The 264,596-nt window shown below is 44.9% G+C and overlaps 15 protein-coding genes and 4 long non-coding RNA genes across 30 annotated transcripts in view; 9 read left to right on the plus strand and 10 right to left on the minus strand.

The window, feature by feature from the left end:
- The window catches only part of LOC130525730 (activin receptor type-1-like), a 17,456-nt gene extending 9,586 nt beyond the window's left edge, over positions 1-7,870 (minus strand). The window contains exons 1-2 of one of the 5 annotated variants that reach the window (XM_057032836.1): positions 7,566-7,859; positions 1,555-1,684 (exon numbers count right to left, since the gene is read on the minus strand). The gene's annotated coding sequence lies outside the window, so the exon portion shown is untranslated. Of the gene's footprint in view, positions 1-1,554; positions 1,721-7,565 lie in introns of those variants that run through there. The other 4 variants (XM_057032828.1, XM_057032820.1, XM_057032846.1 and 1 more) reach the window with 4 other exon arrangements.
- A 2,720-nt stretch (positions 7,871-10,590) lies between these two features.
- upp2 (uridine phosphorylase 2) lies at positions 10,591-12,841 on the plus strand. Its single transcript, XM_057032985.1, has 7 exons — positions 10,591-10,846; positions 10,929-11,043; positions 11,136-11,294; positions 11,373-11,487; positions 11,565-11,774; positions 11,854-12,000; positions 12,136-12,841. The coding sequence occupies exons 1-7, from the start codon at positions 10,779-10,781 to the stop codon at positions 12,276-12,278; spliced, it is 957 nt and encodes a 318-aa protein (XP_056888965.1). The 5' UTR covers positions 10,591-10,778; the 3' UTR covers positions 12,279-12,841.
- LOC130525751 (coiled-coil domain-containing protein 148-like) lies at positions 12,517-28,904 on the minus strand. Its single transcript, XM_057032867.1, has 16 exons — positions 28,715-28,904; positions 28,107-28,531; positions 27,421-27,644; positions 26,886-27,007; positions 24,978-25,081; positions 23,999-24,090; positions 23,753-23,904; positions 23,065-23,160; positions 22,787-22,968; positions 22,197-22,335; positions 20,108-20,314; positions 15,288-15,428; positions 14,416-14,534; positions 13,903-14,020; positions 13,612-13,743; positions 12,517-13,149 (listed from the first exon to the last, which is right to left on the minus strand). The coding sequence occupies exons 3-16, from the start codon at positions 27,467-27,469 to the stop codon at positions 13,006-13,008; spliced, it is 1,797 nt and encodes a 598-aa protein (XP_056888847.1). The 5' UTR covers positions 27,470-27,644; positions 28,107-28,531; positions 28,715-28,904; the 3' UTR covers positions 12,517-13,005.
- LOC130525819 (uncharacterized) lies at positions 13,724-14,988 on the plus strand. The gene is made up of 2 exons (XR_008950593.1): positions 13,724-13,890; positions 13,960-14,988. It is a non-coding gene; the product is annotated as an uncharacterized LOC130525819 (long non-coding RNA).
- A 9,600-nt stretch (positions 28,905-38,504) lies between the features above and the next one.
- LOC130525718 (plakophilin-4-like) lies at positions 38,505-73,475 on the plus strand. 4 transcript variants are annotated; one of them, XM_057032780.1, is made up of 23 exons: positions 38,505-38,714; positions 40,472-40,605; positions 50,026-50,138; positions 52,873-52,907; positions 54,918-55,049; positions 55,237-55,418; positions 55,795-56,368; positions 56,583-56,609; positions 59,714-59,875; positions 61,700-61,910; positions 62,845-62,977; positions 63,313-63,526; positions 66,923-67,106; positions 67,862-67,979; positions 68,424-68,615; positions 68,775-68,948; positions 69,052-69,202; positions 69,812-70,004; positions 70,224-70,308; positions 70,638-70,755; positions 70,849-70,989; positions 71,483-71,547; positions 72,428-73,475. In XM_057032780.1, exons 1-23 carry the CDS (start codon positions 38,699-38,701, stop codon positions 72,668-72,670), a joined length of 3,597 nt encoding a protein of 1,198 aa, XP_056888760.1. In that variant the 5' UTR covers positions 38,505-38,698; the 3' UTR covers positions 72,671-73,475. The 4 variants fall into 4 exon arrangements, with proteins under 4 accessions (XP_056888760.1, XP_056888786.1, XP_056888768.1 ...); XM_057032806.1 differs by having other exon boundaries at positions 38,506-38,714; positions 54,918-55,043; XM_057032788.1 differs by lacking the exon at positions 56,583-56,609 and having other exon boundaries at positions 38,507-38,714.
- Positions 73,476-74,753: 1,278 nt separating this feature from the next.
- Positions 74,754-76,883, plus strand: dap1b (death associated protein 1b). The gene is made up of 4 exons (XM_057033009.1): positions 74,754-74,912; positions 75,880-75,976; positions 76,257-76,323; positions 76,464-76,883. Exons 1-4 carry the CDS (start codon positions 74,843-74,845, stop codon positions 76,578-76,580), a joined length of 351 nt encoding a protein of 116 aa, XP_056888989.1. The 5' UTR covers positions 74,754-74,842; the 3' UTR covers positions 76,581-76,883.
- Positions 76,884-78,348: 1,465 nt separating this feature from the next.
- tanc1b (tetratricopeptide repeat, ankyrin repeat and coiled-coil containing 1b) lies at positions 78,349-135,564 on the plus strand. Its single transcript, XM_057032768.1, is given in 28 exon segments — positions 78,349-78,610; positions 86,195-86,288; positions 97,049-97,255; positions 103,409-103,513; positions 109,497-109,630; positions 111,416-111,605; positions 113,066-113,386; positions 117,579-117,701; positions 118,157-118,438; positions 118,587-118,741; positions 121,146-121,377; positions 121,520-121,686; positions 122,778-123,385; positions 124,484-124,592; positions 124,757-124,879; positions 126,224-126,460; positions 126,547-126,732; positions 127,123-127,201; positions 130,263-130,396; positions 130,533-130,656; positions 130,769-130,944; positions 131,075-131,207; positions 131,716-131,745; positions 131,853-131,944; positions 132,171-132,317; positions 132,928-133,028; positions 133,111-134,246; positions 134,249-135,564. Coding segments are annotated over 28 exon segments (6,045 nt in total). The 5' UTR covers positions 78,349-78,361; the 3' UTR covers positions 134,620-135,564.
- Positions 130,739-131,939, minus strand: LOC130525815 (uncharacterized). Its single transcript, XR_008950588.1, has 2 exons — positions 131,769-131,939; positions 130,739-131,185 (listed from the first exon to the last, which is right to left on the minus strand). It is a non-coding gene; the product is annotated as an uncharacterized LOC130525815 (long non-coding RNA).
- LOC130525767 (WD repeat, SAM and U-box domain-containing protein 1-like) lies at positions 135,455-142,934 on the minus strand. Its single transcript, XM_057032906.1, has 11 exons — positions 142,147-142,934; positions 141,612-141,799; positions 140,935-141,021; positions 140,199-140,292; positions 139,976-140,009; positions 139,851-139,891; positions 139,449-139,555; positions 139,108-139,137; positions 137,435-137,611; positions 136,033-136,167; positions 135,455-135,958 (listed from the first exon to the last, which is right to left on the minus strand). Exons 1-11 carry the CDS (start codon positions 142,542-142,544, stop codon positions 135,807-135,809), a joined length of 1,443 nt encoding a protein of 480 aa, XP_056888886.1. The 5' UTR covers positions 142,545-142,934; the 3' UTR covers positions 135,455-135,806.
- Positions 142,552-144,680, plus strand: LOC130525829 (uncharacterized). Its single transcript, XR_008950595.1, has 2 exons — positions 142,552-142,687; positions 142,982-144,680. It is a non-coding gene; the product is annotated as an uncharacterized LOC130525829 (long non-coding RNA).
- Positions 144,681-144,945: 265 nt separating this feature from the next.
- On the minus strand, positions 144,946-147,894 carry cd302 (CD302 molecule). Its single transcript, XM_057032998.1, has 6 exons — positions 147,723-147,894; positions 147,010-147,135; positions 146,819-146,929; positions 146,387-146,566; positions 146,234-146,254; positions 144,946-146,153 (listed from the first exon to the last, which is right to left on the minus strand). The coding sequence occupies exons 1-6, from the start codon at positions 147,796-147,798 to the stop codon at positions 145,951-145,953; spliced, it is 717 nt and encodes a 238-aa protein (XP_056888978.1). The 5' UTR covers positions 147,799-147,894; the 3' UTR covers positions 144,946-145,950.
- Positions 147,895-149,058: 1,164 nt separating this feature from the next.
- Positions 149,059-160,891, minus strand: LOC130525769 (RNA-binding motif, single-stranded-interacting protein 1). Its single transcript, XM_057032919.1, has 13 exons — positions 160,557-160,891; positions 158,047-158,231; positions 156,930-156,988; positions 155,554-155,645; positions 153,662-153,819; positions 153,098-153,177; positions 152,441-152,556; positions 152,265-152,314; positions 152,071-152,158; positions 151,896-151,946; positions 151,490-151,600; positions 151,305-151,385; positions 149,059-151,199 (listed from the first exon to the last, which is right to left on the minus strand). Exons 1-13 carry the CDS (start codon positions 160,605-160,607, stop codon positions 151,128-151,130), a joined length of 1,194 nt encoding a protein of 397 aa, XP_056888899.1. The 5' UTR covers positions 160,608-160,891; the 3' UTR covers positions 149,059-151,127.
- On the plus strand, positions 159,967-171,281 carry tank (TRAF family member-associated NFKB activator). 3 transcript variants are annotated; one of them, XM_057032952.1, is made up of 8 exons: positions 159,967-160,296; positions 168,132-168,273; positions 168,391-168,499; positions 168,622-168,689; positions 169,252-169,310; positions 169,394-169,512; positions 169,951-170,348; positions 170,869-171,281. In XM_057032952.1, exons 2-8 carry the CDS (start codon positions 168,175-168,177, stop codon positions 171,037-171,039), a joined length of 1,023 nt encoding a protein of 340 aa, XP_056888932.1. In that variant the 5' UTR covers positions 159,967-160,296; positions 168,132-168,174; the 3' UTR covers positions 171,040-171,281. The 3 variants fall into 3 exon arrangements, with proteins under 3 accessions (XP_056888932.1, XP_056888912.1, XP_056888921.1); XM_057032932.1 differs by having other exon boundaries at positions 160,145-160,283; XM_057032941.1 differs by lacking the exon at positions 159,967-160,296 and adding an exon at positions 166,745-166,921.
- Positions 171,282-182,984: 11,703 nt separating this feature from the next.
- On the plus strand, positions 182,985-203,872 carry LOC130530065 (sodium-driven chloride bicarbonate exchanger-like). The gene is made up of 33 exons (XM_057040939.1): positions 182,985-183,764; positions 183,925-184,079; positions 184,226-184,347; positions 184,575-184,733; positions 185,058-185,119; positions 185,579-186,393; positions 186,753-186,775; positions 188,584-188,635; positions 189,784-189,848; positions 192,072-192,153; positions 193,012-193,167; positions 193,252-193,390; positions 193,708-193,868; positions 194,003-194,188; positions 195,409-195,497; positions 196,644-196,801; positions 197,345-197,432; positions 197,682-197,828; positions 197,908-198,011; positions 198,809-198,983; positions 199,069-199,202; positions 199,397-199,642; positions 199,778-199,883; positions 200,303-200,464; positions 200,684-200,797; positions 200,882-201,043; positions 201,113-201,364; positions 201,500-201,568; positions 202,179-202,352; positions 202,478-202,597; positions 202,673-202,740; positions 202,814-202,919; positions 203,150-203,872. Exons 1-32 carry the CDS (start codon positions 183,073-183,075, stop codon positions 202,887-202,889), a joined length of 5,313 nt encoding a protein of 1,770 aa, XP_056896919.1. The 5' UTR covers positions 182,985-183,072; the 3' UTR covers positions 202,890-202,919; positions 203,150-203,872.
- An 872-nt stretch (positions 203,873-204,744) lies between these two features.
- gcgb (glucagon b) lies at positions 204,745-206,096 on the minus strand. 2 transcript variants are annotated; one of them, XM_057040929.1, is made up of 4 exons: positions 205,947-206,096; positions 205,777-205,876; positions 205,255-205,410; positions 204,745-205,173 (listed from the first exon to the last, which is right to left on the minus strand). In XM_057040929.1, exons 2-4 carry the CDS (start codon positions 205,863-205,865, stop codon positions 205,065-205,067), a joined length of 354 nt encoding a protein of 117 aa, XP_056896909.1. In that variant the 5' UTR covers positions 205,866-205,876; positions 205,947-206,096; the 3' UTR covers positions 204,745-205,064. The 2 variants fall into 2 exon arrangements, with proteins under 2 accessions (XP_056896909.1, XP_056896901.1); XM_057040921.1 differs by having other exon boundaries at positions 204,745-205,185.
- A 284-nt stretch (positions 206,097-206,380) lies between these two features.
- Positions 206,381-212,637, minus strand: fap (fibroblast activation protein, alpha). Of its 2 annotated transcripts, XM_057034854.1 has the most exons (26): positions 212,527-212,637; positions 212,241-212,322; positions 211,784-211,873; positions 211,613-211,707; positions 211,463-211,537; positions 211,305-211,357; positions 211,128-211,200; positions 210,888-211,008; positions 210,609-210,763; positions 210,399-210,496; positions 210,126-210,255; positions 209,979-210,017; positions 209,808-209,906; positions 209,661-209,731; positions 209,527-209,580; positions 209,255-209,379; positions 209,114-209,164; positions 208,760-208,858; positions 208,627-208,696; positions 208,359-208,553; positions 208,189-208,243; positions 208,003-208,102; positions 207,305-207,363; positions 207,152-207,224; positions 206,899-206,972; positions 206,381-206,743 (listed from the first exon to the last, which is right to left on the minus strand). In XM_057034854.1, the coding sequence occupies exons 1-26, from the start codon at positions 212,527-212,529 to the stop codon at positions 206,642-206,644; spliced, it is 2,241 nt and encodes a 746-aa protein (XP_056890834.1). In that variant the 5' UTR covers positions 212,530-212,637; the 3' UTR covers positions 206,381-206,641. The 2 variants fall into 2 exon arrangements, 1 of the variants encoding a protein (XP_056890834.1); XR_008950871.1 differs by lacking the exons at positions 206,381-206,743; positions 206,899-206,972 and having other exon boundaries at positions 207,149-207,224; positions 207,916-208,102.
- Positions 212,638-213,208: 571 nt separating this feature from the next.
- On the minus strand, positions 213,209-220,644 carry ifih1 (interferon induced with helicase C domain 1). The gene is made up of 15 exons (XM_057034840.1): positions 220,163-220,644; positions 219,674-219,848; positions 219,489-219,572; positions 217,692-217,918; positions 217,107-217,317; positions 216,190-216,407; positions 215,813-215,914; positions 215,603-215,726; positions 215,302-215,517; positions 214,710-214,966; positions 214,457-214,606; positions 214,165-214,326; positions 213,903-214,096; positions 213,710-213,803; positions 213,209-213,563 (listed from the first exon to the last, which is right to left on the minus strand). The coding sequence occupies exons 1-15, from the start codon at positions 220,595-220,597 to the stop codon at positions 213,369-213,371; spliced, it is 2,844 nt and encodes a 947-aa protein (XP_056890820.1). The 5' UTR covers positions 220,598-220,644; the 3' UTR covers positions 213,209-213,368.
- Positions 220,645-221,083: 439 nt separating this feature from the next.
- LOC130526847 (potassium voltage-gated channel subfamily H member 7-like) lies at positions 221,084-248,712 on the minus strand. The gene is made up of 16 exons (XM_057034828.1): positions 248,221-248,712; positions 247,735-247,965; positions 239,598-239,753; positions 236,828-237,265; positions 236,657-236,677; positions 235,549-235,760; positions 234,044-234,469; positions 231,925-232,324; positions 231,653-231,853; positions 230,640-230,894; positions 228,241-228,446; positions 228,068-228,152; positions 227,256-227,417; positions 226,224-226,380; positions 224,634-224,814; positions 221,084-223,481 (listed from the first exon to the last, which is right to left on the minus strand). Exons 1-16 carry the CDS (start codon positions 248,294-248,296, stop codon positions 223,194-223,196), a joined length of 3,495 nt encoding a protein of 1,164 aa, XP_056890808.1. The 5' UTR covers positions 248,297-248,712; the 3' UTR covers positions 221,084-223,193.
- Positions 221,516-224,554, plus strand: LOC130526871 (uncharacterized). The gene is made up of 2 exons (XR_008950873.1): positions 221,516-222,206; positions 223,183-224,554. It is a non-coding gene; the product is annotated as an uncharacterized LOC130526871 (long non-coding RNA).
- Positions 248,713-264,596: the final 15,884 nt, after the last annotated feature.

Raw genomic sequence — 264,596 nt, forward strand, 5'->3', positions numbered from 1 at the left:
TGCATCACAGAGATAATCGGCAGCTTTGTCTGCTCCCCCCGGAACATGAGGGGGTGGGGTGGGGGCAGAGGAGACTGGGGAGGTACGACGGGGGAGGAAATAGGGGACAGTAGGTCAGAGGAGGGCAGTTAACATATTTCATGTGTGATGCGACAATGAGAAGGGCCACAGGGAGGGAAGTGGGACAAGGTGTCTGGTGTCAGCGGTGTGGGGGGGGTGGTGGGAGGAAGGGTGCCACGCTGGTAGAGCGGGGCTGGCACGGACGCCGAGAGGAAGGCTGATTAGGAGATGAGCAGAGGAATAAAAGACAAAATGCCTCTGCAGTCTGCAGTCATTCTGCGTGATGAAGTTCTCTATCCGGCTCAGATCTGTCAATCACACGGCTGAAACGATTCATTAGCAGCATTCTAAAGAATTATCAAGGCAAATTTCTTGGCTGGAGGCTCGTGCGCACAGCCCTGGTTCACCCAGAGGATTTAAATGATGCACAACACTGACGCAATTTACGCCAGGAAGACGACATACGAGCAGCATGAGGTTCGCACTTGTGGAGTGTATAAATTATACAGAATACTTTCCTAATTGATGGAGGAACAAGCCCTCGTTTACAAAGAATAATTGACCGGGCCGACCGTATAGTGACAGATCAATAACTTACCTCAATTAACTAAGTAGAGCAGGGCACAGGAACTATTTAATGGCATAAATGAGTGCTTCTAAATGATCTGCTGCCTTTCCATCTGCAGCAACTGCCCCTCATCAAGTCAATTGAATGATCCCAAAGAAATGCTTGTAACAAGCCGTGAAAAGCCCACCGATATCACCGGGAAAAGGGAGTATCACTGACAGGATTTGTTTTCTTACTGGGCCTCGGACAGCTTTGGCTGAACGGAACTCAGTGGGGATTTCTCGAAAGGAGACAGAAATTATCTGCAGAAACCAGAGCAGACTTTATATCCCCGTCTGTGTATGTTTGCTCTGTTGCTTATATGCCAACATATTGAATTCTGCAATTATCTGCCAGTGTTCTACAGCCTGCGTTCATCCCCGCTGACGTCCTGCCAAGGATCTACCGTCATTCTCTCCTCTCCTTTAGCCGTCTCACCCCCTCATCTCTTTTCCTTTACTGCTCCCTTCCGCAGCCTTTCAATGTGCTGTAATATGAATCCAAGCCCTGACCCAGTAAAACGCCACATGTTTCTGATTATTCTCATATAGCGCTTGGAAAATAGATTGAATGCACTTATTACATTAAAACACATAGGAATATGTTCACCGCAGCGAGCCATCCATTAGCATAGCTTCTCTTTACGTCAATGTTTCTTTGTCCTGTGTCCAAACCACACTCACAAAACATGATGACTTCAACATAAAACTAAAGGCTAACGCCTCCTCTTCGTATTTAGCGATTATTCTTTCTCCTGGTCGTTTATGTGGAACATTGACAGCGCAGAACGCTTTTTCTGTAAAAGATAATCCATCTGGCATCAGTTAGAGCCGCGCGTGGAACCAGAGACAACAGTGAGCTCAGGACAGTTAGAGAGGCCGACTCACTAAATCAGTGGGTTTGCTTGAGTGGAGACTGCTCACTCCTGCCACTGGTGGAGGACGCCCTGCAGCGATCCCACAGATCCGTTCTCCACCTTCATGACGCCACAGTTCCCCCTGACTGGACAGTGGGTTTCTGCAGAGGGTAATCTTGATCAGCACCCTTTAAGACCTTCAGCAGACGTGATTAGATGAGATGATTAAACACAGCACGTAACTGCAGACAACCGAGCCTCAACACTGAGGGATGCTGACAGCTATGAACGGACTGATTTGAGGAGTCGGAACCGTGTCACTTCCTGTTCAAGCCCAATAACAACTAAACATTTCTGTTATTTTTAAATCAATACATTAACGCGGGCTCACCCGTCACTACTTGCTAAAGACATGTAGGATGTCCATTAAGATCAATAGCACCAGACAGATCTGAGCAGCATTCTGCATATCTAGGTGACAAGTTACAATCTGAACTGTTTCCAACGACCATTTAAAAAAATGATCCTCAAAGATGTTTTATTACTTTTAAGCAGAACGCCATCCTGTCTGGTGAGCTTTTTGTATCATTGAGGTAGAGGAGGAGGAAGGTGGAGGGGGGGGGGGACTGGGGCTCCCTGCAGGAGCTGCTGAGTCATCGAGCTGGCAACGGGGGAGAGGTGAGGCAGAATGTGTGTGAGCTGGCAGCCTGGCACAGTTACCATGGCACAAATAGCCCCGGCAGTGAGGAAACTGCAGCAAACTGCAGGACGGTGAGGGAGGGACACGAGCAGGGAGTGGGGCGATGCGAAACCTGCCGCTTCTGTCCCCGTCCCCATCACTGCTTCCAGACCCAGACGGCCAAAGTGCCAGCGTGCCATCAGGGGCACAGATGGTTGGCTGGTAGGTGGATGTGGGTGTAATTGAGACCTGAGGGCGAAAGTGTTCATCTTTGCAGCAGCCCACATTGATATTCACACACTGCAGCTCAGCAACCACAATCCTGTTCCCGCAGTACAACACTCGGTCATAAAATACCCAGGTTCTAAGAGAATAAAGGCACAGGTGTGAAAACGGAGTCAAAACAAAGCCTAAATCTCAAACTAGGACTGTTTTAAACACATTTTAACATCATTTGTTTTGTCCACAGGGGCAGATTTGTCATATTGATGGTTTTCCAATTAAAAAATGTAGAGCCTGGCTTCTTTTAAGGCTCATTCATTAGACAGTAATGATATAGTTGGTCCTTTTTAACCCCGTGGAATAAAAGAGAGAGCAGTTTATATTACAGATATTTTGCATGATAGTATTGTACTGTAAAATGAGCTGGTTAGGCAAGTTTGAGAGGATCCCCAAGAAGAATCAGATGATCCTTTATCTGTTCAGACAGAATGTCCAAGTCAGCTGGGGTCAGAGGTCACAGTTCAGGGGGTGTTGGCAAAATGAATGGGTGGAAGAGGGTGGGTTTCGGGCTAGATTGACACCTCTTCAAACCCCCATCCGGGGCAGCAGATTGCTCAGAAGATGCGCTGGAGGTTTGGCTGTGACAGGTACATTCACACAGCTCCTAGAAAAACACTGCTCATCGAAGAGCGTCCAGACTTTTGTGCTTGTGTGGGAGCAACAGGACTGGTTTTAAAAATGGGAGATGAAAGCAAAACCTCTCTGGCAATAACAGAAGAACCCTATGGGATTCACAGGACCCTGTCAACTCCAACCAATCTCCATCTCCCAGAGCACCTCGGCAGCTGCAGCCTTTCACAATGTGAGGAATGTAATCAAATGCAAATACCCCCCGCTTCCACCGTGGAGCTCAACAGGAAGGCAGGTGCGCTGCCTCTCATGCAATATGCCAACTAATGTGCACATGATGTATTCAGCTGAGATCAAATGCAACCAGAGACAATAGCTGTCTCTTTCACTTCCACAAATCCTGTCTGCCTCACAACATCCACAGGAGCTTTACTACGGCCAGCGGTCCAGCGTGTGTTCCTAGAAAAACTTTGATTTGCTCTTGAACAGGTCTTAGCAACCCCGTAAAGAAGCTGGAGGACACCGACAATGACACGGGGATATGTGCAGACAGAGCAGCTCCAAAACTAAAGCAAAGCCATATTTCTACTGATACAAGCACCTTTGGCACCTCCAAAAGGTCTCGCTCGGGGCCTAGCGAGACGCTCGTGGAAGTTTTACGACACTTGGGATGCCGTTAACGGGTCCTCTGCGAAATGGTCGCCATAGTGATCCGACATCCATTTTCACATGGCCATCAAAAGATCAGAAAGCGCCCGTTCAAACAGGGTCTTTACGGCCCGCTGCTATGTGGGCCACCGGAGGAATGCACAAACACCCCCCCCTCCAAACAACCATCTCATAAAGTTCACGGCAGCACAGAGGAACTTGATTTGTGTCCCAGTAAACCAATTTTCCATCCTTGCCAAAAGGTAACGAGTCAGGCAAGTGACGACTGAAGAGTGACCCAAAACTCTGACCTGGACCGGCCACGTGATTATTACATATTACACAGTAGGTCCTGGGGGTGGGGGTGCATTTTAGTATTTTTTGAAATAAACATTATTTAAAACATAAACACTGCTGCTATTGTCCCTATTTTTACTGTAACTATGGAAAATAGCTCTAGGAATCTTCCCTGAAGAATCATCAACAATACAACAGAGATAACGGTCCCACACTCGGCTCCACCGCCGATCTGGGACGTCACGTCCCGCGGCCAAAGGAGTCCTCACGGCTGGAAGCTGCCTGGATTTATGACAGACGGGTCTCGGAATTCAATGACCAACAAATCTATCGAAATTTTAAATTCTTTAATCCGAGACTTTGTTATTGTTGGAAACAATCAGGAATAGTTTCAGTGCTGACAGCAAATAGGAGGACGCGGCGCGTGCCGCCGCTGAAACGAGCCCGTACGTTTTCCACTGACAGCTGAGCAATAAGAGAGCGCTGATGCGAGCGAAGGGCTCATAAAATGTGTATTGCAGATGGTCTCCAATGAAATTCTGGATCAGAGAAGAGAGAAAAAGTAGCCACGAGCGCTGCAGAACTACGTGTCTGTGCGTCTGTGCATGCGGAGCCGTCCCGTCCCCCGTCCCCGCTTTTCATCCACGCTCGAACACAGAATCGCAAACTAAATCAATATGTCTCCAGGAGACGGGGAGGAAGAGGACAACAGGATCCCAACCGGAGACACAAATCTGGCCGCTTGTTTATCTCATTCTCTCTTTTCTCTCTAACTTTCCAGGGTCACACTGAGACCGCAGAGCCTCCAACTCCCAAAAAGCTCTTCTCATCATGATGTGTTTGGGCTTCATGAGGCAGATTATTAAAGAGACTCCACAATATCTTTTTTTTTTGGGGGGGGGGACTAAAAATAACACTGCAGACAGAAGGTCTCTTTCTCAAAGGCTGGACACGAGCACAGGGCTGAATCAAGCAGCCCACACTCGCTGCCTCATCCGATGCCAAGGTTGTTCCTGGTCAAACTTCCTCATGACTGGACGTGTGTGTCCACCTGTGTGGCTAAAAGCTAAAGTTAAGCTCAAAGCAACAAAAACAACAAACCCTCGGCCCTTTTCATCTTCCACTCGACACCCTCGGCCCACGTTTACAACCACAGACAGACAGTCCCCCCCCCCCCCCGAGCTTCAGAGCGACCTACATGGTGGCGCGATGAGCCTCAGAGTCTTGCTCAGACTTGAAGCAGTCTATCTTGGTCTCATAACTGCAGCTCTCTTGTTAATGACAGACTGTGTAACCTGATTCCACACATACACACACACACACACACACACACACACACACACACCACCCAACCCCCACCAGTCTCTCTGGGTTTCTTGGATCACACTCTTCCCTCTTCCTCCACCTGCATATTGTTCCAACCAAAACAACCAGCTGCTTCTGAGTGCCCCCCCCCCCCACACACACACACACATTAAAATTCACACTTTCTGAAACTATTGAACTTTTGTGGGAAAATGAAACAGTTTATGTGCTTAAGGGTCAAAGGATTTGTCTCATCTTTTGCCTAAAATCGTTCGATCAGACCTGTTTTGGCTTCATCACAACCCCAATTTGTCTTAAATTATGAATCAAGGAGAAATTAAACACGCTGACATGACATCCAGGATGGTGCCTTAACTCGGGTGGTGGTTGGGGGGGGGTGTTGTTAGTGGTCGGGACGCTGTAAAACAATAGTCACAGCCAGGCTGACTGAATTAACAAAGGCAGACAATAAAAGACTGTAGAGCAAATACGGGGAGAAAGAGGGTGAATCCACATAATGAACCGCCGACTGAGCCGATATCAGGGGCCCGCTGCCTCGGCTCAAGCCAGGAACCCTCAAGGTCCCTGGAATTAAACCCTATCTTAGCACAGACTTTCTGTCGTCTCTTTTATCAGACCGGTTCTCCTACAGGAGCCCACCAGGCGCCCGACTTCCTCAGCGACTGGTCAGCTAGACTGCAACACAAGCACACGCTGGGCCCAGTTTATCTGTCAGTTATCACCGTCTCCCGACTTTTCACGTCAGAACTCAGTCTAGTAGATGTGATTTGCATGTGTACGAGCTCTCCAGGCTCGTCGGGGGCTACACCACGTGCAGCGTTAGACTCCCTACTGTCACTGTTTTGCTGTTTCCAGGCTCCACAAAAACTGGAGTTATTTATATGGCAGGATAAGTCTACCAATTATTTAAAGTTGCTCTATGCTGTTCCCCCTTTGCAATTTTTTTCTAAAGCTAATTAGAGTGTACTCCCTCGTCTCCAATGTGGAAGACGGATGCTGACCATGGAACGAGATAACCTGGGATCAGAGCGTCAAATGGAGAATTTCCAGCACGCGGGCCCAACACCAGCCTAAACACAACCAATAGAATACCGGACCTCTAATCCAGTATCTCAGCTGTCTCAATGCGGTAAAAAATACTCAAGTTTAAGCCTCAGTACTTGTCAGAAAATGACAATCCATTTATTATTACCAGTTTGCACCATCCCTTCAAATTCATTTCGAGCGCCTAATCCGCACTGATTAAACAGTCTTTGCTACAGGCAGATCAGATTATCATGCATACACACACTGTGTCAGTTTGTTAAATGGCTTAGCATTGAAGGCGCATAATTAAAAAGGAGTCTGGAGTGTGCGTGTTCAATCAGACAGACTCAACTGTGACAACGCTCCTCAAACAGCAGACAGCGGGGTTCTTGTGTTCTCTCCAGTTTGGGGAGAGCAGGAAGGCAGCCCAAAGTTGATTCCGGGGAAGATCGCATCAGTGTGAGACCTTCCCATTCACACTTTATTTAATCTGCGCAATTATCTCTGAGCCTTTCTGACTGGCACCAACCGCCCGGCAATGAAGTTTGCGCGCTCTCAGCGGCTCCTTTACGCACATGGAAACGTCGTGATCACGTTTGGCTTTTATTAATCTTCCCGTCGCGGGCCAACAGCTCAGCAGCCCTGGGTTTTTGTGGGCTTCTATGATGGAAAATGGAGCTGCAGAAAGATGTAGCCGCTTGTACCCATGTCGGCCCCCATCAACACCTTCGATTGTGATGTTAAAAGTGCCCAGCGTGTGATGATGGGGCATGCGATCAGGAGTCAGAACGACCCCCCCCCCCCCCCCGGGAAAAGCTTTCTGCATGACAAAAACTCTAAAAGGAATCTCAACTAGTTGTAAAGCTGTGAGATTGATTTGGCTGTAATGGTCAATCGCAGTCGTTTAATTTCTCTCCCTTTGCAGCGTCCATCCAAAATATGGCGGATATGTTGGATTTAAATTGGGATTAAAACACGAGCAGGACCAGGAGGGTGAAAGATGTGAAGGTTCGGTCACCAAACAGGCCAATGGTGTAGGAGGGAAAGCCCAGACAGAGACGGGAGAGAGAGACGGGGCTTTAAAAAACGCGTCACGACACATTTTAGCCTGCGTTTCACCAAAACTTCTCCGCGTCCACACGCACGTTAAACACCAACCATTGTGTTACGCCCTTGTTCAAAAATTCTAAACGTGTCATGATTATTGAACTCACCTCGTTTTCTTTCCTCCAAAGTGCTTTAGGAAGAGCTCGGGAACTGGCGCAGTTCGAACTATTCTGCCATCTCCCGAGAATTCACCGACAACGCCAGATTTGTTTTCCAAAGTCTGAAGGAGGGGAGCCTACATGGCAGCAATATCATCGACCGCCGGGAGCCAAAAGTGTCGGGTTCGGTCGGTGCTGGCCGGGCGGAACAACTCCTACATTTTGGGACGTCCCCTCTCTTTGCGCGATAACGCTGCAGAGGCTTCGGGAATCGCAGTCGGAACCACGAAGGCGAAAAAGCCACTCACGGGCTCCGAGGAGGAAGTTTCCTTGCAGCAACTCAGTGGAATTAAGCGCCGTCAAGCGTCGTGGTGAACAAGCGCGCTTCCGGTGGAGCTTTTCAAAATAAAACTGTTTTCCCCGCTCCATCGTTCGACGCCGTTTGTTAATATTTAGGCTGTGCTTGGGGATTAGTTACTTGCACTTTAAACTTTGTACAGACTAAATTTATTTACCTCTAGAAAATAATCTTTAATTCATCATAAAGTTAATTGTTATCTAGACCTTAAGGCTGTGCTTTTATTATGAAGTGAATCTTTTTCCTGTCACAGATTTTTCTTTTCTCTTGGTTGAAGTGCAGGGTATTTAAAACATTGCTGCTTTTTGGTTTACTATGCCAGGTTCACTGGTCGAAGAGAGGCGGTTTAATAACTTAATTGGTCATACAAAATAGACGTTTAGAAAGCAGACGCGGTGCCATTGTTGCTAAGGAGATAATCAAACCACTGTCACTATGTAATTAAATATCCAGTGAATATTTTAGGCTGCACAAAGATGCCCTCGAGACCGTCCAAACATAACAGCTGCTTGAGATGTGGACAAGAATGGCAGTAATGGAAAATCACAACCAAGTAGGTAGAACTTTGTACAGGAACATTGACCGAAAGGTCCGGTTTCAGAAATGAAGACTCCTCCAGATATTGTGGAGAATGAACAATGTAAAGTCCTGTGGTATCTGCAGATCCTGGCGGATGAAGGCTGGCAGCAAATGGCGGCGTTAGATGGGCAGTGAACCCAACAGTGCTCACCATTGTTATCCTTGACGTGCACGGCTGCATCAGTTTCTGATGAAAAAGAGCTTCATACCTACTGGATCCCCCATCTGGCCCTGATGATATGATATCCAATTAGAGGCACGAGCACACAGTGATGCTGCGGTGCTGAATACACTGAATTGCTGTTGTTCTCTTTATCTAAACAGATGTGAAGCGCACGGATGAAATAGGAGTCGGGAAATGAGCCTTTTGTGAAATCCAGATGGCCAATTCAGGCCTGAGCCCAGTCAACCCGAGGAGAGGGAGCTCATTCCATCACAAGGTGGTGCTGTTGTTGTAAATTCACACCCCCCCGAGTTTTTTTTCCCTCTAATACACAGAGCCATCTTGTTTTCTCAGGACACAGCTGTCATTTTAGGTGACAAACATGTCCAAATATCCAAATCCAACATTTTAAGTAATGTCTGCTAAAAATCTCACATAATCACCAGCACTACCTTGGGGGACCATCATCTGCTACTATACAACTGTTCTGAAGTCCTTTCAAAAGTTAGACTCAAACCAGTGACTAAAAACACAATTCCGAATATATTAATCTCCTCCTGTTTCAAAGACATGAGGTCAGGGGAAAAATTTTCCACAACTGCACCCGTGAATATTCCCGTTCTAGATATTTGTTGTAAATGTTTAAAATAATTACCAACCCCCAAAAAAGATTTTAAAAAAAAAACAGCACTGGAAATTTATTGTCCCCAAGTAGTGACAGAACATGTCTGCTCCGCCATGATAAATACTGAAAGCTTCAGTTCCAGGCTCCTGTAGAAACATGGCCGGGTTCTGTTCGAACACACTGGTGTCAGTGTAAAGGTATATATTATATATTACAGTTCTGACTCTAGATCAGAGGTGTCTAGCCCCAGTCCTACCAGGCAGAGAATGCTTTCACCTGTTAGGATGGAACACCGAGCTGGATTGTAGCCCTTCAGGACTGGGTCTGGACTCCTCTGAGCAGGGTAGTAACACAGTCATATTCACTACTTGGGATTCACATGGCTTCAGACGGTTGTGTTGCTTACACAAGGACAATGTTGCCTCATTATAAGTGGGCTGTTTAATTAGCATTGTTATTAGCATTATCTGCTTCGACACATTTTGTAACTCAAAGCAATGAGGTCACGATTTGTCTGTTTTTGAGGTGATAAAGGCCGTGTGCTTTAGAAAACAGAACATTCACCTGTTTGCTTTGGCTCACAGCAGGTCTGCATGTTCTACCCGCCCTTGCTGTAAAAGTCAGTGACTTGTCAAATACAAACCTCTTATAATGTTGATTAAAAAGGCCCCAGACTAAGCCGTAAAAAGTTTTATCCATTCTGAGCACCAAAAGAGTCCTCAAAGGAACTAATTCATCTGGCAGAGAACAACACCATCCATGTCCTAATGTCACTTTAATTGCAAATTTCGGATACTAGTGAAATCAATTATTAAAGAGGCTCTTTGATGAGACTTCATTTCAAGAGAGGGATAAATGTGAGGAATAGACGGCCTGTTTAAATGCAGATTTAGAAGGCTAATTTCTTATTAAGAAGAGAGAAGGGTTATTTTAAATGGCAGCTGTTGCCGGGCAGTTCTGTGGAAACAGTCTCAGTAATGAGTAGCTAATGTTCGGACAGAGTCTATATTTATGTGTCAACTGGATCAGCTGGTGGTTGAGACATTAAATCGTTATTTTATCTAAAACAAATATCTGTATTTCACCTTTCTGTTTTGGCTGGTTTAACATTAAACCCTGCGTGATGCCGCTCAGATATTTGGAGGTTTCGTTTCTTACCTCAGGAAAGTGTGTTGTAACGAGCGGTTATTGATTACCTTCAAATGGGCATTCTTATTATCAGCCTGCGTCACATGTTTTTTTAAAGTCTGCGTTGGGGGGGTTGTTTTGGGACACAAAGCAATGATTCTATGATAGGCTGACCACGGTTTCACATGTCAATGCATGTTGTTGTGTTTGTTTGGGGTTGGATGGATGTTTTTCCCTCGGAGCATGGATGGCTGCTACTCCTCCCTCTGGAGCCAATCACTGGTAAGGTCAGATGGCGCCACTATATCAGCTGGACCACGGCGAGCGTTGGAAGTATTTACATCAACCTTCGTGAGAGTGTTATTCTGAATGTCTGCTGCCGCCATGGCGCCCATTTTACTCAACTGCGTGGGCAACGATAACAAAGACTACATCAAGTAAGTGTTTAGTCTACTTTTGTTGGATAAAAAACTTTCATGAGTTTTGTGCTTAAGAATCTCTGTCTCACCCCCCCCCAAGACAACATGTGCAAGTGAAAAATCCCTACCTGGACACCATGGAGGAGGATATTCTCTACCACTTCAGCTTGGGCACAAAGACTCATAACCTTCCGGAAATGTTTGGAGACATTAAGGTTAGCAACATGTTGGATTTTAGAAACACAAAACGGGCATTTTTGGAAGCAAGGCCACTCAATTTACAATCCTTTTTTTTTTTTCCCAATAGTTTGTGTGTGTGGGGGGCAGCGCCAACCGAATGAAGGCCTTTGCCCAGTTCATGCACCAGGAGCTGAAGCTGTCTGGGAACCCCGAAGAGATCCAGGATATATGTGCGGGAACCGACCGTTACTGCATGTATAAAGTGGGACCAGTTCTCTCCATCAGCGTAAGTGTGGCGTTAGCTATTTTTAGAGGCCATTATCCTTGTTTCATGATTTACAGTCTGATCTTGTCTCTGTCATAGCATGGAATGGGTGTCCCTTCCATCTCTATCATGCTGCACGAGCTCATCAAACTGCTGCATCACGCTCAGTGTCGCGATGTGGTGCTGTTTCGTCTGGGAACATCTGGCGGAGTTGGTGAGGTTCTTATCTCTTTCCCATTATAATAGATGTAAAAGAACTGAGTTGATAAACGTGGCTATCTTCCCCTGTAGGCCTGGCTCCAGGGACGGTGGTGATCACAGCTAAAGCCGTGGACTATTCCTTCCTCCCCCAGTTTGAGCAGGTGGTGCTGGGAAAAGTCATCACCAGGAGTACCGAGCTGGATGAGGGAGTCTCCAACGAGCTCCTGCAGTGCTCCTCTGAGCTCAACAGCTTCCCCACCGTGATTGGAAACACCATGTGCACCCACGACTTCTACGAAGGTACCACCCTCACAAGCATGCCACGCTCAGGTTTTTCCCAGAAGCTGGTCTTGAGGTTACAAATGCTGGATCTCTGCAGGTCAAGGCCGACTGGATGGCGCGCTCTGTTCCTTCTCTCATGAAGAAAAACTGGAGTATCTAAGCAAAGCATACGAGGCTGGAGTGAGGAACATCGAAATGGAGTCCACAGTGTTTGCAGCCATGTGCCGGGTCTGCGGCCTCAAAGGTAGCTCATCTAGCCAGAAAAATACAAGCCTGGAAGCAGAAACGCCAGTGAAGCACAGACAGAAAGATTCCATACATGATAATAACCAGTGCATGTGTGCATGTGTGCATTTAACTGTCTGATGTTTCTCTCCAGCCGCTGTGATCTGTGTTGCACTGCTGAATCGTTTTGAAGGAGACCAGATCACTGCCTCTCATGACGTCCTGGTGGAGTATCAGCAGAGACCTCAAAACCTGGTGTCCTACTTTATCAAGAAACGCCTGGGACTTAACGTCTAAAACCCTGCTGCTCATAAGCGTTGCATGTATATATTGGAATGGCCGACATGTGGAAATGTAAATACTGTACTTAACCTGTGTTTATGTGCATTAGAGACTTATTTAAAAAGAGGATTTTTTTGATGACTTAAAATATGAGTTATATGGTTATAGCTAATATATTATTAATATCTCCCGTTTCTGTACTATAAAGTTAGATTGAAATATATATATGTTTATATATACATATGTGTATATATTTTTTTGTGTTCTGTCCATTTAATGATGGAATACATGATTTTAATGATTAAAGTGAGCTTTTGTTGGACATAAATCTATATTTTTCACAAATGCAAAAACGTACATAAACACAAATAAAATGTTGAATAGCTTGAAATTTTTAATGTGAGCTGTTTTGTTTATTGGTTTGTAACACATTTTAGTCTTGAGTGTGTTATTATGTAAATAATCATCAAATAAAAATTTTGGTTTAGTATCAGCAAAAAGCAAAAGCATAAAGTACTGTTTTCTTCCTCGTGAGTCGCTACTAAACATAAAAAGTACAATAAAAATCCAAAAATTAAGTCTGTTTTGTTTCCTGTCTCCACCTCTCTCAGTAATAAAACTAAAATTAACCCTGTACTGAATCACAATAGGACTAAGGAAGTGCATGTGAAATAAAGATGTGCTGCTCCAAAAGAAAAGGAAAAAAAGGAAATTTGACACTTGAACCCAAACAGGCACCTGGTCAGAATTTGAGTGTGGATTTGGTATCTCTTCTTGGTGGTTTGGGGGGATGAATGGTGGAGAGGACCTTCTTAGCATACTGAGAGTGATGCAGCCCAGCCTTCCACAGAGACTGTTCAGCACGCACTCTTGGATCAGACATAATCTACAAAATAAAGAAGATAACCACTGGATAAATGCATTTCCAGCTCTTGCATTTCCTTTGGTACTTAGATTAGATTTCAGATTATTTTCTGACATGTTCATAGTTCGTGAGAAAGATTTTCTCTGCACACCAGCTGCTGTTATGCAAGAACTCCACTTTGTGCTCTTATGACATGAGAGGCACACGTTGACTTGGTGGCCTTGGTCAAGTACAAAGTTTATGAGGTAAAAGTAAACACTAATAATAACGGATGTGCCCAGAACTTGCATAATTTACCCATCTCTGCAGAGGTCATTGGGTCAGTGTCACCCAAGATGAAACTAAACATTGTTTGGCAGGGAAACCAGGGAAGGGGACCGTTGGAGGTTGTTAATAAGTAGGGCCCAGGGACAGGGCTCTGGGGCAAATGATAGACAGCAGTAAAGTCATTTTGTAATCAGTCACAGCGTGTTAAAGCCTAACCTGTGCATCTGTGTATGTGTTCAGAGGGTAGAGAGGCCTTTGGACCTCACACTCGTCATGCCTGTGTCGACTCTTCCAAGCCTCCGTATGTGCCATCATCCTGTCGGGGTCTCCTTCTGCCACCACTCTAACCTAAGATCCACAGCAAAGGTTTTATTATCATCAAGCTCTTTCTACCCACTGGCACAAGGTGGCAGTATTGTCCCAGTCAAGAGGAAGCCAAGGGGACGGTCACTCAAGCTGAGGACGAAACCAGAGAAGATGAGAGCTTCGGAGCAGGTAACAACACACCTTAATTCGCAGAGCTTCCAGACGATTCTGAATCTCCTCGTCTTCCTTCTGTCGTAGAAGCTCCTGCTCCTGTTTTGCTGCCCATCTCTTCAGGAACAAATCTGCCCGAAACTGCACCCTGGTGGAAGCAGGGAGGGGGTGGACATTAGAGCGGAACACAGCATCTCTCCCTCTGCCATCGCTACCATCAGCGCTGCCTTCTGACACTGCAGGCCTCCAGGCAGCCGAGGGTCTCTCCCATCATCTGATTTTATCCTACTCACCCCCCCCCTCGCCTATGAGTCAACACCATTATCCAGTTTTAACGCCGGTCTCTCTGCAGAGAAACTCTGCCTCTAAAGCTCTGCTTAATGATCAGGTCGACACTTTCTGCCATTACACTGCTGAATAAAATATACTCCTTTCCATCAGATTAAAATGAACTAGTTTACTCTTTAGCTTAAAAACAGTCAACTGGGTGACTTGTTTTTACTTGGGACATTTGGAGACAAAAGGCATCTTTGGGGCACTCACCTCTCTCTATCTTCCCTTGCTTGTTCTTCCATAACGCCCCTCAGATGAGCAAGTCTCTCTCTTTCTCTCTGTTCAACGACATACATCCGGTTCCTCTGTTTCACGTGAAACTGCCTGATCTGGGGGAAACATTTTACCAGGGGTTCAATGCAAAAGTTACAAGAAGTGTACTCACAGTGTCCTAATGATTGATCCAGAAGTAAAAGTATAGAGACAACAGGCTGACACGTTTGTTGCAAATTATAGAGGCTGCGATGCTGCCTCAAGGTCCTCATTAATCAGTGTCTCAGGTAGCTCATATTCCTTTAACAGACCCCTGAAGAGACAGTTAATTAAACTCACTCACACACGCACACGCACACGCACACACACACACACACACACACACACACACACACACACACACACACTAGTATTGTTGTACCTGTGAGAACAATAACAAATGAATTATAACGACACCCTGATAATTGTAACAGAGTATTTGTTTAATTCGTTTAATTAAATGTTTAAGTGCATGCACACAAAGTCTGTGTGGCATCAAAAAGTGGTCAAATAAAGGAAACGTTTCAGCTATTAAGGTCTGGCCTTTTACAAGAGATGTGATGTATCACGTAAATAATGAATGACGTCACCTGACGATTAACTAATGGAATTAAGTGAATCTCTGCAGCCTTTACTCATATCTGGAGGGTTTTGGTAATGTAATATGGCTATATTCATCAGTAATTCCTTATACTTCTGACAAATAATATTTGAAATTGAATTGAGTCAATATTGCTTGTACTACACCTTCAAAACACTCTATTCACATGCAAAAATGCTAATGAGAGGTGAAAGCTGCAGGAGGGAACGAATGTCTTAAGGATATTTACTTTTTCTCTCTGCTCTGTTCTGAATTCCATTTCCTTCTCCTGGTCCCTCTTCAGCCTCGCCTCTTCTCTCTCTCGTTGTCTAGCAGCAATAATTCCCTCCAGCGTCGCCACCTCCTCCTGCTGGGCTCGCCACTGCTGCAGCTACAACACAAGCACGCACACACACACGCACACACACACACACACACGCAAATACACGACGAGGGCAAATAAAAAGCAGGTTATTGGTCATCATCAGCTGTCTGAATAGAATCAGTCACAGGAAGACAACCACCTGGGACCCAGTGCCATGCTGCTGAAGATGTCACGACTGCCTTTCACACTTGTGGGAAATAAATACAAGACCCTTCAAATCACTGAACCATCAAATACTTCAAAAAACATCAATAATGTCGTGATGGATATGCCCAATGTGCTTGGTAATAACACGTTTACTTTTGCAAAGTTGCTAAGCTAAGTGTGAATACTGGGACCTATTTAGATCTTGAAAGGAGAGCACAGTGGGGACATTTTCTGAAAAAATCCACAATTTACTTATATGTAGCTAAAAAAAGAGTATCAATTTAGAAAATGCATCGACATTGTTAGTTCAAATCAGCTTTAGTAAGGAAGCAGACATACATTTAAGATTTTATTTACCTCCTACCAACATCCAGCTTTATATCTAAGATATAATCTAAACTTGCTGTATAGTGAGTGACAGGCTTGCTGAGTCACTGCATGTCCCGGGTATTAAGTTTTAGACCTACAGATCCATCAGAAGAGTTCAGAAATCTCAAAGGGATTGAACTACAAATGAAGACGGCCTCACACACATTAGCGCCCTGCAGGAAAACCAAGCATATTGTTCCTGCCTGAGAGATAGAAGTTGCTGCATGTATGAAAGCACATAAAACAATCCACTTTTCTCATCCATCAGCATGTGGCATCACAGAGCCTGGAGAAATAAACAGAAATCTAGAAATATTGGCACATTGAGATATTTAGAGCCCTACTTTCACATTTTATGGTTGGATTTTCATTATATGCTGTGCATCATGCTCTAATTCCTGTTGTGGTTTGTGATAAAAAGGTGAAGAGGTTTCTGTTTGTTTGGACTTCCTCTGCTCATTGACATCTGGGTTGACCTTTCACCAGTTCCAGCTGCCACCAACAGTTCCTCTAGGAGAAAAATCAAGGTGTTAGAGGGCTACAACTGGCCCTGGGAGCCTGAAGATGATCAAAACATCTCCCAGGGAGACACTGTGGAGGCATTCTGATGGATGTCTGAGCTCCTTACCCTCTCTCTGAGGCTGAACCCAGACACTGTCTATATTGAACACATTAGCTGCTTGCAGCCCTGACCTTTTTCTTTCAGTCACTACCCAGTGTTCATGAGCACAGGTGAGGGTAGGAGGGTCAACTGACCACAAAATGGAGAGCTTTGCCGGACTCTCTCTTTGCAGGGAGCTCTCATCTCTTCATTGCTCATTCCATTTGCTCCTCCTCTGTGAACAAGACCTCAAGATAATCAAACTCCTCCACTTGAGGCGATTGTTCTCTGACCTGGAGTAGGTATGCCCCCTTTTTCTGACTGAAAACCATTAAGACTGTGTCCTACGCCAGCATTACTGCTTGTTCAGAACTAAACTCCACTTCCAAGTGGTCCCACTCATCCGCAGGTGGTGACCAGTTGAGTTCTGCTCCTCTCTCAACCAAAGTGTGCAGAACCAAAGAATTAGGCTAGCCAACATGTCGGGTCCTATGACCGGAACCTTCACGTTTCCACTAAAGAGATATGCCTAACCCTTAGCTTCCAAGCACAAGCAGTGTGCTGAGCATGTGCAACAACTGGCCTCCTTTGTCTCCTCTGGCCCAGTTCACAGAGCACCAAACAGGAGTTTGTTTTTTTTACATTTTCAATATTTAATTTCAATGGACAGCAGAGGTTAAAGAACAAACTGCAACTCAAAATTCATCGGAATATCTTTCATGTTTGTGCAGCAAGATAAAAGCTCGCATGATGGAAATAAAATGGTCATTATGTACGGTCTACAGTCATTTGTCACAAAAAACTCATTTTCTGCGGATTCAAAGGAAAATGAGCATCCATCCATTTCCATGAGTTTGGAAAAATGACTGCAGAGATGTCAGAACAACAAAAGAATGATCACACTGCAGTTTGCACTAATTCTTTTGTTTTAGTCACTCTACAGTCCTCATGATTTCCTCTGTCAGGCAAGATTATTCAGACCTTTTCTTTTTAACTGTACTTGCAATCAAGGATTCTTAAATAGGCAATTTACCTCAAATAATGTGAATTTGTTACAGGGGAGAAACCTGCAATGGCGTTAAATGTCCTCTTCTCCCTCTGACCTGTTTCCCACCTGAGCATATAGCATCAATCTGCCTTCCCCTCCAGGCTCTATTTACTCGTGTGGAAAACACAATCGCTCATCAAAGATGCCTTGGAGCCAAACACAAGTGGGAGCTGAAAGGAGCAGCAAGACAGTGACAATGCCAGCTAATCACAGCCGCTACCGCACTGCAGAACAAACATCTGATTTAATTAGAGTCTTTCTTCGCTGAAAAATTGGAATGGGATGAGCTGAACATCATGTGAAAATGTTAATTAGTTATTGTAATAATTTGTTTCATTTTAGCTTCCATGGTCCCACGACTCTACATCTCATTTCAAAAGTCAAAAAATGGCTGCCATCTCTGTCCACACAGGTCCTAATTGTTGCTCTCGAGAAGCTGCGGTGAAATGAATCTTCAGCCATTTTGTACAATTAAACATCCATCAGATGTCAGCTGAGCTGCCACACTCCTCAAAAAGGACAATAAAGTCACGACCGACTACAAATAAGAATCTAATATGCGTTCCCATCTGGAGGAACAGAGAATCCACAGACCAGTGCCCTCACAGCAGCACTTTGTCGCATTTATCTATTTAAAAATAATGTTAACTCCACCGTTTCAGCCGACTCTCTATTCATTTGCATGATTATTATGATGCATCAGCCAGAGCACAAGATCCAACATGGTTTTTGCCGACCACTGGCACTGGCTCCGCTGGTGGGAATGGTCAGTAAAAAGTCTTTGTGTGTAATAACATGGCATCATCACTGACACAAAGGACAGCGTTTCACAGAATAAGATGGAAATGTTTGTAGATCTGTGGTTGCAATTACTGTATTTTGTTGCCTCGGGCTCTCTTTAGGTTCCCCTACTGAACTCTACACAGTAGACTTTCCATAGGTTACCTAAAGGTTCTTTTTTAATGACTTTCCTGGCTCAGAGTAAACAGATATTTAAAAAAAATTATCTGGTGAAAGTTTCTTCAATAAATATACTGTAAACTCTTTCCTTCTAAATGATCCAAACGTTTACGTTTTAATACATTTGGCTGACAGCTATGTGCTGCAAGTGTATCAAGACCAAATTAAACCAGGATCATAAACACCATAAATAAATTGAAAGTGTAGACTGGGAGTTGTTAAGAGCAGCGTACAGCAGTGAGGGGAGCTGCATGGGTCAGAGGGAGTGAATAAAGCATTAGACAAGCAGATCCATCTTGTCTCGCTGTTGAGTCAATGTGCTGGGATGATAAAGGCAGTGGAAAGAATGATTGGCATCCATCTGAGCTTCCTCACGCATGCAAACATCAGCGTGGATAACAAAGCGCATGCTGTGGAAAAGTCACAGAAATGAAATAACATTTATATTAAAGATGAGAACCACTTTTAGGAATGGTTACTAGATTCAGAAATGGGCAATTCTGTAGCCTATAATGAAAGAAAAGTGTTAAACATTAACACAATAATCCCCTATACAGTTTTTTCTAAGCTAACATTTCAATTCGATTTAATGATCAGCTGTGTGAGTTGTATTTGCAAAGAAAGCAGAATTATTCTTTTTAGCCTCTTCAGTAACTCACACACTTTTTCTGTACAGGCCTCTCTATGTGAGAGCCTCATAACATTAATAGCTAATCATCAACTTCTTAAAAAACAGAGTTATAGACAGTTATTTATTTTAGATTTAGTAGGATCAATTATGTTGTTACCCATCTTTGGAAATTATATCATTCGTCAAACAAGCCGAGAGAGCCATTTCAAATACAAAAGTTTCAAAAGAACGGAAAAATAAAATCACGGAGAATGGAGCATGGATTTTTTAGCACAAGTACACATCTATTGATGCTTTATGCAACTGTGCATCTGTGGCTTGTGGGGAAGTTTAATTCTAGGTAGCTGTCAACATTTTAGCACCTTTAAGGTAAATTTCAAGGAAGGAATTCAAAATGAATTTAGAAAAAAGGGACAAGAAATTCAATTCAATTTTGTACAGATGTGCGAATGTGAACCAGAATCCCTCTGAGACCGCAGCGCCATGTTTGTAAGACTGTCCTTATGAGCTTGTTTGTATTCACAGCCCTTCCCAAGTGGCGACTAAGGCAAGAGATGCTGTCAGGCAGCCTGGTGTTATATGCAGCCTCATCAGGGGAACTATTGTATACACACAAGAAGCCAGTCAGTCACCACGCTGAGCTGATCCGATCTGCCAGACATCACAACAACTTCACATGGTACATGATGAAAAACAACAAAGTAAAATGCCGCAGGCCAGCAAAACCCCTTCCAATCCAACAGCATATGAGATTTATAAAAAGAAAAGGTGGATAGTAAAAGAGAGCTTATTCTGGATAAGCGGCAGAAGGAATCGTATCTGAATGACAGATTCCCTCCCTGCTGCGATTGAATGTGGTTGGTGGCAGGAAACTGCAGCATTAATAAGGAAGCTTTGGGGTTCAAAATGTGACAATTCCAGGCACAAACCTTTTTTCTGAGTTGGAGGCAGACGTCCCGCTGATGCTTACGGTCTTTTTGGAGCTTCAGCTCCTCCTGGTGGGCATGCTTTGCCTCTTCCAGAGTAACTAGGGCTCGGTTCACAAGCTCTTTATAGTCTCGCTGCCACTGTTGGGTCACCACCTTTAGCTGTAAATGGGTGTAGCGCCACATGTCCCACACACGTTCATGCTCCAGCTGCAAAACCACGTGCATAAAAAAGCCATTGTTAGGATGGGATGACCGAAAGGCTTAACAGAAGGTCTTTAGCTGAGCTAATTATGTTAATTATTAGTAACACTAGACATAGATTATATGAAGAACAACAGGTGCAGCCTAAACACCTAACATCAGGTTGTACCAAATGAATGACAATCAGACACCCATAAATAAATTATTCTGTTTATAACAAGATCAGCGAGACCACAGGGAAGCTCCATACCACAACCAGCATCAGTATCGTATAAAATGGTTCCTGTCTTCTGGCTGTGAAATGTCTGGGAGAAAAAACACTTCCTTTCTATGTGAGGGATTCTTCCAGCTATTCATCATTGTGTCAGCGCTCACGGAGGCTGGATCACTTGGCTGCTTCACTGGAATAGATGGAATGATATTCATCTATGGGCTAATAGTGGCTAACTGATGGTAGGATGGCATTAGATGCTTGGCTGGTTTTACAGAAAATATGTGCGCTGTCTGAGCTGCCAACAGAACAGAAGTGCCTGAAGCGTTCAAGCAAATCATGTTGACTAAAGCGAGACAGAACTTAACAAAGATCAACCTGTTTTTCCTCACTTGTCTGTTGTGACCCCTGAACTTTAGAGTTATGAAGCGTACCATAGAAGCATCTACTGCAAGCATTCTTACGTCAGATTCTTATTTGGTGGAGCGTGTTGTCTGCAAATGACTGAATATCCAAAATTACTTATGACCTGTTGAGTGGAATTAGAAGAAATATGTTTAAGATATTGTTTTCATCCCTGTGCTATAAAACCCATATGGACCTGGTAGTGTGGATCCAAACAAGGTTGTCAGAACCAGCTGGTATGATGTAGCTTATTTTCTCACTGTTTAATTAGCTAAACCTCCCATCAAAGCATGATACAGGCAGTTCCATAGCCATGTTAAAGATGTAGCTGGTAAGACAGGCAAGAGCCCCCAGACATGGTGCAGCCATTCTGCAGTTCTGAAAGCTGCAGAATAACAGGATTCTGTTTTCCAATTTATTCCAGAGATTCATGATCATCCAGCTCACTTCAAATAGGAAATAAATCCTTTTGAGCTTTTGGGATTCTGAAAAATGCCCTTTACTTATATTTCAGATTTCTATCGGTAATTAAAGTAACCCCAGAAAAGACACTTTAACAATTTCTCTGCAATTAGTAATTTCTCTTAGCAACCTCAATCTGTAATTATCTGCAACATACGTATGTACAAAATCCTGCTATCTGAGTTTGTCTGGATCAGCATTACATCATTGGTGGGTCTGCATCTGTGAAAGTGTGGAGCCAACTGCTGAGAAACACATCAATTTCACCCCCCCCCCCACCTCTGGGTGAACAATCACAGCTTTAAATGCGATGCACCACCCAGCTGGAACTGATATGAAGACAGGTCTCTTGGCGAGGGTGCACAAGGAGAGCGGCACTGACGGTTGTCATGGTGACACTGGGCGGTGGCGTGAGCTCAGCGCCCACAGTGGGTGACATGGTGCATCCTGTGGCGTGCTGAGGGGATCATTGTCTCCGTGTCTGTTCACGCGGTTACTCGGGCTGCTAAGCTACATTGATCAGGGTGACGGAGATTCAAACTGGGAGGATGCTTCAGAGTGAGTGTGTGTGTGTGTGTGTGTGTGCGAAGAGAGACAGAGAGAGGAGGGTTGGGGTAGCAACACACGGGAAGTGAACACCAATGCCCCTGAAACATCTAACCTCCCTTTGCCCAGTGGTTAGTACTCAGACCAGGAAAGGAACCTTATCAGGAGTACATTATATTATCTTTTTATGTGTGTAACTATTATTCTCAGTTTAGTAATGGAGGAATATATTTTTCCTCTCACATATGTTGTCAAAGTACTGACCAGCTGTTTTCTAGTTCTGTCAGGAAAGAGTCTTTGAAGCATGTCCATGCAGAGTTCCCTGCTGTTGGCAATGCCACGAGTGTACTGAGACAAAGTGAACAAGAACCGCTGGTGATCGTCTGTGCACCACCCACCGAACCTGCAGAATCAAAAGAGGAAATCAAAGCTTTTGTCAGGCCATTTATTTAGAATTGTCGTCTTGATGTTGGTAAAGCCTACCAAGAAAACATAATCCTATTGCCCTCAGTATTCCACTTTATTCATATTCAAACAAAAAAAAACATAAATTGCACACTGCTCACAGGGCTGCATATTGACTGTATTTAAATAAAAGTGTGTTTTGCGTTATTAATCAACCTCATAGTGAGCTGGACGTGTCATGCACAACTGCCTGCTTCTGCAGACAGTGCTTCTAACACTGATGAACTGCTGTGCTTTTATTCTGTCATTTATATCTGCCCCCTTAGTTCTACCTATACGGTACACACGTTTGTTGGGGGGGGAATCATTAAAGTGTCATTTCTTTTAATATAGTACATACAAGAGGTAATAAAAATAAGCAAAGCTGGACCTCCAGCTGTCAGACATGCCTGTCAATTTTTCCTAGTTGCTGCTGCAGAGTCTGCAGCCTTTTCTGGTATGTTTCCATCTGGGAGTGGAAGGCGAAGTGAAGGCAGGCCTTCAACTCAGGGTAAGGGCAGTCTGAATCCAGGACTTCCTTTGGAACATCCTCTAGGTTTACAAGATTCACTGAATTGAGATCCAAGTATTCCTGCAGCAGAGGATGCAATATTACAGTACGATTTTATAAACCTTGACTTTAACATTGTAGCGATCGTGCCTCAGTACAACAATGATGGACACTGACCTCCAGACTGAGAGAGTTTATCTCCTCTTCTAAGGAAAAACACTCCTCATCAAGTTTGTCATTTATTCCAGCTTGCTGATCTTTCACAAATTGAATCTGTTCATTAAAAAAAAAAAAAATAAAGATCTCACCCTGATTATTTTGAAATTCTACTGGCAGGGATAATCTTTTGGGTAAGAAGCTCTTTTCTCCAGTTCTTCATATCTAGATTTCCACACATTTCTCAGTGGGGTGATTAGAAGTCACTAACTGCTTATTAGTGGTGACAAATAACAAGGTTTAGCTTGTATTTCAGACCGTAAACCGGCTTAAAAATATAAAGTTACTGACAATCTTGAACGAAAAAACACCAGCACTTTGTATGGTGTCAAGTTTGGCATGAGAAATATAACTATAATTTAGAAATGATTACAGCACTCACAGTCACTTATTCTACTGTTCCCATGTAATCAACAGTGTCACTGCTTAAAAACCAACACACATGAATAAAGTACTGAGTAGAGGCAAGCAGACAGTCTTGAGATCAGACCTGCTCTTCCTTAGAGACCCTCTCAGCCGAGGGCTGACACTACTATTAGATGCACAGGGCTGTTTTCATTGGGTCTTTGCAGTGAATGATAGGATTTAAGATTCAGCACTGAAGGCACAGAGGTTAGTGACAGAGCCAAAGGTCATTGTTCCACAGTACCTGTTGTAAAACTTGCTCCCAGTTTGGGTGATGGGCCCTGCGCTGCTGGTGTTGTTCTTCAGCCAGTCTAATCTTCAGGTCTTCCTTAAGCTGAAAAATAGGCTCTACCGTGGCATCCCGGAAGGCATCCTGCTCCGACTGGAGGAGTAGCGCTAGCGTCCAGCACGGGTGTGAAAGATATTCATATTTACACAGTAATTAACAGAAAGCAGCAGTCACTGATTCTATACCACAACTGGTAGTTACCATAATCTCCAAGGATACTGATGTCAGGATCTGTTTTATTACTCTCCACAATCTCTTCTAGAAAGTCATAGAGATCTTTTTCAGCCTTCTCCCTGTTTCACAGTGTAAAATAATTAAAAATAAAAATGGAGTAACAAAACAATTTCTTAGCAAACTAAAATCTGGGAGAACTGAATTACACTCAGATTACTGTGATTTAGGAGGGTGTACAGTTGTTATTAACACAAAGAGCCTCAGTTTGGCTTTAGGTTAGCTAACTGCTAACATGTTTAGGAGATTCGCAGTTTATCTGGATTTGCTTCAGTGGTAAAAAAAACCTTTCAAAATAAAGTGAAAAAATTCTATGATTGGTTATAATGAGGTGTTAAATAAACTGACTTTACTAACAGCATGTAACAGGGAGTAATAACAACAGGTACAGTAACCATAGCGACAACCACAGAGAAATGAGTGCCTATTTCGTAGGTGATTGTGCGGAATCCTATGGCAACACGTCATTATGAGTATGCTCATTAGTGAGACTCACACTTGTGTACATCATTAACCTTGGGTGTCTCAGAGACGGTCATTACACGGCCAACCAGGCTGCATCCCAGAGCTAGAGCTGCCCTTCTCACATCACAAGGTACCAGACTGCCGGGGCCCTGGTGGAGTGCACGGCTGCCTCAGCGCACATTTCCTCCAAACTGTCCCCTTTATCGCCACATCTCTCAAACTTTGACTTCACCCTATCTTTCACTCTTAAATTCGATGTCAGAGATGCAAGAAAATGAGCTTAAATCTTCTGACGCCTCTTTCATTGTCCCTGCAACACATCTTTCTCTTGAAGCTTATGTGTGCCACCCCTCTTTACCCCCTACTTTTTCCAGGCTTATTCCTGCCTGAGCTCAATGAGGCTTAAGTGGAAACACTGTGTGGTGTTACAGCAGATTTAGAAAACTGCAGCAGATAATGATAGGGAGTAATAAAGGGTTCTCACTCAGCCTTTTTCAGCCTGGAGTACTCTCTGCACCACACCTGTCTTTGCTGCCGTAACACGCCGCTCTCTTTGGTTGCCTTGGCTTCACACTGGAGCTTTTTATTCTAGAACAGAGGGTGAAATGTTAAGCAAGGATAAACTCTGTCACTGCAAGTGGAATATGTTTTGATGTATGGGACTGGACTGGAGTGTTTACATATAAATACATTCATTATTGTGCCTGTGCGAGGCTTCATAAATTGGGTGAATTCAACTGAAACAAAGCAGGAAAGAAAAATAAACAGCAGCAAACTAAAATACCACGTGAAGTGTGTTCCAGTGCTGGTGACGGCCATGTAAGACTTAATCTCCCTTCATTAGATTTCCTTTTTAATCATGAGGGCACTCCTTCAGAGAAGCTGCGCTGCAGTCATTTATTGTCCTTTATCGGTGTTTTCGTACACACACCACTGGCTTGGATCATTGTAGAAAAATCTCTCTAAAGTGCTATCAATTCTGGATTAATAGAAAATCTTAATCCATGTGTGCTGAATTTTTTATCATGCACATGTTTGCTGCACCTCCACTGATGAAGAGGAAGTCTGGATGTATGGACATTGTACAGGGCAGTTAGCCTCAGCCCGAGATTATCTTTTACATCTATTAGAATCTGCAGCCTTCAAACTGAAAATAGGGCTGCCCAAGAAAATTAATTGCCACGCTTCATTCAGGCACATAATGGCTGATTCCCTTTGCTATACTGCCATTGCTTTATCTTAAAGGACAGACTATGTAAACATGAGGACACATGATATATGATGTAACCTGCATATTTCCTTTGAACAATGCTGAATCCAAATGTGCTGGGATGCTCTATAAACCATTTTTCTGAGATGTTTACTGACTGGTGTGCTTCTCTGAACATTCAGACATTTTATAATCCCTCCAAAAGTGATTTTTACAGCCTTAAATGCAAACCAGAAGACTCAATATATACCCAATAGAGTCTATATACACTAATTGTGACTTAGATTAACAAAACCCTCACTCACTCATTTAGTATGAAAATGCTACCCTCTGTTTTTATTAAATGTGCTTCAGTTCCGTGGCACATTTGCTTTCTTGTTTGGAGTAGAAATGAATTTAGCACCATTGGTCGGGACTAAGGTTAATTTTGAAAACCTGAGCTGAAGGTTTTTGCTTCGACTTGCGGCGACCATGCCGTGTGGAAATGACCCTCTGCTTGAAGCGACTTGCTCATTTATTTGGCCTCTATCACATCACCACTGGGAGATGCCTTTCAGCAGGGCGAGTGAATGTGAACACAACCACGGCTTATCTAGGTTATGCAGAAAGTGGGGTTGGATTGTGCCGCGGGCAACGTGATGATACTAAAAGGCGTCCTCCGCAGTTTAGCAATTAAAACACCCCAGGTCTAAGAGCCTTATCTCCACTGCCTCTAGTATTTAACTTTTTGTTTTGCTTTAAGTCAAATGACGGCAAAATTGCTCAATGGAAAATCCCAGGCAGCCAAATGAATATTCATTAGACTTGAAATCCAATTGTGTATAGCAGTGATATTATTACTCTGTTTCAGATTGGTTATGCAATGCATATTATATATGAAAGGAACCCCCCCCCCCCCCCCCCCCTTTGCTGTATGTGGTGTAGAAGAAGAAAGAATTCATTTTTTTCCTGTAGCTATATACCCAATCACAACTCTGTGCTATATAAAATTATTGGAGACCCACATATTTATATGAAAATCAAGTATATATGAAGCCCAGTACTTCTAATAGCTGCTAGATAAGACTGATATTATTGTTTTTTCTTTATTTCATGCTGAATAACCAATAATGAGTACCGGTAGAGTGTATAACATATTTGCTTTTAATAACAACAGCATGACACAGAAAACAAGAAAATTACCTTTTCTCTGAGTGCATCCGTCTCCAGGCGTTTGGCATCAATAATAGCTTGTAGTCGTTCATAATCAACTGGTTTGTACTTTGAGATGCCAGCACCATTTTTCATCCGTATTGTCAGTTTTTCTGGATGGAAGAGAGCAAATGATGACTGAATAAGGATGGATGGAATTGTGGCAATGTCATTACTTTTAATATCTGGAGTTAAATCTTTATACTGACAGCAGCAAAGGCAGAAATAAAAGGTAAAGATAAAATAATAGCACTGGGAGAGTTTGGCGGGGTGATTTGGGAGGGGGGTGGGGGGCGACAGTGTGCTGCAAACTGTCGTGCAGCTTTTTCTTTTTTTTTTCGGAGTTGTTCAGCTGTGACTCAAAGAGGCAGGTGAATAAACACAGGCAATACTGCCTCTGAAAAGCATCAAAGACTAGACAGTAACTGGAGACTTCAGCCCAGGGATTTTACTCTGTCAGACATCTGTTCAACACATCGTTTGGGCAAATATATCACACGCTGGCAATGTTTAAACACCACCTTACCTGCTCCCTCTGCACTGTAGCTTGTGTTGAATCTCTGAGTTCCAGACATAACGGCTGGTTTTTGTCCTTTTGCCACACATGCATCTGATGATGGAAGACTGATTCTACTAATATTGTGGATTCCTACAACTCAATGGGGGACATTTCACCAACACAGTTCATTTTTTGGTTTCCCTCCCAACATTTACACTCAGGGTTGGCCACTTATGGTGGATGTCTGGGACCTTATGTGGAAAAAAAATGGAAATAAAACGAAAATGAAAAGGCCTTAAAATAAAACCATTAATATAATACGTATAATATAACACGCTTGCTCAATACGTCAAATGTTGTTCATTAACCCTTATAAGGGACTTTAATTTGAACACCCAGAGAAAACAAAGTTAGAATTTAAAATCAATAACATGAATTAACAATTGGAGCAAATTGAAGGCAGCAAAGACTTGTTATATTATTGATTTGCCATTTGCTGCTTTAGTTAACGATAGCTACAAGGAAACATCCTATTACAATTTCATGAAAAATTAGCCATTCACGTTTTGTTTTAGCGACTGTCTACTCTGAGGAGTTTCGTTTACGTGGATTCATGCACTTTAAAGTACGACGTAAACTAAATAAACACACTATATAGTGAGCATAAACACCAGAAAGGTACAGTAAACATCCACTGAGCCCTGCTAGCTTACCTAATGCTATCTCCTAACGTTGACAAACCGCGTAACCAAGGGAACCCTCATCCTCTCTGACGACGCGCGCCTCAGCGGGAACGCCCCCTTTCGTCCCCTTAACCAATCAGGAGTGCGAACCCCTTCCCCACATTCCCGCTGACGTCATGCACTGTGGCGCTGCCTCGGTCTGCTCTGCTGGGGGAAGCAGGGAGCTGCGGAGAGGAGTTGTCTTCTTTTCCACTCCAGCCTTCATGGAGGCGCTTTTCACTCGTCTGCATGCATGGAACTAAACGGCTGGACTTTACCGACAAACTTAGATGCGCAGATGTAGATCCGAACCACAGCCCGGCCACTCCGAAAGCACTCCTCTGAAGGTATTTATTGAAATTCCAGTTTGGTTTATTTGCGCTTCTCCAGTTAACCGGGGGGAGGAATGAAATCATCTGTGCGGGAGACAAAAACTGCAACTTCAACTCACAAAGTGCTGAATTTATTTGGTAGAGAAGCTGTTTGCTCTTGCTGTGGATGCCTGGCGAAAGACAAAGTTAAGTCTTTCAGAGCCGGGGAGAATCTCACATGAAGCTAATCTGGTTCTTGTGGTCGGTTCATCGCCAGCAAAAGCTCACCTATGGGGCGGACCTCTTTTCTGCTTTGTGGTGTCGTCAGGATGAAAACTTGGTCGGCTGACGCGGATAAAGTGTTAAACCGTTAGTTTTCAGCGTGCAGAATCGCACTTTTCTCCTTCCCTACCCCTGAAAAGCACGCTGCTGAAGGGCTGAAGGAAAAGGCAGGTGAGGTTAGGTCCGACTATGGGAATCTTTGGAATGCGAGGTCACTAAGGGGCGGAGATCCAGAACGCCTGCTCCTAAAAGATAAGCTTCCCCCCTTTACACTTTACATCCAAACTACGCCATATTTAATTGCCCTTATTTGCATTTTAAGCAGGGGCGTCTCTTAAACGCTAAGCTGGCTGCCTTGCCCAAGGCTACAATAACATACCTTTGACAGAAACGTCGGCTCACCTTGGAAGCTGACAAGAAAGAGTCAATCTATCTGGCTTAATCCATTTACGTGCAGTATTTATAAAAACCAATTAGTGGATGCCTCAAATCCTTTGTCACTCATTCAAGATTTACACCCTTTAACTTAGCACAGGTCCACTGCCTTGTCCTACTTAGATTTAATAAGTAGGTCTGGTTTGATGCACACTGCAGCATCAGCCTTTAACATGCAGCCAAAAGCCATTTTCAGGTTTCACCTCTGTATTTGTCTGACCCTGCGGTCTTGCTTGTACAGGACATTTGTCGCGCAACTTTGTGTGGTGGGGCCACGACTGCGGCACTGAAAAATCAATGACCGGGGAAGCAGGTGTTTCACTGTCCTGCATCACTAATGCATGTCCCCCCCAAACATGCAGACACAGACAAATGCATGCAAACTCAGGAGGCATCTCCAGATTACTCCCCTCATGATTCACATTAACGTATAATGCGCACACTGTCGCACAGCTAACAGCCGCCGAGGGTAGTTTGCTGTGGAATCCACCTATCAGCTCTCTAACTGTCTTGTTGTGCGCCAGTAAACAGTCTTGCTGCTTCTAATGCAAATTCATTCCAGCTTTTTGTCTTCGTTACTATCATATAGCCTTTTGCCACCACAGACAAAAACAGAAATGTGCTTTCTAAAACCTCCCTTTGTGCATTAGTGTGATCGTTTGACCCCCTCTTCTTCATGCTGGATCCCTTTTAATCAGAACTGACAACAGTTGAGCAGCCTTTGGTGGGCCTCTCCTCCTTGTATTTCTTTTACCCCCCATTTCTGGCTCCACATCAAGGCCTGAGCTCTCGCCCCAATGCTACAGAGTAGCTTCTTTTCTTTGGTGATCAAAACGCCGTCTGCCTCTCCTGAAAAAAAGGGGAAAAGTATTTCCAGGTTCTGCCCCTTGGAAACAAAATTTTCCTTGTGCCTGTGCACGCATGTGTGCAAAGTGCTGAAGTTTCAACTTCTTTTCCTCAGTCAAGAGAAGGTCACCATCCCTTCTACGCAATTTACTCAGTCAAGTGCCCTTAAAAATAGTGCTTTTCTGGAGTGTCAGTTTGATTGTTGTGTTTACCCCCTTACCAGCCAGCAAATGCATCTTTAATAAGGTAATTGAATTTGTCCATAGAAGAAAACTGCATTTATGGTTAACTCTGATGCAAACAATGACAGTCTGCATTAAATATGAATACAAGTGGAAAGAATATAGTCCAGATCCTCAGCTAACGGTTTGGATCATCCCAACAGATGTGCTTTCATTATTTATATAGGAATAAAGTTAATGAAAGATCCATACTGCAGGCATACAGCATGTTCCGTCTGGAGATAATCCTTGTGCATGTGCAGCTGCATATGTAGATGAATTTCTACAACGGCCCCAGTTTTCACGCTTCGGTTTGAAGCATGACAGCTAAAGATAATGCAGAACACAAAGCACGTCAGCGCTTTTGGAGATTAGGTGCACAATGGATTTTTGTCTGGTAAAATAACCCTGACGTGCTGAGTCTGAGAGACGCCCCCTCGTCAGAGTGCACGGACAGCAGCGCCGAAGGGACAGAACTTTTTCCACCGTGATTTGCTCCACATGTGGCCTCACTACCAGAGTCTTCCTACAGGCTCTCTGCCGGCGCCCAATCCTATCTGAGCCCATCTGACACGCTGAATTACTTCAACGTGGCACATAATACCTTGTTGAATATTTCAAAAGGCTGCTCCTATGATCACCTCAGGCAAAATCGGTCTTTACTGGTAGTAGAAAGTGGAGTTACAGGGGTCCATCCCAGTGTAGTACAAGACATGGCAAATCGCTCCCTCAAGAACACGGTTGTCACACAAAACACGTGTTTGCGCACATGCGCTGCTCAGACATTCCCAGCAGGAGCTCTCTGGGGGAATTGGCCTGAACTGGAACCAGACTTGAACCACCCAGCTCAGGGGTTTACAACAGATCAGCGCTGATGAGCTGGAGCATCAGAGGTACCTCAACAGCCATTCATTAGGAACGATTGGTCCCATTGGAGAGGGAGGACGTGCCTGTAGCGTGATGATGTACAACACCATCTCATATAGACAAAAACCAAATATTTTTTTCACATTTTTGGTTGAATTCCTGTCCAGAGATTACCTAGTATAAACTTTATGCCATGGTTTTTGTGCATTTCTATGGTAACCATATGTAATTATTCCTAATAGCTAATTTTGTGTGCTTTTCGGTATTTGGTTCGACTAATCCTGTAATTGTCTCATTGTATAATCTACAAACACAACCTGAAGGTCTCATTGTTCCCTTCTGTTAATGAGGATTTTAAAAAAACAAACAAAAAAAACAACTCAAATGGGGCTGTTTGAGGGGTCAGGTATCAGTGTGGTATGCGAGTGCACTCAGAAGCTCAATTTAGTCACAAGGTGACGGCATCTCCTCAATGTCAGGTTACATGACAGTAAGTGTTGCAGCCTTTTCCCAGCCTGCAGTCGAATAACACGAGTGGTTCATTTACATCAAGTCCTTCCATTAGAAACAAGTGCAGTGCTTCGTAAATGTCAGTCTGCTTAAGAGATTGCTGAGAAAAGGAAGCTCTTGACATGGGAAATGAACAAATACAGTTCAAGCAGATGACATTTGAAATGGCATTTTAAAGACTTTAAGGGGTAGAGGGTGTATGTTCGCTATAACTAAAAAAACTATAATTTTTTTTTCTTCCTTCGGTAAAATTTGCCATGGCATAACACTAATAATTGATTGTCGAGAGACAAAAATGGCGTGTATTATGAACCATGAGATGTTGCTATTGAAGGCTTCCTCCCTCTTGAATATAAATTGTTCTAATCACATGCACCTAAAACTTCCATTTCTTGTTGTTTTATAGTCTTAAGCGTTAAATTTTCTCTTTGGTTCTACAGTTCTACCGAAAAGTCATTCATCCTGCAAATGGGCTGGGGTTTTTCTCAGGAAACACACAGTTCTTCTGGCAGCCCGAGCACACTCTCCTGTGCATGCACCAGTGACCATGAATGATGCCAAGCCCTCGTGCTTTTTTGGCCGAATGCTGTTGTTCGCAGGTGCTCGCGTGTGATTTCCTGTTGTAGCCCAAATAAGCCTGGGAATGTTGAAAAACCTCCGCTCAGACGCCGCTGACCGGAGTTCTGTGGCTACCCACATGAGGCGTAACACCCTGACGCATCGTGGCGCAAGCAGGAAGCGATCTAAAGCGCCTCCGAGTGAAGCGATGAACTCGATGCCACCCACTCACGCGAGCGTCCCCACCTTTGGCTATAACTCTGCAGAAGCACAACAACGGCACGCGCATCCACCATAAATCATTAGAGACCAACTAAGAGGGAGTTTATTTAACCAACTTGTAGGGTTTGATTTATTTGTTCAATTAAATCTTTGATGGATTGTGTGTCATGGATCCATCTCCCCGGACTCCCCCAGGCTCTGTGACTTCCAGTCGGAGTCTCTCACCGTCTGTCAGTTTGTAAAAGTCCTGGCAAAAGTACAGCAGAGACTCTCACGGTCATCCACGCTAAAAGGTTTCGCCTAAAACGAGCAGACCAAAGGTTGCTGGAAATGCCGGTTGATTGGTTTGACATTTACTTAAGTGTCTACGCTCCCTCCATCTGTCTGCTTCACAGTTGGACGGCTGCTGGTTTTAGTGACGAGGCTGTTTCGCAGCACAGGTCTGGGAATTAACGCCACTTTTTAGAAAGTGTAGGCAGATATAGTAGCACCTTCTTTAGTGAAAAGTTGTTGGACTGATATTAAGCTGTCCTTTCCTCCATCATTGGAGCGTCATGCTTATCTGCTCACATACGTCTTTGTGACCAAGACGGCCTTTCATAACGACTTTTCGAGGAAATGCTGCGCTTGTTTCAACGCTTTTGTTGAGGTGATACTTGAAAATTGCTTTGAAAAATGTGTTTTGAATAAATAAAGTGCAAACTCCGACCATGGCTGTGTAAAGTTATTGAAAATGTGCCGCATCAGCAGATCTGTAGCTTATTTTGTTGACATTTGTGGACGAAACTCATGACGATGGAAAATATCGCAGATAAAAATGGAGCGGCGTGTTGACGTCGCCAGCCAGAATGAAAAATTGACAGGCTTTTGCTTTCACAATGGTTTCATGGGGCTCAATATTTTAACTTTCATTTCAGAAGTCAGTCAGTGTTGCTGCAGAAATCAATTTTCAGCCGCAGCATTTTGAGCTTTGACTGCATCTTCCTCCATTCGGCGAATATTTTAGTGACGCTAGCAGCCTGAGGGCTACTGTAGCGTGAGTTTGTACAGACGTAAAGCCCCGAGCTGTTCGGCTCAAATTAAATAAATGGCTGTTTTTGAAATAAAATAAAAACAATTATCTTGTCCAGGTGGAGGAAAGCTATTATAATGAGCAGCGTAGAAACCCACCGTAAAATCATTTCAATCTCATTTGATTGGTGCTGCATAATGTGAGGTCATAAAAATTCTGAAAACCATGAGGCTCATCTCCTCACCTGTCGCACATGGCCGTCTCTGTTACTTGAAATGAGATTTTGGCTGACTGGTGTCGTTCCGACAGCCGTAATCAGTGACATTATTGTTTTTTATAGCCTTTGTATTTGCACGGATGGTAGAAGAGCTCATTATGCAGCATTTCTGATATGATACTATATTTATTTCCAGTTGGTAATGACACATGAAGTAATAATTACCATGTCAGAACAGAGTGTGAACACTTGTTAAAGGGATCATTTTAAACAATTGTAGTGTGGTGTAGTGTAGAAAGATCGCTAAGATCGGCTGCTCTCACAGCCCATCATTTTTGTTTTTCAGGCCCTTTAACTGTAATTGCTAACATTCCATCTCATAGTTTCCGTTTGATGTCAGTATTTGTCGAAGCTGCCTCCCAGAATCCTGCGTGAAATTCAAACATGAGCGTTTGATGACCTTCTGATGTGCTTGGGAGTGAGGGAACATTTGCACACAGCTCAGATTTAATGTGTTCAAGTTGTGTGTCCATGGAGCTCAGCATCAAAGAAAAAAGGGTCATTATTTATTCCAGCTTTGTCAATTGACATGAGCCCCATAAAGTTTGATGCTTTGCTCCGTTGCAGAGGGAAGGAGTTCAGGCGACCCTTCCAGAGTTGCACAGGCCCTAATCCTTATGCTATAATCCCTTCTTTACTTAAGAGTTGTTATTTTTGCATTTCACTTTTGTGCACATTGAAGATTAAAGTCAGAATATGGGTTGAATGTATTAATCTGTGAAATAATCATCTCTGCCAGTCTGGAACTCAGAATTAGATTGTCTGGATGTGATGAAGATCAGCACAAGTCAGACGTCGGGAATGGCCGATCGGATCTGAGTGACCTCCCTGAGCCGACTGTGTCGGGTTGTTGTTGGAACGGGATGAGAAGTGCGAAGGATCGCTGAAGGAAGCGGCTCATGTGACGCTGGTCTTGTTTGTGCTGCTGCGCTCTGAAAGCACGTTGTCTTCTTCCACGTGTCCTCTCTGAGTAAACATGTCTGGCGTGATAAAGTTCAGCTCTGGGTCTGTGCATGTTTCCGCGCTGCGCAGATCCAACGGGCCTTAGACAAAATAGGAGGAGGCACGCTTCGGCACTTAAGAGGACAGTTTGGCTTTGGGCTCAAAGAAATTCAGAAAATAACTTTGAAAATATTAAAACGATACAATGATTGTCATGGTGGTTTTCCGTATTAAATAAAAGGATGTCAGATCTTTTGGAAGTGTTCAAACGAAAGGAAGTCAATCCATCTTTAATCTGAGGCATTTAGTGTAACATTTACAAGCACGACAAATGTCGTCACACTGCAGACCTTCTCTAGGACTCTAAAGGTTTTAGTTGTTTGTCGCTATGAATCCACTGAGATCAACAACTTTCTTAACCCTTCAGCTCAGTGCACTTAAAAGGAGGATTAACAATTTATCTTAATAATGTTTGGAAGGTTTAAAGAACACAAAGATTCACACTGATATTCATCCCAAATACCAGCCACATATGGATCAATGATCTTGTCGCTATGCACATCTGCTGTCTCAAGCTTAAAGTTGAAGAGCGCCATATTTTGATGTTAGCATGTTTAGCAGGGGGCTAAACAGGTGATGCAGGGAGGCCCCGGAGCACGAGTCGAGACTAGACAGCATTCACATCAAAATGACTGTGTTTCCTGCCTTTACTCCCACACGAGTCCTTCCCAGTAGATACACACACACTGATAAGCCTTGGATTATTGCAACACTGGCCAGCGTAGGGGTTCAAAGTAAGCCTGGGTACTGTTTTCTGAATGACTTCTCCTCTACTTCTCTGGGAGAGTGGAGGAGATGATCTCAGTCAGGTCTTCACAACGAGCCGTTCTCCCGGCCCTGCTTAGCTTTCCGTCAACAGAAAGGCAGGTATGTGTCTGTTTAAAGAATACTTCATCTTCCTTGGTGGTTTAGCCAGGCTAATGATTGTTGGAGTGAGTGTGGGTATGCATGTTAGTGTTTCTGCTGTAACGTGGAAACATTCCTTTGCTGTTAGGTGTGACAGTACGGGAGTAGTTAAACTGATTCAAAAACCAAAACTCCTACTTCTTTTTATTATTTTACTGCTGCTGACTAAGATTATCATCTGCGTGTATGGCAATATAGCACCTGGTGCTAATGGTAATGCAACAATGCTAGGCTGTTGGCATAAACACTCTCAAATGACATTTGAGCAGTTTGGCTGAGCGGTACTTCTGAACCATGTGAGCAGGTGAGTCACTGGCCTACTGTTAAAAGCAGAAAGGTGCAGGAAATGTAGGGCAAAGATAAGATATTTTATTGTTTATATTCAAATAGATCTAACTGATTTGTCCCCAAAAGGAGGCAGTTGGTTTGTCTTCCCGGACATTTCTGCAGCTTTTGAGATATTGATAATTACACTTGTTTTTCCCCATTAAGATTTCACAGCCTATTAAAGCAGCAAGGTCACGGTAGATGAATTATAAGTGACCATCTACTGCAGGGACCTGAGAGCATTTGGTTTTTAATTAGGCGCACACCGGGTGACTTTAGGAAACAACTCTGAAATCAGGTGAAACTACCCAATATCTAGTTAGCTGTTTAGCGTGGATGAAAGCGTCCAACAATCTTCCGTTCCTCGTGGCTGCCCACTTTTCATTTAGTGCAATCGACTCTGCACAGTATGGCTTTTATCACTGCATCGTCTGTGATTTCATTGTATTTCCTGAACATATCCCAGGTGGTCTATGTTATATGGAGCCTTAACGTCACTTTACTGTGTCATCCAGCCACTTGGGGCTGCTGGAGGTTGATGGTTTGTCATCTTAAAGTGCCTTTGTGTTAAATTATTTCAGTTATTGAACAGGCAGTAAGCATTTTATAGTGGTGGGAATCCCCCCCCCACACACACACACACCCCACCACCACCACACACACACATATACTGTATATCCACGTATCAGTAGACGTGGAAATATAACAGGAATTAATGACGAATGCATGTGAACAGCCAGTGCACTCAAAATTTATTACAAGCCTGCAAACAGTAGGCATGTTTGTTAGTAGTTCACACACTGAGACACCCTGTCTCTTGTTATCTTTTGCTTCCTGGTGTAAAATACAGTTCCTCTCCAGTCGACGCTGCTTTATATAAACGTTTAAAACAAATGAGTCCATTCTATCCTCACATCTTTATGATGTCACATCAGATAGGCAGCTAAGCGAGGGTGACAATAACTCCACTTCCATTAAATCCTGAAAGTTTAAACTATTTTGCTTCCTTCCTTTGGGAAATGGCTCCAAATAGGAGTAGAATATGATATGACCACAGGTGTTAAGTCCTCCTGAAGGTCCAGCTTTGCCCCAGGCTCTCAGTGAGTAAAAAAAAAATCTCATTTCAAAGACTGACAAAGCCTGAGTGACATTACAGTATCAGACTGTGGTTATTACTTTTTCCCTCCAAAAGATGTCGATATGTAGATAGGAAAGCATCACCATTAAGGTTCTTTGAATGCGTGATTTACCGTGTGTGTTGGTCGCCGATGCAGACGGTTTCTGCAGACTCATAGTTAGAGATCACACTTCAGAAACTTCATCTCAGGGTCGCTGCACATAAGGTGAATTAGCTGATACTTCACTTCTAATTATTAACCTTAATAAAAGAAGATTTACAGACTAATGCTCCCCATTGTACGCTCCAATTATTACTTTGGCATTTGCTCGGATAATGTGGGTTTGGTTCTGAGCTCATCTCTATTTGTCTGCAGTAATCGTCTGTGACCCGGTGCTGCTCGCCCTCCTGTAGGCAAATCTCCTCGCCACCGATTGGCAGACGCTTAATCTTTGACTTAAACCAGTGCTGCGGGTGCTCGGGGGGGAGCTTGATCTATTCTCCAGGTAATACTGAAATAAATGAATGCCAGTCACCTGCTAAAGCCACTGTTAGACTTCTCCAGGATGGTGGTCGCTCAAATGTTAAAACCAAGAAGATGTTTAAAAAATATTTCCATGCAGACAAAAATCCAGGTTCTTTTCACCGAAAAAGAAGATTTCCTACAGTTGCAGAGGGAAAAGTCACACTTATATTTGCTATTCTGCAAAATGGTTCGGTAATAGAAATGTAGTTATGGCTCACATCTGTAAACACTGGATGTACAATAGCTGCTTTTCAGCCCCACTCCGGTTTCCTGCTGGTAAATGCAGCCTGTGTGACAGCTGATATTACATTTGTGTGCAGCGGCGCCTGGGGAAGGCTGACACAGGTGCCTTTCAGAATAATCGCTGCGTGGACGAAATCTCGTCCACAAACGAATTTGATGTGTAAAATCAGCATCTGAATGCGGGACGGTGGGTCTGTTTGTGCCTCTGAAAGGTTGGATTCTGTCTGGTGGGTTGTGACGGGAACAGACCGTCGGCTGCGCTCGCGAGCTTTAATGGGCTTGTGTAAGGAGCTCTGAGGAAAGGCTGAGGTCAGCCGATCAGGTCACATGACTCCACAAGTCAGGGTGGAGTCAGACTAAGACTTTTCTTGGCAGGCTTGAAAACAGGATTACGATACTTAAAGGGGAGCCCTGGCTTGGTTTCAAAAGTTAAAAAAGAAGATGCTGTTTGAGCTCAGAGAAATTATTTGATTTATATTCTGACTGTTGTTTTACCACAGGGTCATACACAGAGTGTTTATTCACTCTTTAGGCACTGAAAATAACCATAATAATGATAATTACATGCTTGTTGGCCCCAGGATGACGTCATCTTTGAGTGAACTACTGTTTATGTTAGGTATTAACTTAATGACGGCCTTTGAGTGTGCACCGACCCGACTCGTCCCCTTACCTACTTCTCAGACTCACGCCTGGTCTTGAAGCTGCCAGAGAGCTGGGAAACAGCTAATCTGTCGCCCGCCAGGCCACTCAGCAAGGTTATGTCTCTTTTTTTGCATTTGGAGAGAAACAAGATGAGAAATGTTGAAGAACCAGTCAGCCATGTGACTGCAGAGCTGTGGTAGTTTGGCAGCTGCGCCGCAGTCTTCTTCATTCCTCACACAAAGCCGGTGAGAGTGCAAGAGAAGCGGAGCAAATAGAATGGGGAATTTCAGAGGTAGGTTCAGGAACACAAGACCTTGTCCTTCACTCCAGGTGCTTTAGAAAGGGCGTTTAAATGTTTCATTTATGGTTTAGTTTTCTAAATTCAAATTTCAGCTGCTCAGAAGTACTTATGGCTGGTGAATAATTTATAAATAGTGCTTATTCCTGCTGAAATCCCTTAACTTTCACACAGCTATGGAATGCTAACTTTTTTGATGATTGGAATATTTTGTTTAAGGATGCTCATATTTATGTGATTTAAATAAATTAGTATGACAGTGCCTGACTTCTGAACCTGTGCACCGTCCAAGTGTCTGTCCTTCTGTCAGAATACAACAAGAAAGAGTGAAGAAAGGGTTGAGTTTCTAGATTCCCCCCCGACCTTGTTCTCCTCACTGTTTTTGCAGCAGTCAGGTAGGAGGAGCTCTGACAGATTCAAAAAAGCCTACCCATTTCCTGCTGTGTGTCTTTCCTGGAAATCAAGGCCTGTATCCTTGATTCAGTTTTTGTGATTCAGGATAACATTCTGCAGCTCTATGAATGAGCAAAGGAATTTGTGGGACCGACAAAGGGATCTAATGGGCTGTCCTGTATGGCTGAGATACTTGGAAGAGCTAAACCCTTATTTGTCATTTATGACTAGGCTTGGCTGGGTTCATCTCTGACTCCTTGAATTGCTCATACAACCTTGATGACGCTCTCCCAGAATGCCTCAGTCACATTCCAGGGACCTCCCAAGTTGTCCTCCTTTGCCGCCCCATCTCTGGCCCGAACCTTTTTGCCATCCTCACTGTAAACACTCACCATCTCACACAAACTGACTGTCAGCCTGAGCTAAACCTTTCCCAAAGGGTCTGTGCTTGTGTGCGTGCGCGTCGATGGATTCAAGTCACGTCACGGGACGGTGCATGACCCCAAAAGCCTTTTAAATGATGTCTGTCTCTGTAATATTGACTGGCTCCGTAAAGGGACTGTCTATCAGTCCCTGCAGCCACCCCAGGCTGCCATTGTGGATTAAGAATACAATAATAGATGCTTAAATGGAGGGCGTATTCAGCTGCTGGAGGCCGGGCTATGCTCTGAATTAGCATATGGTTCTTTAATGGTGTTGCTGTTAATATTCCTGCGCCTGTAGGAATTTCTCACAATAACTACATCTCGGGTCGCCTTGACTACCTCCAGCCTGAAGAGGTAAAATGTTCTGTGTGGAAACCGCTGGTATATTTGTTTTACTACTATCCAAATTTAGTGTGGTGGTATAAAGACGAAGACTGCTGTTTCCAGGAAATATGTATCCGCCCTCAGCAGCACTCTCCTGACACTTCTGCTTCCAACAGATCTAATGAAGATGTGATTATTTTTTTAGATTAACTTTATGATTGAATTCCCAGTGGGAAGCCAGAGATGACAACAGAGACCAGAATCCGTTTGTCTCTCTCAAAGTTCAGGGCTGCTCTGAGGAAATCGTTCAGGATTTCTCACCTATGCAAATGCATTAAATTCCTGTAACTGCAGTTTTATGTCCATCTGAATTCATCAATTAAACATCATTCAAATCGTCTCAACTCCATATGGCAGAGAGTTGCACTGTCACAACCATCAAACACTGATGGTCGTGTTCTACTTGGCCATATTGCCCGTGGGAGTGTGTTTTGCTGGTGATGGCGGCACGTGAATTTCGATACTCACCGCTCATCACTCTTTCAGGAGTGAGGAAGGGACTGTTTTTCCCTGGAGGAATGATGGTGATTATGGTGTGTGTCCAAACAGGAGGAATGCCAGCTCCTGAGCAGAGCCCAGTGACGGAGGAGGGGCTTCTGTTGACCATCCGTGACGGTTCCACAGGCCGCAAAATGGAGGCTGAGAACACGGCGAACAACATCCTGGCTTCCGTCAAAGAACAGGTAGCATTTTCAGATCCACAGGACCCATCTGTTATCTTGCTATCCCTGCATAAATTCTGTAAAAAATGCAATATTAATTATTCACAGTTTACTTACAATTTACACACTTCTCTTGTAACAAGTATTCCAAAAACACTCCAATTTTATGGTCATTTTTTCCCACTTGTGCTGCAGTACGGCACACACTGAACAAACCAGGAAACTGTTCTTCTTAATAGTGCATGTTTGTAGAAGGGCTGAGGTCAGAATGACTCTCTTTTTTTATGGGACATCTTGGACAACCAGGAAGAACACATGTAGCAGGGTTTGTTGGCCTGTGGATGGGCTTGCCCTCTGACTCACTCCATCAATGGCTGCTTCTGTGATTCATCCATCAACACACCCTTCTGTTTGACTTACATGCGTACACACACACACACACACACACACACACACACACACACACGCAGAGTTGCACGTACAGTCTTCTCTGCTTTCGTTTTCCATATCTCCGGGGAATATCAAAGGTTCGTTCTTATGTGGCAGGGAACAGTTGGACAGTCAATACATGTGTTTTCTGGGAAGTAGAATCACTTGTGGATCCGTTTGGGCTTAGTGCAGGAGACTGGTCATTGTTTGTGCAAGGAAGGAGGGAAGGTAGGAGGGAGTACCTGCCGATGTCACTTCCTTCCCCGGAGTGTTTCTCAGCAGCTCATCTGCTCCGAGCAGATATCCGTGCAGGCGCAGGAAGAGCGAGCAGCCCGTGTGCGCTGCTGCTTTCAGGCAGCCCGGTTGGAGTCATGCCACTTTTTCCCCTGCTTAAAAAGTGGAGTCTGTGAATGACCGCTCCGCTCTGCGTTTAACTCGGGGCGAAGGAGAGTAAAAGGTGGAAGGAAGTTGAAGGCTGGGATTGTGTGGTTGTCGCGGGAGGATTTCCTGCGATTGTTGAGAAGCAAACCTTCGAGGGATCTCACTCTCGATGTAAACACGCCGACAGCGTAGCCGTGGTTGCGGTCAAGGCTGGGGCTGACGCTGACGGGGTATATGGTAAGTGCTTACTGGCTTTCTCTACTGTTTCATTTGCGACACTCCTTGTGTCTCTCAGCCTTTTTTTTCCTGAACTTTGTAACTGCCTCTGCTGGCTTTATGGCCACAGGGGCTTTGCACAAATGCTTAAACAAGGACAGATCAACAATGATTCGAGTTCATGTGCTTTCAGTTGTTTATTAATGTGTTTTCCTTTTGCTCTACCCTTGGGATTAAAAAGCAAGCCCTTGTCTTTTTGCTGTTATTGTTCTTGTTATTATTGCTGGATTTGCCTCCATTGTGCCGAGTCTTGTCTTTGCTTGTTGCATCTCAACGCAATGTGCCAACATCTGGATGTCGCGTCCTTGGTGGTCTATATGGAATCTATTTAAGTTTTAAAAGCCAAACTGGGTAAAATCTCACATGTCTCTATTATTACTTTAAAAAAATAATAATCTATATACTGTACATCACAGTATTAAAATGGAATTTAACCGCAGGGGTCGCTACAAGGATTATCTTATTTATCTGTTTCATCTGAAGTATAATCACAGCAGTGGGAGGGTGCCGCTCTCATCTAAATCTTTTTTTTTTAGTTATATGCTGTGTTTCTTCATGCCCTTTCCCTCTATTCTTCTTTTTTAATTTCGTAATTCCAAAGGTCTTTCTGTATTTTATTTATAGATCGTACTTGCAGTCTGTGATTGGAACATTAATTTGAAGCCTTCTGTCAGGTTATGATGTAAAGTGGTGAAGAGTCATAAAACAATGAGCTCTGTGTCTTTTCAAGGTGATGCTTAATTGAAAGCATAATTGACTTAATAGAATCTGACGTGGATGTCAGCTGCTGCTTCAGTGAATGTCAGAAGCTGCCTCAGACTCGTGACAACTGTGAGTGACAGCACGAAATGTGGCAGCCCGCGTATCGCCATACACAGGAAACGTATTTTCCTGGACAGCCGTTTCATGTGGATTTGTCTGATTAAAAGTGGAAGGTGGGGAAAGAAATGGTGATGGGACAAAGCAGTCAAATCAGTATTTCTTCAAATGATTTCATCACTTTAATTGCCAAGAATAAAAGAAAGCACGGTCTATCTTTAAAGCGGTACTTAAACGGTTAGATGTTGTAAAGATCGTGCAAGAGACAAACAGAAATAAAACTGCCCACTTTTGATTCTGCTGCAATTAATGTGATTTCCGCTTCAGCCTTTGTGTAACGGCTTTCCAAATGAGTGTTCGGTGATGTGAACACTGAGATTGAAGTGTGTTAATAACTACATCCAATCATGTGGCTTTTACCCGCAATCAGAAGTTCAGGAAATAAAAAACTGACTGCAAATTAAGACAGTGTGCATGTTCACACATAGTGAGTAATAATCCATTTCCTGATTAGGCGGCCCATCTAAGACCCAACTCCCACGCCATCCTCTCTGCTACATTTGGAAAAACCCCATAAATTCATGTGGCACCTGGAAGGAACCATTATAGACCACAGATAAGGATTCTGCACGTGGCAGCTATGGCAGCTTTGCTATCAAACAGTTTCAGGAATACTTTATTGCATTGAATTGCACGCAGAGATTGTGTAGCTTTGTATCTGCATTCAGCGCTAAAGTAGCTTCTGAGGAGTCGTTCGAGAACAAGACAAATGTGAATGTAAAGCGAGTACACAGGGGCCTGAGGGAGCCTTTAGCACCCACATACAGGACATCAAATGTAAGGTCAGGTCTTTAAAGAGCACTTCATTCGCCAATATGCCCTCATCCCTGCTACTTAATTCCTCCCCACAGAAGAATAGAAGCTGCATCAGTGGAGAAGCCGTATATGTAGGTGTGTCAACTTTGATTTCACTCTCACCAAGATCAACTTAACTATTCTTTTTATGTAGTAGTGGTCCAGGTCTAGTTGGTTGTAATCCAGCAAATGCAGAGATTGTGCTCTCCCAACAACATATACTGGATGTGGGAAGTAAGCCAGTAAATAGTTGTCTATGTACATAGAAACACTACACATTTCCAAAAGGAGAACTCAACTGCATCTTTAAAAGTTGCTTCACGTTGGTTAGCCGTTTAAGCCAGTGTGTCCTCCTCCGATACTGCCCTTGAGGACTGAATGATATTCCTTCCTGTTTCTTATTCTTGGAAACATATTTTGCTCTGCTCGTGTTCCACCTTGGCTATGATGCTGTGCTCTGATTCTGTTATTAGCTCTGCCTGGACATGCTTGTGCTGCAGTTACCACAGGTTTGGCAGTCAAGGACCTCTCAGACACACCACACTATGATGTTTGAGTGCACTGCGTCTTGGTAAGCACCACAGTGGAATTTCCCATTTTATGGTGTCCATTACTCATAAAAATCCGCCTGCCTCCTTGCTCTCCATGGCAAACTGGTTACACTCTGTGACCCAATTTTCAGCCAAATCAGGCACGATACATACAGACTCCAGACTTCTTTGCAAAGCCCATGAGCTGACCTTGCTTTGAGAGCTCCTACTCAGCCCCCTATTAAAGACTTGATGAGCTGGCTGAAATATTAGCCACTGGATATACTGATGCAAGGTTTCTTCACATTTTGATGAGGCCAATGTCATCTTTGTGCAAGAGACCTGGCTTAAGGACGTAACAATGAAGGGGCAAAGCTTTATTTTAGTATTTATGTGGTAATGCTGTAGTTAAATCTTACACGCTTGGTGAAAGGCCTGGATCCTCTCCCTGCAGGTAGTGGTGTCTCTTCCACCTCCATAGGTGAAATTGTGACTCTGATTAAAATCGACTATTGAGCTTCTTCCCTCCTCGGGGGCTTATCTGCCTTTCTTTCGCTGTTCTGCCACAATGATGCAGCAAAAGACAAATCCAGAGGCCTTAATTAGAGTCATGAGATGGAAGCGCGGTTCTGAACATTTACTCGGCGGGCACGAGGAAAGCACGAGCAGTCAAGCATGAGCTGTTTTGAAATGCGGATACAGGTGAAGGAGAGTGCAGAGGCGAGAGGAAATGCTCAGACGCAGAAGGTGCTGACTGAATTGAGAGGAGAAGACAGAAGTGAGAGTGTCGAGTGTGAACATGATGGAGGGAGGCAGAGTCAGGGAGGCTGTCTGTGGTTCCCTAAACTCTAAAGCACAGTGGCAGGATGCTTTTTCCCTGCAGAGAAACACAAAAAAGATGGCAGACTGAAGCAGGGAGGGTCTGCTCTCTGTGTCAGATGGTAACGGAATGCTGCGTTTCTGGCACGCCACTGCACATCATTTTGAACCCAGTCCCAGGAGCTCATCCCAGATCTAGGCTGCTAATACTCATCAGCATCACTGTCTTGATCATCCCGATCATTAGCTCTGCCATCGTCGGCATCGCTAAACAACCCACACTCTGCATGTGGTCACCAGGGAGCAGGAGCGGTACACAGAGGTGGAAGCACGCTGCTGGGCTGACCTTGGAATAGTCTTTGCACGCTGAGGCTGAGGAAGTGTAGGTGTTTGATTGGGTAAATGACCAGCGAGGTTGGTTTCATTCCATATTGTTCCAAAATAGCTCAGAGATGGGTTTCTCGAAATTACCCATTTTGAAATAAAGAACAATGGCCATGTGAACCCAGTCAGCCCCTGTTCATGCCCGCGCTCTCTCTATAGCTTATTCCCCTCTTTTTGCGCCTGTAGCAATGTTCTTTTTGCCTCATGCAATTCTATTGATCTGTAAAAGAAGAGTTGCACTAATCTCAATTGCGGTAGCTGCATGATTGCATTGCCGCTTTGTTCTGAATGAGGACATGCTGGTGGAATCTATGGTTTTCACTCTTTTTAGCACAAGGGTCAGTAGAAGATGATCCAGTGAATGAAAAAGAATTGATTCTTAAATGTCAAGATTAACTTTTTGGGACAAAAGCAAATAAAGAACATTAACAGAAGTATCATCTCAGGACAACATATACTAATATTTAGGTTTAATTAATGAAATAATTTTCTCCAAACAGAATCCGAACATCATGTTCAAGGCATTTACACCCTTGGCTTGTTTTTTAATGCACATTCCATCACAGTTCATGTTGGTAATGTGCATATTTTATGGTTGTAAAGCATGTCATCTCCATGAAGGTGCATTTAAAAGTAAACTTGGTAAATTCAGGCTCATGGAGGTGCTGAGACCTTTCCATTTGCTAAAAGAACAGTTTTGAAATCCCTATAATCATCTCTATAATTCCAAATGAAATGAAATGTCTGGCACTGTTCTGTATCCTTTGATATTACACTAAAAACACGTATCGCAATGGTTCTTGTACTGCTCAGATTACATTTCTCTCAGCTTGAGGAAAGTTTTGGCAGCGGGAAGAAGCTGGGAAATCACTGGTTGGTTTTCAGCAGCAGGACCATGAATGGCCAAAGTTTATGAGCAACACTGAACACTTTTGCCTCATCCAGGCTCTAAATAACACACGCGACTCATACGCATTATGTTACATTTGGCAGACACACTAATAATTCTTATATCATTCTTTTGTTACTGCTCATTTTAGGTCACTTTCTGTAAATTCTGTATTTGTCACATCAGTAAATCTCAAGACTTTTTTGAAGTTAACAACCCTGAGTACATTGCTGTCAGGGTTGAAAATGCAGCAATTAATGTATCTTAAGTTCACTAATAAATGCCCACGGTCCTGACACAAGATACTATCTCTTACCTCAACAAGCCATTTCACTGACATATTTAAAGCCTTTCTGATGTCTGTAGACATTATAATTCAGCTCCTTTGACATGATGCTGCAAACCCCAGTGCCTTTGTCAAAAGGTGACATTGTGGCAGTGTTTTTCTGAATAACTGCACCTTCAGGTCTGGTCACACAGCCTGTTTTAAGGCCTGTTCTCACAGCTCCCGCCTCCGGCTGGGTTTTCTGTCCTGCTGTTGCAGAAAATCCTTTCACCTCTGCTGTCATTCTCCCCCTGCGCAGCGTTGTCGGACACATGGGTCTGCCATACTGCAGCAGGGATGCAAAGCTGCTCGTTTCCAGTTAATGAACAAATACATTTCCAGCAGATTTCCTTCTTTTGGCTATGAGGAAATACCATCTGCACTACTGCCATTATGCAAATTTGGATCTATACTTGTCGGCTCTATACTCTGTCCAGCTCCAGACCTAAAAATCACAGTGATGACACTATATGTTAACAGACTCACAATAAAGAAAATAAGGGACGTGCTCTGTGGAATTTATAGCTGTTATTGAGGGGGCGCCGAGGTACCAAGTACCTTCAAGCACAATTTCACACACCATCGCTGCCACTGTGTGATCTGTCACACTGTGCAGTAGATATATGTTATTATATTTAATATTTGTTTACCTATTCCATAGGTAAGGGTTAATTAACAATTTTTAGTTTACAATTTATCAGTCTGATTAAATGAAGTGGCTTTTACCTCGTGTTGTGCGGAACTAAACGTACTGACCTCTACAAAAAAAAGAAACGTTGTATCTTTGTTATGCTGTGCTGAAGCAGCAGTGGACAGAAGCAACTCCAGGCATTTCTGATGGCTCCTGTATTGTCAGCATCCATAAAGATGACAACAGAGCTTGTATATTGGTGGCGTGCTCCGCTGCCATGTGTCATCTGTTTCTTTAGGGCTCTTCCGAGGACAAGAGGACAGGATCTGAATCAGCTCTCACACTACAGGCAGATGAGGCCCGACAGGCTAAATGTACTAGCAAGTAAAAACACGAAGGGCTGTGTTTGGACAGGAGAGACGGCCGCCATTGTCCTCATCCTCTCATTTTAGCCTAAGCCTCGTACTAACCAAGGCTGGGCCCACACCCCTTAAATAAGCATGAGTTCTGTTTAATGGCCATTCCTGTTGTTCTTGTTGAGGCCCTGAAAGGAAAATGCAGTGAACACCTCAGCCAAATAAATCCCCCAGTGGTGAATATGAAACCTATTCTAACATTCAATCTATAATATTGTAAGGAGGGAATTGAAATGGGGAATTTTACGAAACTTAGCTGCTTTCAGTGTGAAGACGACGGCGGGGGGTCGGCCAGATGTGCAGACAGGATGTCTGGCTGATAGATGGTTGTATGCAGATGCTGATATCAGTCGTGACAAAGACCTACGTGTTGGGATCGCAGCAGCTGTTTCCGTCTGCTGCGCCTGATCAAGGTCACAGAACATCTCATCTATGGGATGAGGTATTAAATGAGATATTGTCATAAGTTCTTTTTCTCCCGCTGCATCTATGGAAGCGTTGTGACTGGAGTGTAGGAGGGCAGGCACAAAGAAAATACTTGGCTAATGAGCGTAAAACGAAAGGTGTCCTGGAAATTCTGTGGCAGCAGTGGAAACCTGGACAGGATATTTCCATCTTCATTTTAGCAGGCCTCCATGCCCTGGAGGGTTAGATATGAGTCTGAAATAGTCTTAAGTTCTCCTCATTCCAGAAAGTCTGCAATGAGATCTACAGGAGCGCCCTGCTCATGGATGAGGAGTGAGTTCACTGCTTTCCTAGCCTGCTACATATACTCATTTTTTTACCTGACGTTCTTCCTCTGCTGCACGCTAGTGGCCAATTTGCCCCTCTGACCCTGGTTTTTCATCATCTGTCTCACCAACTGTTGCCGTTATTCTGCTGTTCCCTCTTTAGGGTCAACTTTGGTGCGCTGGACCAGTAGAGAGCAGAACTATTCTAGCAGCATTAGAAGTTTAAGAGGAAAGTTTGAAGGTTTCCCTTTTATGAGGGTGAGCCAGAAAGAAAACCAACATCACTGCACGGGTTTGACTTGATTTTATACATTTTACTCAATCACAGGTCAATAATTCATTATATATTAAATAATTTGGTGCAAAGTAATTCCTAAACCAAAGCCAGATCATTGCTGACAGTCGGCCATAGTCGTTGACCTTCAGCCTCTGTTCATCTTTGAGAATAACACTCTTGTAGCGTTTTAAAATGTGTTTCTTTAACTGCATGTAAATATTTCCGCTAAGACTAAATTTGGCGGGGGTGGGGGGGGGGGGGGGAATTACCCTTTTGCCACAACCAAGGTGAAGAACAAATGAAAAGGGGATATTCAGTCAGTAACACTGACAGAAATACTGGGACGAGTGCTTGCTGTACCGTGATTTTCAGAGAATACCACGTGCTTATTTTTATGAATGGAATTTCTGTCATATGCATCTGCACTTCTTCATTTTACACTTTCTAACATATCGTGCCATCACAATAGCTGGAGTTGCATTTACTGCGTTCTCTTTATTCTGATGCAAATCAATTTTTTGGAATCTTTCTACTTTTTATACGTCCTCTGGCAGGAAATTGATTTTTCTCGGTTCTTTGTCAGTTTGCTATTGTTCAGCAGGTTTACACAAAGAGATGTGAATTTGTTGAACTGAGTGTTTTTGTTATGAAAGGAAATGTGTGGCTACCTGTCTGATAGTTTTCCTACTCTGTGGAGTATTTATTTCAAGTGTGTTTCAGCCACTGTGTTCAAGCATTTTCTCAAGTTGTATCTCATGTGCTAATGGAACTGTATGAGTATCCCAGCAACAAGGCCTGATGCCTTTGCAATAAGGAAATGGGATTCCCCCCAATCCCCCCCCCCCCCCCCTTTTATTTTCCTATTCTTTAGACTGTCAGACTTCAGCAGAGATGAAGCCAATGAAAGTGATCTCTTGGGGGAGGGGTGGGGGAGGAATGTACTGTATTGTCTTCGGTGTACCTGCAGGGAGCCTTGGGGAGAAAGTGTGAAAGTAGGCTGGTCTGAGTATCACAGAGTGGACAGACTCAGACCTGTCACAGAAGCAGAGAGGTGGTCTGTCTCTGTGAATGTAATTGACCGTGATATGGTACATTAAAAGGAACAACCACGGAAGGCTACATGGGGAGCTATGGTGGGTGAGTCCTCTGTTGCAGCTGTGCATTGCGCCAGCGTCCGCTTGCTTATTCTTCACACTGCCAGGTTAGAGTGGGTGAAGGGAAGAGGGTGTTTGTGGGTGTGTGTGTGCTGGCACCATGGTGCGGGAAGACACTTGAGTGTCAAGTAATAGCTTTGCCCAGGCCAGATAATTGGTAAAATGCTGATTTCTACTCAACACCCATAGGAGCAGTGACACCAGGGATAAATATCACCCACTGAAGTGGTGCTTTTCTCTCCGTGTGGGCTGTGAAAAATGGCCTGGCGTGTGTGGACTCCAAGGTCTGAGGGATTGGGCATTAAAATGTGACAAATTTAACATATACAGTATTCCTGGTGGGACGTTCTGTTTCACTTTTCGTGAAAGATTTATAATTTGAAGTTGCTTAGAGAAGGTTTCTCTGTTTTGCCTACGTGTCTGCATCATCTATCATATCAGGAACATCATCTCATGTAATCATCACATGGATCTACCAATAAAACAACATCAACCTTCCGTGTTTGTTTGTGTTTCTATTTGCAGGAGCTCCAGTTTGAGCGGCTAACCAGGGAGCTGGAGGTGGAGAGGCAGATTGTGGCCAGTCAGCTGGAAAGATGCAGACTCGGGGCCGAGTCGCCAGGCGCTGGTAGCAGCAGGTAATGAGAAGATGCACACACACACACACATACACTCAGACCCAGGTCAACACATGGCTCATCCATCCCTCACAGCAGTGGCCATATTCCATAGTGTAACCTTATGGCAGCAGGATAGGGAAACCTTGCAGACATTTTCCTGCTATTTTGGAAATCGGCTTCAGGGTTATTTCCACAAATCTAAGATTTTGAAATCTATATTTGATGTGAGGCACCTTTAAGTGCCTTTTAATACAGAAATAATCAGCGTGTGTTTGCTCAGCGAAGCGCGACTGTCGACGTGGAAGGAGTGTGTTTGTCCTGTAACTCATTTTCACTTTGCCTGCTGAAGCACACGCCTGCTCGGTCCTCACACCTCAGTGACCACACATTCCGCGGCTCCGACGTGTGGCGTTTTCCGGGCTCCATACAGAGAAGTCTACCTCGACTGGTTTAACATCGCCGCTGCCGACATCACTGCTCTTTCGTCTTAGCGCCAGTTGTGAAGGTGGTAGATTAATGCTGTTTACCGCCCAATAAAAGATGGAAAAGTCAATATCAGCATCTGTGCTAAAAATCTGGAAATATAAGCATAAAGTTTTCCCCCCGTGCGATTATTCATCACTACGCTACTTAAAATAAGTGCATTTGTTATTAGAGAAACGTCTGGACAGTCATTTTCAGCCTAATTTTAAAAAATAAGTATCAGTCTAGTTCTCTGCAGCAGCAGGGGAAATTACAATCGAGGTTAATAGACTGCGACATTTAAGAGATTTGCTTAATGGTCAGATTTTTCTAGGCTATCAGTGTGCTGGCTAATTGTTGCTTATTTGCTCTAGTGAAGGGCGGAGCTTTGATGGCCCGTCGCTGTGATTTATCATCTTTAGTCCTGATTAATGAAGTGAGTTTGGGTCATGATGGCAAGACACTTGTTGGTTATGATTTTGAAAAACCAAAATCACACGTGCACAGCAGCGGTCATGCCTGCCCAGATGCCATCACCTACCGGTGAGTTGGTGCTCTGTGGAATCTGTGTCCGTTTTCAGGGGAATGTTGGTATGTAACAGGTTCAAAGGGTGCTGCTCTGAAAATATCCACAGCTAGCCTATTTACTTTCATTTCCTCTTCAGGCATAATTAATTTTAGACCCCAGTTTTACTGCCCATGATTATATTTGGAGGTTTTCACACTGCCTTTGTGTGATTTTTATGAACTAGCTTTAACCCACTGAAGCTGCCTACTGTCCTTTAAATTGATGGTAGATTAAAAGCTAATGCACTATGAGATTTACTCTGCCCAGCCAGACAACTCCCTCCATTATTATTATATTATGTGCCACTTATGATAAAAAGTAACACCAAGAGATGTTTTGTGCAGCTTTTTGCCCATTGTCTTAATGTACTGGCTCTTTGTTGAAGGTGTGGCTTAGAGAGATTGTTGATACTGAAAGAAAGTAGCATCTGACCCTTACTTTATTTTTGCTCAGAAACCTTCTTTTCCTCTTTTTTTTTTTTTTAAAAAAAACAACCCCAAACCAACCTGTATTGAAACACGAATCAACTAGAGGTAGCTTAGAGAGATGCATACACTTCATTGAACACAAACTCCGACTGTTTCTCGCATGAAAGACCAGTATCCATCCACCACCTTCTGTGGACTCTTAAATGAATATCTGTCCCACTGCTTTCACACCTTTTTTGAAGCTAACGGAAGACAATGAATAGTCGTCACTGTACATTTGTGTGTGAAAGGAGATAAGCTTTAACCGCTGGGCTCACGCTGCTAAGCTCAATAGCTCAGTGGGACGGCCACAGAGCTGGCGGCATGCATAAGTTCTGACGGGACTCATTAAATTTCATCACACCTCCACAGCTGACCACCTTCCAGCTTGACCCAGCTGAAGGAGAGGGGGTGGGGACAAAGGGTCCTGTTGGGGTCAGCCCACTTCTTTAGGCAGTTAAATATACAGACATTTCATGCTTCCTCCCACTCGTTACTAGCTTTTTTGCTTTTTAATTTGCTGTGGCTCAGTGGAGCAAAACTCACCCAACATCCTCTCTAAGTCCCGGTGTGCTCGTTGGTATTCTGAGAGCCACAACTCTCATAGCGGCACCTTGGATGGAAAAATGGCAGCATAAAGTTAAACTAAAGTCGACTAAAGTTTGCTGATCATAATGTAGGACTGCGCTGACGTCCTGCTGGCATAATAACCAACCATAGGAAACTCAGAGAACTGCCTTAATTTCCCCCTCATGTGGTCAGAAAAGATAAATTTGGGTTCAGTCAATTGGCGGATGAAGTTATATAAGGGTTGAATGACATTTTCCTTCTTTGCTTTAAGCGTGAGCATTAAAGGTGTCATTGGAACATGTTGGATTTGTTACTCTGAATTTATTGCACCTCCGTACTGGCTCACCACCACTCCCGCGCTTTCAGGACATTTTCATGTGTAGCGTAGCTGCAGTTGAAACTACGGCTGATATCAAACCAGAATCTGTCAAACCCATTCGCCAAAGGCAGGTTGAGCTCGGGATTGTAGCAGGCATGACAGGAATGGACTTAGGATCTGATTTGTAAACATCAGATCCGTGTCCTCTGAACCTCTAGCTGTTTCATCCCAAGCACAGCGATTACCATCTGTGACCTTGTTGTGAGAAGCCTGCGTGAGACCCCCAGCATGCCTTTTCCAGATGATTTCATTCTGCTGACTTTTACCGCATAGATTCACTTTTTTATCTCTTCTTTCTCCCTGCAGCTCATCTGAGAAATCCCTGCCCTGGAGGACCCCAGGTATGTCAGCTCAAAGTCACACTAGATTATACCCTTAGCCCCCCCCCCAATTTAAATTGTTCTTGCATGGATTGGGGCCTCTATGCTGACTGTTGAGAATATTGCAAAAACTGTAGTCCCACCTCAGTTTGTTTTGAGCTGAATTCAGGACTGAAAACTCTTGGCTAACGTTGGCACCACCAGCCTTACAGTCATGGATCTGGATGAATCTGGAGCTCTTTTAATATATATGCAAGTCGTTTCTCCCATTCGCACTCTCTGGGAGTCCGATCTTTTAAAAAAGCCTCCGCAGATAACAGAAATGAAATGAAAACACTAATGTGTTTCATGGCTTATTAATTGTGTAGCAGAAGTTGGTGGGTTTCTGCCGTGATCATTAATCTTTCATTGTCAAGTGTGTCAGAAGTGCCCATGGGGGGGTTTAGTTGTGCATATACAATAGAATATTAATACTGTATGCCTTCCTCATTTACTTGTGGAATACATTTGATCCTGTTGAATCAAATTATTTCCACTGTTTTTGCTTCTATTGATTTCTAATTTTGCTGGAGACGATAAATAATGATCAGATGTTTTCCAATTATCCTTCTTGGCACAAACCTGCAGCCCGGTGTGTCTCCGGTGTTTGGGATAGAGATGTTACTGTGGAAACAAACCTTTCAGCCCCGGGAAATGTCAGCGCAGCTGCACCTCACGTCTGCTGCGATTAGAAGGCGAACATGACAGAAAGAAAGTGTTCTTTCAGTATCTCTTTCCGTTTTGCTGCGTAGTTTTTCCAGTGTAATGTGTCAGCGAGGTTTTCAAGGAAAATCTCCAGGTTGGCATGGTAGCCAGAAGTCAGTGATAAGTTATTCAATCTCGCAAATTGATAATGTTAATTCAGGTTCTTTTCAACTCGAAGGTCAAGTTAAGCAGATATTTCCATGAATGGATGGTGACAGAAAAGGTCTGAAGTGCATTTTGTAATTTTGGGAAATTGTCCGTGTAATGTGCCTGCGCGAGTTCCTCTCAGGGACGTGAGTGTCTAAAGGAACAGGAAATTTAGAATTTAGAGAGTTTAGCCACCTTTTGGGGAACTGAGGACATTTGTGATTTAGCTTGATGTTAGGATCAAGGCTAGGCACCGGCTATTGGGGTTAGGTTAGGGCACTGGGGGATGCCTTATATCAATGAGAGTCCTCACAGAGATGGAAATAAAATGTGCTTGTGGGGTAACTGCTTACGTTCTAGGAGGGCAGTTTCAAGGCAGAAATGTTAGTGCAGAACTCATGTTCAACAGCTGGAGTAACCGGAGTCTCCACGTGTTCGGACTGTAAATCAGAGAAGTCCTGGGGGGTCATGTTGTGTTTGGAAACAGCACGAGTGAAGCAAAGAGAACTGTGTTACATACAGAGCCAGTTATGAGTGCCAGGGGTCCCTTCCATGGATGTTTCATCTCCAGCGCGCTGATAAAAATGTGTTTGCGTCTACTTCCTGCAGTCTCCACCTCGTCTTGTTCCTCCTCTGTTCTGCTTCTCTGCCATCTCATTTATCAAACGGGGTCAAAGCTGCGAATAAAAGCTATGGAACACCGCATGCACGACGCTAACATGCTGCCAGAAGGAAAGAAGACGCATTTTTACTCATTTTGAATCAGTTGCATTAACATTCGATAGGACTCACACTTTTGCTGCAAAAGCACATCGACTTTTCAAACATTCAAGGTAAAAATACACACTTATCAACATTGTCTCAGGTTGTCACCCATTTTAGACCTACGTCAAAACAAATCTATCAGGGTTTGGCTGTTGCTCTCACACCCTCTTACCAAGGTGGGATTGCACCCACGCGCTGGCCGCTGGTGTTTACCTCCCTGCTCCCCTCTGTTTACTGCCCGCCGTCCCTGTGATTGCCCACCGACACCAGTCACACTTAACTAGATTGAGCTCATATTAAGGGGCTAATTCCAGTTCTCATTTGTGGAGATGTGGAATAAAGTTCTAACTGCCCCATTCTTCTGTGTTCATGCAGATGTCTCCCTCCCAGCAGACGTGAAGTCGCGGGTGACTGATATCTCCCAGTCACCCGGCTACCGCATCAGGATGGAGTCAGAGCAGGTGTCTCTGTTCTCCCCGGAGCAGTCCTCCCTCCATGAAAGTGAGGGTCTGTTATTGCCCTCTCCCCATCTTCTTTTCACATCTGAGTGTGCTACACATCTGAATTCTCTTATCGCACAAAGTCGTGAAGAGCCGTAGAACATACTTATGTTTAGGTGCAGCGGGAGGAGGGTGTGTTTGGTAGGCCACGCCCCCTTTGCCTTTTTGTTTCATTTTATCTGGTTTTCTCTCAGGGTCGGGAGGCAATTCACACAGCTCAACTCAGATGAACTCCCACTCAGACAGCGGCTACCAGGACGCCAACAGTGGCTACCTCAGCGGCCAGAACATGAGCAAAGCTGAGCTGAGGATGCAGCACTCCTTCCCTGGTGCTGTGGTGAGGAACACCAGAGCCGAGGGCCAGGCTGCAGCCCAGGTACTGCCAATACTTTATTGTTGTTGTTGGGCACATGTGTTTCTGAGCTTGTATTTCTGACAGTCCTTTTAAATCCATTTTCATTTTAAAATATATTCAAACAAGATATTCTGCAACATACAGTATGGCACATGTTTACCACAGAGATGCTGGCATTGTTATCCACTGAGGGGAAGGAGGGGTAACTATGGCCAAGAATAATATCAGGGTCCGTCATGAATTGGTTTTATGTACTCTGTGTTCTGCAGAATATCGATGCACCAGAAAAGTCAATTTATAGCCATGAGTGTAACATAATTATCAGTGATTTTTGCAACTCCTCTAGGAGTGAACAAACAAATGTGTAAATCTATACGGTTTTCTTGCTGTCCTGCAGGTCTCAGCGGTGACAACAGCACTGCCGGGCCGTGCGATGCGGCGCGTGAGCTCAGTGCCTTCTCGCTCTCACTCGCCAGCCTACACCAGCAGCATGTCCCCCTCCCGCGGCTCCCTGCGCACATCGGTCGGCAGTGGCTACGGCTCCCCCATCATAACCGAGCCCAAACCCCTCTCCAGCGTCTTCTCTTCAACCCTGCCCTCTACCCAGCGCACGAGCAACACCGGCGGTGCAGGCTCTCCGTACTCCACGCAGAAGAACTCGCCTGCCGCCCTGAGACGAGTCGGCTCCACCAACTCCAGGTCTGGCAGCGCCAGCCGCACCACCTCGCCCTATCAGACCTCGGCGGGGTCGTCGTCGGGCCGCATGGGCTCCCCCCTGACGATGGTGGATGGGATCAACCCTCCGCTGACCAAGCAGCCGTGTCACTCATCTCCCGTGAGGGCGAGCATGACTGCGGTGCCTCAGCACTACAGCTCCACGCTGCCCCGTTCCATGTTCCACAACGCAGACCCCTATGGAGCCCAGAACTACGACGTTTACGAGAGGATGACACGTCCCAGCAGCCTCACAGGTACAGGTTCTCCTATAACCTCTGAGCTCAAACGATCTCATGAGTGCTGATTTTTCTGGACCAAATAAACGAGGTTGCATGCACAGTTTCTGCAATCCTGTCAAGTTATTGCTCAAGTTTGCCCCAAAAATGTACCAGTTTCTTCAAGAAGTCACTGAACGATTAGGTGCTTAATAGATCTCTTCTAATTTCATGCTGCTTGGGGATCCCTCAGATGCTCTGGTTGATGATGACATTCAAGGTGAACACTGCTTGTTTTTGTTTGTGACATCCATGGTGCACACTATCTGCTGAATGCTGTCTGGATTCATTATCTCTCCATTGATATTTTGCATGTGTTTTAAGATTTGCTCCAAAACTGTTAATATCACAGTGTCCGTATATCTGCCCTTCATACGGAGTTCATTCAGCTTGCGTCCGTTCCAGTGCCGACCCATCGAGTCCGTACGCCTTTAGTCTGTAATATCATCACATCATTAACCACATTTACCAAATTCAGGAAAATGTCATGTGACCTTTTACTGCCGTGACTTGTGATGTGGAAAGTTGTTAACCTGCCCTGAGAAATTAATTTGCAGTTGTATTTACAGTTTCTTTTAATTGGGCAGATGTGTCTGTAAATTGTAACGAGTAATTATGTCTCCAGCAGGCGCTAATGGGTCTTCAGTCTCCGTCACCTGCCTAATTCTCCTCTTTCTTTGAGTTCACCCCCTCCTTTCTCCACCTAGTGTCCACATGCACGCACATTGAGTTATCTGGCACAACTGTTTGATCATAAGAATATAGCATAAATTCTAGATATTATAGTTTCCTTTCATTTCCACTTGCATGCAGTCTCACTGCCATCATCTCATACCTGCCTCCCCAGGAAACAAGCTTTTGTGTGCATTTACAGTTCCCTGTTTTTTTGCCTTAACAAGACCTATTTTGACTTTAATTTTCTGGTGATGTTAGTTTTCCAGAATAATTTTTGTCTGCGTCAATTTAAATGTTTGTTTCTCCGGAGCGAGCATTAGCCAAGTCGCCGCCGCCCTCCGACCAGCCTTTGCCAGCCAGTCTGATGTGTTAAAGGCGAATTGAAAGGGCCAAGTGGGAGAGTAAAAAAGAATATACTGCACCAGGAATGTGGGCTATTCATCCTCAAAAAGACAGCAGTGAGTTATAATTCCCTGACAATTTGCAGATGCTTTCAGAAGCGTCTGCTGCTCTCTTGCCGCGGGAGCAGAATATAAGAGGCAGACAGATTAAACCCCCAAGTTTTTTAATGTTGCAGCTTTCAAGAGACTGTCTGCTGATGTAAAGATAATATGCACCTCGGCTCATGTGTCGGATGAATCCCGTTTCTCTCAGCGGGCCAGAGCCGAGCCAATACTCATGTTCCCGTTTGCAGGCCTTTAGAGGGGATGAGACGTCCCTGGTGGTGGTCCTGGACCGCCTCATTGAACACTGTTCTCATTTCAACCCCACATCTTCTGTCTTATTTCCTTTTTTTGTCACTCCCGCTCATTTCTTTATGATCTTCTTCCTTTCACTCACGTCCTCACTCTTTTCAACATAAGAATGTGAGCTGATTTCCTGCCAAGCAGCTTCTAGTGAGGATTGTGAACCGAGTGAACGCCTTTAGAGGGCCGCTCAACAACATTCCTGCCTGTTTGTGTGCAGCTTGTACTTTAATTTATTCTCTTGTGCCTCGAAGCTATTTAACTGTAAAAAGGATCTCATTTGTAAGTTTAGCTTTGTGAACCTGTTATCCAGTCTATGGTTGTAGCAGGGGACGGTCATTTATTCACCTGTGCCTGCTGTTGCCTCGGTTCCTTCCTTCATTATCATATTCTGTGCAACAGTGTGCTCAAAGTGTTTGTTTTCCCCAAGAACATACATTATTAAAGGATCGATATTGTTTATAGCCCCGCCAACACAGTCTGGACCAAAACCCTCCTTTAATCACCATTAATCTCAGCAAGTACGTTGAATTCTCATGGAGGTCCTCGGAGGTTAGAGGCAAACGGTGCCCACTGGAGGCTGAAGACTCCTGAAATGTGCAGCAAGTTGCCAGCTGTGTTGTGATTCATCCGGCGTCACTAATGCTTTAATGACAGTATTTTAGCGTGCAGTTTTCCATTTATTTCAAGACTGACAGCGGTCATTCTAGCGACGTAGAGCTCATTTGAGCCCATTAATGAAAAACGAACGCTGCATGGTGCCAACAGACGTCCCTTCATTTCAAAAGGTGCAATTTGTTATTCTCATGTTATAAGTAGCTGTAGATGTAAAGCATCATTTTTCTTGCAGTTTTACGCAGTTTTGTTTTAGATCGACTTTTAATGGAACCGGCTGACTTTAACTCTTGGACACCGAACAATTAACCAATGAAGTGTTCAGTCAGAAGAAAATCATTTGCCATCTTGTCACTTTTCACGAAACGGTAATTACAGTTCATTTGAGTCACAGTCAGCTTCCTGCCCCTAAGATTTCCCTCTAATCTCTGATCCTTTTGGAAGCACCCGAGGCACAGTAAACCTGAGGTCATTTATTTCATCTGTTCGTCATGAGAAGACCCGCACCTGTGCTGGGAGCACAGATGATTGGGTTGATTCATTGTGAGTGTGGCACAGAGGGGGCATCACGCCGCAGCCTTTTTCCAACAGTAGCCAGTCAGAGTTTCTGATGGCAAATTGTACCTGATGTCAGGTTAACCTGTATTACAGGAGGTATCTGTCCTGTCTCATCCCATCATCTGCTCGCTGGCCCTCCTGGCCTTTGGGGGACTTCAGTGGGGTTGCTTTCTGTGGTTTTGAAGCTAAACAGAGGCTGTGGGTAGTCTGCCTTTCATAGTTTCTGTTCTTTTCTTTGTCCAGAACTGCTCTTTATCTTTATCTCTACATTCAGAATCCACCCATATCATTTTTTCTGCAGGTTTGAAACCTGATGGCAGCTGGTGCGGACCAGAGAACAACACTTTCTTTTCTGTCAGGGTTGCATTTTGCAGATTTTGCTGATCAATCCTCAGCAAAAACTTTGACAGATATTGGAAGAGAAACAATTCTTTTATTATGGCGGATTTCCTGAATTAGGCAATTGTTGAGTGTTTTGGGTTGTTTTTGTAATAGATTAATGGAATGACTTAAAACTAAGAATTCTATAAAAATATGTAGTATTCTGTGAAACATGCAGTTCCTCTCATCTATTGTCCTTTAATTTAAAGATTGCCTTAAACAAGCTGAATGTCCTTTAGTGTCTTGCTCAAAGACAGTTTAACAGGGCGAGAGGATTTTGATTGACATATTTCTGCTTTTCTGACCCTCTCCGGCTCATTTACCCATCGTCTGCCGTCTCTGTATTCAGGAGTGCGGAGCTCGTATGCCAGTCAGCACAGCCAGCTGGGCCACGAATTGAGGTCAGCTTTATCTCCAGACCGCCATATCGCACCAATATATGAGGATCGTACCTTCCAGGGGCCAATGTACCGCCACGCCCATCAGGGGACCCTGTACAGAAGCACATCAGGTCAGTTTAACCAGTGTAATGCAGGTCTGGGCGTTACTGTGTGATCAAATCAGCTATTGTTTCCAATGACCGTCATCGGATAGCTGTCCACAACTGTGCCTGATGGTTTTTCCTGCACTATTGTGTAAAAATGTTCCTGAGTCCAGGGAAAATTGGATAATTGACAGAGTTTTTTAAAATGCGACTTGGTTTTCTTCATTTTCAGTCCTCTGTTTTTTTTCTTGCCACCTCTTTGATGGAGTCATCACGTCTAGATTAGCATTGTTCCCGCTCCCTCTTAATATTCCCAATTTAAGCAGAGCTTCTTGTTTTTATCTGTTACAGTTAATCCCCTAGATTTCATTTCGTCCGTGGTTCTTTCCCTTTTAAATGCATCTCTTTATTTTATTAGTGTTTTATTGTGTTTTATAGTGTTGTATATTTTCCCTCATATATCTCCATCATTCCCTCCCACCCTCTTCTGTCATGCAGAAAGGGTGCGGCATGAGTTAATAGACAGGTACTGATATGTCATCATATCTCAGAGGGGTCCATTACGCACGTGTCACATTGTGAATGAGAAAAAGGATGGAGGGACCGGGGGACAGCTTGGAGTCCTTCAGCTTTCCTGATGTCGGCATCTCATCGCCGTCCTTTTGTCAGATACCCATTTTGAGCTTTCACCGACACCCCAACATATCTGCAGACGTGTACACACACACGCGCACATGAACACGCACACGCACACACACTTATTCCTCCCTTTTGGTTCACCAGAGATCCCTTTTAGACCAATAACTGCTGCTGTGTTTCTGAAATCCCCCCCAGACGAAACACTATCCTATATTTGTACCAGCTCTATTGAGAAAAGAGCAAGGAGGAAATGAGGGATGGTTATTTTAGTTTGAAGATAAATGACTTATTTTGCCCTGATTTCTCTTATTTGTACCTGCTGCTGTCAATGATGCGGGCAGACGTTGAATAGCCTGTTTAGGATTCAGCATTTTTGGCCTCGTTGGGTATCATTTAGGTGATAACCATATTGCAGAGAGCTGCTGCTGCTAAACATAGAGGAGCACTGATGTGAGAAATTGTGCTTTTGGAACGGCTCCGGAAGTTGACGTCTCGGGCTCCAGGAGGAGGGCGTTCACACACGCACATGCCCAGTCCTGTTAGGAAGGCTGATGGTGATCTGACCAACGCTGCAGTCACGCTCCCACATGTCACGTGACCTCTGAGGGGAGGCAGCCTCGATCCGACCTGGTTGTTTACACAGCTCTGTGACAGAGGACTGGGTCATGAACCTAAAGATGACTGAAGCAGAAATCTCCCCGACTCGATATCGGACCTTATCTTGAAGGATAGACGGTACGTCTGCCACGTTTCTGCAGAATCGTCGTGTGTTTTTGGACCTGTTCTGGCTTGCCGATGCTGCTCAGCTGGCTTTGCCAAAGTTTATCTCAGAAGATAATGGCGCAACGAGCCCACCAAGGGAAGGATTTATGGACGATCGAACCGATTTACATTTCCTGTTTTCTTTGAAAACCAGCAGGATCCTCGCCTCAACCATCGCTCGGCCCATTTATCCCACAAGAGGACCTCTGCCTTGTGGAACCACAGGCCATGTTTTCTGCTTGTCATTAATCTCTTCCAGATTTTAGATTTTGCTGAGTGTGAAGGAACAGCTCCATGTTTGTGTTTCTGGGCTGGTTTTAACGTGGCGCACTGCCAGCGTGCTGCATAGACTTTGGTGATCTTTGCACATGTCTCACCACCTTTCATCCTCCCACTCCTCCCTCTCTGTAAACTTGTAGTCCTAACCCTTGGCAATGTTTTGCTCCTCAGGTGTGGGCAGTCTCCAGCGGACTCCCAGCCAGCGCAGCGCCATGATCTACCGAAGAAACAACTACGTTCTCCACACGGGGGGAACTTACGCTGACCCCTACCACTCTGCGCAATATCGGCCCTCTGATCCCGCGTACGCTCGCCAGCCTGTCGTCATGGACGACGGCGCGACCCGATCACCCTCTATAGACAGCATTCAAAAGGACCCCAGGTATGCTTGGATTCATCAGCAGTCTTTTCCTTCTTTCATTACATTTAAAGGAGTTGGACCGATTCTGCTGGGAAGTTAAAATTAGATGTGCTTTGTTGGGAGTCCTCAATGAATAATTCTGCTCGTGGGGAGCGTTCGTGAATGTTTTAAGCAGAAACGGCCTGAGGAAAGATGTTTGATGAGCAGCTGCTTCACATCATTACTTTATAACCACCATGCCGCGCTCGCCCTCAGAGTCGAGCTGAGTCAAACCGTCAGGTGTTTTGTATAAAACAGGAAATCTATCAAGAAAGGGTTAATTGTGCTCATAAGGCAACTTAGGTTTAACTTCAAACGGAACCCGGCCAGTCGCCACATGCAGCTCAAGCTTTTGAGCTGACTCTAAAATATCTGATTCTTTAACAGTTTTTACACAGATCTGCCATGTCTGCTCTGGTCGGATGGACGTGAGTTATAATAGAGTCGATTACCCTCGGCAGGAAACCCCTGACTCTGCACATTAGGGATTCAATTATACCCGTGTTACTGCAGTCGGACTAAAGGAGTTCAACCAGCCGACAGTTCTTATCACAGGGAATCCAAACTCATTAATGCAACAACAGTAATCAAGAAATCGGGCCACTTATTCTTCAAATTAGACTTTCCTGATTAATGAGAAGATGGTGGAAATTTTGATCAGAAAAGGAGGAGTTGTGCGCATTTCATGAACCGCCCTTGGGAAAATTGCATCCGTCATTTCATTCTTCAGCACACAAAGGGACAAATCCAAGTGTGACCACGGTGAGTTGGTTATGGAGAGCAGGATTTGAATTTCATTTCCTGAGCTTCCCGTGTTGCCTTCAGGTACTGAGCAGTTCATTCCAATAGAGACTGGCTTTATTTTTCTTTTTAAAGTCAAAAGATTCTTTGTTTTACGTCCAACCTGTAATTCCAGGGAGTTTGCTTGGCGTGACCCGGAGCTGACAGAGGTGATCCACATGCTGCAGCACCACTTCCCCTCCGTGCAGGCCAACGCAGCCGCGTACCTGCAGCACCTGTGCTACGGTGACAATCGAGTCAAGGCAGAGGTGAGTAGTGGAACACGGATTCCTCGTTTTCTTGAGGAGGGGACCCAACCCTCAAATCAGAGGCCCCTGCTATGAGTGTTCCCTGCCCATATGAGGCTGGGAGAGGCTCCAGCACCCTCCCTGTGAACCTGAACGGGATGTAACTATCAGAAGATTAAATAAGAAGAAATAAGAAATTATCAATAATGGGACACATTTATCCAGAGATTACTTCAAATAGCAACTTTGTTATATCTTAGTTAGTGTTCTGCCTATAAATTGCAAATATGTGTCATTTTATTTGAGTGATTCTCATTGAAATGTCTTTTTTCCACTCCTCTCCATGGTCATTCCAGGTTTGCCGACTGGGAGGAATTAAACATCTAGTGGACCTCTTGGATAACAAGGTGCTCGAGGTCCAGAGGAACTCTTGCGGAGCTTTGAGGAACCTCGTTTACGGCAAATCTATGGATGAAAATAAAATTGCCGTGAGGAACGCAGGAGGCGTTCCAGCTCTGCTGCGCCTCTTGAGGAAGACTGCGGACGCTGAAGTGCGGGAACTCGTCACCGGTAAGAATGTTTCTGCTATAACCCGCAGGTCCATGCTGCTTTCTCCTCCCTACCTGTCACGACTCGACTCGCTCAGCTGTGCTTCTTGGCACGTTGCAACATTACAGGGAAGATTTATGCCGCAGCATTTCGATAAAAAGGATCCAGTACATACCTTAAAGGTTGCGTCAGTGGGGGGACGTGTGCACCATTCAAACATATAAATGAGTTAATGGTAGCGTCCGAAGCGTTGCTATCACGTAGCATCAGAGGCTGTGATAGGAGGACCATTCTAGCCAACAACAACCCAGTCTATTGTGAGGGTACACCAGGTCAGGAGCACTCTGGAGAAGATTGGTAAATAAAGATTCTGAATAATTTAATGGACGAACCTGGGGCTGTTTTAGAACGCTAGTGCTGTGCTGCTTTGGTAATGATGATGTGCTGCTTTCTGTAATTGTACCTGAAACAGCTAAATCAGATGCGATGAGGCTTGGCCGTCAGCCGTTGACACTAAATTTGTTGTTTTCCAGCCTGTGCTGGCCTGGTGTCATTATGCCGTGGTCCAAGTTGTTTCGGACAGGGTGGGTGGAGCACTACAGAAATAAACAAGTGAGGACATTTGGCCCCCAGGTGGCTGAGTCAGCTGTATCCGTTTGACTGGGGTCTAACATGGTCTCGGTTTACCATCCAACAGTTGGTTGAAAAGAAACAATAGAGTAAACACACAACTCGTTGGCGTTGGTGTCAGGGAGAAAATAATCGGATTTCAGTCTTAATCAGTCTGTTTGTTTTAAAATATCACATTTACATGTAACAGAAGAGGAAAGGACAGAGGGAAGCGGTGGACAGTAACCCAGTAGCGTCACGTTTCTTCGGGGTTTAATCGAATGCCATCTTTTTCATGTCATCCATTACTGTGAGAGTCTGCTTTGACTAATTGGTGGTGCAGGGCCCAGGATATGCAGCAATTAGAAAAGGTCAGCAGTGCTGCATCACTTGTGGTTAATTATAGCTGATGAGACAATTCACATAAAGAGCTTCCAGATGGAGGACAACAACAGAGCTTCCATCTTAACTGTTTAAAACACACTAAAGAATTAAAACAAGGCTTTGTTGTCAAAGCCACCACAGAGGTTAATCAGATTTCACAAATGATCATGAGAAGCATTTGGTGCTTACATCATATCAGTACCTCATCATCTGTATTGGGAGGTCCAGGTGTCCACCCCCCGGGTCAGAAGTCGTGTTACGGGGGACACAAATATGCGACCTCAGCTGCTTCACCTGCCTGCTCTTTCAACAGCTGCTGCAGATATTGCTGCCCTCAACAACCACTCGGATCAAAGGGCCAGCCCTCGCAGTGCTATCATTAGCTCCATACGCCAGGGACATCTCTCACACACACACACGCACATGCACGCGCACTTCCTCTGGGGTAATGCCATGGCTCCCCTCAACCCCACTTTAGTGATGAGGCAGAAAACATATGTTCTGAAAATCTTTTCTTATTTGCGTGTTCTTCTCTGTGCTGCAGTTTCCTCCCACGGCCTCAAAACATGCTCATTAGCTTGATTGGAGACTTCTAAGAGCCACAAAACAACCTGAATATTACACATTTTTCCTTGAGGCCACATGTATTGTTCATCTAATATAAATGCTAAAAGGAGCCGTGTGTATTAGAATTAAAAAGGTAATGGAGCAGCTCCTGCATGCCACTCATCAAGCTTGTCTGTGCTTTGTTATGATAGGCGGGAGTGAAAATGTCAGGGCTTTTATTGGCAGAAAAAAGGAAATTGGATCTGAAAATAGATTTTTCTCTTTGTGCTGGCCAGGTGGACAGAAGTGTGCGACACCGGCTCTCGGCTAATCTGATCTCTGACATTTGCCTCCATTAATTGCCTTTATTGGGTGAAATCAGCACTCTCTATTTACTGAATCATTTTTTCTCCCACTTGTTCCTTTAATATGACCCGTGGAATAGAAAAACTTCAACCGGCACCGTGAACATTTGTCTGGACTCACAGCGACACTGTCACACTATCGCTGGTGTCAGAGGAGAAGAAAAAGCGTAGATGGAAAAGTCAATAAAGGCTGCGATGTAATTGATTTCCACGCAAAGCTGGGGAATGATTGCAGACAATACTCCAGGGCAGCAGACAATCATCCTTCCATTTTCACTTCACTTACTTCTTTGATCACTGCCTCAGTGGCTCTTACAGATTCTTCCTGTTTGCTTTGCATTAAACCTCTGCTCTTTGGAAGCTGCAGATGCATGGCAACGCATCCGCCTGACGAGCTGGGAGGAGATGTGCGCTGACATAGGCTGTCACAGAATCCTCTCGATATTTAAGCACGTTTAATTAAAAGTTGAATTAAAAATATTAATTGGTCTGGAAGCCCTTTGATGTAATGAATTGGTTGTGGATAGAAAAGGAGGGAGATCTATTATGGCTCCTGTGCCAAAGAGGAAGAAACAAGTCATTAAAGTGCCCCAGATATGCTGTGTTCTGCTGTTATTATGCTAATATGTCTGCAGGTGGAGACGTCTCTGATCTATTTGACCATAGAAATAGTTTAAAGCTCAGGTTATTCTTCAGGCACCCGTGTGGATCGACGCTCGATTACGAGCCTCTGCTTCTTGATTGCTGCTGCGCAGACTGAATGATGTCGGCGGCACAGGGGGACGGCGACAACATGTCGTCCATCTCCATATTGGTTCCTCAAACGGTGTGGGGGATGAATCATGGATGCATCATGGCTTTGTTGAGGTAGTTTTGGAGGTAGCGCTCGACTATTATTCCAGAAGATTCCTGCAGCATTAACCTGTTAGGTGGCCAGTGCTCTGCAGTAATCACCCTCCTCTTCAACACAACCCATCCAAACAGGAAGTTATTAGCACAGCAGGCTACATGCTGGCTAACGCCTCGACTGTGCCTGATTATCAGCAGTTGCCAAACCTACACCTGAATGGACTGTGTTGATGACATCGCCATATGGATTTCCACCTCGTTGCCTTTGTTTTTATTTCTGTTTATTGCCTTTAAGGAATCTAACCCTCTCCCTGGGGGTATTGACTTGATGAAATCCATTGTGGCAGTGACAGGCGTTGAGCTGTTCCCGACAAATGTCGGCTGGGTGTGCAAAAGGTGTCTAGGCCCAGTCCTGGAGGGCTACACTCCAGCTGGGATTTCTGTCCTACCAGGCAGATGAGGCGTCCACCTGGGATCAGACTTTCCTTTGGCGGAAGCATTTTCTGCCTGGACAGGACTGGACACCTCTGGTGTGTCTGCGTCTGTGTCCGTGTTCGTCCTGTTCGTGGATGAATCGGCACACGCTGATAAACTGATGCGTCTGCACTGCTTTGTAGCTGTCCACCGGAGGCTCACCTGTTTCCCTCTTTGTGCCTCCTCACAGGGGTTCTGTGGAACCTGTCATCCTGCGATGCCCTGAAGATGACGATCATTCGGGACGCCTTAGCAACTCTGACCAACACTGTGATCATCCCGCACTCGGGATGGAGCAGCGCCACCTTCGATGATGACCACAAGCTCAAGTTCCACTCCTCCCTGGTGCTGAGGAACACCTCCGGGTGTCTGAGGTACGCCGCCTAATGAACACACTTGGCAGTAGCGCCACACGGTGGTCAGACGTATTATTACACGCAAAGCCTTCGTTATTTACATTTTTTATTTTAGCCTTTAAAAAAATCTAGCAGTTCACAAATCATATATAAAATTTAAAAGTGCTATGTTATTTGAAGCATTCCCATTTGCAGTACAATAGTAAACATTGCCAGTCTTTAATATGTCAATCAGTCATTTGCTGCAAGAGTCTGTCCAAATTATGATCTCAATAGCTATACTAATGTTGATAATCCTTTTAAAGCTCTGCTAAGAGTCACTTTCACATTGCTTTCAGTATCAGAATGAATCTGACTTTAGGTTTAAAGGACGTCTAAACCTCTTCTATCTCCTCTCCTGGAAGACGTCTTAGAAGACATTTTACACTTGGGCAAATTAGCCTTTTAGCTGGTATCACCCTAAACCATGTTTGTCTGCACCTCTTTGCACACACAGATATGATTGTTTGTGGTGGAAGCACACTTAGTTAGGTCCTTATTTACTCAACAACGTGTCATAATCACTTCAGTCAGACCACACACGCTTTATACATTATGGATGTGGAGAAGAGAGAAGCCCACATTACTTATTCAAACAGGACAGAGCTCAAACACGTGCAACACGCACCCGCCTTTGTGTGCATTTTCATTCACCCGATAAGAAAAGCCTGAAATCAAAGACCTAATTTATTTGTGTGTGCTGTGTGTGTGTTGTGTTTTGTTTTCTTCAAAAGGAACTTGAGTTCAGCTGGCGAGGAGGCAAGAAAACAGATGCGCACTTGTGAGGGCCTGGTTGACTCGCTGCTCTATGTCATCAAAGCCTGTGTAAACACCTCTGACTTTGACAGCAAGGTACACACACACACACGCACACACACATTTAGCTGGGATTTAAACATGCTACTACATGATAAAAGGCTCTGAGCGGAAAAAAACCCACATGCTTCAGCTTGTTGGAATGAGTTCATGGCTTCTGTCAGAATGAGCATCCAGCAGCATCTATTTCATGGTGTTTTTTACACAAGGCCACACATGCACAACAACAGATGCGACCACACACTGTAAAAGACATCAAACCTCACAAAAATATCAAGAACAGTTGTTTCTGATGTCAGTCAAATGGTGGGTCATTCAGATATTCTCTCCAGCTGAGGATGCTAGCATCTCATAGCTGCTAAAATGCAGGCCAGTCTTCCCCACACACACACACACACACACACACACTTTTACAGTGGAGACCCTCTCCTCTGTAAGCCCGCTGCAGTAACTCCCCCGTCTCCCTCTGCATGGTATCAGATTGTGGAGAACTGCATTTGCACTCTGAGGAACCTTTCGTATCGTCTGGAGCTGGAGATAGCGCCCTCCCTGCTGATGGGGGGGCAGGAGCTGGACGGTTTTCTGGGCAACGAGTCTCCCAGTAAGGAGGCGGATTCCAGCTGCTGGGGAAGGAAGAAGAAGAAGAAGAAAAAGAGTTTGCCAGAAGACACGGTGAGTGGGTGGGGTGGGGTTCTAAAGAAGTGGTCAGAGCATTCAGAGGTTCTCCATGGAGCTCAGACGCAACCAATGTTTTGGTTCTGTGATCGTTAAAAGTTGCTTAAGAGTTCTGTTCTTTTTTTCCCTGCCTAAACCTTTGCTGCCTGTGTTCAGTGGGACGGGGTGGGGCCCATCCCCGGCTTCTCCAAATGCCCCAAAGGAGCAGAGATGCTGTGGCACCCTTCGGTGGTGAAACCATATTTGACATTGCTGGCTGAGAGTTCCAACCCTGCCACCCTGGAGGGTGCTGCCGGCTCCCTACAGAACCTGTCCGCTGGCAACTGGAAGGTGCGCTTCCACCTAAACAAACCTTAAATCCATTCACCAAAATGCTCCTCTTTCTCCATCTCGGGCTGCTTCAAACCCAACTTTGGTGTGTTTCTGTGGACAGTTTGCGGCGTACATCCGGGCGGCGGTGCGTAAGGAGAAGGGGCTGCCCATCTTGGTGGAGCTGCTGCGGATGGATAATGACAGGGTGGTGTGCTCGGTCGCAACGGCTCTGCGAAACATGGCGCTGGATGTTAGGAACAAGGAGCTCATAGGTGAGGAGCCAGGTCTAATAGGGACACGATGCTCCTCGTGGAGTCACTTTGGATACGTGTCTGTTCGTGATGTGGTGGCACTCTGGAATCGACCATTTTAAACCACGTGCAGAAACAAAACCAGGGGAATTGTGGCATCATTTGAGCCCCCCTGTTGGTATTTTTAATTCCACTGCAGCACTTTTACAGCCATGAAGCAGACTGACTTAATGAACGTTTTTATGTTCTTCCGGGGAATTAATGAGCAGTCGCATTTTCAAGACTTCAGAGCTCGAGGCTGACGGAGGAATCCTAGTGACATTTGTAAACATATGGTGCTTTTACAGGTTTAGGCCTGTATGTAAATGTGGGTTTGTGCTGCACGAATGTGATTAGGGTAGACTGGTGTGCAGAGAGGAGGGCCATACATTTATTGGGACTCAAATCCATTTATTCAGCAGGATTTAAAACCTGTTAAACTGCTTCACTGCGGTCTCTGGTGAGATTGAAATAGTTTAGGTCACTGGCAGGTATCCACCTATATGTGGCGGAGGTGTTCACCCCACGTTCTCCTCTATGGTTGGAGAAGCGTACATGTCTGCGCGTCTCAGGTGTCTCCTTCCATCCTAGGGAAGTATGCCATGAGGGACCTGGTCAATCGCCTCCCGGGGGGGAACACCACCATGCTGTCCGACGAAACGGTGGCCGCCATCTGCTGCACGCTGCACGAGGTCACCAGCAAAAACATGGAGAACGCCAAAGCCCTGGCTGACACAGGGGGGATCGAGAAGCTGGTCAACATCACCAAGGGCAGAGGAGACAGGTAAACCGTGCACGGCGCCTCGTGTTAGCCGTATGGTTCGGTCAGTGTAAGGGGCTGTTTCACACCCGTCTCAGTGGAACAGTAAAATGGCACAGTTCCTATTTTTAGCCCCTTATATATTCTATAATGTTCCCGCTGGAAACACAGAGGTTATTCTCCTCCTCCCATCATTTCAAATGTGCATTTAGAAGCATGTTTCCACTTTCTCCCTGTTCACAGGTACTCTATGAAGGTGGTGAAAGCAGCCGCTCAGGTGCTGAACACTCTGTGGCAGTACCGGGATCTGCGCACCATCTATAAGAAGGTAAAGACACGCGGATTTACAGTGGTGGAGAACGGTTGAGGGACACCCTAGAACTCTACTCAATCTCAAATATTATCATGGAATATTTAAGGGGAAAAACCTAAATCAAAGTCAACACATGTCAGTGTGCTCAAAACTGAACCGATAAAATAAATAAACCATCACATGAATATTTAGCAGCCTCGCCATCAGCTGGCAGTGATGCTTTAGTCCCGTCCCAAAAGATCTGTCCACCACTGTAGATGTTCAGTGAAGAGAATCTGTTTATCTGTCTTTGCCTTGTCGAAGTCTGTTTTTCCAAAAGCCAGTTTTCCTCTCTGTCCCAACAGGACGGATGGAGCCAGAACCATTTCCTCACTCCAGTCTCAACGCTTGAAAGGGATCGGTTCAAGTCTCAGCCCACCCTGCCCACCAGTGCTATCCAGATGTCCCCGGTCAGCCACCCTGGTAGGCTCCTGCCCACCACACTGAGAGTAAACAGAGACGGGAAAAACATTCTCCTGGAACTCCCGGCTGGAATGTGTCCTCTTGTCTCGGCAGCTGCCAGCGCCATGTCGTCTCCTGCCATGCTGGGAGTGAAAGACCGCAGAGACACGATCCGAGATTATCAGCGAGCACAGTCAACTATGCAATTTTATAACTACCAGGGAGAGAGCGGTGCCCATAAAAAACAGTTTACAGGTAAACTAAAGTTTTAGCTACCCATAATTCTCAAAACTGCTTTTATCTCCAGAACGCCCCCCCCCCCCCCCCGTACCTGGACAGCTGTCCGCTTTCATTTAAGACGTCATGCAGAGTGCTGAGCAGCCCTCAGTGGACGTTCCACTGTGGTGCCATCATTGTCAGGTCCAGGCGCAGCAGGCACAGAGGGGGGTTCTGGGTGGCTCCGCAGACATGATGCAGCCAGACATGCACCCTCGCCAACTTGCGATCTGGCGGGCGCAGGCTGCTGGCAGAATAAGCGAGTCCAAACATTACAAAACCAAGTGGAAACTCTGAATTCCACCATTTAAGCCAACAGACAAAATACCAGTCCCTCGGGCTAAGTAAACAACAGAACCAGCCCGGTCCTTCTGAAGGTACACATTTTTGGGGGGTGTGGGTGGAATTTTTCCACCGAACTGAAACAAACTGTTTGCAAACTGAAATAAATGACTTGAACTGTCTCCTCCAGGGTCTGGACAGCCTTCCCCGTACTACTACCCCTCCCCCACAAGAGAAGAGCCAAGAAGAACACAGGTAAATCCACTCGCTTCGGATCTTCACAGGTGTGTTTGGAGTGTGTGTTTAATTTAAATCGGCTCACCGAGGGAGACAAAGGTGCATCCGCAAGCTTTTAAATGGTCTTAGACTTGATTAACAGGATTGGAGTTCCTGTCCGCTCATTTCTGGGTCCGATCTGCACTTTCCCTTCCCCTTGAATTGTGGCAGTGTGATGTCCGCGCCCCTTCACGCTGTTAGAAACCTGGCGGGGAGACACGGCTCTTCCGCCCTGCCTCACTAATAGAAAGAGACTGACATATATTCCGCCGTGGATAAATGCCAGCGCCGGGGACGACCCAGCACGTCAGCCATTGTCTGAGCCAGAGTGGATGTGACTGGCGGGATTGAGACGATCTGGGTGCGTCTCGGGCACCCGTCACCGCAGGACACGTCCACGCACAGCCAATAATAAGAGGCGCAGCGAGAAGTGAGACACGGAGATGGAATGGGCAGGCTTCTGTATCCCATCACATCGGGGGCGATTAATGTGTAATGGCAGCCATTATCCCAGTGACTCCAGACAACCCAGTCTGTCCTCTGGAATTCCGATATTTACCTTGAAGCAGGAAAATGAGCTCCAGAAATCTGGGCTGCTGCAGCAGCGTCCAGATTAGGCACCGTAAAAGACAACAACTTTGTGTCTTAATACAGTGTTTCAGCTGTGGGAATAAAGCCAGTGCAGTCGGAATAGTCCTGTCTAGGACTTCAAAGTGTCTCTTCTAGCAATTATTCCCAACAATCTGGGGAGAATCTTCACACTTTCTTTGACACTGAATAACATTTGTTTATGGAAACAACGTCGGTGATAAAACACGTCACATTCCAAATCTAATCGGAATAACTCTTTTCCTCGCAGCCACTGTATTATCCAGAGGAGCAGAGCCGGAGGAACTACGATGCTTACAGAATGTACTTGAAACACCCCCACGGGTACGAGGAGCCATACTTGGAGGATGTCATCACCTACCCGCCCACGGCCGACTACAGCTCGCAGCCCCACGGGCTGAAATCCAACAACTACATGGACTTTTACGCGAGCATACGGAGGCCGCCGTACAGGGCAGAACAGTATCCCGGCTCTCCTGACTCCTGGGTTTAAACCTGCAGCGGCGCCTGAACAAAAAGGACTTCCCGTCGTCCTCCCGCGGCGGGGAGCAGCGAAGCACAAAAGGGCCCAGAACTTGTATTTTCATGAACTTTGGCTTTTTAAGTGTGTTTGTTGTAAAGTGAATGTATGTGCGTGCTTTGGAGGAGAGTTCAACTGAGCGATGGCAGATGGAAAGAGGGAACGTGTGCCAAAGAAGGAAATTAAGGAATGTTTTCCATTTTTTTAAGTTATTTTTTTTGTATTTTAGTAGAGATGGAATCTGGCTGGAGGTGTGTTGAGAGCAGGGTTAGCGGACAGTGGCGTGAGGAGACGTACGTGCTGCTCTGTCTAGATGTTAGTTTGACTTTAGGAAAACTGTTAGCTGTGACATCCCGATGGAAGCTGTGGGTCATGTGAGCGAGGGTCTGCGGTAAGAGTCGCGATGGGGGAATCGTGTATGTGCTGAAGCCAAAATGGATCATGAACTCATAAAAATGTAAAAATGGCAATGATTTAAACACCACAAAAGAAAAAGAAGTCAAATAATGCCGATAGATTGTACAGAGAGATCAAATTGTATCTGTACTTAATGTCAAAGTTGTGCATTCCCATGGAGTCTTGTACATTTCTTTCATTCTATTGTAAATACATTTTTAAAAAAATGAAACCATCTAACCTGGTTTACACTCATCAGCACTGGTTAAAAAAATAAACTTGTGCCATGTCAGAATCTATAGATATAAAAATATATAAAGAAATATGTGGGCAAAGATGGCGTCGTAACACAACAAAATAAAAGGTCAGTTTTGTTTTTTAAGACTGTGGTTGTATTTTTTTCTCCCCCTCGCCGGGAGCACCAAGTGGTGAAATCAAACGCTCCTTCTCCATGGAGCCGGTCATTATTCTGTGTGCCTGCTGGGCAAATTGTTTCATAAAATGTGCATTCACGTGAGCACGCGTTGAACAAGTAGAGCTGCGTTTCATTCGTTGGAGAAACGCCGAAGGCCTCTCGAATCATCTGAGCAGATCAGCTTCACTTCCGGGATAATAGACGACTCGGAGAAAGTCTCTTTGGAAAAACGGAACCCTGCCAATTCATAGAAAGGGTCAGATTAATAAGATATTCAGAAAATCTCTTCCTTTCAGGAAATCCAATGAAAAAATGTATTCTAATAGTGACGCTCCTCTGAGGTTCTGAACTAGCTTAATTCATATTTACGCTCGTTATTCTACAAGGTTTCAAACTGACGTAGAACCAGAATCCAAATGCATGGTCTGATTTTGCATTTGCATGCCAGAACTCTCTCCAGGCTATTCTTACCCACAATCTCCTGCAAGTGGACGTCGCAAACCGTCAATTTGACCCTATTGTCCACTGGGGCAGCCTTTCCACTCCTAATTGCACACTGCTCCAGTGAGCCACGAGCTCTGGCACCGTTTGCCAAAAAGAACAGGATGTTCTGCTGCAGCCAGTCAGAGTCTGCAGTCAACAACCCAGCTTTCTCTTCTCAGCGTCGTCCACAACTCTGCTGAGAGGCTGTTCAATCTGAAAACCCGAATAAAGGCCAGATGTTTGACATCTGACTGACAGCTGGATTGACAGAGAACAGGAGGAACATGAAAAAAACCCAACCCAAACACTTCCATCAATCACAAAAGAATAAAGAATTTAACAAATATGACACCAAAAACCCAACTGTCCAGTAGTGAAATACCAGGATACCTGTTTACAGATTGAACTGGGTCCAAAAGGGTCAAAGTTAAAGAAGCACAATTATAAGACGGTGCATCCTAGTTACAGCACCTAAAAAGGGCAGAACTGCTTAAAGTTATACACTTCTAAGGTACACTTTGGATTACTTTTAACTAAAAAACACTTTAAGTACCAGAAATTCTTGGGCTTTCAGACACCTCATTGCTACTGAGGTAGGTGCACACGTGACTCGTGTTTTCACCTACTTTTTGATCTCTTTGGGGTGTTTTTCTAACACAGAATTCAGATTTCTGCATATTGACGCTGCGTGTCTTCAGTTTCGCTTCATCTTTCGTGGCTTTTCTTCAGAAACCGAATCAAAAGTAGTTGTTTTGGAGGCTCTTCCTGTTGTGACGCCCCGTTTTCAGTATAAAAGTGGGCGGTTCTGCACCACCCTGGTTTCTCTCTTCACCTCTGAAAAGTTTTCAACGATGGTGCAGCAAGTCTCCAAACCCGGGGCGAAAGGAGCTCGTTTGCTGAAAGCTGGTCATCCTCCTGCGGGTAAACTGCTCTCCTCACACCCCGCATGCATCGTGTTTATCTTATTTTTAAATTAATTTTTATTTATTTTTTTAAATAAAAAGATCAGCGCGTTGTTGCTCTTGCAGCTCGGTCCAGACGCATCTGTGCGCGCACACACACGCTGAATTAAGTCCGCTGCTGCACTCGGTCATCGTAGGAACGAGTCTGGTGTTTTTAAAGCTAGATTTGGGGGGGTTCGGTGTGTGCAGGGAACATGGATGTGCTCATGATTCACTGACCTACTTTGCTTTCCGTGAGGCCTCAGGTGGTTCCCACTTACCCACCCCGGGCTGATTTTAAGGATCATCTTTAAAAACCCCTCTTTACACTCGGGACGGCAGTCCGTTTTTAAAATCAAGAACACTTTGAGCTGTGCATGTCTTCATTTAATGGCCTTGTTTATGTTGGTAACGTATGTTGGTTCTTTTCTACGTTGACTAGAATATTCCGAAACCATTTACAATTTACATTTAAACGCTTTCTAAAATTCTTTCTTTTACGCATTGTTGGATAGAATTCCAAATTATTTTTAAATAAGCTATTTGTGCTAAATGGCGCCATCTAGCGGCGTGAATACTGACTGCAAATTTTCCACGACTCGCGTGTTTTCCAGCGGCTCTCACGGTGATTGTGAACAGAATGCATTCTTTGTCCCCCACATAATGGTATCAATTTAAAATGGTAAACACTGAATCAATACAAGGATGCTTCATGTATGTGAGGGGGAAGTTGAACCCCCACCCGTGGACTGAAGTAATCTTAGACCAATTGCTACAAAACGGTGCTTGGGTATTTTACTACAGTCGACCTTCCCGCGTGTGGAGTGGGGCTCCATGATGGTGTGGATGTAGGCAAGAGTTTTTGTCCTTCTTTGAGGTTGAAGGAGGAAGAGATGTCCTGCAACACCATTTGACGTCATCAAGCTGCTTGTTTCTTTGGTCAACAGTGAAGGCTGGAGGAAAACGGGTGGCCAAAAAAATCTTGGAGGAGGGTGTAACCCACGTGACCCCCGAGAAGGATACCAAGAGGTCTGATAAACTAAGGTAGGGCTAAAGTCCAGTTTGTCTCCCCCTGGCGGGAGGATCGCCACCAAACCTTTCAGACTTGAAAGAATTGAATCTTATTCCTCACAAAATACTTTTTTATATTAGCTAAACCTCAATATTCTCTTTAGAAAAAGTAGAAAGATTTTAGTGCAAGATTACATCACTTTTATAACTGAAGAAATTCCAAAACGACTTGGTCCGACTACTGCAATTGGCACAATCGGGTCAATACGTATTTTCTTTTCCATCTTGTGAAACTTTGTTTCGATTATTGCAGCCGGACCCTCGGTGCCGCCAACAGGATGCAGCAAGTGGGTATTCTTCTCACAGGAACAATTGACAAGGTGAGCAAGTGTATTCCTCTTGGCAGAAATGTGACGTTGTGTGTTGCTTTAATATCTTACTGAGTAAACCGGATTAGGTGGAGTGACTCTGGGAGCCTAACGCGAAATGAAATGATCCCCTTCCCCTTGTGTGTCTGCAGCTGAGCCACGACTTCCCAGAGACGCCCGTGAGCGTGAGGCACGGCAAGGTTCGTCCTGCGGTAGAGAAGCCCCACTCACCCCGGACCTTCGTCATCCAGCAGCCCAGGAAGTTTTAAAACGCCGTGTGTGTTCGTGGAAAAGCCCCAGAGGGAACGGTGTAAAGTCAACTGTGAAAGAGCAAAGTGGCGTGTTGGTGCGCACCAGAGGGCTGACGGTTTAAGTGTTGATAGAAAGGCCTTTCCTTGACCTTTGCTCTGCTTGCTTGAGAATAACCAGCGTTTGTATCACTCTGTGCTAAGTAGCTTTAAAGAGAAGGTATATTTGTATGTTTATGGCTAAGGTAATATAAAGTGACTTTTCCTGTGACATAATCATGTAGCACTTCATAGGTTTATTAAAAATTGCATGACATCACTCGACTGCAGAAGTCTTTTTTGCGTTGCTTTACGCTAAACGGCCACTAGAGGGAAGTATTTAGTCAAGTTAAAGAATAACAGTTGAGACGTTTGTGTTTGGAGGGGAAAAAAACTGCTCAAACATATGAAATGCGAAATAAACATTTCCGTTTTGATTAAATGGGTTATTTGACTGAAGCTTCCTCAGAACAAGCGTGTCCCCTCCCTTTTTGTGGGTGCAGAGGGTTCATGGCATGCATTAACTTCATATGTGGGGCCCCTTTTGTTTGCACCACACGTGTCCACAAACATGATCTGCTCATGCAGAAAGCCCTCGACAGCCTTGTTAACACGTGCGACGCCCTCGCTGCTGTCTGAAGTGCCCTGCCAGTTGGTAATGTTCTGACCTGCCACCGTGGTTTTCACTGCCAGGGTCTGTCCATTCTCGGCCGTCTGGAGGGTCGACTCGCCACCACTCCGCTCCCCATCCATGTAACAGGAGTGGGGACAGATCTGGTTGAATCCCTGATGTGCACATTTTGCAGCCATGCGTGGTGGATGAAGACACAGCCTGAGGTCACTAGAGACAAACATGTGACAATTACTTTTTTTTCCCTTAAATGAAGTCATTTTAAATGAGTTATTCAGCAGAATTTGGCTGAAAGGCTGAAGTGTCTCATGTTTGCTGGAGGACGCACGTTCGGCTGAATTTTAGCCGCACTGTTTTGGAATTTTGTGAGCTGAGAGCAAGAGGCTTTAATTTCCTGTCGGGCTTGGGCCCTTCAGTCACGGTTCTTCTGCTGAAGAGCTGGCTGCAAAAAGGCCCCCATGAGATTTTAATTGAGATGAGAAAAATGCGATAGAGATATTTCCCTTATTGATTACCGTAGGTTATCCAAGGTAGTTTTCTCTGTCGACTGGACTGTGATTCTTCTCTGTGAAGACGTTTCTCCTTGTATCCAGAAGGCTTCTTCAGTTCTGAACTCGCTGGGGACCGAGCTTGAAAACTACCTTGGATAACGATGACCTGGATGATTGAGAATCTACACAGACACATTGGTTAGGTTGGATTGCAAAGACAAGGCAGCCAAAAGCAATGAATTCATATAGCTCCCTCTCTAGTGGACCCGGTGTGAAGTCTTAGAATGCAAGAGAATTCTGAGCCAGAATAATGAGGACAACACTGGTATGAATGCACCTGGGTGCTCAGTGTTGGTTCAGCTCAACTGGAGCTATGGGTGAGGTTGAAATAAAAACTTCTTTTTGACATTCCAGATGTGATTTATGACCATTATTGCTTCACTCAGCCTCGCCCTGCACTCGACAGTGATCTTTTCCTCCCAGTCAACCTGTCCTGCCCAGTGAGCCGTGGATTTTTCTGATTTATCAGTGAGGTTATGGCCTCCTAATCCAAAATATTCAGCTAAACATGCTGAATCCTCCCCACCAATCCCAGTGCTCCCATTACAATCAGGTTGCATCTTTAGCATCCTGTCACATCCATGAGGAATGCTCTGAGAGAGGAGGATGAGGAGGATGAGGAAGGGCATCCCGCCTGCCCTCTCTGCCTCCCCACAGATGACCTCATGCGGGGCGGAGGAGGCGGGGCCCGGCGGCCCGGAGCCCGGCGGCCCGGAGCCTCCCCAGTCGGTCTGAGCGGGGACGGAGCTGGCGGGGAGATAAGCTGCTGGAAGACCGGGAAAGGCTTTTCGCTGGTTTTCGCCGCATTCGCGTCAAATGACCCACAGCAGGTAAAGTTTATAAAGTGCTTTTAAAAGTTTCCGGCGATAACGTCTTTAGCGCGGAGCTGCCGGAAAAGTTTCGAACTTGCCCGACTTTCGGCGCCGTGTGTCGGGAGGAATGTCGGGACATGCCCGCTGAGTCAGAGGAGGGCACCAGACGGGACAGTGTGTCCGACCATCGAAGGGGTCTCCGGCCGCTTTGGGTGCTCGGGCTGAGGGACCGCTGGAGCTAACGGGCCACCACCGGGATCCGGGCCCCATTTGGGCTGGAGAAGTGTGTCAGCTCGGAATTTGCTTCGTCTTTGACTCTAGAAAAACCCGCAGCTTTGCTGTTTGGACCTTTGTTGATGACTCTAAGAGCAAAAATATACAGTAGAGAAACGGGCCCAGTTCAGCCCTAAGAAAGCTTTATTTTAAACAAATGCTCAACCTGTGTTGTTATAATATGAGGGAATTGTTGAAAGTGCCACAAATGGATGTTTTAAAGGGACAGTCCGCTCAAAAAGTCACAGATTTCCCTGCTTCTCTTAATATAGTTCTGGATTATACACATTTGTGTTTTCTTCTTTAAATACACACTTTATTACTATTCCCCATAGCTGCAAAAGACATTGTGTATCATATAAACCACGTGTCCAGCTTAGTGGAACTATGGAACACGCTGAGGAAAGAGTCTGCAAAATGCCTTTTGCTTTCCAGAGTTACTAGCAGACACATTATTTAAGAAAACAACACAAACCCGGTGCACCGTTGTTGCTCTACTGGCTGGAACCATGTTAACATTCACGCTTGTGCGTGATCGATGGGGGGGTGCAGCTGTCGTGAGTCCTCCTGATCACCCTCGACCCTCAGCACTCGCACGGCGACTCTTAGCGGCGCAGTCCTCCCTCCAGGGACGCTACGGCCGGTGGCGCTGACAAATATTCAGGTTGGCTTTATCACGACCTCCACGAACTGTTTGGGAAATTCCTGTTCCAATTTAAAACGCATCAGATGTGAGGAAAACTCTCTTGACTTTCAGAAACCCCGTTTTGACCACTTAGCAAACCAAAGGTCTGCTTTAAAACCAAATTTGTTCACCGTCGGCCCCTACAAGCGAGCCGAACCTACACGTTTGTGCCTTTGTATACTTTTCCCAGAGTGGCATCTGAGGACGTCTGAAGACGACGGATTGTCATCCCGGAGGGACGTCCGGCCAGGCAGGGTGCAGATGTTCCCCTAAAACGATCATTACTTTTTCGTTTCAACCGTGCGGTCTCGTTTGATGCTAATGTTAGCCTGTATGTTTGTGATTGGATGCTGCGGCTTTCCCCACCAGAGCCCAGCCCAGATATAGTAGCAGGTTCCAGGCTGCAGCACTGTAATCTTGCCTGCCCACACAGATTGAGTCATTGAAGTCTGACCGTCGGCTGTGCGAGACTTTTGCTTCCCTGCGCGCGCTCGCGGCAGAAGAAACGCCTTGAAATCCAGCCAGGTGCTTTGAAAACCGCAGGCCTGTATTGCTGATCAGAGGAGTGGCTTGTGAATGTCAGGATGCCGCTTTGATCGCTCTGAGTCATTGATTCAACATGTTCTCTGAAAAGTGATAAGAAGTCTCAGTAGCCTCTCCACGCTCTGTCCCGGCAGGAACTTCCCACGGCACTTTGCTGCTTCCTGTGTCAGGTGTCTGAGGGTAGCTCCAGGGGCCGGGCGGCCGTATAGACGCCGCTGGTTTTCAATTTGAGGCACCACAGGTGGAAGAAGCTCGGCTGCTCCTGCGTGTCACCTGCAGATAGTGAACATTAACTTTGCAACATGGTTTCAGGCACCGTTGGAGCCGTCACAGGAAGTATCCTGGCTCTTTTCCAAGGCTGGAGCTGCGGAGCTCTTGTCTCAGTGAAAGAGGCTTCCAGTCTCTGTGGAGGCTGGTTCCCAGGGTCTCTCCTGCCAGTTGGCCAGACAGATCCTGGCATACGAGTCACATTGTTATGGCTGAAGGAGGACAGATATTGGAGCCACTGACCTGATAGTAAACATGCTGGTTATTGGTGAGGACTGTCTCTAGTTTAAGCAAATGGTTCCAACAAGGCAGGTGTTTTGTCACCAGACTTAGAATTAAAGTTCATGTAAATGAGGGAACACACACACACACACACACACACACACACACACACACACACACACACACACACACACACACACACACACACAGTGAGTTTTTTAGCCCTTCAGATGAAACTCCTGGTGCACTCTGACATGTGTGACTGTTTTCAAGGTCAGTGCTGGTGAGCAGCATACACATATGCTATACATTTAAACACGTGTGTTTGTGCTTCTCAGAAACAGGTTAATCATTTACATTTTAGCCCCCCCCCCCCCCAAGATAAAGTGAAATGTGAAATACAGTGTGGAAATAGCCTTTAACAGGCACGAGCATTTGGTGCTTTAACCTTTATGTTATAACAATTGGTTACTGATAGTATCTTAATTCTTCCTGTTGTCATGGCTCCACTCTTCCAGTCTTTTCTTGCATGTTCCTCTTGATACTTCCATTGATATTTGAACATCCCAGCGGTGATGCGCCCCTCTCACAGAAGCCCTGGAGCACTTCACAGTCTCAGAGGGGATTTTGGAGTCGTGAGACTTGTTTGAGCAGCTCAGTGTTCGTGTTCTGACACCGAATCGGCAAAACGAATCATACTTCAGTCGTTGGGTTTCCCTGTATCAGGGATCGAGCCCCCGATGGCGGGACGCTGTTCCCGGTGGACGCCAGCGCCTGTAACCTCACATCCTTTTGCTCTTGAATCGTTATGACGATGACTCCCTTACAGTACATGTGACCTTCTGACCAGCAGCTCTTAACGCAATAATCTGAAACTTCCTGTAGACTTTAAACACGGCTCGTTAATGTTTCACCCGTGGGCAAATATCGGGCTTCCTGGGAGGCGTGCGCACGAGTCCGCGTTCCTTTCTGTGTGTTGCCGCACATGTTCAGTGGCTCCTGAAGATGGCTGTTTCCCAGTGTGCAGTTAAACCTGTTGCTGGTCGTGCTGGAAGTGTTGCGGGTGACGGCGTTGGCGTGTGTTTGGGGTCTGTCCTTGATGTGGATCCCGTGGAGAACGGCTCGGAGCGGAGGAACTGGTTTGAAGGCAAACTCCCCGCACACGTGCAGCTTTTAGTCTGATGTTCTGTTTGCGGAACACATGGAGGGAACAGCGGGAACAATAAAAGCTGCCCGGGCTGCCTAATCTGTCCTTTCGAAATAAAGCTGCCTCTCTCGTGGTGCCTGATGAGTGCATCACGCTCGTTATCCTTTTTAATTTCACGCTGAGCCACCGGGCTGTTCCGTCTTATTGAGACACTCGGGGTTTTGCCTCGAGCTGTGAGTCTGACTCTGACCGTGAGGCTTTGGTGCCTTCCTGCAAAAGTAAATACGCCGCATTTGAGGCAACGCGTTCTCATCTTTTGGTTTTTGAAGGAACATTCCTGAGATCCTTTGGTTTTAGACCACATTCCTGGAATACCCACGTAAAGGAGCTGCCGGAGATCGTGATGCTATCGTCGTTGTCTCCGCTCGGTGATAAAAAGCAGCACCCTTACTTCCAATGTAGCATCTCTTAAGTTGCTTCTAATTAAGTTTGCAATGCCGAATGTCACGGAATGATCAAGTTTTACCCTTGACTCTGCACAAAAATCGGTTTTTCGCGAGTCAGTTTGCACATTTTCAGGATTCCTGAGAATTGGCTTGTCACATGTTTTCCTTCTAAAGGTTCTGAAGACATGGTTCATATTTAGTTTCACATGCTATAGCACAACATTGTCGTTGCTCCTCGGATTATCAAGGTCCTAGATTATATTTCGCTCCCCACTCTCGATGATGTGTGTGTTAGAGTGTTATTTCCCTTTCACTGAGGCCTGTGTGAAAAACAGGCTTTTTACAATGGCCGACATTAGGCCTGCTATCCTCCACACTCTTCCTTCACACACACTTCCTCCTTCAAGGGTTCATTAGCAAACTTCCCATTGTTTATGGGCCACTTGATCTGACCGTGCAGGGCCAGTCCCATTTCCTGCATTCATTGAACACATCACAAAAGAGCTGATAATTATAGCCTTCACAGGAACAATTGAAAACATTCTTTTGGCCTTGTTTAAAAAACTAAACTTAACATCAACCTTGTTCTTATCACTTGTTGAGGTCAGGTGTGGAAATATTTGCTTGTCCGGACAGAGTCAGCAGCTAAGAAAGAGCCAGTCATTCATTTGAAAGTTCCAGTAGGTGAAAAATAGCCTAAATAACTGTGAAATTGATCCGAACTTGTCCGTGCTGCCTCTATCGCGTGTCATCTAACACGGGACAAAGCAGGTTTGTACTCGCCAGCCGTCTGTGACGTATGTGAACCGTCTTCTCTGCCTGAGGCACTCGGGTCAAACAACCCCGTTTCCTTCCTATATATAGCTGTAATCTCAAATGTCTCTTGTAAAGGTGGCCCCATTAACCACATGTCACATCAGCATTGTGTGGGCGAGGATCGCTCCTTCTTCACACCCTGGATGGATCTGAACTCTATCAAGTCACGAGTGACCCACAAATGCTGTTAACCCCCCTGGTGTCCGTTTCCATACAGTTTGAAAGGAAAACCCCCTTTACGTTGTATTTATTTATTTATTTTTACCATGGTTCCATTTTGCTGTTACCGGGAGCTGTTCCAGGTACCTGACAATCATGGTGATCATGACAATCATGGTGAGGTCATCAAGCTGCTGGGTATTACTTCAGAAGCTGATAAGGTCTCCAGCATCTAGACTACTTTATCCATTTTCATAACACATTAGGATTATTTTAATAGTGAAGTGCTGCACCCGACTAAATGAAATCTCAGGAGGCTTCTTCTCACACTTCCACAGTGCAACTCTGTATTTAAAGAGCCGACTCTAGACGGTGTGTGGCCACTGAGCCACTTGTGCTGATCTTTTTTAATATTGTGAGGCCCCCTTTTCTTTGAGACTGATATCCAAACACAGCTTCAGGGGACTGGGATGAAGCTGCTTTCAGGGCCTGAGGAATCTTCATTCCAGCCTTGGCGGATACCATGTAGTCCTTCCCTCTCTACTCCCAGCAGAATTCCTGGGAAAGGTCACATTTTTGTACCGGTAGATATTGGATGCATCTGAATATCGGTATGCATTGCAGTCAATTGTCAATTCTCTGAAAGTGTGAATACGGAATGGTTAACAATGTGACTGTAGTTTCATAAATAGGAATCTGCTCGCTCGGTTCCACGGGGAAGAACAGAGGTTGTTGACAGTTTTGCAGCATATTTGTTGATCTGAATCATATTCTTCGTACATTAACAGTTTTATCAGGTAAACTGATGAAAAGGTTTTTTCCCCATGATGACTGCATTCCTCTAAAGCACCGAGACAGTTGCAGCAATAAAACATTAAAGCTCATGGTCAAAGCTGTCTGTGCTGCACAGCCTGTTTGTGTGGAGGGTTACTGGGATGCATGTTGATGACTGTGTGTTTGTGTGTCCTAATACAAATACATGAGGGGGAAGAATAGGAGTGGTGTTTACACGGCAACAAGATCCCTTCCTAACCCTCGCTTAAACCATCCAGACTCTAACACTTGTGAGCAGTCGGTGCACGCGTTCTCCTGCTGTTTGTGGTGTGTGTGAGTATCCTCATTCTCAGGAAATTCCCCGGGGTGCATATGGGGAAGGAGACAGGACATCTTACCCCACAATGGAAAAATTATTATTAAAAAAGGGCAACTGTCAAAGATAGGAAGGAAGGGAGATGGTTCACTCCTGGGCTACTTCCGCCTCCAGCTCCTGGAACACAATGCTTACTTTGGGGGAGGGGGGGCACGAGACAACATAAAGTGACATAACCAGCTAATTTGGTCACTGACCCTAACGCTATATCAGCAAACCCATAAACTGCTATTCTTTTATAAGTATGCAGCCTCAGACTGATTACCGGGGGGGAGAGGTGGTGTCTGTGGATGTGTACTGAGCATGTGTATCCAGTGGCTGGGATTGTGCAGGCGGGGGTGGGAGGAATTTGTCATGTGGGCTTTTGGAGTTTCAAGAGGGAGTTTCTCATTTCCTCTGGGTGAACCTGGCTGATGTTTATTGTTGCTGTAGTGATGATTAGCCAGCTCCCACACAGGACTCAGCAAAACTGTGGAACATGTTCACGTATAGCTGTTCCTCTCTGAATTATGCTATTTATTAGCTCACACCTTCTTTAGCTTTTTGCCATTTTCTTTGATGTCATGCTCGAAAGCACATAACCTCTATGGCGGAACATCTGGGTGTTCCTAAACATCAGTATTAAACTCCCTATATCCAGCCTCAGATGGAATGTATCTAATCTGGTAATGTAATTTCCGTGTTATTGTGTCAACATCCCAGAAATACCAGCGTTCCAGACGTCCACGGCTGTCGTTTACACAGAGTGACAGGTTGTATTTGCTTTAGCTGGGCTAATAGTGTTTGTTTTTTTCATTTTGGGGAATTTTGACTCACCTTTCACCTCACTGTGACTTGTAAGCATCATTAAACGGCCACGTCAGACTTGTTGTATCGTGCTGTGATATTTCCGGAAGCTCTCAGTTTGATTTAGTTGAGGGTGGATTTTTGTAACTGTTAGCGTGTCTGTGTCCAAACCTGTTGGTGCAGGTGTTATTGCCATTATAATAACAATTACAGTATTAGTTGTGTTAAGGCTTTGTGTTGGCATATTTGGGTGTATTTACATTGTATTGTACAGGGTGAGGTGACATCAACTGTCTTATAAAGCCTGTGCATATCTTGTCAAAACTCTATTGATAAATCTGGTCAAAAATGACTGAAGCGTACTGTATAAGTCGGACCCAGCCCCACTGACTGGTTCTGGCCAGTCAAGGTTGAGCCGTGATGATGAAAATCCTCGGGGATTTGCCCCTTTTGCCTCTTCCTCCCACACCTGATGCAGTGGCGTGTCTGCATCCCAATGTTCCTCCTGACACAGTTCAGAAGAAAAAAGGTGGATCGATAGCCTGTCTCACAGCAGGAGCACAGACGAGCCGGTTATTCAAAGCCCGGTGAGCTCAGTGCCTTTTCTGCATCGGCATACCCTTATTTGGTTGAAAGCGTTTGTTTTTCCTTTGAAAGCCACCCCATAGTAACCAGAAATGCGTTTTTGCGTTGCTGCCAAATAAGGCATCATGAGCAGCTCTGAGTTAGCAACTAAACAATCAGATAAATGCTGAATTCAGGACTTTTATCAGAGACAACTTGTCCTTCTGTTTACACATCGGAGCATTCTTTCCATGCATCCCACCACTGATGACCTTCTGGACTGAGAATGCTGTGGGAAAAATCCCAGGCAGGTGCCAGTTAAGCAGCAAGAAATGCGGAAATAAGCATCACTTTTCTCAGCAGTTCCTTTTCAATGACACATTTTTTTTTTTGTTCGTTGAGCAATGCGGCGCCGTGAATGTGGCCGAGTTCCATGAATAGAAATGGACCGTTTGATGCCAGTGGATCACTTCCACTCTGCTGCACAAGTGGCGTGGCGTTTTGTGAGTGACAGGCTTTTCTGGTGTGTTTCCCCCCCCCTTAGGGACCCTACAGAGACCATTCCAACCATCTTGCCATGTTCAAGGCAGTGCTGAAGAAGAATAGAGATGGAAGCAAGGGCAGCAAAAAGGACTCAGGTATGTGGATGATGGGATGGAAAACCGAACGCCTGTTTTCAGGCAACAGCTGGCCCCGCACCACAAAATTTATGGATGTGTGGAAAGTCTCCTCAGTGTCTTTCACGCAGACACGGACCGTTTTCAAAGATTCAGAAGGAAGATTAAAACTGTAGAGTGAGCTCGGCTAAAAGCCCAAATGTCACATGTGAGTCTATTAAAAACACAGTCTTCTCATCCACCGCTTGCACACACACATTCACCACGCGCTGACCACACCTGGTTGATAAAGATGTTTTTGTTGTATAGCCACCACATGTACAGTGAGTCCTCCCAGTATTAACTGGGATTATTGCACACAGAAATAATCCTCTAGCTGTTATCACTTAATTACGTGTTGGCTGAACAACCACTACAGCGAGACAGTGCATCCATACGGTACGTTTATCTGCAATATTAAGACCTTTTTCTTTCATTGTATCACAAGTGATGAAACTGCGTTTCCAGCCTGACTAATCATGAGTCATCTGCAGGAACACACCATCGACTGGGTTTTTGTTCATGTGCTGCCCCCCCTCCGTTATCCGTTTTCTGCTTATTCCACAACAACCAGCCCAGGCTTGATTTGCCACCTTCGGAACTGGTTTAAACAGGTTGATTTGGTCCCTGTATGCAACAGATAAATGAGATCCGCCTCCCGGCCTCAGGTATGATCGCGCCAACGGCTGATGCTAAAATTAGAGGGCAAAGTGCCTTAACTGGCTTTACACAACCTCAACAGGCTTCCTGCTACAGTATTTTTCCATCGATTCGGCATAACCTTTCAATCTTTTTGAATTGCTGTGATAACTCAGCGTGTGTGTGTGTGTGTGTGTGTGTGAGTGTGAGTGTGAGAGAGAGACTGCTGGGAGCTGCAGAGTTTTATGGCGGGAATCAGCTCTTTTATCCCAGCTTCACTCATCCAGTTGGAGCCTATTCGTCAAGCCAAATGAGCTCTGTCCCCCGTCCTCATGCCAGCATAATAAAATGTGGCCTCCTCTCTGTTGTTTAGGGCTCTTAAGACAGATGAGAGGTCGCATCAGCACAACTGCTAGCAGTGGTAACTTCGACCTGCTTCTGTTCCCACGTTACATCCAAATTCCCGCTGCCTGTCTTTGCTTTAGACCTAAATGAGTCGGTGTCCCCAGGGACAACTTACGAGTCCACCCTACCTTCTATAATAAAACTTACCACACTTGTAATACCAAGTGGGCTTGTGCCAGAATCTCTGCTTGATGTAGTTGACCTCGGCCCTTGTCTTTTTAAAATCTAAAAGTAATATTAATCAGACTTTTCCTCCATAAAAAGTTCTGAGTCCCTTTGACTTCTGGTCAGCAGCATGTGATGGAAATCAGAGGAGGGGGGAGTCGACCTTGATAATGCCATAATTGTAAGATCACTCGGCATATTCTGCTCCCGACGTGGTGGCTATGGACCAGAGGCAGCTTTAGAGCAGGCAAGGAAACTTGGCCCTTACACCAGATACCACCATAGCCATTAGTTCTCCTCTGGGATCTCCTCGTTGCCAAGACCACAAAAAACACACAGTTTGCTAATTTAGTCTTTCCATCCTGCACTCCTCCTAAATCCTTCCTCCTCCTTTGCATTACTCCCCTCACTGAGACTCAAATCTGTTTAAAACAGGCCTTTTTAGTCTCTTTAAGTACTTCAATGATCTGCCAGGCCAGAAGTGGCATGCTCTGTTGCTGTGGCTGGTTGCCTTTAATGTCCCAGTTGTCCGAGGGAGGAGATTTGAGGTACAAGCTGCTGTTATATTGTAAAAACCCAAATCAGGCACACGTGGATGCCATGAATATTACATTATGAAATCCCAGAAATGCATCTCTCATCTGTTTTAGGTCCATCCTTTATACCTGGCACTAATTTGTGAAATTCCAGTCAGGCCACTCCTTTTGACCAGTGCTGGTAGTAAAATGCATCTCCTTTCTTTACTTAATGGTCAGATCACCATTCTGGCTTTAGCAGCCTCACATCCTGGTCTCTCAGGCTCTCTTCTTGCCTAAATGACTCTGTAGTTTGGATTCTGGGAGGTTGGAAGCTGCAAAATCTGCCAAAATAGGACGGACAGCAACACCTCACATGCGCGTGCGTGTTTGACCACAGAGCGGTTTCATGTGGTCCAGAGATGTATTTGTGTTTGCTCTTATGTACCCTGTGGTCACAGATCATCCCTGACCACCGTTTAGAACGCTCACATCCCCAACACTTTTCATCTGAAATTTAATCTGCCCACACACCTTTAGGTTGAAATCCTATTACAAAGAGGAAGAAACTGTTCCGGAGTGCTGTCTGATCACTCGGAATACGATGCATCAAGCGTGCTTTTGCAGCTAAATCTGATCTCTGGATGTAATTCTGTTGTGCCTGTTGATGATGTGACTGAGTGAACAGCCTGTTTAGCCTGAGTGAGTGTGTTTTATCTCACACCTGTGACAGCGCTCCATACTGGGCCCAACAGCCGCTGAGCTCGACTGTCTGAGGCAGCTGCCAGACAGCTTTTGTGTTGTGGATGACGCAGAACTAATTACAGGAAGATACAAGATTCAGCCACCTGAAACACATTCACACACACACACGCACACACACACACACACACACACACACACACACACACACACACACACACAAAAAGCATTAGGACACAGATATTAGCAAGATTAGTTGTCAGGGTCTTTGTTAATTTTTTGCAATGTTGAGAGTTTTTTAAACGAATCTGTGACTTTATAAAGTGCAGTATAAGGGCGCTATTCCCAAACACACGCTGCCATTTTCTGTGCGAGAGGGGAGCTTTAAGCGCGGCGCTCTGTTGGCTCAGCTGTGGTGGCGGCTGGTACATGCTGTCTCTGCAATTTCTCCAAGTTCCTTGTGTGTTTTGACACGAAAAGTGATTTGTTGCCAAGGGTCACACACAACAAGTTGGCTACAAAGCAAGGCTTATTTGTAGTCGATCAAGGTTAGCATATCACACTTGATGAACTCTAGCCCCGCAGTAAATAGTTAAGCCTCTAGTGCACCGCCAGTTACCGTAATATTCTAATAAAATCAATAGCTCTACAGTTAAGCTGAATAAAAAAGGTAATATGTTTTCTTTTTTTAGTGGATTTCTTTTCTGTATTGGGAAATCCTGCCATAATAAACAATAGCTACAGGTGGTTGGGGGGTTATTTGCTTAAACCAGAAAAGATCTGATACACAGATGCTCATTTGCACAAAAGCTGTTATCAGTAAGAGCTCATTCTAGGGTGAGGCGGCCTGAGTGTTAACACCAGGACAGGTCACCAGTTCATCCCAGGAGTGATGTATAGAGCAGAGAAACAACCAAACACCCTTCATTTCTTTCTTTCAACAATTACTGGTGGTGCAAACAGAGCATGAGAAGACCAATAACTACAGTCCAACCAGATTTCTACAGCACGTTTTTACCTAAAATATTTCAAATATTTCAATAAATATATTACAATTGGCAGCAGATGACAGGGAATCCTTCACACCGGCCTCATCTTCCCCTTAGACATAAACAAACTCCCGTCTGTGCGGCGTTTAACCACGAGGGTCCAGTGTCCGCCTGGATGTTCTCCCTGAACACCTGGGTGGCAGCCTCCACTCTGGCCATATCTACCGCAGCCATTTTGGGACATACATCCCTCCTTGTCCTGTGGCTTGTAAGAGATCTTAAAAAGGAAACTCCCGCAGAATGTTCTAGCGTCAGAAGTGGACGGTTCAGCCTCTATCAGGAAAACAGATCTTGGGTGAAGGATAAACCGCTCCTCAGTTTGAATAGGGAAACCTTTATGCAGCCTTAGCTCATTCTGATCAAAGCTGATTTAAATGGCCCGAAAAAGACAATTTGTTCTGTTTAAAACTTGTTGAGGCCTAATTAGCAGCACTCACCTAATGCACAGACGAGGAAGATGCAGTAACCCACAAAAGGTCTAGGCCACAGATTACAATTACAATTTGTTCAGACACTATGCTATAATCCACATCTGCGCACACACACACACACACACACCCCAAATCATGGAGCTATTTATATTTCGATTTACCCTCAAACCTATGCCCTTATACCATATTCTACCGCAAACACAAATTTGAGTAATTTATATTAACTTTATTAAAATAATTTATTGAAGACACCAGAGGATGTAATTAATTAATTAAACTCATTTGGGGAAAGGCCGTTTAGCTCATGTGTTTTTGTTTTTCCTCCCCGTCGGGCTTGTTTAGAATTTCATGCCTCGACAGCTGGGTTAGGATTTAAAATGGTGAGGAAAAGAATGCACCTGATCTACAAAGGAGGCATTGAGTGTACAGACCTACACGGCTATCAAAGCACTGCGCAGCCAGCAGGCAACGATTAGCAGGGCGTAGCTCAAACCACATCTTTCCCTTTGACACACATTCATGTGCAAATACACACATATGCACACACACACACACTAACCTCAGGTGTATCCACTTCGGACACTCCCTGTCTATCCCGAATAACAAAATGAGAACAGCAGAGAGAACAGTGCACTTTGATGGCTACTCTCAAAGAAACATTAGTCAATGTAACAGCATTTGGTCACATTCAGCACGGGTCTCCCAGTGTGGGTTTTTTGGTGGCCATGACAGAGGAGAAATTTCTCCATGGTTCCTGGAACACTCACTGTATCAGCCACTGTCTGTCACCCAAGGGTGGCACTGATACTCACTATCACGGTGCTTTTGACCTCGGAAATGTGTGCAAGGCAACAGCACAGGAAGCCAAACAAATAAAAAGGAACTTGGTGAACATAAGGGGTGATGTCATGCACAAGTCTGCAACACACCAGTCCCCCACATGGCCAATAGCTTCTTATGCTACTTCAAAGAGTAGGAAAAACTGTTTATCAGTTAACATGTCTAGGCGTCTTTATATGGTGCTTCAAGGAGAGATAGTGGCTGTTGTGGTGGTTTATTAGGCAAAGAGGTCAACAGGCCACTGCTTTTTCTAATTACCGCATGACTTGTCTGGGCAGAAACATTCCTTCAGTCTAGTTTTCTGTTTTATGTTCATAAGTTTTTAACCCCCCTGTAAGCTAGCCAAACATTTAAAGTGTGGTTTTTAATGACAAAATAGTTCAGTCGTCCAACCGATTTATAAAAAAAAGGCCTGTGTTCCCGGAAAGTGACGTGGATTTTTCAGTTTTGCAGGATTCTTTTACAGTGTTTTTACCTCCTCGTTTGCCCTCTTCCCGAGGAGCCACTGAACCATGTGGTCACAGTCTCTGGCTTTCAAAAGTCTGTGTGGGAGTTCGTGGAGACCCCACTTAGAGTCTGGACTTTGGGCTCCTTTCTGTCCACTCTTTCCCCCTCGGCGCTACTCAGTTCTGCCTATCTGAACACAGAGACTCTTTTTTTTTTTCTTTTTTTTTTTTTTTTATAATTGTTGAATCTGTTGCCGTCCTTAGCTCAGGAAGGTTTGAGAGAGTTTGAACTAATGACCTCAGTTCCTTTGTGATGTGCCTCAAAGGAATGGGGTATAAGTGCTTATTGCAGAGAGGAACGGCTGACGTGGAGTGCTCATTCTTCATATATCTGTGTTTCTCTGCTGGCATTTCCAAACAAATATGCCTTTTTATTCATAAGGATTTTAAGACATTACAAACAATCGAGATATTCTCTTTGTAGTATTTATAATACTTATCAAGGGTCATTGCTCTCACAACTTTAACAAAGATCTTTTCCCAGGGTGCATTGGTTTAAGAGTGGCCTTGTCCTTGTGTGCCTATGAGGATTAAGATGTTAGGAGGGAATGGAGGGCAAGTGTGTGTTATGTCTTCATCCATTTAATGTCACCAAACAGGCTGTTATCCAGGAGGTGGTCATGTTCTCATGACCTCACCTGGCCCCAGCAGAACTTCTGCCTAATGACCTGTGCTAATGGCAGCTGAAATCTGTTGTAGTCCACATTTCCATAGCAACCTTGGTCTCCAGGACACTTTGCAGTATTAGGCCAGTTTAATTTTTTTTTTATCAACAACAAAAATGTAAAATTCAAATAAAAATGATCAGAAGGTACAGGGTGCTGCATTACGACTTCAGTGACCCCAGAGCTGCCTTCACAGTTCGAATGATTAATCTCAGTTTGGAGAAGTGCATGTCATCCATCATCAGGACATCCTTTAGGCCTTACAGATGTTTCCATGACAGCCAGAGGGCAGTGGTTGTCCGCTGAAGTGAAATTAAAATAAAAGCATTTTTTTTGCTTGAAATATGTAAAAATCAAGTGTTGAAAATAGTCTGATCCTGATAATTTAGGCACTCTAATTGATTTAGATAGAGTAAAGGGGCTTTTCTAGTCAGACATGTGATTGGGGCATGTTTCTGCTGTAGCGTGTGAGTGGACAGTACCTAAAACTGAGGCGACTTGGGCACACAGTCACACAGCATGAATATCAATAACTCTCCAGGGCCGCCATGACTGTCAGGAGCAGATCTGCTCTGATTTATTCCAGTGCAAGAACAGGGCACTTCAGTCTAGCAAGTGGTTTAATTCACCTTTATATTGTGCTTGTCATTGCATTTCTGGTATTAATGGTCTTGCAAACATCATCTTTCATTAGTGGTGGGAGCCCTTGATTCTTTAAAATGTCTTTTTTAGAGTTACAATTTTGGAATAAAACCTTTTAAAGACACTGACCAGATGATATATTACCATACCTACTTAATTTGGCGAGTTCTATTCCACATTTTGTTCTATATATTTCCAGTTTAATTGAAGTGGGTATGAGACGTTTCGTAGCCCCTTCCTGTTTCTGTCTTCATTTTCTACATCCTTTTTGAAATCAACCTCTCCCCTGACAGCCCCCCTCCCTGTCATACTTTGTCCCCTGGGGTTGGAGGGAACCAACCCCAGGGCTCAGGCCTCTACATAACATGCATCTGAGGTAGAGCCTGAGAGGAACAGACCCTTAGCGCTGCATGAAGCAGCTAATTTCCTCTCATTATCAAGTGTATATGACGTTGAGTTGAAGGTTTCAAAGCCACTCTAACTAGAATTGTTTTTCTCCTCAGGGGCCACCAGCATAGCGTTTTTCATTTAAACCATGAAGTGTTCTTATGGAGGAGTGAATGGAGCTGCTGACTGTAAACTGTTGTGATACCACATTTGGAACCTATAATAAACGTGCACTGGCATCAGTGTAGAGCCATTGTATTTCATATTCTTCAGCATTGTGAGGGTTAACTACTGCTAAGCTAAGTTAAAATTAACAGAGAAAAGAAACCCAACTTTATTCCTAATTGCTTTCAAATAGCTTTGCCATAAAATTTAATTCTTTGTAATTTCTTAATAATGTGAAAAATTTAAATAGATTTGCATCACATTAACATATTAAATGTAATTTGTCCATCGTCAGAGACAACTTGCCAGGCTTACCCTCCCCCACGCTGCCTTTCATGCTGTCTGCTTCATTGTCCTCTCTGTGGGTTGCTATGTGTTAACCATGACAGCTTTTGTGGGAGCGTCACCCTGGTCTCGGAAGTACACAGAGAATCCACATTGGCATTCAGTCTAGCAGGAGAATTCCCCCTTTGGTCGATTGTCGTATGGTCTTCGTGCTTTGTGTGTGAAGTAAAGGAATCTGCATTAATTAAATCCTTTCTTCATGGTCCCTTTAAATTAGCTAGAGGAGCTGATGGAGTTAAGATTGTATTTATTGTGTGTACAGTGTATGTGGAGGAAAGAAAATTATGTTTAGTCAAACTTTTTTTCTTTTTCAATTTTGGATTTAAATGGCGACTTGGCTAAATTTAAATAGTTTGTGCTTTTTGGATGCTATTTGCTAAAGTTATTATAGGTTTCACTGAAGTTCTGCTCCTTAAACCGTGAGTTTTCAATAGTCACATATCAGCTTTTCAATTAACGTTTCCTCACAATTCCTTGAAGGGCATCACGTCAGTCCCTGCATACAACATGTTGAGGTGTCCTTGAGCAAGAGACTAAGACCACAAAGTGACATCCTTGATTTATGAATGCGTGTAATTAACTGAACCTGAAAGGATGAATGTACACTTGTTATGTCAAGTTTTAGTGTTAGAAAAGTGCTGCTGAATAAACATAATACAGCCTTTTATTTATGCAAGCTTTATAAAATAATTCTTGACATTTCAGCATCTGCTCTGAGTAACAGGACTAATCTAGAAGCTTTATTTCCTCTCAAACACACCCCAAGGGTTTAAAGTTCCCCGTGCTGTCTGTCAGCTCCTCCCTCCATTCAGCTAGACTCAGTTTATGTATTCAGCCCCATCGATTATTTGAAACAGGAAGTTGATATACATCTCAATAATAAGAACCCAAGCGGAGGCTCCACCAGGGCTGAGTTATAAGAGCATCATCTGGCCTTTGTCGTGCTGCATTTCATAATCAGTCCATGAGTAATATTTCTTGAATAAAAACAACTAGATCAACCCTCAAATTGGATCTCCTGTCTCTGCAGCATTATTGTAAATAAAGAAGACAGAGAAGTGTAAATCATGTTCAGAGATAATATTGTTCTCTGAATGAATGCTTAAAAAAGTATTGAACTGTTGTTTATAGGATGGGCATGTCCCTGTGGGCTCGGGCCTTGGACTTTGATGAGGAGGAAAGCTCATGCAATGAACTGTAATCATTTTTACATCATCTCGGGGCAGGACTGTATAATTAGAAGGGCTTGATTTCCAAGACCACAGCAGGGGCCGAAATTGAAGGCCCAGCCTTGACCAGGGTTTAGTAAAGTAACTGAAATAGCCTTGGTGAGTTTCTGTCCTTGCGCCCCTCTGCACCATAAAGTGTTGGTCAGAGAAGTCACAGTAGCCTTCGAGGGTCCGTTTGCCAGCACTTCGATGACCAACTTTGATGTGGTCCATCAGGATCCAGGATGAACAACCCAAATTACAACTTCATCTTAATCTCTTTACCATGCAATATGGCTAAAACCTACAACCACCACATCCCTCTGCCGCCGCCGCCGCCGCGCCGCCGCCGCTGCTGCAGTAAATAAACACACAGCAGAGCTCGCTGTAGCCACGGGTTCTCCTAATATTTGTGTTTCACTGCAGCTCCAGAATTAACAGCAAAAGGAAAGTGAATTATAAAGAAGGATCGAAAAAGTGGCCATGACTCACACACACACACACACACACACACACACACACACACACTCTTCCCTACTGTCCCATTAAATTGTGCCAATAAAGTACGTCCCACTCAGGTCAGTGTGATAGCAGATTCCTCTGTGGACTTTGAGTCATTCCCACACTGTCCTCATTTGCTGACATGCAGAGGTGTCGCTGAGACCTTTCTGTTTCCTGTTTCTTGCATTCTTTGTTGTCTAGGAGCCTTTTAAATACAGAACCGTTTTTGTCCCCTGTGGTGAGGCAGAGGGGTGGCAGACAGGGGTCTCTGTTTCGGATTAGCCCGGCAGGCCAACAGCAGTCCTCTCCCAGGGGAATGAAGTAGACGGTAATAGCGGTCGCCCTCTTGTACATCAGTCTACGCTGATTTCTCCAAACCCCGGCAGCACATAGGCGTCAGTACTAATCTGGTGAATTCTGTTCAAGCAGGAAAACTTTTAAAAAAAGGCTAATTGCCATTACTGTGGTTGGCCACAGCTGCAGGTCTGATCTGGCCTCTTCTCTTTGGTTTGTGTTATTAGTTAGGTATTACGTGTTAGCTTGAGGTTGATAATTCAGACATTTTAATTTGTGGCCATGATGAGTAGGCAACTTTGATGCCGCAGAATGAGATGTTATGCCCTTAGCTGGCTCTGCTACTAGAATGGTCTTTCCAGACAGGGTGGCTTCTCAGTAAATCAAAACCATTTTCTTCCATTTGAGGCTTAAATTGTGCTGAGCAAAGTCATTGACAAGGTAAGTCAGTTGCAAGCTTGCAACATTTTTCCCCTTTAGAGACTGTGGGGAGCCATATTTGTGAGGAGAACCAATTCTGGTGTCACATTAGGTAAGACAGAGTAAACCTAGGGAATAACTTGTCCTAAATGTAAATTTGAGCTCTATGACAGCGTGAAAAGACTCTTGATACTTTTGATGCCAGAGACAACATAGCAGGAAGCATCGCTGCTTTCTCAGGCTAATGTAAACCTTTTCCCACCACTGAGGGTTTCTATTTCAAGCCATTAAAGTACCGTAGCGGACTGATTCCGTTTTTGATTTTTCCATGTTTGGGGGTTTTGGGTTCATGTTTATTTGCACAAATTCCGACACATCTCTGGTATTTTTTTTTATTGATGTTCAAAGTATAATCTTACATCACATTGCAGACATTTCAACAGAAACTTCAGTGTGGTTTCTGAGTGACGCGTTATCTCGGTTACCTCTGAGGTCAATGACAAAGTCTCATTTACTTTACTGATGGGATGTCCTTCTCATGTGCCCTAGTGGCATGAGAAACACTCACCAACCCATGACCCGGAGTTTAAACACATATTATGAAGCTCTGCCAGGTCTCTTTTTCAGCCGCTCTTCCTCGTTTATCTTCTTGAGTAGACGAGGCATCTTGTATTTGCACTGAAGGTGTCATAGTGTCTATAGTGAACTGTACACATTGCAAACAAGTAAATCACACAACAAACGCTCTCCAGCTCACTTTCTCAGCCCTGAAAAGGCCACACAAAGAGCTCAACTGGACCAAGACTCCCTCCTGCATCCAGAAATACAAATGCTATTTTTAAACCCCCTTTTCTCCCCAACAGGTGACGTCCACAGCCACAGCACCCAAAGCAGATTCCCACCCGAGGGAAACCCTCCACCCCAGGGGCCTTGCAACCTTCACCCTAATCTGCCAGACGATGTTTTCAGATTAAGTCTCGCCAAGGGAGTGTCCATGTCTCTCCCATCCTCGCCTCTCCTGCCCCGACAGTCCTACATGATGCCCCTGCGCTCTAGCAAGAGATCACCAGGTACTGCCTGCATCATTCATATATATGATTTGTTCCAACCATGACGACTCTTATTGAAAATATCCGTCAGCACCAACAGTTAACCGCACATTTATTTTCATGGTAAGCAGTTATTAAACATTTCTTGTTCTTTTTTATATCTAAAACATCTTTGGAGAGGCAGTTTCTGGCATTCATACCACCCATTCGCAGCCACCCCTCCTACCTTTGTATCTGATCACTTTGTGTAGATCTCCAACTGCACTTGATGTTTACACTACTGACTGGTAATGGGTGTGTGTTTATACTGGAGCTAATTGTGAGTCCTCCTCCATCCACCATGTTGAGAACATGCTTGTCAGCAGCTGTGGGGTGCTTCAAAGCAGGGGATACCATTGTATCAGAACTTGTTTCAACTTGAGTCTTTGTAATCCAGAGATGTGAGAAGAGGAAAGAAATCCTTTTAAGTGGTCAGTGTGGTGTCACACAGAGATGATCCGTGCCTATCTGCTCTTTGTTTAGACTGGTTCAAACTTTGTTTAATGTGTAAAGGAGGTAATAGGAAGGAGAGCTCAATTATGTCCACACTAGTAGGAGTTCAGAAGGTCATTGTCAAAAGCACGTGTATTTTTAAAGGCATGCTGAATTCGCAAATGGAAATGTGGCTCCGCCAAACTGATTTGTTTTTATCCAAGTGGATTAAATTGACAGGGGCTGGATGAAGACTCACTGCTGAAATCCAGACAAAATGGCCTTTAAATGCTTTGGCCATGAGAATTCTAAATGAAAATGGACTCAGCAGAGTCTCTAGTTGTATGTTATAAAATTCCAAACACAGATGAAAGAAACAGCAAAACTGCACATTCCTAAAAACAATCTTTCATTCCTTTATTTTTTTTTGCACGTAGCCTTTCTACAGACTTGCTTTGTTCAAGGTCACATGTCTGCAGAAATGTCAGCAGATTGACTGGTTTGTTTCTTGCATTAAATGGGTTGGGAGGTTAACTTTTCCATTTCACCCACTTCTCATCAGAAAGGCTGTGCGTTATGTAATGTTTGGGTGTAAAAGCTAGATGCAACAATAGTCTCCCGCTTTATTTTAGGAGAAAAGCCCTCCTAAAAACGCACAATAGTTGGGTCAGTGAGGTTACATTTTTTTAAGCTATGACCTTAATATTACAGCATAGACGGACCCATGAAATATACATCTACAAACATGGAGGGGAAACAGGACAGCCAAGGTTGGGTTTGTGAAGGTGAAAAACACCTTGGGGATTGGGAAGAGGAACACTCCCCCTACTTCTAATTCCCCCTTGCTGTGCTTGGAGGCATGACAAAAAGCAAAAAATAGACCATCAAGCAAGGATGTTATGGAGGACAGCCGGGGGGAGGTGAGATGGCGGTCTGGAAGCTCAACTGTCCTCACAGGTAACTGTGAAAACCCTGAGAGGCACAGTTCACACCCCCAGTTAATAAACACACTGCAGTAAATGTCTCAGTTCAGCGAGGAAACAAGGTTTGTACGGCGGGTCTGTTCTCTCTGAGCCCCAGACGTGACGCAGTGTGATATTCTCCAATTAAGACTCCTCCCCTTTAATTACACTGATAATCTGTCACAGTTCAATTATTGCGCAGTATAAATGACTCTGTTTCTAGTCAGAAAGGCTTGCTATACAGCTCGTTTTCACCCTTTTATTCCTTTCACAGTTGCAGGATCTAGTTTGTGGTTTAGCGTCGTTTCCAGGCACATTTGAAAGTCTCTCACAGTTTGGAATGCTCAGACTTATAGTGGTCGTTTTCTTCTTGAAAGCCCAACAGAAGACAAAAGAGCAACGCCGAGTTAATTAGGAGTGTGACGGATGCCTGAACCACAAAGTCCTGGTGGCGTTGAGTGCCACCGCTTTGATCAACTAAACCCTGAGCTTAACCATGGAACACAGCACACTGGCATGTGTTGAGCAGCACCTAGGTTTTATAGTCTTAATAGTTTACAGACCCTGGAAAGCCTGTGTTAGACGTATACTGCAGCAGTGCTACCCGAATGAACCAATTTATTTTCTAATCCTTCACAAATCAGAGATCAATACTCTAAAGGTTGCACCAACTGGGCGAGACATTGTTTATCGTACTGTAAGTGGGAGTTTAAGTGCTTTTTGTGACATTCAATCCCTGCGCGCCACCTCAGGCAGCCTCCTGGGTATTTCCACAGTGACCTCCTCTGGCTACCACATGCTACTGTACGATCACTGGATTAACAGCGTCTTTTCCTCCTGGCTATACTGGTTATTGCGCTGCATTTGTGGAAAGATGACGCCTTTGCAGTTGTTTAACAAGTAGGAGTCTGAGGTGTTTGTTGTGGTGCCACTAAGCTAGAGGGTGACCTTTCTCTACTCGGATGACAAACCAGTTAGCCGCTCATTGCTACCTCTGCTGCCTGCGAGGGATCATAAAACGGCAATTCATGTTAACGTATTGCCGATACGGGCAGTGTATCATTACAATTTGCATATCTGCAATGAGGTCATTGGGGTGATGGTCTTGCGTAGGCTGCAGATGCATCTTAAAATGAGTTTTTTTTCTGTAATAGAGCTTCAGTTTGTAATGGTTTGGAGTCTGGTTTGCTCTCTCTGTCTCTTTGGCTCTCTCGCAGACATGCACACAATGTGGTCTTATATCATGACCTTTTGGTTGCTTATCTCTTTATCAGAGGTTTCTGTCAGCCAAAATGGAACACCATCTATTGGATGCTTTCAGAGGTTTGAGCTACTGCGCTGTCACAGTGGGTTCTGTTGTTAGGAAGTATACACAGTTTTTAAAGCTTAAGGGATGTTACCGCAGGAGATCACTTCAGAAATCAAACTTTAGCAACTCCAGTTGGGTGGAAAAGAATGAACAGTAGTTCCATTTTAATTTGATGATAATGAGTTGTTAATTTACTGAGAATGTTCTGACCAGCAACTAGATCGTCCTTTACATTAGCAGGTGAGTTTGCACTTATCAACACAATGGCAACACCGGTGGAAAAGCTGTAGCCCCTTTTTCAGGTGAGCTTTCCTGAAGCCAGCTCTGGAGTATTGACAGTAAACAGACAACCCTGAGGGAATATTGATGGATTTCTGTGAGCTTAGGCTTAAAAAGATCATCAGTGGTACCGACACCCTTTGAAAGCTCCCTCTGATCAGCCCCCGGTGAAAAGTTATATCCAGCTCCTCAGTTCACTGCGCAGGATTTTGCTTCTCACCACATGCAGCTTCCTTTTCATCTACATGGAAAACCTACATTTAGGCTTGTGGTTTGATACAAGGCGACAAACGGTCCTAATGAAAGTGAAACAAGGACATACTTTATCTTCCTCAAAGCATTTCAAATGTATCAGGATGGAAAGATGGAATGGATCATAAATAAACGTTTATATTTCCAGTTCATAATGCACCTAGAATGTTTACTTAAGTATTGTTGCACTCGTGTCTCAAACAGCTCACTTTTTTTCCTCATTATTTCCTCTTTTTATTTCTAAGACTGACATTTAAGGCATAAAAGCATCAGTCATGGGACTGGTTTTCTACATCCCCTCATTCAGAAGCTAAAATGTGAAAGAGTCAAGAGTCCATCTTAAAGAATGCAGAAATACTGCTGGATCATTTCCTTGTCATGAACAATCCATTGCTTTGTGTGTGTGTGTGTGTGTGTGTGTGTGTGCGTGTGTGCGTGTGTGTGTGAGTGTGAGTGTGAGTGTGAGAGATAAAACCCTAGAGCTATTCTATTCTATGCGTCTCCACCATCTGTTAACTTGTATAGTCATATAGACTGGTTATTATGCATTTCAATTCAGAACATTTATTATACATGCAGTAGGTTCCTGTCAAACTAGTCGCTCACTTTTTTAAAGAATGTGACATTATGATATTAGTGGACTTGCAAAATTGAGAGCAGCATACTTTTATCTTCCTGACAGGAGTTTTGGGGGCTTGAAACCAGAATATGCATTGAATATATTTATATCTTCCGCAACTCCAAAAGTATATATATATAAATCTTTTTGAGATTTTCTTGGCGAATCTATGAATCCTGCATCAGCCTCTTTTCTTATTAATGTACTTTAGACGCACCAAGATGTGACCAGGTTGATAACTGGATGATATTTCCAGCAAATGAAAAGATAGATGGATGATTATCCTCCTGTCAGTGTTTGGTTTGTTCATTGTGTGCTGAGATCTCATTTTTGTGGCTTTCTCTGTCTTGATCTGCTTCAAGGGTCATACATCTGACGCTTCTATTACTGTGACCTTTTCACGCCTGTTCCAAACTGCAATTGCTCATTCGTCAATGCTTCCATCTGAAAGGGCAAAGCGGTAATGACACCCTGTTAAAATCTGATCAGATCTTGAATGGAAAATAAACTCTGTGCTGTCTTTTGCCATGCTACTTAAACTACTTTTGCTCGCACTCAGTCATCCTTGTGACTCACTTTTGACATCCGTAAATAAAATAAACCCTGGAAGATAGTCTGCAGTTTGCAGTTGTTCTGGAATATTTACTTAGGGACACTAATAGGAGTCCTGTGACTCTCAGTGATTGTGCCTGACTCTCCATAGATGAATAGAGGTTTTCAGGGAAGAGATTGGGGGGGTTTGCTTTGTCTACCTTTAGCTACCCACTTAGGTTCCAGTTTGTGTCGTTTAGGGGTTTTACCTGAGGATTAGGGCGGTTTACAAAGCCAGAAGCTCCCTTCAGGTAGAAGGATCACCCATCCTCACTATGCATTTCAAGTTACATATCCATAGGTGGCACTGTGCATCAAGCTGACTCTCCCGCCCATTCTTGGTTTGTTACAATAACCCTTGTCGATTATTTCACCTCACTTGACTCCTGCTGTATTCTCCCACCCCCTCACTGACCCCCACTGCTAGCAGTTGTGGCTTTGACCACAGCTGTGGTTCAAAAAAATGTTCCATTAAGCAATGTTCCATCATTTAAAAAGAGGTAGGAGTGACTGGATAAGAAAAAGCATTAATGGGAAATGTCTCTCTGTTCTTCCAGCTGAGCTTTATATTATGCTTGAGGTTTACACACGCTGTCACCTGATAACGGGGGTCCGTGAGGAGGATGGTTGGATTTGGTTACAGTGGGTCATGGATGGAGCAACGTGCAGACGGTGGTCCCAGGAAAGCCGGGCTCTTTCATTATTCTTAATAATGTGTTTATCTTCCTATTCCTGATTATGTTTTCCTTGTCTGGACTTATGCCTTTAATTTAGATTTACACTTTCCAGAGATGATTTGTAAATATATGCAAACCTTTGTTATTTTCATGAGTTATTATTTAGTCTAACGTCTCTGCCTCTGTGTCTAAACATTTATATCAGCACGATTATCCTTTGAATCTCCTCAAGTTAAGAACCTTATTATATCCATTCAGAGTGGATTAAAAGACTCTTCTTTCAAAGTACTCTGTATGCTGTAAACAGAACGGGCAAATGCTGTTGTGCACGCAAACGGCGACGCTGTAATGACGGAGTTCTGTCTGAGTGGTTTATTTTGAGTTTGGCACGGTGAGCAAGCTTTCTCTGTGGAGTTTTGGGATTTTCTAATTTTGTCAGGGTGCGAACAGTGAAAACACTGTGACCAACCAGCGTTATCTCTTCATCAGGTCTCATCTGACCTGCGTTGGAACACCTGGACAGAGCTTAATCCACATTTTGAATGAAGCGCACACCCCGGTTGCACTGCGTACAGCATGCAGACAACATGTGCGTGCGTTTGTTTAAGAAGTCGTTTCACAAAGTTCATGAAGAGGCTAATTATTGTGGTTTCCTGCTGTAGTTTGGAATTTGTGAGCCGGATTGTAGTGTGAGGGTTTTCAACCGGAAGTTTCTGGCAATGCAGACACATTTCCGATCTGAAGACAGACCAGAGCTGCCATCAGCGCGGCGAGATGTCTCCGTGCGTGCGTGTGTATGAGTGTGTAAGTTTATGCAAGCTACAGAGTGCAGCCAAGCCTGTCCAACTAAGACACCTCCGCCTCTCATCTCTAGTCCCATCTGGAACACGTTAATCCATCGAGAACTCTCCCTCTCCTCCTCTCTCTCTTCCTCTCTCTCTCATATCACAATTATCTCTCCCTCCCTCTCTCTCTCACCCTCCCGCTCCCTGTATCTTTGGTTCATACTCACAGGTCCTAGCAGAAAGCCCAAATATGTGGAGAGTCCTCGCATCCCCTCTGATACCATTGCTTCAGCACTGAGGAAGGTGGCTGATAATAAGGAGTCCAAACAGAATGGTGAGTCCTGTTTCAGATCCCTTTCTGTTCGACTGCCTGTGCTTTCTGTGAAGAACTGAAACAGTTAAGCTTGAACAACTTATATATTTCCTGTCGTGTATTTTGGTATGCGTGCCTCTGTGCCTCTGTTAAATAGCGTGTCATAGCTGTGTCTGTTGGGGTCACGGGTATTTCTCTGCAATGTAAGAGTAACATTAGCTCTTGAATTTACCCGTCTGTTTAAGCAGTGTCCCTTCATGTAGCCTCTTACACAAACACACTATAGTGCTGTGTTTATTTTTAAATGTGTGTTTGGATTACAGCGGAGTCTGTTTTCCAATGTTTGGGGACAGATACCTTCTGTCCCACCAGTGCTCCGTCTTTGGTTCCTGGAAATGTGCTTGGAGATAATACCTTGGATGATACAAGAAAATTTTCAGCAAATGCTTGTGTTTTGTCCTGTTTTAACTGTGTGAACTGTGCGAGCACGCAGTTGTCTTCTTTTTTTATGTGATTTTGTGGTTTGGACTCAACAAAATGGTGAGTTGTGAGTTCCAAGTGCTCTCGGACAGTGGTTGAATTCCTGTTAGGGGTTTAAATGGCATTCTGTGCAGAGCGAGCACACGCAGACAAGTGCATGTCTTTACACGGGGCCACGTACACCCAGACCAGCGTGGACGTGGTTGACAGCTGCATACCAAGCTGCAAGGGTGTGTTCAGCTGGCAGAGAGCAGCGTGGCCGCTCAGAGCTACAGATATTGGATCCCAATTAGGCAAAATGTTATCTTCAGTAATAAATGATTTTGGGATGAATTATTTAACACTTTGAATTTTGTAATTCATGAGTTGAATCTTTGCATTTTTTATCATTATTATAGGACCCCAATTAATGAGCATTCTAAAATATTAGACAATAATAGTAATTATTGCATTGCCATTATGTTTAGAAATAGAACAAAGTTCTCTTTTTATTTCTTGTATAATAATCAGTATCAATTTAAAATTGACAGATTATGGATATTTACCTGTGCTTATTGTAAGTATAGTGAAAAATGACTGATACAACAACCGAGTCGGGTGAAGGTACCTGTTGCTTTTATATACTCATTATGGACAAATATCCCAATAATCCATCTTACTCAAGGAAGCCATGGTTAGCACAGAAGAAATACAGCTTGGAAGGAGCAGGCATGAGTCAATTTACTGAGGTAATTATGTTCCATTAAGCCCTTTATAAATTCTAGCACAATAATGGCTGATTGTGATTGTCCAGATGTGGTGGAATGAGGCCCCTTGCACAGCTGTTGGCTTCTGAGAACAGCTAGAAATTCTACTGTCTCCAGTAGAGTAGCATGTGTTCAGCTTCACACCAGGACTCTGTCTGTTATTTCCCACCACCTACATTTTGATATAGGTTGTCCACGTGGCGGGGAGTCATTTCCGTCCCAATTAAGTTCACAATGGCACAGTGTTGTTTTGTCATCCTTCAGCCTGTTTTCTTCCACCTCAGAGAGAAACAACTTCGGTCTTTGTGGGAGGACAAGATGCTTTGACATCACATCTTGTCTGTCAAGGTCAGCCACAGAATGAACTGTTGATTCGTTGCCAGAATAATCGCAACCAGAAAATCCATTAGAAGCGATGCAGCATGAGAACTGTGTGACATTCATGCCCCACACGGAGCTGAGCTGTGAAGAGCCTTTTTGTTGGGTGTCGGGCTGACGGACGGCTCTCTGGGATGTCCATAAGCCATGTTTTGCATCAATAGTCACGTCATGATTTTTTTTCTTCTGTATGTTAAATTTGGCCACTTTCCAGTGGGATTCCAACTCCTTTGTGGTTCTTTGGGTGTCAATTTCATCCAAGTCTGTCACTGACACATAGCATAGAGCATAGGCTTAAAAACCCCCACGTGCCTTTGAGGAAGGATAGGGTTGCTTTTACATGTGTATTTTTATTTTGTATCTACATTCAAACAGACATTTTTGCCTGTTTAGAATAGGTGTGTGTTTCCATACGTGATTGTATTTGCAACAGTAGGCCAACAGTTGCCCTTGTCAGGCTTATTTCAGCTGTGGTCAGCTTTCTGTTTCTGTCAGTCAAAACCCAACCTCAGCTCCTCTCTCACAATTATCTCTCTCTTTTACAGCTCCAGGGAGACCCTGGAGCCCACACACTTAACACCTGTTTCTGCCTGTACTGATTATGTTGTCATTGCTGAAACTATGGGCCAACTGAATTTTCACTCCTTAAATGACTGTGATACTGCTATTCTAGCTATAAATGCACTGGCACCACGGTGACCTTTACCTGTCATTTACTATTAGAAATGCGTCTGATTTATTGTTGTACATTATTGTTCCATCATTAAGAAATGGGATTTCTAGAGAAGACCATTTACTTTGTGCACATTTATGTGTCGAGATCAGCAGGACCTATGAACTAGAAGGTTAGCTTAGCTGTTAGCTGCAGGTTCGGTTACTCGGGCTCAATTGAGTTTAAATTGGAAATTGCATCGAATAATCAATTCAATATCAGTTCATAAGGAATCTGTCTTGTTGAAAGTGAAAATGAGGAGAGCAGGACTGTGCTGGTCTGCAACAACCCTTTGTCACTCTAGTAGCTATTCAATAATGTGGTTATTATTAATTTTGATTGATTTGATCCTGGTCTGAATATTTATTCATTAATATTAACAATATCCAAGATGGATCACTGGATTCTGGATTTGATTTATGGTTTTCACTCTTCAAGACGTGGCCTGATCCTGTGTGTGTAGCTGTCTGTAGCTCACTGGGAGAGCTCAAGCACCAATGATCAGGAGAAGAATAAACTGTTGCTAGCAGAAGGATGGATTTATGCAGAGTTACTGCAAACTGTGTTTTAGTAGCTGTGCCGTGGGGCCTTCTGCATCTCATATCTATGAGTCCGACTTTTAGCAGCTGTTGGGAATCAGAATTATCTTGTGCTCACTGTTTATTTATCAGTCCTAACTAAGTATGATAGCTGTGTTTCAAGATGTTTCTGCTTATGTCCTGGAATGTGCATCAAAAGCCTTCAACATTCTTGAGGGGGATGCCTCATCTCATACCTCTGTACCCAAATGGGGAAGCAGGATGCATGTTTTCATCAAGGGTTCATTAAATGGACTTCATTGTTGTGGTAATAAAACTCCAGCTGCTAATGAGGACCGGCTGGTTTGTTTCCCCCACAGGAAGAGTGCCCAGAAGCACTGTGGAGCCAGGCTATTGGTGGGGTTCCCTCTCCTCTCCTCTCTCCTCTCCTCTCCTCTCCTCTCCTCTCCTCTCCTCTCCTCTCCTCTCCTCTCTTCTCTTCTCTTCTCTTCTCATTCCACACCTCCTCTGTCAGGTCTTCTTTATTCCACACCTGCTCATAAACCTCCTCAGGCCAGCCCATAATGATCTTGTTTTGGTTTGTTTTTGGCCTGTTTGCTGTGGTTCCTGAAACACACATTACAGCCCCAGCCCTGGTTTTTCAGACTTTTGTGGCCCAGGTTCTTGAAAGGACGCCTCACTTTGTACCAGTTCTAAATGGCTTAGCTGAGGGACTCTCCTTTCATGTCAGTAGATATTATCCAGTCGGCACATCCGCTCCACACTGACTGAACCCTGTACACTCGTTCAGCTTGTGAAAAGCTGGTACACACATTCCTACTGTCATAATAACAAGTAGGTAAGTAAACTACAGCAGAAACAAAGAGTTGTAAATGGCAGATAAAGCAAAAGATAAATCAGTCCAATACAGCAGGTTCTAGGTTTCAGTTAAACTATCAAGGTAGAGTAAATGGTTTTCATCTGAGTATCTACAGACGCATGATTGCAGTTGTTCTGTGATCGTACGCTGCCTGGAATGTATGTGCATATTTTTTATTCATGTTAAAGTTCCCTAAATTTGCATGGCTCCTTCGAAGTGGTGATGTAATCAGCGTGGCCCACTGGTCTATTTTGTCCATGAGCCGTGCAAGTGGATTTAAAAACAAGTTCAAATCTAATGTTAGAACACGGAGTGAGGCCAGCAGGTCTGGCTTCCTTTGAGTTTACTGGCAGGTTATGTGGGGAGGCACATGCACCACGTGCACTCAGACCTTCTCATCTGCACTGCAACTGTCATCGCCATAGCAGCGCTCTTTCAAGCTTTATAGTGATAAAACCTTGTGCTGACCTCCCCCCACAGCTTGTGTGCTCGTAGGTCTGATGGTAGCACTACAGTTTGAACTGTTGACTTTTAAAACTAATGATGCAGCATCTCTGTTTGCTAAGTCCTTGCTGCATATTCCAAAACTAAAAAAAAAAAACTGCCTGCTTCCGAAAGCTTTGGATGCTTTGGATTACTGGACGGCAGCCATTATTGTGGATAATGGTAGTTTAGGCATTACAAGGTTGCCACAGCATGCACATGCAAAACTATCCGTTTTTTATGACAAAACGTTTTCTACATTGATCCTGTCTGCTAAAGTCTTCAAAGGCCACATCTGGTCTCAATCAAATTGTGGTAATTTGGAGTTTAAAATAGTCTGCTATTGTCTCCAATGAACAGTAGCCATACATGTTTTATGTCCCCCAGATGTATGTGTAACAAAGCGTTATCCACTGAAAGCATCTAGATAAGGCAATTGTGAAGAATCACAGCTCTGACACAGATACAGTGACAACATTTACATGATTCGGGTGCCTTGGCAACGCTTCAGACCATCCAACTCTCTCGCATGCACTAGTAGTCCTAAAGCGTTGTCAACCACTGACATGCAGGCTGAAATAAAAATCAATTTTCAAGTCTACTTTTTTGTGTATGGATGAAATTTAAAGCAGGTGGATGAGTCTGGGTGGGTTTAATGGTACTGCAGGAACCCTTTTACTTCCAGGTTCCTGTAGTAGTTCAGCTTCTGTATGTACAAGCAAGTCAATTTAGTTTAAATGAGCTGGAAGAGGGTGCAGCTGACAGTACCATCAAAAAGCAGGCAGCTCAGTGGGCAAGTGTGTCGCAACGTTAACATAGATCCACACACTCAACTCTGATGTTCACAGGTTTTTTCGCTTGTGCGTTTTGTTTGCTGAAGAATGTTGCTGAAGAGCCAGACCAAAATGACCGAGTCCGTTCTGTGGGCTAAATTGCCGGAGTGGGTTATTGTCCCTCTGTACGCAGCATATTGGCACTTTATTTTTATTATTTTCTTTTCAGAGGTTGTGCTTTTTCTGCTTGGTTACACCTTTATTCTGTAGTTAGACACTTATGAGTCTGTTGTTGAACTGCAGGAATTGTTCCAAAAGGAAGCTCAAATTTTACACAAATTCTCTTTATTTCTGCATCTTAATTAATAGTTAATGGAAGTCGCTGGACAAGGTGGACATGCACATGCTTATAAAAGCTCAATGTATCAATCCTATGTCTCCATACGTGCCAAAAGTCCATCCAATGTGTTTATAAGGAGCGAAAGCTCCTTTTTGCCAAATTTGGCCCCAAAATGGTGGATTTTAATTGTGTTGACTTTTTATGGCTCTTTAAATATGCTGTATATGACTGTCATTGATTAGTTCCATCACTGAAACATAGTTTTCAGTCTTGGCTAAAAAGAGAGAGATGGGGGGGCAGCAGACAGTTAAAACTGTGCTGGAGGAAAAACATTCATTGATATTCACGGCCTCAGTGAGTGAGATCTGGAAACAGGCAGCAGGCTTTGCAACTGGCACTTGAGGCATGTTGCTGGACAGACAAAGTCTCTTCTTCTATCACATTATTGGGCACTCACATGCATTCAGAAATTTAGAACACACACCCCATAGTCTCTCGCTCTCTCGCTCTCTCTCTCTCTCTCTCTCTGTGTGCATATGCACCACATCAGCAGAGAGGGAGTGCAGCAGAGCATTTCAGAGACGATTTGAAGAGGACAGGCAAGCAGAGTGGCCCGAACAGAGGAGAGAGGAACACTGCCTGCTAACATTAAGCATTTCTCTGTGTGTCTCTCTCTCCTCTCTTTCTTCTCCAGAGCTGCACACAGAGAAACAACCAAGCTCCTCCTCCCCAGCAACTCAGGAACTGATGACAAGGCTCGGCTTTTTACTAGGAGAAGGGATCCCGGGTACGGCACGCATACCTATGGATGACAAGAGTGAAAAGAAGGTATTTTAACTCCCCCCCTCCCGTGCAGCTCCCTTCGCTCCTCCGACAGCTGCTCGCTGCAGCTCGCAGATAGAGAGATAGAGGACTGAGGGAGACAGCCAAAGGATAAGTTGTGACAGTGGTCCAGAAGAATGGATGTTTTTGTTGCTTCTTGATTCATTCTCCTGCCCAGTATTTCGGATGTGGCCCTGGAACTTTTAACCCAGCACGACGACTAACGGTAACTGTCAGCTTGTTTGAATTGATTTCAAAGAAACTGCATGTTTGAAACTTGTACTTTTATGGTATTTGTGATGGTCTGCAGTGTGGTTTGTGAGTCTCTCAGTAACTTGAGTGCTATTCCAGGGCCACTTTAGTATGTAACTGGAGTGTCTGAGCCCAAGTCCAGAAATAGTTCTGTTATGTTAGGTCGAAGCATGACTTTGTTTCTCTCTCCTAATTAAGGCTGTGTGAAGAGCTGAGCAGAGCGAAACATGCTAGTATCATTTCTGTCTGTTCATATGGACACTGAACCTTGATTAAAGTTGTTTTTTTTTAAAAAAGAGAGCTACATATCATCTGTTTAACTGTCTAGATACAGAAAGAAGCACAGTATGTGAACGGTTATCACTTGTTGTTTGTTCATGGAGGTGTGTGTTTCCAGTGCTCAGCTGGAGACAAACATCTGCCAGCAATTCTCTTCTCCTCCATACAGCTGTTTTAGAGCACGTCTTCACCACAGCATGCTGTTCTTGCCTTAAGTTATCACCAGTAAGGATTTTAGCTGCTGGGATTAATCTGGCAGCGTTGTTAATTAGCAGATGTGTGCTGCTGCTCTGGCTTTGTCACACTGAACATGTACTAATAGGAATATTTTAATATGTTGTAAATGGGACCTCTGTTATTCAGATTTCCATCCTGTCATCATGCCACCGAATGAAAGGGTCCTCTCAAACTAGAATGATAGAATCAGTCTCTTATATAGAGGGAAACATGTTTGTTACATTTATCTTATGCAGTGATTTACGATGGAGAGTTTTTAATATTTTGCCGTCTTTAATGTCCAAAAGAACTGATGCTGGGAGGACAGCCACATGTCATTTTAACTTATTTTTGTTATTTTGTTGAATATTAATGTGGGAGTTTGTTCGAGACAGCGTGGTTTTTGTAGGAATTTTTATCTTTTAGATGCCACGTTATGAACATGCTGGCTGTGAGAACTTGCTTCCTCTTATAGTGGGATGAGGACGACCTCCTCGACCTTCTGTCTATTATGTGCAATCAGAATGCAGCTGAAGGAAAATGTGGAAACATGACAAAACCGGCTTTAATTTTAATTTTTGTGGTTGTCAGCTCAGACAAAGATTTTGCTACTATTGTTGTTGGACAGGCTTGGTGGCACGGGAAAGGTGCCTATTGTCTCTGAACAAAGTACAGATTCCCCTGCAAAATTCTCGTCAAGCTTATTTTAGTTCCTCCAGACATACGAGTGTGTAATTTTCAGGCTTTTATCCATTTTACAATGTTGATACACTTTTTTTGTCACGTTCATGTATGCAAGACTCAATAATTCTTTAGCGAACCACAGTCGGTGTCTAGACTTTTCTCATGGCTTCCAAATAAGGTTAGAGATTTTTTTTTCTTTTATTAAAGCTCATGCTGGAAAAATGTTCACATTCAGTTTAAATCAAAGCTGCATAAATCATTGACAGATTTAATCAGCGTTGTAAATTTAGTTGAATCCACAATTCATCATCAAAGTGTAGCTGTTCTCCAACCTTTTTCCTCTTCTTCCTCTTTCTCTAGTGCTCTGCTGCTAGCCAGGGCATCAGTCCGTGCTCCACTCTGACCAGCAGCACAGCGTCTCCTAGCACCGACAGCCCATGTTCAACACTCAACAGCACAACCAGCCGCCCCATCCTCAGCCGCACCAGCCCCTGTGGAACAATCACGAGCCCCAGCTCCACACTGGAGAGCAGAGACAGTGGAATCATTGGTGAGATGTAGCCAACTTTCATTATAGATCAACCAGTCTGTAAAAATCGAGTGGAGCCAGAGAAACACTCAGGTCTTTGAAGACATTTTAGAGGAAAGCTTTACATCCCCAAAAAACCCTGCGTATTTGAAAAGAGAAATCTCAACTATCACATCTGAGTATCTTATTTTTTTATGCATCCTCTTCCATCTGTCACTCATGATGTTCCATTGAGCTCTGCGCCACTAAATGACTTTGTTATGTTTCTAATGGCTGTGTGAGACACCTGGAGACTCCAGCAAGCTGGCAGACATGCAGTGTCATCGACAAATATTAATCCATCTGTGAGAATTGGTTTTGATAACGTGATAAATCTGGAGCAGACTCGAACTGACAGTGATGGATTGTTGGGAATAGGGTTCAGCTTTTAACATGTTGTCCTATGAGAAGCAAAGAATATCATGCATTTCATGATTGTTTGGGTAGGAGACTGACGTCACTTCACCGCACGACAATTTATATTTCTGATTATTATGATCATTCTGTCTCCTTAAAGCAATAACACAGCAAATTGCTGAATAATTTATAAGGGCTATGATATTGTATTTTTCACCGTATTGGACTGTTATGCTGCCACACAGGATGAAACATGTTGTATTCTATCATTGTAGAGCTATTTTGTTAGCACCAGCCTGACAACATCTCATTTACCTGCCTTAATGTGTAGGTTTTGGTATTTTAAACAAGTCAGCGCCGTGGTTACAAATCAGACTCCAGCCTGTGGTTAATGTGTCCTGTTCTTTGAAGTTTTCACTCTCTCCCCAATTTCAAAAGCGCATTAATTTGGCTTCGTATTGCATTAAAAGCTTTTTGCTGGATTTGGGGTGGCTTTGCAGTGCCATCACATTTTCACACTGCTCCCAGAGGAGGGCTTTTTCTTACAGAATAGGACTTAAAGCCACCAGTCAGCGGTGACTTTAGTTAGCATCCTATATATAAAAGAGAATACTGTCTGATTCAGCATGACAGATTTAATGAATGATCATATATTGGATCAGCAGCACAGGAGCCCAAAGGACTGGGATGTGTCATATGAGTGTTAGTGATGATGCAACATACTTTGCCATCAGGAAATCCAGATTACGGGTGTGATGCAAACACAGCCAGGTGGTTAGTCAGTTCCTGTCATCTGAATGAATCCAGGGTTTTTTATCCAGCTGCTCGTCATTGTATTGCTTTGGCTTTCCACTCGTCATTTCGGATTATATTGGAACGCTGGTCTGCGGGATTAAAGGATTTGTATTCATGATAATAAAGTACCTGTGTGTACTGAAAAATGCAGGAAACAGTTCCATAGCTACGGCTTTCCCAGCGGGTAATCGACAAAATTCCATTTAGTCTCACATTTGTGTACATTTAGTGTCAAAACGCCAACCACGTCTAGGTTTTTAATCCTACTGTGACGTCCTCCCTCCTCTCAGCCACCATCACCAGTTCTTCAGAGAATGATGACCGTAGCGGCTCTAGCCTGGAGTGGAGTAAAGATGGCAGCCTGAGGGGCAGCAGCCGCCATGGCCTCGCACAGAGCGTGCGCGCGGACACCTGCTCTCCCGTGGCAGAGGAAGACTCCAGCGGCGCCTCGGCCACGCCAACTGACACCCCGTCCAGGATAGACCAACCACAGCAAACTAACACCTCAGCAGCAGCGCCGCAGCCTCCAGTCCACTCACCTGAGGGACCTGTTCCATATCCGTCACAGGCGTCCTCTTCGCTCATGATGCCGAGGCCAAACTCTGTAGCAGGTAAGGCTCGCTCTGGCTTCTGTTTGGTGAGGAATTATTCAGTATGTGTTTCTCTCAGTTAGCGTTTTGAGAAGAAACTCTGTTTTATCCTTTTTCTTACATGTTTACAAGCTTATTTTGGCACTTCAAGCAACATAAGCCTCATTTCATTGCATTTCCAGCTGGTCAGTTTCACTACTACTTTAAAAAAATTGAAAATAGAACAGTTATATAATGTGTACATTGATTAAGTTTAAGATGGAAAAATAAGTGTTTTTCAATAGATGTTTTGTTCTTAAGGCAGAAGTTGGGATTAAGCAGCTGTTGTATAGGGAGCCTGGGTCCTGCCTGCCATGTCTGACCTCAGCACAAGTTGCTGTTCGGCTGATCTGTTCTGCATTCCTGTCCTGGAACCTCCCTGTTATGGCTCCCCTTCTCGTATCCACACAGCTGTCACAGTTGTTGATGCCCCTCGTACCACCCTTTTCTACCTTTCTTTACATTTCCACATCTCAGCGCTGCTCCCCAACTCCATTTATCTTACTGCTTTTGACCTTGACATCGTTAGGTTGGCAACCAAGTTGATATGAAAACAGACAAAAGCTTGTATGATTATTCTCAGCTTTTTCTTTTTTATATACATTTACAGTCAAATATAAGCAGCTGTTTGCACTAATATCCTAGAGAATGTACAGATAAGGGCTGCGACAAGTGGAGTTCTGTAACTACAGCGAGAATGGGATAATTTTCAGTTTTGCAGGTTTGTACAAAAATCATCTGACGTGGAAAAAAAATCGCATGAAATGATAAAGATGTTTTCACCAGCTGTTCATCATGTTTAGCTTGGTTGGTTTATCTAATCAGAACTTCTCACACCGAGTTCATGTCCACATTTACCGGCAAATACAATACATTTTTTTCAGTTCACATTATTAGTTTATTAAAATAATCTTCACTCCTTAAGAAACCAATAATTATATGCTGTGACACACGCGAGGAAAGGTCAGAAAACTGCGCTGTGTGTTAATAACACCAGTATTGTCATTGTTGGGGGCTCCCAGACTTTAAGGGCTGATGTCATAGTTATGCAGCGTTGCCCCCTGGGGAGCTGTAGAATTCACACCTCTGTTTTTATGCTGGCAGAAAGGCCCTTGGAGGGAAAATCAAGGATAGGGCGTTTGTGGGACAGTTTACCTTTTGGAATGTCACACGGCGTTTCTTTTCATTAATATCTCAAATAAATGTTTCTGAATGTTGTAGGAATCAACATTGGTGGACGCCACTGTTTATTAACATTAATAACAGAGTAATAATGTATTTACCAGAAAATCTGTCATCCCAAAGCGTTACACTTGGGCTGGCTCTGTATGCTGTGAATGAGCATTGATAAATATAATAGGTTTACACTTGCATTAAGAGGCTGGTGTGCAACTTTTAATTTACGCATAAATAAGAGGTCACAAAGTCCAATAATCGGTTCAATTCTGTCATTTTGAGTGATTTCAGTCAAGCTTTTGAAAAACACCCATAGTGTCAAAGGTCAATAATGCTGTTCAAGACTGGAATTCCACAGTTCTGGAGCTTGTATTTCTCTTGCCGGGCCACTGCTTTAAGGTCACTGTGGCCCAGAGACTCTGCGATGATGCAGCTGTGAATTCTGATGTTTGACAGAGCCCACTCTGTATTCTTCCTCTGAGGTGCTCTCTGTTGGGGAAAATTTGATGATCTGGCCAGTGATAATGGCTCCTTCCATTAAATATTTGAGTAAGCTGCGCTGGGCTGAGGGTTCATTGAAATCCTCTCCACCTGGGTTGGAAAAAACAAAATCTGCAATTATCAGACATCTGTGGTGCAGCGATGCACCGGGAAGACGAGGTACAGCTCGGTCAGTTGGATGCGTTTGTCATTGTCCCGTTAAAAAGACACGTGGCAGCTTTATGTGATCAGCGGTTTTCTTCAGATTTTCCTCAAGATTCCTTCTGATATGGTCAGTTGCTGTTTATGGACGATCCCTTTCTTATTCTCCCATTGGCGATGTGTTTCAGGAGCCGCTGCAGTCTGAATGCTCTTCACACATTGATCTGTCGGATGTAGGGCCAAAAGAAATAATAAAAAAGGGACAGATAACCCATCCATATCACCCAGCTCTATGAAAAGGTCACTTTAAAAATGTCCATTCTCAGAGATTTGTCTGTGCTCCTTGGTCCCAGCGGGAACAAAAAGAACCCGCTGCAGAGATCAATCTCCTCTGGTTTTTAAGAGCCATTTAAAATCCTACTCGGTGGTGCTTCATTGATAGTTCGGAACTCACCAAAGGTGCAATTTATAAGTTGTCGTGTGTCAGGGAAACTAACTTTGCTGAGTTAGTGGCAGCCCATCCACCACCCTACTGAGAGGGTTCGAAGCAAGGCAGTAATATGAATGTATCACTAGATTAAAGATATTTTCTTCAAGTTATGGAGTTTATAGAGTCTCTCAGTAATTTCAAAAGAACTGCTCCATAAAAAAAGAATAAATTCTTTATAAATGAAAAGGATCAAGTCCACTGTTTAAATGCAGTCAGTGCCGAAGAAACAGGTTTGTGATGAAAAGGCAAAGAAGTTCAGTTGGGTTTGTAGCTGTACTGACTCAGAAAGTGGTTAAAATGCCAGTCGGGAGTTATTAAATAGCTATCAGATGTGACGGAATCCTGGGGAAAACAGGAGTTAGTCTACCATAAAGCCTAATTTTATTGTTAATTTAGTGCACAAGTGGAGCCATGATATACATGCTCTTTACAAGCGTGTGTGAACGTTCCGGCACACATGCAACGAACTGCAACAGATTCTTTTTGTCTCCTGAAATACTTTCAGCATGAGCTCTGATTAGCAGGAAGATACGGAGGGCAGCCGAGAAGCACAGCCCCCTCCTCTGTTCCTTCATGAGAAACAGAACTCAAAGGGTAAAAGTGCCTGAGGATAAAAGCAGCCCATTTTCATCATAACACATTCAGAAGCTGCACAAATGCATTGGAGGCAGCGAGAGCACAGTCATCAAGGTATCACGTGTACATCGGATCGATGAGATGTGTAAAGATCAGAAGGAATTTCTAGACTGAGGGCATAAAGCTATTGAAGAGAGGGCTTTAAAGGCCTGTGAGCGTTTATGTGGCCCTTTAGAAATGACAATAATAAGAGATACTTTGCTCTTTTTAAACCTCCTTCTTCCCACTACTTTAATCCTAACAATCTCGTCACCTGCACGTAACACCTGGACGGGGCGGGTTCAGACGCTGCCAAATGCTTTTAACCGGCTGACTGGTTCAGAGGGTGCAGCCGACTCTGCTCAGCAGCTGAACACTGTGGGTGCCAGCACCTACGTATGCTTTGGGGGCAGGGGAATCACTTTTTAGCCCTTGGTGAGACCATCTGATGGGAGAACTCTTGAAGTTTGGACCAGAGATTCCGAACCTCCTTTACGCCCGTTTTTTTCCATACGGGACACAAGAAGCTGTAATTGTTATTTAGCTAAGCTGCACAGACTCGGGGTTGTTTGGTCTGATTTCTTTATAAAAGATTTAGAACAATCATGTATCGGGGTCAGAGCCGCATTCAGCTAATTTTCCCATCAGCAGACACAATTTAATTAGTAGGACATTCCAGAGCAGGAGTTGGTGAGTGGAGAGGGAGGAAGGAGAAGAGTTTGTGATGGCGTCTCCCAGCTGAAGGTGGTGAATATGAAAGGGTTAGATTCTGCCCTTCAGCAGGCAGACAGACCGTACATCACCATGGTGATAAAAATGTCCAGTAGTGCTCGGTAACTGCTGAAAGACCTTGCTGTGCTTGTTCATATCTTTATTTATGTTTACTAGGTTGACCATTCAGTTCAAATGGTTGGTTCATATTAAAGCCGTTATAACACAATATTAATATTTATGGCAGTTAATATAATGCTGTTTTTCCTCCTATTCATGATTTTATGTCGATTACATGTGGTATCATAGTGTAATAGGCTGTATTAAATGTGTAATTCAAAGATAGAAATGAAGAATTTCTTAACAGTTGTATTTGGATTTAAGTACATTAACTAGTGCGCTACCTTTTGCATCTGTTTGAAACATGCAAGTCTCACCATCTCCTGGATCCTGAGACGCCAGATTTGACCTTCAATGTGCTGTTACTATTTCGTTCTCTTTATAGCCTTTACAATTTTTTCCTTCTGTTGGTATCTAAAGCAACCAGCTCCACAAAGCTAGAAGACCTGAGCTTTCTCGATGAACAGCGCAACACCCCCCTACGGACATCCATTCGGCTGCCTTGGCACAACACTGGGGGGCGACCACCTCAGGACTCCAAAGGTGACATTTAAGTTACTGTGTCCTACTCTTTATCAAAGCGCCAGGGAACACTTAAATGCCTTAAAGAAAACAAAGTTAACTGTTTAGCCGATCCTCAGGGAGGTTTAAGAAACACTAAAGTAGTTTCACACACTGTTTTACTGTATAAAGAAAGCAATAATGAATACCTCATTTAAACAATTGCTAGTAGAGGTTTAAGGGAAAACCTGAGCCAAAGGTGCAGCTGTTTATCAACCGTGGTGTAAGAATACAGGTACACTGTAATGTTCTGTGTTCTGGCAGTTTTAATACCACAAATGTTGTTAGAGAGGAGCAGCCTGAGTGAATAAGTGTTCTGAGATCTAATTATGGCTTCGGTCGACCAGAGAAAGAGTCCATCCTCCAAGTCCATTGTGTATCTAAAGCCCATAAAAAAAACCTTGTTGTAATCCAATATTTTATCTCATTTTCCTCAGCTCGGTTTGCTCCCTACAAACCAGTGGACATCATGCTGAAGCCCTTGCTGTTTGAGGTGCCCAGCATCACCACAGACTCTGTGTTTGTGGGGAGAGACTGGCTCTTCCAGGAGCTGGAAGGAATCCTGAAGGCTACCGACTGCACGCAGAGTCAAGGCGCCGTAGTGGTTGGCAGCGTTGGTTATGGGAAGACGGCGATTATCTCCCGGCTAGTGGCGCTGAGCTGCCACGGAGGTCGTATGCGTCAGATCGCCTCCAACAGCCCCAGCGTCTCTCCCAAAAGTAATCGATCTTAACATTTACCACGTTGGCCTTATAGCCACTGTTATTAGATTTTGTTTTTTTATTTTAGCTTGCAAAGTTCAGACGTGATACCAGGATATACTTCCCATGAGAAATGCGAAACTCATTTACAAACCCACCCTTCCAGGCGGCGGAGGATCAAACGCAGAACTTCCGCTCTCCCAGCCACCGCAGCCGACTCCACCTTCCAGTGCTGCCAACACGCTGAGGACGGGCAGCTGCCCAGGGACACCTGAGATGCAGCGGCGGCGGGAGGAGGCTGTCCGGCGTCTGGCTGCAAAGGTACGACCCAGTCCACAACATCTCCACACCGAAATGTGGCTGCTGAGCTCACAGACGGAATGAGTTTTAATCAGAAGCTTTAACTGTTTGATCATATGACGTGATGTGGCGTTGCATCATTGCACAGGGCATTTACTTTGATGAGGAGATCAAAAACCTTTATATTAATGCTGACAGTAGTGAGCAATAACAGGAAATGGAGCTGGCAGCAAAGAAGTGTATGTAAAATCTCCGTAGGCAGAAGAAAATAAGTTCATGGTCCACCAGGTTTATCTCCCAGTAGGTGTTTACATTGCTGGAATATACTGTACTGTAATATGCTGCTCTGCTCTCTGCTTGAGGCTAGCAGGGATTGAATTGCATTGTGCTAACCTAGGGATCAGATTCTGTAGTGTCGATGCTTTGACTAACACGAGTCCACTGTAGTTATTACTGGAGGCTTTGTGAGAAGTCTGTGTGAAAGTCTGCATGTTGAAAATTACATGTTTTATTCAGCAACGGTACAAGCAGGGAAGGGGAAGGAGGCAATAAACGTTTCAGCCCCAAACACATCCGTGTGATTCAGTGCCATTATTATATCGGTGCATAAACTGTTGTTGTTCTTGCACAATAGACAATGGAAGACTTTTGCTCTTTGACAGGAGCTGCAGTGATCGTTTGCCCATATTTCTGCAACGCAGTCTCCGTTTACAATAAACATTGTTCAGGTGACAAACGTGTCTTTACCTGCTATGGTCTCTAGCCTGGCTGGATCTCCTGCTCTTTGAATCAGCTTCTTAACGCGTCCTTTTCTCTCAGCGATGCCTGACTGAGCATTAATAAACATGGACTGTTGTGCACAGCGTCCGTGCCCTCCCTACTGTGCAGTATCTACAAATGCTAACACGCTGGCGTGCAAGACTGTGCTTGAGAGACTGTGTCCTGATTCACATTGACATTTGCTCACTTTGAACACTTTTGTGATGAGGGCTTATGAACTTTGTTTACAACAGTGTTCTGATGGGACCTTCTGCTTGTATCATCACCAATTTCTTTTCTGGTTCCCGTTCCATTTTTAGCACAGTTCTTTGATTCTCCCCTTAGTAAGGAAATGAGTCACGAGAGAGATGGCCACTGTGCAGTTGCATTTTGCAACTGGCAGCGCTACATTTTTGAACCAGGAAGCCGACTTTATACTTCTAAGGCTATTCTGAAGGTCTGTGAAATCAAAGCGATACCCCTGAAGCCAGTGATTGTGTCTCCAGCACCCTGCATCACATGACTGGTTGTGGCTGGTTGTGTCAGTCCTGTTCAATCATTGAATTAAAGGGGTTGAAATGGGTTCTGAGGCCATTGCATTTTCTAAAATAAAGCGCTGTTGCGTTCTCTTGCTCTCTCATTCTCTGATGCCTCGACCTGTGTTGTAGAATATACATGCAACGGTTGCTTTCAAGTTGAATTTTAGATGGTTCATCATTGCACACGTGGTCTGTTAAGTGCATTCTTAAATAATATATAGATTAGGTTACATTTTTATTCTCTACAAAGCTTGTTGGTGACGCACCCTGGGGCAGATGTACACGTCAAATAGCTTTTGTACCAGGGAGTTTGCACTGGGAATGCTTCGGGTCCCAGACCCCTGTGAAAGCACCAGCACCACAGTTGCGTGATTTCTTTTGTCCCCCATCAGCCTGCGCATTTTAAAATCAGTGGCTTTGTTGCTGCGGTGGAAAAGAGCCAGTCTAATAGTTGGGGCAATTTACACCCACATTTTTCCGAACATGAGCATTCTATCAGCTCTCCAGGAATCCGTTTAGATTGTTGAGGGAGCAGGAGGCAGCAGCAGAGGAGGCATCACCAGTAGAGGAGCCCGCTGCCTCCCTCGGCCCCTGGAAGTGTGTCAGCTCCTCCTGCTTGGATTGTAATTAGAATCAGGCTCATTTGTCCCCTGGGCTTCTTCTTTTGCCATTCTCTTCCTTTCTTTTCCTCCCCTTCTCTGTTTTTCATTATTCCTGCTCAATCAGACCTCCTTTGAATGGTGCAGTGTCCAGTTCAGGCACAGAAGGATCCTCTTTTAGAGTTCCACCTGGGATCCCCTGGCCCCCTTGTATAAGGAGAGGTTATCTGAGGCAGTTGGCAACTGCAGTTACATCATCGGCCCTTACACATTTATATTCTGAGGAGATCATGAGTAGATTTATGGTAAAATATAAAAATCGTCTCACACCGTATCCAAAGAAATTGATTGTACTCACCAGAGCTGCTGGCTTTTGAACCAACTTAGTGATGATGATGGAGTTTCATCTTTGTATATATCAGACAGCCAAAGCTAATCTCCACTCTTATCGTATTTTTCTAACATGTTCTTTTTGGATTTACAATAACTCTGACCCCTTTGGTTTGTTGTTTTTATTCCGCATTCCAGGTCGTGGCTTATCACTACTGCCAGGCAGACAACACCTACACTTGCCTGGTTCCGGAGTTTGTACATAGCATTGCTGCCCTGCTGTGCAGAGCCCACCAGCTGAGCGCGTACCGAGAGCTGCTGCTGAAAGAACCCCACCTCCAGAGCATGCTCAGTCTGCGCTCCTGCGTCCAGGACCCCATGGCTGCTTTCCGGAGAGGGGTCCTGGAGCCACTAGCCAGCCTTCGCAAAGGTGGGCTGTAACTGTACAGCAATGTCTCGGTTGCACTGTTTTGTCCATTTGTTTTGAATGTTGACATGGCACTGTATAAATAGCCTTCCTTCCTGCACTAATTACAGTGGTGTTAAACATGAGTGTTTGTGTACTCATGCAGAACGCAAGATTCCAGAGGACGACCACATCATCTTGATTGATGGGCTGAACGAGGCCGAGTTCCACAAGCCTGATTATGGAGACACCATCGCGTCCTTCATCACAAAGATCATTGCCAAGTTCCCCCCCTGGCTTAAACTGGTGGTCACTGTCCGGATTAATTTACTGGTGAGGAAGATGGAAAATCTTACTCAGGCTATAACACACCTGTGTGTGGTGTTTGAAATATTCATGAGGTGTGACACAGCAGATGATTGGCATTTGGAAATTTGAAAGGCTGATTTTCCTCGACCGAGATTTGCGAGTGACCCGAGAAGTCTATATATTCCCACAGGAACATATAGGAATATATATATATATATCTTTTGTATTAACATTCAGTTTGGGCTCACATTTGCTTTATGATGAGAATTTTCAGCTAAATGACTATTGTGTAATTTTCTATAAACTAGATGTACCGTCATTACTCACCAGGGTGATTTCACAGTGTCGAATTATTTCTTGAGGAAGTATCATCTGACTGCACACAGTTTAATTTCCTTAACCGTATTTGGTGGAAGTGAAGAAGTTTGGTTTTAATTAAAGTTAGGACAGTTTGTTCCATGAATGTCAATACTCACCAGTATGTAAATATTTAATCATCATGTGCATGTTTTAAAATTTAGCAGCCAAAAGAAGTCCTAACCAGTCTGTAACTGTAGCACCATATTTTGTCTCCATCCATATGTTACTGTCAAATATATTTTTCAGGCCAGCACTCTTCGCCAAAATAGCCAACCAATCACTGATGTGTTGCACCGCTTCCGTCACCTCAGAGATTAGTGCCAGTGCTTTTCAGCGACTGGGGGCCTGTGTGAAAACACATATTTGTTCACATATTTGGTCTGTTTGCTGTCCTCTGTCATGATGAGGAATAGAGACGTCTTATCTCGCTAAGGCAATACCTCTCGAGCCCCAGACAGGCAGAGGATTGGAGGATTAAGGTGCATTGATTTCTCCAACCTCCAGGACATAGATTGAAATGTGAGCTGTGACCACAACCGCCCCTCTCCCCCCACCTCTTGGTGGAGCCACCCTGTGGTTACATTCAAAGTGCTTCTGCACCGTCAGACCTTTTCATCACCATGGACATATTGATATTTTCTATTATACATCTAATGCCTTAAAAAGATCGTACTCGACGGAAGTGCAGCAGCTTTCTGGGAATTCTCCGGCTCACGTGCAACTTTCTGTCTAACGTTGCTATATCTCTTTTACAGGAGATCACCAGCCTCCTGCCCTTTGAGAAGATCTCCCTGGATGACTTCTCTGACAACAAGGAGATTAGCAACGACCTCAATGCCTATATTCAGTATCGGATAAACAGCAGCAAGGAAATCATGAGTAATATCAGCCTGAATGGCAAAGCTGATCCTGTCACCGTCGGGAAGCTCAGTAGCCACCTGATCTCACGCAGCCAGGGCTCCTACCTGTACCTGAAGCTCACCCTGGATCTGTTTGAAAGAGGCCACCTGGTGATCAAGAGCGCCAGCTACAAAGTGGTGCCCGTCTCTCTGGCAGAGCTCTACCAGTTGCAGTGCAACATGAAGTTTATGACTAATTCAGCCTTCGAGCGCTCTCTGCCCATCCTCAATGTGGCACTTGCCTCTCTGCACCCCTTGACTGACGAGCAGGTGTTCCAGGCCCTCAACGCGGGCTCCACCCACGGAGAGCTGCCATGGGATGACTTCCAGCAGCGCATGGAGTTGCTCTCGTGCTTCCTCATTAAGCGTCGGGATAAAACACGCATGTTTTGCCACCCTTCCTTCAGAGAGTGGCTGGTGTGGAGAGCTGATGGGGAGAGTACAGACTTCCTCTGTGATTCCAGGTCAGTGTTTCACATTGTCAACAGATGCAGCAACTTGTGAAATGCAGGCTGCGATTATGGGCCTGACAAGCCTGTATCTCATCTTTAAAATAGTGTTGCAAAGCAACATGATTACAGCCAGATGGTCTGTAAGTCATTATGATAATTATATGGCTGAAGTCAGCTATACAAAACACATTTTTGTGAAAATGTCCTCAGTGATTTTCATATGTACAGTCTCAGAGTGCTGCTGTTAAAATCCAAATTAGCTACTTAATATCTGTAGCTGTATATAATTATAACCATTTCTTCCATTATGCTGATGAGAAGGTCTGTTCAGACAGTCTGTCGAGCATTATAATCAATATAGATAGCAGGGCATACGGATAAGCGAGAGACAAGCACAGGTTTTCTTCCAGGTTTTTCTTGTAACCATAGCAACCCGCTATCAGAGAGGTTGTAGCTAATTTATCACCTCACAGGTAGTTTTCTTGCCTGCATACAAATAATGTTACTGCAGAAATCATATGAAATACAAATGTCAATTATAAGCAGAAACTCCATCTTGCTGAAGCTCCAAAGGCTTTCATAGCACCGCTGAATTATAATTGTAAGCACCCCGACCACAGAAGCTTCAGTCATTCACACTTAATAAAATTGATGACGTTAATTCGGCTAGCATCGGCCGCCAGCCACACCTCTGCTCACTCAGCAGTGTGTTGAAATGGACCAAATCTGAGCCTCATATTCTTGCTCATTCACAGTCTGCCAACGCTTATAAAGAGGCTTAGAGTCTGGCACGGAGGGCGTGCGTTCGGACAAAAAAAACCTGCCGCGCCGCCACCAGATCAGAGCGCTGTGCAGTCATGCACGTCCTTTTAATGAAGTTCTGCATTGGCGTCTTTAACACCAGAACGGCTGATTGAAGATGGCTGTTGGTGTCACTCAGTTGGGCATGACGCAGCATTTATTTAGGAACAGAAGAAGTGAATTCTCTGTGAAAGTACAAAGGTGCTTAGACAAAATGTGTCCTGATGAGCTGACTGTCACGTCAGGAACGTTCTTCATCAGCCTGATTGTTGCCTGAACTGACACACTGCTCATGCTCTTTGGATTCAGGACTGGACACGCTCTCATGGCTTTCATGCTGTCCCGCCAAGAGGGGAAACTTAACCGCCAGCAGACGATGGAACTGGGACATCACATCCTCAAAGCACACATCTTTAAGGTGCCGCTATGGAAGATATTCTTGGCTCTGAATCCATCTCTTTTAAGCTCCTTCTTTGTTAATTCATGGCTTTTTTTTTGATTGGAGTTCACTGAGCCATGCAGTGTGAGCTCATTGTTTTCCACATTCTCCCATTGTGTGCGTGTGTGTCCATGTGTGTGTAGGGTCTGAGTAAGAAAACAGGTGTGTCATCCAGTGTGCTGCAGGCTTTGTGGATAAGTTGCAGTACTGATGGTCTCTCTGCAGCCTTGGCCTCCCTGAGGAACCTCTATACACCCAATGTCAAGGTAAAGAGTTTACCTAAACACGCACATCCTGCTGGATTTATGGTGCCATCTGACATCCAAAAGCATCCTCCCTGTGTGGTATTTCAATCAGACGTGGCAATTATGCTGTGAATTATTGTTCTGCTCCGTTGTTAACACAGATTTGATGGGATGAGTGTGAGCCCAAAGACAAACAGTGGAAACTAGCAAGAAAGGCAGCAGAGAATACTCTACACATGTGGATTATGGTTTAGCCATTAACCACATCCCCACCCCCATCTCGCTCCTTCTTCAAAAGCCGCGTTAGCCTGTCATATGTTCTAGTGCCTATTAAAATCAGCACATTTGCTTTAGTTAATATATTGCATATATTGCATATATTAACTAAACCACTTATCTGGTTCAGTCTAATTGCGGTGCTGCTGTTGCCATGGCAAAGGATACAAAGTCTGCTCAGAAATGGAACTAAAAGTTTGTGCGTCCTTTCTGCTGATTGCATTGTCTTTATTCATCTTTACAAACCAAATGTTAGCTCAGTTATCTACATGGCCTGGGCATTTTTCTGCGGAGTGTTAGTTTGTGTTCATTGCTCCTCTTCAGCGCCAGTCACACTTTGTGTGTGTTTGATCTCGGTTGTGATAAACCCATCTCAGAACATTGCATAATCCTCACTGATATAAAATTAGTGAAGCAGTTAACAGAATACACGGTAGATGACCACCGTTTCTGTATCAGACAGCAGCTCACGTTCCTATTCCCATATACAAAGGAAACGGGGAGGTCTGCATCCATGACATATGTCACTGAAAGAATAAAATGAGAGGGTGGGTTCAAAGGTCAACCTGTGACTGTAGCTGAATCAGTCGTTCTTGACTTTATTACATTATAAGTAGAAACAGTGAGCAGCCATTGTTTGCCTTTCGCTGCACTGCTATATTGATAATTGATGTTAGTTATTCTTCGTCTCAGTATTTGCTTGTTGTCTCTTAAGCCCTGTCATGCTCAAGCGTAGCATTCTTCAGAGAGCGACTTCGTCCTGTTCCTGTGGGAAAAACTGAAGAACCACTGGTGGCTAATTTACTGCAACGGCCAATTTAATTTCCTGTTGTCAGACACTTATTTGGTCTGTTTGACTCCGCTGTATGATTGATTTCCTCATCATGAAAGCTTAATAATGGTTTTCAGCAGAATGCGACCACTTCATTGGTGTCTGACCTTCTCCAGATGAGGCTGAAGAAATATAGGTTCCTGCTTTAAAGGACAAGGAGTTCCAGAGTTAGACTGTGGTCCAAAACAACCTATCAACCTATCACTCTGGTGTGTTGTCCCGATGCTCTGCACTGTGCCTTTTGTTTTTGTCCCCAGGTGAGCCGTTTGCTGATGCTGGCCGGGGCCAACGTGAACTATCGCACAGAAGTCCTCAACAATGCCCCAGTGCTCTGTGTCCAGTGCCACCTCGGCCACCAGGAAATCGCCTCGCTCCTTCTGGAGTTTGGGGCCAGCGTAGACGTGGTGTCTGAGAACGGCATGAGTCCCCTCTGCTTCTCAGCGGCGGCAGGACACTTGGGATTGGTCGTGCTGCTCTGCAAGCGCGGGGCCAAGGTGAGAAGATGACAGGCGGACTTCGAGAGTCACATGGTGTATTGACATCTGCACCCACTTTGCATATTCTGCTGTATTGTTATCAGGTCGATCAGACAGATAAGAGCGGACAATCTGCGCTGGTCCACGCTGCTCTCAGAGGACATCTCGACATTATTCAGTACCTGCTGCAGCTGGAGTGGAGCTCTGAGGGGCAGCAGCAGGACTGTGCTCTGAAGAACAAGGCTCTGCAGCAGGCTTTCATCGCAGCCTCCAGCATGGGGCACACACAGGTCTGAATTACACCCACACACACTCTTTACCTGCTTCCTGATTAAACCTGCAAGAAAAACCGTGACAGCTTGATAAAGGTCATTGTTATTCTGGATTAATTGCGAGGCAGGCCCACCGTTTGCTTTGGCTTCCATGGTAGATTTTGAGAAAGATCTCTTCGGACTAAAGGAACTGAGCCAATATAAGATGTCAGCCTTGATGTAGTTGTAGCTCCTGGTCTGAGTCTGAGGATCCACCTGATTGGACTGAACTCAGAAAACTATCACTACTGGCACAAGTGCTTTTTTATTACTGGCTCAAGCTGTGTTGTTATTCTACTATGAAGTATTTTTCATTTGATGTCCTGTGCAGAAGCAGCATGCCATTAATCTGTGTTCCTCTTCTGGCAGGTTGTGAGGGACTTGCTGGCATTGACTAATGAGCACACTGTGCAAATTGATAGCCACGACACTCTGTGGGGAGAGACAGGTAGGTTTTCTAACCAATCCTTTGCATTACATAAGCCACTAATATTACCTCACCGTTTTAGTATTCCGGACCACACTGCCATAATTGCCCGCTGCAGTGGAAGTCATCTTGTCTCTGGGTTGCTCGTCCCAGCACATTTTATGGCTATTGCAGATTTGTGGTCTTCTGGGTTTCCGCATAGTTTGGTTAACATAACTTTTGCTTTGAACGCTGATTTTCCAGCTTGCCGCCATATTTAAGCTGCCGCACGTCTTTTGAAGCTACACCACCATATGTTGCAAACATCGACGGTCACATGTGTGTTGTGTGATGATATTTAAATTGGAAGGGCAGCTTTTTTCTTTAGCCATTGTAGTTCAGATGTGAGGACCTGGAATCTTGTATTAAGGCTGTGATCTGTGTTCTCATCAAAAGATGTCCCCAAATCTTACACACTAAACCTTTAAAAGACTATAACTCAGAATAGGTGTAATTTATTCAACTGTTTGACAACAAAGAGAACATTTTGACTGCTCCACTCTTAATGCTAACATTAGCATGTACGTCACAGATCAGGTCGCGCTGCCACCTGATGGCCAAAGTTGATACAAATTTAAACGGAACGTTGACTTTCAGAACTGTGTTGATTCTGCAAAATATTGTTGGGCTGTCTTTATCAGAATGTACCAGTGGGATTGCCTTGTTGTTCTGAAGTCAGTTTAAATACTTTGAGACTTTGTTTATTGACATTTCAGTGCATCTTAAATATAGAAAAGAATGACGTTTGAACCCATTCTCTAAATTGTCAGGCAGGCAGAGGTAGTCGGTGCTTTCAAAGGTTTCTCTCAGCCTTTTAGTCCTCAGAGTCTTCAAACAGAGCTAAAAATTGTTCCAATGACTCCTTCTTTTATGTGGCAACTCTGTTTGATACCAGAATAGATTAAAAATCTATCAGTTTCGCCTGTGTGTCAGTAGTCACTTGAAAACCAGCAGGATTTAGTGCGTTTGGCTGGAATGTAGGTCAGTCCATTAGCAAAGACTCGGATCCTGGGCCTTTAACTGCTGCCCAGATCCCACTAAATGACTGCAGGTCGAGACTTTATTGGAGTCCTGGGACAAAGAGTTATTCTTTATCTCACCGCTTTCCTGTTTCCACCGATGAAAAGTCTTGTCTTCTGGGTGAGGGGGAAAAAACCTCATGACTGGAGCTGCGTGTGTGTCCTAAGCTTGACACACGGCCTCCCTCCACCATTAGCTGCAGCATTTACCCTCCAGCCAACCTAATGGATGTTAAAATGCCATCAGCACCCTCTTGAAAGAGCCTTAGAAGTCTTGAAAAATCAAACCACGCTTGGCATCGGAAGAGCTCTGGGTAACGAGGGCACCTCTGACCCGCGCCAAAGTGCATCCAGACGTCTCTCAACACACCTGGCAGTCATTTAAACCTGAGACGCATCTGCATACAGGCCAAATAGCTCCGCAGTAAACACAATTATGGCCAGAGCTGATGGTCTATCACAGTGTGTTAACAAAAAATGACTACACTTGTGCGCACGCGGTGCAGACAACTAAAATCATTTACACTGAGCTGATTTGCCTCAAATCCCTTTTCCGCCATTCAGCGGTGAAAATTAATAGTCGGACCAGGTAGCAGCCTGCAGCCTGAACACACACTGCTGCCTCTGGAAACTGATAACAAGCAATCTGTGCTTTTACTTCACATTTACATTTCAGCGGGATATTGTTTCTCTATGTTAATGGCTCAGCCGCCCCATTTGTTTGGACAGAAGCAGATTGGATTATACATCTGTGAAAACCTCATCTTTTAACATCGCCTCTTGTGATGCAGAAATCTTCTCTCTTGTGCAGAAAAAGGTAATTTCACAGCAGTGAATGGCTGCCATTGTTGTGAATTCGCAGCAGCAGCTCGGGCTCAAAGCAAAGACGACCCCAGAGATTTGGTGCTGCGGTGGCATCAGCTTTTGTAAATATGTATTTTTCCTTCTCCACACTGGTGAAAACATGGCTGCAGGTTTCATGTCTCAGGGTTGTTCATCTGCCTCCAAGTTAAATATTCAGGCTTTGAGGTTGCTGCAGATGCTTTTGTCAGGATTTACTTTGGCCTTTCTGATAAAGCTTTTTTTTTTTGCAAATGACATTTAATTAGTGAGTAAAATGTAAGCGAATTGTTGCGTTGATTTGTGGGTAAAAATCTGCTTAAGCAGAGCAAACATAAGGACAAACGCAATCATTTCAAAGCAAGGAGAGAGGGGAGCTTCTGGATTTGAGAGCATTAAGTTTTGTCTGAATAAACTGCCACAACTGCTGGTGCTGGTGGTGCATCTCAGGCTCTCCAGTGATGGGCCGATGGCTGACATTTTTGTGTTTTCTCCTTTATATTTTGTTTTTATGAGACATTGGCTCAAAGTGCACGCCTCAGCAAGCTGTTCCGGCCGCGGTATAAGTGCAGCACACAAGCTGGAACAAAGTAAAGCCCTGCAGACTTTATTTATAACGAATCACCAGAAACCACCTGACACCACCTCACATTTAGACTTTAATATAGGAAGCGTGTGTGTTGAGCAGATGGAGGGATGACTCTTGATTACTCTGCATCCTTATGGATGATGTCAGATGTCGGGCTTTGGCAGCACTTTTCCTGCTCGGTCGGAGGGAGAGTTGTTCTGATTTTAAAAGAAAGAGGGACCAGTATGACTGTTAACAGAGACGTGCTGATGCGCTACAGTAGATGTGAGAGGCCCAGGCTCGAACCCGATGACTTAATGAGCATCACATAAGTGCCTCTCTCTCTAAACTCAATAATCAGCAACCATTAGCCTGTGTTTTACTGCTCATACTCGCTGCCAGTGCAAACTCTAATTATCGCCGGGCTTTTAATTGTCCGCATGCAGATGGACTATTAAGGAGCGCCTGTTGTTCACCAGCAGCGTCATTCATCGTTCACTGCCTCCGTTCTCCTCAGCAGCGCCAGCAGCAGTACCTTCACCTCCACCCAACGCTCAGTGAAGCTGTCTCACCCCCCCCCCTCACAGCATTGTTTGTCCGCCTCTCTTTTCCGCAGCCTTGACAGCGGCGGCGGGCCGCGGGAAGATGGAAGTGTGCAATTTCCTGTTGGAGCAGGGCGCGGTGGTGCAGCAGGTCAACCGGCGGGGGGTCTCTCCTTTGTTCTGTTCCATCAGACAGGGGCACTGGCAGGTGAGCCGTCTCATGGGTGTTTCGCAGCCCCGTCCCACGCTTTTGCTGACAGTGTCTTCGCGGTGTCCAGCTCAATGAGCTAATGGGCGTTTTGGGCGACCTCTTCACAAGCGAATGTTTTCGGCCTGGTTTTCAGATTGCAGAGCAGCTGCTGCAGCAGGGAGCTGATATCAATGTGAGCGACAAGCAGGGCAGGACCCTGCTGATGGTGGCCGCCTGTGAGGGTCACCTCAGTACTGTGGAGTTTCTGCTCTCCAAAGGTGAGCTCCAGAACAACCCCCATCAATCCAGTCCTAGAATACATTAAAAACGGGTCAATACTCATTAACCATCGGGCGCACGTGTGAATCAGTCCTTTATTGTGTCTCAAAGGTGCCTCTCTGACTTCGATGGACAAGGAGGGGCTGACTCCCCTGAGCTGGGCCTGCTTGAAAGGACACAAGAACGTTGTGCAGTTTCTGGTGGAGAAAGGTGCGGTCATCGACCACACAGACAAAAACGGACGGACGCCGCTGGACCTGGCCGCCTTCTATGGCGACGCGGAGATCGTGAGTCAACACAACAGCAAGGCCTTAATGCAGAGCATCCCCGCCTGATGATTGGACACACACGGCTGCGAGTTAGGCCAGAACTGGACACAGCAGCGTAGAGTTTTAGGCTGGTGTGTGTCTGCTGCAGGTCCAGTACTTGGTGGAGAGGGGAGCAGTGATCGAGCATGTGGACTACAGTGGGATGAGGCCTTTGGACAGGGCCATCGGCTGCCGCAACACCTCAGTGGTGGTCACCCTGCTGAAGAAAGGAGCCAAGCTAGGTGAATCTATTTTCCTTTATTATTATTACCTGCTGCTCACCTCTCTCTTTATCAGCCTGTATTTCAAACTACCACGAATTTGCTTAAACACTTCTAGAATTTGCATAAGAAGCCAGTTTTCCTGACTTCCTTTCACTCACTTCAGCGTCTGCGTGTCTCTGTGTGTCCTGTCCTTCTCTCCCTCATGCTGCTTGGCTAATTTAAGAATGTGACTTATCACCTAAATGACATTCATGGAGCAATCTGGGTTTAGAGCTTATCTGCAGTGCACTGTAGCGTGTCTCGGGATAAAAAAAATCAGTAATGGGAAGAACCTTCTAAATTTCTTCTTCGGCACACTTAGCAGTTTGTATGCATTTAGTGCTGGAAAGTACGAGGCTGTTTCCAAGGTAGTAGCTCATAACTGTGTATCAGCATTTAGTCTCACTAAAAAAGCCTTTTCTTGCATGACCTCTTCTCCTTATTCTCTCTGCCTTAACTTTTTTAACACTGCTTTCACTGCACAAAGGCTACAGAACGTCGCCTTACGATCGATCAGGTACAATCTTTAGGTAACTTTACCTTGACCCATTTCCAGAGTATAGAGAGCTGCTGGTAGCAGCAGAAGCAGGAAATTCACACACGTGTTTTTCTTCTTCCTCTCAGGAAACGCTGCCTGGGCCATGGCTACCTCCAAGCCCGATATTTTGATCATTCTTCTGCAGAAGCTGATGGAAGAAGGAAACGTGCTTTACAAGGTATCAGTGTGTGTCATTAATGTCATGTACATGTGTGTGTTCAGCTCCGCTGACCAATGAGGCATGATTGATGAGCAAGTTTGGAGGCTGAAAGGCTAAATCGGGTGTTGACGTGCGTGCGTTCACGTGTGATTGATGAAGAGGGATTGTTTGGGCTGACAAGCTGCTTCTCTCCCCTGTTTCCTGTGTGTTTTCACTGCATGTGTGCCCTCATTGTGTCCTCCAGAAAGGGAAGATGAAAGAGGCAGCTCAGAGGTATCAGTACGCCCTGAGGAAGTTTCCTCGAGAAAGCTTCGGAGATGACCTGAAGGCATTCAAGGATCTGAGGGTCTCGCTGTACCTGAATCTGTCCCGCTGTCGCAGAAAAACCAACGTAAGACTGCGTTGAGACTGTTGATTCCCTTATTCGTCAGCTTGTTTCTCATGTGCGACCGTTTAAAAGGGTTTTGTTGATTTGCATTTAATCACATCACATTCATTAAACAATGAATATACATTGAGCATAGCTATAAAGCCTCCTGGAGCATTTATGTGCATGAAAAGCTTGTTAATATTGAAATGGTAAACGGGAGCAGCTGGGGAGGGCAGCTACAGTCTGGGGACACTGGGCTCATTTTCCACAAATGCCCACGTGCAAAAAAAAAAAGAATCCTCGGATCGCGCATGTGGCGCTCATTCCGCTCGCTTAAATTGTGCCAAGCAGTCGTGTTTATCTTTAAATACTCTCAGAAAGATGGGTTTAACGGCCACTTGGGATAAATAAAGTTTGACAGCACTGAGGAAACACGGTGGCCTTGTTTTCTGTTTTTAGCTAAGCAGATTAAAAGCTCACAAGTTTATTATTCCTGGGTCATCATTTGTCAGAAGGGTCTCACAGATGAGAAGAGAGGGCTCATGTGAGGAAAGATCACGGCCACAGACATTTACACTCGCCCCTGGCGTGTCCCAACACAAGTGTTTGACTAGTGTGACTGTTGTTTTAGGATTTTGGAATGGCTGAAGAGTTTGCATCCAAAGCACTGGAGCTGAAGCCCAAATCCTACGAGGCCTACTACGCTCGCGCTCGAGCTAAAAGAAGCAGCAGGTAAGCTCCTGAGCACCGGCCGCTGCCGTGGCTCTTCCCGTTGGAATCCGGGTCTGCTGACGTCTCGTTTCTTCCTCTACAGGCAGTTTGCTGCAGCCATGGCTGACCTGCACGAAGCGGCCAAACTCTGCCCCAATAACCGAGAGATCCGTCGTTTGCTGGCCCGAGTGGAGGACGAGTGCAAACAGATGCAGCGCGTGCAGTGTAAAGGAGGCTTCGCCGGGGCCGCCGCCGCTTCTTTCCAGGCGTCGGGAGGCCACGATTCTGACCAGGAGCAGGAGGACGGTGAGAGGGACCCTTTAGAGCACAGCCTGTCCAGGAGTTTGGAAGCACAGAGAGACATCCTGGAGGAGGAGGAAGAGGAGGAGGAGGAGGAGGAGGACGTCTCGCTGCATGAGAGGACAAATGAGGCCTGCTGCTCACAGAGCAGTTACTCCTACAACAGGGTCTTGCCTTCTGAGCCCATCAACAGTTTAGGTCATCAGAGCGCCAGCTCGCCCCCAGGCCCCAGCAGGCCTCCCCCTCACCGCTACCCCCGTGAGCACCGAGAGGCACCTCCCCAGCAGGGTCTGGTCCTGCAGCCCACCAGGCAGGCCCAGATAGTGAAGACTAACCAACACATGAGCGTGATGCAGGCTGGAGGAGGTCCCGTGGGGAGCCGCATGCCAGGATCCAAGTCCCAGTACGCCCCCTCCAGCCCCTTACCCAGCCGACACATGTCCAGTATGCTCAAACCTGGACCAGGCATCGACATCAGCCTTCTGTCCCCCCCTGCTGACGAGCCCGTGTACGGGAACCGCATGCCAATAGCAAAGAGCTGTGAGAATGATAGCCTCCAGATCTCCCACTGCAGCAGCGCCATGGTTCTGGGGCAGGACAGGCTGTCCGCCCAGTCCGCACCTTCTCTGGAGGGCGCGATCTGCTCGGGCCCGGGGCCGCAGGACAAGCACGGCGAGCCAGGAAAGGAAGCCGCGTGTGGGGGTGCAACAGGATGGCAGGGCGGCGGCATGCGCGTGTCCAGCTCCACCAGCAGCCTGGCCTCCAGCAGCAGCCTGTCGGACAGCGGCAAGCTGGGACCGGACGTCCGCAGCAAACTGTCCGACAAGACGAAGCACGGCCAGCCGCCCGGCGCCGCCGCAGAGTACAAACCCAGACCGTTCATGGGCATCACTGACAAGAAGGCACGCTTTCATCAGCAGCAGCAGCAGCAGCAGCAGCACAGCAGCAGCAGCAGCAGCAGCAGCACCCCCCGGGCGGCCGGGGCCGGCTCAACCACTCCTCTGACCTGCTGCCCGGCGAATACGAGCTGCCTTACGCCAAACCTGCGAGCACTTACCAGGAGCAACACAAACCTCCCACAGCTCAGGGCGCCATGGCCATGAGCAGCGTTCAGAACGGCATGCACGCCAAGGAGTTCACGGAGAAATTCTGCCAGGCCGCCAGCTGTTACAAAGAGTCCAAGCCGGCGCTGGCCATGACGCACGCGTTCATGGACGGTAAAGCCAAGCAGCCCGCTTTAACCCGAGATAATTCCGCCATTCACGTGACTTCAATGAAACCAAAGCGATCGTTTATAGAGTCCAACGTGTAGTTCGTTTGACCGGGCGTACAGTTCATTAACCACACTAGAGGGAGGAAGAGCGTCCGGCGGTTCAAATCCCACGCCTAGAAGAGTAACAGCGATCCATGTCAGTGTAGCAGCAGCGTGTTTGTGTAGATCCAGACTCATGACAGTGTTGTGCTGGCTCAGATTTTCCTGCTCTCTTGTGTTTCTGTTACACGGCGACATGTCCACAATGGGGGACATTGCACTGAAGGGAGGATCTGGACACGCTCCTCAGCAACCAAACGGCGACAGAAAGCACTTTAACCACACTTAGGTCGCACAAGTGCTCCGACAACGCGCCGGGTTCCAGGAAAATGGAGGAGTTCTGAGGTGTGTTCGGTCTCTGCTGCTGCGGCAGGCGGGGGAGGGGAGGGGAGGGGAGGGGAGGGGCAGGAGGTGGTAGATCCTCACGTTGTGTATATTCTTTAAAAACCTTTTCCTTCTGTTCAGCGAAGGTCCGTGTTAAATATGTCGACAGGTTCATACTTGTGTCATTTGAGTTTTATGCAAAATGTTCTAATGGTGTTTAAAAAAAACATTTGTTAAATGTGTTTGTACATTCTATAAATCACCATTAACATCAAAATGAACGCCTTTATGTATCTGCTTCCTGTTGCTGTCCAGTTTAATTTATTTACAGCGCCAATGGCTTGGTTAATTGTAAAAGCAATATATTTTATATAGTTATTTTTGCACAGCTACTAAGACATTTTATGATTCTCAGTAATGTTGAGTTTAAGCGCGCTACAATTGCAGATTTCTAAGAGCTAAAGCGGCCTCGGCTCTGTTTCAACATGTCCGTAAAAAAGTTGTTGCCGTGTTTCTTCAGTATTGTGAGCTTTATTAGCCGTGATCACAGACTGTAATAGAACATTACTGCCATAGCCACGATGGAAGAGAGAAATAAAGACCCCACTGACGGAGCAAAAACTCTCTGCTGTTTTCTTGTAAAAAGAGGATATTTGAAATCATTTCCCCTGAAGCAGATGTTTGGTTGGAGTCGGCGGTGACACTCCGAGTGTTTAGACGAGCTGCAGCCGGCGTGGCCACAAATGGAGACGGCAGCAGAGTGTTAGCGTTAGCGCCGCGGTGAGGTAAGGAGTGTTTACGTTGATGATTGGCACAGCTGACTAACGACTTTAAACCTCGATGATGTTCGAGGATCCGGATGTCTACTGGCTCGACTTCCATCGCGACATTGCCATCTTCAGGGATCTGTTGGGGGTGAGAATCGTGGTCTGGAGGGGCAGGTTGGTCATGGGGCTGCTTCTGTTCTTCCCCCTGAGCCAGCTCTCGATGGAGTCTCGCTCATAGGAGTACCCATCTGCGGAGCGGACGCCTCGTAAACACCCAAGACGGCGGCAGATCATCAAACACAAGCTCATTTCATGGTCCCACCTGCAGCGATGACGGGGTCCTTCATCATCTCTCTGGTGATCGGGCACAGGAACTCATCAGGGGGCCCTGATCCGCTCTCCTCTGCCTTCAGGGCCTCGATTTTCCTCATGAGACGGCAGCGAAGTCCCACCGACTCTGAGAGACAAACACACTCCCGCTTGTAAATGCACACAAATGATCCTTTAGCAGAAACATAACTGGATCTGTGGAGGTCAGAGGTCACCCAGAGAGAGATTTCAGAGCCGATCATTGACATCAAATCTCTCTCTTCCATGGATTCCCGGTCGCGACCCAGTTTACCTGTGGAATGTTCCAGCACGGGTCAGTTTCCATAATGAAATCCACATCAAGACACTGAATCAGTGAAGCTTCCGGGGTAAACGCTTCGCATTTGTCTTGTTCTAACAGGACAGGAAGTATGGAGGGATGGAGAAAAGCCTTCAGGGACGAACAGGAAAATCCTGCATCCTCGTCTGGACTGTGGCGGACGTCTGCTGCCGCGATCACGAAGGCTTCTGGTGCTCTGGGGAACCAGTATGAGGTAACGTTCTCCCTCTGTGGAGCACGCTGAAGCCATTATGAGTCCCGATTCGGCCAATAAAGCGCACGGAGCTGCTGAGGGCTTTCGTGTTTCCGCGAGCGTCCAGGGGTCATCGGACCCGACCCGTCCTCCTCACATTGATAATTCAATGAGACTGGGCGGTGCACCTACAGAACGAGGTCGAGGGGATTTTTTTTTTCCTCTCGCCTTCAACTCAGATTCATGAATAATCCATAAAGACAAGTTTGAGTTCGGGAGTCCGTTTCTGGCCTCCATGTGTGCTACTGGGAAGGACAGCTGTCCAGACTGGGAGGTTCTGATGTCCATAACTGATGGAGCCGATCACTGTCCATGACTCCAGGAGGTGTGATGATGTCATCCAGGCCATCACGTGGGTGCGGGAGACAACGTGTTAATGCATGAAACATTTTGTCTGTTTCCATTGCAACAATTTTGCTCCAGCTTCAAGTACTTCAAGAGTAAATGTAGGGAGCATTTGAGGAGCTGCTCTGTCGTGCTTTGTTGTACTTTTACTACATCGACTTTGCGTATTTTAGAACTTCCGTTACTTTTCAGGGCACGAGCCTAAGGGAGGGTTACTGTGGGGTAATCTTGGTAGTGTCTTCACTCTGCTTTGGGATTGTATAAGCATCAATGCTGCGGCCTCTATTTCATAAACTACTTCATTTGAAGATTTTTCCTTTTAAAGTAGCTTACATCATGCTTTTCCGCTGAAGTCGGCAGTTTGTGCTTCAGGATCGACCCTGGAATCCCCACAAAGGGAACATTAAATCCCAGCGTCCCAGTGAGCGTGAGCTGCGCGCTAACGTTCGTGACTGCGTTCTGTGTTCCCGGCCTCACCAATTCCCAGCTCTGCGGCCGTGTCCTTGTTGAGCCGGCTGAGCTCCGCTCCGTCGATGTTGTTGCTTGTGAAGGTGCCCACGAGATCCTGCAGCCCTTCCTGGCGGAGCCAGGCCTGCACGTCCTCCTCCGACCAATCAGAGAAGAGCCTCCTGGAATAACCCGGCAGCTTCCTTTCTGCAAAACAATAGACAGGAAATGTGGAAGTGACCAAACGTATCTGCTACAGGAGAGGACACACTCGTCCAGCATGTGTGATCCTTACCGCACACACACTTGACCTAAAAAAACCAAAATGATGGAGTGTTGCGAAACTGTGCCGACACGCAGCTCATCAAGCTTCCCATGACTCCCCGGGAGCGTGCGGCCATCATTTATCACGCTGTGCTGAAACAAACCCGCCCAGCCCTTTTAATGACACCTCACGGCGGCCTCCTGGTTCCCATCAGCCACCATTAGACATGAAAAATGACCCAGACAACAACACGACTCCTCCACCACCAGCACCGCTTCTTCTCTCCTCCGTTAAAGTGATGCCAAAATGCCCGATTAAGCATGCAGAAATGTCCTTTATATGTTTAGCTTGGTGCTAACGGCACGGCTCATTATAACAAGGATGACAAAACTAACAGGAAATGCGCCCCCCCCCCCCCTCATGTCATGTGACCAGTGTGCAGGACAGCAATGCCAGTAACGCCACCTCCCCCCTGCAGGCTGATAGACTGTGGAGTCTCTCAGTCTAGCGGGCTGAGTCATGCACGACTCTGCCAAAAGCTCGAGAAGTTTCCTCTGCACTGGGAAAGCTCAGACGGTAGCGTTTAATTAGTTGGACAGAAGCACATATGAGGTCGTCTATGTCATCTTCAGCGCCGACGGAAGTCGGAGTCTGGAAAGGGGGCAACAGGTGGCAGAGGTGTGCACGGGTGCAACTTTCCAGTAGCATCTGTCACTGTTGAGTTGCTACACAAACGCCTTTGCAGCTAACAGACGCTAGAAGGCCTTTGAGCAAGCAGCAGTGAGAGGAAAAAGCTCCTTTTAACAGGAAGAAACCCTGACAAGGCTCAGGGAGGGACCCTTCTGACGGCAGCAAGAGGACAGATGGGATGTTGGGATTTCGTGGTTTAGCATGCTACACCTGCTAATAACCGCTGTACATGATTTAGCATTAGGGCTCAGGGAATTCTCTGCTGCTTTCCAAGTGTTTAGCATTTTCCTTTGACTCCAGATGGGATGAGAACATCTTCACCAGATTTCACGACAGCTCCCGGCCTCCAGACCACCGCTGTCACCCCCAGATTCATCTACCACCAGTAGAAACTGCAGAGCCAACATTCCCTGACCTATTTTTAACAGTTCAGCAGAAGCAAATGAGCTTGGAAAGTTTGAGCCAGACTCATTATCAGTTTGAAGCTTTTGGTGAGATTTTCCCGGCTTTACAGGCGATTTTCTTCTTCTTTTGCCTGGACCCAGCACAGACAAAAACTGAAAAGAGGCCCCGCATCACACGCTAAAGCAAAAAAGCAATGTCTCAAGCGGAGGAAGAAGAAAGAGCTCTCAGACATGGGATGATAAAAACACATGTGGAGCGACATCTAGAGCAGTTACATTCAAACGAGACCTCAAAGAGCAACAGCCACGGATCATTTCCAAGGCTGGAGGATGAATTTATTTACCTTGGCACGCCGCCTGTCTCAATTCAGCCTCTGCAGATAAAACAATAAAGGGAATGTTCTTAATATAGGAAAGAAAGATGATGGATTTTTCTTTAAAAAAAAAAAAAAGAAATAAATGTATGCGAATCACCATAGGGCCAATTTTACTGACACAGACTTTGCTTTGACAACCTGCCTCATGTCAGAAGAACATTTTACTCTTTCAGATGTTTCTCTTTATTGAGGTGATGCAACAGCAGCTGTCTGGAGCTGCTTCCCTGCGGCACCAGTCAACAGTCCCAGTTCCACCACCAGCGCCCAGTCTCTCACTGCTCGTGCACAAACCCTTCTGGGCTTCTTACCGGGCGAGCTGGCCACGTCTCCGATTCTCCACACTTTCACGCTTCTGTCCATGGAGCCAGTGGCCACCCAGGGCATGATGGGAGACAGCGCCACCGTGGTCACGTACCTGCGGGAGGAGGAAGAGGAGCGGGCAGGTGAAGGGTGTGCACAGCAGGCTCGAACCAGCTGGGAGAGATAGCAGTCAGACGGCTGGTCTCAGATCAGCCCGTCTGAAATCCTGTCAGGCACTTCAAAGCAACGCGCTGCTGCTTACCTGCGGCGCCGCTTCAGAGGAGACATATTGCATCACTGCACACAGTGTTTCTGGGCAACACTAATAAAGGGAGGGGAAAAATCCCCACGTTTTCATCTGCAGCCATTTTTTTCGGTGGTTGCCGTGGTGATCACGCAGCATCATTTACCTGTTGTGCTGTGTCAAGGTGTAGAGCAGGGTCCCCTGGCTCTGCAGACCAGAACACGCGTGTTTACCGTCTCTGGGCACGTTTATTATTTAACACATTTGCAGAAAGGTTCACGCTTCACTTACGGCATCATATATGGCAACGCTTTTATCCACCGACCTGGTGAATAATTCACAAGAATAAAAGCCTTAAAGCCAAAGTTTCGTTCAATAAAAACGTGAACATGAACTTTTGTGTAGATTTAAAGTCATTATAATGCAGAGATGTATCACCCCCTAGTGGCGGACTGAGAGAACAGCAGCATCCGTGTCAGCAACGTGTCAGTGCGTGCGTGCGTGCGTGCGTTACCCTGAGACGACCAGCTCTCCATCAGAGGAGAAGGCGCAAGACAAGACTGGAGCTGACTGGCTGGTGAGGGTGTGAAGCAGCTTCAAGGCACAAACTGAAGGTCAAAATACAAACACACACGTTCAGGGACGAGTCCACAAACACTCTTTCAGTATGAAGCTCTATAAGGTTAAAACAAAAAAGAACAGAAAACGCACTAAAACAGCGTTTTATGGGTCTGTGGGAGGTTCATTTGTCTTCCGTGCACACAGTCAGAGGAAACAAATAAACTCTGACAAAAAGAAATAAAACTTCATCATATTGAACATGTTAATCACAGCGTTAAAAAAAAGATCAACCAGATCAAAAAAGCCACAGAAATGTTCTACCAGAGAAGCCCCAGCGTGGGGAGTAACAAGGTAAAGGAAACGACACATATTGTTTTGATGGAGACGAAAAATCAAGTTGCCATGGCAATGCTTCTGAGGACCTCATAGCACTGTGTGTTTACAACAGACATTCAGCCTGTAGTCTGGCCACACACCCTGTGAGGGAACATAAGAAACCCGATTCTACACAAACACACACACTGGCCTCTGCTGAATGTCATCAAATGATCCATTATTAATGAGTCTTCAGATGATTTATTCCTGACACTAATAAAATTCTTTCACTCTGCAGAGATTTGAAGGTTAATGCAGTGGCACTCTCTCTCTCCTCTTTCTCTTCCCCCCACTCCCCCTCTCCCCCAGCCTACCGGATCCATCATGCTGGGGGAGGCTCCAGACTTTCACCCGGCTGTCCTGACCACAGGAGGCCAGACGAAACTCCACACAGCAGCCGTCTGCAGGAGGGAAAAACACGACACTTCCTGAACTTTTCAATCTGGAGACAAGAAATACAATACATACAAAGACAAATTGATTAAATAAAATTGCTAAAAACATGGACCTCGAGACTTCCCGCCTCTAATAGATAAAATGCATTAAGTTGTTTCAATAGAATTCTTATTGGAATGCTGATATAATTAACGATTAAATAAAATACACCGTGTTACTGACATCTAGTGGCGAGAGTAAATACTGCATGGATGTTAAATTGAACTTACGGTGGCTCGTGTGGTACAAAATAGATGCATCTAAAGTCTAAATCCACAAGTTAGACTGAGTTGTTGACGTATTTACGAGCGTTGGACTCAAACACGTACTTTTCTAAGTGATATAGGTACACTAATACAGGGGAACCGTGAGAATATTTATATAAATAGCTGACAAGTGAACAAAAACATAACTTAGTAAACCAATTGTTATGAATGTATTATTTAAGTGTCATGCTCAAATACAGTCGGAGAGCTGTTCCCCAGAAGTACGACGGCTGTAAAAGAATAAAATAGCTAAAATAGCTGCCCAGATCCACTGTCAACTGAGAACTCACCCACATTAAAAGTGGGTGCAAAGCTGAGGCAGGTGACCCCGAGGTCGTGGGCATCCTTCTGAGCGTGCAGAAGCTTCATGTCCGTGTCCCAGAGTTTGATGTCTCCGTGGGTGCAGCCGCTCACAAACATCTGGCTGCAGGGAGAAAAGCAGCAGGCCACCACGCTGGCCTCGCTGGCCGTGCTGCAGCTGGAAACAACCGAGCAGGGCTTTTTCAGAACAAAGGAGCACAAGGAGTGAGGGAGGTGGGGAATTAATCAAGCCAGATTAAAGTGGCGTTTAAACCTTTACATCAGCTCACAGTGGGGGACTCCTCAACAGAATAAACAGATGTAATAACAGATTACTTATTTTAAAACGTTAATTATGTAATTTAGTGTGGCAGACAGTTGTTGGATCGTTAAACACTTAATTGCACACAGTATTATCCACTATAAATACATGCTGTCACAGTTTAAAACACCTGACTGCGGCTCCTAAACGCATATATGACTCTGCCCGACTAAAGGTCACCCTAAGCCCGACCCCGACCCTACCTGCGTAACGTCCTTGAGCAGAAGTCCCACAGGGCCACGGTGCCGTCGCAGGCTCCCGCCAGGAGGAGGGAGGAGTCCGGGGCCAGTGCGCACACTCGCAGCGGACTGCGGCCTGGGTGCTCCAGCGTGGCGGTCACCTCACCCGTCCCGGAGCTCCACACCACCACGGATCCGTCCGTGGAGCAGCTGAGCAGGTGGGCGCCACATGCGCTGAAGCAGCAGCAGTGCACCCCGTACCCGTGACCGGACAGCGGGGAGTAGGGGAGCTCCGAGAAGTCGTCGGTGTCGTAGACGCGGATGGTTTTGTCCCCGGAGGAGGTGGCCAGCAGAGAGGGAGAGAAGGCGCAGCAGCTCACCTCGTCTGTGTGACGGTGGAGGGTCGCAAGCAGCGACACCATGTTGGACCGGAGTTCCAAAACAAGAACCACGCTCAGATATACAAGAGCGACCTGACAGATGATCTGTTCCTTAAAAACATGAACCTTGGCCGACCGCTTCACACTTCCGGTTTCAGCGCAATAAATTAATTTGACCCGCAGCTGTAAGTCACGTGACAGCTGTCAAAGCCCCGCAGAGACGCTTCGGTGCTGTTGTAAGAGGTTGTTGCTGGTGTCCTCATCATGTTTTAATCGTTTTCAGACTTTCACTGAGACACGTGGGGCAGCGTGATCCTCATGCCAGCCTGAAATAAATGAAAACTTGGACGCGTTTATCAATTAAATGTTGGTTTTACTTACTAGCATATTCTAACAATAAACCCTTTTCTTACAGCGCCTCCTAGTGGCCGTGGAAGGCTCAAAACATCTGCCTTCTGACCTACCTTTTCTGTTTACAGCCTGAGCGTTTTCAAACCTATCAGCTGAGCTAGAGCCCAAAGGCAATGCATGCTGGGAGTTGTAGTACCTGGCTCAGAGCTCCGTCTACAGGTAATTGCTGCACCTGGATCTGACGTATTAACACACAGAGAAAATACATTTTTAATCTAAATTTTGTGAGATAATTAGGGGTGAGGAGAAGAGATAGAGTGGAGGCTGAGTTTATGGTTTCCATCTCCAGATCTTCTATTTCCACATACTCCAGAGCTGCTTTTTCTGATTTTCTGTGTTTCTCTTCTGTTGAGCCATTTCTGCTCACTAGCCTCCTCATTGTCCATCTTCTGCTGGACCTTGTCCTCCATTTCTCAGCAGACTGCAGAGCTCTGGCTCATCACAGCTCAGAGACCGTCTGCAGCTGCTTTCTGAAGCTCGCCTTCTGCTCATCGAACTGTCCCTGCATCCTGTCCTCCAGCTCTCGCTGGGATTCTTTCAGTTCCCCACAGAGTTGCTTCTGGAACCCGTCCTCTATCTGCCGCAGCGCTCTGTGGAAGATTGTGTCTTGCTCTTCCAGTTTCTCCTGAGGTTGGTCTGCACAGCTTCAAGCTTGTCTGCTCTGCTTTAGAGCCACCTCTGCCCCGCTCAGCTGCTTCACTGCTTCAGCCTAAGTGATGGTTCTCTGCTGCCTCTTCTTAATGGCGTCACTCAGCTGCTGCTTTTCCTCAGCAAGCTGCTCTTCCAGTTGGTTGATGTCGCTCGGATGTTGGCACTGAGTTCTGGAGCGGATTCATTTCCTGCTGAAGCTGCCCGAGCTCCTTCTCCATCCTCAGTCTGACGTCCATCTCAAACTGTGTAAAGCGAAACGCTTTCAAGTGTGGAAAAGTAGCGAAGCAGAGTTGTTAGATTGAGCTGGAAAGAGCCATTTTGGTTGGAACACCAAGGTTACAGGGTAAATAACCTAATAACAGCCACTTTCAACCGATGATGTCATCAAATCATCTTCAAAAATGCACACAAAAGGCTCATCTTCATTTTACTTATTTGTCACCAGGGTTACGAGACCTTTAGAATTTTAATGACAGGATTGTTGCATTTGGAGTCTTTGAGTCCACTTGTTGCGAGAGTCTCATTTGAGTCTGCAGTTCTCACGATGAGTTTCACCCTGTAGCCGAACGGTTTGCTGCATGGGATAAATAAATAACCTAAAGGTGGGGGAAACCCATGGGAAACTGATAAAGAATGTCAATAAGCAGAAAGGTGGATAAATATTGACTTCTTATTTAGCCTCCATCACTGGAGGAGGTAAGTAACTGTGCTGTGGTTTCTTTCCAGTATTGGACAATTTGATCTTTTCTGACCGCTTCCATCTCTGGAATACCGGGAAGAGAAGAGTCCCTTTTTCATGGCAGTGTGTCCAGTTTTATTGGCTGCATGTAGCATCTTCCTCCCCCCTGTTGAGGGAGAAGAGCCTGTTTGAAGCAGGCACGTTTTTCTCACGCGAAAAAAGGTTTGTGGTAAAACTGGAAGCTGTTGTCCTGTTGACACAAAGGGCAGAGCCCGTTTACCTCCCACATACATTAGACACAGTAAATCTTCTGTGTATTTTACATTTTAAATATCATGTAAAGAAAACCATACTGCTGTATTCACCTGTCGTGGTGACAAATAAAAATTAAAAAAAATCATCTGTTGGCATTAAAAAGTGTCCAGTTTGAGGATTGATTCCGTGTTTGTATTTGTTTTTCCGTTAAAAATGTTTATTTGGGGGGGACAGAAAGGCAGTTTTATAACCCACCTTGGTTATATATATATAAACATGGTTGTGAGCTTTTCCAAAAATGCCCATAAAGGCAGAGGAAGTTAAATAAAAGTTAATAGATCAAAGAAAAATAGACCATTTTCTAATTTAGGACACATCTCAAATGTGCCATCGCTTCAAAGATCACCCAAAGTTGCTGAATCAGATCGTCAATTACAAAATCTGGAATTCCTTTTGTATCCAAACTTTATTATGAAAAACAAAACCGAAAGAGAGTTCATTAAAATTCTGATCAGTATTTTATACACAATCACTATTAGGAGTCAGATACGATTATTATGTGATTATTTCTCATGACCTAAATGGAAAGAATAATGGCACGCTCGCAAGGAAATATTGCACATAAACACAATAATTATACTCTGCATTAGTTGGAAGGGAGTGAAGCTTAGAGGAACTTTGCCAGGACATTTCTGGCACTTATTCCATCAGGTAACAACAGACACCCCTTTCCATGGTTGCACTCTTGAATTCACTGATCTGACTGGAAAAGATTTCATTGTCACTTTCTTAGCTTCATCAATATACTGATGGGTCGGACACAGACCGAGCAGTTACAATAATTAGAAAGGCACGTTTTTGCCACCACTTTTACACCAGCACATACCAGTATCATTCCCAACGATCACCTTATTTTGACCAGTGCCTCATCAGACACAAGACCAGAGAGCCACACACCAAGATGATCAAACCAAAGACACATGAAAACTGATACAGAAGGGCTCAATTCCGTGTCACGTCAGATGTGCTGCTGCCTCACGGACGGTGTGACATTAAAAATCATCCGGGAAACAGGTTTCACACGCAGAACTATGTGCTCAACGGGACTGTGGGAATCACACATTCACAAAGAATTCCTGCTTCTTTGAACACCGTTTGAATAAAGTCAGTTCGCTCATCACAACGTAGCTAAATGTGAGTAAAAGCACACAACTTGGGTGATGTAATGATTACAGAATGAAGACAGATGAATGTGTATCAGCTCACAACAAACACAAACTTTATATCAAAACTGACACCAGACCAGGCTAAAAATCCACCAATCGGGACAAAACGAGCAGTAAATTGTCGATGTACAGTGGAACTATGCTGGTGTCAGCTGTGGAACAATCACATTGTCACCTCTTTGTTGACTCTGAAGCACCAGGATGTGCTTCCTGCTGCCGAGTCCTCCTACGGCACGCTGTCGGCCTCCTCGGCATCAACCAGGCAGGACTGGTCCGGCTCCAGGACCCGAAACGGAGGGTGGTACTCAAAGGCTGTGAAGATGTTGGAGCCGAGATTCTGCTTCTGGTACAGGAACCAAATACCAGCCGAGACCCCAACAACAGTGATCACGCTGAGGATGACCAGGATGGACAGCACCGGGCTGGGCGCTGAGCAGAACAAGCAACAATGTCAGGGACATAAAGTGACAACTCTGTGTGCACGAGGCCGAGTTTTAAAGTTCACTTACTTCGCTTCGGTTTCTCTGCCTCTGAAAGACATAAAGATTCCCCAGTCAGAGTGGCGATACAACCCAAACACGGTTGAATGCAGTTAGCTCAACTCAAAGCTGCCTAAAAATGATATTATGACGTGCGTGTAGCAACACACACACTCGCCGTACCCTGCTTGGCCTCACACACCACTCCGTTCTCCACTTCATCCAGACAGCTGACCTTCTGCCACTTCCCGGTGTTGCTGTGCAGAACCCCACACGTGTCCATGAGCGCGATGTCTGGAGACGAGGCGTCCTCCCAGTTGGTGAACTTCACGGGACTGTCGTCCGACCATCTCATGGTGTCATCTGATAAAAAGCAGAGTAAACCACCTGATTGCAGGTCATTTATGACACGAGAAAGAACCGGATCACCGATTTTGCTCCAGGCTTAAACGAGCTTTTTAATGTTAGAAACGTAGCAGGAAGTAAGGGATAACTCACCAGTTAGTTTCTAACTTGACACAGTGTGAAATACTGATTATTTACTGTTTTGTTTTCTTTTTTTTAGGTTAAATATGGTTCCAGGATCGATACGTCCTCCGGTCACATGGTACTCACTGTCTGTATCAAAATACATTCCCAGCCACACGTTCACGGTGCCCTTCCACACCTCTGGGCTATATTTAATTGCAAAGTCATTCTCCTGGACACTCTGGATGGACAGAAGCTCTGGAAAAAAGGATGCACGACAAAAATGACAACGTCTACGGAGCTGAAAATACCGATAACTAACTAAATATCTGTTTTACCAAATCCTTGGCAGAGGCTTTTCGCTCTTGCATAGGTGTAGCTTTTGATCTGGTCCTCTGCCCCGTGGACAAAGTGGTAACATTTGTCCTGGAATGGGACCCATGTTCGTCCATCTGCAGGACAGTCTGAGGATGTCCCAGGACAGGTCAGAGGTGAGAAACCATCTTATCGTCACACACAATGTTGCAACAGCTTCCACTGTTTCCCAGCTTCCTCATCATTACTTCTCTTTGTTCAATCTTTTCCACGCTGTCCTCCGAAACAAGAACTACAAGAATTATTTCGATTTCACGTCGAATGCGTCCACACAGGCCTGTCCTCCACACCGCTGGTTTCAGGACAGCAGGTTCCTTTTAAAACGGCTACAAATCACTTCCCTGTTATGGATTTACCATTAGCTACATGAAGTTAACCCATTCAAACGATCTGGTTTACATATTTTCAGACATCTGATGCAGTTTAGCAGCTTTCAATGTGGACGTGACGTTTTAAACGTGATTAGCTTCAACATCGGCATGTGCTGCTCAAACTGGATCCGTCGCGTTTTAATACTTTCGCAACAGCCCCCCCACGGTTCAAAAGTCCCGCAGCCACGCACGAAACGCCACTTCGGACGCTCAGAAACTGCTGGCGGAGCTGCCGAACGCAAACCCGGCCCGCCGGCACGACCAAAGTTGGGCTTAACTCCCCGAACTCTCGGTTCGGCTCTCACCTCCCGTCAACGTGAGCCGCAGCTGGATAAACGACACCAACACCACGAAGGGCACCTTCTCTGTCAGCGACCCCATGACGGCGAACACAACACACTCGCGCACACGCGCGCACACGCATACGCGTACACGAACTTTGGTGTTTTCGGACTGGCGCAAGACCCGGGCGTCCGCTGTGACGTCACCCACGCCCCGCCCATACTCCAAGGCACGCGCGAGCACGCACACGTACACACAAGATGATTTAGCTATCTTTGTGGGGTCGTTTGACTAGCTAAATTACGTATCTTAATAATTATCCTCACAAAAATAATCAAACCTTGTTTTACTTTTAAACCTCATTATTACATCATAATGCTAATGTTAATGTTATTATATATAGTGTAAGCCCCAAAGGCCCGATGCAAACTGGGACCCTCATGTGTACAAAAACATACACATATACAGCATAAACTATATGCTAAGTTTCATTCCATTTCGACTATTTTTAAAATGTATGGCGCTGGCCATTATCTAGTACAGAAGTGAATGCATTTGTTGTGGAGACTCTTATTGACATAATCACTGTATGTCCCAGGCCTTTTTATTAACCTCACACCACCATGCCAAAGCTTAATCAACCCTATTCTAACCGTCCGACAACTGTTTGTTTCATCTTGCGATCAATAGGTGGCGCTGTGTCCTCAGTGTTGGGCACAACTGCATGGATTAGTTCACTTGACCAGACCTCTGGAATTTTTTTGCAAAGGTCTTTTTGATCGGTGGCTCTTTTTTTTCTTCCCTGCTGTATCATTACTCTGAAAATCAAAGATCGGTGGATCTATACATTAACTGGTACAAGTGTTCAGGGATTCTGATGGAAAACTGTAGTTAATGGTTTACAGTTGAACATTGCAATGACATTGGCATTATTCTATAGGGAAACATCACTCTCATCCGAGTGGGTAAAAGGGAAGCATGTGCACTGGGGTGACAGGGGTGAGACGCCATAGCTGGCAGGCACAGGTGGCGAAGACAAAGACAGCTGGAACATGAGTTTTCTGCCTGTCTGGGGCTGGTGGCCCCCCATAGGGTGGCACGACACACTGCAGGATGCGGCAAGGACCCATCTGTCATGAAAAAGCCCACTCCCACCCTCGCCAGGCCATGTGTGTTTTCCACAATACCACGTGACATTGTTGATGTAGTCCTCAGCCCTCTGGACTGAGAGCTTTGCTCTTCATAAATACTGGATGTTCAGTTCAAGTGCTGGGTTTTTGTGGATCCATTCAAGACCATTTTAAACAGCACAAATGATGTCTTTATTCAGTTTTTATATGAATGAAGGACAGAAAATGCTTTTCAAGAAGATTTGAAGGGTTTTTTTTATTGAAAAGGTGTCAAAGAGAAGAAAAAGAAACCTAAGGCAAAACGAACAAAAAAAGAGGAAAGGTCTTTGGCTTGAACAAACACTACAAAACCACAAATAGAGAAAAAGACTCCTTAAGCTGTACATTAAAAAAACAAAGTTTCCCACTGGCAACTGTGTGGCGCGACTCGGAAAACATAAAAACCTTTCACACAGGTCTAGTTCCACAGGCTGGCTGTACAAAAGTCTTCATAAATTAGAGCTATTTCGCATAATTTAACGACTGTTAACACGGTGGTAAGCTGTATTTTTTTCCTTTTATTTGATGCACCTCTGCAGCTCTTGACCCAGACACGATGGCACTTGGTTCCAACACCACTAGCAGCATAAACCTCGAAAGACAGTATCACCTCAGTCTCGGGCGTTAAACAGAAAACTCAAGTGCAGATTTGCTCGACATCCCCGTTGAAAGCACGGAGGCAACGCAGCAGCGAGCAGCCCTACACCTGAGGCCAAGCAAAAGATGTGGGATGGGTTCTTTTTTTTAAAAAAAAGCACAGATCCAGTGAGCACAACACTGTCAGAATCCCGGACCCGCTGCCATAAAGCTAGTAGCTCCTCCAACAAGCTGAAACTGAATGAGTGAACACAAGTAGAAACATGATATCACCTCCATCCTCGTGATTACAATAATATATGTATGTATAAAAATCGTAGTATCCAAAACAACCCATGTGATAAAGCTGTATGTGGCCAGCTCCCGAGCGTGGCGTTTGGTCTGGGAGGGCGGGCTGGACCTGCTAACCCGGCCTACAGAAGAAAAAAAAACAAACCCTGAGGTAGATAACTGGACTAACTGACCACCAGGTCAAATCACAGGCTCGACTGAGGACTCCATCGTGAAAAGGCCGGCTTCAAATTCACTACAACCAAAAAATAAAGTAAAAATTAGTGCTGTGTGACATCCTCGTCACTGCCGGGATGTTTGTAAAGAATGAAATTCATCTGTGGCACTTCTTTGGAGCTTTCCTTCATGCTCGTGTCTGTTTACGGAAGCTGAATCTAAGTCTACAGAAAGGCACGCCGTCCGAAACTGCAGTCAGAGTTACTCAATTCCTGGGTAAAGGAACAAAAGGTTCGCTCTCACAATCTGTAAACTAAAAGTGCCAATTTTGTTTTCTATCAAAAGGACGAGGTGCAAGAGAATATACGCGTGTATCTGCTTCTCCTCCCAAATTACCGAGCTGTATCTAAGGTCTGTGGCAAGGCTTTAATGAGCGTTTTTGTGCACAATCATGAGTCTGTTTTCCTGTTTGTTTCGTTGTTCAAATGAAAGTAAAACACACAACCCAGCAAAATAAAAACAACCCAACAAAAAGAGGGGTTTGCCTCCTCTCAATCCCCAACCACACCACAGTCTGGCAATTCTACTGTACAAGTTTTAAAAGGCAAGATTCCAAAGGTGATCCGAACATTCCAACTTCCAGTCTCCATGCTTTATAAATATTTCCAAATTTCTAATTAAACCCTACACACTTTTCCACTGATCGTCTTTGAGATTGGAAACAAAACAACAGATAGTTTCTTTTTAAAAATCTCTCCGTGGGTTCCTACCCAGAGAAACAGCTCTGAACAGTTGTTTTTAAAGGTGATCTGTACATGTTTTGTATCAAAACGAAAGCAAATTTTAACCAGACAGCAAGAAAACAACAACACATGTATGTAACACTTCATCATTTCAACACTCACACAGCAAACACAGAAAAAAGAAATCTGTAAATATTTACATTTACTATCCTGCACTTTGAACAACTCACATGATTCTTTCTTGTATCCTGTTGCAATCCGTGGTAAAAAATAAACTTTTTTTTTCTAGTATGAAAATAAAACTTTCTTTTTAAATATAATTTGGATCTGGTGTTGAAGTCTGGCGTTGATAGTAAAAACAGTCTCACTTTAGCAGAGCCTGTGTGAAACACTGAAAGGCTCCTCAGCATCCATTCCATTAGGATTTTGGAGACAGAATAGCTTCCTCTGTTGTCCAAATATTACCTCAGCACTACTTGGTTTGTTGGTAGGAATATGGGGAAGGATTGCCTGATGACTCCACCTGTGCCTGTGCATTGTTATCCTGGAACAGACAGAAAAATAGCTCTTTAGCCTGATATTTTTCTGGTGGTGACCATTTGTCCGGAGGTTGTTGGACACAAACATGGCTGTGTGTAAACAAGCCTACCTCTATAGGAACAGCTGATGTCTGCATGTGTGCATATTGCGGTATGTATGCTCCTTGCATAGGCGTGCTAGCAGCCATGAACTACAAAAAGAAGTTAAGAAAATTCAAATGAAGCATGCTGTATAAAGCATGCTCACAATGTACTGGGTTAATCTTCGGTTCTTTTTTTGTTCCATTTCTCTCACCGTTCCTGTGCTGCCAAGAGAGAGGTGACTCATCTGCTGCGCAAGGGGGGCCATCAAAGAAGTCGGCTGTAGTGACATGGAAGGGTCCATAGAGGGCGATATCACTGTGCCCTGGAAGAAAGGAGCAGAATCTTTGTTTTGTTTTTCAAAAAAAGGAATTTCCAACATATGTGTGCGGCTGTCAAGATTACACAATGTGAAGCATTTCAAGGACTTATTCTGGGACGGTAACCTTGGGCTTCACATCTTATGGCCACACAAGATGCTAAATAAAGATGACGTGAGGAAGTTGTCATTGTGCATCTGCCTCTCCCCTGAAACCCTCTCTGAAGCTGACATTTCCAGTAGGATACAAATGTTTACTGCAAATCACACGTTTTTAGATAAGTGGAGAGGATGTTCGTACCGGGTGCTGCATGATGTAGGTTTGGTGAGGCAGCCAGGACGGGTTCTGCACCTGGAACACCACACAGTTACAACATCTGTTATTAGATCAAATGTCACCTGTCACATGCTTAACCCCAAAGAGAGGTTTCTAAAAGGCCCTTGTGTTATTTAAAGTATTGGTAAAAAATTCAAACCTGGTATGTTGGAATGTGAGAGATATATTGAGACATGGGTGTTTGAGCAATCATCCTGTTGGAAATACTATAGGCTGGTGGAAGGAATCTAGGCACAGAATACAGGGCGTAGTTTAGAGAAGTCCAACAAATAAACCAACAAACGCAACACTGAGAAGTACACCCACTCCAACAATGTAACGCGCCTAACTTACCCATTCTGAATAGCAGCAGCACTGGCGTCATAAGTGAGCGTCATTCCAGCCTAGAAGCGAAAACAAAGCACCGATTTGGCAATGAAAATAAGATAAACCAGAGTTAGCAGGACTCTCACACAAGGAGAATCAGGAATGACACATGATATTGGTTTGAACGACGACTGAATGCTCACCAGTCTGGAGTCACTGTCTCTTCCCCAGCCCCGACCATTCTGGCTGAATTTATTCTGACTCTGGCGCTTTTTCTGTCCACCATCAGCAAACTTGCACAGCAAAGGTTCAGCTGGTGCTGGAAAATAGAGAAGTGTGAATCTGGGAATCGGACAATGAAATTAAATGATTTTTAAAGCAATCTCTCTTTCTCTCTCTCTCTCACACACACAAAGGCACACGCACGTCATTGGCTTACACTCATTTACCCCCCTCTGAAGCCTCGGAGTGTACATTTACTGATCATGCTGGGAACACAGACATCTAATTTGACAGCTGTGTAGCTGTAATCCCCTCCCCTTCCTAAAGGAGGCAACACCAGAGACTATTTCAGTCTAATAATCCAATTAAAAGCTTTAGAGGGTGTGGGAGCCTCTGAGAGCAGCTTTTTTTCATTTTCTTTGTCTGTGCTCCCACACATGAGACTCAAGTGCATCTGAGCTCTGCAGCAGCAGACTCACTGACTCCTACTGATAGCAGAAATCTGCTGCCCGACTACTTCAGCTGCCCTCTTCAACACCATCAACTAACGCCTACGTATTACAGTCATCGCCGCTCCTGTCCAGTAAATTTCATCTGTCAATTAAACTCAGTAAGTTATAGATATATGTGCATCTAACCTGGAACACCTGCGGGTGTCTTTATAAACTTTCCATTGAAGTGGGAGATAACTGCATCACATTTCTCTGTTGACTCCATCCTGAAATCATAAGAGACGCAAAGAGCATCAGTGTTTATAGCAGTGAAAAGGGCGTTCAGGTACTTTCCGAGGTCTGTTTCCTCTGTGGTTCATTATTTAAGAGCTTACATGACCAATGTGCACACGTGTCGTGCCTTTAACATTGCTGGTTAGCACACATAAACTTTAGGACATACTGGTCAGATACAGAAAAGTGTTTAGGTTTGTTATTCGATGGGCCGGGACCTGCCTGTCAGGAATTTCAACCAAACCTCAGGCACACGTAAGCGAGCACTATCGGTGTAATTAAGCAGCACAGCGTCATTCTACAAATATTTGTTCTTACAAGCTCTGCTGGTCCTCCTGACTTGTCATTGAAAACCGAGCTACAGTTTGGCTACTGCTACATGAAGGATTTTACGTGTTGGAGTCGTTTTGTCTGAGGAGTTGCATTACATATGCAGCATGTTTAAGGAGCAGCATACCAATTAAACAAGGACCTGACCTTGCAAAGCCCACTCCTCTGCTGTGTCCACTGAAGTCCCTCAGGATACGTGTAGAGATGACCTGGCCAAAGTGTTTTAACATGTTCTCCAGCTCCTGCTCATCCATTGACAGCGGCAGGTTGGAGATGTACAAGTTTGTTGGATCTTGTTCTTGTTGCTGCGCAGTGAAATAAAACACAAGACAGACACAATGAGGACACACTATATGGGAAATGCTTAAAATATACATGATGGATGGATCCTATAAATCAGGAGGTGGAAGGACACATTTCATGTCATATTTCATTTCAATTCCATACACAACAGACAGGAAGAGTTAATAACCTTCTAATGCTAACAGTGGGGCTATCGTGCATTTCCTGCTGTGCTTCTTCTTGTCTGTCTGCTGACGCAGTAAAGGGGTCACCGTGAGCACTGATGTATAGATTTGCATGCAGCCCACGCTGGCTTAAGGCTAACATCAGCTGATTTCCGGCAGTAGTTTACCAGCGTCAGCTGAAACACAAGACAAGGCTACGAGTCCCTGAGGAGTGGCCGCTCACAATTAATATTCATCAGCGCTGTGCCGCTCGGTCACCAGAAGAAACGGCTTGGATTATCAAAAGTGATGCACACTTAAGAATCAGGGGATAGTGCTTGAAGCACGGCAGCAAAATAAAGGGGAAGCCAATAGCAGACTGGTAATACTGGCAACGCTTCTCGCTCATTTGGACAATTATTCTTTAAAGCTAGCTAGGTTACTATTGCAAGCAAGATTTCAGAAGCCAAATCCCCACCAGTCAGTCGTTACTGACTGCGGATGAAGTAGAGAAACCAAGTGAGGTGCTGTAAAAATGACATAAGATAACAGATAAGAGTCTTTATTGTCACCCATTAATTCCCCGCCCACTTTATCTGCCAATCCTCCCTGAGTTTTGAACAATGCTTTCCCGTCCATGCAAACATGGTCAACAGAGAAGTGTCCATATAATGGCTTTTTAAAAATGTGCACATCCAGTAAGGAAAGCTATAAATAAATAATTTTTAAGGAAAGGAGACTCTTATCTGGCTGCTTCTCACCGCTGAAATAATATTAAGTGATAGCAACAATGAGAGAGTCCATTATTCCTTAATGAAGCTCCTGCATTAGTGCAGACGGAGCTGCAGAGCTGTAGTGAAAGGCTCGCACTTTATAAAGGCTTTTACATTCCAAAATACAAAGATTAAACTTTAGTGTGCCCCTACGAGTGGCTCTACTTTAATTAAAAAAGCAAAAGGGTGCACAGAGGCGTATCAAGATCCCCAGAATGGGAAATGAGGGCTCTTGCTCTGTGCCGTATGGGAACTCATTTCCCCCTACTGGTTCCTGGTACCATAACAACACACAAGTATTTACTTCCCTTTCTAACATCAGTGGTAGAAGCCTAAGGCAATGCGGCTCAAAATACTAAACGGAAACGGAAGCAGGACCAAAACAGAGTGAGGCACGCAGAAAATTAATGTGAGATATGACGGGTAATGTAGCCTTTACAAACAGATAGAGTTACAACACATTATATGTATTCAACATCTAATTCAAGCACAATGCAAGGAACCACCCATTTACGTGATCATTTCAGTATTGTTATGCTGTGACACAATACTGTTCTAATGTGTGTCTGCACTTAAACTTTCACAGTGGTCACATTCAAAAGGAAATCTGCAGGCTGCAACCATCTGGTGGAAACAGCAGGACAATGTTATGTTAAAGCCTGCTCACATCTAAAAGGAATCGGACTGAAATGATCCTGGAACCTACAGATAAAGAATAAGGTCAACATTTATCTGAATTTGGCAAATAAGAACTATAATTCAGAGTGTCAATGCCAAAAGTTCAGCGTAGAGGAGGAGCTCTTGAATCGTGAATCCTCACCTTTGCCATCTGAGCTTGGATGCCGGTGCTTTTCAGGGTGGTCACTGCTTTCTGAGCTGCGCTTGGGCTGTCGAAGTCCACAAATCCATATCCTAAAGAGACAGGCAGCACACTTAGAATAACATCCTGCACCCTAACATCTCAGTTGACATAATATTGGGCTCTACAGGGATTCTACAGCGTGCGAGCTGCATTATAGATGGGTCTGTAACTGTGTGGATTCATGTGGGCTCTCGCATCTCTGTGTTTTTGTGTGTGGAAGAAGAGGCAGAAAAGCGCTGATGATGCAGATACCAGTGAACTGTTAATGCCTCAGGTCAGCACTTTGTCCTGGACACAGTGTGAACCTATAGTCCCTGAACTCTGGTGAAGCTGCTGTCATTGATCAAGCTCTATGTGTTCCAACACTCACAATTGAATGCAAACGGATCTATAAATGACACGATTGTATCAACATGACCATTATGGACATGATTTTGGCTTATTTGTTATCTTTTGCTAGTTTAAAATGCTAAACCGAGGAACCAAACCTGTAATTTCCATGTTTTGCACAATTGACTAGTTCCCTTTAACATCTCCAGTCCTTATTTCTGCATAAGTAATGATTATTTGAAAAATGTAGATGGAATATTATCATTATTCTTATAAATATCAGTGCTTTCATGGTGTGTTGTGATAAATTATGATAGTATGGATGGATAATATTTCAGTTTATTGCTCCACCCTGCAATTTTTTTTTGGTGAAGGGGTGTTATCACTAATCTTTGGGTCAGAATATGCTATACAGGTTCAAAAAAGCTTATTTTAAAATTAGCCACAAAGTGGTAACGCATAAGTCGACAGTAGCTCCTATTTGAAATTCAGCCAGAGCTTTACAAGGTCTTTAAATGTGTCTTTGCTTAACCGGCATCTGTATAATCCAGAGAAGAGTGACAAAGCACTCTCTTAATCCCAGCAACACCACGGAGAATCAGCGAGCCTCCCCAAAGTCAGACGGCCAGTCTGCAAAAACTGGACTCAGACCAAGTTTGTCACTTAGGAGGAAGAGGCGGGGTTCTTCCCAGGACCCGCCCGAAGCCCTGACACAACAGACAGGGGCTGACGCTTAAAATAACATGAGCTGGGAGGCAGCCTGAGACAGCCTGGCAGCCTGTTTCCTGACTTGGCCCATTCATGTGAGACAACTGCATAGCTGCTGAGTGACTGGACGGTTTAAAGCATTCACACATGGGGAAGGGTGCCATTTTTTTTTAGTTGTAATTCTCTCTTGAAGTATAAGCAGTTGATAATCCTGCAGTCTACCACATTTCCTGATTGTATTGTAGAGAAGAGATGGTGGAAGGAGGTATCAGAGCGAGGCAAATAATGTCGCACACCTTTACATTTGTTTGTCGTCTTATCCAGGATGGCCTTCGTGGATACGATTTTGCCAAACCTAGAAGAGGAGCAGAAAGGTGAGCCTTTGTTATTCAAGTACCAGACGGAGCCAGTTATAAAACACACATGCACACACACACACACAGACTGGGAGGGTTGAGCAACAATCTATGACATCACTGTTAAAATATGAGAAACAGGAAGTGGTTTCCATGGTGTGCTGAAAATCCCCACAAGCAGAGAGCTTGATAGGCCCCTTCTTTAGCTGCTCTAAACATCCTGCTTACCTAAACTTGGATCATTTGGTTTGATCTATTAAGTCCCAGACATTGAACTGTTTATATTTAATCTAAAACTCTCAGGCCTTGTTCATCATTTTCCCATGATCCAAACCCAACAATCAGTTTGGTCTTGTTCGACAACATAATAACAACACACTTTCTCTTTATGACCAAACTTTTACTGTTCTAGCAAACAGACCTCCAATATGTAAAACTACAGCATTTCATGCTGAAAACAAGAAAATAGAAAATTCTATAGATCAGAATAAGGAAGTGCATTCAAATGCATGTAGTGTCCAGCTACGGTATAATCTTGTACACTTCATGTAACATTGGAACAAACACAAAAATAAACCAACCAATAGTGTACAATCAGCCACAGCATACCCATCCTCAACTCAGCAGGTATTGTTTTTACAAATGGAGCCAGCTAAAGGCTAAACTGGGGGAAAGAGCATGAACTTATGACCTTTCCTTCATCTAACCTCAGGATCAGAAATTGTGCATTTCAAACAAAGATGCTGCCTCACAAACAAACCACAGGAAACTGTTTTGCTTATACTTGGTCTTCAGGATCAGCTTAATCGACTGATGCCATATCACACCTCAATTCTTCCTACATCTGTTCCCATGTGCGTGTATGAATATAGAAGCATTTGGTTATGATGTCATAATTTATAGTGTAAATTTAAAAACAACTATAACGACACAACCACAACTCCTTTGCGTGCGAGGCCGCATTTTAAAAGAAATGTCACAAAAATGACAATCTAGGCCAGGGACAATCAATAGGTAATCAATATCCGATAATGTAGAGAGGAAGTGTGGTACTCACGGCTGACAGAGCTTGACCAGGTCATGGTCTGTGGTTGAGGGGGACAGGCCTCGGATGTAGAGGTTGGTTTTGCTGAGCTGGTCCCAACCAGCAGTACTACTGTTACTGCTGCCACTGTTGTTGGTGCTGCTGTTCGGACTCGGGCTGGGTGGAGCCATTGGGTGTGACGGCGTGGCGATGAGTGGCTGGAATAGGAGGGCAACATAGCACTGTTGTTCCTGTTGTTTACCTGTATTGTGCTTAACTGTCTATAGAAACACCCTGGCCTTGGACAGGTCCAAGAGTTGTTTTTAAATACTTTACCAAAATGCGCAGTGCTGCAGCAGCATACAGTGCTCATTTACAGATGACAGGTGTTATATGGCGGTAGCGCAAACAGGATTTCAGTCTTTCATGCAACCCGGTGATAAAAGGGAAAGAAAGCAGTTTTTAAAAGCCTTACTAGGGTTTCAAAAAGCTGTGGATGAGAGTTTGTAGCTAACAGCAGAGGCTTATCAAGTTATCATGGTGGCTGACCCTCATCACATCCTCCTCCTCATCTGTTCTATTGTTAATTTAACAATTTTGAGCAGAGCAGCTTTAACTAAGCCTAATCCCTGTCCATCTTGGGATGGCAAAGTCATGTCACGTTTATCCAATCAACATTCTTGGCATCAAACCCCAGGACAGAAACCCAACATGACCGTCTCCGGGTCAGATGTCACACAGGCTGTTGGGGTGATTTCAAAAGGTGATTGGTGGATACTGGAAATAAAATTTCCAAGTTGTGTTATTGTAAACACAAAGGTGCATAAAACTCCAGCTAGGAAAAAAAAGGTTCTAAAAAATAACCTTAAATTAAGAGTCTTGGATTAATGTTTTACAGAGCAGCGAGCAGATCTTCATCACACCTTCATAATTAGCAGAATTAGGGTCCACGGATGCTCGTAGTACTGGAGAAGCAGCTGCATGCCAGCGTCAGAGTCATTAGTCTAATTAGCCAGAGATCATTCCTTCAATAACAAGGCTCATGTACATTGATCGTGGGTTTTGGTGATTAATCAGTGTTACTCCCCATCAACCAGTTTCCCTTTGTCTTGAAGATAGATAAAATGCTGTCAAACTAGTGGCACCGATGTTTTCTTCTGCTGGTTTAGGTTAATTTGGAGGTCTGTCCAACCAAATCCAAGGACAATTAGAGGGGAAAACGTGCAGGCATCGGGTAATGTTGTGCTTTAGGTTGACAACATACAGATGTCCTTGCCTGAAAGCAGGCCCATACAGGGATTTGCCTTCCTCTTTACTGTCCAACAGTGATTATCCTCCCGACCCATCCCACCGAGGAATCACAAGCTGAGAGGAAGCTGATGGAATTCAAAGCATGAAGTGGTGACAGGATTGAGCAACCCGAGTCAGGAACTTAGCGGATCTTCTCTTGTGACTGACTGCTTTGCTGCTTAACACAAGAAAGTCCTGCTTTTTAGTGTTGTGGCTTTAAATTTAAAAGTGTTATAAATTTGCCATTAAGTGGTAGACAGTGAGATAGATATGTAAATTTAAAAATCTAATGTACATCTGCAGAGAGATGCCATAAGCATGCACTCTTCTTTAACTGACACAAGTCAGCCTTGTTTCTACAAATAATTAGGCTCAAATTTTAGTTATACATGTGTTATTACATGGAAGACTGGCTGATAGGACTGAATTTATTCATAACAAGTACTTCATGATGATTACCAAAGAATTAGATCTTAAATTATACGCATTCAATCGGTTTTACAACAAATATCATCTCTTCCCCTCTTGATAAATATATTTAAAGAAGAAAACGGGGGGGGGAGTAGAAGAGTTGACCATCGTGTGCGGGTTTCTGCGTAACAAAAACGTGCCATTTTCTTCTCATACATGGACTAAGCGGCGAGCCTTAAAGACAGTGACAGGGAGAGGACAACATCTTATCAGACAGCCCCAGACCCACTCGGCCTGTCATCGAGCCGGGCTCCCAGTGAGAAGCCTCGCCCATGGAGCTCCGGCCCCAGCAGCATGAGCACCGAGGGGAGAACCTATCACACGTCTCTCAACTACAGACGGGCTCGGTTTCTGCTGGGACAATAAAGAGAACATGCTCAGTAAAATATCTGGGGGCACCTCAGCTTAAAGTCCGTTTACAGTGGAAAGCAGCTGGAAACTCTGGATGACCTGATATAAAGCGATCGTCCATTGCCGAGTGCGGGCCTAATGTCCAAGAAATCTAATAGGTTAGTGGAACAGGTTCGTCGACTTTCTGTGTTGTTATAGCGTTACATAAGGACATATTTAACCATGAAAACTGCAGGTGGACTCATTTACGCCCCATCACACGCAACAATTTAATGCGCCAATATCCAAATGAAAGTTTTGTCCGGCTGCACGCAAGTTTATTTAGCCCAAGTCGCTGTCAAACAGACGCTTTCCTTACTTCCACGAATTCCGCCCTCTAGTCACGATAGCTTTATTTTTTTTAAAAGTAATAATAATAATATCGCATTTACCTGTTTACGATATGGAGTCCTTGGTGGGTTTCCAGTATTAGCGAAGATCATCTTCACTTGCGGGAATTAGTAGTTTTTAGAATTTCTGTTTTCTTTTCTTTACCTAAACGCATCCAACTCCTCGTGCAGCGCTCGGTAAAAATATACACACAGTATTCGACAAAGATCTCCGCCTTAATCCGCCAGAGGACACAAGTACAGGGTTGTGCTCATATTAACTGGATACATATCCTAACAGACGTCGACCATCCGGTATCAGAAAGCTCCGTAAATTGTCCCAACTTCTGACGCCCAACCCCGTTTGTTGCCTGTCTTCATTGATTTGCAGTCAGCGCTGCTTTGTAGGACAGAAGCCGCCACGGCGGGAGAAACCATTCCGCTGTGCGGGATAGGGGTGGCGGTTTAAATCCCATTCAGAAAATACGCGATATTTAAAAGTCTTTTCTTCAGTTTGTGCTCAAGTCGTATCACGAACAGAAGTGAAAACACCGGCGATATTTACGATCGTCGAAGCTCTTTTAAAAATGCAAACATAAAACAGAAAGGTAAAACCTACCCCCGTTTTTGTGGAGTATTAAAAGGAATACATACCAAGCATTCCACAGGACGGATGGTCCTGGATCAGATATTCTGACATATTTAGTTTCTTTCCTTTCTGTGTTTAGATAGTTTCACTTACATCCAATATAATTAGGATACGCACGCACAATCAAACACATAGTGCACGGGCATATCGTCCTTGTTCTACATATTTTTCATTGAAAAAAAAACTATAAAATAAAATAAAAACTTAATAAAATAGCATATAAAAACACACACCAAAAGAGAAAAATTAAAAATTGTGCTCTGTACGTTTTCACAAAATGACTCCTTTCCTGATAGGTGTTTAAATTAAGTAAAGTTATGCTGTAATACAGATTGTGTGCAATATCCACTTAATTCCTTAATTGGAGTGATAAGAATTTTTGTTGTGTGTGTGTGTGTGTGTGTGTGTGTGTGTGTGTGTGTGGTGTGTGTGTGTGTGGTGTGTGTGTGTGTGTGTGTGTGTGTGTGTGTGTGTGTGTGTGAAGGCAAGGACAGGCAGGAACATAAATCGAGGACACCCTACCATTACGGTCTCCTGCTGATTGGAAAAATACCAACATTGGTGTCCAAAATTGTGAATCAAGGGTGACCTTCAGTAAGGAGCAGATATTGTACCGAACCCTGATTTGATCTGCTTTTATCGTCTCGCTAAACAATGGAACCTTCCTGTCTTTCTCATTTTGGGAAGCAGCTCCTGCTGGCGACCTTTGTACAGAAATAATATGGATTACATCATGTATTACCTATTATATTATTATTAAGAACATTTATCATTCCCCTAAATTATTGTGTTGATCATTATACACAGGTATTAACTGCAGACTTTACAGTCTGGTCAAATGTATTTAACAGCTTATTTGAAAACAGCGAGCATTGAAAATTGCTTCTTATACTGACAGAGCCATGTAGTTACTGATTTCAAAAAAAGGTCACCAACATGTAGGAAGGTTCATCAGGCCATCAGGAGTCAATAGGTCATCTGAAGAGGAAAAAGGAAAGGGAATTCTGACTCAGCACTCTGCTCAGGGAAGCTTACAGTGATGAGAATGCAGGGTGTCAGGGCACAGGTAAAGAAAAGGTCCCATCATTACACACCAATGGACCATACAAGCTCACAGACTCTATCATTTTAACATTCCTATCAACATTTTCATTGTTGCTCTGTAATGAAACACTTCTCCATGTCACACACCTTGATTGTTACATGTCAGTTCAAGCACTTGGTATAAAGGAGAGACTCAGGGATGTCAAGCTGCTTTTGCAATGGACATATCACAGCTTTGACTGCAAATAAAAGATCAATTGGCAGGTACAGACATGCACGGATCCAACACATTGTCAACACTCTCTCACATATACCAGGGGTATTTCCAAGGGAAATAAGAGAGTGAGGATATATTGAGACATTGCACCTGGGACAGTCCATCTGATGTCACTGCCCTTGACCAGAGACTTCCTCTGTTAGATTCCTGAGATGCATCGTTGTCACAATTAGCGCAGGAAGCTCGAAGTACCGGTAACATGTCGCTCCTTCCTGTCTGTGTAGAGGTGTCAGCTTGGTGCATGGGTCCCTTCCTTGTCCTGCAACAAAAGATGCAATGGATGCAAGGTAACAGAAATCAGAATTTTAAAAATAAAGAGAACAATATGATGCAAGTGTTTTGTGCATTATTGGATTTTTTGAGGGGCAGCATTTAGTGGTCTTTACTAAATCACACCCATGCAACACATCCATCCAGGGTGTAAATGTGCTGCTCGGTGCCCACCATGTCATAAGTCCTGAGAATGAGAGGCATATGTGTACAAAGGGAGTTCTTTCAGGCCAAAAGCTGACATAAAGAGTGGCGCTGCAGGGCTGTTTCATTGTGTACATTCTGCTACCGAGCAACTCTCCAAACTTTATTGTAAACATTGTACTGGGCTGGCCAGTCTCAGCACAATGACATTTTCCACTTTCCACACAGGTCGTCATCTTGGTAATAATTTGAAATGAATCACGAAGACAGAAACCAAGCGTTCTTTAGGTGGGTGGATTCTGCTTTTTAATAACTTTCATTTCTGACCTTACAAAGGTCCTCTAACAATTTTGTTGTGACATCAAACTAAAAGGCCCAGAGTCTGTTACAGACCAAATTTGCATCAAATTCCTATCACAACTGTAATATTTATGTATCAGAAACAACCCAAAAAGCCTGAACTGCTCTGCACTTACCGATAACTACATCAGTCATCTGACGACCTGCAGAATGATTTCTGAAAAATCTTCATTAGTCATGAGAGATGGGATGCATGAATGAGCCTCTTGTCAACAGGATATTAAATAAAATCTTAATTTTCCATAAAATGATTTCCACAAAACACACTTTAGCATAACTTTGAATGTGAATGCCTCCCTTGTCCCACTAGAAACAATCCATTTTGACCAGTTTGGCCTTCTTTTCAATCCTTTTCATCCCAAAGAGCATTTCAGGTTACCTAAATAAGCTTGCAGATGAAACAGGGACTTCTTGAACCATGTATCTCCGTCCAAGGTCATTTTGATTTGATAGTAATAATAACATTAGAAACCAACCTCTAGAATAACGGGTATACAAAGGTGCATAAACACGAATGTTATACGGCGTTTTATTTAATATCTTGGAGGAAATGAAATGAGACCTCTTTTTCAAAGGTGATATGGCCAACGGAGCAGCCTGACCACAGGCTGCTATAACACATTTGTATTATAGTGACAAATAGGAAATCAGTTTCAGAGAACAGGATTGTCAATACAGGGCCCATACAGGGCATTTAATATCTGCATTAATAAAAAGAAAACTCTAACAGAAAGAAAAATACACATGAATAGAAGTCAGTGATTCTTAGAAGAACAGATCATTAAAATGATCCAAAACTTAAATAACAGGATGTGCAGTGGATTCATTCTTCAGGGTGCAGGGGACACCCTACCATTAAGTTTTTTTAATCGTAAAACTTAAAACTAGAACAAGAAACCTCCTCCTTTAAATCTCCTTTAACCTTCTTCACTGACTTTTCGCGCAGTTTCTGTTCACCGAGCTCATCCCCACCCCATCCTTTTCAAATACCAGGAAGCCCCCGAGGCCAGAGTCTGAACCGAAACAGTTTTGTGTGCAGCTTTGGCTTTTGATCGAAGTCCAAGTCTCTCACAGGCACGCTCTGATGTCACGAGCACTGTGCGCCGTTCTCGGTTGTGCAGACACGTCAATAGCTAAGAGTAATGTAAACAATTCTAGAAAGAACTCGGAGTAATCCACCTCTTTTGCGAACAGCTCGGCCTCTTATCACCGCGGTTCTCTACCTCTTGGTGTGCTCCTGAAATCTGATCCGTGCTGTCCCGCTGGTCTCCTCCTCCCCCTGGTATGCCAGAACTCTCTGCTCTGCCCTCTGTCTGATCTCATGTTTCCGAGACCTACAGCACACTGTTTATTTTGCTGGATGAGGAGGAAACGTGGACTCTTTGCTCAAGATTTACTGCTGACCTCTGACCACCCTCTAGTGACGTGTATCTAGACCTCATTCCTTTTTCTGAGAGGGAGTTTGCCGCACTTTGATTTTGCCCAAAACCAAAGGAAAGAAAACAGAGCTTTGCACGAAACCTATCAGCGGCTCGCAATAAAAGCAGTAGTAATTCAATAATCCACATACACCAGGGGTGTGAAAGAAAACAAGAGAAAGGCGAAATAAAAACGCTGATCTGTCACGTGTTTCTCCAGGATAACAGGAGAGTAATGGGAAACAACACCACATTTCTTCAGGGATAAATTATGCTGAACTTTATGAGGCCTCTAAAGGTTTTTGATGTCCTGTGGGCGGTCAGAAGAATGCTTTTGTCTCCATTACACATGAACTTCATAACTGCTGGAAAGATTGATCCCCAGCAACAATATTGCTTTTAATGGGCGGAATTTATACAAAGTTGGAATCAAATTGATATACTGACCTGTGGCATCACAATGGAGGAACAGTACATCTCACTGAAGCTTTTTGGAGAGGACTAGTTTATGGTGAGCATCAAATGGTGCAGATGTCCAGATGAAAGGTGCAAAGCCGCCATAAATCTGTCTCATTGTGTCTGCGCATTCTTCATATCTAATATTGTTTTCTGACTCTCAGAGCTGAGGGAGAAGGAAAGACCCAAACAGTCCTGATCTGCTGTAACAGTTTAAAATCCAGAGCAGCTGGCTGGGTAATAGAATTTCCTCCTCAGAAGAAAACAAAGGGATTATTGAGGACAGGACGTAGAGGGGAAAAAATGGTACTTCCGATAAATGATTGCAGTGATGTGGAAATAACTCTTACGCTGCATCCAGTGTCTATTCATAAACTCATTTTAAAAACCAGTCACGAGACAAAGGTTTTGTGGGACAGATCATATTTTCTATATGATATACTGGTAGCTTCATATGAGCAAAAGCTATTTCCAAATAAGTGGAGTGGAATCCACAGCTGCTTTTCACCGTGGAAGTGTAAAAAGCCATTCTAATCTGGAGCAGAGGTTAAGACTGAAATGTAAGCGAGGGTCAGAAAAATCTCTGTAGGAAAGCGTTCCTCGGAGGAGCCGTCTCACTGAAGCCCCACTGTGCTCATTTGGTCACACAACCTACTGTCCCAGAATCTGTGTATTATGGGCTTTTATGTGTTTTCTATGCAGTAGTCACTGATTTAGTTACACCCCTCTCAATTACACTAGAACGTTTTATTCTTTAAAGGCCAGTTTACTGTGTCTGGCACAAACAAGGTCAGGAGGATGAACCAGCTCAACCAAACAAACAAAAAAATAGTGCATGGATGGAATGTTTTACAGAGTTAGTGGGTGTACACAACTGCTCCTCTGGGTGGAAAAACGCCTTTTCTTGAGGCAACCGTAACTAAAAGGAGACTCCCGGATAGTTTACTCTCAGCTGCCATCTACTGGTGAGGGTTGGTGTCTACTCAGCTAGGCAGGACTGTTTTTGCCATCTCCTGCTCTGACTTTAGGCAGTGACAAATTTCTCTTGCCCCACGATATATTTCATATGCATTTTCATATTTTGCTAACTGCTGGTCGTCTACTTTACATCTAACCTATTTTAATGCAGACACTTGAGGTTTTGTTATCTATCCCAATGTAATCCAATCATGAGGACGTTTTGAGTAGAGCAAATGTCCAAATAAGTAAAGCTTACTGAAAAATATTAATTTAGAAGTGATGAATTAGAGGCCTCCAGCCCTGGCCTAGATTTGCAGTAGTTTGCTTCTCTTTTGGGGGCAAATCTTTTTAAAGCTAAAAGTGGGATACATTATTAAACCAACGTTGAATCTGGATCACTATTACATCTGACCTGCAACTCGTACAGTCATTGCATTTAAGACCTCGATACCAAGCTGAGACTTGCGCAACTCTGCTTGGTCAAAAGGTGGACACCAAGAGGAATTACACGTTCAGTACCTCGACGAGTAACATGAGCGCAGAACAAGGCTGTAGGGACAATATTCTCATGCACAAGAGTCGCTTTGCAGACGCGAAGCCTGGAAGAACCCTCGACCAGCAAACCACCCAGCTCCGCTCCCGCTGCGCGCTGATTGGTCAGAATCGGGTGAAGGCGGAAGTGCAGCGAGCCGGGGATTCCCCGAGGGAAGTTCCCAGCTCGACTGGGCTATGTAAAACACACACATACACTACCATATTCTCCCCGGTGTTTGGTATCTCTGTATCACAGGATTGGACTGCGTTGGTGTCAGAAACACAAATTGGGATTTTAACAGTTACTCGAATGAAGGTAAGGCGACAGTCACTCTCCGGCAGCGAGGGCAACTTGCGGACGGCGTCGCTCCTCGTCGCCACCGGCTGAATGAGCTCAGCCTCGCCGGTCGTGAAGTTCAGAGAATACGGAACTGTGTGGAATGGGTTTAGAAGTTCGCTTTAAAGTGCTCAAAGGTTGTGTATGCGAAGGCTTCCAGCGTTACCGTGGCTTTACTGTGTGTGTGTGTCAACAGAAAGCAGCGGCTTTAGGGTCACATCCATTATTCGTGCTGTTGATGGACACGCGTCCGTCTCCGTGCGTCGCCCTTCGGGGGCTCTGGCGCTCCGGATGCGCCAGAGTGGCTGAAAATGTTCTGGCACCGCTCAGGAAAAGACACCCAAGTCGGGCTGGGTTGCGTCAGTGGTCTTCCACCAGTTGAGCAAGATTCTGCAAATGCGTTGGGCAACTTGGTGCCATTAATGGTCACCGGGCGATCAGGAGTCGCAGCGAGGCGTTGACCAAAATGTGGATCTCACCGTTGTCATGGATGATACAACTGTCAGTGTTCTTTCCAAACCTCAGTGCATCAGTGGCTCTCATTAATCCTCATGAAGATGTATGTCAAAGTAGTTCTATTTTAAATGAATTCTAGTTTAAAGTTGTTTTAAATTGTGAGGCATAGCAAGCTTATTCTGGTTCTCCCTGTACTAAAGCCCTAAAACTCACTTATCTGCTTCTTCCATCCTAAAAAGGTTTTCCTTAAAAGTGAGTATTTAAACATTTAATTGCATGGGAAATAGTATGTGATCACTCATTATAATGAACAAATAATTCAAGTTTACTGATGATTACAAAGGAACTGGTCGAGACCAGTAAATGTCAGCCTTCCTCATTACATGCGGTCGTGCGTGTGTTATTATTGTTGAGAATATTACCGTTATAATTTTAAAAGATGGTTTTGGGTTGAAATGTTCCTACACAGATGTTTCAAGAGTTTATAGTTACACTGCTCCTGGTTCTTTATCACATTTTGCTCAAGCATAAGCTGTGTGGGCTTGAGGCTTGCAAGGCTAAACACTTGTTATAGGGTGCAAACATTGACAGAGTAACTGGATCTCTATGGACACGCACATTTATCTATTTATTCCATCTTTTGCATCCTGGTGTCAGTAATATTCTAAGAGCAACTTCACATTTTAGCTCTTGTGCTGCCACTTGGTTCTGACATGCACTGTTCCACTCCCAGGGCCCATGCCTGCTGCGTCAGTGATGTTCGTGCAGAACACGGCATGGAAAGGAACATCGGAGATCAGCTCAACAAGGCTTTTGAGGCTTATCGTCAGGTCTCCATTGAGAAGGACAATGTTAAAAAAGAGCTGCAGCAAAAGGTAACGGCGGGGTGACGAACTCGCTGTCAAACTGTGAATCCGATTAGTTGCAGTTTCTGCTTAAACAAATCGCAAATATGATGCCAGGAAAATAACGTAAACCACATTTTTTTACAGACTGAATATTACGAGCGTTACACTCAAAAGCTCCAGAAGCAGATAGAGGAGCAGCAGCTGCTAATTTCAGAGCTTGAAGCGAGGTTATCAGCGACGAGGAACCGTCCAGGTTAGTGGGGTGAACCTGATCATCCGTCTGCTGTCAGCAAGTCTCCGTGGAGATCCATGTGTTTGCGATTGTGACTTTACCTCCTCACTGAACTGTGAATTTCCACCGCTTTCTCCAAGCAGAGATGAAATGTGAACCCTGCAACCATCTGCTCGACGGGGCCGGCGCTTATAGGAAGATACAGTACCTGGTACGTTTGCTGAGCGGCAGCTCTCCTGATTGTGTTTACCATTGAAATCTGACGGCTGTGAAACTAGTTTTTGCACAGTTCTCGTGCTAAAAATGAACACCGAGTCACCTTGTAGCTTGTTCTCATGTGTTGACAGCACCGTAGCTTGATGCCCTTTATCCTGTGTCAACACAGTTATTAAAAGACAGCAAAGGAAAATCAGCACACGCGTGTGTGAACCCGTGGACACGGACCTTTCTGGTCTTTATCTGCATAAAAATGACATGGAACAAACTGCATTGCTTTTAACCGGCCCCTGTTCAGGTTTTCCCTAATCATCCGAGGAAAACATCATTGCCCTGCTGCTGTTATGGCGTCAACCCTGTTTAACTTCTCTAAAGGTGGATCTTGCTTTACCTCACCAGATGGTGCTAGAGGATAACATCATTGCAAAGCTCAGCGGCTTGAGTTTGCTGCACTTAGAATTGTTTCCGCTAGAAGCCTGCAGATGGAATGACATATTTACGAATGATTTTTACAAGACCTTTGCTAATTAATGCAAACTTTCTTTATGTTTTATTAGGAGAACAGGGGGACTGTTGCTGCGACTCCTAACATGCTGGTCAACAGCAACGTTGACTCGTAAGTATCTGCCTGTGCGTGGCGACCACCTGAGTCCGTGTAAATGTGTGTGGTCTCCGTCACGCTTTGCCTCGTGTTGTCAGTCAGGACATGCTGGACGCATTTGAAGCCATTCAGGGGAAATTCCGACAGATTCAGTCTCTAACTAGAAGACAAAAAGACCAACTGAAGCGGTTCCGTGGTGGAAATGAGACGTCCAACGGTAATTTTAAAGTTTATCATAACCAGTTATTTTCCTAATTTAATTATTTTGAAGAAAATGTGTTGGAGTAAATTAGGATTTATTGCAGTCATAACAAGTGTAAGATTTTCTTACTTTTTCTTTGTTTCCTACGCTAATGAGATGACAGTAGGGATAATCTTGAACGCTACGCTGACCTTTTGAACCACGGCTGACTGTTTTAGTAAAAATAGTGCGGCTTGAGTGATGCTGGCTCCGAATACAATCCGGATAATTAATCATGCGCCAGGATTATTCATTTTAAAGTCAGTACAGTGCTGAAATATGCTTCTCCTGTGCTCACGGTCATTAGAAACAATAGGATGGCGTTTGTAACGTGCATGGTTACATCAGATGTCCTCGGTTATGTCATCATTCTCCTCAAGACTGAAAAACTCGTGTTTTTCCACCGTCCGTCAGATCAGCGCTTCTCCATGCCCATCCAGTGCACAGACCGTGCGGAAGAGGTGGAGACACCCTTTTCCACGGGGCTGAGGCCGGCGGTGGACATCCCGCTCCCGCCCTCGTCCCTGGCATCCTGTGGTGCCAGTTCCGAGGACAGGGACTTAGTGGACTCTCTCAGCAAATTGAGCCTGAAGTTCCCGCCCCCTGCAGACAGTGAATATGACTTCCTGAACAGTACTCCAGAGGGGAACCTCGGTCTGACCATGCCCACAAAGCGGCCCCTCACCAGGGTCCCCGGCACACTGACAGAGGAGCAGCCTGTGGAGTTGCCCATGCCTTTTGTCTACCCTACATCCCCCTCCCACTCATCATCGCCCTCGCTCTCTCAGGAGATGGTGCGAGGACCCCAGCAGGTGAGAATCACAGGACAAGATCTGAAGAAACTGGTAGGAAATTAGCAGTTCCTGATTGGTCTTTGCTAATGGAGGAGTAAAATGGTGTGAAGTCCAAAAAGAGAGAAAAAAACCCTTGGCTTAACTTGAACCATATTACTGCGTAATGTGTGCTGATTCTTTTTTTATTTAATCATGGACACTCTGGTTATATTTGGCATCTTTTGCTGGAAGGCTTGAGCCAGATGGAAGCACATTACCAGTGTCTGAATCTGATTGAACAAATTTGCTGGAGAAATTGGATGTCGTGTGCTGATGTCAGTGTAAAAAACTGCCAGTGACATACAGTAAGATATCAATATTTGCCATCTGGTTACATTAACACAGGTATTTATAGCAGGATGCTTCGGATGAACACAAAAATACTTCAATAGTGATGATTATTTTAATTGTTGTATCACACGGACAGTCAGCTGCTCCGTCATGTATTTATTACTCAGTAATAATAATAATAGGTCGTTTCCTGTGATTGGTTGTGCAGCCCCTGTGGAGCCCCGAGCTGTGCGATGCCGTCGGCATGGGGACAGAGGCGTCGGAGTCTCAGAGCAGCAGTCCAGATAAATGTGCCTTCTGCCACGCCGTGGTTCCCCAGGACCAAATGAACAGCCACCTTTACTTGCATTTCTCCCCCAAGAATGAAGCCCATGAGTGACTGTGGAGGCAGAGACTGACAGGCCACAACTGTGGCGGCGGCGGCGGCGGCGGCGGCTTAAGTGCGCCGTCCCTGTCAGTGAAATGACACTGCAATAAGACTTGAATTTATTTAATGTTGAAGAAATAAGTGGTACATTGCTTTCCTCGCTGTATTTTATTTTTCTAATACTTCACTGAGATTTTGCTGCGGTGAGAAACGTGGTCTACATGAGCAAAATAAAACCATTTACTCTTACAGCACTTTTTAAAAAATATTGAAATCATTTTGTAAACATAAAGCACATTGGGATGCTGTTAGATCCAAAATGGCCTAATATTTATTTGCTTGCATTCAGATGTGTATTTTATGTTAAAAAATGGATTGCAAGCACTTTTTCCACAGATGAGAATTTTCATTTTTAAACATTTTTAACCACTATGTTTGTTATTTACAAAGTCTGCGGAACAGGACGAGTGTCATGTGTTCAATCCTCAGCGCATGTGGCAACACCCCTCCTTGGATGCAACGTCACGGTTAGTTGTGAGAGGAAAATTGGTATTTATACAGAAATCTTTTATTTTGTAGGAACAAAACCACACGTGAGGTTTTACTGCAGTGTCAGAGTGATGACCACGGACTAGAAACACGGTTTCTTACTTTTGGCAGCTTTGTAGATGTGTTCAGCGGCAGAGCGTAAAGCTGTAGATGCTCTGCTTCCGGACTCACCTCAAACGCTGGAGAGGACGCGTATTCTGAGTGTTTCACAGCTTCAACAATGACTCACAAACGCGTGAAACAATTGTAACAACGCTGCTGGCTCGCCCAGGAAAGCTCTCGCATATTTATGTCATTTCTCTCACGCGTTGCCGTTAAATAAGGAGCAAGTGCCCACAAGCTGCTGCCCATCTATTCTGGAATTAAATACATTTTTAAAAAAACCTCCATCGCGTCAGGAACACTCAGAAAAATACAGTCAGGTTTTTTGGCAAATACACAGGCCTAATGATCCTCTCTGGTTAATCTGTGAAGAGCTGAACATTGTGCAGCCTGCGTGCTTTTCTCTCTGGGATCATGAACATCTGCTTGCTCATAATTATATTGTCATTCATTGTTATTTGGCAGAGGAAACTAGCGATGACAGCTAGCTTTTTTTTGTGCATACTTCCACGCACTGTAAATTTACTCACATATGCAGTAATTTGAGCTAATTAAGAAAACTCCCTCCCCTTTGAAAGGTTGTGATTGCCACCATCTCCTGTGAACCATCAGCTCTGTCCCCTCTGTCCTCTCAGGATGCTTCCCAGAGGCCGCAGATTGGGAGGAGATTCGGGAGCGTCAAAATGAAAGCGAATGAAAAGAGGATATGGATCAAGATGGAGGAGTAGCAGGCTGATTACAAGGTGTCAAAATTGCCAGGAGCAAGGAGGTGAAAGCAATCAGGGGTGGGAAGAGTGCAGCATTCGTGAGGGGCAACTAATTATCCATCTCATTTGTGGAGAGAAGCATTGGAGGCAGCTCTAGCCTGCTGAATGGTGACAGATTGGTGCGGAGGAGAGGGGAGGTGTTAGAACAATGGAGCCCAGCTCACCATCATTACTGCATGCTAATCAGCGCTGCTTCCAGTCGCCAGTGGGTTTGAGGAGATGGAGAAGTCAGCGGCTATAAGGGACGGCCGTCATTTTTGAGTGGACAGGGGAAGGAGGAGGCTGAGGCTGGAGGTGTCGGCGCTTTAGCCTGACTTATTTGAACATAAAAGATCTGCTGGATGTTCTGGAGTGCATAGATGGAGAGATGGTGTAATATATATTGGTAACAGTTAAATGTACCACATTTGTCTGTAACCTAATGAGGCCTGTGATAATAATTCACATCAAATGGAGAAGCGGAAAGATTAATGCGAATATTGGTCTTAATGTCAGCTTTAATATAATATTCTTATGATTGTATGATGTTACTGATGCTGTACAGCAGCTTGAAGCTCTGTACAGCAGGGATACTGGGTAGCAACAAATTATTTAAGTGGACTGATTCTGATCACGAGAGGAAAATGTAAATCATGTCCAAAAGAAGGTCAAGACTATTGGAACTGGCCAATAATGTCGTCTCTTGTTCTAGTCTGATCTGTTCATTGTAAATGCATAAAAATACACAGCAAGACTCAAAGTATGATTAATGTTCTTTGGACTATAGACGGAGTTGCAGTCAAAAATCCAATCCACTCATATGTCCGTAATATTTTTATTCACACATTTTAGTTCTTTCATCCACCGCTGCAATGGTCTATTCTGAAGAAGTGATTGAAATGCATTTGATGAATTTACACAGTAAAAGGAAACCAAAGACTCTTCGTTACACCGTCCTCCGTTGCCATTTAAGTAGATTATAACTGCACACTGATAAGGTGTTCATCCACAAAGCCTTTATCTTCAACAATTACTCTTATAAATATTACAAAACAAGGTTGATCAGATCACGCCACCGCCGCACAAAAAGGGAAATTGTTAAAGGCTTTAATCAAAAAGAAACAAAACAGGGAGCTAGCAAGTGGATTAAGGTCACCTGGCTAAAATGGCCTCTTCACATCAATGTCACCTCGGTAATTAACAACTTTGGAGGGAAGCATATTCAGCTGCCTGCGCACTGGTCACCGTTTGCACGAGAGACTGCCAACTCTCATGGCGTCACGGGCTGTGAGTATCACCTCACAGTTGTCTTGCCATGCGTCGAGCTCCGCGCGCTCTCTGTGCAGAAGTGGTGGAACTGGCTTTTGAGTCCGATTAAACGTGTTGAAGCCGTCGCTGCCTTGTGCAAAATCACAGACAACAGCCCCCCCCCGCCCTGCGCCACCGCCACCACCACCACCTCTCCATTGTGTTTGCTTCAGTGCTGGTCTGAGAGCCCTGATTTCCGGAGCAGAGATTTGGCAGTCACAGCAAGTGATGACAGAGGCAGTGGTGAGATCGCACCCGGAACCCCAAAGGAGGCTCGCGTTTCAGGCGGACGAGGGGCTCGTTCAATACCCACAACACAAAGAAATTCTTTGTAAATGTGCCATTGTTCAGAAAAATCGCCACCGAATAAAAGGCTACTTTCATATCTTTTCGACATTTGTAAACTTCTGAACTTTTTTTTTGAAGACATTTCGCTGCCAATTTCAAAGACAGTCTCTTGAGATATAATGGTCTTATTATTTCAGCGTGCCATCTTATTTCCTCACGGATGGAGCGCGGGGATGTTTGGACGATGGTAACTTGCAATTCAAGGGTTAAGGCGGCATGAAAGAATCCATTCTCGCTTTAATGACCTTGCCTTGCTGGCCGAGGACGACAGGGAACATGCTCCTGACTTGTACTGAATTTGCCAATTAACACCTCCAAAAACAGGCTGCCTCTGAACATCACCAATGTAGGGAGAGGAGGTGCAGCTCTCATGCACTTTGTTTTTCTGCCTCTGATCTCGTGGAAAAAAGGTCTGTTATTTTATAGCGCGAAGAGCCGTTATTCTCAATGATTTTTGCTGCATCTGCAGTCGCTGTCGGACAGACTGGTAATTATACTGGAAAATATTTCCTGTGCTGCGTGTGTCTGCATGTAGCTGTTGGAGATTAAAATTGTCACGTGTCCATATGGTCATGTGTGTCTTCAATTAGACACTTGGCTGGTAGCTAAGATACACCGTGCTTAGCTGTAGCTTTGTTTATTCTTATTGTTTTTTTCATAAAACAGACAATAAAAAAGACAGATAGAGGAAAACGACATCCACTTGGAGTAGCCAACCCTCTGGTTTCACACATGCTTATCAGACTCCCAACCAACACCTAGCGCAGGTGTGAATATCGAAATCCCTTGTGAAAATGGCAGTGGATCCTCCTGCGCTGTCCTCGGGGTCCTCTTACATGGAGCCGTAGCTTTGCATGGGGCTGGAAATGCTGCTCCGCTAATAACAAAAACTGCAGAAACACCTCTGACTAAGTGTAAGGTGGACATTCTTACACCATGTGTGCCTAATGACTGAAGCACAAAAATCACCCACATCTAATTGATAATGGAGCTTTGAGCCATGACAAAATTGCTTCACAATTCATTAGCAGATGGTTTAACAATATATAATAATTGAAAGATTGTTACATTATTGATAGCAGCTCACACTACGGGGAAAATGCCTCTAATAACGAAGTGCAATGGGCCGTAATACGGAAGATAACACTCTGAGTGTGCTCAGTGTACAGTTAAAACAACAAAGGCCTTGTGCGAGCGCTCTGGCAACTTCAGAGGCACAAACACAACAGAAGTGATCGTCACAAATGGACGGACACTCGCGGTGTCCCCTCACCAGCCCAGCAAATCACAGCTCCCATCTTTGAGCCACGTCTGCAGGATACGAGCCTCGCGAGTGACGCCGCTCTCAAATCAATTCATTTATGCGGCGTCGAGAAACCATCTGGCTTGATGAGAGGTGAAAGTCAACCTGGCAGGTCATCTTCCTGACTGACACCTCGCAGAATTGGTGGGAAGACGGCCTCATTCACCATCTTTGCTCGGACTCAGCCCTCGCGGCCACCTAGCCTCGTCTACCACCAGTTTTTTGTTGCAGGACAAAACCTATTCAGCATATCGGTCTGGTTGTTTACTAGCCCCAGATAGTAGGAGATAACACTTTCTGTGTTCTCTTTGTGGAAGCTGTGAAAATGGCACGCCATATGTAATACTCCTGCTTGCTATTGGTTTTGCCAATTCCCCCAAGATCGACCATTCCCGTGCCAACCCCATCTCTTTGTCTTTCTGATTAGACCGAGCTTGTTGGATCTGATTTGTCTTCGATGCCACGTCTACCGTGCGGCTGTCGATTTCCCTCACCGACCAGTAAAAATAACATAGGGTTCAGACTCACCTCCGAGAACTTTGGTTATAATTAAGTCAGGGATTTTTATAGCGCTGATAAAAGAGAAAATAAAACCCCGAAGACCAGTTTAAAAGCAAGCGGGCAGCAGGAAGACAAAGCACCCCCCAGCACACACACACGCACGCACGTACACACACACTTCTAATTCGGTGCAAAAACAAATTGGCTGCATATTTTGTTCACACCTTGTATAACCTGGGGATAGCAGGCCCCAGGTCTCCCTCGTCATACCTGTGACAACACCCTGCAAAGTGCTCCCAGTGCCCTAATCTGTGAGGCAGAGGCTTGCTGCTGCCGCATGGAGATGTTGTTTTCCTCGTCCTTAGCTGCTTGTCTCTGTGGTTTTTACATCCACACACCCACCAGAGTCGCACGACGTAAGGCAGGATCTGTGAGTGTCTCGCAAGCCACCGATGTGTGTTTTTTTTTTTTTTTTTTGTAGATATGTTAGCGTGCAGGAGCAAGCAGTGAAGACATACTGATGGTGATTTGCAAATGGCACTCAGACCATGATTTTAGCATCAACAGATGGCCGGTAGATTGGTTTAAATGAGTAACACCACTGCCTGTTTTAGAGTTGGCTCGAGCGGTAGAGTAGTGTAGCACCGTCTCCTCATATCTCTTTGTGTGAATGATGATGTCACGGTGAGAGATGCCAGTGGGATCAGACCTACTCAGCGATGCCTGCGATAGGGACCAGCTCCGGGAGATCCCTGTCTGGCTGCATTATTCAACAATGCTCCCTAGCTCTCCCAGGAAAAGGAGCCTGCTGAATATTTGAAAGATAGATTTGATTTTTTATTTAAGTGTAAAGATGTGGACGGGAAGGGAAAAGGGGGGTAAATGTGTCGCCAGCCGGCGCAGCCTGGATGGCCAACGAGGCAAGATGCCGAGTTTTTCAAACTCATACAGGGGCCTTCTTGGCCATCGCTCTGGGAGGCATTTTGGAAATATGGGCTTCTTTGACCACCTTTTGACAGCAACCAGGAGATTATTCTAAACTCATATTTACAAATGCCAATTAGTTTAGAACTCACGTACCGGCTCCCTCGCTTTCTTTTCTGCCATCGCCATCGTTTCGTAGCTGCAGAAGCTCCACCTGTAACTGCTGCTGCCCCCCTCCCCGCCCCCCTAGATGTTTTGTAACATTTCACATATCAATATTTCAGCTGCGACAAAAGGCAGGAAATCTGCTCGGTGATAACGCAGCAGACATTGTCAAAAACAGCGTTCGCTCGTTCTAAAAAATAAAAAATAAAAAGGCAGCCGAACCACTGCTCAGATCCTGACGAGCCAAGCTGTGTATTGATCCGCCTGGCTCTGAAGACACTGTCACGTCACCTTTGCATTTAAGTGTTATCTTGTCAGCTGTAAATGATCTGGCTGTCAGATCTGGGACACCCCGGGAAACTTGATGCTTCTTTGTTTCAGAAGTTCAAACGTCAACAAGGTGGACATTTTAGTTTAGCTTTACACCCAAGCGACTCATAAGAAATGAGAATTCCCTACATAGTACGAGTCCGAGTCGGCTGTCATCTTAAAGTTAAAGCTAGTCTTCTCATGCTAGTGTGACTAATTAAAATAGACAGCATACAATAAATGCTATCAAAAGCTCTTCAGCGGCTCAAACCAAGTGCAAATTGCTGCAAAATTGATTCCTTCGTTGGAGCAGATGTAGCTGAGAGTTAAAAGGTGGGAATCCAACGTTGTGGTGAAAGGGCTCAAACTCTTTGAACGAAGGTGTGGTAACAGGGTGCAAATTTGAAAGCAAATTCGCTCCCTGTTAAAGCTCACAGAGCCTCTAATGACAACACTGCCGCTGTTTTGCACTTGCGGGACTAATTTTCATGTTTTCACTCACGTTTGTGTGAAACGTTCTTTGGCCATTGTGTAATCGTTTTCCTTGTTTTCTTCTTAATAATCCACGCACGGTCCCCACGTTGTCCCGGCGTACTGCACACATTCCGGACACTTCAAGCGTGTTTCAGGATGCTCTTGGAGATGTCTCAGGTCAGGGGTGCTGGGCCACAGTTAGAGGCAGCAGCAGGACAGCAGCCAATAGTTCACACTTGTTGGAGCGTATCGCGAGGCTGTGAAGACGGATTTTCTGTTATATTATCCGGTTCTGTCCATTTCCCATCTTCGCTGCGGTGTGAAATTTTGGCACCGTGTGATATATTCCTTTTCAGAGGCGTTTGTGAATTTTACAGTGCTCGTATCGTTTGTGAGGCTCGTGCGGACTAAACATTTGTGGCAAAGACAGGAACCCGATTTATTTCGTTTTTCTGCCGTTTGTTTCTGGTGAAGTTTATCCAGGAACGCCTTCAACGTGTTTGTTTTTTGGGGGTTTTTTCTGATGCCCTGGACCTGAGTGGAAGAGATATATGGCAAATTATGTCACTTTTATTTTTCCTCTCAACTTGGAACACAGTTCTCCTCCCTGTAGAATTCAGAACTGATCATTAACCTTTTCTTTAGTTCCTTCCCTTGCCTGGTCACATTTCCTGTCTATTTGGTTCCTGGCCCCATATGCCACTTTCCTATTTCCTGCCTGCAGACAGCAGGGAGTAGCTCTATTATCACCTTCCTAGAGCTGTCTTTGAATGTGAGAGGCAATTCCATTTCACTCAGCCATAGGGAGGAGGAGGGCAAAGAGGAGGAGGAGGATGAAGAAGCAAAAAAAAGAAAAGCAGCACAAAGCCGAACACACATAAATTGGTGTAGGGTTCCTTGTACAGTTGAAAGTGAGATTATTTGCCTTTGTGGACATATCCTACTCAGATTTAGGGGTCATCTAATGCTCCTCTGTGCAGGTTTCTAGGGTTAATTGCTCCTTGAGGTCAAGTAAACTCCATTTAGAGGCCTTCTTTTGAAATATTAACAAACTGAAAGCAGCTATATTACACTGCTGTGAAGCTGCGCTAAACACATCAGCGGCGTCTGCATTGCTTCCACTCTCGACTGCGCTCCCTCCATTTTGCAGCATTTTACTCAAAGCCTGGGTTATTTTTGGGCCCTACCAAGTTGTCGTTCCAGCTTTTATCGGCGTTTGGTTCATCGCAGCCTCCGACAATATTGCTCCGGGATAAATTAAACATGAGCTACGTGGAGTGATAATCTGCGGGCCTCTCTTTTCACACCGCATTCCCAATGAGCTGCGTGTTGGCCTGGTGTTGTTGCCTGTGATTTTAATGAAGAATATTCTTGTAACACGACAGTCGCCTGTTTGATCCTGTTCTCCCCCAAATATATTTTCTCCTAATAGAAGAAGTCTAGTTTCTTTTGAGGCAGCTGTGCTGCTTCTCTCTCTCTCCCCCTCTCTTTGTCTCTCTCTCTCTCTCTCTCTCTCTCTCTATCGCAACTCATTGTGGATTAATTACAGGTGTTTTACAAATTGGATCTGGTTTTCAGAATTGTTGTTTGGCGCATTTTCATCTCTATTCTGTATAAACAGAGCAAAACAGCCTCAGAAATATCCAAAGCTCACTCCACTGGAACCTTCCATTATCTATTGTTCAGGTTTCGACTGATGGCACTCGGATGAAACCTCAGAGGACTCTCAGAGGAGCAAGTGCCCACTTCATGGCTTCTTTTAAAATGGAACTGATGTTTAATAAATAATTTCAGAGTCACAAACATCCACCTCACAATCACAGCAGTTCAATGATATTCATTTGGCATAAGTCAGTTTCATTTCTGCGTGCTTTTCATCAGGAAATGGCTTAAAAAGTAGAGTTAGTCTGAATTTTTCATGCTGTGGGCTTACTGGGGCTGGTGGCCACGTTCTTCACTTGCACACATCTGACAGTGCATGGCAGCAGAAATAACAAAATGGTCACAAACCCCAACTGCACTCCACGGGTCACACAGCCTCGTTAAAATTTAAAGAGACCAGCATCAAACCAAACACTTGATAACAGGTCAGAAGCAGGTGATAAAAGAAGTTTTCATAGCGACATTAGCCCTTTTGCTAACTTTGTGACATTAGATCCTGAACATTTGTTGGGCCAAATAATCGGGAAATGTCGGATTTCATGTTTCTTGCGCGTAAATTTGTATTTTGGCTGTTTACTCGTAAAAAAGAACAGTTCTGCTCTTATGTTTTAGAAGATCCCAGTATAGTTGTGTGGGAAACTGTGCCAGCATTCTACCGCAGGATTGTTATATGGAACATCTTGGTTAGCAGAAAAATAATTCAAAACGACGTCAGAGGATTCATGTTTTGCCCTGAAACAGGCAGCAATGTGACCTTGCAAACGGCATCCAGCAGAAGATAGAGGCACATTCAAGGCAGAGCTGCTTTTATCTGGACCAGATGAAGCTCTGGTATGAATAGTTGTTTTGCACAAATCATCTGTCAATGCTGCTATCAGCACTCAAATTTCCAGTTAGCATGATTAGCTGTCCTGAGGTTAATTTGCCGGGTGCTTTGTGGTAAGGAAAAAAAAAATCACGGCTGGGGCTGGCCTGGCTCGGCGACCCTTAAAGGGCATCAATAATGAGCAGGTGGAGGAGTGCACTTCTGCCAGGACGCGTGTCTCTGTGTGTCCAGGGACGGCTACTAATAAGGGTTTAAAAGCCACAACTGTCCACTCCACCCCTTAGCAGGCCTCCAGCTGTCTGCTCTGTCACAGGGCACCCTGATTCCCTGTGACAGAGCAGATCACTGATGGCAGGAAACCACAGGGGGCGATAGTTATGGTAACATGGCAAAAGAGCACTTCTGAACCAACCTGCCCCATTAATTAAAGACTTGAGGAAAATATTAGTTCTGCCTCCTTTTTTATTAAATGGCAGAAGCAAGAAAGAAGGAAGGAATAGTTTGATTTATTGATGGAAATCGCAATGACATGTGGCAAACAACATATAAATAACTTAAAGGCCATCTTAAATGCATTCCCATGAAATTTTTAGTGCCGCTGTAATATAAGCCACTACCTGTCATGAATCCCAAATAACCTTGGCTCTATCCTCTTAGTCCAGCCCAGTGTGCCTCATTCCTTATTACTGGCCTGACAAGGAAATGTTTACCCATCCGACAAGAGACAAGCCATTTCATAGTCGGAAAAAGCAATTTCACCTGACTGGAGTAGCACACTATGTCCCCATATCCTTGCTGGCTATAATTTTGTTGTCATTTTGTGTGCTGTGATCATATCATTGAAGTGACAGTGCTGGGCATTAGGTAAAGTCCCTAAGCTGGTGCTCACTTTCAGGCTTTTTCTCCCCTTGTCATTCACATTGATTAGATTAGACCCAGGTGGCGAGCGCGTTTCTTTGGCACAACAGTAAACATGGCGAGAGCGTGGAGTAAAACCCCATCTTTGATGTAAAACGGCTCATAAAAGTCCAGAAGTGCTTTTGTGAAATTGTGGTTTTGATCTGATTTTTTGAAATGATACTTTTGCTTTTTGCTGCAAATCTGCATTGTTTGGATTCTTTTTAAACCACGTTGGAGTGAAAATTTCAGTATTTTTTTGCAGAATACTGGGATGTGGGGCTCCATCAGAGGGGGTTTATGCAACGTTAGTGGCAGAGCTCCTAACCTGCGCTACCCTGGTCCCCCCCAGGGACATGGCTGGCCACAAGCATAACAAATTAGCCCCTCTCCTCTTTGGTTCTGTCCGCGGTCACTGGCTGAGCCAATAGAAAGGGGGGTTTAGGATGAAAAACAGGCAGCGGAACACCTGGGGGAGCACACCGAGTTTCTGCATGGGTGTTCAACAATTGGTTTGTTCAATCGGAGAGTTAAAAACATGCTCGCTGTGCTTATTATAGATCTGTGATGAAGTGAACCTTAATCCTGTAATGAGGAGAGCAGAAATCAGCTTTTCTCAGGCGCAGACAAGCCTGTGCTTGTATGATTCACAGGAATAGATTGCTGGACCCTATAACCTCATTATAATGACCCCTCTTGTTTGCTGTAGATGGGTGTTCATTACAAATACCAGACAAACAGCTGAAAAAGGCCTTGACTCGCCTTCTTAATCATTTATCTAGTGCAGAATAATAAGAGAGGTGATGTTTAATCCACAGGGTGCTGATAAAGGACCTTAATCTGTGGCTGTGTATGTTATGTTTGGAGTGTGTGGTCCTGAGAGAACATTTTTAATGCAAAACTTTTTCAAAAGTCCCATTAAACGCATAATCCAGCACTTTAACTTTAATACCAGTGGTGAAAATAATGTTAAATTATCACATTTCTTTGTGTCGTTTTAATCAAAAAATGCCCGTGTTTTTCTGGGGCACTAAAAATCAGCACCACTTACTATTTATCACAGGAAGCCTTGGAAAAAAAAGGATGGATGGATTTATTAAACTGTGCCGCGAAATGCACTTTTAGCCAGTTTGATGTAAAACACCGTCAATTTTGCAGCGCCGCTAAATTGTCACCATCAAAGTTATTTGTTTTGTTTTTTTTAAATCGTATTTTGCTCTGCAGAACCTCCCCTTTCAGTTTAAGAGGCGCAGTCACCTCAGCAGCTCTGTTATCAGCCCGCCGGCTCGTAACTTTAAGGCATGAAATATTAACCAGCACCGCGGCTCATAAACACATCTTCAGTGGGACGCCGTGATTTCACGCCATATCACAAACATTTTAAGGCATCAGATGCTCTGGTTGTCATGGGCTGTCATTTTTGGCGTGTTAATAATATATCTTGGCTTCCGCGGCAGACATCCTTTGGCACTCATGGCGCATAAATAGGTAAATAACGGCGGTAAATAGGTAAATAACGCGGCTGACTTGAGGGTCCGCTCTCTGCAAGCAGGTAAAGGTTTTTATCTTTTTAAGTGTTTTTCATGATGACAAATATTAAAGAGTATGCATCCATATGTTTTAATCAAAAATAGACACGTGTGACACATAAACAAATCACATTTGCTCAGCAGCGCTCCACAGATTGTCCTAATTAAGAGCTGTCTAATTAAATTACAGCCTCCAACCGTCCAATGACAGGCCTCGTTTCATTAGCGCAGCGCAGAGAGGGACGGATAGAAAATGCTTCCTGGTTGCAAGATGGTATTGGCTAATTTGCTGCTTTCGATACTTCGAGTGATTGCAAAGCGCGTTCATAGAGTTAGATTAAGAAGGGCGTGCACAACAGCTTGTGATATATGTTGAAACTAGTGGTGGCGTCTTATTAAGCTATGCAGGTCGAGAGCTGCGTCTCGCCCGCGAGTGATCTGTCCAAGAAATTTATGAATGTGGGCAGTGGCTTTGAGGGCTCCGATGGACCAGAGCTTCCGTTGGAGGATCATCCTATTATATGTGCAAGTGACAACCTGGAGAGAAGTTCACCCCTGAAAAAAAACTCCAGGGAGATGACGAATCAGTCAGAGGCAGACAATTTTCCCGACTCTAAGGACGCATCAGGGGACGTCCAGAGGGGCAAACTCTCTCCTGATCTTCACGGAGTCTCTGACATCCGTCATAATTTCGATGGATCTGCAGGAGAAAGGTGCATTTTTTCTCCGTCTACTCAGCCGCACTCAGTCTCAGCAGCTCCCAGTGCCATGTTTCCATACCCGAGCCAGCATGGACCAGCGCACCCGGCTTTCTCTATCGGGAGTCCGAGTCGCTACATGGCCCACCACCCGGTCATATCTAACGGAGCTTACAACAGCCTTTTGACCAACACTTCTCCTCAAGGCTACCCGGCGGCGGGCTACCCTTACGCGCAACAGTATGGACACACGTACCAAGGAGGGGCTTTTTACCAGTTCTCGACCGCGCAGGCAGGGCTGGTTCCGGGGAAAGCGCAGGTGTATCTGTGCAACAGGGCCCTTTGGCTAAAGTTCCACAGGCATCAAACAGAAATGATCATCACAAAGCAAGGACGGTAAGTGCCTGCCGACTTTTCTGGAGACGCCACCGCGTCCCTCTAAATACACTTTAGCGTCGAGTCGTTTTCACCAGCGAAATAAAAGACAACTTGGAATTTAAACCATTTTTGCCTGATGGTTATTTTTTATTTTTAAATGTCCTCATTTTCCCCACAGACGGATGTTTCCATTTTTAAGCTTCAACATTTCTGGCCTTGACCCAACTGCCCATTACAATATATTTGTGGATGTAATACTTGCTGACCCAAATCACTGGCGGTTTCAAGGAGGCAAGTGGGTGCCATGCGGGAAGGCAGACACCAATGTCATAGGTGCGATATTACATTCTCTTTTTTAAAATTCCGATTTAAGGTTACCTGTTTTTTTTAAATAATAATTTTAATTATAATATATAATCTACGCTATATACATTAATTGTAAAGGTTTCTTTATATTTGTCGGTTCAATCTTATTTTAGGAAACAGGGTTTACATGCACCCGGATTCGCCAAACACCGGTGCGCACTGGATGCGTCAAGAAATCTCGTTTGGAAAGCTTAAACTCACAAACAACAAAGGTGCCTCCAACAACACGGGGCAGGTACGCAACAGCATGCCAGCTGCTTCAGGAACAACATGTTCTGATTATTAATGTGATGAAATTCCAGCCGAGTCTTCCTCAGTTTAGTAACTCGTTTGCGCCCAAAATGGTGTATTTGCGGCACACAGAAGATCAGATGGAATTAGAGGAGTGTAGCATTTGCATTGTTCGACCGTTCCAAACTTTGCTGCTGAGTTTCTGACGCGCGTCTTTGCTCGGCTCTCCAGATGGTGGTTCTTCAGTCTCTCCACAAGTACCAGCCTCGGCTCCATGTGGTGGAAGTGAACGAAGATGGGACAGAGGACACCAGCCAACCAGGACGAGTCCAGACTTTCACCTTCACAGAGACGCAATTCGTCGCCGTCACAGCCTATCAGAACACCGACGTACGGATATTTCTTATTTGGCCTCGGCGGCTACAGCACGCACGTCCATTTCACGCACGTTCATTTTTATTGAGCTCGTTTTCACAATAGGCCTGTACAATTTTATCTAAAATGTCCCGTACTTTTCCCACGAAGCTGAGAGATGTGTAATTTGAAAGCAAAAAGTATAAATTGAAGATTTTCTCTGGCAATATTTTACATAGAAATCGCGTTTATCTCTTAAAACTAAGTTTAATTTTTTTTTTTAAAAAAGCACGTGATCAGCCAGCAGTCTGTATCCTGCAAACTCGATAATTCATGATTAATTAATGACTTTCTTCACAGATTACGCAATTAAAAATCGACCACAATCCGTTTGCCAAAGGATTTCGGGACAACTATGACACGTAAGATTTATTAATTTTTTTCAAACATTTTTTTTGTATTTACGCTTCTGTAATAAAAATGTCTAAACGAAGGTTTTTCATTTTTACTTGTTTTTTTAGGCAAAAATGTTCCACCTGCAGTCTTAACATTAATCTTTCTGCACATAGGCCGATTTCATATTTTGAAACGTAAAATTAAATAAAAAATACGTAAGCACAGATCAAAATTTAAGATTTTTTTTTAACTTTACGAGAATATTTTTGTTTCGATTCCTCTTCCCCTCAATGTAAAATGAAACACCCAAACTTTTCTAAGACTGTGTGAGGGGTTTACGTTGACTAACGCCATGTGCACACGCATGAAGCAGAAGGCCTGTTTGGCTGAATGGTTCTGACCCCAAAGTCTTTGTTTCCGGAGAGTCTGTCAGAACTGAGTGACTGAATTGTTTCTGTGTTTTTCCCTTCCCTTGTTTTTTGCAGTGTCTACACAGGCTGCGACATCGACCGCCTAACTCCATCTCCGGGTGACTCTCCTCGTTCACAGATCGTGCCGGGTGCGAGATACGCCATGCCTAGCTCTTTCCTGCAGGACCAATTTGTCAGCACTTATGCCAAATCTCGCTTTCACCCTGGCATGGGGACTGGTCCTGGCACGGAGCGCAGCGTCCCACTCGGCAACAGCTTGCTATCCCCGCAGCAAAGCGAGGAGCCCACTGTTGACACCCCCCCGCAGCGATGGTTTGTCACCCCTGCCAACAACCGACTGGACTTCGCAGCCTCGGCATACGACGCCGCTGATTTCGCCGGTAACGCGGCCACCTTGTTGTCCTACGCAGCGGCCGGAGTGAAGGCTCTTCCTCTGTCGACCGCAGGCTGCTCCAACCGCCCTCTTGGCTATTACGCAGACCCGTCGGGCTGGGGAGGACGCACGCCGCCGCAGTACTGTGGCGTGAACAGCAAATCCGGTTCGGTCTTTTCCTGCTGGCCTTCCAACTCCATCGGAGGCAGAGCCGGCACCAGCTACCTGGCCGAGGAGGGGGACTCCATCCCGGCAGAGAGGTCACCCATTGGCGGCTCCGAGGAGAACAAAGCCAAAGACGTAGCGTCAGAGTCGAACTGGATAAAGACGCCGTCCTCCATTAAATCCATAGATTCAAGCGACTCTGGAATCTTTGAACAGGCCAAACGGAGAAGGATCTCCCCCACGCCGACCCCAGTATCTGAGACAATGTCCCCGTTAAAGTCTGAGCTGCTGTCCCCGAGAGAATGTGAGAAAAACTGCACGAAAGACATCAGTTATTACAATTTCTATACTCACAGTTAGAAATCTATCTATCTATCTATCTATCTATCTATCTATCTATCTATCTATCTATCTCTATCTATCTATCTATCTATCTATCTATCTATCTATCTATCTATCTATCTATCTATCTATCTATCTATCGTTGATAAAACATGTAATTTTTCCAACTCGTCGTAGTTGGAGTTTCCACGGAGCTCAGTAAAAAGACTGCAGTTATAAATATAATGTACATAATATTGGTGATGGTGATCGTTTGTTCACTAGTGGTGTTTGAAATAAATCTCCTATCTTTAGTAGCCCAAACTGTTTATGAAAGATATAACCAGTCCATTAAATGTTCTTGTGTAGCACATATACTGGCAGCAGGCGGAGTTCGTATTTTGTACTTAAAAGTGTAGGCTACTAAAAGTTAATGACGTGACATCGATTCCTGACACCTGTACAAGTTGAATCATGTTGGTAAATGTAGACGTAGGGTCTATTTTCTTTTATTTACTTCCGTCGCCTATTTTTGTTTTTCATAATTTGTATGCTGCGTTGTTGTGGAAAATCTCTGTATATGTTGTAATGTGATGGAAACGAAATAAATAATGTTAGAATGATGATAAAAGAGATTCTTTAGCGCAGTGATGGCATGTGGTTAGAACAAAGAAAGTGTCCGTGAACGCATCACGAATAGCTCTTCTCCCCCTATAAAAAAAGAAAGAAAATCAGGCCCAGTCAACAGGGACTATTTCATATAGCGTAAGAATTAAAATTAAAATTAAAAATGATATTCAATGAGGATTATCCGGGAATCTGCCGGTATTCTGTTTGATAAATCCGGAAATTGCACAAGATCGTACTCTACATCTTTAAAGAGTCATAAACAAAGGTTAAATGAAACAAAGGTTTAAGAGCAGCCGCTGCACTACGAATAACAAAGCATTAAGAATTAATACATCGATCTCTTAAGTGTATCAAAGTGATTTTGGGGTTTTCATAAATATGTGACGACACGCCAACGGCTGCGTTAACTTTTCCATTTAATAGTGGGTTTTTGTTGGAAGAAAGCAAATTTTAGTGTGAAGGACACACTCGCAAGTCACACGTGTGTGCATGTGAGTGTGTGTTTCTGTGTGTGAGAGAGGGAGACGGAGAGCGAAACCTTCCATGGATTAACAGCAGATGGCGATAACTGAATGCGGCACCGTGTGCAAACCAGCTTCTCATTACTTGGTTGTTGTTTTTAATGATGGGCAATGAGAAAAATCAGAACACGTCTTATTTTATTCCACGTTAATATCACCAGATTCAGGTTATTCTCAACTCACCGATTTTTGTGTTAATGTGTCATCTCGATGTTGCTGTTTGCCTCTGGAATCCACAGTTTACACCCACACCAGATGGCGATACTTTACTATTATTACAGCATCTCACACACACACACACACACACACACACACACACACACACACACACACACACACAACACAACACACACACACACACACATCACTTTTGTTCGGTTTAGTAAATTCAGGAGCTTAACCAGCCTGTCACCAAACCAGGTCGTTCAAGTAAAAGTTAAACCATAAAACCTCATCAGAGCCACGTCTCTGCACCGCTTCCGCACCGTGGTTACATGTCTGCATGCACACACACTCGTTTTTTATACATTTGTTAAAATAGTGACTTAAATGAGTCATTTGAAGGGTTGCTGGAGAATCACATGACCAGGAGACAGAAAACGCAAAATAATTAAAAGAGAATAAAATGTAACATTCGGCTTAGTCTGGTTTAGGAAATTATTGTTTCAAATGTGTTTCAAGAGTAAATAACATAAAATATCTGGTTGTTTCATGAAGATCTGTGTGTTGTGCTTCGCTTCTCTCCATGTCTAAATATTGGGGACATTATTACATCCTCCAGAACATTTTTTTTACGCGGTACAAAACGATTGTTTAGCGGATTAAATTTCAATCTCCGCACCTCCGCGTCTAAAATGAAGATTAATAATGACGCAGCCGCGTCATTGCAGAGACGCATTAAGGACAATACAGGGCGCAAACGCGCTGCTGGCCGACCATGATCATAGCCGTGACTGACTGCTGCGGGTCCGCTCAGTTACGGCTGCGCCTTGTGGGACCAGACGCAGTCCAAGTCTCCATTTCTCCATTTGTGCAGGAACCGCTGGCAGGAAGATGGACACAGCGGAGCGAGGAGCTCAGTCAGAGCCGCTGTTGCCCACGGTAAGAGCACACATCCCCGGGGACAAATATTTACTTATGTGGATTAATATTTAAAGAAGGCTCTTCATCCAGACTGTCATGTGTAATCTAAGTGACATGCGGCACCCGGGGACTAATGGAGACATTTAAAAGTTGACATTAAAAGAAATGCGCCAAACTGCCCAGGCCTGTTTCTGCAGAGAAAACATAAAAGTAAAGTTACTGAGGAACTTACAACTCCACTGAAGAAGAGTGAAAACAGATTAAGATGTATTTTCTGAACAGATACTGGCACAATTTTGCTCATTTGAATCTTCGATGTGCTGTTGCGTTATTTATTATTCCATGCTTTCCTATTACCATATGTCTTATTAATATAGGCATTTTGAATAACAGTATCCTTTATTGGGTATAAAAATGGAACTTAATGCTTTGCAGTCTCAACAAACCCAGCTTCACATTGACTCAACAGTAATGAGGGCTCTCAGAAGAGATCTCTGGTGTTTTTGCTATCATCCATTTGCTTTTTTTCCACTTAGCAGCCGGTTTTACTGTTGATGGCTGAGCTTTTAAAGTCTTTCTGAGAACCACATGATGTCAAAATGAAAAACTGCAAACTGACCTTAAAAGTCAGGGAACATTGAAAAAAAACAAAAAACTAAAAATATCATTTTAGTGTTAATCTTCATCTAATCCCAAGAAGAAAATATCTCAGCTTGAAAGTGTTTAAAGCTAAATACTGCAGCTGTAAAATGTTGAACCAGTTATCTTTTTTTTTTCTTTTTCCTAACTTTTAGGTGAATTCCAATTTCGGGTCATCTGTCGGACGCAGGAGTTTGGTGAGTCACACCACTTGGACAAATGGATCAGACGTGCCGTGACCTTTGGCTAATCGTGGCCTTAACAGAGAGAAACAGATCGCGTGGGATCCGTCGGGCTTGAGCGGCGTTGACATGCTGCCGGGCAACAGTGATGATGTCACAGCATTAATCTCAGCAGGAGAGAGTGCTGTGGTTCTGTCGATAGGAGCTCAATCACAAATTACAGTTGTCTGACACAACAGAAGGGCATCGGAGGCTGGCAGGCATGGTGTGAGCGGGGCAGCAGGAGTTTGCAGCGCAGAGCTTTTGGGATTGTGTCGCACTCTGACTAAAGTGATTCCAAAGCAGAGGACACAGAGGGAGAGCTCATGTATTCGGAAAAACTGGAGGCTCCGTGGCTTTTTGAACATCAGGTAGGGCATGAGATCCTCACTGCATTAGAATGGCGGTGCTGGTGGTGGTGGTGGTGGTGGTGGTGTGGAGTTTCTGACTGGAATGATTCTTCATTTGCGCCTGTAGCAAAGGTCAAGGCAATTTTCACGTCGGGAATCCTGCTTTAATTCCGCCGAGCTGATGACTGATCCATCTTATGGAGATGGACATGGACCAAAATCGAGAGATCAAGGCTGTGAAATGCCTCTGTGAGCTTCTACAAAATGTTCAACTAACGTGTCCATGTGCAAGATGCTGAAGTTAACTGAAGAAACATGTCGGGATTTCGGTGCCACACGAAAGCCTGTGTGCAGTTAAGTGATACTGCTGCCACCGATGCTTCCAAAATTGCCACCGCCATCTGTAGGGATATGTTCCACATCCTGTGAAACCACTTCGGCTGCCTGCTCTGCCAGTGCAGTTTTTTAAAATATGGTTACTGATGAGTGAATGGTAAATGCTGTGTCCAAAATCTCCTGCTGGTAAATGAAGGAAAATTTCACGGACTAAGCTGGACGAACACACGTTTTCAGACGGCTTCGTGCAGGATTGCTAGCGTTGCTCACACTGAGCGACTACTGTCAGGGGGGAATCTCAGAATAGGAGCTCAGCTCCACAACGCGGGCTCTTTTCCTGCTTATACAAAGTACTTATTCTCAATATTCTGTTTCAAATTGGTGCACTCATTACTTTATCTTCTTTTTTCCTGTTTCTGTGGTATAAGACAAAATGGTTATCGCAAAAATCTGCTATAATCTTTGTTGCCGACATCAGATGACGTCAGCAATCCAGACTATACTGAACTATCCAGGTTATAGAGAGCTGTGAACCTCGTTACAACAGGGATCAGGCTCTCATCAACACCTCACACCTTCTCGTGCACGTGCACGCTTATATCAGAGTAAAATCTATATCGGGTAGGATTCGAGTGTATTGTGCTTTGCTGATGATGATGATGACGACGATGACGATGATGATGATGATGATGATGATGATGATGATCTCTGCCAGAAAGCAGAAAGAGCTACAAATCCAGGGATTCCAGAAGGTTGTGTGACTACATGTCGAGCCTTCACCCATGAGACTGGCAGGATAAGAGCTGGTCTGTGTTGGGACATTCTTAAAACAAATTTTTGGACCGTTGGAGGATTGAGGTATTTCTGGGTTAGGTCTTAATGCTGGTGATAACGATCCTCCATTTATTGGTCTGAAATGCATGTGACCATAACCCTCTAGAGGGATGAGGAATAAAGGTTTCTCTACAGAGAAAAACCAGGCAGCATCTCGGTGACAGAGTCAACCAGAACCATGGAAGGGCTCATTGTCCCACACGTCTGGAGTTCTGTGATTCACCTGACTTGATCTTTACAGGTGTTGTCTTTACAGGAACACACAACTGTTTAGTGTCCACTGTCCATTGTCAGTTATAGGTTTTCTATATACATTTTAGCTGGCACTGAATAGATCGGAGGAGGACTCTAGGATCTATTCCATTAGCACAATTTGCAGTTGTGCCAATGGAATGAAAAGTGATCCCCGATTTGACGCACACGTCGACAACACTGTAAGCTGTTTAACTGAATTTACATAAACAGTAGAAAAACAGAAAAATAAATAAACCCGTCAAGGCAATTTTTCAAAAATGGACAGTTTGGTTGAGCAGCTTCAGCATGGAAACCGTTGATGAGGCTTAAATCCTGTATATCAGCAGGCAGATTAGCAACATGCCTCTCCAGCGCATGTGGCCAGCCAGCTGTGAGCAGCTGTGCCTTTAATTATCATCCTGCCATGATGGTCAACTGGGGGTCAAGGTGGCACAGCTGATGTCGAGCAAGATTCCGAGAAAAAGGCGTGTTCTGAACCAGTCCTTTTTCAGAAGTTTTGTTTCTTTTTCTTGTTGTGGCTGCCTGAACTTACAGGAAATGAATTTTACTCATCCAGACAGTCGTGAAGGCGGCGCAGCACACGGTTGTAAAGATTCAATCAATGTTTGCAGCAACAGCCTCAATTTCTGCATAATTTTCACAAAACTATATAGCATATTTATCGCCCACTTAATACTCTGTAAAAACCTTGAGGAACCTCATGATGGAGCCCCCTGGATGCTACTCCTGCGCTCTAATCTGCTCCTGCTGGTGTGATGAATGATGGATGAGGAGTGATGAACCTAAATGTCAATAACAGCTCTTAATTTGTCACTACAGAGGAATGATGACGAGGCCGTTGTGGACAGGAGAGGTACACGATGCCAGCAGGGCACCAACTTTGAGCAGGAGGATCTTGAAGGTACGTGGAGAAATCAGACCAGGCTGTTCCAGCAGATGATCGTACTCCCAACAGCTTTGGAAACAGTGTGGGAGGTTAAAAAAAGAGTGGGTGAGCGAGTTAGCATCAATGGTTTCAATCAAATGATGTGATTCATTAGTGCAAATGAAAGGTGTACCCGTTATGTCCCCATGTAAAATAATGAAGCTGTAGAGCCTGACGGGAGCATTTGGACACAGCTGCAGAGCTCAGGCAGCGCCGGGGTTACATCTGTGCACTGTCTACTGAGCTGTGGGGGCCGGGTGTATAAATGCACACACAGAACGCTGCAACAAACTCAAACGCTTAAAAGAGCTGATGCATCGATTATGAGTCAGGACGCACAAATACACACAGGCTGAAACAGTTACACTCCCAACATAACTAGGATATGTTCACTGTGCGCCTGCAATATTTTAATATACATGCATTAATGCAAATAGATCAAGCAGATGGCACCACTCTAATTTTACTGCAGTGATGTAATAAATGACCAAAGATTGGAGGTATTTTTACACTAATGTGATTGTGTTTCATCCACATAATGTAAACAGGATGCACAGAAATATATAATAAATAATACACAGCTTAATGGAGTAACACAATATCAGTTAAACCCTGATGAGTGAACTCACACTGATTATGTAAAGCTCCTGAAAGCACACAGACATGTACACACACTGAAAACACATGGAACACACACACACACACACACACACACACACACACACACACACACACACACACACACACACACACACACACACACACACACACACACACACACACACACACACACACACTGCACTGATGTGTTCTAACCAACAAACATGTCTCCAGGCCACAGGACTCTCTATATTGGTGTTCATGTCCCCCTGGGCAGTACAAAGAGGCGCCGCAGCCACCGAAAACACCGTCACCATGGAAACAAGTACAGAAGGAGGAGCAGTGATCGGACTCCAACCCTGGTGGAGGGTAGAGAGTCTCCAGTTTATGGTATAGCTGAGTTTTTAAGCACTTTGGACGTTTAAGACCAGCATTTAAGCCTGGAACGTGCCGTCCTATCGTCTGCGTCCACAGACACTCCCTCGCAGAGAGTGCAGTTCCTGCTGGGCGCTGAAGATGACGATGAGGAGCATATCCCTCATGACCTTTTCACAGAGATGGATGAAATCTGTGTTCGAGATGGGGAGGATTCAGAGTGGAGGGAAAGCGCCAGGTACAGTTAGCCAGACAACGACCTGGCACCCCCACACAGACCCGTCATACCATTACTCTGATTGAATGGAGCAGAAATTCCCATGATCCCACTCCTGCTAATGAAATATATGTCCATGTGTGGGAAACGTGCAGTCCCATTCCAGTAAGTAGTTGAAACCCATGGCTGTAATTGCAAGGAAGATCATTTTCTGCTCATTTCTTGCCTCTTTACAAGAAATTAGCACGCCCAAGTGTTGGTGATACAGCAAGAACAGATGGCCGACCAGTTTGTCGTCTATCGGCCTCTGCTGACTGGCACTCAATCTCCTGTTACAGGTGGCTGAAGTTCGAGGAGGATGTTGAGGATGGAGGCGAGCGATGGAGCAAACCGTATGTGGCCACGCTGTCATTGCACAGCCTGTTTGAGCTGCGGAGCTGCATCTTCAGCGGCACCGTGCTGCTGGACATGAGGGCCAATACTATCGAAGAGATAGCAGGTGATGGTTTTAATGATCTTTGAAAGAGTTTGAATTTAAGGAAAAATAAAGCCTTTGCCTTGCCATTTTGATGTGAACATCTTGTTTTTGTGACAACATTTGGACCCATGCCATCTGCCAAATTTCTACTTTAGACATGGTCTTGGACCACCAGGAGATATACTCACCCATTGGAAACGAGCTGAGAAAGAAGGTGCGAGAAACGTTGCTGAAACACCATCATCACCAGAACCAGAAGAAGCTGGCGAATCGTCTGCCGATTGTCCGTTCCATTGCTGACATGGGTCGGCGTGCCTCAGAGCTCCACCTGGACAAAAATGGTGAAGAACCCAAACACCACTAGCATATTAATCAACAATGACACCAAACTCAGCTTTAGGACCATCTGACAGGCTTCAAAATATGTCAAATGAAACCAGAGGAGGCACACCTCTGCTTATTTAACATCTATGCATGATTCTTAAGATATGAGACACCCACTGCCCTTCTATTGGCCTAAAAGACCAAAGAGAGATCCTGTAGCTGTCCTTCCCTGACCTTACATCTGACGAACAAGGAAGCAAATGTTAGCTTGCCCCTTCATTTACCTATACATGACGTTAAAGTCAATGATGACACGCCTATGCCCCGCATATAGCAAATATACTCGCATAAAAAGAAGTCTCGACCGTAAAGAACTTAATCCTGCTTTTCCACGTGCATATATGTAACGTCTGAAGCTGGAGAAACACAAATGTATTACGGTGAATGTGCTTTTATATGTGCTCATGGTATAAATAATGGAACCTTTCTGAGCTTACCTTTCCATAAGCGATAAACAAGCATGTGCCATTCCATTATGTTTCATTTACCATTATGGCACTAATAGTCTTTAACTGGTTTGGAACCAGTGCTTTCATCTGCTGGATTGTGAAATCTGGTTTGTATTAAAATGTAGTTAATTAATATTTGTGGAATATGTGCATGTGTCTGAGTCATCTGGTCATAATATTTGTATTTTGGATTTCTGATGAATCCAGCACCTGCCATCTGCCCGCCCAGCTGCCGCTGCCCCACTGCAGTCAGCAGGTGCTGTTTTATACAATATGTGACTCCTTTACCAGCTTACGCTTAAATAACATATTGCTAAGAAAATCCCATAAGTGACGTTGTTGCTGACAAAACTCTGAATGACTTTATTTATTTATTTATTTACCTTGTTAAGGTTCTTCAGCTGAAACATTAGAAGACCGAACTACACACCTGAACCCCAGCGAAGGAGATGCTAGTTTTGTATATGTTCCAGGACCAGAGGCTAACTAGGCTAACAGTAGCTCACAGGCTAGATCAGAATTCCATTCGTGATTCGATGCTCCTCTCTGACCATGAGCATCTGCCCCTGAGAGCCCTAATCCCTGGTGATATGTTGGAGTCAGATATGTTTGTTCCTAGCTGAAACTGATGTATGAAGTGTAGAGCTGGAAGGAGCTGAGGAGTGATGGAAATGTTTGTATCTGGTCTCCTTCCGTTGATCGTGTTCTCTCTTTTGTGGATCATCCAGATCAGATGACATCCTCCCAGTCCCAGTTGGCGGGTCCAGAGGGGAAAGCGGAGCAGAGCAAAGACAACAGTTTTGTGGACTTTAGTAAGGTAAAGCCGTGTAGGCCGATGACCTCCAACCTTCAAAGGCTGAATGAGCTTTCATTTTGGGAAATTTCACATTTAATAAATATGTTTGCATGAGTAAATATTAATATTTGATTACCATTATTTTAGGACACAAGGATCATCAGATGTAACCAAATATTAAATATAAGAAGTGTTTTCTCTCTCTATTGCAATGAAAATGTTGTATACTCATCTTATATGCAATAGTATTGGAATTACAAGTATGTGCAGGCACCCACCCACACCCACACACACACACACACACACACACACACACACACACACACACACACACACACATGCACGCACAGAGTGACTGTTTAACAGGCTTGTAACCCAAATTCCGGTACATCCCTTTCTCCTGCAGTCATCTACTATAGTCAGGGATTAGGATTATGACCATTATATGAGTCCTTCAGTGCCAATAATGAGCACACACAGCAAAGACAAAGATAAAATCTCCTGGCACAAATATCTGCGGGTTCACCCTCCTGCTGAGGCCAGTATATAAAGCGTCTCATGTGTTGTGTCTCATCACAGAATAATCTGAGAACCTCTAAAAAGCAACAAATCCCATATCTTTGAGTGTGTGTGTGTGTGTGTGTGTGAGATGTTTTGCGTGATATTAAAAATGTTCCTCCCGGGTGGATCCAGCCTCAGAGATGGAGGACCACATGTGGAACAGGCAACACTCCAGTCATCTCTTGTCACATCATTAACGCTGAAAACGTCCGACAGTCCAAAACCTTCCGCATCAGCGAGCAGTTGAGATCCAGCAGCTTTTCGTGCTTCTAGGCTTCATATTGGAGGAAAATGCAACCTGTCATCTGATTTACATCTGGATCTGGTCAAACTAACGTCGAAATTTCAGAGTTCGTCACATGTGACGTTAAATCGGAGCGTCGCGACTGTATTTAGAGAAGATCCAGTAATGCCTCTTTTTTATTCCAGGTTTAATGTGGGGATTAAGGGCAAAATAATGATTCATTTATTGACAGATTTCAGTCGTGACATAACGTGGCTGGTTCTAACTTTTCATAATGTGCTTTCAAGTTAAAGCAGCTTTGACCTGACGGAGCCAGAGAGCATTATGGGGGATATTTTAAACGATCAGTGCTTTCCTTCCAGATAGATCTTCACTTCATGAAAAAGATCCCGGCCGGGGCGGAGGCCTGCAACGTCTTAGTGGGAGAGGCGGACTTTCTGAACAGGCCCATGGTGGCGTTTGTCCGCCTGTCGCCGGCGGTTCTTCTCAGCGGTCTGGCAGAAGTCCCCATCACCACCAGGTATGTGGCAGATTCTAAATATAGTCGGGATTACGGTGGTGAAAACCTGGAAACTGGACTGCTATACTTTGGTCAAGTATATTTTATTCCATGTTCAGTGGTGGCCAGGACTATTAGAACCTCTGAATAGAGGAATATTTACATTTTCTTGCCTCTGAAACATGTTTCATGTAGTTTCTTTCTGCCTCCAGTGGATTAATGTTTATTTTAATGCCCAATTCACGGAGAAAAAAGGGAGACCTCTCCAGCGTCCTAATCCTTTTTGGCCACGGTTCATTTCAAATCTGAGTCATCAATGCATCATTTGCCTAATTTGTCATTTCGCTATGTTATTATGAAATGCATCTGTTACTATTACATAGTAATAGTGCTTATTTAACAAACTTCGCAACCCAACAACCTCAATTGACCTTTGACCTTAATCCAAATGCTGTATGAATGGAACGTATACTGATGCATATGTGACAATTTTAGTTGATTAGAGAACATTTGTCATTATATTTATTATCTGTCTTTATTTGAACCAAACCTTTTTGATTCCAGGTTTCTGTTCCTCCTCCTTGGGCCTTCGGGCAGGGGCCCTCAGTATCATGAAATTGGCAGATCCATGGCGACGCTGATGACAGATGAGGTAACAAATGTACTTGATGGTTTTCACTTTGCTCTTCATGATGCTCCGCTGTCTTAAAGGCCGATCCACTGTTGCTTGGTTGTGCAGGCGCGTTGCATAAATTCACAGGTTAGCACAAAGTGACAAATCTCTGAAGTGGCGGGACATTTCACAGCATGAGACGCGGCTCCAAGTTTTTATGACAATCGTTTGATTAGTCAGCCATTACTCTCTACGGGAGTTGAGCCTCTTTCATCTATCTATCTTCAGGTTTTCCACGATGTCGCTTACAAAGCGAAAGACCGCAACGATCTAATTGCCGGGATCGATGAATTCCTGGACCAAGTGACCGTCCTTCCTCCGGGAGAGTGGGACCCATCCATACGTATAGAACCTCCAAAGAACGTGCCGTCACAGGTGGGTCCGAGCCCGGCAGCTGAGCTGTTAGACCTCAGAACCAGAAGAACTTAACTGCTGTTGATTGTTTGTTCAATAGGAGAAGAGGAAGAAAAGTAACCTTTTACCTAACGGATTAGTGGAGGGTGAGGAAGAAGAGGAGCCTGGTGGCCACGGTGGTCCAGAACTTCAACGCACTGGCAGGTGTGGAGTCAAGAACCTGCACAGCTCTGTCAGATCACCACATTTAGCGTTAGAGCTACAAAACCTCAACCAAATAGTGTCTTTGCTCCTCTCCTGCCAACAAAACCGCTTTGACCCACCAGAACAGGGTCTGGGCACCTCTGAGGGTGTCCTGGAGTGTTTAGAATCAAGATGGGATGTTGTTAGATGTAAAAGCTCCAAAGTGATGCATCAATACTTTTTAATTTCTCTTGTCAGAGGTTTGAATGTTTGCCGGTTGTCTGGTCTGTTAAACACACAAGTTTAATTACAACCCGGAATATTGAAAGAAATGATCACAAGGTGCTGCTCGACTGGGTCTGCGGTTAGTCACAAAGCAGTTTCCATGGAAACGTGCTGCCTCAATATCTCTATTTACGGTGATGAGATTTTTTCAGTATTATATAATATTCAGATGAAAACAATAATTCTGAAGGTAGAAACTAAGTTCAGTTGTTTAAAATTAAATGACTCAGTTTGTAATGTGATTTTTTTTACAGTTTTGTGATGTGATTTTGGTTCTCTCAGGTACTTCAGCCTCCTCCCACAGACTATATTTTGATCTACTGGGGTTGTGTGTCTAATGGTGTGTGTGTGTGTGTGTGTCCTGTGTCAGCCTGGTAACCTGTCCAGGTTTGTGTGGTTCTGCTTGTTGCCCAGCAACTCCTGAACTCCTTGTGGCCCAGACTGGGATAATCTCGCCTTTGACAGATTAGAGCTAAATAGTCCGTGCACGGATGCAGCACGTGTGGCAAACGTCTTCCTGTGTGTATTGGCAGGTGGTTCGGTGGACTGTTTCTGGACATCAAGAGGAAGTTTCCCCACTACCTGTCGGACTACACTGACGCCTGTAACCTTCAGTGTGTGGCCTCGTTCCTCTTCCTCTACTGCGCCTGCATGTCTCCCGTCATCACCTTCGGCGGATTGCTGGGCGAGGCCACGGAGGGCCGCATCGTAAATCCTTCCCCGTCCTGTTGTAGACATTCCGAAGCGGTGGGACAGTTTTAAAGGTAACGCTGTGTGTCTTCTTGTTCGCCAGAGTGCCATAGAGTCGCTGTTTGGAGCCTCCCTGACCGGAATAGCATATTCCCTGTTCGCCGGGCAGCCTCTCACCATCCTGGGCAGCACTGGACCCGTGCTCGTGTTTGAGAAGATACTGTTCAAGTTCTGCAAGTAGGTTCTTGATTTTTGCGTTGTGATGTGTTTGATTAGCTTAATCTGAGACATGAATGAAGCGTCTCTGGCACATCCGGTCCCCTGTAGCACATTCCTCACCCTCTCATTGCTTACATTGTAATGATGGCTTCCATTCAACAACCAGAATGTGATGCAGTTTTAATTGTTCCTTCTTGTCTCTCATAACTCAGAGAATACGGCTTGTCCTACCTGTCACTGAGGACCTGCATCGGTCTGTGGACAGCTTTCCTCTGCATCCTGCTGGTGGCCACCGATGCTAGCTCCCTGGTGTGTTACATCACGCGATTCACGGAGGAAGCCTTTGCCTCGCTCATCTGTATCATTTTCATCTACGAGGCCTTGGAGAAGCTGATCTACCTGGACAAGTACTACCCCTTCAACAGGAACAACAACCTGGACAAGCTCACCACGTACTCGTATGCAGGCCGTTCTCGCACAATAACCTACTGTTCAGTGCGGGGATAATCGCTGTGGACAGTTCATTTCTTCGAGGTAAATCCCTGCAAACTGAGGGATTACCGGGTCACCCAGATGTTCATGTGTTTCCGCAGATGTTCGTGCTTTGAGCCTTCTGATCCCACCAATGGAACCCTGAAGTACTGGGAGATGAACAATGTCACAGTCTCTGAAATCTACTGGGAAGCACTGGAGGTCAAGGTATTATCTACTCTATTCTTTCTTTCTTTCTTTCTTTCTTTCTTTCTTTCTTCTTCTTTCTTTCTTTCTTCTTTCTTCTTTCTTCTTTCTTTCTTCTTTCTTTCTTTCTTTCTTTCTTTCTTTCTTTCTTTCTTTCTTTCTTTCTTCTTTCTTTCTTTCAGTCTTCTATTGTCACGGTCACAAACCAGCTTTTATATCATAGAATTAAAAAGTCGCTGTTGAAAAAGATGCACGTCCCACCTTAAAGTGGCACGCGCTCCCAGATGGAGGAAGATGGACAGCAGAGATTAAGGCCATGCGGGTTGGATTACATTGGATTACCCACTGCAAATCATGATAAAAGCAAGGTTTTGGGCTGACACTGATGCTCACCCTTTGATTTTGCTATATTGCTAATTACTTGCCAAATGATTCTGCAGGACTGTGTTGAAAAGCGTGGGGAGTTTGTCGGCAGCGCGTGCGGTCCCAAGGGCCCCTACGTCCCCGACGTCCTCTTCTGGTGTGTCATTCTTTTCTTTTCCACGGTTATCATGTCGGCCTTTCTCAAGGGGTTCAAGTTCAGTAATTACTTTCCCACAAAGGTACCAGTGGTCATTTATTACGTCACAATCTATTGTATTGATTAAACAAACTTTTTTTTATCATACTTTGTAATGTGCTGCTCTCTAGTGGTCAAAACTATGAATTTCAACTTTTATGTCAAACATTTGCGGAGTGACTAGTGCTTGATTCTACATCGGGTCACATGCATGTTTCATTTTAATAAAAGAAGAAAATCAAGTTTTTCTTTGTTTTATTAGGTGAGGTCCGTCATCAGTGACTTTGCTGTTTTCTTCACCATCGTTACCATGGTTTTAGTCGACTATTCTTTAGGGATTCCCTCTCCAAAACTAAAGGTTCCCAGTGTTTTTAAGGTGAACTGTGGAAGCAAAAAAAAGCTTGGCTGTCGTTATTCTTAAACAGGCTTCAAGTCATGTGTTCTTTCTGTTTGCAACCAGCCAACCAGAGATGACCGGGGCTGGTTCATCAACCCGCTGGGGCCCAACCCCTGGTGGACTGCGGTGATCACCGTGGTCCCAGCTCTGCTCTGCACCATCCTCATTTTCATGGACCAGCAGATCACAGCTGTCATCATCAACAGGAAGGAGCACAAACTCAAAGTAAAGCCCGTTCCCGTGCTGCCTTTGCTGTAACTATGCTGTCACTAACTGGTTCTGTGGTCCATTCAGAAAGGCTGTGGGTACCACCTGGATCTGTTCATGGTGGGGCTCATGCTGGGTGTGTGCTCTTTAATGGGCTTGCCTTGGTTTGTAGCAGCCACCGTCCTCTCCATCACCCACGTCAACAGCCTGAAGCTCGAATCGGAGTGTTCTGCTCCTGGGGAGCAGCCCAAGTTTCTGGGAATCAGAGAGCAGCGGCTCACAGGCCTCATGATCTTCACCCTTATGGGCTCCTCAGTCTTCATGACCTCTGTGCTGCAGGTCAGACTGATGGTGTTTAGTAGGCCGAGTTACCTGGTGACCACCGGGGTTAAACCGGATGAGCATTCTCTTTATAATAAGCATCAAACAGCAAGTTTTATCTGCTAACAGTGATACTTGTTTGCGATTCCTCAGTTCATTCCGATGCCAGTGCTGTATGGAGTCTTCCTGTACATGGGGGCGTCATCTCTCAAAGGCATTCAGGTAAAATCTATTACATTAGTCATCTTTTGTTCCCCCACAAATTGGCAAATAAAGAAATGTACATTCCTCACTCTGACTTCAGGCACTTAGTCTTGTTCTTAAACTTTTGTTGAGTGAACGCTGAGATGAGACAGACATTTGGTCTGCATGCTGAAGTTTTAAATTTATAGACACTCTGGATCTGTGCAGCTTTGAAATTCTCACTAAGCCATGGTAGGGAATCGCTCCATATTGTCTGGCTGCCCAGATTAAAAGTGTTAATTGGCCTCTTGTGAGTTTCTAGTATTTACAGAACACCTAAGACTGTTTTTTAATTGCCTTGTTTCTCCCCACATTCTTCATTTTGCTGGCTTTATTTGTCGTCTTTGAAAATTGTATTTAATTTAAAACAAACAAAAAAACATTTAAAAAATGTGGCACAGATTAAAATGAGAACCAAAATATTAAAATGTCAAAAAAGATACAGTTTTTTTAGGCTGTTCTTGATGTGATGCAGTAATACGTCAGTGTAGTTTCCCCGCTTACTGCTTTTCTGTTGTTTTTCTGTTCATCGCCCCCATGTGGAGGGAAAAGGTCAGTAACCATGTGCTTGTTGATTTATCTTCTCCAGTTCTTCGACCGTCTCACACTTTTCGGCATGCCAGCCAAGCACCAGCCAGACTTCATCTACCTGCGACACGTGCCCCTGAGGAAGGTGCACCTCTTCACCATCATCCAGCTCAGCTGTTTGATTCTACTCTGGATCATCAAGACCTCCAGAGCCGCCATCGTCTTTCCCATGATGGTAAATAAACATGCTAATTCTCCCATCTGCATTCCTGTCACAAATACAGGTATAGAAATGTAATGATGATGAGGATGATGATTAAGATGATGATGATGGTGGTGGCCTGTGTGCTGTTTCTGCAGGTTTTGGCTCTGGTGTTCATCAGAAAGCTGCTGGACTGCATCTTTACTAAGAGAGAGCTGAGCTGGCTGGACGACCTCATGCCGGAGAGCAAGAAGAAGAAGCTGGAGGATGCTGAAGAGGTGACGTCGCTCACAGTGGAAACATCACTTCCTCACATAGACGTGAGCTCCCACTAACTGTGTCTCACTCTGCAGGAGGAGGGGCAGAGCATGACGGGGGAGGATGAGGACGGAGGGGTGCAAGTGCCATTAGAGGGCTACAAGTGAGTTTCCTTTGTGAAACAGTTTGACTCGCTCGCTTCAGCTCTAACATCCATACGAATCGTCTACTCGCAGAGGCATTCCCATCATCAACATCACGGACGAGATGTCAAAAGGGTCATTTGGGAACACTTGGAACGCCAACGGTTGAGGGAAAGGGTCAAGTCCTCAGAAGTCGAAGGTCAGACTTTGACCTTGACTTGTTTATTCCAGAACAAGATGGTGCTCTGTTAGAGGAAACTCCCCTGATATCTACAGGAAACAGTCGCGTTGTGCTTCCAACGCAGAGGAAACATACACACATGAGCTTCAGAAGCATTGCCAATATTCGTTATATGTTTGCGATGATATCCTGAAATATATACGTACATCTGCTGCTAGTAACACTCTGGTCTCTCTTTTTTGATGCAGCTCAGTCACAACGCTGGCGCCCACGCTGCTGGTTGTAAGAACACGGAGGTGGAGGACAACATCCCCGGTCTCGGTCTCTGTAAACTCTCCTAAAGAAATGTCCATTTCCCTCTTGTCCCTCAGACCTGTGTTATCTGGTACGTCAGTAAAACCTGCTGTGATCATTTTCTATCCCCGAATAATCTTCCTCTTTCATTTTTCTGCCGACTTTAGAGCTTTGTTTTTATTTAATACATGATAGCTTTATTTGTTCCACATAATTTCTTCCTAGATAAGCATTTAATGTATGTGATGAAAATACAGGGTTAACCTAGGTGGTAATTACAGACTATAGATGCGAAAGGGGTATGGAAATCATACCAAAACTGACGGGGAAATCCTAATTTATTTATTTATTTATTTATTTATTGTAAAAGCAATGCATAAACCAACACGTTTATCTCTTTTGTTATATGAGAGCATGTATGAGAGCTTAAATATTTATATTTATTGTGGAATGAAATGAGATGATATTTTAACTGGTTTTGGTGTTCATATATACATTTATGCAATATACTGTAGACTATATAGACTAGACCCAGGTTTTGTCACACATCCAAACAGCACAAAACATTCTAGCAGCCACATTTTGAGTGAATCGTGTTGAAATGGTTTTTAAAAGATTTGTACTTCATTATCACTTTTATAGTGTTATTTGAAGATAAATAAAGTTGAATGAAATCACTTGCTCGTTTTTGTTATAAATGTAGTCCAATATGAATCGCGCACGAAGCTTTTGGTTAAATCATCCATTAAAATAAATGTTCTAATATATATTAGTGTGTGTGTGTATGTGTTTATGTAAATATGTTTACATATATAATTTTATTTTTTTACGGGTCTTTGCCATCAACTTTAATTTAGCACAACTCGATATAAGAAGGAGCTTTTGTGACCACATTTGTCCATATTTGGTGTCAGTAGCAAACAGAATCATTCATCCACATTTGAAATCACATTCCAGATGAGTTGGGAGCTGATTAGACAGCTGCACACACGGTGACACCAGAGAAACATACATTACCAGTGTTGCGGATCCTAAGTGTCCGATTTGTCCCCTGGAGAGACTCCATCCCAAAATAAACTGAAGTAGGCAGAGGTTCCTGCAACCAGCAGATGGTGTGACGCGCTGCAGATGACAGCTCGGAGAGGCGGCACATCCCAAAGCGTGTCAAGACGCTGGCTCATGTGAATTGCTGCTTGGTCTCGGTGCCAGGAGGACTGGCGGGCCAGTCGCTGCTCAACGGGTCCGGGCTGATTGGCATTTCGTGCTCGTCTGTTTGCCGCAACCCTGGTTGGCGAGCTGCCTGAGCAGCGCTGACAGGTGACACGCTTCATGCTGGTACCTGGTGGAGGTCCCAGAGCACGGCCCTCCCTGGAGAATGGGGCTGCTTTCATCTCTATTGGGATTAAAACCAGAATGCTGCTTAATCAAACACAATCAGGATTATTGAATCACTCCATCTGCACTCTTTCCAGCCTGTAGTTCAGACCGAGAAGTGCATCTTTTATTCTTCAAAGAGTCACGTTTCAAAGCAGGGAAGCGGAAACTTGAGGATTGTACACATTTCTTTATTGAAAACTAAATACTGTTTGTCTTTTATCTGCATATTAAGAAAATCTAATGACATGACACGTCCTTACAAATCCTTGGAAAAGAAGATGACGGTGCCGAGGGTGGGACACACTTCCGTACAAGATGGAGACACAGGAGACATCATCTTTCTGTGGTGCTTTTCTATGACACGTCCTTGACGGTTTTTCTTTCTTTATTATTATTATTTTTCTGGGGGTAATTCATGATGGAAAAAAGTTTTAGTACAGACTGAAACAAACGATAACAGAGTCGGTGGGGAGATCTGGGACGTGGCCGGGTTCACTCTCTCCTGCCTGGGCCGGTCTTCAGCCAGGACACAAACTCCTTGGCTGCCTGGTCCTGCAGGTAGGTGCTGACGTCGCTGGTGTAGGTGCCGTCAGCGTGCCGTCTAAACAGGCTCCTGTCGGAACACACAGGTGAGAGTTGTGCTCACGCTAGTTGGCCGTTTTGGAGACGGAGGCAGACTCACCCATTTCTCTTTGAGTTCTTCAGCCACTGGACAAAGTCCTGCGCCCTCCTCGTCTCGAGGTATTTACTGTAGTCGTTGGAAAAGGTCCCCTCTGAATGTCTCTTCATGTTTGAGAGCTCACTGGGCTCAGTCAGCACCGAGTTTTCATTCAGTAGCCTGGAAGTAACCATTATAGAGACCATTGAAGACAATCTGTCCCAGGATCAGAGTTCAGGTTTGGACTCCTCATCTCTCATGCAGGGTCCAGTATAACAATTGACTTTCAATATTCACATTTAATAGTCAATTAGTAACAAGATGCAACACTTTATACAAAACATTTCCTTCTTTATTAGTGATAGAAAGCTAAAAAGAAGTTCCCGATCTTAAGTATTTGCTGTAATTCCACCTGTTGGTGCTGCTTTCACACCATTGTTTTTCTTTTTTAAATCAACCTTTTAAAGAATAACTGTCATGTTCATTTGGGATTGTTTTGTAACCATGAAGGCTGAGTTCAAATAAAAGACTGATGGAAGATCTTACATGGAGTTTCTGTCCTGTTCGGGAAACTGCCAGCTGCTTTGGATGGTGATGAAGAGCAGGAGTCCAGCCAAAGAGTAAGCACTATTCATCGTGTGAGCTTCTGAGAGGGGGTGGAAGGAGACGGTGAGGATGAAGGCTTCATGCTGAAAGAAAAGAAGTGGAAGACTCACCTGTGGTCGCGGATGTGGAGCGCTGGGTTCTGAGGTGGCTCAACAGTTTCCTCCCCTGGCTTCTGGAGCCGTTTCATGGTCTCCTCCTGGTGAGTTGGGTCTTTTATAGCAGAGCTGAGCAGCGTCCTCCCAGGTGACTCCCCCCGTCACAGAAACCTCATCTTATCTGCCGTTACGCTCGGCCCATTAGTCACCTTCCGTCTGACTGTATTGACTTTATGTGTAAGAATACTGTTGTGAGGCCAGTGCTGCTACTTAAAATGTTCATCAAATGTGACATGTTGCTATGGAGATACAGAAAGTTTAGTGCAGTTTACACGCTATCCTCTCAAAATTACATTTTTATGAAGACAAATACGCAAGTGCAGGTTATTTGTGTGATAGTGTCTTTTCTGATGCGTGATGGAGGGGAAAAAATCATTTGGTCTCATAAATTGAAAATATCGAAACAATATTTATTCTTTTCATGACAGCAACACCAACGGCAACACTTGACAATAAACCAGTGCATTTAGATTCATATTCAACAGAAAATGCATGGACTCTGAATTCCAACATGTCGACAAATTCACTGTTACAGGCAATCTAACATCCGCCGCACAGGGAAACAGATGTACATCAGCCATTTAAGGAAACGTGGAAAAAAAGGGAAAATCTGGTAATGGTCACTCTAAATGCTGCCGCATTCTTGGCCTCTATTTGGGACCCAGGAGGCATTTCTGCAGGAAGTGGCTCATGAGGTTGTACGTATGACGGCTGGCTGATCCTCTGAGGCCATGGTCCTTGTCGGTGTACCACTGCAATAAAGCAAAAATCAAGCAATCAGATTCTCGGTGTCGGAATCACCATCGGTAAAACCGTCTGCAGGAGGTATTTTCCCCCCATTTGAAGCGTTCATTAAATCAACACCATCAAGGCCAATATTAGAGCCGCTTCCTCAGCCAATATTTACCATCGCCTCAAAGTCCACCTGCTCGTCCACCAGAGCTTTGGAGATCTGCGCTGCCTGCTGGAAATGGACGTTATCTGGAGGAAACACAGCGGCTTCACTACGTGACCAAACATCAAAGCTAATGCTTTCATCAAAGCAAATACTGCTCGCCGGTGCGAGGCTTTTACCACGTTGCCCTGAAGGAGCACTGAAGGATGCACTCATGCTCAGTAACTGAAAAGAACAAGTGTGTGGATGAGATGACGGAACGTACCATCTGCTGTTCCGTGAACCAAAAGATAGTCCACCGTTTTAAAGTTCTTGGCTCTGGCTGTCACTGAGGAATTCTGTTAAGACCGCAGGGTTCGTCTCAGTTCAGGTCGGAGGTCATAGCTTAGATTATACGCGTCTGAAGAGTTTGACTTACTTTATAAGAGTCCCCGTTTTCTGCGGGGGTGCCCATGTAGCGTTCAGTGTACACAGCATCTGGAAAATTGGTACAAAAACTGATTTGACACTTGAAAGCTTATTTACAAGTCTGGCACATTAAATTTGATTGAATTCATGGAGGAAAAAAGCTTTCATATCTCTACAGCTTTGAGGAACTCCCTCATTAGACTGGAAAATTGAAAAGTCAGTGTGCATTAGTACACATAAGAACTAAATCAACCCAATTTCAGTGTAGTTTTTGTGTTTACATATTTGTGAGCTGTGTTCTTTATTAAGTTGGCACATCTCTTGTTTTAATTGGTAACATGTAACTATTCTGATTCAACAGGATCCTTTTAAATACATTGTCATCATTTTAACCTCATGGTGTGTTTGGGTTTGCTGTGTCCTGTTTTACAAGAGATTTATAAGAAGCCCTAATATCTACGTATATTTTAAAAACAGGAAGGAGGCTTTCTGATACCCTCACAGCAATCATATGGGGTTCAGCTTTGACTTTAGATGCCCCGCCCCCACCACATTTTGCCACGGTAACCGTTATATTCAAAAACAACATTTGAGGTTGCACATTGACTGTTTGCCACCCACTTCTGTTGTCACGTGATGAAGATCACTTCCAGGTCAGCACCACATCTTTGCATTTGTGTGTAAAGTCATGCAGGGACGCGCACAAACCATAATATTCCCACTTGGCGACCGGGGCGACGGCTATTCCACATTTGAAGAGTCCAGTTCCAGCACCCAACGCCATGGAGCTGACGTAACCGCCGTATGACTGGAGGTTAGAGTACAGGGACGTCAGCGAGCACAGAGATCTTACATGCAAAAAGATACGAACGTGTGGGAGAAATGAAAACTCACCCAGCCCCAGATTGCTATCCTGTCCTTGTCTATAAAACCCATGTCTAGGAATTTTCTGCAACACACAAAAACAGCAGAAACCTCCAAACCAACCCCCAACAGGAACCGCACTATTTACTCATCTATAGCAGATTGGCTCGGTTTCTGGGAGGAAGGGCATCCACCTCTACCTCACAGCTGTTATCTGGTCTTCCACTTCCAGCGTTCCGAGCTGCTTGTAGATCGCGTGAAGGATTTGGTCGCCTTGGTATCCGCTTCCTCTCCCGTCAAAGCTCGCAAAAATGATGCCGTGCGAGCTGGAGAGGTACGTGCCCCAGTTCAGCTTGAACCTGTAGCTGACCCGCTGGCTGCAGGGGCCCCCGTACCTGCACAGCAAAGAGCGCAGGTGGTGGCAGCACAGCAGCGCCATCGCAGGGTGAGGCGAGGTGAGCTACTTACACGTCCACCAGGAGAGGGTATTTTTTCGACTTCTTGAAGTTTGGCGGCAACATCATTTGGTACCAAAGATCTGGGGACAAATAAAAGGACATTAAATGTGTGGTCATTTTCACAGCATTTCTATGTGTCTTACCAAATCCTGCGATCTTTAGCGTGCCATACTGCATTGTTGGCATTTGGAACTCTGCCAGGGTATCTTTTAGTTCCTTGTTGTCTTCAAGAACTGCAAGTTCTAGAAAAGATAATATAATATCACTCTGAAATTGACAGTTTCTATCTCTTTTACTTTATATCAACGCTATTTAAAAATAAATGTGGATGGTGGATGGATGGTTGATTCCAAAATCAATCGCAGTATTTTAAATTTGAGCCCAACGTATCTGATCAGATTTTCCATGTTAATCGGGCCTAGCTTGATCTGGGTAAATCGGGCGTGCAGCTCCGCGATGGAGGCGCCGACGGGCCTTTGAGCAGAACTGCCACTGACCTGCACCTGAGCCCCGGTTGTCTCTGAGAGTGTAGAGGGGGAAACCAGGCCCTGATATAGAAGATGCACAAACGGGACATTAGACATCCGATTGTTCAGCGGTGCTGGCCAACACTGACGAGCACGGGTGACCTGGCTCACCGTAGCAGTCCATTCGGTAATAGGAGGCGTCAAAGCTGAAGTAAGCAGAGTTGTACTGACACCTGTCCGGATTCAAGTCGCAGGTGAGACACTGAGGGGTGGCTGGACCGCTACCGATCAGGAGCCTGACCAACAGACATGTGACAGCTGCTTATGTGATTACAGTAGACTTGTTCAAACAAAAGGCTAAAATTAGCTGCTAATTCTAAATAATACATTTCAATATATTAAAAAAAGGAGATAACCGTGTCCCAGATTTAAGAATTCTTTACTTGTAAAGATTCCTCTTTATTGGGGAGCCCTGGTGCTGATTACTCACAAAGTATCTGAGGAAAAGCAAAAATGCATTTATTGCCCTCAGAAATCTGGGTGTGATTCCCAGAAATGTGCACGTATCATCACTCACAGGGAGTCTTTTGTTAGTTTGGAAATGTAGATGACCTCCCAGTTCCCGGATGTAACAGGTGTTGCTTTGCCCTGAACAGAAGAGTCAGTTTAACTGGCAGCAGATGCCAGGAGGGCAGCTCCCGTCTGTCTCCTCGGTACCACTTACGTCTTTCACATAATGGATGTGCTTGTATCCCTGAGCGTCGCTCATCACTTTGTAGAAGCTGAGTTTGTCCTCAGCAAAGAAGATAGGTAAGGGAACATACTGGAAAATAAGGAGCTCTTATCATCTGAGCCAAACAGCGAGCTGATAAACAACATCAATGGGGTAACTTACGCGTCCAATCCAGCCTGTTTTGCTGGTTTGCTCAAATTTCTTGAGGGAGAAAATACAAGCGGCTGCATTATTCAGAACTTAATACTGTGATTATACGCTGTTGACAGTGGTTAGGCAGCCACAACTTCCCCGAAAAGTGACAGCTACCTGCTTTTCTTTCCAGCTGCTCCCGTCAAAGTCGTAGATCTGCACGATCACGTAGTTCTGCTTCCTCGTGAGCCACTGAACAGCGATGCGGGTGTCTGTAGGCCAGGTCACCGAGCACAAAATGTGATCACTGAGGAAAACGGCAACAGAAAGTGACAAGATTTTCACACAATTCCCATTGCTGTTCGGTACGGAATCATTATTCCGCCTCAGAGTGTGGATCTGGGATGGCGCTTCACTACTCCCAGATGTCTGTTTATGAAGGAGACTCACCTTGAAGCAACAGACGCGGAGGCAGCCACCTGTGTCCGGCGTGAAGGATCGGCCGTGTCGACCACGAACAGCTTCACCTTAGTGAGGGCCGACCCTGCCTGTGACGACACAACAAGCCGTCACGTTCACGGTAAAGCCTACATCCCTCAGGTGAAATTAGAAACAGAAAACACATGAATGACGGCGTTTGCGACACAGGTCAGAATGCACCTTTGGATACGGGACGGCCACTGTTTCAGGATACTGTTCCGATCCATACCAGGAGAACTCCACCTTCTGAACTTCAGTGTCATTAAACTCAGCATAAGCAAAGTATCTCCCGCTTGGCGACCACCATATTGCTCCGTTTGATGCAAAAACCTCCTCTGAAAGTGAAAGCAAAGGTCTTATTTCTTGACCAGGTTAATATCCTTTTGACAGCTCACAGCTGTAGGTATGGGCAGTGGTCCAACGGATCCAGATCAGGCTGCCCTGTTGTGTCATACTTACCCTCATACACCCAGTCGGGGATGCCGTTAAGGATCTCGTTCCTTTTACCGTTGGTGGTCACCTGCACAGCGTCAGCGGTTACGTCTGATTTGAGAAATATGTTGTAGTCGGAAACATAAACCTGAAAAACACAAACACAGCTGAGTTTCTGAGGAGTTCACTGACAAATCCAACACAAAAGAGGACGTGCGCGGTCCAGAAGTCCTGGAGTAAGTGAAATATTAGGAGATATAAACTTACATATTTGTTTTCTTTTGGCGCCCAGGCAAAGTACTGAATAACGGTGGGGAAGTTAACAGGCGTAACAAACGTTCTGGGAAAGACAGGAGAAAACTGTATAGGTGCAAAAAGACCTTTTTGCTTTTCTGTTATGGAGGGAAAAACTGTTGAATCACCAAAGGTCGTTTAAACACTTACGAGGATTCCCTGTCGTAGATGGAGTAGGAGGAAGTGAACGAATGCCTCCATTTCTGTTGCAAACACAAAAACCGGCGTCATCCTTCATGTGTCAGGACTATTTCTTTATGTTTGAATTTAAGTGTTGGAAAAGTTTTAAATCAAGGACATTTTCTCACCTTTGTGTAGTTACTTTCAAAGGCAACATATCTGTAATCGCCTGACAGCAGATAATCTGTGGCCTCCACCTGAGCCTGCGATGAAATGATGGAAAAGTCTGAAATAGTCTTTCCATTAGGAGTAATGTGTAGCCGTTAAAAGCATCTCACAAATGTTGAATTGCTCAGGTACAGGGACTCCTCGCTTGTTTCAGCATTGTGCAGAAAGACGTTCCCATCCTGACCTTTGTGCAGATACTCTCTGTCTGTAAACATGAATATAAAAATAAGAAGTGAGACAGGAAGTGTGACCCGTCCTGCACACTGGCGCCGCTGGCATACCTGAAATCCAGTACAAATTGTAGGATTTCCACCTGATGCTGTCGTTGAAGTAATCTTCAAAGGTGAACGGCCTTTGAGCACCATTAGATCCTGAAACCAGCACACTTTTGAGTCAGTTTAAGGAAACGCAAAACTCAATACATGAATCCAGCTGTGCGTCACGGGGTGGCGCTGTTACGGTTAAAACGTCCAGCAGCGTGCCCGGTTAATCCACGTCGAAGGAATTTAGGAATCATGTGGCCATTGTCTGATCGCTGGCAGGTTTATTGCTTCATCAAGGAAATAATTAGGTTTGATTAGGCTGTTTCCAACCCTGCCTGAATTCACGCTTCATCCAGGTCCAGATTGGATCTGTTTAAAACTCTGGTTGTTTCTTTATACACTCCTCTCCAACTGGGAGCACACGCACAGACAGTCAAACGCATACACACACTCGGGCCCGTGAGTTTCCACTTACTGCTGACATAAACCGCCATGATGGTTATCAACGTGATGACGACAGCCGCCCCCACCGCCCCCAACACCACCTTGTTGCAGCCCTGCAAAAGGTGACACAAAAGTTGTAAAACGTCTTAGAAATGACCGGATACGCTCCAAACCCCCCTAACCAGCTTTGCGCACAGTGAAGCCCCATTCGGTCCGTCCGCAGACGCCGATCCATGCACAGTCAAAGCACACGAAGGGTTTATCTGGGTGTATCTAACTTTTCAAGTCACTGGAGGATGATTAATCTCATTACTGACCATGGTGCTGAAGAAGAAGCCTCCGCGACGCTCTGACACGGTCCTCCGGGCTCGACGAGGCGAAGTTTAAAGTTGTTTTCGGTCGCGCAGCCTGGTTATCATAATCTCGAGAAAGAAAAACGCAAACAAGTATGATCCGTCCTGCTTTGCTTGCTTCTCACACTTCCCGTTGCATTCCTGCAGAGTCCAAAACCACACTGACTCCCTGAAGTCAGCAGGCTGGACAACTTTCCAAGAGCGCGCAACTTGCTGGTATTGGGGAAGAGTTTTTTTCCCCCTTCCCTTCACCGAGGACCAGTTTCATAATTCTCTCTGACACACACCCAAACGCTCCGATTTCATCACTAGTTGATTCACAATTCACACTTCACACGTGTTCATTTACTATTAACTCATATGTATAATGGACCGGATAAACGCAGGGAGACGTGCATCCGCAGCCTCTTGCCTTGAACAGCTGGATGCATGAACAATAGAGAGTCATTATCAGTTTAATGTAATGGAAAATCACCAACACTTGTCAGCAAGAGTGTTGACAGGTGGGCTCTGAGGGGCCATCACAGACTCAGCCTCGTTTCATGACACCACAGGGGTTTAAAGAATTCATCTCTCCCCCACAGGAATACTTAAACACCGTCTTTCATCCTGCAGTATTAATAATGAATAAACAATTGCCAAAACATGACTGCAAAATGTTTTATTGTGCATTCAGATGAGTTCAATCGAATTTACTGCTCTCTCGATTGGCCACTGATGATGCGATGCTTTGTTTATTGTAGCAGGCGCCCGCTCCCCGAAGCCAGTGGTCAGTGCTGAGGAGCTACGCGTCCTCCTCATCGGAGCTACGCGTCCTCCTCATCGGAGCTCTCCACCAGTTGGTCGGCGTGCGCGACATAGTCAAAAGCAGAAAACCTGGCGGGAACGTCCGTCCACTTTGAGCATTTGGGCATATTCTTTCCACTTATCGCCACAACAAAGTTTTTCACGTGGAGGGAGGGGCACTGAATCCCACGGAAGTACATCATGGAACCCCACCTCTGCAGCAGAATTCAAGAGAGGGTGAACAGAACCGATGCACAAAGGGAATCTCCCTGTGTATCCACACTGGGCTGAATTAGTCACACTCATTCATAACATACTTATGGTGTGTGTTGAACTGCATTAAATATCCTAAAAAGCTTACCTGTCCACATTTCCCACAGACTATGTAGCCATTAGTCTCATAATCCAACAGACTGTCTTTACGTTTGGTGCTTTCCTTCCGGATGAAAAGTTCCCTGAAAGAATCAAGATTTTCGTTTGAACAAATCAGCCCGAAGGGGCAGAAATGCAGGCGAGTGCATTGGGCTGTGGCTTGTGAATGGAGCCGTTCCCACCTGAACTGTGGTGTCACGTTGACCCTGTGAATGTCCTCAATGACCTCAATGTCTTCGCCGGTGCAAACCTCTTGGCTGCAGCCCCTGCAGCTGAATTTCACCTCCGACGGGTCCTCGTTTTTAATGTCCGCCTTCTGCTTCATTTTCATTCTCAACCTGTACTCCATGATAGCCTGAATCTGAAATTCCTGGATCTGGAAAAACCACAACAAGTTACTGTTGTCACTGGCCTTCATGACTGAAGGTTTTTAGATTAACACACCTTTTTATCATAGGCATCCTGTTTTAAGGCTCCGATTTTATCAATGGCCTTGTTCATCATGTCTTTGCGGTACTCGTTGACACACTCCTTCTCAGCCACCCCAGAGTCCTTCACATCCACCACAGTGTGGGTGCTGTCCTCAGCTCGTCCTCTGCCTTCAGTCTACCAATACCAATCACCAATTCACATGAAACAAAATTTGGACGACGACTAAATAACCCTCCTATATGCTGCCACTAGGGGGCGATTGACCTATTTATGGAGCTTATGTTTAAAGAATAACCACTCTTACCTGAATCATAGAAATCTCATTGCCCACATGGCCGTACCGGATAACAAAATTACACTTGGGGATATCCAGACCCTCCTCTGCCACAGAGGTAGCGATCAACAAATTGACTTCACCACTGCGAAATTTGGTCAACACGTCCTTCTGCTCCGCCTGATCAACAAAGTTGCTTCAGGTTAAACAAGAACTGGGTTTGAATCACCGCAGCCTAGCAGGAACAAACACAGGGCAGGTTCCCATCTGCCATGGGACTCACAGCTGTCATTGGTTTCACAACACTCTGGTCTCCGCCGCCAATCACATACGCCGCTTTCACATCCAGGTCAGCAAATTTAGGGTTCTCTTGAATCCACTGAGTCAGAGCAATGGCACCGCGGCGCGTTTTGGTGAAAACGATCCCCCTGGCATCTTGCCTGGTGCTAAACTCTTGTAGGATTTTGGTTCTTAGTATAGACAGGCTTTTATTTTCATAGTCCGGATTGTTCGCCAACTTGTGCAGCTCCTCTTTGTATTCTGCAAGACAGAGTTCATTTACTGAAGCCAGACAAGTGCAAGGAAATTCCCGCTGAGGCAGAGTTAGACCAAGACAAACCGCATTCCTTGTTTTTTAAATGAAACACGGTGAGCTCATTAGCATCACGCCTCTCAGCTAATGTATATTTACACTTTCACAACTGTCACCTGTTGTCATGGCAGAAAGTATATTTATTTAAAAGCTATTACATCTTAACTTTCACATTGACAGTATTGAATAAAGAGACCTTTTGGTATTTTTACTGTATTAATAAAATCTTTGCTTTTTTCCAGAGTCAAAACAAACAAACAAACAAGCAAACAAAACCCCTTACCTTTAAAGAGATTGAAGAGGAACCTCTCAGTGTCTGTGATTTGAATGACCTGCTCCTCATCTGGTGTTGTTTTATTCTTCATTTCCTCCTCGTGGTATTTGTTCAGGAAATTTAAGGCGTCCCACATGCGGATGGTGTTGCTGAGGCCCAGGCCCTCGTTGTACTGTCGAAGGTGTTCGGCGCAGGCACGCACTTTGTGGTCCCCCTCTAACACAGCTGCAGATCGAGTCGATTCAGACTTGTTTGACTGTCCTTATGAAAACAGGTAGATGTCCCGGCGAGGTGAAAATGCCGCACTGACCTTTGCGCTCCATCTGAACGACCCACTGCTCATAGATCTGAGAGCCGAGGTCACCGTTGGGCTTCAGCTGGGCGTGGTAATGGATGGCATTCATGATTTTCTTTATGACATCACCAAAGGGGTCCTGAGGAGCACCAGAATACATGTAACATGCTGCTGCTGACTACGACACCATTAAAGAATCAGCCCTTTTTCCTGACACAGGCGTACCTCCTTTCTGTCCTCCACTGGTTTGACTGTTTTCTTTGAGTCCCTCTTCAACTGATCGGGGGGCAATGTCATGATCTTGGAAGCATCCAAGTTTGCACAGATCTAAGACAGATTAACAGCGTTACAGGTAAACGAACCGCTCCATTTCTCCGTGTCTGATTCAGCACCAAAGCCACAGGCCTGTCTTGAATTTTTCCCTTTTATAGCAGTAGTAAACTATCTGGCAGCTCCTGAGTGGAGGCTCAGATTAGAACATTGGAAACAGCTTGGATGGATGAAAAAGATCCTGCTTGACTGCGTCAGAATAACTGGGGTGGGAGACAGAGTTGAGCTAAAGTCCAGGTGGAAAAGAAGCCAAAACTGAGAACAGGATTTACTCGCAGTATGTGCTCCACGGCCTTGTCCAGCTTCGTGGCCCCCCCAACCCCCGGCGAAGCGGTCAAGCCCAGGATCTGGGGGAGGGGCACGGTGGGCTTCTGCTCTTTCTTCAGCTTGGCGTTCTTGATCTTCTGCTTCAGGTAGCGCACCATGATCTCGTTGTAGACGCCTTCTTTCTGAGTGTGGTGACACTCGTCGACGATGATCAGGCTCAGATCTGCACGACATGGAACAGAAAGAGCTCACGTGGTCCCGGAACAAGGACAAGGAAACCTGCAGAAACATCCCAACACGCAATTTCTCAAGTAACCAGTGTCGCCTAATTATGTACATATCCAAAGTTAAAATTCCACATTATTGAATCTTTCCTCCCACACAAACCAGTGCTTTTCTTGGAACAGCACAGCAGTTTACCACACAATAACATGCAGGAGATCTTTATCAAATTAGCTCAAACGCTATCTGTACTCTTTTCAAAGGGAGGAAGTTTAACCAGCTCTCTCTGGGGAAAAGCGAGAGCCTCCTGTGAATTTGATCATCCACACGCTGATGGCTTGAACAGACGTGTGCCCTGGAAAACAAAATAAAGGACAGGCTCTCCGGCTGTCTCAGGCTTTTAACAAACAGCATATGTTTCACTGATTTGGAGCTTCCACCCAGGACTGGTGAGTGCCAGCAAGAGCAAACGGCAGAGCCAGGAGACTCTGACGAGCCTGTGTCAGGTGTCCTCAGGGGGGAAATCAGGAGTCCCCCTGAGTGCCGTTTCTCCCTCCAATAGCTGTCAATGACAGCGGTTTCAGCTTGGATAGTTTTGAGCTTTCATATTCTTGTCTTAAAAAAAATATGCAGACCAGAATTAACTGAGCGGAACCGCTGATTCTGCTTTGAGACGAAGTAAACGCGTGAAACGTCATACCGCTCAAGTTCACCCCCTCGTCCTCTCCCGTTCTTGACCTGTCCAGGTAGTTCTCAAGAATCTGAGCAGTGCAAATGATGACATCATTTTTTCTCAGCGTGTCGACGAAAGAGATCTTGAGCAGCGAGGCTCCGCTGACTCGCTCCACTTTGTACATGGGCTTCAAAAATGGCAGGAACTCTGCGGAGTAGTGCTGCTCCACAAGAGGAATCTGCCAGGAACAAAACAGCAGAGATTTATGATGGAGTACAGACCGCGGAACCTGAACGTTCCTACAGCCCTGCCGATGCTTTGGGGGTTTGGGTTTGAACGCTCAGGGTGTGGTTGGTGAAAGCAGGTCAGATTACACATCTGCAGCCCTGCGACTGAACTGTACTCTGGTCTCTCTAAAACTGAGCCCCCATCAGTTTCCATCTCCACACAGATGAAATGCTGTTGCAACAATGTGAAGGAAAACACCCCGAGCTGATGACCCAGCTCTGCCGTGAGCAAACCCACATGTGCAGAGTGAAAAACGGAACCTTCTTGGGTTCTGAGGGGGAAAAGTAGGTTATCAGAAGAGTGCAGACCTGTGGCCTTTGGTACCTTGTTCACCAGCACAGCCACTTTCCCTGTCTGGCCCGCTGCCTTCCTGCTGTCCAGATGTTTTTTGGCAACATAAACTGCAGCTCTGGTTTTACCCCATCCTGTTGGGAGGCATATGATTATATTTTTCCCCTCCAAGGCAGGTCTGACGACCTTCATCTGATAATCCCGTAGAGTGATGTCGTCTGCTTCTCCGTCTCTAGCTGCTCCTGCACACTGAGCTCCGTCTGAAACAGAGCGGAAGGATTATTGCTTAGATTATTTTTTTTATAGCAGAATGCGCCACTGACAGCCCACCCGTAAACCACATGCTTCAGCTGCACATCTGGTCCCATTTGTGTCTACAAATCATTTGGCTGAGAGGAACTGCAGCCCAATATTTGTCCAATCTGAGCTATTAGGGTGAAAAACTAACAATCGCAACAGAGTCCAACAACAAGTGTGTGTATCTAATCTTTCCTTCTGTGACTTCCACTCTGACTCTTGTTTTAAACTTTCACACACCACTACCGTTCTGTTTATTTCCGCACATCTCACCCTTATATTCCCCTCTTTTCTGTATCTGTTGTCTTATTTTCCGGCCTGCAAGGACAGAAGACTTGCAAGGATCCTCTTGAGTCAGACTTGGAGTCTCTGACTCATCAGCTCTGTCTCAGCTGGGGATAAAACCGGACTACCTCGCACAATGTGCACGGAGCTCCCTCACTCTTACCTCCTCCTCTGGAGTCAAGGTCTGACATTTCCCCTCATTATGAGCTTCCCCCAAAAGTTTATTTTCTCTCTGCGTGCAGACAGATTTTAATTTTCCCCCCAGACTCAGCATGCCAGAGGTTAAAAGTGGGCTTTCAGACCGCTACATGGAAGCAAACACAGTCCAGGAGAGACGTGTTCCAGTCGCCGGATGTTGAGCTAACTCAGCTGTGTTTGATACTGTTCCAAAAAGAACAGAAACTCCACGAACGTATGTTTCCCTGCCACTGATTGCAGCGCCGCTGATGGAACAATTGTACGTGGAATCAGTTCTGCGTGAGCAGCTGGGCTGATGGTTTTCCTCAGACTAACTGGGCCGTAGCCTGTTAAGAAAACAAACAACTCTTCCTCCGTTTTATTCCTTTTGTGCTTCTTCTGTGTCATTAACCCTCTTGCAGCTCCTGATTCCTACAGAAAACACTGTTCTTTATACGTGGACCCTGCGGCTAGGGACAGAGCATACAGAGGCCGTGTGTTGCTGCCGCCACGGCGACTGAAATAATCAGATAAATCAAGCTGTGAGCCCGGGGGGTGTAAACAGAGTTGATTGGAAGCTGTCTCTCATTCTGTTGTGCTCCACACTGAGGTCAGCATGTGTTTCAGATTTGAAGTGCATATCTGCTCTCCCCTTTGACCGCTGTGTGGTTCATCAAGTCACACACGCGGAATGTGTTCAGAACGGAGAAAATCAGACACGTGGATGTACTGTGGCGAGTTTGTGGCGAAGCTGAGCTGAAATACAGACGTGACGTCATTGTCAGACAGTCCATCTGGCAGCTGCCCCTTGGTAAAGGCCTTCAAAGAGAGACCAGGGGCTGAATCTGGTGCTCTGGAAAGGCAGCGTGCTGAGCTAGAACCTGCCTGTGCTGGAACTCCAACCTCAGCAAAGCATCTGAAGTCGATTCTAAAACATTGACAGTGAAATGACGGCTCCGTTTTAATCACGTTTGATGGACACGTTTATCTAATGGTGCAAGTTAGAAATGATCTATATGGTCTGATGCCACTCAGCGTATGTGAAAATGTGTTTGAGACGGAGGTCCGTGCCTTCTTTATCTGCAGGCTCATTAGACTCTGGGACGCTGCAGCAGTCGCCGGCTTCTTGACTCACCTCTGTGGCAGCTTCATTTCCTGTGGGTGCAAAGATCACGATCATTTTCTGCCTTTTAGATCTGTGTATTAAGATTAACTGACAGTTATAGATATTCACTGTCTGTGCTGAATCCAGTCACCTTGCTTGTCACAGTCAGGGGAGCCTCCCGTCAACTCAAAGTACAGCTTTGTGTGCTGTGTTTCAAGGAGAATGCTGAGGAACTTTGAAAACCATCCTGGTCGCCCTCTCACGATTCTTCCCAGAAGTTCTCGGGCTCCCGTCTTGGCTCCGTGGTTTCTAGTCGCAGCAGCGATCTGACAGAGGAAGACGGCAGAGGCCACGCTGGCTGAAAAGGTTTGTGCAAACACAGGGATGCGGCTGCCACCTTGTGGCCAATCCGCAGAAGTACACCCGAACAAATGTACAGACGATTTTCCTTAAAGAACATGCAAGTTAAGAATAGGTGAATGAATCCATCCAATGACGTCTTCTTTAACTATGAAGTCATTTTCTATATGCTCTCAACATACTAAAGTGGTAAAAGCACAATATTGGTCTATGAATGAAAGTGTAAGCAGACGATGTAAATGTACGTGTACAATAGTGTTCTTGCTAAAGAAATACTCACAATCTCAGAGTCGTCTTGGGTGATCAACTCCTGGGATAAACAGTGGACGCGCACCTCTGCAACCTTCATGTCCACCAGACTCGGTGACAGGATCTGTATAAGTCGGACGCAATTATCGTTCTCGGTCTCCACCTCCGGTTCGGGGATCTTGTTTTGGATGTAATCGGCAGCGTATCCGCATCCCGAACCCTCCAGCGCGTCCACGAACGCCCTGAACCATCCGGCCTGGTGCGGCTTCTGGATGACAGCGGCGACGAGGGCGTCCGCAGCCGCCCGGTTACCTTCGTTGGTGTTCTTTTGTCGGATTCGCTCCTTCTGGTCCGGCGTGACGAAGTCCAAAAGATCCAGAACCTGTTGGACAGCAATGAGGTTTCGCAGCCTCGGCTGGAAGTATTCAATCAGCCGTTCGTGCATCTCATCGCTGTCGGCCGCCATTGTGGAGCACTGATCTCCCGAGAATACGGAGCTTCACCTTTATCGAACACAGAAAACTTTCGGTTTCGTTTCTTCAAAATCTAAAGTAAGTTATCGAGCTGGCCACTAGGTGTCAGTATAGGCGTCTGGTGTGATTTAGCTTATGAAGCTCACAAAGCAACACGATTTATAGCAAAATAGTAAAATAAAAAGCACTTTTGGAAGTTTACTGAAGACTTTTTTAAAGAGTCTTAGTTCATAATGCTCTTGGTCAATAATGTGGTACAGATAAAAGGTTAAAATTAGGGTTGCCTTTATTTTAAAGGCAGTGCACACACACACACACACACACACACACACACACACACACACACACACACACACACACACCTCTTAATAATGAACTCTTGCAGAGTTTTAAGTTTTGAATCTCGGCTATATTATCTACTGTCATGGTATGTTTCTCGTTTGCTCATACAGTCATTACTTAAGACCCAGTGACTCATCTTTCAGAGTATTATCAATTTATTTCATCTTTTTTATTTGTATTGCTCTCACAGCTTCAAAACAAATACTGCACTACTGGTTTGCTAAAGACTTTTTCATATACTCAGTTAAAAAAATACTTTTTTTTTAACATCTAGCAAGACTATATATTCCTTCTAACATCATTAAAACTCAAAACATCCAGTGCGAACAAAAACACTGCAGGGAAATGACACAAACTTTCTCATGGTTATTAAACATGAGGATGCTAAATTAGTGTTTGGACCGAATGTGTAGGCACAAAACCATATCTGAGGCCTGATTATACACAGGTCATCGTTCTACGTCCACCCCCTCCCAAACCTGTGACTAAAGAGACAGCATGCTGCCACCTTTTTATATTCTCATGTGGTACTTTGGGCTGTTGAGCAGTGAAAAACTAGTCAACGATGAGCTACCACACACACACACACGGACGGCCACGCAGAAACACCTCCACGTTACTTGTCGGTCAGAGGTCCAGTTCTGGGACGGCAACATGACCTCCTCTGAGGTCCTGATATGATTTCTGCCAGAACAAGCACATACGGAGTGTTCTGCGGGCTCGGTGTTGGACAGTAGGTGCACGTTTGTGACTGCAGTAATAATGCACATTGTTGAAAAGAGGAATATTCCAGTATGCTCGATACTGTTGTCAATATTGCAGTGCAATTGTCCATAACCCCTGAGTCGCACTTCAGAGAAGACAGGCAAACAATGAGGAGTAACAAAAGTCTTCTTACAACTTTGTAATCATGGTGTATTACTTAAAGAACTGATATTCATATGCATGCTCAGAGTCTCTATATTGCTTCCAACCCTGACAGGCTGTAATTGCAATAATCAATAATAATAATAATCAATGAAAGCATTGTGGCTTTTCTCAGGCCAGGTCGTCTGGCCCTCCGGTGCTCCTGCAGTAGGGGAACGATGGCTTGGGACGTATCATTCACTTCCTGTCATGCAGCGTCACAGGTGCCCTTGGTGAGAGTGCTGCACATGTTGTTTGAGCATTGCATTGTTCTGACTGAAGGGAGGCGGAGTCTGGAGAGGGAACTGGAAATGGGCGGGGCCCTACAAAGGTCTCACCACCCCACAGATACAGGTGCATTCCACTTTCTATTTGAACTTTTATCCAGGTCTGAAAAGCAAAACTGGAGCCCGAAGATGAATGTGAAAGCAAAATGGTTTCCTTTGTGACGCTAAGATTCTCTTTCGGCTCTGGACGGGGAATTTGCTTACATTGCAGAGTCGCTCCTCTCTTTCCCTTTACGGTTGAACGCATTCAAGAGCTTGACTGGTGAATCTTTACTGGCATCGCTGGACAAATTCCGAACATACAGTTGCTGTCTGACTGGCCTCGTACTACCACCTGTTGAGCTACCTGAGCACCCAGACACAGAGATCGATGACTTGTTGAAGCATCATTTCTCATTTCGGGCTGTTTCCCTTGATCCTTTGCAAGCTGGATCAGCAACCAGAGGTAGTTTGGGTTTGGTCGCTTCCAGTTGCTCCGTTCATGGTTTGCTGCTTCCTTTTACACACCCTCCATCTGCTTCACATATTGGTGTGACACCTTGGCTCCGAGCTGGGTGATGCAGAGCCCAGCTGATCCCGGATCTGCGTGAGGACCGCTCATGTGATGCGTGTTTCTGGATTCAGGCTTATCAAGTAATGATGGCAGAAAGATTCAGTTGTGGCTCTGCCCTTTTTCCCCCCTGAATTCAGTTTTGCACGACTTGAGATTAAGAATAAATATGAAATGTGCTGCAGAGGTGAATGTACCACAACCAGGTGGGCTTCTTTAACCAGGAATCCTGCTGATTAAGTAGAATTTAGTGGAGAAACTAGTTTGGTGTTATTAGAACTACTGTTACAATATGTAACTACTGTAAAATTGCACTGCTGACTGCAGAAAACACAGTTATCGGCAGCAAACAATATTTTATACACATGCATGTGTTTAAAAAAAGAATCTATCTATCTCACCAAGCAATTGCAAATGAACAACACAAGTGTCTGTGTCAGCATGCTGATGAAAAAGAATGCCGTCATTACAGCAATACCACTCCCATTTTCAGAACAATAGAGTTCATGGCTTGGGGAAGTCGGGGTCGGAGGAGGGCCGATGGAGGTCACCGGCGCCGAAGTCGGCGGGGAACGGCGAGGAAGAGGATATGGACGTGGCGGACGTTTCGGCGGGAAGCAGCACCAGCGCCGAGTGCGGATGATCTGTGAGGAGCTGCTGCGTCCGTGGCTCCGCTTGTCTCTGCACGAGCGCTGTTGTAAGGCTGTCCTGGACGGGGGCCTGGATGGTCGCCAAGCTGGGCTGAGAGTCTTTGGATTCCTGAAGGCTCCTTTCAGGTTTGAGGTTGGAGCCCTGAGAAGAAGAGCAGGAGGTCGCTCACAGTGAACCTTCTACTTATCAGGAAAGGTTCAATGAACTCAAAGACAACACAGACGTGATGTCTTCGAGGACATGACATTCCTTTTTTTATTCTGCTCTGTGTTCCTGCACCAACTGTCTGGTCACCTTGCCGACTCAATTTTAAAATTCACTCCATAGATGCAAGAGCGTCTGGTTAAAGTGCCATTTGCTTTAATTCTTTTTTTTTTTACCTTAATTAGAAAAATACCCTTTTCTGCCATGATTGGCTTTGATTTTGGCTACAAACCCCCAGTTAACTAATCCCAGTTGGCCCATTGCACTTAAATCCCACCCTTAAATACGTTTTGCTACATGATGTCATCGTGTTGTCCTCCTGCTCGCCCTCTAGTGGCTGGATGCAGCAATTTCAAATGGCACTGAACAAGAGAAGGTTCTCCTCCTGCACATCACCTCTACATCTGAAAGCAAATGAATGTTTAACTTTACATTTACAAAAAGAATCAGCAGTATTTTTTTGATACCAGCCAGCAAAAAGAAACCTGTCAGCATCCCAAACTGGTGTAAACGTGATGTATTACCATGACGATAAAAGCCCTTCTTTGGGAGGCGGAGATCGAGTATCTCTCTAGACCTCGCTCCGTCTCCACGATTTATAAGCGCCCCGGCGTTGTTCTTGGCTGGCTGCTAACCGCTGATAGCTGCTTTAAATCTCCTGGTTGTCGGTCACACTTCACCAAATGTCACAGCCCTGCCGTGTTGCTCCACAATGACAAATTACCCCACTTCAGCAGATGCTTCGAAAAGGGGGCTTTTCTGAGAAGTCACGGCCAGCTTAACCCCTGAGTACTTCAATGTGTGTAGGAGATTTAACTTTCCTCAAAAGCAGTCACATCTTCCTGTAATGTCAATGTTTATTCTGCAGTTTTAGACCCTTGTTTAAGTCGTCACACATCTGTCGGAGGAGAATTAACCCAAACCCTCAACATCACTTATCTAATCGGAGTTTTAATGGAATTGAACAAAAAGACTTGTTGGTTGTATTAAATGTGTTCATAACAGCCGAACATCTCTCGTGTTGTTGAACAACAGCGATTTGGCGATGTTTGAAGGACATCGGCATATTTCTTCCTCAGTGTTGCTTACTTGGGTTCCTGCATGGCTGAACAGATGGCTTGTAATCAGAGGAACCGGCTGAACCTTCATGGCGGGTCTGTGATAGTCCGGGCTGGAGGTCACGGTGCTGTAGGCCGGTGGCCCCGGTGTCGTCTGCCTCTGCAGCAGCTGCAGGATGGTTTGAATATCTGACACCAACTGAGACTCCAGCCTTAAAACAACACGAGGAGGGAAAGAACAACAGATCAGATCATCGCAGACACGAAGAGCCGAGTAAACGTCGATCTGACCCTGCCAGGGCTGATCCGGGCGCTAGATGGAGCGTGTTGCTCTCTGATGGTCAAACGGGGAGACGGCGAGGGCTTGAAAACGCTCAGTCAGAGAGGCAGAGGAGAGATGCTGCTCGTTTTAGGAGCGATAATGAGCTTTGTAGGGGAGGTGTGAATCCGCCATCATTAATGTGGTCAGCCTTAAATTTAGAACGTGAGTAAAATCAGGCGGTGCCGAATTGAAGAATTACCAGCTCTTCCGTCGTCCCTCTGCCAAATGTGTTGAAATACTTTGTAATTAATCCAAACACCATCACGGAGGCTTGCATTTATTGCGGATGCAGCGAGTTTTCTCGGGGGTATTTATGAGGCTATTTGCTCAACAGAATGCTGCTGTAGCATTTTTCCCCCGTCTCTTCCCTTCAGAAGAGTCAAAGCTGAAAAAAAATAACATATGACAGTAAAGTGCTGCTCATCCTGCAGCTCACTGGCATTAGGGGGAGAAAAATAAGGTCAGTTAGAGTGCACTGGATAAAAAGTGTTATTTCTACTAAATAAATTGAGCCAGACTGATTATTTTAGGCTGCTTTTTCTTGTTCTCTGTGCTAATTCCAGGTAAAAAAAAAGAGAGAAAGAACTACCACCCGCTGTTTATTTTAGGTGTGCTCTTAAAACAGAAGGGAACTGTTTGTTTTAGAAAACAAATATTCATATTCGGTCGATTCGGTCCGAAAAATACCCGAGTTTAACGCAAAACGACTGTCCTCAGCCACCAGCCTGGCAGAAGAAGAACGTAAACAGGCATTTCTTGTATCTGCTGCCATGTTTTATATGTTCATCAGGGGTTCATCTTCCTTCCTGAAGACACCTCTCCCCATCTCTCACCTTCCTCCACCTACTCGTGGATATTGGCATTCGAACCGCAAGTTTCAGCTATCTGCAGTGTTCATTACTTCTTACCAGTGTGGGAAGTGATAGCTTTAAAAAAAACAACAAAAAAAGCAAGCCACAATCGCTAAAAAGAGATATTGTCACTGATGTCATTTCCTCAGATTAAGTGCAAAACTATAAACACATCAAGTTAGTGTTTTGTACCCAGCTCAGACACTGTGTTACCGCCTTAAACTAACTTTACGTTCACTTTTTCTGATATTCTGATATTTTTTACATCAACTCTGCATTCGAAATGAGACTTTTACAGTCCTGTCCCTGTTACGCGCAAGAGAGTCGATTTAATGAAGCGTCCAAGGTTAAAATGGTTGTTGACTGGCGTCGGTCAGGTTTCAGTTCCCAGCCGCCTCCATCTGGGCCAAATTAGGATCGACCGTATGTTGACTCCAGGAATATGCACCTGTTTAGGTGGTCCTGAAGCTGACCCAGGCGCTGCTCCAGCTCTCCATATGTGATTTCGCTGGCAGAGTTATCGTCCTCTTTCAGCTGCTGGAACTGTGCTGACTCATCCGTGAAGTCCGTAGGCTTCTTACAGGCCCATTTATCACAGCAAAGATCTGGAGAGCCAACACAACACGCACGCTTTACATCTTTACATGTGGGTCAGAACAACGTCACTGCTGAGCAACAACAACGACACACACACAAAAAATAGCCTCAGCGGCAATAATTAATCGTTACAAGTGCTCCGCGTGTTTGCTCCTTGTGGTTAATCTATGGTCCTTGTGCAGATAGAAGTATTGATGTGATTTTTCCGATGCTAACTACCGTTATCGCTCCAGGCCACATGTTAGTATTCAGCACGCAGTCCGTTGATGACTGTTGGCTTCTTTTGTGATCCCAAACAAAGAGATGTTGGTTCTGCTCAGCCTGTGCATGTGTGTGTGTGTGTGTGTGTTTGCAGCACCATGATGAGGCTTAGAGATACCAGCGTCCTCAATTGGATGGTGTGTTTACCTTCATCAGCCTGAATTTCTGTATCAAACCAACAAAACTTAAAGAGTAATATGTGAAATATATAAATTATGTTGTAGAGTTTCTTAGTTCTACCCTCAGCTGCACTCGCACACTCCAATGTGAGCACCTGATGTCGTTTTTGTCTCTAATATTTTCTTTGTGTCTCCATATCGACACCGTGTAAAAGCTGCTGATCTGGAACTGATAAAGTCCTTATAAGAATTGAGATTATTTGCAGTAAGAAGAGGTGTTTCCTGGCAGAGAAGTGGCAGAGTGCTGTCTGCAGCTCTGCATCTGATGCCTCATTATAATGTTCCTACAGGCAATAAAAATCGACTTAAAAAAAGGACGTGGCTTGTTTTCTCTTCCTTGTCTCCAGCACGGATCAGAACCGTTGATCTGGAGTTTGTTCCCGACAAGCGAAGGATCTCATCACTGTTCGTTTGCAAGATCAAAAGTCAAAGCAAATTCTTACCGTTAAAAGACGGTTTCCTGTCCAGATTGTCTCGGAGAGGGAGATCTGAGTCCAGGACCGTGGTGCTGGGTGATGAAGGCCCCAGGGCTTCTGAAGATCTCTGTAAGCTCAAGCGAGACTCCTTCTCCCTCTCTGTGTCCTTCACCACCTCTGCATTCTCCCCTGGAGGACAGCAGCCAACAACACTCTGGACTAAGTTGGGCCTGGACCTTTCTTTTTCGAAGAATGGGAACTAAATGGACCCCTGAATAAGTTCATTCTGGAGGGGACGTTCTTTATAGTAACGTGTTCGTGGGAATTTGTTGCTATGCTATCCGTTTTTTTAATTATGCCTATAAGCACAAAACATTATAGGCTACATATATGGGAGGAATACCTGCAAACCTGGCAACGCAACCCCACAAGTCATAACACACTCCCAGGCTAACCAGTGACCGCTAACGCCAAAATACCATCCATCGACGGCATAGAATCTAGCGAAGAAAACTTAGATAAAGGGAGGAGAGATGATGATATTTTAGCGCCAGATAAGTAATGACCCTGACAGCACAAATCTAACATTTATGTGTAAATGCCCACCGGCTCTGAAAAATCACAGTAAATGCATTCGGCGAGCCAACCCTAACCGCCGGCTCCACCCCTAGGTCGGCAAAAAGGGACTAAAAAGAACATTTTACCGAGGGGTGAACTTTATTCCATCTTTTGCAATTGTGAGCTGAACTTAAACAAGTTTTAAATGTGAACTTGCACAACGTTGACTGTGGAACGGATTCCAAATGTAGCAGCAGCACGTGGAAAAAGCTTCCCGTTACCTTGGGAAAGATCTGCCGTGAAGGAGATTCTCCTTTTAGTGCTCTTCTCCTCATCATCGGAATCACCGTCTTCAGAGCTTGTAGCCTGGAAAATATAAAAACGGATCAATGCACCTTAAATGGAGCGCCATAAATTCTGCTCCGTTCCATCTTAGGATGGTGCCATTATCTACCTTTGCGGATTCGTCTCTGAGATTGAAGGTGAGTTCCAGGTTGTTGAAGAAATAGTCAGCAAACTCTGGGTACATATCTATCACCTCCAGCAGATCTTCTCTCTGGATGGTGCTCAAATCGCAGTAACTCAGCGCTCGCACGTCAGCGTTGGACTTCCCAGGCTTGGAGTACAAATGGATCATTTCGCCGAAGATGTCGTTTTTCCCTGTATTCATGCACACAGATCATAAACGGTCTCATAAGGCAGCCCGGTCTCAGGTTGAGGCTTTTCTCTGTCTGCGCCAGCTACAACGGTTCTGCAGTCTCCAAAATTACGTCACGATATTTTGGGGGCTGATCAGAGGCCACGAGGCAGGTTTGTTTTTGTGGCTTATAAAAATATCAAACAGTCTCCTCTGAGTCTCCAAAGGCCCGTGTATCAGTTGTCTATCTTTGATCCATTATTTACGCCAAGGAATACTGGCTAACTCAAAGCTACTTTGAAGTGGAGGGTTCGATTGTGACTGACACGGTTGTTGTGCGCCGGAGAGGTCGGGGAAGTGGTGAAGTTACCGGCATAATCTAGACAAGTTATCCTCGGAGGTCAGAAAAGATGAAACAAGCGTCCGTTTCAAAGCTATCTAAAAATTCTATGAGCTAAATTGAGCAAAATAAAACAGCCCCTGAGGAGGAATCAAGTTCTGGCTGCAAAGGCTCGGCAAATGCCAACACTATAAGCAGGGGCTTAGGGAAGGGATTTGAGATATGTCGGCATCCGGGGTGTCTCAGGCACCATGCAAGCACCTTTGGGCCACAGACGACGGCCGCGCACGCCATGTCATCACTCCACACACGTAAACACAACGAGTTAGCTGGGCGGCAGTTTAAGTCATTTCGCACCTGTGGAACAAAGCCTCAGTATCAGTGCAGATGATAGCGGACTGCCACCTCATCGGGGCCTGGCAGAGATTGTCAGGACACACACCTCTATTTTAATGATCCACAGCATGGGGCGCATCGCCTCAGATGTGGGAAGGTGACAGCAGAGCTAATTATGCTAGTTTAATGGTGTAAAACAACCCAAATCCTCAGCCATGCAGGAGTTTTACAAGAGCTGGACTAAATTAGCTAAATAACTGTGCATACCTGAGGCATGATAGATAATAATTAATACCATTAAAGGCCACAGCAGCGGCTCAAGGATCCTAATCTTTAATTTGAAAATCTTTTCATTTACCAGTGCATACACGTGCGATGTGTCCAGGAACATGTTTATGGTGCAACACCACAGTCCTGCCTGCGGATAGCAGTGTGTCCAAATAAAACCCGCAACTGGCTCTTCCTTACATGGACAGTCCAGAGGGCTCGACATAGAAGAGCTCCTGCCACGTTAAGACGGCTGGATTACAGCGCTGAGGATGGACACGCAGGCCTGCTGCTGGGCGGAAACCCAATCCCTAAACATCCAAGCATGGTAAAAAAAACCACACAAAAACCCCACAGCCAAATGGTGCTGATAAAGCACTCTGTTTGCAAACAAATGTAAATTTGCTGATCTGTGAGATCAGTGGCTTTTCCAATGTGTGTGTTAATAATGAAATTTGTGTGATGCAGCAGCTTTTGCCGGGCTTAAACCCCATTCTGTCAGGCGCGGCTTTACAGAGCATTCATCTTATGAATAACGGTAAATTTAATCCCCGAATAGTCCGTAGCACCTGTTTGTGGTTCAGCAACGAAGAAAGAGATAAATTATTGGTTTGTTTCCTGGCTGAAAGGAAACGGATGACTATTTTGTCACAGCATGTTCCTGAATTGAATCGAGAGTTGAGAATTATTTTTATCAGCGGTTTTTAGACGGCCTTTTATAATGCCACCACGCTGTCAAAGCCTGGCAGCTACTCCACCGTGCTATTTCAAAATGGCCAAACAACCTTTTATGAAGACACTTAATGGAAATCTCAACGTCTTAAACCTGCCACCCGCAGCAGCCCTCCTGCCCAGAGGAGAGAAGTGGGTCACATCTCAGCGTCCCTGTCAGGATGTGTGAAAATGCTGCCGTAACCGACTGGAAAATTCATTCCTGTAAGGATTCATTTTAGAAGTTAATTATTCAGATGGCATATGAGTCTCTCTGCACGCCCCCCGACCCCCCCCGACCCCCCCCGACCCTCCCGCGCATGCTCGCGCCCGGAAGCCGCATCCGCACATATTTCCAAATATCAGCCACTCTGGGCATGGCCGGCTCGATCAATAATTGAGAGGATTCGATCAGTCAGAACACGCTGCATAATTAATACCCTTCGCCACATGTCTGAGGCGGGATGTGTGTGTGTGTGTGTGTGTGTGTGTGTGGCTCCTCTTTGACTCCTTCTTAAATGTGGAGTTTACCCACATTTGATCACTTCATACGGGCGTTTACCTAAGATGGCCACCACGATGTCATCCTTCAGGATCTCAATCGAGCCGCGGCACAGGAAGTAGAGAGCGGTGAGGACGTCGCCGCTGTGGACCAGAGTGTCTCCCGGAGGAGCGTGAGTGGTTCTGAAGCGCATTGCCAGGGCCCGGAGGCAGCCCTTGGTGGCTCCCTGGAAAGCTTTGCAGTTGTGGAGAAGATTCCTGTTGAGGTGAAGGCAGATGTCTGCTTGCAGGCACTCAGGAAAACCCTTTAACACCTACAACGCACAAAACAAAAACTGCAGCCTCAGAGGAATCTACTGAGATGAGCGCTCTGGAAGTTCCACATATATGTGCACGTTATTTTTCTGATAAATTATGTAATCAGCCACTAAATGTCAACAAGTTTTCAAGATCTTTGTACAGGCGCAGCACAGAGCTCCGACTTGGCTTCCTTCTTTTCATGGAAAGTAAACAAATGATATTAAAGTGGGGAGAGTGGGGGATAAAACCAAGCAACACACACAAAAAACCCTTTTAATACCCTAAATCCTTTCATTTGTAGGTGCCAAGGATTAAATGGAGACTTTTGATATTTGCAGGATGAGTGCTGCTGCTGCTGCTGCTGTGGAAAAACCTCCCCGCACGAATGTTTTCCTCATTGTTGTCGCCGACACCAGCGCTCACGTTTCCAGAGTCAGTGATGCTGCGTGGTGCTTTTGGCTTTAATTAATGACAGGAGCCATACAGATGCTACTGTTGTGCACACCCTGCACGGTTAAACTATGCAACTGAGTGTAGAAATAGCAACAGAGCAGAATAAGCAAAATTAATTAGGGTGGTATTTGCAGCAGAAATAGTTAATTAGTCGAGGGCATGAAATTGGAGGGTAATGAAATAAAGAAATAATGTACCTCCTGCTCTTCCCAAGGCAGAGATGTGGATCCAGCAGCGATGAAATCAAAGGAGAGAGAGCTCTTTTCAGAATGGTTGTTTATTCTCATTGCGGAAGCAGATGGAAATGGGGGGTTTTATTTACCGTGTTCATGTCGATACCGTTGGTGTAGGTCCAGGAGTGCTGGAAATACTCCTCCAGCCGCTGCCGCAGCGGGTTGGGGATCTGGTGGAAGCGGATGAACTCCTTGACGCGTAACATTTGGGCATGATAGCGCGCCGTGCCCGAGTACAGTCTCTGGATGATGGCGGAGACGTTGCCAAAGATGCTGGCGTACATGAGGGCTGAAAGACAGACAGACGTCCAGGTGAGCTGCCGTGGACAGATAGGGGCGCGGACAGGGAGACGCACTTACAGCCAATCAGCATGACGCAGATGGAGAAGATCTTCTCTGAGTTGGTGTTAGGGGACACGTTTCCGAAGCCCACGCTGGTCAGGCTGCTGAAGGTGAAGTACAGCGCGGTGACGTACTTGTCCTTGATGGAGGGGCCAGAGTTCGGATCGCTGTAGTTGTACCGCTTCCCTATGGACACGCCCAGGTTGTCCAGCCAGCCGATCTTGTGCTCCAAGTAGGGTTTCTCCACGTTTCCGATAGCGTACCAAATACAGGCCAGCCAATGGGCGATGAGGGCGAAGATGCACATGAGCAGCATGAGGACGGCGGCGCCGTACTCGGAGTAGCGGTCCAGCTTCCTGGCTACGCGGACCAGCCTCAGGAGCCGGGCTGTCTTCAACAGGCCGATCAGAGTGGTGGTCTAAACAATGTGTACAGCCGCAAGAGTTAAGGACAGTACAGGGGGAGAAATCCGACAACTGTCTGCATATGAAAAATGACTGTGTGTGTTTGTGTTCTCTAATGGGGGGAGGGGGCAGCTCATGAGAGTCACTTTACTGGCTGACCTAACGATGGAGTCTCCCAGGTAGCCGGAACGCAGCTGCAGCAGATAAATCCTCATTTATTCAGCACCAAATGGGCAGGTTCACTTCATCATTCCCCGTTCATGCTTGTGAGGCGATTTACCAAAGTTCGTCACCAATAAATCGGCCCTTTAATGACCCGAGACCGGCTGCCTGACCTCCAATGACTGCCACCCTCCTGGTTTACCCACATTATTGAATAAGGAGTCTTATCACAACAAAGGAAGATCTAATCTGATCTGCTGATGAAAGAACATGTTTTGATATGTAATATTGGTTATGTCGAGGTTTTTCATAGAGATTACATCAGTTTAAATGACATTGATAGTCAGTAAGCAAGCCCAGTTTTACATGAGGAGTGAGCAGGCATAATGAATGAGCCTCAGGATTTACATTTTGTGTGCATGCTTAAACAAAGGGAGCCAGAACAGCCTGTTTCTTGCAGTCCGGCAAGAGCATCCAAGTTCAAATTAGAGACATTAACATTCGGCAGGCTCAATTTGGCCTTGGTTCCAAGAAATTAATTTCTATCTTGGTATTCTCGATAACACGGATCCACACCGCAGGACGCCAATCTTTCATAAAACATCTCCCAATTCGCTCAGGCTTCTGGTGAGAACGAGTGGCTTCGGGAAACACAGCAAGACACTGATCGGAATCTATTTCAAATATATTGCCTTCTCTAATCAAATGATTTACTTAAGAGCTTCTAGATTAAAACCATCTTATTGCGGTGCTGAAGTAAATGAGCCTTGTGGAAACCATCTGCCGCTGTCTCGGCTGAGGTTGCTTCCTGAATGGGAATGTTAGTTGAGGAGCACAGAAGGAAAATCATAGACAGCACTGAGGATAGTGATGGATTTACAGTCTGTAATATACTTTTTAAACACCTAATAACCTGCACCTAAGTGTGTGTGTTGCTTTCTCTCTCTATATATATCTATATCTATATGTGTGTATATCTATATCTAAATCTAAAAATCTATCTAATCTATCTAAATAATGTGTCTAAGAAATTGCAGCATAAAAGGAAGAAATGGAGAAAAAGCTATTCTCCTCTATTTCCCACAGTGGTGGCAGCGGCAGTGGAAAAGATGATTATGGTTTATAATCAGGAGCTTTTCTGGTGTAATGGAGTGCCTACAAAGCACGGCAAAGCACTGAAGTGTATCCAGAGCCTGAGGGGGCATATCCTACCAACACACAAGCTAGTAGACCTGGCAGACAGCCTGCCAATGGCCGTCTCACATCTGCATGTAAGCTTTGCACACAGCCCTGTTGGCCTGGTACTCACATAAATGCATCATTGATTGCCATTTGGTAAGCCATTAATCCGTGTAAATGGATTCTAGAATGAGGACCATTCAAAAAAAAAGGAAAAAAAAACAACAAACATGCAATTTAAAGTAATCCTTTCAGAGCCGAGACAGAAAAATTCAAGCTTTAAGTAGAGTCCCTGGGGTGCAAGTCTGGTCATACTGGACAGTGTGGGCCGCAAGAATGGGAGAACCCAAATACACATACAGTATATTTGTAGATATTCCTCAAAAACATACCTCGTCTGATCCCGAGCCAAAAATGAGGAGGTCAAAGGGAATTGCTGCCACCATGTCTATAAGGAACCAGCCTTTAAAGTAATGGATCGCGATCCTTGCCGGGTCACTGACCACCTCCTCGTTCTGGTTGACGTAAGTGGTCCTGAAATTTATGAGGATGTCAATAATGAACATGATGTCCACGATTAAGTCCACCATGTTTAGAGGGCTGCAGGAGTATCCGCATTCCCGCCTCCTCTGCTCCTCCTGACCGTTCAGGAGGAAGGCAGCAGAGTAGGGTGTGAGGATGGCCGTGTAGATGACCAGCAGCAGGATCAGCCAGTCCCACACGGCTTTGAAGGGGCTGTAGTGGAGGATGGTGAACTTGTCGATGCGGGGGGTCTGGAGTTTGTATTCTGGCAGCACGTCAGCGCCGAGAGAGAGGACCTGAGGGAGAGAGGAGGCACAGGAGCTAGGAAAACTGGCCACAGCACTCACTGATGTCAATACTGATCATTTGTCCTCAATATCCTTCTGAACCAGGACTCACACACACACTCACACACACACTTCTGCATTTTTCTGTATGATGCAATGATGAAGTCTGTTTAATCAGATCAGGATTTTGAACTCTAATCCTGGTTTAGTTTGTATGAATTTTGAATCATTAATGAGGCAACGCTAAGGCGTGGCTTGGGTTTAATTGACTGTGGATGCATTGTCCAAGCTGGATGCAAGTTTAAAACTAAAGAATGGACATCACTAATGTTCGCTCCACTTCTGTAAGTAAATGTGCCATCACAGCTTCGTTCATGCCGTAAAAATGTGTTGTTGAGAGGCTTTTATTTCACACACAAACAAATAGCCCCCCTGCTGGCAAGAAAAATAGAAGCGCCGTGCTTCAAACAACAATGTTAACTGCAAGATGACACATTTTGATCACCAAGAGCATAATTATGGTGATTTACGATGAAATCAAGCTAACCCCATGGATCTTAGGCAGGACACAATGACAAACAACTCTAACTAACTCAGTCTGTGCCCTGCCACCATCAATAAGTATCTCAGAACTGTTCCAATTTAGCTGACAGTACAAATGATAATGTGAGCAGATGTGTAAACTTGCACTGATGGATCTCTTCTAAGCAAACATTTGTTTTAATCTCCCCATTTAGATGAACTGGGAGGCTGGATGGTGAATTATTCAGTGAATCCACAAGGCTACCCTGTCCTCTGCCTTTGGCAGACGACGATGGAGACCTCTCCTAGCCAAAGCAAAACAAACCCTTGAGAAGTGAGAAGGAGGGCGACAGGTCTCTGTTCATTCCAGTTCACTTCATTCCCATTTCACCGACACATGAATTATAGATTTAGGGCTTTCCTGCGCTCAGGAAGAACAGTAGATACAGAGTTCACATCACAGATGAGTCTCCAAAATAAAGAAAATTAAGAAGCATGTTGTCTGCATCTGTGTCTCAATCCTGCTGTGATGACGACAAACGCAGTCAGGAGAACAGGCAGCTCACCTGCGTGACCTTTTTGGTGACATTGTGAGTTCGATCTTTGACCTTTGGGGCTATGATGGTCGTCTCGGATGTAGGTGGAGAGTGCGGCTTTTTTTCAGTCCCCTCAGAGAAGTTGAGTGCAATCAGAGGGATCTTGTGGATGGTGCTGTACTTGTTGATGTTAGAATCAGAGGTAGAGCCAAGCAGGCTGGACTTCACATGATTAAAGGGGCCTGGCGGGTTGCAATAGAATACACAAAGAAAGTTAAATGTAATGTGAATGCATCGACTGAGACGAGACACACAGAGCGGCATGCAAGGACAACCGGATCATTTCCAAATTAGCGTACCAGACTGCAGCAATTAGCCAGAACATTTTCAAAATAAAGCCTGCTAAAATCCATTAGTTTGTCGTTTGATGCTAAAACACAGCCACGTTTCATTCCACTTAAAACGATATTTGATGCTTTCACAAGCTTCAAGCACCAATAATCATGAACTCCAAGCATCCAAATGGACAAAAAACATTCAATACATAATAACTAAAAAGAAAGCCCAACCATGGACGCACCACCTGAAGCCAGGCCGGTAAGGCAAGTCGAATCTGAATAATTGATGATACGGAGGAGAGGGAGGAGGGTGATGAAGGTAATGCATTGGCTGTAACAATGCCCTGACTTCATGCCATCAAATGTTTTCATGGACAAGCAGTAAATGTGAGGAGTCTTGGGGAAAAGTCCAACAGATGCATTGATTAAAAATGCATGGAGATGCTCAGTGTGCAACCCCTTTGCACACTGGCTGAATGTTAACAGAAATGCACCAAGCACCACGTGCTGATACCGTGTATCTGTCTGTTCATACCTTACAATTATTAGCTAGCGCTGCATGGAACCACCACAAGCTGCTATATAGTGATCTAACACAAGCATCCCTTCATGCAGGTTCACATCAGCAAAATGTATGCTCATGTTATCTTTTATGAGCACTTTATAAAGCCCCTGTGCAGCGGGCCATCAGCCTGTCCACCAGGAGTGGTCCTGTGAGGAGCATTTATGCTGATTGCCTTGCTTGAAAATCATTCTCCAAAACAAGGCCGAGCGATAAAATAATGGGCAGAAATGATTACCTCTCACATGGCTACCATTGTCTAAAGGCGGCAATTTGGAGGCAAAAAAGAAGAATAAAACATTTTTATTACACCTGCACGCATTTAGGAAACATCGCCGTTTGAAGTCAGCCGCCACCTGCGGCCTGCTTTTAAATAAGCGTGCTTGTGGTCGGTGTTGGTGCCACATACCTTCACTCGTGTGCCGGTCCCTGAATATGTTTTTGGAGTTAGAGTAGCCCTCGATCTCATGGACGGACGAGGCCCGCCTCATGCTGTTGATGCTGCCTCTGGGGAAGGTGTTGGACAGGGTGCTGGAGGTTTGGTGGGCCTCCGTCATGTAAAGCTTCTCCCATGGGAGTTTGGGAGAGGAGTGGTTGACCGGTTCGGGACTGATGCTGGCCTGGGAGGAGTGGTGGCTGGAGCTGATGAGGCCGTGCAAGTCGTTGTCCTCGGTGGGCGTGCAGATGCTCTTGGTGGGGGAGGGGAAGCTCTGCAGGGCCACTGAGTCCTCATTTTCTTTGGGTGAGTCCACCATCACAGCGTCTGGGTCCTCTTGTGGAAGGGATTGCTTGTTGGTGTTCATTAGGCTCAAAGCAGCCTGGCGGAAGCGAAAGAATCTGCTCCTCCCTAAAAAGTCCGAGAAAATCGTTAAAGCATTTTTCCACTAAAAAAACATCCATGGCTGGATAAATTAAGTAGAAAGGAACGGACATGGGCAGGGTTGGGGATGAGTAAATAAATGAACTGTGGCTCAGGGGGCACAGGAAGATGGTTGCTGATGTAATTTAACACTTTAATCAGCTATCGTTGAGCATCACGTCCCTTGATGTTGATCATTTCAAAAGAAAATGACATATTGTGTAAGAGAAGATCTGGCTCACTGACAATAGAGAGTGAAAGCGAAGCCCGCTGTCTCCTGAACCGCCCATCTCTCGGCGCCCTCCTTACATAACTGCCGCTGCCATCTGTTTCCATTCCCGAATGTGCTGATGTTACAACTATGGCAGCTCACAACAGAGCCGTGACACTCAACAAGTATCCTGGAGAGGAACCTACACCGCGCTGATATCCTGAGCCCCCACCTCCAAAATAGTCCCTTACTGCAGGAAGTCTGCGTCATCTGTACTTTCAGCGTGGCAAACGACTTATGTAAGACCCAGAACACAGTTCGGTAATGTTGCTCATGTCAGCACAGATAGCATATGTGGCATGATGTTTTAAGGACATGAGGGTTGAACTTCTGATCATTAGTGAAGCTCTCTGGGCATCCTCAGCGGTCATTTAGAGAACTGTGCCAGTTCGGCTCCCTGCGACTCATCATTTCTTTAACATCTCGGCAGAAAGTCTTCGGACGCATCGCATCAACGACCCACTTAAGAGACATCTGTGCTGTAAAAACGGCGGTCGGAATTCAGAGTGCAGTGAAATATTAAACACACAGTCAGGAGTTACTCCATCTTTAGATAACCAGCTCACAAGAACATCATCAACAAACTACTACAATATTCCTTTATATATTGAGAGGCTAAAGTCAAATGTTCTAATTAACAGAATAGTTTCAATCAGTTCAATTTCTCCCATGACTCAAGGACCAAAATAAAACCACAGCCAGCTCACGGCGCAGGAGAGCCCGGCTCTGGGAGAAAAAAAAAGGACACGGCCGAGGCAGTCGAGGAGGAGAGGAAGCAATCAAAGTGGCGCGGCTAGAAACACAGCTGGGGAGCAGGTGGAGGGAGCGGAGCTGGCATCAGTGGCAGCAGCAGCAGAGCCCGTCCCCAGCCCCTGCGCTCAGGCGCTGCGGGGAAAATAATTGCGATGTACCAGCATCTCCTGGCCGCCGCACCAAATTGTTCAGGGCTGGCACTGAGCTCAGCCTGTTGTTCCTAAAATAATTGTTTGCTCCTCTTCCTGTGGCCCTGGTATCTCTTTTTAGCAGCAGGATCAGTGCAACATTAGCGCTGAGAACAACCTTAGAGGCTGCAGCTACTTAATTTAAACGCAGAGCTTATTAATATGTGCTTTAACCCTTCCAGAAGCGTTATTATGAGAATACTTATTAATTGTGTTCCTTCGGGTGAAGCAGAAAGTACACGACTGTCGTCTCTCCTTAAAATGACATTCAAGGGGTGAAAATGGCGCCGCGTGAACTTGCACTTCATTGCTCTGGAGTCATGTGAGTGCAGACAAAAGTATATTTGTATATATTTGGTGTGCGCGCGTAATGAAGAGCTTTTTAATGTAAAGTCACATCGGATGTTTATCTGCCTCGTCTGCCCACAGATCGCCCTTCTGAGGCGCTGTCACAGGCCGTCAGCTCTGATGAACAACAAGCGGCCGCCGCGGACGCACGTGCTCATTCACACATAAGCAGATGCAGACGAGCGCACGCATGCGAGCGCGCCGTAACGGCACAAGCCAAATGCCACCGCCTTGAGGCCTTCGCGCTGAGTGAAGTGGATCGCCGCGGCGCAGTCGGAGAGGAGACGCCGAGCGCCTCCAATCAGAGCGGGGACGCGGCGTTGCATCGAAATGCACACCTACTGATGCAGAGGGAAGATGTGGGTGCCGCGCATGCACGTGTGTGCACGTTGAGCGGCTGCGTGGAGTCAACGGAGGATCGTTCGGTGCAAACCGAACCATTTTGAGGGGGGTAATGGTGGCTGGCAGCCTGACTGGAGGTTATGCTGAGCATGCCAGAGAATCCAAATCTCTTGTGCTTAATTAGTGTCTGACAGATGTTGAGGGCTATTTTAATAACACAAATCACTCATGCAAGCGTCATTCCTTTACGAGGGGTTTAGAGGGAAGGCTGTGCAGAAGGAAGCACATCCAGTGGGGTGGTGGAGGCTTCCTCGTCAATGTGTGGAGAAAGACTGGTGCATGGGGAGAGAAAAGCAACTCGGTCCATTGCTTTTTAGGATTCTCATAGTGAGGCGAGAGGAGCCCTTCAAATACTCACTTTGATCTGACTTTGTCGGGGACGTCTGGCTTATCTTCTCTGTGGAGTTGTCACTCTCCTCATCCACCACGTACTCGAAGTTTAAGATGAACATCATCACCACTCCCTCCTCGTTTTTCACCGGGATTATGTGAGTGTTGCACTGGAAGTCGGACCCTGTGAGAGAGACAGAACGTGGGGGAGAACAAACGGATTGAGGACCCGGCTTCCTCCCGGTTAGCTCGCGGTACATTAAACAATCATCTGAGAATTGTTGATCTGGTTTAAAGGTCAACGCCTGCATGTCAGAACTGATGAAATACTTGCCATAAAGTAAGCACTAACTGTGCATGCATGTGTGCGTGCACGTGAGCCGTGGGCCATATGATGCAAGGGCAGCATATTTTTAATAAGTAACATGTAACATGATTGTAGACATTAACAAACAGCCAGACAACAGCATTGGGCAGAATAGATCACACACACAGAACAGATTACAGCCAATTTGGAGGATTGCGATGTGCTCATGGGAATAATGACTAAACCAGAGGATTGCATGAAGCAATGGAGCAGAAAATGATCTGTGATCTAAACTTAGTCTCCAGCCCAAAATACCCCAGTGTCTCTACTGCATCGGTTACAGCGGGATTAGCGAGAGCAACTGATGCCCACGGGCACAACTGCCCGACCGATAAAACTTTCTTCTCACTGGACCTTAAAACCACAACACACTCGGCGCTACACATGCTAGTGCTATACATCCTTGGAATGGAGGAAGTGACGCTGGCTGTGAGGTCCCAACAGCTCTAAAAACGCTGGGAATTTCAGCGCATTTTCATCGGGCAGAGACAGCAGGAAAAGGACGGTTAGCATACTAATCTTTTTTTTTCGGAGGTAGAATGTAACAACATTAGTATGCCAACCGTCCTTTTCCTCCTGTCTCTGCCCGGTGGTGTTGTGTGCTGCTCCGGCTCACAGAGGACATGTATTAGCACTGCTCACTGTAATCTCCGCAGGGCTCACAGACACCCTGCCAGCAGCATTCATTAGCAGCAGACTTGCTGTCTGACTAAATATAACAGGCACTGTCTGCCTCAACATGCCAGAGTTCTGTTGGAAAGATTTCTGCATCAAAACCCCCAGAGGTAATGCTGCCCCACTGACAGTCTTATAATGCAACTTTTAAACGATGAGAAACACGCTCGCATCTCCCGGGTTGGAGACGATAAGCGAAAGGTGAGCTAATGAGCCTCAGCAGAAGAATGCTCTGCACACATCTTCTCAGGTGTGAAGCTGGTTGTCATGTCGGGTAGAAAGGTGGAAATAATGTTAGTTGGAGAAAAAAAAGGCACTCACAGGCTCAGACAGTTTCCTAAAAGCTTTTCACTCCATTGTGCATTGTCCCGCACAATTAAGCACACAGGACAATGGCTGGTTTAGACGCTATCGCCGTGTCCGTTTAGCACGGTGGACAAACGTGGCAATAAAACACATCACAAAACTCTGATTGAAATGCTACATTTAGCATGTTGTGCCTACTGAAAGGTCTCTTAAGGATGGGGACAACGTCATTCTGATTGTTATGAAGCACGTGCCGCCTCGTGCTGCCTATTTAAGAGGTTTAGTGATCCTTACAGGATCTCCAAGCTCCTGTGATTATGGGTGGATCTCTGCGTTCAGGTTTACAAAGACTCTGTTGATGACCATAAGGGCCAGCGTATCTGCTCTGGGCCCCAACCTGGGGCGCCCAGAATTAACAAATGAATACAGATTAAATCCTCATGACACAATTGCCGAGCAGAACAGGAAAAGACTGCAGCTCATGGGCTTTACAAAGGCTTCGGTCTTAAGTTTCCACCCAGGAATATCAATAGTGCGTTTGAATCTGATATTTAAACACTTTCTGTCGTGAGTCTTTTTGCCCCAACAAATTAAAAGATTTCAGCAGCGTTTGAACCTGTGAGGTCTGTTATTGTGGAGGAAACAGTACAGTAAACACAGCAGCACTAATCTAGCACACTAAAACGCACCGTCAGCAGCGACATTTCTGGGCTTGACTACACCTCGCCAGATGGGGAGACAATGGCCAAGCTTAAAGGCTAAGCAAGGGAGGGGGCTCCTCTCATCTGCTCCCCCGCTGAATGTCACCTCTCCAGAAATGGCTCAAATAGGAGCTTTCATCGCACCGAGACGGTGGGAATTTGATCTGATGACACAGCGTGGCGTGATCAATATCATCGTCCCCCCCTCACCCCTGTAAAATTGCCTCTTGTCCCACCAATGTTCTGACCTCCACCAGTGAGAGCAGACTTTCGGGAACAGGGAGAGCTTCTCTTCCCTCTGCTCAGCCCAGTGATGTGGGCCATGTGATGAGTAGATGCTCATGACTTAAATACACAAGGCCTCTGCCATTGATGAGGAACAACAGCGGTATTCATCCTCCTCATGATGCCAAACAAAGGTCAAGTCATTTCCTGTCAACCATAGGATTTAATTTGATTTTCCTCCCTCTTTTTGATGATCGTTCCTCAATTAATACTATTACTAATTGAGAAATACAGCCTCCAATGTTTTATTACGCAGGGATATTTCAAATAAAGCTTTGATGGTTGAGAACCTTCTAGAACCCGTGACTCGAACCTGATTGGCCGGACATTTTGAATGGGGCCACGATTCTACTATGGAACCAAATCTGGGTAACGTGATGAAGACGTGTGATTCAAGCCTTCAGAACCCCCTGCTGCTTGTGGTTATAAAGAGATTTGGAGCATTTTTTGAGATTTTTGTGCAAATTTTCTTAAGAAAAGAGACTTTTTGGGGTGGGGTGGGGGGGATCTGGGAAGGATTAGAGGTGTGTCAGTGTGCTGCTCCGAACACCAGCTGGAGTATTTTGGTGAAGGTGTGAATCCCTGGTGTGTTTCACTTTTCCACTTTTTATATCCTCAAAAAGATCTGATGTATATAAACTGAACACTATCTCTTTTGCCATATACATTTAGAATTGTTAACATTCTTTTTAAGTTACTTTCACAGTTAGTAACAAAGGTAAGATCCTTTTGATTGTTTGATTTTTAATGATTGATCTCTCTGTCATGGATACAAGACTCAAACCAAATGTTTCTATTTTATCTGTTCAGCGGCTTCTTTATTTTTTATACGCTTCTGGCTGAGACAAAGAGGCACCTTTGTTTACTCTAAATAATGCCGTAAGCATTTAGGATGTCATTGCCACAGGATATAAATATGCCGTGTCCAGGTGTCCAAGTCTGACATGGATGGAGAATGTTCAGGTGGAAATGTGGGATCCCGGTGGGATCCCGGTGGACTCATTACAGGGGAAATAACAGCAACTGCACATGGAATCTGTCAGACGTCTGCTCAGAAATGCAGGTTTTACCGCTAACAGAGCAGCCACCGAGGCCAGGACAGCTGCAGGAGAGGCTGCATGTTTGTACAACATCCTGAAACAAACAGTATAAACCTTCAACCAGTCCATCATCCATCATCCATCCATCATCCATCCATCCATCATCCATCCATCCATCCATCCATCCATCCATCCATCATCCATCCATCCATCCATCCATCCATCATCCATCATCCATCCATCATCCATCCATCCATCCATCCAGATGTCTTCTTTATTATTCCGTGTGCTCAGTCGTTGCATCCTGTGTTGTTCCCTTTAAGTTTAATGTTTAACTGATGGGCAGCTCTTTGTTAACCCAAATGTAACGTCGCTGGTGTGGATGTAGGTCTCCCTCTCTCTGCCACTGTACATCTGTCAAACGCACAGATTTGACAGATGCGTGATATGATTAGCAAATGACCAGGATAACAACAGACGAGCGGATGTGTTGGGGGTGCGTGCTACCAAAGATATTGCTGGCATTCTCCCGAAACGCTCATATCCAGCACAACACGGGACTGTCCAAACACACTAATGGCTGCTGGACGGGGCTGACAGTGAGGGCACCGGCAAGGACCCATTAATTCCGTGACCTTTACACAGAGTGTTGCCCTGCTAGCCAAGAATTGTTATTTACACCTGACTGAATGACTGAATGGAGCACGTATCTCGATGGAAATTTCATTACTCCCGATTCAGATTCCATCATAAATTATGAACACATTGCTGCTTAATCAAGTGCTTCTTTAGGTTCTTGGATGACTCACAGGTCAGGCGGAGTTTTAATGTGACTGGAGGACATGCTGACACATACGGTGGTACAGCTGACATAATGTAAACGCTGCTGTGCATTTTTTAATCAGAATTGAAAATGATAAGCTACACTTATCTGACCCTTGCTATTGGAGTTTGATGATGTATTTGGGCTCCATATTAATCTGCATAAGCTGATCTACTTGAGGGAGAAACACGAGTAATATTGTAGAGCGATGATATTCGCTTTGTGTGTCTTTCCACCAATGTGCTATCTGTGACCGCAGCTTTTAAACAGCACGGACCCGGAATACCGCCTGGTAGTAAGTCTCATATAATGAAATCTGACATGTTCCTCGTTGAGGGCTATTCTGCTTAAGCCAATACGCAACGTTACTGGGGCGTAGCCAATCGGGACTAAGGCATGTAGGGAGAGGCCATGCAAGCTAACCCTTTGTTTACAGTCCCTAAGCCTTGTGGCCATATCTCGCCTCTGCGCGACTGCTGTGAGCTGCGCAGCCTGGCCTAATTTCACCTTCAATCAGTGTCTGCACAGCCATCAGGGATAACTAGCACCTCTGGCTCAAACTACACTTCATTTGTGTTTATCAATTCATTACATCCTTCTCTGTGCTCTTTCATTCCATCTATTTTTGGTCCAAATGCTGCAAGATTGGGAGCAGTAAACAGCGCGATCAGACGTTAGAGAACCAGCAGAGATAGAGAAAAATTCACCGTAGTATGGAGATGAATATTAGATTACCACCTCCAGTACAAGCTTCCCTGTGGATATAAATAGCCCGTGGATGAGTATTTCTGTCTAATGCTATATCTAAGGATATTTGGGTGCTCACGAATCCATCCAATCTTTTCTCTGCAGACACATTTATTTATCAAAAAACAATGAAAAGCGGGAAAAGAGCAAACTGCTCAATACTCACATATCTATAGCTCATTTTGTGATTCATGGTATACTTCATGCTATAGCTTCTCATATACGACAGAATCGAGTCAAATATCTAAACATTAATGACACAATACACCAATAATGGTATTGGAACCTTCACATTTGAAAGATTTCATTGTTCCTCTGACTTGATGTAGACTGATTCCCGACTTTGGTTCGCCACCATCAATGTTTTGCAAGTCTAACCTGTAGTTTATGTTTTATACAATATCCCGAAAAAGCAAACTAAGACTTTTGATTGGCATTTACTGAAGGAAAAGGATGCACATGCTGTTATTTGGCCAGTTCCCGTGGCGTGTGTTCACCCCGGGGAGCACCGCAGCCTGCTTTAAAATGTGTTTTTCAGTTTAAGGAGCTGTTAACAAATGAAACCGGACGACGAAAGCTCTGTGCTTCACCTCACGCTGCGAGACACCAAAGAGCTCCATCTGATGAAAAATGGATGTGCTCTTTTGCAGAGTAGTCCCGCGGCACACCTTTGCGCACCGTACCCCCCGCCCCGTGCCCTCGCTCCCCTGCCACCGAACGCTTAGCGCCGGCGTGCGGCCCCTCGCACCCCTCGGTGGGGAGTCACCTATGAAACCCTGCACCCACGCAGACCACATGTCCGGATCATTCAGCGCGGTGGGCTAAGCTGCCGCGGTTATATGGCCATTATCCATTTAACGTCTCTCTGAGCGGTGTCAGCTTCCTTTTGTTAACACTCATTCAGGTACAAAGTATTATTACACCCCGTGGAACAGGATAGTTTTACAAAGCCATGAAGGGAAAGCATTTACCTCATTGATTATGTATCACCATTGGAGCAAGAGTGCTCCTGTGGTGCCTCCTCATAACCCATCCATAGCTGGCACACACATAAATGAAATGAAAAAGCCCTTTGTGCTGAAGGCCTTTGCACTGTTCCCATGGTCCCCTTTGTTCCACTACTTTTAATTTCCAAGCATACGTATAAGCTGCTTAACTTTTTTATTTTTTTGCCTTTTCGGTGAAAAGCCAGAGCTCGCTGGCTGCCGATGTCGCACTACTCCTTTCCTCCGACTCTGACCTCACCCGCGTTGAGATTTGCCAGCTCAGTTGACGAAGGAGCGCAGCCACGCGCCGCGTCACCTTTCAGTCCGCCCAGAGTCAGGCGTTTACGGCAGGATTCGCATTTCAACCGATCCCTCCAGGAGGGAAAAAGAGTTCCGAGAAATATGGCTTCCTCGCGTGTGCGGGAATGAGATGATGTGTGAAGCACGGTTAGCGGTTGCAAACTGGAAGATGTTAAGACAAATAATTGAGCCATTTGCATGAGGACTGAGGCTCCGTTAAAACCAGAGGACACTGGATGCCTCCACTTTCCACCCATCAGCTTCAGTTTGACGTGCGGCTTGAATCAATAGGGCCATCTCTTTCTCCGGGATGCCATGAATCTTTCATCCCACTCTCGCAGCGGGAGCGTGTGGATTGTGTCCTCCATACCAGTTTAATGCATTTACTCTGTAAGCTGCTCATTCCCAGTCATCACAATGTCAGGCCTGACATCTTTATTCATGAGCCACACGCTCGCCACAAAGTCCTCTGAGGAGTATTAAGACTTGTGTCTTGAAGCCGCCGTGCACACCGGTGAGGATTTTGAAGTGACGGAGTGCAAAGATTATGTTGGGAGGCTTTCCGCCGCTCTCATTCGCCACGCTTCAAACATTACGCAGCCGCGCGGCGCTTTAATGGAGCACGGCGCAGGCGTGTAAGACGGGAGGATGGGAAGCTAAATTCTGTTAAAATCCCACATGTCAGAACGCAAGCTGCTCATCCTCCTGCAAACGGACCCTGGAGTGTTTTGTGCGAGTGTCTTACAGGTTTCTGAGAAGATCTATTTTAGCAGCGTCGCAGCTGTAGTTCCCCGCTGAATTAGCAAAACAACAAAACAGGTCAACAATAACAATAAAAAGTCAGCCTGCTGATTAAACATGTATCCATGGCCTAGAATCTAATCAAACCCCCAATTAAAAATTAAAACCCTGGCTCCTCATGATTAAATAAAACATTACATTCTCCTACTTTTCCCGGGTTACAATCCTTGTGCTGCTGTTGCAGGAGCCTCAAGTACAAAACGCAAGTTCGCAATGACAATATCACACACACACACACACACACACCACACACACACACACACACACACACTGGTGCAGCAATAAAAGAGCAAGAACAAAAGCCCCTACTCCTAATGTGCCGCACTAAGACAAGGCTAGATCCCGCGCGGCTACATCATAACGGCCATAAAGAGCTCATGTAGAGCATGGCAGGAGGGGGACAATCCCAGGGTTTATGCCGCTAAGCGATAACATCGCATTAATTCCCTGTGACTCAGGAGCTCTGCAGTGCACCATTCACCAGGACAAGCAACTGGATAAAACTGAATGAAAAGCCCTCCAGCATTAAAAGATGTGTCTTTATTCAAAGCTGGCAGTACTGTAGCGGTTTGCTGTCATACGGACCAGTGGACTGGTTTGTTTGTGTCCATCATGCTATGGACAACAACAGTTCTTAGTTGTAGATTTTGTTTAATGCCATTGTGCCGGTTATAAGGATCTCTTCTCCATTGCTTTGGATTTGAAATCCAAATTTTCCTTCTCTAAATGCAGAGTGATGCTGCTGATCTGACAAGGCTCTCACAGGATGAGCTGAACTTGCATATTAATTTCCATCCATCATATTGGAAAAAAAGATGAACGCCATGTGACACACGCTCTGAAACACTGCCAGTTTTACCGAGGTTGTGTGTAACGGGCTTGTCTGTTTACCAGTTTTTTAATTAATCTTTATTGTTGTGTAGTTTTTGGAATCCCAAGGACGTTAAATCAACTATATTTGTTCTAACAGGGGTTATTTTTTGCCTTTGTCATCCCAAGAATTGTGTCTGAAGCTCTGCTGAGCGACAGCCAGGCTGGTTGTTATCAGTTGACATCGTGACGTAAAGACGAGCTGCAGCAGGCGCAGCGACAGTCACGTGACAGTTACACGTTTGTGAAAGGGCGACCACTCACCGTCCTTCCTGTAGTAGGTGATCTCCACCTTGCGCTCCTCGGACCCGAGCACGGCCTGGGAGACCTGGCTGATGGCCTCTTTGCTGGTCAGGTCTCCGTGGAGGAAGTCGCAGGTGCAGGGCTTCTGCATGATGTCGGGTCTGGAGAAGCCCGTCATCTCACAGAAGCCATCGTTACAGTAGATGATTGCACAGTTCTCCACTCTGGCATTGGCTATGACAAATTTCCGGTCTGCATAGAGACAAAATATGTTCCAGGGAGTATTTTGACCCACTGAAGCTCACAATCAAGTTGTTCAAGTTTTAAACAAGCGGACGACATTCAGCAGATTGGAGGACATTTATATTCAGTAAATCTATAGTAGCTACACAATTCACACTCAGATCAAAACAAAAAGAGACATATATCATCGCTACGGCCAACATTTAGCTACATAAGACCTCTGGTCTGTTCTGCTCCAGCAGAAGAGCGCATCCACATACTTACTTTGACCCTCGAATTTCCGTATAATTAATCCAAGGAACGTATTCTGTGGTGCTACGTGACCTCTTCTTACAGGCATGTTTACGCGCAGAATATCCCACCACCTCCAGCAGAAGCGCCTTCTCAAGTAAAATCCCGAAGTTACAGATGTTGGCGCTCGGTGCCGCTGCCTTCACCGCGGACCATAGCCGAAGCGTGCGAGCGCACTCTCTCTCTGCACTTTCTCAATGACCTTCCCTCCTCTCTACCCAGCCTGTGCGCCTGAGCATGTGAATTTCTCCTCGCCGAAACGCACGGAGTCGGGGAGGATTGTCAGAGTTGCGTTGAGTTCGCCCAGCATTGCGTGTCGCGGACGGGCGCGATCCTGACGTGCTCCGTGGTGCTGTGCTGCGCGCAGGAAGCGGACAGTGGCTGATATGTCAAAGGGAGTGACGTGGTTCCCAGGGGGCTTAGTTCCCTCCACTTCGGCTGCGGTTAAGTCCCAGCCCTGTGCACTTAGACTGAAAATTATGAGAATATGTGCTCGGTTACAATCTCGTGCAAGAAAGCGCATTTATCCCGCACTTTCAGCAAACAAAAGCCTCCGGTACATTTTTACCGCATGCTTGTGTGTGCAATATTCATTACATTTATGTAAAAACCACAATAAAAAAACAAAAAATAATTGCTTTCCTAGTTACACACAATTTGTAACAATATGGTAAATTATTTTCATTTTGTTGGTATGATGCTCAGTGACATCAGCAACAATAGCAAACTTCGGATATTAGCTACAGATGAATCCCTTCAAAATCTAAAAAATATTTGTCTTTCATGACATGCAAGTTGTCTGATGTAGGACAGCCAATGTTGCGGAAGAATTGTGGCAGCATAAAACAGTGATTTTCCTTGATAAATCAGCCTTTTTATTGGCTCAATATTGATGCTAATTTTAGTTCCGCACTCAAACGTTGCTAATTTGAAGCGTCGCCAGGCTCGAAAACACGTACAGTGTGTTCAGAGGAGCTGTCCTTGGTTCTAGAACCTCAGTATCAGTGGGAAAACACACACACACACACGCACACACACCACACACCCACCACACACACCCACCCACCCACACCCACACACACACATACACACATTTTTACTTTGTTTACTGTCTATATAAACTTAATCAAGTTTTGAGATGACTAATGTCCTGTCACATGTTCTTACATTCAAGCTTTTCTTTGATCAACAGCCAATTTCCAACATGTTTCTGATCTATTAATCCAGCTACAACATCTCCCCATGGAAACAGCTCTAATCCCATTGCTTTAAATGAACCTGAGATGTGACGTGTGTGATTTTTTGCCTGATAAGTTTCATTATCAAGCAAAAGGACGTGCGTCCCCTTTATTTTCTCTTTTTTTGTTGCATCATTCTGGAAAAGACCCCCACTAAATCTCAGTCTAGATAGCAATTTCCTGACTTTTCAAAAACCCATGTGCGTAATATCCTTTTTTTCATAAATGCAGAGCACCCCAGGACACGGCTTCTCGTCTGCTGTGTTTTATTAAATCACTCTTACATTAAGGCAGTCTGCAGCGCTCGTCCATTACTCACAACACAGTTAGAGCTGGACCTTTCAGAGGTGGGTCATTAATCACAAACAATTAAGTTAGAAAGTCGTGTGAGGGTCGATGCCCCCCCCCCCCCAAACTTCTGCTGTTTCCTGACAAAAATTAAAGCATCGCAGGAGTTCAGACTATTACATCCAGTTTCGTGACTAATGTGAGAAATATTGCTGTTCGGTGCATCTCGGCCCTCCACACACGCTTGATTATTACTGACACATATGCTGACTGGTTCCAAACCAAGAGCAATGGTTGGGTGAGGGGTTATACATCGCGAGAGCCACGCATGGAAACAATAACCCACATATGGCTGTTAGGCTGAGGCAAATGGAGACTGGCGATAAGATCCACATCCGGACGATTGATCTACTCTTTAATCGAAGCACAGAAAACCGCGAGAAACCTCTGAGAGCGGGATTAGCCACACACATACTGTAAATGAATAAATGGTTACGTACATATTTATAATGATGATTGGGCTGAAACTGGAATAGGAGTTTGTCAAACACCTCCACGTGACCAAGGCGACGGCGTCACGCGGTGATGATGCTGAACGGTGATCCTGCAGAACTTTAGAGAGGAGTTGTTTCCCCAAAACCACACGGATCTGAAGCCTCCAGCCAAAACGAGACACGAATGGTTTTAAGACAAATGGTCAAAGCTTAAAGTTGTGTCTGATGGAGACTTGAAAAGGTTTCTTCATCTGCGTATTTCTGTGAAAGACTGCAGGGATGGAGGGTGTGAGTCTGACTGATCTGTTCCCAGTGATGGCAGCAAAAAGCACATCTGGTAATTCTTAAAGGAGCGCAGACTGCATTGGTGGCATTAAAGGTCACATCTGGACACTTAAAAAGAAAAGAATTGGGATTTGGGTCTTAAATACGCAGCATTCGTTACAGGTGAGGAGGGTCGTATTTGGTGTCCTTTTAAAACCTCACTTCCGAAGGATTCCACTCTATCAGGGAAATGAATGGCTCTTTTAAAGATCACGCCACCATTCATTAACTCGGTCATTCATTCAGTCCACATAATCTCTGAGAATTTAGAGCAATTTGAAAAACAGCTGCAGCCACAGCAGCATCCACTGTCCAGAGACTAATCCAGGTCTCACAGCAGCCCAGCTCCCTCTCCAGCCCCCATCCTCTCTCTCTCCACCCCCCCCCCCCCACTCCTTCAACTTCCTCTGTCATTCTGGCCAGCACACACACACACACACACACACACACACACACACACACCAGGGGTCACATTTACAGGATTTACCCTCCATACAGTACAATGTTATAGCACTGTCTCGGGAAATAATCCCCTAATGCATAACACCATCCTCTTGTTGCCTCTAGCTGCTCCCGACTGCATCTGTTAGTAATGAAAACATGTAGAAAATGGCCGCGCTCTAGTTTTATGTCTTCATTTTAAACTAAAGAAAACAGGTAGAACTTAATACAATAAAGAAGCTGCTATTTTGTCCTGGCATGTGTAGAAAAAAAGATTTTGAATACACACATCCCAAAAAAATGCTATTGAATATGGAAGATAAATGTTAGTCACATTTTTCACTTATTTTTCCTTCAAATCTCCATCAGTGGTGTTTCAGACCTGAGATTATTCCACATCCATTGTCAAAAGCATCACAGAACTGTATCAGCATAGTTTGACCTCTGTGTCGCTGCTGCTGAAACCAGTTTGTCGGAGCATCAGTTCAGCTGCACCAGCGCCAAATGCTGCCAAACGCAAGTAAGGTTCCAAAGTCATGTGACATGGAGGCGCCGCCCATGTGACTGGAGGGCATGACTGCCGACTCATCCCAAACACGCACACCTTCTGTCGGCCGGCCGTCCGTCCGTTGTTGTTTACCAACAAAGAATAAACAGTGATACTTAAAGCAGGGAGGAAATGCATCGTCCCAGTTTATATCAGTTTAACCCAGATTACCAGAACCTCAGCTAATTAGGAGCGGGATGACTCGCTCTTTTCATCGTTTCCACCTGGGTTTTCACACTGAAATCCTGTTTGATTACCCCGGTGAGACTACAGGTAAACACAATAACGGATTATTCATTCCACAATGGAAAAGGGGCACCACCTCAGGACTATTCACCCTTTATCAGTTAACCTTTATGGATAATTAATGGGCAGTAATGAAAATCGATGCTGACATCATTCAAAATTAATCTGATCGGCTCTTGGAAATGATTGTTATAGGGGAAGGCTACCCACGCTACAGAGAGAGAAGGGGGTTTCTGCGACATTAACAGCACCAACAATGGATCTATAAACCAGTGGGATTTATGGTGAGCCAAGTTTAAGAGAAAAGAGTTTTTTTTCTTTATTGCCTGAGCTCCTCAAACACCCTGGGTTTGCTTTAGAGTGCATCCAGGTCTGGGCCTTTGAGGGGACTCAAAGCCTGAATCTCCCTCTCACTGTTGGGTTCTGACACTGTTGCAAGACAGGCCACATTTCCATAATGGAGGCTTTGCACTTCCCTAATAAAATAGCTCCACTAGTACGAGGAATATCTCTAGAGATAAGGGGAAAGCAGCAGAATACCAGATATTTCCAGTTTGGAGCATATCAGGTGTATTTGTGAGCTCATCTCCCAATTCCCCAGGATGTGTTCCAGTACCACCCAGTGACTCCATGAAAGACAGATCTAATCCAGCAGCAACCCACTCAAGGGCTCCACAAAACAGGTAGAAATTGATGTCAAATCAATATGATTTCTTATTGAGATGAAATGTTGGTATGTGTGAGAGCCTGAGCTTCATTCGTATTGATATCACGGTTGAAGGTGTACATTTAAATCCTTCATGTACGCCAGGAAGTGTAAATAAAACCCATCAATCCAAATCAGCTGTGACAGAAGAGTTTGATTTCCTCCATTTATTTTTTGCCATCCCACCAAGCGTGCACAAACATGGACCACCTTTTTTGTTCAAATTTCACTCTGCTTTTTTGAATTTACTGTCACGCATCCTGGTGGACCTGTGAGACTCCTCTCACTGTCTGCTCTAATAGAACCTCTCCTGACCCAGAAGGGAGAAACAGCCTTTACCAACAGATGAATGAATCATTTTGTATTTTGGGGGTTTCTGGGTCTTTCTCACCTGATCTCAGTTTCCTCCCAAAATGGAAAAAACAATTATGTACATTAAATTGTTTGGAGACTCTAAATGTCCCCTTTGGAACTAAAGGGTGGGCAACTGGTAGACTTTTCATGGGACCTGTCCAGAGTATATATAAATATATACAGTATATCGCACTGTGTGTGTCTGTAAGTGTGTGTGTGTGTTCTTGTATGTGCTATATAGGGAGGACCAGAATGCAAATTTCAAGTGAAGACATTTTTGGAAAGAAAGGACATTTATTTTGGTGTGTTTGAGGGTTCTCAATTTATTTAAAGGTTAGAGATGGGCTTATCGTCAGCCATTTTAACAGATGTGTGTGTGTGTGTGTGTGTGTGTGTGGGGGGGGGGGTCTCAGAAATGCACGATATCTATGAAAGTCCTCAGAAAGATAGCAGTACAAGGTGTTTTCCTGTGTCTTGTGACATACTATGAAAGTGATTAATTTGCAATACATAAATAGAGCTTGTCGTCTTCGTTAACTGGAATAATACAGTAGAAAACATTTACGATTGCCTGGTGAATTTCAGTCTTCAGTATTTTGGTGATAAGCATCTTTAATTTAGCTGCTACGCTCCTAAATCATGCCGCATTTAATTTATTTTCCCACCAGAGAGCTTATGTCCCGACCCCCACTGGGTCAATAAGCTAGTTCAGACATCATTTTTCTATGAATGTCTTTATTTAGTATAATTTAATTAGCTCGGGAAAGTTCATTTAAAGCTGGCCTGGCCAGAAGAGCAGCTGCACACCAGGAGGGTTCAAAACCGGGTGCACCGCTCAGACACTCTGGACCCTGGAGACGTCACCAAGTGTGTCGAATCCTCAGCAGTTGCCATGTTCAGGACAAGTTTGAGGAGGACTGTTTATTATCACTTCAGTCCAAGTGCCAACGGGGTTTAACAGAGCCAATTCCTCATTTCAAGCCATCGTCTCTGTTACCAAGGTTTCCATAGAAACTGGCGCGTCCCATTGGAGGTCAAATTCCCCTGGCAGCATGGCAACATCTGAGCCTGCTGCCCAATAATAAAGACACGGATTTCATGGGTAAATTTCCATCGATTGCCCTGAAAGACCTCCCTCAGCAGAATCAGGGCATTGGCGTTGCTTACTTGCATTATTCCTCAGCGGAGAGGTATTTTCAGAAATATTGCTCAGCTCAACATTTTCTTTAATGAATACTCCCATGTGAACTATAGAGAGCTGTTCTCTGATCTTCACGATTGTCCCCAGTGATGTATGAAAGAATGTGCTCGCTTTGATATGTGAGGGGAGGAAGCTCTCAGGGGGGAGATCCTCTGAAGACAGCAGGTACGTTTCCTCCTTTCAATGGAGACCATACAGCAGCATCACCGCTGGTTTAAGAATCCAGAGATGGGGAATCTCCACCGATTCCATCACTTCTTCTTTGTGCTTTTCATGCAGAGGCGGTTGGTCTTCCGAAATGACTCCTATGTTCGTGACCTGTGACTTGCGTGTCCCGTGAACACTTTTCCACTCAACAAATGTCGATCACGCGTTATTTTAAGCGCAGCTTGCTCCAACCAACGACTCTCTGCTGACATCATGCGTTTAATGTGGCAAGTTACATGTTTTAGATGCGTCCTGACATCTGGAATAGCTCACGCGATATCACACGCACGCAAAGACGCGCTGAATACACGCGACTTTTTTTTTTTTAATTCTTCATTTTAAATAATCTAGTTTATACATTTCCTACCAACTGGTTATAGCTTGTGTAGCATCACTTCTCTTGTCATTCCTTGTCATCATGAAATAATATCTTTTATACTTTTTTGTTCATGGAAGGTCATTGAGGACTAAAGTACATGAGTGCTTCTTACTTTTCTGCAGAGTCTGCATGATGACAATCCCCGTGAACATCAAAGAATGTGCAGTCAGGCTCATTATGCTATGTTATGTTATAACACATGCGACCAACAGTGCACATGCAGCAGATCTCTGACCTCTGGGCATCACACATGCTAGAACCTATTGCAGCTTGAGCTGCAGGGCTGACAGGCTTTAGTTGCTGAGGAACCAAGCAGAAGCCTGCAAATGTTGCAGTCTGTGCAGGTCCAATGTAAGCACGAGGAAGAAGACATGTTCTCCGTGTCCTTCTGGCTCCCTAAAGGTTTGCTCAAGCAAAGCAGTGATGGTGGTGGAGGGGGCATTTGGTCCTATACCTCAAACCTTCTCAAAAACCAACCAAACTGTTACTCAGATGAGTGGATTTGATGATGGATCGTTCTAAAGAGACACACTCCATAAAAAAGGAAATCAAAATGTACGTTTTGGGGGACAGCATATATTATAAACTCTGTGAACAGATTTGGTGTCCTTCCTAAAGATGAATGGATTAGACGGGTAGAGCTGAGTGCACTTTAGCAGGCGGCGGTGACTGTTTCCTGGCAACAGCAGAAATTCCTGAAAGCACAGAAGGTGACATAAATGTTGAAATTAAACTATAGACCGAACTGTGATCAACCAGAGAGCCACAAACCCACGCTGCACACAGAACGACCGTCCAGTGCAGGTGGAGAGGATTAAGTAGCAGTCAGTGTTCTTGTAGAGAAAATGTAGAGAAAAACAAAAATATAAAAACAACCATAACACAGAAAAAAGGCCCCAGATAATTGTGTAGGTAGGGCCATCCAGCAAAAGCAAGATGTGGAAGCCTCTGACAGCACAGACAAATGAACGTCTAGGTTTTTAATACTGTTAGTATTCAAGAAGACCTGCAGCGATGTTTGCAGATGTGCCAACAGCTGCACTCAGTCATCCACACATGTGAGTGAGCGTGACTTTGATAACAGGAAATGCTTTTTTCTGGGCTACTTTGCCCTAATGGAAAATGCAACTAATCCGATCTGATATCAATTATTAGGTCGGATATTGTGGATTCAAATGACAACAGGAGCGTTTGTCCCAACTGGAGGATGCTGTAATATCGGTACAGAGAAGACATGCCTGGGGATGCTAGAAGATGCTGTGGCATGTTGGCTCATTCTGACACAATTCATCGCTCCTCTCCTGTTCTCTCTCTCTTTTAACAATAGTAACAATGAAATAAATATGTGTGTGATTGTATTTTCTATATATTGTGTACTATAATACTCATTCTACCAGATAAGTCAGGACATTTTTGCAAAGTGGGGGCATTTTGATGGGTCCTCACAACATCAAAAGACTGTTTGAGGGTCAAGACATGAATTTAAGGTTGAGGTTAGAATTAGTATGGTTAGAGTTAATGTAGGGAGCCAGCTAATGTTTTATATCTATAACAGTCCCCACAATGATAGAAATAAAAGGATGTGTGTTTGTGTGATTTAGAAGTGAAGTTGTTGTAAATGATGTACACAGGCTCTTGTTTTCAAAGACTGAGAGTTTCGGTTTTCATCACGCTGCTGTGTTGTCACCACAGCAACATGACCGACTGTGCAGTCTGCTGATTCAGGTCATCACGCCTGAGAGAGCTGCTTGTGCTGTAGCCTGTCTGCAGCACACTGCTAATAACTTCCATGTCATGACTCTGTTGATACCACAAAACAGGTTGAGGTTTTTTCCTTTATTGGTTTAATTTGGAGTAGGTGAGTTTAAAAGGAAAATAAACATCCCTTTTATGAAAAAAAGAGTGATTAAGAGTTAGAGGAGGACAAGTGGGTCAGGAGCTAAGTCCACATGCATTAGATTAACAGCAAACAGGCCTCGACAACCATCCCAATAACTACTAGTATATTATTAATATATATATTTTTAACAAAAAAAAAATCAACCAATCGCTGTACCCGAGTAAACCAGAAGAGGGAAGTGTTAACCAAGATATAAACTCTGAGAAGCCAGAACACAAAACATTCATCGTGGAGCCACAGTTTCGGAAAATTCTCACACTTAATGAATTTAGTATATTAAAAGTAAAGTGAATTAGTCAACTTGATTGATTGAACTAATTAAGTGAACGATTGAACGCACGACAGACAGACAGGCAGGCAGGCAGGCAGGCAGACAGACAGACAGACAGACAGACAGACAGACAGGCAGACAGACAGACAGACAGACAGACAGGCAGGCAGGCAGACAGGCAGGCAGGCAGACAGAGAGACAGACAGACAGACAGACAGACAGACAGGCAGGCAGGCAGACAGACAGACAGACAGACAGACAGACAGAGAGACAGGCAGGCAGGCAGGCAGGCAGGCAGGCAGGCAGACAGGCAGGCAGACAGACAGACAGGCAGGCAGGCAGGCAGGCAGACAGACAGACAGACAGACAGACAGACAGACAGGCAGGCAGAGTTAGAGGTGTTAAAAGTTGCTCTAAAGTGCAGCACTGGTGATACAAATCGGCTCTTCTGAGGGGAACTCTGCTGCCACACCTATGTAACATTCATATCACTTGAATTATGAATCAGATAAGAAGAACTCTATGTTCCAGGCTGATGAATATTTAAAGAACTGAGTATACAGATCATCATATTGACATAGGAAGAATACTAATGTCTTCCTCTCGTCTCTGACTAGAGGTTAAGCAGAATGCAATCTGCATAATTTATTTTCATTCTTGCATTTTTGTACCTTTTGATTTGCCTTCTCCTTTATGGTTTGTTAACTTCTTTGTGGAGGGGGCCATCCCTTTTTAGAATTAAGTGTGGCAAGACGGAGCACAGATGAGGGATAATTGGTGTCACTTAGTTGGTGTCAACTTTCCGGATGTTTTATCTGCTGGAGACCTGCTCGACGGTGTGAAATACAGCGAGGGCCTCACATTTAGCTCCCGCAGCTGACATACGTGAAAGCGCTCCCCCCAGACAGACGCTGTCCACAGACCATTAAATCAAATGATATATTTAACTGTTTTGGAGTTTTATGTGAGCCTAACTCCTCTCTCTGGTGGAATGTGCTTATTTCTGGGAGAGGCAGACGGAGGGAAAGAAAGGGAGTGAGAGCCCATGCAGGTGAGAGTGTCTAACAGTGAGGAAATCAATATGATGTAAATTATTAAGAGCTCAGGAATGTGTCTGACCCCTACTGTCTTGCAGCAGGCTGGGCTCTGAAGGCTGGCAGGTGGACGCGAGCTTGGACTCTCCCTCTAACACTCATTAGTGGCTGGGAGCCGGGGCTCTTTGTGAGTGGGAAGGCAGGGATCACAGCAGGGAAGTGATGGCCTAGGCCTCTCACATCCCAGCTCAGCCTTCGCTCCGGCTCTGCCAGCCTCTCCCTGGAAGCTCATTAGTAAGTGCACTGATGCATAAGAGCTAGTCATTAGCTGGGCTTTTTTTCCCGTCTTCATCTCTTTTTCCCTCGACACTGTGTCTGATCCTGAAGACCGGTGGCAGTGCTGGTTTCAAAGATGAGAGGGGCCCACATTACCGCAGGTACTGCAGACGTATGGATATAAGACAGTAGTAGTAGGATCAGATGTGTTGGGGGGTGTTGTGTTTCCCCCCCCCCCCATTTTCTTTCTTCTTGCACATGGTGTAGGGTGGGGGGCGTCAATTTTGAGTTCTTCAAATGGAGTCCATCCACAGCCCTTCAAACCAAAGAGTAAACATTAGCGCTTGACCAGGACTTTGGCTGAGCGCCCCTTTCTTCCTCCGTGGTTGGGTTTGATCTGGGGTATTTGCTTTTGCTGCTGGCCAGATCCCCTCAGCACCTGATGGTTGCCTAGGCTCTGAGTAAATAAGATCTGGGGCCCGGGCCTCTTCAGGGCTGCTGGGTAAATAAGGTCTCTAGTGTGTGCAGCGTGCCTGGCAGCGGGGTGAGCATTGGTGTGGAGGCCTCCAGAGATGCGCCACCCCCCTTTTCTATATCTGGCTGTTTAATTCTGTTATCCTCTCTTTCTTTAACACACACACACACACACACACACACACACACACACACACACACACACACACACACACCACACACACACACACACACACACACACACACACACACACACACACACACACACACAGACCTGCTGTTATTAATGTTGCTGTTTCATGAGCATTATTGGCCATTTGTACGAATTATCACAATATTTGGCGCGTGCATTTGCCGAGTTTAATTGCTCAAACAGAAAGGGATCAAACTATTGCCTTTTTTTTTTTTAGAAATATATAATTCATTATTCAAATACTCTGCTATGATTGTGAACACGGACACACTTAGAATTTCAAGTGGCTCGACGTGTTTGGATCAGGCGTTGCGCTCAGAGGGACTCTTTGGCATTTGGTAAATGTCGGAAAGATAAATGATGATGATAGCACCTGTAATAACGTAATTACCTTCTCAATGGTAATCTTCTAAGCCCACAAACAAATGGATTTCATATAGCTCTGAAAGATTAAACAATTTAACACCTGATGTTTCCATGACTTATTGAAACCAAAAGTGGACACCGGAGACCTGCAAAATATTGTGGTCATTATATTCCCCAACCTACATATTGTGTACCTCGTTGCCTTTAGCCCATCTCAGGAAAAGCTCATAGACTTTGGTAAAACAAACATTACCTCCATTAAACACGCTCCATTCATCAGCTCCTATAGTGTAACTAACTGTGTGTTTTCAGTGGTGGATTTACACATAAGTAGGTGAGTTTGGACGCTATAGTGTCATTCAGCTAGTGTAACGAGGTATTCGCCTTTGTGAAAGTGTACTGAGTCACATCCCATCAGCTTAATGTGATCTGGCGCAAGCAATGCTGGACCCCCTTATGCCAATTAATCCAGGTTGTAACTCGCAGACTCCTGCTGACCGATTCACATCCACTGTTGATAGGTTTTGGCTCTGGGAGCCTCCAAACTCCTTGTTAGAGCCAAAAACCACAAGGAGCTCACCACCTCTTTCAGCCGCGTCGCATTGTCCGTTGATTGCCGGCAATTAGTAAAGCCAGGCAGGCTGAGAAATAACACGGCGGGGGCGGGGCCATTCCGATGCATGAAAACCTCAGCAGTGTTTGTTAACCCTGGGGGGCTCACGACTGACTTCTAGCACAGGCTCAAAAATGTAGCAGAGATCAATACAACAAGACTTTTGGCCATTATGGAACATTGTCAGCTGTTCTCACTCCTATTTAACAAAGTCAGTGATGAAGCTGAAGATGGGAAGTAAACCTGCTACCCTTCATCAACGGGGAGCAAGAAGCAGAAGGTGCCACAGATGTGCCGGCCGACTGGCCTGTAGGCTCCCCACTGAGCGTTGCTTATGGAACTAATCTATTGGGAGAGATGAGCTGAAGTGACTCAGAGAGGAAAAGCGAGGGTTAGATGCTGATTCCACTCATAATTAAATCCACCGCGCTCCTCCTCAGTTTGATCTGAGCAAGAGTTCACTCCCTAACCTCTATGTGGTCCCGTGTTGTTTTTTTTTTCTAATCTGCCATCAGCTCTGATTTTATTAACACGGCCTGTCAAGCGAGCACAAAGGGACGCACACCTGGCAGAGCACCCGCCGCAACACAACTTCACAGTGGATACGGTGCCGTGGGGACCCCCCCCCCCTTCCATAACCCCCCTCAGATGCTGGCAGGCCAATAATGTAAAATTTGTTTAATACCCTCCTCACTTACCTGGTTAATGTGGGGATTTGGACAGTGACGTGAGTGACGGCTGGTAATCTCTGAGCACTGACCAGCAGGCCGGTCTGGTGCCAAGTTTTATTTGGGGGGGGTGCACATTCCAATTGATTGGGAGGCTGGTGAAACAAACTCTGATGACAGAAATGAGAGCAGGCTGGGGACGGTGCCAGGTTTGCAGCCCTCCCTCGAAGCTTCGCTCTCCGTCCGTCTCTCTCTCTCACACACACACTCTCTCTCTCTCACACACACACACACGCACACACACACACACACACACACACACTCGCATTAGCGACACATTAACAGCAATCGCCGTGTGACTGCTGGGATAACTTAGCAACATTATCGCCCCGCTTTTCTTTGTTCGGTGCTTCTGAGCGCAGACCCTCTGAGCGTGTAACTTACTACGTAAACGAATCTGACACTTTTAAACAGCATTCCTGCTCCACCGCAATACTTCTTGATTTGCATTGAACTTGGTCCTTGACAATCGCGCTCCAGTCAAGAATAGTTTTAAAGTACTTTGAGTACTTCCAGCTTGGTTTTCAAACTATATTAGCTGTGTGAGCGTGGGGCAAATTGTAATTTTGACATGTGCAGGTCTGTAAAAGTGAGCGGGAAGCGAAGTTAGCGGCAGCAGCAACCCTGCAAACCTCAGCTAGTCTTTATAGCGAAGTTGATGACTGGACAAACAGTCTGGATTATTGTGCTGGAAAAATGAAAGCATATGCACAATTTACATTTTAATGAGCAAGTCAGCCTCATGAAATAAATTCTCCAGGCAACAGCAAATCCTACAATAAATCCGCGCCTTGATGTGCGCTAGCGCGTAAAGCCGAACGGGTACATTTGGTGTCGAATCCAGTTTTTAACTCGGTTTGGCTTAAATCTTACAGGTCAGGTGTTGCATTCGGCTCTTTCAGTGCTGATTGCGATGCACATGTAAGGAAGCCGTTCATGGCATCAAATGTGTGCATGCTTAATGTTCTGGTCAGCTCCAAACAAAACAGCGTTCAATTAGGCAGGAAGTAATGGCCTCCCCACCAATAAAGGATGTCTGTGCATGCATAAACGGACAGAAAAAGCACGGTGGCTCGTTCATGCCGCGCTATGTAATTTAGTTAATGCATTTCCTCTCGCTCTTTAAAACACTTGCACATTCAAACTTGCCATCATAATCTCTATGACAGAGGACATTAATTATGTTCATTGGCTGGTCGCTGATTTTTCACAACATCTCTGATTAAAATTTCACACGTTGTAATGATGTGCTTCAGAGCTAGAAGCTGTGAAATTTACTAACCAGCTAGCATTTCTCTATTCTAGGGAGGTTTTGTCCATGCGCGCGGCACACACACACACACACACACACACAATTAAATATCACAACGCTGTTGCTGGAAGAAACACTTTATTCAAATGCAAAATGCCTCATATTTTAACAACTTGTTCATTAAAATAATGTGCAAATAGGGGAACAATGAAATAGCAACAACTCTCCAGACATGTGGCTTCAAAATTCATATTTGGGAAGTTTAATTAAGCAATAGATTATATTTTGAAAGGAGTGTTCACATTAATGAATCCCTGGAGACGGCAGATAAACACTGCCGTGGTATCAAAGTATCCATCTTTTTAATGGATGTGAAAATTAAGGATGTAAATGGATGTGGCCCTTTATTTTCATGGCTCCTGGGAATATTTGCCGGACAAAAACGACACTTGTGTAACCTACGTTATACATATGCTTTCTTTTTTTGGTGTTCAAGGACAAACATAATGCACTTATTTGCATACTTTTAACAGCTACACTTGCTGAAAATAGAAATGGACCTTCCTGCTTTATTTAATAGAAATAGATGGAGGGTTTGAAAACACGCAGCGCCACACATTCTGACTGCGATGCCGTCTCTCTCTCTCTCTCCTGTTTGGTTGACCCCTTGATCGACCAAAGAGCATATGTGAGAAAACCACAGCTTGCCCAATAAGAGGTTTGCCTGAGAGTGGCTGTGTATTCCACAATCCTGAAACGGTGCAGAGTTAGTGAACCCTGGCACGCTGTGTGATGGAGGAGCGCTACGTGCCCAACATTCACCTCCGCGGGGCCGGCTGTTGTTTTTCCCAGTAATGTCCATTTTATTGGGAATCTCAGCGAGCCTTCACACTACCTGCTGTGCTCAGCAGTGTGGAGAAGCCAGAGCAAGTGGAGTGGTGGTCAGCGCCTGTCAATCACAATCACAGGGATCAGTTAGCAGCCATCAGTCTGAGAAGCTGTACCCAGACGTTACCTGTCTTCCATCCTTTCATCTTCCGCCTCCAGAGGCTGTAATCCCGTGCAGGAATCATATAATGAGATTTTTACCGATTTCCAAACTGAAATAGCGTGTAAAGTGGTTAATTCTTACAGCAGGGTCACGTGGCCGGCACATGACTTCATTTTTATCCATGTGACCAATAAAAATGTCTTGCTATTACTATTAATGACCGTTTCTATGTACAAAACAATAACACTAAGTTTGTACCACAAGTCATTTTTATTTGCATCTTCGATCATTTGTTAATGGTTAACATTTTATTAGCTCCAATTTCACAGTGCAAAACCCCCCATTAATGATAATATCTCACTATTAAGGTTAATTAGTGGAAACATTAACAAGATACTGGGATTCATGTCCCATACAAGGCGTGTGATGATTGCGTAATCATTTATAAAGCATTCACAGGGCCATTAAAACATTAATCTGAATCTATCTAAGATGCTGCGGTCTGATATCTAAAGGGAACATCTTATTTGCAGCCTCAGGGGAAGCTGTTTGTGTGTTTGTTTGTGAGCAGGTGAGCGCTGAGGCTGGAGAAGAAAGCAGTCAGAGGTGATAAGACAAGAACAGCACAATATACTGCAGCCGCTGGAAAACAAACACAAATTATTGATTATATCATCTTTACAGACACCCAAAGCGCCGATATTTACCCGACAGGGAGTAAACAGCGCGTTGGACAGTAGACTTCTACTCTGCATTTCATTTTCCGCCGTGCCCTTGGTATACGTACGCCTGTGACCCGTTCCCGCCCCTAATTTCCCCCATCACATTCAGAGCAGACCTGCCAACGGTCAGCTTCATTACAGCCAATATCTAAAAATCACCTCTCGTGCGTTTGCTAGCAGTTTGAAGCTGAGTCTCCTCTGAATGGCAGTCATTTGAATGTTCCTGCGCTGATTGCGGGTGCAGGTGGTAATACATTAAGGGACTGAGACAGCTGCTGGCAGAGTGCTGAAAGACCTTTATCCATTTGCACTAAGTTTCCCTTCACATTCAGAGGCATGTCGCTCTAATTAGGCCAGCGGTTTTGACTGTGGCCATATTCATATGGGACAGCTCACTTTAAGTTGTACAACAAGGTGATTCTACATCATATATACTCCACCAGGCCAATAGATTATACCACGGTCTGGGGAATTTCAGGGAGAAATTGTGCCTTAATGAAAACAGAAAATGGCTGCGCAGAACTGCAGCAGGGTTATTGCTCTTTTCCTCTCCATCTTCCAAGGAAAAGAGTCAGAGATCTCATGAGGAAGCTGGATAAATGGGGTGGGGGTGCACACTGACTGATCGCTGTTTACAGAAATGACATTTATGGCAAATAACTGAGTGAATATGAAACAACCCGGCTTGTTAAATCAAACCCGCAGATTGAATCAAAAGAGGACTCTTCGTGTTTGAACTGAAGGGGGCTCCGAGGCTGTCTGCCTCTCAATGATGAGCTCCTCCAGCAGGTAAAAGCTTCAGAAAGCCCTCGGTCCATTTCCATTCTAGCTTCCAGCAGTGTGAGTGGTGTGACAGCCTCTTGGGGCTAAAGGATTATTGAGATCAGGCCTCCCCCAGCTCGATGCCTTTGGCCCAGGCAGCTAAGCCAGCCCAGTCTGTTCCTCCAGCCCCCCGGTGCCTTGCAGAGCAGCCCACCAGGCGCACAGAGAGCAAAGAGGCACCAGGGAACCCTCTAATTGTCAATGCTTTGGGCGGCTCTCTGGCAAAGCAGCATGAAGAGGGCCCCGGGTCCCAAAGCTGTCCCGACGCTCCCCACTCAGCCC

Source organism: Takifugu flavidus, chromosome 1 (genome assembly GCF_003711565.1).
Source record: "Takifugu flavidus isolate HTHZ2018 chromosome 1, ASM371156v2, whole genome shotgun sequence".
Taxonomy (NCBI): domain Eukaryota; kingdom Metazoa; phylum Chordata; class Actinopteri; order Tetraodontiformes; family Tetraodontidae; genus Takifugu; species Takifugu flavidus.

Coding starts and splice junctions, on each gene's coding strand:
- LOC130525769 (XM_057032919.1), bottom strand. CDS start 160,607: ATGATCTTCGCTAATACTGGAAACCCACCAAGGACTCCATATCGTAAA. Junction 156,989..158,046: donor CTGGTCAAGCTCTGTCAGCC/GTGAGTACCACA, acceptor CTCCTCTTCTAG/GTTTGGCAAAATCGTATCCA. Junction 152,557..153,097: donor GACACCCGCAGGTGTTCCAG/GTTAGATGCACA, acceptor TCTATTTTCCAG/CACCAGCTGAACCTTTGCTG.
- LOC130525767 (XM_057032906.1), bottom strand. CDS start 142,544: ATGGTGTCGCTGCTTGCGACCCTCCACCGTCACACAGACGAGGTGAGC. Junction 141,800..142,146: donor TGCTCAAGGACGTTACGCAG/GTAGGGTCGGGG, acceptor GGTTGTTTCCAG/CTGCAGCACGGCCAGCGAGG. Junction 139,138..139,448: donor AGACGTGGCCAGCTCGCCCG/GTAAGAAGCCCA, acceptor TTTTATCTGCAG/AGGCTGAATTGAGACAGGCG.
- LOC130525718 (XM_057032780.1), top strand. Junction 52,908..54,917: donor CCTGCCCTGGAGGACCCCAG/GTATGTCAGCTC, acceptor GTGTTCATGCAG/ATGTCTCCCTCCCAGCAGAC. Junction 61,911..62,844: donor AGCATTCAAAAGGACCCCAG/GTATGCTTGGAT, acceptor CTGTAATTCCAG/GGAGTTTGCTTGGCGTGACC.
- ifih1 (XM_057034840.1), bottom strand. CDS start 220,597: ATGGCGGCCGACAGCGATGAGATGCACGAACGGCTGATTGAATACTTC. Junction 215,518..215,602: donor CGTTCAGATGGAGCGCAAAG/GTCAGTGCGGCA, acceptor CTCGATCTGCAG/CTGTGTTAGAGGGGGACCAC. Junction 214,327..214,456: donor ATGAGATTTCTATGATTCAG/GTAAGAGTGGTT, acceptor TGGTATTGGTAG/ACTGAAGGCAGAGGACGAGC.
- LOC130525751 (XM_057032867.1), bottom strand. CDS start 27,469: ATGTCTGGAACTCAGAGATTCAACACAAGCTACAGTGCAGAGGGAGCA. Junction 23,161..23,752: donor GGGAGCAAGTTTTACAACAG/GTACTGTGGAAC, acceptor TTTAATGAACAG/ATTCAATTTGTGAAAGATCA. Junction 14,021..14,415: donor GCAAGGGAAGATAGAGAGAG/GTGAGTGCCCCA, acceptor TGCTTCCACCAG/GGTGCAGTTTCGGGCAGATT.
- LOC130530065 (XM_057040939.1), top strand. CDS start 183,073: ATGCAGGTCGAGAGCTGCGTCTCGCCCGCGAGTGATCTGTCCAAGAAA. Junction 195,498..196,643: donor GTTTTGTGGACTTTAGTAAG/GTAAAGCCGTGT, acceptor CTTTCCTTCCAG/ATAGATCTTCACTTCATGAA. Junction 198,012..198,808: donor GAACTTCAACGCACTGGCAG/GTGTGGAGTCAA, acceptor GTGTATTGGCAG/GTGGTTCGGTGGACTGTTTC.
- LOC130526847 (XM_057034828.1), bottom strand. CDS start 248,296: ATGCCTGTAAGAAGAGGTCACGTAGCACCACAGAATACGTTCCTTGGA. Junction 239,754..247,734: donor CACCTACTACAGGAAGGACG/GTGAGTGGTCGC, acceptor TCTCTCTCACAG/GGTCCGACTTCCAGTGCAAC. Junction 224,815..226,223: donor CTTCAGGACCACCTAAACAG/GTGCATATTCCT, acceptor TGTTGTTTTAAG/GCTGGAGTCTCAGTTGGTGT.
- fap (XM_057034854.1), bottom strand. Junction 208,554..208,626: donor TACCCTCTCCTGGTGGACGT/GTAAGTAGCTCA, acceptor TTTGCTGTGCAG/GTACGGGGGCCCCTGCAGCC. Junction 206,973..207,151: donor GGTTCACGGAACAGCAGATG/GTACGTTCCGTC, acceptor TGTTTCCTCCAG/ATAACGTCCATTTCCAGCAG.
- tank (XM_057032932.1), top strand. CDS start 160,264: ATGTCCAAGAAATCTAATAG. Junction 160,284..168,131: donor ATGTCCAAGAAATCTAATAG/GTTAGTGGAACA, acceptor TTCCACTCCCAG/GGCCCATGCCTGCTGCGTCA. Junction 170,349..170,868: donor TGGTGCGAGGACCCCAGCAG/GTGAGAATCACA, acceptor TTGGTTGTGCAG/CCCCTGTGGAGCCCCGAGCT.
- dap1b (XM_057033009.1), top strand. CDS start 74,843: ATGGTGCAGCAAGTCTCCAAACCCGGGGCGAAAGGAGCTCGTTTGCTG. Junction 74,913..75,879: donor AGCTGGTCATCCTCCTGCGG/GTAAACTGCTCT, acceptor TTTGGTCAACAG/TGAAGGCTGGAGGAAAACGG. Junction 75,977..76,256: donor AAGAGGTCTGATAAACTAAG/GTAGGGCTAAAG, acceptor CGATTATTGCAG/CCGGACCCTCGGTGCCGCCA.
- gcgb (XM_057040921.1), bottom strand. CDS start 205,865: ATGAATAGTGCTTACTCTTTGGCTGGACTCCTGCTCTTCATCACCATC. Junction 205,411..205,776: donor GAACAGGACAGAAACTCCAT/GTAAGATCTTCC, acceptor GGTTACTTCCAG/GCTACTGAATGAAAACTCGG. Junction 205,186..205,254: donor AAGAACTCAAAGAGAAATGG/GTGAGTCTGCCT, acceptor GTGTTCCGACAG/GAGCCTGTTTAGACGGCACG.
- upp2 (XM_057032985.1), top strand. CDS start 10,779: ATGTCTGCTGCCGCCATGGCGCCCATTTTACTCAACTGCGTGGGCAAC. Junction 11,775..11,853: donor CACCCACGACTTCTACGAAG/GTACCACCCTCA, acceptor GGATCTCTGCAG/GTCAAGGCCGACTGGATGGC. Junction 12,001..12,135: donor CCGGGTCTGCGGCCTCAAAG/GTAGCTCATCTA, acceptor GTTTCTCTCCAG/CCGCTGTGATCTGTGTTGCA.
- cd302 (XM_057032998.1), bottom strand. CDS start 147,798: ATGGGGTCGCTGACAGAGAAGGTGCCCTTCGTGGTGTTGGTGTCGTTT. Junction 147,136..147,722: donor GCGGCTCACGTTGACGGGAG/GTGAGAGCCGAA, acceptor GGACATCCTCAG/ACTGTCCTGCAGATGGACGA. Junction 146,930..147,009: donor AAGCCTCTGCCAAGGATTTG/GTAAAACAGATA, acceptor CCTTTTTTCCAG/AGCTTCTGTCCATCCAGAGT.